Source organism: Equus quagga, chromosome 11 (assembly GCF_021613505.1).
Source record: "Equus quagga isolate Etosha38 chromosome 11, UCLA_HA_Equagga_1.0, whole genome shotgun sequence".
NCBI classification, from domain to species: domain Eukaryota; kingdom Metazoa; phylum Chordata; class Mammalia; order Perissodactyla; family Equidae; genus Equus; species Equus quagga.
In genome coordinates this window covers 15,574,412-15,862,769 of record NC_060277.1, presented here as the reverse complement: position 1 = coordinate 15,862,769, position 288,358 = coordinate 15,574,412, and positions in this window count along the sequence as shown.

The window sequence follows — 288,358 nt, the reverse complement described above, 5'->3', positions numbered from 1 at the left end:
AAAATGCATAGAGCTCCTGTATCAAGGTGTTCCAGAAAAATCTCTTCTCCACCTCTTGGTCATTTTACCCATTCATGTGCATAAGACCTTGGGTCCCAAGTTGGGGATCAGTCCTTCTAATAAAACAATTACTCCTTTTGTAGAGTACTGATTAGATCTTGAAGGATCATGAACCACATGATTTGAGGTCAAGTTTCTTCAATTCCTCCAAACTAGGGTAAATAAAGCAGATTTGTTTAGCATCCCTCAAGTTTGGGGGACCAACAGGGGCTCCTATTAGTCCACCAACCCTTTGAGAGTGCCACATTAATATCTTCATTTTGTATCCATCAATGTCTGCTTTATTCATCCCATTTTTAAATAACTGCTTAAAGATTTCCACCGTCCTGGGATAAGTCCTGATTCTCCCCCTTCTCTTTCCACTTTGTTTTATCTCCATCAGTGATTTATTCACTCCATTTATTAAATAGCCGTTTACAGATTTCCACTCTGCTGGGATGAATCCCTTGATGCTTCCTTTTGCTTTTTCCCATTGTCTTGGGACTCAGTCTAGCCTTCTTCATTGCCTGTTGTTTCAGCATAACTTTTCTCTTTGGAAATGGCTCTGAGGCTAGTGGGTCTGTCTCAGACTATCCACAATCTAAACTTGACTTAGTGTCAGGTTCTGCTCCAACACATTCCTTTGGAAGGTGCCCCAAAACTAAAGGCTATAGTTTGAACCAGCCAGAATCTGAGCTTGGCCCATCCCTTACGTTCATTTTAACTATTATAATAGCTAAAGAAATAATTATAATAACCAAGGGATTGCACACTTCGCTTTTTTCTTGTTACATTGCATTTCCTTATGCACCTAGTGAGCCAACTCCCTGGGAATTAGATTCATCATTTCTAAATTGCATTGGTAAATCTTACCTCCAGCAGCTGGTATTGGCACAGCTACCATTCCATATCAGGGAATGGGGTGCCCCCATAGCTATTGAAGAATCAAAGATTCCTCATTCCCTAAATGATGAGAGCACTGCAAGTGGGCCCCTCCCTCATCCCTGCCATAGCCCCTGAGGTGGTCTGTTCTGAAGAACTGAGAGGGCTTGCCACAGTCTCATTTTGCCAACATTATTATTGCTGTGTTCATTGTCAGAAACTATATTGGAAATGACCTTCCCAATGTGTAACATATCTGTTAGATGTTTTTAAAAATAAAATATTTAATTTATTCTGGAAAATGAAATATGACTCCTAAGAATTATTTAAAATCTTAGACTATACTTTAATGTAAATGTTTTACTCACCTGACTCAGAGCATTGAAAAATACTCATAAACTCTGAAGTTTCAAATAACCTCAACTTGTCCTCAATCTAAAAGTGAATTTCTGTGATAAAAATGAGGGAATAGATTATCGATCATTTGAACACTAATCTTGTCTCCTAGTATCAGCAGTCCATCAGTCATCTCTCCATTTTGGAGCATTTTAGCCTTGTAATAGGATGATATAATTCTCCCAGCTCTACCAAGTCGAAAAGAATTATATAATGTTACTTATTGTTTACCCAAGACAGAACTAAAATAGTAAAATTCAGTTATCATTTAGCACTTACAGTGTGTCACACGTTTTTCTAATTTTTACATAAGAGGAATCTAAATGTCTTAGCTTGAGACTGAAAGAGAATCTTTGGAAATGTTCATAACAAATGGACAAAGCAAAGACAAATCTTACATTGTTTTATTGATACAAAACATGAACTCTACTGATTTCATTTCATTATGCTGAGTGAATTTTTCTGTTGTTTAGAAACTTGCAGAAAATGATCTAGAGGAAATGCTAAGGGTAAAAACCACTCATACTAGAAATGAAAGTTAAAAGCAAAAATCTCCATATTTAGAGTGCAAAAGTGTCCACTCTTCCTTTTTCTCCACAATTTCAGGAGGTTCTTTGGCAATTATTCTCAAAATGTGGTTCTCAGATGAGGAAGAGAAATGCAAATTCTCTTGGGGCCAGCCTGGTGGTACAGCGGTTAAGTTCTCATGTTCCGCTTCAGCGGTCCAGGGTTCACCGGTCCGGATCCCGGGTGTGGACATGGCACCACTTGGCAAGCCATGCTGTGGTAGGCGTCCCACGTATAAAGTAGAGAAAGATGGGCATGGATGTTAGCTCAGGGCCAATCTTCCTCAACGAAAAGAGGAGGATTGACAGCAGATTTTAGCTCAGGGCTAGTCTCCACCCCCCCCCCCCCCCCCAAAAGCAAATTCTTAGTCCCACCCCAAACCCTCTGCCTCAGAAACTCCCTGGTGGGTCCCAGCAATCAGTTCCTTAATAACTTCTGGGCGATTCTGAGGTTCACTGAAGTTGAGGAGTCACTGCTTCAAAGTGGTCAGCTGACGAGGATGCTCACAGAGACAGCATGTCTTTTTCCTGGAGTACCTCACCAGGCCCATCCCTCTTTCTCAGTTTTTGGCATTTCCTGCAGGGTAGGTTTAGAGTCAGTACCTTGGTTAAGAGTTTACATTAATCTGTTTTGTAAAGTCACATTTTGACAGCCTGGATAGCCAGTAGGGGGACACTGAGGCTGAGTCTTAAGGGGAGATATCCGAAGGGCTTAAGAGAGTCCTCTGTGAATGAACAGTAGTACAGAGACGGAAAGCACAGTGACTCCGGGGAAGTACGTTGTCCATCATGGGAGCTCATTCCAGCAGTGGAATGACCCCAAGTTCAGCACAGGGAGCCCAGTTAGGGTGAAAAACAAAGTACTAGCAGTACAGGTGGTCATCACATCAGCTCCGTGAAAGCTGAGGGGCTGTCTTGTTCAACTTTGTATCCATAATGCCTAGCACAGTGGCTGCTGCATAGTAGATACTAAATAAGTAGTTGTGAACTCTAGGGAAAAAAAATAAACTAGGAATAAAAAAATACAGAAGAAAAAATTAAAAGTGTATACAGTAAGGAAAGAATATAAGAACAGAGTTGTAAAGTCTGCAAATAATCAAAACTCCTTAGGATTAGTAATATAATAATCAGACATTAAGAAGTGCTGAAAATCTGTTCTAACACGTATGCAAGAAGTTAAATGACAACAATCAAGCTTAAAGCGTTGAGACACTGCCCTCAGGTTCCTGGTCAGACAATATTTGCCCTCTCTCTGTATAAAGAAAAATGGGTCTTCCGTGTTGAATGCAAATTGTACATTATATTTACATCAATTTGTAATGTTTCTTTAGACAGTAAGTAAGTTTAGTGCAAGGTTGAAGATCACATATGATTAAATGAATCTTGAGCAAATTCTTTATTTTTGTTTTATTTTGTTTCAAGTCCAGATTAGGAAGACGTTAATTATACAAGCTATCAGGAAACTTGACTGGCTAGGACGAATTTTCCTCTAGTGTATATACTGGGTTGAACCACATGAAATTGCACTTTCTGTCGGTCCAAAATGATTAATTCTTGGCTATTTCATTTAGTTCCACCTAATAAAATGAGTTTTTTGGTAACTGCTAATTTTTAAAAATTATGTAGATTTTCAAATAAAGCCTAGAGAATAATGTAACACCATAATACTATAGTGTACCCCACATGTATCTTACAAAAGGCAGCATTTTACCAGCGTTTCTGCATATGACTATAGAGACCATGGAGCAGACAACATTGAGGCGAGGGTCCTCTTCGTGTCCACTACTTAGGCTGTGGCTCCCCCTGGAGCGTGCACTAGGCCGACTCACACTTGCAATGATCGAAACAAATAATTTTTTAAGATAAATAAAACATCTTACAGTTGAAACATCTCTTTATACTTTTCCTCAATCCTAGCCTCCCCACAAAATGGAAAATAAGCCTAAAGTTGATATGTATCTTTCCTTCTAGTGTTTTATACCTTATTTTTTTAAGATTTTATTTTTTCCTTTTTCTCCCCAAAGCCCCCCGCACACAGTTGTGTATTCTTCGTTGTGGATCCTTTTAGTTGTGGCATGTGGGACGCTGCCTCAGCGTGGTTTGATGAGCAGTGCCATGTCTGCACCCAGGATTGGAACCAACGAAACACTGGGCTGCCTGCAGCGGAGCGCGCGAACTTAACCTCTCGGCCACGAGGCCAGCCCCGCGTTTTATACCTTTTTAAAAATACTTATTTTGAAAGAGAACAAGTACAAGAAACCAAAGTCTTTCTATTAACAGTGTTTGTAGCTCTTATTATGAAATGGTCATTATTAAAACATTATATCCCACCTAGTTTAAGAGAAAAGAGAAAAATGTCTAGGACAAATTTTCCCAAGTGTGGTTCCTGGTGCACAAGCATGATTTGGGTAACTGGTTCAAAGTGTAGATTCTAGACTCCACACCCACTCCCATCCCCTAAGAATCTAATGCCAGAGAAGCTCTCCGAGTGATAGACAGTCTTGTACAACGCCTGAGTCACGTGACTTAGTCACTCCAAATTCTCAAAGTTTTGCACTTTCTTTCATTTGTTCAAGGGATTTGCCAGCTTTTCTGCATTTGGTTGAGATAGTGGCATGTGATACTAGGTAAATTTCTTGTGAAATAGCCTCAATCCTCAACTACTCCCCAAATAGAAAGTCCTTACAGTTGAGGTTGCTGCTCCTGCTATCAAGCGAAGGGGTCTGCTTCCTCAGCCCTTGTATCTGCCTTGGCCTTGTCACTTGCTTGGGCTAACAGATTGTGGTGGAGGTGACACTGTATCGATTGGGAGCCCAGTCCTCAAGAGTACTTGCACGTGTCTTCTTTTTCTCTTTGGACGTCTGCTACTACCACGTGAACAAGCCCATGGAGCCTGCTGGGAGCTGAGAGACCATGTGGACCAGCACACTGTGTTCCTCCAATGACAAATATTTCTTCACGTTTATGCCCTGCCTCTTTCTTTTGTGAGCATTTTTGGGTAAAAATAATTCATTTTAAAGCAGAAGCAGAGTGTAATCCTTTTGAAACTATATGAAATGGCAATTAAATTCAATACATGAACTATCTACAGTCCACATAACTCAAAGTGGTGATGATAAGAACAGCGATGAGGAGTTTGTACCTGCATGGCAATGAGTATGCTGTGGCTGTCCTCTGGCTGAGAGTGATTCTAAGATGCTTCAGATTTCAGAGATAAAAAATAGATGCAAAAAAGTTCACACTAGGTGAATCTGCATATAAAGAATAAAATAAAATAAAATAACTCAGCATCTGGTTTGAAAGTGCTGAAGATACTGGATTTTATGGAGGCGTCTCTTTCACGAGAATTGAATAGCTCAGAATTGAAGAGTAAGCCTGATTTTGACTAGAACATTCAAGGATAAAGTGTTTCAAGGAACTCAACCAAAAGATAACCGACCAGAAATAGACTAGACTTGGAAGCTGGGCAGAGGTAACCAGCCTGAAGAGATCAATTCTTCCTTTGCTCATTTGTCACCTCCTTGGAAAGGACATTGATGAGCGTTTCACCCAAACGGTAACTATCACCTGAAAATTTGTTATATATACATGTTTATCATTTGTCTTCCACTAAGCTTGTTTATTGCTGTATCCCTGGAACCTAGAAAAGTGTTTGACATATAGTAGGTTCTCAACAAGTTTTGCTGAATAAAGCAATTGATGAATGAGAAATATAACTAAGCTCTGTCTAGCCCACATATGTGCATTTATTTTATACACATGTTTTTCTCATTGCTTATAGTAAGTAATTATGTTTTCACCTTAAAAACCCTGCATGGAATTTTGTAACTGTTGGAATAACTCACACTGAAGAAGGGGATAGACAAGGACTTTGGATGAGTGATGTGTATGTGTGTGTGTGTGTGTGTGAGAGAGAGAGAGAGAGCCTCATTCCTAAAGTGAATGGCATTGAAATGTTTCCAGTATAGTGAGAGAGGCATTAAAGGCAAGAGTCTTGTAAGTGTACTGGCACACTAGGCTTCAAGAAGGTGATGGCACTTGAGCCGGGTCTTGAAGATAAGGTAATATTCCACATTTTAGAGAAGGCTTTTCATCTAGAGTTATGTGAAAAGCAAAGGCATCAGGCGTGCTCTAGTGCACTGAGAAGACATTGACATGCAGGATAATAGAAAGAGTATTTGGAAAATAGCAGAAGAAAATGAAGGTGTAGTTTGGGAGCCAGCTATGGATGTCTTGAATGAATTTAGGCTTCATTTGAAGGAAGTGGCCAGCTTGAAAGCTTTTGGTTATGGAAACAACACTTCAGAGCAGTTTATTTGTTATACGGGCAGATAGAAGTCTCTCCAAGGACTCTGCTTCCACTTTCTATACTTCTCATACAAAATATGGCAATGAGGCAAGACCTGCGGTCATGAAGATGGCAGACGTCTGTGTGCACCATTGTCAGGTCCTCCTGCTCACTTGGTCCAGGCAAAAACTAGCACCTTCTGCAAGGCCCAGAAGACAGATATGAAAACCAAGATTTCTCTTTCCTTCATTGTTGTTATGCCCACAAGTGCAATTGTTGATAGGACCATCATTTTAAAAGTAGTTTTTTAAGAAATATGAGCACTAGAAAACTGGTTGACATTTATATTCAGACCAGAATCGGACCTTTAAATGCAAACGCTGCTAATCATATTTCAGTTTTTAAAAAATTTCGGCTTTTTTGAAGTATAATTGACACATAACAGTCTAAGCTATTTAAAGTGCACATGATGATACATGTATACATTGTAAAAGGATTCCCCTGTCTAGTTAATTAACATATTTGTCACTTTACCTATTTATCTTCTTTTTTTTGGCGAAAACATTTAAGTTCTACTCTCTTAGTAAATTTTAATTATACAATACAGTGTCAGCAACTGTAGTAACTGTGTTTTACATTAGATTCGCAGACCTTATTCATCTCATATCTGAAATTTTGTACACTTTTCCCAATCTCTCCCTATTCCTCCCACCTCACCTAACCAGGCTCTGGCAAACAATTTTTCTAGTCTCTGTTTCTATGAGTTTGGCTTTTTACTTTTTTTAGATTCCACATATGAGTGATACCATGCAGTATTTGCCTTTTTCTGTCTGACTTATTTCACTTACCATAATGTCCTCAAGGTCCATCTATATTGTCCCAAGGGCCAAGACTTTCCTTTTTCATGGCTGAATAATATTCCGTTCCAGTCAACCCATTCCATTCCATCACATCTTTATCCATTCATCCATTGAAGAACACTTAGGTGTTTTCCACGTCTTGGCTTATTGTGAACAATACTACAATGAACACAGGAGTAAAGGCATCTCTTCAGGATCCTATTTTCATTTCCTTTAGATATATACCCAGAAGTAGGATTGCTGGATCATTTGGTTTTTCTATTTTCAATTTTTGGAGAAACCTCCATACTGTTTCCCATAGTGGCTGCATCAATTTACAGTTTCACCAACAGTGCATGAGGGTTCCATTTTCTCCACACCCTCACCAACACATTATTTCTTGTCTTTTTTGATAATAGACATTCTAATAGGTGTGAGGTGATATCATTGTAATTTTGATTTGCTTTTCCCTGATGATTACTGGTGTTTAGCATCTCTTCATTTACAATTGGCCATTTGTATGTCTTCTTTGGAAAAAATGTCTATTCAGTTCCTTTGCCCATCTTTTATTCAAATTATCTGTTCTTTTGCTGTTGAGTTATACGAGTTCTCCATTTATTTTGGATATTAACCCCTCATCAGATATATGATTTACAAATATTTTCTCCTATTCCATGGATTGCCTTTTCATTTTGTTGATGGTTTCTTTTGCTGTGCAGAAACTTTTTAGTTTGATGTAGTCCTACTTTTTTATTTTTGCTCTTATGGCCTATACTTTTGGTGTCAAATCCAGAAAATCATTGCCAAAACTGATGTCAAGGAGCTTATCCTCTATGTTTTCTTCTAGGAGTTTTATGGTTTAAAGTCTTACATTCAAGTCTTTAATCCAATTTGAATTGAGTTTTGTGTGTAGTGTAAGATAAGGGTTGATTTTATTTCTTTGCATTTGGCTAATCAACTTTCCCAGCACATTTATTGAAGAGACTATCTTTTCCACGTTGTATATTCTTGGCTCCTTTGTCATAAGTTAATTGACCTTATATGCATGGGTTTATTTCTGGGCTCTCTATTCTGTTCCATTGGTCTATGTGTCTGTTTTTATGCCAATACCATAGTGTTTTGATTACTATAGCTTTATAATACAGTTTGAATACTGGAAATGTGATGCCTCCACCTCTGTTCCTCTTTCTCAAGATTACTTTGGCTATTTGGGATCTTTTGTGGTTCCTTAGAAATTTTGGGATTTTTTTTTGTATTTCCATGAAAAATGCCATTGGAATTTTGATAAAGATTGCATTGAATCTGGAGATCGCTTTGGGTAGGGACAACTTAGCAATATTAATTCTTCCAATCCATGAGCATGGAATATCTTTCCATCTGTTTCTGTTTTCTTCAATTTCTTTCAACAATGTCTTATGATTTTTAGTGTATAGATCACTTCTTTGGTTAAATTTTTTCCTAGCTGTTTTATTCTTTTTCTTTTTGTAATGCCTGCTAAAGTTTGATAACTACTTGGAAAAAAAATGTTCCTGGTAAATTGTAATGTGAAAAGAAGCAAAGGTAGCCTACACAACAATATGAATGATGTAAGCCCAATTTGTTTGGAAAAAATCTATGTAAATTCATGACTAAATGAAATACTAGTAAGATATATTTGAAAAATTTAACATTATTTATCTACAGAAGGTAGATATTTAGATCCGTTTTGTTTTCTTCTTGAAGATTTTCTGTATTTTCCAAATTTTCTATAATGTTTATGTATTATTTTTATAACAAAATATGTTGTTTTACAAAGTTCCTGCACTTGGAAGTTCTGGGCACCATACATTTAGGAAAATATATTGCATAAGTTCAGTGAAGAGAAAAATAGAAAGGATGTACAGGTTTCTCTCCCAATCAGTTCTGTGTGGAGGCTTATTGTCTTTATTGTAGAACTTGGTATTTTTTGTAGTTGCTTTAGTTATGAAAGTGCCACACTATCTGTCTTAAGGGTCATGTATCAATGGCTATATGATGAACAGTGGGCATCAGATCTTGGACTTGACTTCTTTTGAGAGCATAATGGGTGGTTTTCTTCTGTTTTTTCCTGTGTTGTGCCCAGGGATTTTTTTGTACGTTGGCCTGTGCTCTCCTGCTGTGGAAGAGGTCAGTTTGGGGTTTTGTCACAATCTGCATCACTCTAAAAAGCTCAAAAGCATATTCTGCATTCTTGGAAATTTCATATGAAGAGCTAAATAGTCAGAGTATTGTTGGCACAATATCCAGGATGAAAAACCACTGGCTCTCAAGTGGCATAGGCCTTTTGTTATAAGACAATACCACATAGGGAAAAAGGGCAGGTTTCCTTGGAACTAGAATATTTTATTCTTTTTGATGCAATCGTAAATGGGACTATTTTTTTAGTTTCCCTGTTTGATATTTCATTGTTACTGTATAGAAAAACAATTTATTTTTGCCCGGTGATTTGGATCCTGCAGGTTTCCTGAATTCATTTATTAGTTCTAGTAGTGTTTTGGTGGAATCTTTATGGGCTTCTGTGTATAATATCATCTCATCTGCAAATAGAGACAGTTTTATTTCTTCCTTCCTGTTTTGGGCGACTTTTATTTCTTCCTGCCTAGTTGCTCTCACTAGAACTTCCACTACTAGGTTGAATAAAGTGTCGAGAGTGGGCAACCTTGTCTTACAGAAAAAGTTTCAACTTTTCACCATTGGGTATGATGTTAGCTGTGGGCTTGTCATATATGGTCTTTATTATGTTGAAGTACATTCCCTCTATAACCACTTTGTTGAGAGTTTTTATCATGAATGGATGCTGGATTTTGTCAAATGCTTTTTGTGCATCGATTGAGATGATCATATGATTTTTATCCTTCGTTTTGTTAATGTGGTATATTGTATTGATAGATTTGTAGATGTTGAACCATCCTTCCATCCTTGGAGTAAATCCCGCTTGATCATGGTATGTCATTCTTTTAATGTGTTGTGAATTTGGTTTGCTAATATTTGGTTGAAGATTTTTACATGTTTCATCCAGGATATTGGCCTGTAATCTTGTTTTCTTGTAGTGTCCTTGTCTGGTTTTGGTATCGGGGTAATTCTGGCCTCATAAAATGAGTTTGGAAGTATTCCTTGCTATTCTATTTTTTGGAAGAATTTGATAAAGATTTGTATTCTTCTTTAAATGTTTGGTAGAATTCACCAGTGAAGCCCTCTGTTCCTGGACTTTTGTTTGTTGAGAAGTTTTGATTACTGATTCAAACTTCTCACTGGTAAGTAGCCTGTTCAGATTTCCTCATTGCTACGGTTTGAGATTCCAAAACCATATTAAATGATTTATATTTTTAAACTATCATAAAAATGATTTTATTTTTCTAGTTGTGTGTTTTTTTATTGAGATGGAATTTGCATAGCACAAATGAATGGTTTTAGAGTATACGGTTCAGTGTTATTCAGTGTATTCGTGATGTTATGTAACCAACACCTCTCTCTAGTTCCAAAACATTTTCATTACCCTAAAAGAAAACCTTGTACCCACTAAGGAGTTAGTCGCCTTTCCCTCCTCCTTCCAGTACCTGACAACCACCAATTTGCTTTCTGTCTCTATAGGTTCACCTATTGTAGCTACTCCATATAATGTAATCGTACAATAAATGACCTATTGTGTCTGGCTTCTTCCACTCAGCATGACGTTTTTGAGGCTCATACATATTATAGCATATATCAGCACTTCATAACTTTTTATGGCAAAATAAATATTTCATGTTTATCCGCACTCACAATGTTTATCCATTCATCCATAGATGGATGTTTAGCTTCTTTCCACCTTTTGGCTATTGTGAATATTGGTACTATGAGCATTTGTGTACAAGTATCTGTTTGTGTACCTGTTTGCTGCTCATTGTATCTTAAAGTTCTTTCCTACTCCAGATTTATAAGCATATTCTCTAATAACATACCGCAGTATACCCATGACATATAGAGTTCTTGTTATATGTTGGTCTTTAATTCAGTTGAAATTCAATTTTTGTCCTATGTGACGATACAGGGATTTAATTTTGATTTTTAAAGAAATTGATAGCCAATTTATCTCGACTTTGTTATTAATCACTTATCCTTTTCTACTGACCTAAAATTTGTTTGTTTTTTTCTTCCATTCTGACTTAGGGTTCTATTCTGCTCTATAATTTTTTTCTTATTAGAAATAATTATCCTTTAATTTGGAGGAGGTGATGCACTTTGTTTTTCCTCACTTGTTGGGACAATTTTAAATATTTAATGCAGATGCTAAATTTTATGTTTGTAAGAGGATTATGGAAAATTAGACTATATCCTCCCCCAAAAGTGAAAAGAACTGCATGCATTCTTAGTTTTTGTCAATCTCAGGTTGATTTTATTTGTAATTTCAGTATCAGCTTGTGATTAAAATAATTCTTTTTAATTTTTTTTTTAATTTTTTTTTTTTTTTGAGGAAGATTAGCCCTGAGCTAATTACTGCCAGTCCTCCTCTTTTTGCTGAGGAAGACTGGCCCTGAGCTAACATCCATGCTCATCTTCCTCTGCTTTATATGTGGGACGCCTACTACAGCATGGCTTTTGCCAAGCGGTGCCACGTCCACACCTGGGATCCGAATCGGCGAACCCCAGGCCGCCGAGAAGTGGAATGTGCGAACTTAACCACTGTGCCATTGGGCTGGCCCCAAAATAATTATTTTTATATCGATTTTTACACATCAAACTATTGGTAAAGAATCTTTACCAAATTCTTGTACCATCCTTCTATGAGTCATTTCTGTTTTTCTTGGAAAATGTCCACTAGCTTTGCTTTTAGGGTTAAGAAATTTGTGGTAGCATTTTTGAGTACTTCAGTACTGAGTACTGAAAATAATGCTTTTGCTGGGTATACAATTCTATTTTAAAAGCCATTTTCTCTTAGAATTTTAAGCTTTAGTTCTTTGTCTTCCTGTTTCCAGTGTCATCAATGGCAACTTTGTGGTCCATATAATTGTAATTGTTTTATGTAGTCTTTTATTCCTCCATTCTCTCTGGAACCTTTATAGTATTTTGTCTTCATATTTGTTCTGTTTTTAGGTGTGGGTTTTGTTTTTGCTATTATTTTTCTTATTTAGCTCCTAAAATGCTAAAATCCTTTTAGTTTTAAGAGTTGTATCTTTCTTCATTGCTAGGAAACTGTCTTTCTGGGGTTTTGTTGAACACGCCTTCTCCCATCTCTCCTCTATTTTCCCATCCTGTAAATCTGATCAAATAGATACGGAACTTTTATTTTAAGGCAGACATCATAAAGTGATGACTAAGGCTAGACACAGCTTCCAGACCTAGTTTGTGTAGTCTGCATAAGGCTTTGAAAATGATTCACATAGTTAAAATTGGTTGATTTCACCTAAAAATACAGATTTCTGCCTTTTTTTGGGCAAATTGGGAGATCTGGCAAACTGAACTTGCATTCCAGATGACAGTAATTGGCAAGAAGTGAGTAAAAGCCTCCACTCTTAGATGAGATGCACTCGTTCATATTGTCCCTGTCATTCTTCCTGCCTTGGTCGTCTTGACCCTAACTAAACTCAGGTATTAGTTTCTATGCATCATCATGCTTATGCCATTTTTTCAAACTAAAGAGAGATATTCTCTATTTGCATATCTTTCAAAGAGGGCACAAGAAAGAAAGCGCAATTTGTTTCAAGAAAAATGAAAGACTTTTTCTTAGTGGAAATAAAGAATTTTCCTACATGTTTTTGTATTAACAAAATATCTGTTGAACAAATATAATGGAAAGTGCCATTATAAATATTTTTAAAAACTCAGGCTTATCACAGTTATATGGAAAGATTCATGATGAAAAACTTAATGAACTGAAATATGGACTAAAATTTCTGCAGGCTTAATTTTTTAATGCACATAAAGTAAGTGATGCTACTATGAATTAGATTAAAAAATGGCCCAGATGGCATTTTTATTATAGATGGTAGTTTTATAAAAAAGTATCTTTTGGAAGCAATAGAAATTATATGTCCTGAACAGAAACAAGCATGGAAAATATAAGTCAAACTGGAGATATGGCTAGGAATTTACAGTCTATGCTGGAAGAAGAAAAAGTTGTCATTTATGGCTTTGTTTCTTGTAGCTGTTATTAACACGACTATAAATAATGCCAACTATTTAGATGTATTCATCATCAGTAAAAATTTATATGTGACTGAATAACATTTGGAGATGTTGTCTGTGACAGTCACAGAATTACTTAATTCTTAGCCTTGAGAGAGTTTTAATGTAAATTGGTCAAAATTAATAAATGTACTTACAGATAATGCTTAAGTAATGATCTATGTTAGATTTTTAAACTTAAATACAAAGTGATAACATTTTGTAGAGACATAGAACTTATGTCTTTAGATTCAATTATTATCCAGAAATAGTTTTGTGTAAAAAAAAAAAGTTAAGAATAGAACACATAATACACTTAATCTCCTCTTCTTAAAACTTTGTCTTTCCATTTCAGAGTAAAAGCCACGACCTCACCATGGCCTAAATGCTTCACAATTAATGCCATTCGCACACACACTAAATTCTTAGACCTCATCTTTCTCTCTCTCTTTTTTTGGTGAGGAAGATTGGCCCTGAGCTAATATTTGTTGCCAATGTTCCTCTTTTTTGCTTGAGGAAGATTGTTACTGAGCTAATATCCGTCCCAATCTTCCTCTATTTTTTGGTTTGTGGGATGCCTCCACAGCATGGCTTGACAAGTGGTGTGTAGATTTGCACCTGGGATCTGAACCCTTGAACCTGGGGCTGCCAAAGCGGAGTATGCAAACTCAACCACTACACAACTGGGCCAGCCCTTGGATTTCATATCTTAATGCTTTCCTTCTTGCTTAATCCACTTCAGACATTTTAGGGGCCAGGTGTCCCTCTGCCTCAGAACCTTTGCCCCTGATCTTCCCTCTTCCTGCAAAATTCTCCTACAAATAGCTACAGGCCAGTTCCTTTACCTCATTTGGATATTTCCCGAAGTTCCACCTTCTCTGTGATATTTACCCTGGCTGGTATATATAACACAGCACCTCCCACCCTCTGCCACCTGCCAACACACACATCCTATTGCTTTTCTTTCCTTTTCTCTATAGCCATACATTCTTATTGCCTCTATTATTTTATTTTCTGTACCCCCTAATACACTTATACCCACAAACATGCTTAGAAAGTAAATATGAGGACAGCATATATTGTTTTTTTAATTTTATTTTTGCTTGTTTTGTTTTTTTGTTTTTCATTACCAGAGGTTAGAAAAGTTTCTGGAACATAAAAGATAGTCAGTAACTATTTCTTGGGTGACTAAATGAACCAAGTGGTTTGGGTATTTTTTTAGAGCATAAACCTTAGTCAACTCAGGGTTTTGCTTAATTGACTGGATGCACAATGTTATAGTATGGACGTTATCTGGCTTGGCAAGGATATGTATGGAGGCAAAGAAATTTTTGAACTATTGAAAGAAATCAACATGTTTATGTCACCAGAGCAAAATCCCCACCTCAGCACACCAGCAAATGTTGAATTACGTAACTGATCATTTTGGTTGACATTAACACACATAGTTAAATATTCTTCCAAATACAATTTCTCTGCAAGGATGTGCACATGTGTTTACATAAGCGCATAAGTTCATTTGTTTGTCCCCATCAGACATACAGATTTGGGAAACTCATTTCACTCCCTTTTCTGTGTTGACATTTATTTTTTCAAATAAACATGACTTCCTGAATTCTTTATTCAAAATTCAACTATTTGTGAATACGGTAGTTCTCCCTTATTTGCAGTTTTGCTTTCCCTGGTTTCAGTTACTCTCTGTCAATCGCAGGCCGGAAACAGATGATCTTCCTTCTGACGAATCATCAGAAGGAAAGGTCAATAGTAGCTTAAGGCTCCATCGCAATGCCTAGGTCATTCACTTCACTTCCTCTCATCACTCAGGCATTTTATCATTTCACATTATCACGAGAAGAAGAAAGGTGAGTACCATAAGTACAATGAGATATTTTGAGAAAGAGAACGAGAGACCACGTTCACATAGCTTTTATTACAATATATTATAATAATTGTTCTATGTTTAGTTAGTTATTGTTGTTAATCCCTCACTGTGCCTATTTATAAATTTAACTTTATCATAGGTATGTATGTATAGGAAAAAACAGTATATATAGGCTGTGGGACTATGCACAGTTTCAGGGATCCACTGGGGGTCTTAGGAATGTATCCCCCATGGAAAAGGGGGGACTACTGTACTAAATTCCAAAATGGATCTCTGGTTTAAACCATTATGAATGGAACTATCATGGTTGAGTTTTCCTTTCTCAGTTGTTACTGGTAATATCAATAAAGACTTAGAAGTTATTGAACTACAGTACAATATGGTAGTGTAAATCAAGTATGACAGCATTAGAGTATAAGAATTATGCAAATGTTTGAATGACATGAAATATTGCCCCTAGGAAAAGATTTAAGCCCCAGCTCTCTATTACATATTTATTCTCCAAAAACCAAAACTTGTTATTGACATTTTGGGGCAGAGAGAAAAATTCCAGTCTCCTGTTTGATATAGAAGGAATAACACAGTACAAAACATATAGTATTTAAATATTTTATTTTTAATCTTTACGTTTGAAATGACAAATTTAAATGATACCTAATCTCGTGCAAGCTTCTATTTTGAAACATACTCAGTTTGTTTTATTTTATTACTGCCTTAAGGCCATAGGCATTAGAGCTTGATTTTCCTGAGATGAGATATGGAAAATGCACATAGATCTGGGTCTTCCTAAACTATAAAGTTAAAGGCTTTTCCCTGGAGACATAGTGCCTCTTTTAGCCTTTCTAGTTCTTTCCAAAAAGATTTTATGATTTCATAGGAGAAAAATTCTTCAGATTTTCTTTTTCTTTTTTCTTTTCCTCTGCATGGTTAAAAGACTGATATTCTGTGCATGGATGTGAAGGTGGGATTGTAGATCAAGTTTTCCACATATAGACTTGAAATTGGGTACTTTTTCCCAGCCCTTCCTTTGGCCTGGGGTTTAGAAAGGAAAATCAGATCTTCCCTTACTGGTAGAATGCCTTATTCATATCCCCAAATATGAGAGCCTATATTTTAATCCATTTACATTTATTACAACTTTTGTACTTTATCTGACTTTTACCTTTTATTTATGTTTTTTTTTGAAAATATTTTCTTGCTCTTTACTTTGTTTTATAGTTTCATGACAGTGTTCCTTGCCTTTTTTCTCTTTTTTTCTTTCCTGATTGTTTTAACGTTTTGCCATCTTCTTTTAAATTTAGTTATTTGATTTCTGTCTAGTTTTTACATGCTCTTTAATTCTTAATTTTTTGAATCGATTGATTATGGTATATTTTATACGATGAGATTAAACTTGATACATTTTTAAGCAACCTTTAACAAGTAATGTGTTACTGGACATAAACTTGTGATTCCTTTGTAAAACCTATATTAAACTTTAGCATGGACCATTATATTTGTTTCTCATTATCTTTGATTTTATCCTTACTCTGAATGTTTATTCCTATGTGAAATCATTACATTTTCAAAATATATTGAATATCTGTCAAGAGTGTCATTATTTTACTCCTTAAATAATTTCATAACATCCTCATAACTAATTCTTTCTTATGGAATTTCAAATCATTTTTCATAGAACATACCATTTGAGATTTTGTTTGTAATTTTATTAAATTCATATGTTACCTTAGGGAAAAATAGTGTCATAATATTTATACTCTGTTTTAGAAATACTACCATTTCCTTTGTTTCCTTCATCTCACAGTTAAAAGTTCATAGCTTTCTTTAAGCAACTCTCATACGTTTGTGATTAAGCCAGTCTGATTTGTGTTCTATATATATATAAATTGCACACACACACTTTTCTTGAAATTTAAAAATTTTACCAACATACAATTATGTTTTAATTTTCACTTATTTATATTATGAACTATTTTGAGCTGTGTGTTTAGTTCTTTTTGTTTTTCTAACTTTGGTGAGTTTTATTTTTAATTATTTTGCTTATTGGTTTAGCTGAATTCTTTGGGACATATATTTTCAACTCGAATTCCTATATATGAAGAGGAAAAGTTTCTCTTCCTTGATATCTATTATGTTTTCTTATTATTGGTATATCTGTTATTTTATTTTCCTTCCTCTGAAACTGGAAAAACTTTTGAAGTTGGTCTTTGTATCACATATTAAAAAGTTAATTTTCTGAGTCATTTCTGCTCTTTAAATTCTTTTTACAGTAGATTTAAATTAATCTCTTATATTTTTGTGTTTTTAAAATCACTTTCTTACTCTTTCATCTCAGCCTTCATCTTAGCTAATTGCCTTCATCTGCGCTACTTCTCTTTGTGATATTTTAATACTGGTTCATACAGACATTTAAAGCCGATTTTTTTTGAAGATACAGAGCAGATATTTTTTAAAATCTTCACATTTTCTATGTTAAATTATTTTCAAGAGATTGATTCTCCTCTGAAATAATAATGCTACTCTTTTCCTTTGCACTGAACTCTTAATAGTTTCCACCCTAGTTTAATAATTTATACATGAAAGAGGCTAAATATTTTTATGTCAAGCACTTGCTAAAAATAGGATGCTTTGATTGCTTTTAGAGCCTTCTTCATGTACGTGGGTGCTAAGAGACTCTCACATCTAAAAGTGAGTTGATGTGGATAGTGTATAGTTCAATTTCTGGTAACTACAGGCTTTGATCTTACATTGTTCTATGCTGGAGTTGTAATTTTCTTCCCTGCCTAGCTTACTTTCTTTTTTAATGTTTTAGAGAATTGATTCTCGAAATAGCAGAGGGGCTTGCCCGGTGGCTCAACAGTTAATTTCATGCTCTCTGCTTTGGTGGCCTAGGGTTTGCTGGTTTGGATCCCAGGAGGAGGATTGGCAGTAGATGTTAGCTCAGGACTAATCTTCCTCAAAAAAAAAAAAAAAAAAGATAATCATTGTGTTTTTAAATTCTCTCTGGGTTTTGGAATAGGTTGAAGCAAGTGAGACACTTTGTTCTGGGTGCAAAATTTAACAGACTGCCAAAAACCTCAAAAATCAAGGCAAATAATATTTGTATAGAAATATATTGCATTGTGTAGGAGTGGTCCCTGTGTTTATAAAGTTTTATTGGAACAAGGGTTGTCATTAGGATGAGGTGAGTGAGCCAGGGTCATGCACGTGCTGGGTCACATCCTGGCTTTATTTAAAATTTTGAGGAGCTGGCCCTGTAGCCAAGTGGTCAAGTTTGCATGCTCCGCTTCAGCGGCCCAGGGTTTTGCTGGTTTGGATCCTGGGTGCGGACCTAGCACTGCTTATCAAGCCATGCTGAGGTGGTGTCCCACATCACAGAACCAGAAAGACCTACAACTAGAATATGCAACTATGTACTGGGGGCCTTTAGGGAGAAGAAGAAAAGAAAAAAAGATTGGCAGCAAATGTTAGCTCAGGTGCCAATCTTTAAAAAAAAATAAATGAATAAAATAAAATTTTGATATTTTTCCATCATTGATTTTTTTTCATTTAAAAAATATTACAATAAAATATATATCTAGATTACTGAACTTTTTCATGCCCTCTTAAATGTTGTGTTCCAGGAGAGTGCCTTACATGCCGTACCCTAATCCCAGCCCTGAGCTGAAGAACTTTATTCAAAACACATGTCTGAGTTCTACCTTGAATCTACTTATTTTATATAAAGGTCTCCAGAGGATCTATCACTCCCTCCTATTTCTCTCTCCAGTCACACCCCCACTAAGAATGACTGAATAAGATAATTTTCATCCCAGAGCATCAAAAAACTGTATAATTCTACAGAAATCCATCTAGGGTTTTAACAATTTCTTCTCACAGCTACAGATCTTTTCTGTGAGCATTCCCATATACTATCCTAATTTCTATTTCTGCCTTGAGTACCGGAAAGTATCTAAATGGATGATGTAAAAAAGAAACTGAGACGGTGGGTACGTATATTAGTCTGTTCTGGCTGTTGTAACAGAATAACAAACTGGGTGACTTAAATAGTAGATTTATTTGGAGGTGAGGAAGTTCAAGATCAAGGAGCCAATGATTTGGTTCCAGTGGGTGCCTCTTCCTGGCTGCCAGATGGCTGCTTCTTGCCACATGCCACGGTGTGAACTCTGGTTGCTCTTTCTCTTCTCCTAAGGCCACTAATCCCATCATGAGGGTTGAACCCTCATAACTTCATCTAAACCTAATTCTCTCTTGAAGCCCCATATCCAAACACCATTACACTCATAGTTAGGGCTTCAACGTAGAAATTTTTGGAAGACACATTTCAATCTACAGCCAGTTGTGACTCTGATCGCTACAGAAAGTGATTCTCCTGAATTGGGGAGCAGAGTGTAGTGTGGTGATGATTATGGAAGAAACTTTTCTTTTTGGATATAGACCCTAGACCTTTAAGATATACATAGGTAGGCTTAGTTTGTTGTTGTCTTCTGATTATTTTCCTGCCTTGTATATTAGTGGAAAACTCTGCAACCTGGCTCTGTTCCTTAATCTACCTTTATCAGTGCTAGAATTAGTTAAATTTACTTTGGAAAAGGTTGGCTGGTATTCTTACTTAAAGATGCTGTTGGAAAACGTTTGACTTTTTTTTTAATCTGCAGAGAAAGTATAGCAGAGACTGTAAATTTGTTGCCACTTTGACCTGGAAAGATAATTTTTATTTAATTGCATTACTTCTGAACTCTATGCATTTGCATACTCCCTTTCCCTTTTAATGGCACACATGGAATAATTTTCTTCTTATATTTTGACTATGTATCTTAAATTTCAGTCTTAATTACATAATGGGTTTTTGTCATTTCTTGACCATGAAGGATTAGAGACTCTTAGAAGTATCACTCAGTTCTAATAATTTCTTACCATTGTCCTCTTGCTATATATTATTGCTGTTACTCTTAGCAATATGCATCATGTCTCATATCATATTTTTTCTCATTTGTAAAATTGGAAAATATTTACAATGAAAACCATATACAGTATCTGATCTCTAACTCCAGCTCCATCTTTTTCCAGCTATGTGATCAGCACAACCTACTGACCCACTGTTGCCTTCAGGTTTGACACATATATAGTGAGCATGTATCACTGCTTTGTATACCAAATAAGTTTTGACAGCTTCATAGGGAAACAACTGGACTTCCAATTCAAAACAATTTTTAGATTACAGTTTATAATATACAGCCTTTCCCAATTAAAGATTCTAGAAGATGCATTAAAAGACAAAATTTCAAAATAGCATAATCAAACATAAAGATAATATAATTACTAAAGGAAAGAGAAAAAATAATTATGAAATAGGTTTTTGGACTGAGAAAATCATTACCAGGCTTTAGTTCAATCTTACTTCCTACCAGAGAAAAATTAGAATAAAGCTTCATACTTCCTACAGAATCAGTCTTCTGATTCGAAGATGCAAGGACTCTACTAAACTGAAAAAAAAAATCATTATCTACTCTTTGGGTGTTGGTCTATGCGGTGTAACGCTGTTCCTACTTATTGTCCTGCATCGTGTTTTAATCCTGGGGAAAAACTGCAACGTCCAAGAAACCGTGGGCTGGATGAAGTAGATTTACTGGGCGAGTAGATTCTGGGAGCTGTGATTCCATCAGTGAAGTGTTGTGGGCGGACAGCAAACACTTTCACAGCATTGCTTATTTGCAATTACAGCTTAAACACTCATCTAATATAATGGGATCCACTGACTGGCTAGTTAAGTTTTTTTTATTTGTTTTATTTTAAATTTTAAAAAATTTATTTATTTTTCAAATAAAAATTGTGTATCATTAAGATGTACAACACAATGATTTGACATACATATACATAGTGAAATGATTACTACAGTCAAGTTAATTAATATATCTTCTCTTCATATAGTTACTATTTTTATTTTGTGATGAGAGTACCTGAAATCTGCTCTTAGAGAAATTTCCCGTATTCGTAGTCATAAACAGCAATTTAAATATTTCATTGTAATTAATTATAATGTAAAGCACATGAATATACATTTAATAAAATTAATAATTATCCCTTGTTCATAAGAAGATACATGGTTTTTGCATTATAGCCCTTCCAGTTATTCATCAACATCAGTGACTACTGATTCAGTTCTTTTCAATATAACAATAAAATATGTGGAGGGTGTCTCTCCATGTACCCATTTCTACATACATATCCAATTTTTCTATATATTTTCTTGGCTTCTGCATATCCAATTTTTTGACTCCGCACTTGATTTTGTCTTCTTGATAATAATCAATGCACTAAATTTTTCTTGGAAAAGTGATTTTATACTAATATTACACTATAAACAATGTCTTTATTGGAGGAGTTCTCATGACTCTGTTTATCCAGATTTTTGGTTTTTTTCCCCCAAACACAAGTTAAACTTTTTGCCTAAGTCATTTCTTTAAATAACCCAAAATTTCTTCGATTAGACTACATTAGGGATTATAAACATAACCTTTATGTTGCTTTTTTCAAGACCCTCAAAGTTGGTTTGGGGAGCCAAATTACCTATTAGGTTTAAAGGCTTTTTGGTTAAAATGTTCATTAAGTGTTCTTTTTCATAACGTACTTTTTAGAAAAAGGAAACTTTGACTAAATCAGAGTCAATTCATGTTAATTTTTATGACCAATAGTATACTGGTAAAGAATAATTTCTCCCTTATAACATTTTAGAATTTCTTGAATTGCCAATAATAAGAAGCAGCAATTTGTGAATTCTGGTTGAATTGCCTTAGGCAGCTAGTGTTGTTCTTTCATTAATTTTTTTCCTATCTTGTTATGTATGCTCTACTTTATGTGTCATTTAGTAGGTAAAATCACATAATTTAGAGCTATTTCATGTATATTGCAGAATTACTCAGCAATCAAGTTTTCTTTCTTGGTAAATAATATCATAAATTTTGGGCAAAAAGTTGACCAGTGGATAGTTTGCCAATATCATGCTCAATACCTAAATATCATGAGGGTTTTTCTCTCCCTAAAAGTCAAATCATCTGTCGTTTGATGTAAAACTTTGTGTTTCAAATCTTTTCATGGAGGGCAGAGGCCTTTTGCACTTATAGATCCACAGACTAGAGTTTGTCTTCATCTTTTTTTACATAAACCACACCATAACACAACTTGCATCATTTCCAATTGTATTTTTTTTTGTAGGGGAATGATTACTTAGTCTGAATTCAGAGTTCTGCTATATTTTAGAGTTTCTTTCTGTGATTTTACAACTGAGCACCCGTATCTACTTCAATAACATCAGGGGTAGTCTTAAAAAAGATTACTCTAGAAGAAACTAAAAGAATACCTAGAAAAATGTAACTACATAGCTATTAAAATGAGCTTATATTCATTATTAAATTATTTAGCTTCCTTAAATGTGTGTAAGAAGATATACCCTCTACACGTTAAGAGCATAAATGCTAAAGGAGAAAAATAGCTCAGAGAAAAGGCAAAGAAGTGACATAAAAGTAAGCTCAATAAAATGATAAAAGAATTGGAAATAAACAAAAAAAAATTTTAAAAACTCACCATTACAGAGATAATCAATCTAAAACTAAAGGCTGTCAAAAAATTGAAACATGAATTGGAACACACACTTGTGAAATGATCCTGAAAAATAAGGTGGAAAGAAGATTAGATATATGAGGAATAGACAAGAGAGATATGATATTGATAATATATTTTTTTCTAAAGCAGAGACCAACAGAAATGACCCAGATGTTATGATCCAATATGTAATGGATGGAAATATGCTGATAAAGAATAGAGTACTATATCTTCAAATTGTAAATTTTAACATTACACACTAGTAAAAATTAATCTCAGGTCCCAAAATTGAATATATATGGCCAAAAATTTTGTATTACAAAGGACCAAACAAATATTATATGATATCAATGAAGGCAGAGGAAAAAAACTATTTTTACACTTCTCCATTACTAAAAGATGTTTTGAAAAAACGAGATTAATGAGAAAGGTCATAACTGACGAGCTAAGAAAACGTCTTAAAAATCTATAGTAATTAAAATATTATGGTAGAAAATTAACCCCTAAGTCAATGAATCCATTCAAGCAAATATAAGCATTTAATGTATAATAAAGATAACATCTTAAATCACTGAGAAAATGTGTTGGAATAACTGATTTACCAAAATGAATCCTAGAAAAAAATAGAATTCTTAATTTTATAAACTTGGCTTGTGGAAAGATTTGAAGTTACAAATAGATACGCAAGAAACCATGAAAGAAAACCTATATAATCTGATATATAAAATACAGTAAAATGTACTATAAGTGAAATGAAAATACAAAAAACTAAATGAAAAAATGTACTATATATGACAAGCAGAGATGTAACAATAAAAAATGCATACAAGTCAATATGCAAAAGACAAATAGTCTAATAGAGAAAGAAAAAGAGACACAAACAGTAAATATATACACACATTTAGTCAAAATACATGAAAATATTTAATCACATGACTAAATAAATAGAATTAAAAACAGCGGTTACCACTTTCTGCTTGTTAAAAAACAAAATTCAATCGAGTAGACTTTACAGATCTTATTGGCCTTATTCAAAGATTCATGAATCTGGCAGCATCCAATCCAGCAGATAGAAAGGAGCTCCGAGAGCTATACAAAAGGAGAGTCTTTCATAGCCAGAAGGAAGCAGGAACAAGGAAGTTACACTACTCACAGAAAGCAGATTGGTTATTGCAAGGTTCCTTTCCGTCTAGAGGAGGGGTAGCATGGGGGTCTGTCAGGCAAATTACCTAAGACTGATCAAGCAATTCCGGGTTTAAGATTCCATTTCTGGAAGGGCCAAAACTGTAATGGAGTCTTGTTGTAGTGACATGGGACTTAGCATAAGCCACTCCATTTTGGGCCTGTTGTATTGTTTTTAACATGCCTATGTGAGCATGCTTCGTGTTCTTGAGGCTTTGTGGCAATAAGAACTCTTACAATTTCTTTGGATCTTTGAAAGAATGGAAAATTTCCAGATGACTGGTAATACATGTTATTAAACTTACAAACACACTTTGGCCCAGTGGGTCTAATTCTAGGAATTTACTTTAAACAAACATTATAGCAAGAGTATATGTACTTATATGTACAAGAATACTTATTGCAGCATTGTTAGAAATAGCAAAACAAAACAAAACAAAAACAGCCCAGAATATTGTCCTGGTTAATATATTACATGATAACTTTAAAGTGGAATAGTACCCAACTACTTAAAATGTTGATTTGAAATTGATATTTGTTGATATAGGAAAATGGTCACAATGCGACTTTTAATTTAACAAGAAAATTTGCAAATCTTTAATAGTTTAACTTCCCTTTTGTAAACTCTCTAGCATACTTAACGAAATGCAAAGAAACAACATTCAAAGCAAAATACAAACAATAGCACTCTCTGAAAGATTTTAATTTTACGGTTTTTCAGATTGCCTCTTACTTTTCCATGATGAACATATATCATCTACACAAAATTGTACAAAAAAATTGGTTCAAAAATTGACAGCATTTTCCGAATGGTAAATTACAAAACAAATGCGAAAGGGATCGTAATATTCACAGGAAAAGGGTTTTTCCCAAATTTCGTATGCAAATCTAGACTCGAGCAGCAATAAACGGTGACATTTTCAAAAGCTCAGAAATATGAGCTGGCCCCCAATAAAGGACACCATCTGGCTATGGCTTTGTTAGAGGTTTTCTTTTCGATTACATTTTCTGTCATTTTTGCATAAAAATGCTTCTCTCAGTGCATTTCAAGCACATGTTTGGAAGGTTCTATGCTGGGTTGCGTTCAGCCTATTTAGCTGTATTGTGCAGGCATTTAGCAGTAAGCTTTAGGCATTTAGGCAGGTGTGTTTTCGACTTAAATACTAACAGGGAAGAGGTAATATGCAGTAGAAGGCCAGGGACAGAGCAGGCAGAGGGACTATTGTGACCTAAGGCCTGGAACACATCCCTGGAAGCAGACGTAATGCTGTTGGACATTAGGAAATGTCTTTTTCTACTTTCTTTCTTTGGCTAGCTGATTGCTTGTGTGAATGTGCAATCAGATATTTCATTTCCTCTTCTGAAAATCTAGTCGGGCTTTTGTAAGATGGATTTAAGTTATAATATCTTTGCCATGTGGGTCTGAATTCATTGCTAAGCTAACAATACATAAATGTGTTTCTTTTCCTTTCAGCATTTGACATTTCGCACTACTCATTAAAAGAACTGATATAATGCAGAAGTCGTTCATAAAAGATAGGAGAAAATAATTTCTGCCAAAATGCTATCAAGACTGTCACCCGTTTTGAATCAGGAAAGCACTTATTTTACAGCATATGAGTACATCATGAATATATGCAGGACTTTTCCACACCAAAATGCCTGATGCAGAAGCTGTCATTTTGAAATTCAGCTGCTAGGAAACTTTTCTCTACTTTTTGGATTGGACAAATATGACACGCTTTCATGGGATTCACTCTGGGAATGTTAATGGTCTTCCTATGTGATGATTATGTAGTTCCTAATGCTTTTCTGTAACAATGAAATTGAGAATACTCTCTCACTTCCCTATCTTGCAGAGTCTAGTCATAAATGCAACAATCCATTGATCCAAAGTCACAGAAATAACTTCCTACATTAGTAACCAGATTCACTTTTTATATAGGTTTCCATAATTACGACAGCTAAGGCCAAATGTTTGCTGACAGGCACTATGGTAATTAATTAGAATCATCTGGGTCAGCAGGGTACTTAACAATGTCAGTAATCTGTCAGCATCCTCCTCTTTGGGGGATGAGAAAAAAATTGATTTGTAAGAGAAGAGTAAGGAGTAGATTAAGGGGTATTTGGCAGAAATTTAAAGAATTGCATTTTGAAATGGAATTTTAAGGAAACACATTTTGCTTAGACTCATCATTGTCAAAGAGCTTCTATTGACTACTTTTGAAGGGAGCCAGGCATTTGTGCAGTGTCGTGTTATATCCGTATCCATATTTGATGCTATGGCCTTTGTCAATCCATTCCTGGCATCAAATGTCAGGAAAATGTCTATGTCACGTTGTCTAAGGGGAAATTTATTAGAGATAACATTTTAGAATATTTTCAGGGTGTATTTAAAAGAGGAAAGCCAATAATCTTAATTTTAGCTGTGCTCTGTTGAGCAGAGAAGGCGAAATCATTGGCATGGCAGTTTACTGAGCTTACAGGGAAAACGAAATTAAAACCATTGCAGGGTGGCCAAGCTGGTATATTTTACCATTGTTTTTCTCTTTCTGCTTCCTGCCAACAACTATTTAGTAACAAAGATAATGGAAATAGGATTTGAATCTTGAAGGGTGACTAACTGTAGAAGTCATAGTTTATGTCCAGTGGGAGTCGTAGAAGTTGGCAGGCCTCCTAGAACATTGTGAGGTTGCATCTAGGTATGGTGGAACGAAATAAGCAGGAAGGTCGACACTGGCCACAATTTAAGTTTTTCTCTGTCCATGCTACATGCATGGCATGATTGAGTCCAAGGCAAACTTACCTGTAATTTTAAATTTAAAATCTCAAATTTATTAAGATTTTCAACAACCGTCATTTTTGGATAGCTATTTTTATTCTCCATCCCCTAAAGAGCTCTTTTTGATTAGTTGCCCGCGTTATTTATGTACAAGAGACAACTGACTAAAGATACTGAGAGCTGACATTTTGGAGTACAGAAGTGGAATGTCAATAGGGCTTCCTTTTCTGTCGTTTTATTTATTTATTAATTAACTATTTTTTGGAGGAAATGTGATTTATAGGTAAGAATGTGAAGGATCAAAATACTTTTAGACTTCTAGATTTCATCTGGGCATGTGTATTGTTGTGTAACAAATTTCTCCTAAGTGTAACAAACTTAGTGGCTTAAAACAAGACACATTTATTATCTCACGGTTCTGTTGGTCAGATGTCCTGGCACAGCCTGGCTGGATCTTCTGCTCAGTCTCACAGGCTGAAATTGAAGTGTTGACCAAGCTGTTGTCCTTGAGCTCAGGGTCCTCTTCCAAGATCACATGGTTTTGGCAGACTTTAGTTCCTTGCAGTTGTAGGATTGAGGTTCCCATTTTTCTTGCTGGCTGTTGGCCGGGGGTTGCTCTCGTCTTCTAGAAGACTCAAAGTTGCCTAAGTTGTGGCCCTCTCCACAACGAGATATTTTGTGTTTGCAAGACCAGCAGGAGAATACTACTCATTCTTTGAATCTCTTCATTTTTAAGGATACCCACCTGCTTATGTCAGGCCCATCCAGATAATGGCCTTTTTGAGTAAATCAAAATCAAATGATTTACTGCCCTGATTCTGTCTGCAAAATCCCTTTGCCGTAGCATGACATAGTCATGCCCACGCTTGATAGGAGGGATTATACAGGGTGTGTACACTAGGGGCATGTGAATCTTGGGGGCTAAATTAAAATTCTACTTAGCACAACATGATTTTGAGAACCCTGGTGTATGGAAATAAAAGTATTCCAAGCAGAAAATGGTATGGAAAGACTTGAGATTGAACTATAAGTATATATATATCCAGATTTAGCAGACAATATTAAAGGAAATAAGTACAGAAAAGAGAGCTTTGGGCCTGCAAGTGATTTGTTGACAGATTGACAATGAGAAATGTGCAATTTGTAGAAACAGAAGTTTTAGGAAGGCATAGTAAGCAAACACAAACAAGCAAACAAACAAAACACTATTCTAAAGAAAGTCTCTGGGGACATTTACGGGACAGGAAGTATCTACCTCAACAACTTTCTCTCTCTCTTTCATTCTTTCTCTTTCTACTTGTTTCAAATAATTTATTCATTTCATATCCCAAAAAAATATTGTATTTCAATTTTTTGATTATTTTTTAATTTTTCATTGCAAAATATAGGACTTTATTACAAGAATAACTTCAATGACCAGCCTTTTCCTTTTAAACATACTATAAGAAATTTACTACATACTATCTTGTATTCACGTAGAAGACAAATATTTTCACTGTAGGTTGGAAGATTAGATACACAAGCCCTGAAATGATAATTGTCTTATTTACAATTTATATCCATAAGATGAAGATGAGAATAGAGGTGGGGGTGAGAGAAAGACGGAATAAGGAATCACCAAATGTAATACATTTCTAGTTTTTTTCTTGATGTATGCAGAACAAATTGGCATTCTCCTCATAATTATACTATCTATATTCAACAGTAAGTCACCTTGCAGTCCACTATTCTTTAGTTTAAATAATTTCAATTCAATGAAGTTTCCCTTGTAAAGCCTATTGTCTAACTATTTAATAGCTTTCCTTCTTTCTCTTTAAATTTATGGTTTTCTACATGACTTTAAAACTTTAGAGTACAGGCATTATGGTATGCGTTCTTAGGCATATGGAGGTTTTGTAGTACATTGATAATTATAGATTGTAGATTATATATGTACTTTTTATTGTCAGTCTAAAAATGACAAGATAGGCCTTGGATAAGAACATGACTACTTAATCTCATTTTTGAATTTCCACTGGAAATACCTAGAGGCATATAATCTGATGCAAGTCTACTAGGAAGGTCATTTCATATCCAGAGGAGGAAATAGCTGAGCAATTACCTTTGGATTTTTCACTGCCTTAGTCAGATGCCCTCAATGTTTAAGTAGTCTTCTGAGATCTCTTCAAGATACTCTATTATTCCCTATTTCACTAGATTACTTCTGGATTACTTAATAAACATCATTGCTCCTATGCCCTAAATGAGTTATGGAATGTGTTAACGCAGATTCCAAAATTGAGAGATATGTCCCAAGAGAGTAGCTTATGTGCTGGGAAAATCTGGTATCAGTGAATGGAAACATAAATTCATTTTGTTGAAAAAGAAAACAGCCGACATTGAGTGGTTTTGAGATGGTTCGTGTTAAGTGTATTTGAATGATGGATATTAGGCTCAATTAAGATACAATACTCTACACTCACATAAAAAAGTGACAGGGACCAAAATTTGTGTTTCAAATCAAGAACAAGGCACACTGAAGTAGAATTATGTATAAATTACGTCACAAACAAGAGAATAACCACTGGCTGAATGCTCGTCATAGTCTGAAGATTGCAGATCTGAAAATACCTTTTTTTTTTTTTTGGTAAGATATGCAATATCTGAATCTAAGTAAGAAAGGACATCCAAAATACGGCTGATTGCACGTTGTCTAAGCAGATTGACAGACTAGCTTCACCTGGATTCGGAAATGTAGTGAATGAAATATCTTATGAGAGGCTTAGTCAGGGACTAATGGAGAAGACTTGCCGCAGAATTTGAGTTTTAAAAGACAAATACTTAACAGAGAGTTGAATGAAAGGATTGTAATCTGGCCAGGTCTGAATTTAAGAGGCTGTCTTGTTCATGAAAGAGCCAAATTGCCTTGAAAATGCCTCAATAAACCATCTTTCTTGGCAAGGTAAAAACTCTTATCTTACAACCTTTTGACATTGTTTTGAAGGTGATGGCCAGTTTTAAGGACACAAGGTATTTGAGTGCAAGGTGAAGAGTAATGTTAACGGGAAAGGCTTCCCGGGTAGACCCCGAGAGTTTTACTTCTGTGAACAAAGCTGGGACCCCCCTCCCTGGTCTACCAGGCGAATCTGACAAGCAAGCTGCATAGGCTTAAAGTCAGTACAGTGGAAATCTATGCTGTGCTGTGAAGCAGCCGTGCAGGCCTCCTAAGCCTGTGTCTAAATGAACTTGCAGCCCCTCGTCTCATGACTGAAGATGCCAGCAGGATGAATCAGCAACAGGAAGAGATAATGGTACCTCACTGTCACATTTCTCAGCTGCATTTCTTAAAGACTGAGGGGAAAAATAATGACCATGGTCCTTGCCTCTCCACACATAGATAGCACCAACCTTACAATCCTTGTTTGATGCATAACCAGAAAGTTCTTGTTATCCTTGAAGTAGATGACAATTAGATGTGTAAACCCTTGCCTCCATGTACACTGCTTTGTTAAAAGTTGTATAAGCTACATTCAGATCTATAGTCCTCAGAGAAGTTCCTTAGAATGCTCTGTTGGACTGTTTCCTGGAATTTGAATTCCTCACTTTGATTATCATATAAACTCTTTTAATTAACTTTTATCTAGACTCTTTGTTTCAGTTGACACTCAAATGGGAGAAAAATATTTGAGAGTGTTCTGCAAATAGGCACAGGAGTTGCATTTTCCTATATCATAATGTAACTTAAGAAATATAAGCATCTCATTCAGTTTCCTGTCCTATGTATTTTATAACTTTAATGTCCATAAACATTAAACTCTTTCCTGGAGCCATCATGGACATCTTTTATTTAGCCTCAATGTTTTTTGATTGCCCACAAATAGAAACTGCAACAGGCCATTTATTAATGACAAATTTCAAGTACTTAGCTTTAATTTGACATATTTACTTAGACTCTGAGTCTCGCTCTTACCAGCTTTGTTGACAAAAGAGCTCACAGAATGACATGTCTAACTCAGTAATGACCAAGATGCTGAAGAGACTATGAAATGAAATCTGAAAGTCAAATACTATATTTGGACAATGTAGTGACAGATTGAGGGATTGTACTTATTGAAAATCACCTACACAACATTTCTTTAAAAATACCAATTTTGAAATGCATTGTGTTTCCATGTTTAATATTTCAATTTGTACATTGTGATTTTCTGTTGGTATGAGGTGAACATGGTATGGACTTTTAAATTTCTAAATAGGATGAATAATGACCATTATGTTATACCACGTTATGTAAATGATTCTATAAACCTATAAATTCATTTAAAATATATTGCTTATATGCACAGAATGCTGAAGAACTGTAAAAATAGTACGTATAAAGGCATTGCTTACTTGCTAATAAAATGAGATGGGTAGAGCCATAAACTTTTAATAAAGGAGATAAAAAATATTAAGTAACAATTTAGGGATGCCAGAAAGTGGGAGATCTGAAGGTGTTTGACATCCCAAATTACCTGAATTTTTATAGGTGAGCTTCATTTTATAAATACCTTAATTGCCTTTAGTGCATCAAGGCAATAGTTCATAAATATGAACTTTGAAAGAAAAAGAATTTTGGAAAGTTATTTCTAGTAGAAATACTTTCTAATTTATTGTACTTGAAATCATATTATAAAAAGTGATACTATATAGTTTATATACATTATTAATGTAGATCATTATTGAAAGGACCAAGGCCCACAGTTCTATAAATACATAAATTCTACACATAAAAACAAGTACAAGACTCTTTGAAGGGTATGGGTAGGAAATATACAATGAGCCTGGAGGATTTTATAGTATCAGAAGGTAAGAAGGTGGTAGAAACAAAAACTTGACAATTATGTGGTTATGTTAAAGGGATACTCAAACCAGCTGAAAGTACTCCCAATGGCCAAAGCTGGAACAATTTGAGTAACAAATAAAATAGTATAGGATTGTGATCCAAAATATAAGATAAATATCCATGAATCCATACTAATACAAATAAGTGATTGAATAAGTAAATAAATGAAGGATGAGAAAGTTTTTGCTTATAAAAGAATTCAAAAAAAGGTATGTAGCTATATCACCCTCAAGGAGGTGGAACATAGCTCCTCATTCCTGCACATAATGATTTCCTTCCAAAGAGACCATAATGGAAAGGGAGAAAAAGAAAAAAGAGTAACTTTACAGTGGAAAAATCTGACAAAACCATGCTTCAGCCAAATGATTAGGGGCAACACTAACAGTAATAAGTCAAGTTGATAGCATGTACCCTTCATACTATGGGAGAAAAGTGGTACTTTACTTCCGTGGTCTTTCTCACAAAACCCATAGCCCCAGTCTCATCATGGGTAAAACATCAGACACATACCTATTGAGGGATATTTTACAAAATACCTGACCAGTAATCCTCAAAAGTATCAAGGTCATCAAAAAATAAAGTCTGAGAAACTGTCGTAACTAAAAGGAGTCTAAGGAGGCATGATGACTAAAAGTAATGTGATATCTTGGAAAAAAGAAGGACGATATGTTTATCTACCTAGTGCATTTAGAGTATGATTGCATGATAGACATTAGACTCAATTAAGATATAGTACTCTACCATTTAGGTAACAAATTAGCAAGGAACAAAAGTTAACCAAAAGCAGAAAAAGATATTATAAGTAAAGGATACTACAATGTTTTCATAATAAATATAGATGCAATAATTCTTATTAAAATATTAGCATGCCAAATCCAAAAATATACAAAAAGTTATCATGCATTATGACCAAGTAAGATTTATCCAAAGAATGCAAGATTGATTTAACATTCAAAACATTAATTAATGTAATTCACCTCATCAGCAGACCAAAATAGAAAATGGCAAGATCATTTCAATAGAGGTGGAAAAGGTGTTAGACAAATTTAAAAATTCATTTATAATAAAATCTCTTTGTAAAATATTAATAACAGAGTATATTCTCAACCTGATAAAATTCACCTAAGGAAAACCTATAGCCAACATCATACTAAATGCTGAAAGATGGATGCTTTTCCCCTAAGATCAGAACCCAGACAATCATATCGATCTTTACCAGTTATAGTCAACATTTTACTGTAAGTTCCAGGCAGTGCAACAAGGTAAGGCAAGAAAATAAATAAAAAACAACATATAGATTAGAGATAATGTGATAATCTAGGTAGAATATATGAAAGAATCTATAATAAACTACTAGATGAGTTTAGTAATGTTGCACGATATAGGTCAAAGTACGCAAATCTATTGTATTATTATATAACATGTATAAGTAGTTGGAAATTGAAGCCAAGTATTATTTGTAATATTATCAATAAGCAAGAAATATTAGGGATAAATGTAAAAGAATACAAGTGCAGTGAAAACTACAAAATATTGCTAATAGAAATCAAAGAAAACAAATAAAATAGAGAAATTTTATGTTTATGGATTGGAGCACTCAATATTGGTTCTAACTGACCTACAGATTTAATGTGTTCTTAATAAAAACGCCAGCAGACTATTTTGTAGAAATTGATAAGGTAGATCAAAAATTCATATGAAAATGTAAAAACATGTAAAGTAGCCTAACAATTTTGAAAAGAGCAAATGTGGAAAACATACTATCTGATTTCAAGACTAACTATGAAATGTGTGAATTTTGTGTGTGCGGATAGACATATACATCAATAAAACAGAACAAAGTTCAGAAAAAGTCAACATACAGATGGTAATTGATTTTGAATAAAATGCCACAGAGATATAATAGGGAGAAGACAGTTTTTTCAACAGATGATGCTGTAATACTTGCAAATCTGTTTTGGAATAAAACCAGTTTTTCAACTTTTACCTCATGTCATACATAAAAGTCACCTTGGAATGAATCAGAGCTATAAATTTAAGAGCTAACACTAGAAAATTTTTGAAAAAAAATACAAGAAAATCTTAATGATTTTGTTTTAGGAAAATATTTATTATATAGGGCGTAGAAGCATAAACTATAAAAAAATAGATAAATTGTAATTAATGAAATTTTTAAAAAGCTGATCATCTAAAGTCATGGTTAGAAAAATAGTATTTGCATCAAATTGGCAAATAAGTGGATAAAAATATGCTTACCATTGTTATTTACTGGGGATGCAAATTAAACCACGTTGAGATACCATGCATACACACAATACTAGCCGATTTAAAAGACTGACAAGAACAGGTATTGATGAGGTGGTGGAACAAGTGGAAATCTCATATATATTGCTGGTGGAAATGTGGAATGGTGTAGCCACTTTGGAAAATAGATTGGCAGTTTCTTATAGAGTTAACCACGTACTTGTCATACGATGTAGTTAATCTACTCTTCCTTATTTATCCAAGGGAATGGACAACATATCCACCGAAAGACTAGTACATGAATTTTTATAGCAGTTGCACCCATAATATCAAAATTCTTGAAACAACCCAAATGTCTGTCAACTGGTGAATTGGGAAATATTTACCACATAAGGGATTGTTGTTCAGCAATGAAAAGGAACAAATTATCGATACATGTGGCAACATGGATGAATCTCAAAAACTTCATGCTAAGAGAAGATAGTCAATCAGTATAGACTCTATGCTGCATGATTCCATTTGTGTGAAATTCTAGAAATGGCAAAGCTATCATTATAGAAAGCAGATTAGTTGTTAGGATCTAGGGTTAAGTGGAAGGGATTCAAGTAAGTAGGCACAATGAAATTTTTTTGGGTGAGGGCATTTAAATGTCTGTTTAAGTAAGTAGGCACAATGAAATTGTTTTGGGTGAGGGCATTTAAATGTCTGTTTATATTTGACAAAAGTCATCAAGATGATACATGAAGTCACTGAATTTTATTATATGTAAATTATATCTCAATAAAGCTAACTAAAAATATAATTGAGACATCCACACGAAAAAAAAACAAAAAGAATCAAGACACATGTCTTACACTCTTCACAACAATTAAACTCAAAATCGATCAGAGCCCTAAATGTGAAATGCAAAACTATAAAACTCCTAGAAAATAACATAGGAGGAAATATAGATGACCTTGGGTTTGGTGTTGACTTTTTAGATATGACACCAAAGGCATGATCTATGGAAAAAATAATTGATTATCTGGACTTCATTAAAACTAAAAGCATGTGCTCTGCTAAAGATGCTGTCATGGGAATGAGAAAACAAGCCATAGACTGGGAGAAAATATTTGCACAACACATATCTGATAAAGGACTGTTATCCAAAATATACAAAGAACTGTTAAAACTGAATAACAAGAAAATGAACAATCTGATTAAAAAATGAGCCGAAGACTTTAACAGACACTTTAGCAAAGAAGATATACAGGTGACAAATAAGCATATGAAGATATTCTCAATTTGTATGTTAAAACAACAATGTGTGCCACAATACATCTTTTGGAATGGCAAAAATCCAAAACACTGACAACACCAAATGTTGGCGAGGATCTGAGCAACAAGGACTCTCATTCATTGCTGGTAGGAACGCAAAATGGTGCTGCCACTTTGAAAGATGGTTTGGGTTATATTTTATAAAACTGAACATATTCTTACTATACGATCCAGCAATCATACTCCTTGATATTTGCCCAAATTAGTTGAAATATTATGGCTGTATAAAAACCTGCACACGGATGTTAATAGCAGCTTTAGTCATAATTGCCTAACGTTCAAAGCAACCAAGATTCGTAATTGCCAAAACTTGGAACAACTTCAGTAGATAAGTGGATAAATGAATTGTGGTAAATCTAGATGATAGAATATTATTCAGGGGCCAGCCCCAGGGCTGAGTGGTTAAGTTTGCACACTCCACTTTGGCGGCCCAGGGTTTCCCCGGTTTGGATCCTGGGCACAGACCTAGCACTGCTCGGCAAGCCAGGGTGAGGTGGCATACCATGTAGCACAACCAGAAGGACCTAAAACTAGAATGTACAACTATGTACTGGGGGGCTTTGAGGAAGATAAGGAAAAAAAAAGAAGACTGGCAACAGATGTTAGCTCAGGTGCTGCTCTTTCAAAAACAAAAAGGAAAAAATTGGTTTCCAAAAATTAAAAAAAAAGAGAATATTATTCAATGCTAAAAAGAAATGAGTTATTAAGCCATGATAGCACATGGAGGAACCTTAAATTCTGCTAAGTGAAAGAAGCCAATCTGAAAAGGCTGCATACTGCATCATTTCAACTATATGACATTCTGGGAAGGCAACTATGGAGACATTTGAAAGATCAGGGGTTTGCAGTGGTTTGGGAGGATGAAGGATTAAATAGGTGGAGCACAGAGGATCTTGAGGGCTGAGGAACTATTCTGTAAGAGACTACATTGGTAAACACGTGTCATTATACATTTGTCAAGCCCATAGATTGTAGAACACCAAGAATGAATGCTAATGTAAACTATGGACATTGGGTGATAATGATGTGTCAATGTAGATTCGTCAGTTGTAACAAATGCACCACTCTAGTGCAGAATGTTGATGGTGGAGGAAGTTTTATGTGTGGGGGTGCAGGGGATATGTGGAAATTCTCTGTACTTTCTGCTCAATTTTGCTGTGACCTAAAACTTCTGTAAAAACTGAAACCTGTTAAAAAATGACAAATATATAACTGGCTGTTTAAAAGCCAAATCAAGTAATTTAGATTTATAATATATGTAGAAATAAAATATATGTCAAGAATATCAAAAAGGATGCAAGAGGAGAAATGGAAATTTACTCTTCTAAGGGTCTCACAGTCTGTGTGACGTAATGTATTATTTTAAGGTAGATTGTGTGACAGTTAAAGAGGTGAATTGTAACCCTAGAGCAACCATTGAAAAAATGAAAGTATAGCTAATAAGCCAATGGAGAAAATAATGGAATACTAATGTAGGTAGTTAATCTACAAAAAGTTATAAAAGAGGAAAAAAGAACAAAGACAAGACCAGAAAACAGATGGGACAAATAGAAAAGAAATGGCAAGACAGTAGACAATGCAAACATATTTATAACATTAAATATTAATGGTTACACCAAAATGTCCTAGATAGACACAAAAGCACTAGCCATAAAAGAAAAAATGATCAATTGAATTTCATCAGAATTAAAAGCTTATTCTTCAAAAGCTAACTTAAGCTCCAGTCAGTGAGAAAATATTTGCAATGCATCTTTTATTTTGACAAAAGTCTTCTATCTGGAACATAAAACAGAACACTTAGAAATCAACCTTTGCTCATAAGTTTTGCTGTTATAACAAATGACAGTCATATTTCAAAGGCTTAATACATTTAAAGTTAGTTTCTAGCTTATTTTACATATCAGATTCAGGATGTATTAGTTAGAGTTCTCCAAAGAAGCAGGACCAATAGGATAGATAGATTAGATAGACAGATAGATAAATGACAGATAGATGATAGATAGATAGGTAGATAGATAGGTAGATAGATAGATAGATAGATAGATGGATGATAGATAATAAGGAATTGGCTTGTGTGATTATGGAGAGTGACACAGAAGACACAGTCAGCAAGCTAGAGACTCAGGAGAGCCAGTAGTATAGTTCCATTTCAAAGGCCTGCAGGCTCAAACCCCAGCAAGAGCCAGTGTTTTAGTTCAAGTTCAAAGGCAACCAAGCAAGAGGAGATTTCCTCTTACTTGGGGGAGGTTGAGTCTTTTGTTCTATTCAAATCTTCAACTGATTGGATGGGGCCCACCCAATAGGGAAGGCAATCTACTTTACTCAGTCTATTGATTCAACTGTTACTTTCGTCTCAAAACACCCTCACAGACATACCCAGAATAATGTTTGACCAAATGTCTGGGCACTCCATGGCCCAATGAATTTAATACATAAAATTAACTATCATATAGGGGAACAGCAACTCAGCTCCTGTGCACAGTTCTTTTTTATTCTAAGATTCAGATTGAAGGAGCAGCACCTTTCTGAGACTTGATACCATCACAGCAGAGGGAAAAGGCAAGAGCACTAGCAAAACCACGCAATCTCTGATAAAGCTTTTGCCCTGAATTTGAATACTGGCCATTCTTCCCATATTTTATTGGCTAAAACAAGTCACATGGCTAAGCTGATGTAAATTGGTGGGAAAGTATACTTATATTACAGGTATATACTACAAGTCACATAAAAATGAATGCTGGCAAATAATACTCTTATGGGGGGCAGGGAAATTGGGGACCGTCATTCATTCCGCCATGTTATATTCAAGGACTCAGTAAGATCACTGTCTTATAAATTTCAAATCTAAAATAGATAGGAAAGTACTTCAGAATTAAGTGATCTTTATCCACTTTATTGACATTGGGAATTTGACAAAGAGCTTAAATAATAAATGATACAATAAATTGATCAAAAATAATTTATTGGCAAAAAATCATGGCATCATTTAGAACACAAAACAGAACCATGAGGTGCAAATATATGGTTCTTGACTTATTCTTCATTGCCATTTTTATATGATTCACTAATATAATAATAAATACTGTACTACTTAGTTTTCTTATCACAGTTGGTACAGGAAAATTTGCTGTGAAACTGTCGATGGGTCTAATTCTGATGAAAATATAGAAACTCCACTAACTATAGTACCATCACTACTTACTAATGGAAGCAGAGAATCACCACATCTAGTTTATCTGGGTTAAGCCTATCTCACCATCTTTTTCCCTGGAATATATACTGACTAGAACCTGTTGGAAAATGTTATATGAGATCTACTGCCAAGGCACGTTGACTGAGCTAGCTTCAAAGTTTAATATTCTGTTTTCGTAATCAGAAAATAATACATGACAGAGACAGATTATTTTCCTTCACTACTTCATCTTTTCCTTTACAGCAATAGAATTCTTCAAACATCCAGTCACACACACACACATACACATTCAGACAGTTTCAAGGTTGCGTAATTTGACATTTAATTTTCCAGCTTCCTTTGCAGCTAGGTGTGGCCCTGCAATTATGGGATGCAAGTAGAAGTGGTATGTACTTTTGTCAGGCTAATGAATGCTGATTTTTCTCCACTTCCTCTTTTTGCTTTCTCATTGTGTAGAAAATGATGACGATTGGAGCAGCCAGCAACGTTAGGCCTAGAGAGAAAAAGCAGAAAGGCATCGAATAAGGATGACAGAGTCTTTATGCTCACCTGACTTCCTGAGTGTTCTTGTGGAGCAGACTTGCCTATCTGGCGTGAGCTGCTCACTTCCTCTGATTATTTTCTGAGAGCGATTGAAAAAAAAAAAAATCTTGTTTGAGCTGCCACCTTTTGGGGTCTCTTTTTCAGTAGCTTAGCCTATACATAACTAATTCATAGACACGTGGAATTTGGTATAGCATGTGAAACTTAAACTTGGTTAATTGGATAGAATCTGCCAAATGGTCAAGAGGCGGTAATAGTGGATTGCAGCAACTGACTGCCTATCTGACCTCTCTGACTAGTTTTATTGCCCCTTGATGGCCTCTTGGTGGTTTGACTCAGGTCAAAAGTAACTAGCACCCACAGATTTAATCAAATATTCTCAAAATGATATAATTTCTAAAGTCAAAGTTCACATTTCTAATTATAAAACAGAAACTTGAATTAGTTTCTTCACCATTTAGCCAAGACCCTGGCAGTTAAGATTGATCACTTTTGACTCTTAAAAAGACTCTTAACCCCAGATCTAATTTTCCTAGACTTTCTCATTATTGTGCATGTGGTGTATTAGCTGTTCATATTACAGAGCACTGGTATGTATGCTTAGGGATATAATGACTGGTATATAATGATTAGGGATCCCTTAAAATAAGAAACATGCACTAGTTTGTCAAGGCAAGGGACATCTGATTTTATCCATGTCATCCATGATTTCTAAACAAAGTCAGTGTCTTGGCATTCCATTTTTTACCTTCCGTAGGGTATAACAGTGGGAATTCTGCCTTTGAATTATTAAAGAGTTTCTTTCTCATGATAATTCCTCAGCGACTTTCTATGAACCAAATTATCTGTACCTTGATGCTTCTTTCCCTTTTCTAACAACAATAGAATTATTTTTAAGAAGAGTGGGTCATATCATCAATTTCAGGAGAAAATACGTTAGCTTTCCTTTCCAAACCAGGGGCTGCTATTGCAACATTGTAGTCAGGTCTCAGGTAAGACTTTTACAGAAAGAATTAAAAACAGAAGAAAAAATTTTAAAGGGAAAGGAAACTGGTGTTTCATCCTTCCAAAGTTTCTTTGACCTTTAAGGGAAATGAACGGCACAGAGAGAAGTTGTAATGAACACTGGCTCCAGTGTTGTGACATTCCTATTACCTCATTGTTTGATAATTTCTCTCTATCCTGCTCAAATGATGTCTGTAGTTAGCTTTTGCATTTTTCACCTTGTGATCTATCCGGTGTTATTGAGGACTTAGTCTGTTTACTGTAACTGTGTTTTTATTATCCTTGTCTGAGGATGACTTTATGATTATGAGTTCCCTCTGAGTCTGCTCTAAATTCTTTGTTGCTAGCATTCGACGGCATTACTTTAACTCATAGTTTCCTACAGTACACTGCTGAATATATTGCTGTACAAACAGTGCACAAATTTATTTCTCTTCTTCCTCAGATTTTAATTCAGCAATCAACTATTGTGGGGAGTGGTTCACACAGTACAGTGAATGAAGGAGCTATAGATCCAATAACCAAATACGGCTGGTGAGAAAATTCCACAGAAACAGAAATATTATGCATTCATAGCTTTCCTGCACTAGTAAACTCCCGGAATTTTCATTTATTTTGTAAATGTAGATATAAGCCTGAAGGCCATCTTAAAGTATATTGCACCATGGACACCTTAACGGGTTGTGAATGGGGAGCTGTCAAGTTATGCTTACAAATAATGTTATTTCCTAGACAATTTTATTTTAGGGATTTGGACAAACTTTTTCCTGAGCAGATATGTGGATTAAGCCAAGATATGTCAATAAAAATGCTGGGGAAATGTCTTATGGATATGAACACATTATCTGATAAAAATTCATATGCGGCTGTTTGCTCATGGCTGAAGGTACAGACAGGGCAAGGATCATTGAAGAGGAAACAAATCCTACGTATTTGAATTCTTCACCACAGTCAGCACATACCTAATACACCCAAACAGCACAGCATCAATTTTTCAAAATCTGAAACTGTGTTTATGATCAGTGAGAACACTGGTCTCGCAGAAATAACCGTGACCTTGAAATAACTGTAGTGTAGGCCTGTTTGCCGTTGTCTGCTGCCTGGGAAGATGTCTGTTCATCTCTTCTTGCCTTAAGTCTGTTTTTGAATTGGGATATTCAGAGAACTATTCCAAATCAGAAGATCCTGGCTTAGAATATTCCTGACTACCTTCCTTGACTCTAGAAAGCTGCCTAGTACAGAGCATAGCCTCTGAGGTCAGACAGTTGATCGGAATTTAAATACTGGCCGTGCCAAACTCCCTGGCTGTGTACGATATTGGGAGTTTTTTCAGAACAGAATGGGGATAATGGTGGTACCTGCTTCATAGACATTGTATGAAGCATTTAGTATGTACCAGAGGAGGAATGATGATGCCTAGAAAATGGTTGCTTCTGGCAGTGATGTTGTTTGTCTAGTAAAGACCCACATTCCTGTTTCCATTACACCCTAGTAGACATCCAGAACTATTGAAATACCACTGGCAGAATAATATTACTTTCTGTTTTACACTGGAGAATATCTGCGGTGCATATATCCAGTGTAGCCTCTATTGGTTGGTCAAGAGACTGGTAGTCCATAGTTTATAAACCTCAAGGTCTATGTACGTTTCAGAATTGTTAGGATTAGACATTAATTATATACTGATAAAAAACGAATATTTTCTGAACTTTAGAAAAGGAATAAAACCACTTATTGTGTAGCTAGAGATAAAGTATGGTTAAAAATACTGAACGATATGATTTCCTATGACAAACTTGAAAAATCAAGTTTTCAAACCATAACGTTAGATCAAAACAGTGTGCAGATTATTGACATAATTTATTAGAAAATCCTGCAAGGAGGAGCTGGCCTGTGGCGTACTGGTTAAGTTCACACACTCCGCTTGGGTGGCCCAGGTTCACAGGTTCAGATCCCGGCGCAGACCTAGCACCCCTTGTCAAGTCAAGCTGTGGCAGCATCTTGCATAAAATAGAGGAGGATTGGCACAGATGTTAGCTCAGAGACAATCTTCTTCAAGCAAAAAGAGGAAGATTGGCAATAGATGTTAGCTCAGGCCAATCTTCCTCATACACACACACAAAAATCCTGTAAGGAGAAAAGAACAAGTAACATGAAACATGAAAATAATTGCTTACTTCATTTGTATTTTTAAAAGGTGTAGAGCTTCCAAAGCAGGCACAAAATCAGTCTCAGAAAAGATGATATTAACCTAATAACAAATAAGGTTTCATTTTTCAAATCAGGCTCAAATCTTCCAAATTAATCTAAGAAAGAGTTTAAACTGTGATTTTATAACAATCAGAAGAAATAGATAAAGTTACATGAGAGAGTGTCTAAGGAAATTAATAGTGAGATGTGGAGAAAAGCAGATTAAAAATGTGTACTAAATGCTCTGTACTTCATTAGTGAACAAATTGATGTTTCAAGTTACTCTTATTTCATGAGAAAATTGCTTTATCTAAACATAAGGTGGTTGCCATGCTTTTTATTGTTAAAGATATAGAAACCATTACTCACATTTAGAAATAATTGTCTGGATAATACGTCCAGAGTGCACAAATTTCAAAAATGTGCCCAAAAGTATACAGTGCAATGTATATCTCCTTATAACCCCATCCACCCATTTTTCCCCAAAGGAAACCTGGTCCTAGTTTTGCTTCATCTGGTTGGATACACTTTAGCTCCTCCGCTGGCATAATACTGGGCCTGGGGTCCTAGACTTATTATAGCTTCAGCTGTGGGATATCTGAAACTGGAATCAGGATTGTTCATATCAGCGTTCAGTGTCGGGGAAGTAGAGACCACCCCCACCCCCGGCATTATAACGGTGGGGTAAGACTTGCAGTTGACCAGAATAGATTGCCTTGGTTACTGGGCTATAGCAATTGCTGTGTCTTCCAGCCTCTTAGAAGGAGGCCAGTCTGCAAGACATTAATCTTGAGTCAGTTAACTCTTTGCTTTGATATTATTTTTTATTGTAATGCCTCTCCATTTTTACATCTAGTAAATTGTCAACAGGCCTTAAGTCCAATGTCATGAACTCTACTTGATTCCTGATGAGCTCAGTAGTAAGAAATATCCCCTCACATCCATTCTTTTAGTATCTTATTTGTTGTTAGTGCTGTTGAGCAGATTCTGACTCCTAGCAACGCTGTGTACAGCAGAGCAGAATCCTGCTCAGGATTTTTGCACCATCCTCTCACCTTCTGGAGCTATGTCAGACAGTGCTCTTCTGCTATTCATAAAGTTTTCATAGCCAATTTTTTCTGCAGTGAGTGGCCAGGTCCTTTTTCCTAGACTATCTTAACCTGGAAGCTCCGTTGAAAGCTGTCCACCATGTGTGATCCCATGGGTATTGAAATGCCTTCAGCATCACAGCAATATGCAGCCGTCAACAGTATGACAACTGACAGATGAGTGGTGTGGTTCCCTGACTGGGAAATAAACCTGCACTGTGGTGGTGAACGTGCCAAATCTTAGCCATTAGACCACCGGGGCTGGCATTGTACATCATAGATTATGTTAATCATATTACTTGCCATTTACACTACCTCTATCTATTTATACTCTAGCCAGTACACTGATATATTTAGACACATTCCCTTGGTAATCTCATCCATTCTCTTGACTTTAAAGTCTGTCTATTATTCTATTGCCTCCCAAACGTATACCTTCATCCAAGAACTGTTCTTGGAACCCCAGACCTGTATATCTAATGGCCCATTTGATTTATCTACTTGAAAATCAGAATTAGCTTCCAGAATCTGAAACTTGACTTATCCAGCTGGCTTTATCAACAGAGAAGAGCTTTGTTGCCACCTCAAAATAAACTCTAGAGATCACTGAGTTTCTACAAGTCTGCTGAAGACTTATAGTCTTTTTAGTCTAACTCTTTTTGAATGAAATTATTTTTTCTACTGCTATGATATTTTGGGTTAGTAGGTAGTGTCTAATTAGAATTTCAAGATATGGCATTGTATTTATCTTTTGATTACTGGATTGATTTACAAGTTTGTCCCTTTGTATTAACATTAGACATACCTGTTTATGTTGACTTTAGTTGTGCCATTTGAGAATTTGCGGATTTCCATAATACCCACCCCAGTTTTTGTTTTCCAAATGCAAGAGTTCAGATGTCTTCATTCACTTCTGTAAGATGCACCTACTCTGTTCCATTGTCACTCATAATTCTGGAAGTCTTCATTAATCTTTTTTTGAATTCATTATTTCCATCTTGGAATGTAGTGCAAATTCTTTCCCAGATGTAGACTTTTTGTTTAATAAAAGAATAAAGATAAATTATATATTTCCCTTTGGTTTGCTTTGTTGTTTTAATGATATCTAACAGTCTGTACTTTTACTGGATTCAATTCATTCCGGGAGAAATATAACAGAAAAATCTACAGCCAAGCTTTCTCAATAGTGTCTCCTAACTCACTCTTTTTAAAAATCAAAATGAACAGCTTTATTGAGATATAATTCACATACCATACAATTAACCCACTTAAATTATACAATTCCACAGTTTTTATTATATTCACCATAGTGAAATTTAGAATATTTTCACCACCACCGCAAAAATAAATCCTGCATCCTTTGTGAAGTCATTTCCCATTTTTTCCCAAAGCTCTCCTCCCTATGTCCTAGGCAACTACTAATCTATTTGTGTCTCCAATTATTTTTCTATTCTGGAAATTGCATCTAAATGGAATCATACATTATATTGTCTTCTGTGACTGTCTTCTTTCATTAGCATAATGTTTTCAAGGTTCATTCATGTTTTAGCATGTATCAGTACTTCGTATCTTGTAATTGCTGAATAATATTTCATATATGAATATCCCACATTTTGTTTATTCATTCTCAGTTGATAAGTATTTGGCTTGTTTCCAAATTTTGGATATTATCAATAATGCTTCTATGAGCATTCATGTACAAGTTTCTGTGTGGATGTATTTTTATTTCTCTGGAGTATTTCTAGGAGTGAACTCACTGAGTCATATAGTAATTCTATATTTAAGCTTTAGAAGAATCATCAGACTGTTTTCCAAAGTGGCTGCACTATTTTACATTCCTACAGCAGTTATGAGGGTTCTGATTTCTCCACATTCTTGTCAGCACTTATTATTATCTCTCTTTTTGATAATAACCATTGCAGTGGGTATGAAGTGGTTTCTCATTGTGGTTTTGATTTGTATTTCCCTGATGGCCAATAATGTTGAATATTTCTTCATGTGCTTATTACTGGCCATTTGTATATCTTTCTTGGAGAAATGTCTATTTAAATTCTTTGCCCATTTTTAAATTGGATTATTTATCTTTCTCATTGAATTTAAGATTTTTTTATGTAATCTAGATACAAATCCCTTATCAAGCACATGATTTGAAAACGCTTTTCCCGTTTGTTAATTGTCTTTGCCCTTTCTTGATTATATTCTTTGAAACACAGAAATTTTAATTTTGACCATATCCAATTTATCTACTTTTTCATTTGTCACTTTTGGTTTTGATGTCATCCTGAGAGTGCTTTGATTAACTCAAGGTCTTGAAGATTTATTTCTGTGTTTTTCCCAAGATTTCTTTAGTTTTAGCTCTGGCATTTAGGTCTATGATACATTTTGAATTAATTTTTGTGTGTCATGTGAGGGAGAGGTCCTGTTTCACTCTTTTGCATGTTGATATTCAGTTGTCCCAGCACCATTTGTTGGAACAACTATTTTCCCCCATTGAATTGTCTTGGAACTGTTGTTGAAAGTGAATTGACCATAAATGTGAATGTTTATGAATGGCCTCTTAATTCTATTGAATTTTTCTGTCTATTCCTATGTGAGGACCACCACACTTTTCTAACTAGTGTAGCTTTGTAGTCAGTTTTGAAATGAGGAAATGTGAATCTTCTAACTTCATTCCTCCTTTTCAAAATTTTGTTAGCTTTTTGGGGTATTTTTCAATTTCATATGAGTTTTATGATCAGCTTTTTCATTTCTGCAAAAAATACCACTGGGATTTTAATAGATTGCATTGAATCTGTACACCAAGTTGAAGAGTATTGCCATCTTAATGCTATTAAGTCCTCTGATCCATGAATGTGAGGTGTCTTTATATTTATTTAGATCTTCTTTAATTTCTTTCAATGATATTTTGCAGTTTTCAAAGCTTTTCTTTTGTTAAATTTATTCATAAGTATTTTACATTTTTTGATGTTATGGTAAATGGAATTATTTTTTGAATTTCAATTTTGGTGGGTACCATTGATGGCTGGATGTGTATTGCTCTTTTACCCTTCAACCATGCTGAATTTGTTTATTAGTTTAAATATATTTTTAATGGGTTTATCAGGATTTTCTATATACAAGATTATGTCATCTAAAACTAAAAATAGTTTTATTTCCCCTTCCCCATCTGGATGTTTTTTATTTTATTTTCTTGACTAATTACACTGGCTAGAACCTTCAGTACGTGCAGTAGAAGTAGTGAGAACAGACATCCTTGCCTTGTCTCTGATCTTAGGGGGAAAGCATTGAGTCCTTTACCACTAGGTATGGTGTTAGTTGTGGAGTTTGTAGATGTCCTTTATCATATTGAAGTCCCTATCTATTACCAAATTCTTGAGCATTTTTATCATTAAATGAAGTTGTCATATATTTTCTCTGCATCTACTGATATGATCAGATTTTTTCCCTTTATTCTGTTGATATAGAATATATCAATATACATACGATCTTTTATTGGATACATATATGTTATAATTTTTTATATTCTTGATTGATCAAATATTTTTTTCACTATAATAATCCCTATTGATCTCTAGTAACTTTTTTCTTTTAAAGTCTACTTTGTCTGATATTAGTCTAGGCATTCCAGCTCTCTTATGGTTTCTATTTATCTGATATATCATTTTATAGACTTTTATTTTTAGTCTATTTGTATCGTTTAATCTAAACTGCATCTTCTGTTAGCAGGATGGCAGTATAGGAGTTTTCTACCATCATCCCCCCACAGAACATTGATTTTGACATCCAACCATAGATGAGAATACATTTTAGGAATCTTGGAGGCTAGGAGAGAAGCCCCTGCGCATCGTTTTCCTTAACATTTACATTAAATTGTTTTGTCCTCAATTCCACGTTGATGGAAGCAGAGATTGGAGTGATGTGACCACAAGCCAAAAGATGCCAGAAGTCTCTAGAAGATAAAAGAGGCAAGCATTGAATTCTCCTCTAGAACTTCCAGAAAAAGCCACCCTCCCTCACCTTGATTTTAGCCCCACAAGACTTAGATTGGACTTCTGACCTCCGCAACTATAAGAGAATAATTTGTGTTGTGTTAAATCACAGAGTTTATGGTTATTTATTACAGTAGCAACAAGAAAATATAGTGTGTCACACTTTCCTGAGGGTCTGAGATTATGGAGGAACATTAGAGCATTTCACAGTTCAGAACAGCAGCAACATCAACATTAATTTTGTTAGACAGCTCTTTCCTAAAGTTGACTGGCCGTCATCACAAAATCATTGGATGTCCTTGCTCTAGGACCTTCTACTTGCTACTTTCCAGGCTTTTGTTCTGAGAGACTTTTCCTCCCCTGCCTTATTCTTTTTCCAGTTTTTTCCCTGAACTGCCAGTAGAAATCTCTAAAGGCTGGATAATTTTTTATCCAGACCAATTGAGCAATGTTGTTTAAATATCACCCATCTACACTGTGCTGACTTTCTAAACCAAGAGTAGCCACCCACTATTAAGATAATATTTATCTTTTCAAATGTAGAAGCACAGGTATCTTCTTAAATTTTCCCCCAAAAGACCAAGATTTTATTTCCCATGAAATGTAAATATATTAATATTTCCTTTCTGTTATTAAAACTCACTCGCTTCTTTTCTACTCACTTTATCAGATCCTTCTTGTTGCCTGTTCTGTGGCTAGCAATAAGAGTTTTAATTATTCATATTTTATTCTAGGTATTTAACCCTGGCCAGATAGTCTATGCATTATTCTAACAGTTCTTTTATAATAACAGGCATATTTTTCTATGAAAATTATGATTTTTAATTCCTCCATTAAGAATTATTTATCAGTTGTTTTTATCAATAATAATTTATCAATTATTGAGCTCCTACAATGTGCACACCCTTGTACAAGGGGTTTAGCCACATCATATCATTTACTGGTCACAAAAAATTCTACTAGGTATATAGTGTTTTTCCAATTGCATTGCTGAGTAAAGTATCAATCTTCATAAAGTAGCATAATATTCCTCCTTAATGCTTCTATGATACAACCGATAGACTGTAATTACTCTAATCCATTGATTACTTTTTGGTTCTAAACAAGAGGAGAAAAACAAATATATGTTACTGATGTATTCCCTGTATGTCCTATTACCCTTTATTTTCTGTTATCTTCTGCCTCAAGACTTTTATATTTCACTTGCCATTTCTAGTTGCCTTTGGTGGCTTGACATATGTACAGTAAACCACGTGAGCTTGTAAAGTGTTATGAGTTTGCCTCAGTTATCTGGGTGGAGTTAATTTTTCTTTCAAGGAAGATATCTGTTCTGACTCTGAATTTACCACGTGGGATACTTTGATAGTTATCAGGAAAGCCTCTGAGGTTTTCACGCTGGATAAATAACAAATATCATCACTGAAAGTGCTTCAAGGCAAATAGTAGGTATAAGTTTATGACATTAATTTGAGGACAAAATGCAAATATACACAAATTCCCCAAGCCCAGTTATAGGTTTAGTTACTCATGGTTTCAAAAAAATATGGATATAGAAACAAAGTTTTATTCACTCTGAAAGCTGCTAATGGTTAGAATTAGATTTTGCAATAGATGAGTGAAAGAAAGAGATGTTCTCATTTTGTGTGTGTCTGTTTATGTTCATATTGTGAATTTTTAAGCAGGGAAATAAGTACTCATTATTCTTCTAAGAGAAAGAAATGCTTCCATACAGAGTAGATATGTAGAGACATCATCCATATTGATTAAATAAGGGTCAACTAATATCTAGAAAATAACATTTAGAAAAATTAAAGCTCTTTTTAAAGGATTTCAGACACAATAGGGATCACATTTATGGTGAAAAGTAATGACAATATTAATTGCTTGCGAAAAAATATGGTTTATATACACCAAAATGTGTTTTGATTTCTATCAAATAGTTTTAAGATTAGAACCAACTACTTTTTTTATCATCATCCTGACTTGCTTTATGAGTTTGAAATTTATGCTCTACATGATGGATTTTATCTTAATATATAACTACTTCAGGGCTGCACAGTTGGCCTTAATTTTACACCCATTAGTAATACGTTATCAGTGCCAAAACACTATTTATTTTTTTTCAGTATGTGTGTTAACTTTGGTGGCAATCTATGTATTCTTGAAGCTTCTACTTAATCAATTAATGAGTTTGAATTTGGTAAGAACAAAACCAACTGTGACTCTTAGATGGCGTTCGGATTTTATCACCCTGCATATTCTGGGTAAGAATGTGGTGCTATGGGTGCCATCAATGGGAGTCTCAGGGCAGAGGACAGGAGCTACAATAAAAGGCAAGCCTTGTGGTACCTGATGAGAGAAAGCATGTCAAACATTCGTGGGCAACAAAGACATCGTCTTCATAAAGAGAATTTCAGTTGCCTGTTCTGTAAGATATAGCTCAGGTTCATCTTTCTGAACAACTTTCATAAGTTCTCCAATTTGGGTTATTTTTTCTTACTCTTCTCTTATAGCACCTTGAGTTTATCATGATCTTAGCACTTAATGTACCATATTATTACTGCCTATTTTCTTATTCTGTCTATAGACTAGACTGTGAGTTTCCTAAGAGATAGGGCTCTGCTGGATTCATCTTAAATCGTCAATGCCTAGAATGGTGCCTAGCCCCTGTAAGATATTTTAAAACAGTTTTGAGTGAATAAATAAATGGATGAATTGAAACTCTGAGACATTCTGTGCTATCGAGGCTTGTAAGTGTAACTAAATTTATAATAAAAAAATATTGAAAACAAAAAATAAAAACAGGGGCCAGCCTGGTGGCGTAGTAGTTAAGTTTGCGTGCTCTATGTCACTTGCCTGGGGTTTGCGGGTCAGATCCCAGGCAGACACCTACACACTTCTCATCAAACCGTGCTGTGGCGGCATCCCACATACAAAATAGAAGCACTTTGGCAGAGGAGGCTTGGCAACAGATGTTAGAGCAGGGCCAATCTTCCTCACCAAAACCATAAAATAAAACAGGTCAATTAGAGGTTATTTTCAAAACCCATCACAATTGTTTCCTTAGAAGAGCCATTAAGTCAACTTGAAAGGCAGAATGTTTCTAGATAATAGAAATACAATTCTGGGGGAAGAGAAACATAAGGAAGGGCTTGTCCTTGATGTAGTGATAGACATTTGGATCCATGATGTGACTTAATGTATGTCTAAGATATTCACTTCACTGACGACAGAGGAACTTCTCCATGTATCTAGTCAGTTCTGACTTTCTAGGGATATGTGGAGGTAGATTGCAGCCAAGATTTGTTTTTCCAATGTTCTCTCTAACTGTGAAACGAGACATGCCTTAGGGCAACTAAAATTCAAGGAAAAGAAAAGGCCATTTGCTAGATTTTATGCCACATTAGTTGTCACTCAGCTGTTGTTACCATTCACTTATGACTTAAATTCCTTTAATTACATTTCCATTTCACCACATGGGCACAAAGGGTAAAACTTTTTTGAGTGCTAACAATTTCCTGATTGGCCTCCAAAGGCTTAGCTGGGTGCTTTCTCAGTGTGTGAGGCTCGTCCAGCTTTCCTAATTATGTGTTTCTGAGGCATTTTGCCTACATCTTCTGAATTGAAGTAAAAGATCATCGAAAATACGACAGTGAGAGCCTTTTTTTGCTCTTAGAGTAAAAGAACAGAACGGATGTTTGAAGAATTATAGCAGAGAAACTAAATTTAAGGAGGTTACTTTCCATTTCTTGGGGCTTAAGAATACAAATGTCAAATAGACATTTCTCCGAAGATATACAAAAAGCCAATAAACACGTGTAAAGATGGTCAGCATCATTAGTTATTAGAGAAATGCAAATCAAACCACAATGAGGTGTTGATTTAGGATATATACATATCCTAAATATTGTATTTGTATATATATTTATATACTTATTATTTATATATAGTATGTTATTATATTAATGTTATTCATATATACATACAAAATACATATTTAAATATTTCTGCATGTATGTAAACATCAAAAGAACAACAACAAACAAATAAAACAGCAAATGACAAATGTTGATGAGAATGTGGAAGAGTTGGAATCCTCATGTATTGCTGGAGAGAACAGTTCAGCCTACACGTAAAACAGCTTGGTGTTTCCTCCAAAAGTTAAACCTAGAATTACCATGTGACCCTTCAATTCCACCCCTAGGTAGATACCAAAGAGAATTTTGAAAACAGGTATTCAAACAAGTACCTGTACACACATGTTCACAGCAGACTATCTATAACAGCTAAAATGTGGAGACAGTCCAAATGTCCATCAACAGATGAATGGACAGTTCTGGTATATACATACAATGGAACATTATTATGATATAAAAGTGAATGAAGTAGTGATACATGCTACAATATGGATAAGCCTCCAAAATGAAAGGAGCGAGACACAAAAGGTCTCATATTGTATGAATCCATTAATGGAAAATACCCAGAAAAGATAACTCCATAAAGACAGGAACAGGCGAAGGACGTAATGGGGAGGAATTAGTTAATGGGTAAAGGGTTTTACTTTGGAATGATGGAAATGCTTTGGCATTAGATAGAGGCTATGGTTGGTACAATATTGTGAATGTATTAAATACCACGGGGTTATTCACTCTAAAGTGGTTAATTTTGTTATGTGAATTTCTCCTCAATAAATTAGTTAAAAAATACAAATGTTGATAAATATTTATTTATATATGCTAATGCGTTTAAGGAGTGGAGTGATGGCAGACAGAGTTTGGATGAGATCTTAAACCTATTTTTGAGTAAGTTGGTTTCTTTTTCAACTAGTTACTGAGTCTTAGGATCAATGAATGTTGGATTTGAAAATAAGATTAAATCACTCTAATATAAAGAACAATGCCAAAGGCATTTCATTTTAATAATAATAATAACAATTAGAATAATGAACATCTGGAGAATACATCTTCAAGGGCCCAATTCCATTAATAATGACCAAAACAATAATAATGTTCATTCTTATACATCTGCTCAAAATTCCTTTGAAAAGGGCTTCTAGTTCCTACGTTTCTTTTAATAAACAACTGTTGAATTGCTAGACAAACATCAAAATAATGTTTCTCTGTGAAAGAAATCACTTTCTTGTTACTCTTTTTCTAAATTTGCTTTTTATAGAAGCTCAGAAACAACAGATCTTATCTTAATCTGCCAGCCTCCTCTCCATTATACGGCTATCACCATAATAACCCTCAAGGAATGATTTAACTTCATAATTATAAGGACTCAAAGAATGATTAGAACAACGTTTTCCTTCTCTCTCATTTCCTCTTATTAATTCTCTAGCCTGCAATTCGCTTTTTCTTTAATGTTCACTGTTGGGGCCCAATAATGCCCCCTGGTAGAAGCAGGATGAAGAGTTCATTCACTGCAGAATGAGGAATGTCCCTGCACAGCAGTGGGATGCACAGGCATATTGAATTGATTGCTGGCTTGCTTTCCCTCATTTCCTTTTAAAATTTGTTGTTTAAAGATCTGTAGTGAAAAATATTAACCTTGACTTTTTGGAAAATATCAACAGTTATTTTCAGAGTTGGTCTGTAGAGCAATAGTGACTATACATATTTTATATTATTTTATATATTTTGCATTTATATAATTGGGTGTAAATACACGTTCTGGTTTTATGGCCATGTAAACTCCCTGACATTTTATCCCAGGGACTGAATCAAAAACAATGTATTGTGTGTCTGTGTCTGCCTGTCTTTTTTTCACTCCATGTGCTACATAATTGTGGAGAAATATTTGATTTTTGTAGATTTGGAAATAAATTAAGGCACAAATAAGAGTGCAATTGAGGAGGAAATGTAAATACATTATTAAGATGGGCTCAAAGCGGGCTAAAGAAAATTGAGATTTTAAAGGGGTTAAGAAGAGAAAACAAATTATTAAATTCTTTTGGAAAAGTTAGCTCTCTATTTGCGTTAAACATAATGTGAAGCCTCTGGATAATACTATACCAGAAATTGAAGATTTCAAATAACTTAAATGTGGAAAAAAATATGAAAGTGTTAAGTTGGAATATAAGAAAATCGTTTCATAATTAGGGACAAGATAGCTTTCTACTTAAACTTTGGAACTATAAAGGAAAAGATCAGTGAATTTGGCAATACAAAATTTCAAATCAGACAGTAAAATATAAAAGGTGCCATATAAGACATAAGATACAAGTTGAGAATAAATATCTGTGAAATATTTACTAAATAAAATACCATCCATTATATATATAAATACCTTTTAGAAATCTATTTAAAATTCCCAAGTAACTTAGAAGCAAAGAAGGCAGAACATAAATAGATAATTGATAGCATCTAATTGTGTAATAGGTCACACAAATGGCCAATATGTACTGGAAGAAATGTTCAGACTCACAGAAAATCGGTGAAAGGCAAATTGTTTCACGTCGATGAATATCATTTCTTATATATCATATTGGAAAAAATAAAGGGTTGACGTTATCTCGTGGTAGACATGAGTATAAATGTATATTTTCATACATTTCTGATAGGAATGTAAACTGGTAAATCTTTCTTTAAGGTCTATTCATGAATAAGTATCAAAATTTTAAATGCACATAACCTTGGATTAGAGATTCTTTTCAAAGTATTCAAACTACAGAAATGCTAGTAGATAAGCCTAGCTACTTCTGTATAAGAATATTCAGGGTAACATATTTTAAGAGGAATTTTCAAAGGCAACATATGTGTCTATCTCTAGGAAACGTTTGGTTAAATAATAGTACATCTGTACTGCAGAATACTCTGCACCCTTTAAAAAGAATGAAGTAGATTTGTGATGGTGTGAAATACATTCAAGATTTTTTGCTTCATGAGGGAATTTTTTAGAAAATTGCTGAAGATAAGCATCATATGATCTCATTTTTATTTTAAAAATCCATATGACTGTGTGTATAAAAGTGTGTGCAATTGCATGGACAAAGGCCTGGATGGTTATTCCAACATTATATCTGATAATATATATAATAATATATATATATCAGAAAATAATTTATTGAGGAATGGTGAAACAGGGCATTTAAACATTACCTACTATACTTCTGCATTGTTTGACATTTTTATAAATGAATGCTATTTTCAAAGAAGTTTAAATATAATAAGTATAATAAAAAAGAGTGAAGGAAAACAATAGAGGTGTTTGAATTTTATCTTTGTATGATTTTTAAATCAATATTTTTCATAAAGTAGGTGCTCTAAGAAAAACTTTCCAAAACATTCAGTTGGCCTAATATGTAAAGCAATTAAAATAAAGTCACTCTTCAAATTAACCTTTTGATGACGTTACAGATTAAAATGAGATGAATATATTCTGACAGGTTTTAGGCTTTTCGCCTGTATGTGCATTTCTGTGAAAGAGCTTAAAATGGTAAGGTGTCTAAATCGGAATGTCCATGAGGGACTATGGATCCACACATCCTCTGAAACGTTGGAGAAATTATAGAAACCAAAGAGAAATTATTCACCTTGTGAAAAAGTAATCTTCAAGTGTTACAGATTTCCTTGGATCTTGAAAATAGCTTTATTGCTTTTCTCATTGTCTGAACTTGTAACTCACAATGCACTCATTTTTTTTCTGACCACACGAAACTACTCACTCTAACGTTAAAGCAAATCTTTGATATTTGTACATGGTTTTCATCTATGTGTTTATGCTAATAAGAACACTGTTATAAGAGATTTGTCTGTTCAGCTTCCCTTTGTACATTCTCTAGTATAACAACATACATTCAAAATAACTTTTGTGGAAGTAATTGAATTATACACTTAGTTACAAAATGTACTTTCCTAACATTATATGAGGAAAGACTTTAAATCGTTTTTATACTTTACAATTACTACTTTTAAACGGATGCTTTAAAAAATTAGGTTTGTTTTAATGTATGCCTTTTGTTTTCTTTATAATTGGTTAGTTGATCACTATTTTTTAAAAAAATAATCTCAATTACTGTAAATTTCACAATAAAAGTATGACAATCATGGAAACTTATTGTCTATACTGTGTGTGACTCACTAAGATAAAAGTGTATTTGGACATTCTCTATTGAAGGGGTCACTTGGAAAGGCGTTTTCCTTTGCTGTTTTTTCCATAGGTTTATCTCCATGAGTTAGAATAATTAAGGAAGAAAAGATTAACTGACTACAGAAAACCATCCCAATGTGACACTCCCTTGTAATTAGGACAAAAGAGAGGAGGGCACGATCCTATTCCTTTATTATTTAGTTGGGCATGCTGTCATGATGCTCTGTTTTGTAGATGGAATTCTTCGTTAAAACATAGAAATTATAGTCAGAGACATCCTCCTTATTCTTCTCACTTTTTACTTTTTGTTGTTCCTAATCTTTAGAACTCCCCCCACTTTCTTTCGAGAAATGTAGGCATTTATTCTAAACTAGTTGCTGTTACTAAGAAATTTCCCTGAGTCTAAAGGACATGTTTATTTCTGCACCTAAGAGTTAAGTAACAATCTGGTTTTGGCACAATTATCATTCCATTAATCTCTGTGAAACTTTCTGGAATAATATGAATGCAACAACATTGCTGATCATGTTCTGTATCACTCAACTGTTTAAGTTGTTCTGTAGCAGATTGCTTTTAGTTTATCTACAGTGACTGTTGACTGTCTTTGATAGCTTGCTCTCCAGATTGCACCGTGCCATTGTGAGTTTGTCCCTGTGCTATTCCAGCTGTCTTCTTGAATTTCTGAAATATTAATGACTGGCATTTGGCATAAGGTAATTTACATGAGAACGCATGTTGCCATAATAATTTGGGATTGGATGATTTCCACGGTTGCCAATTTATGCAACACTTAAACTATACAGTTGTGGTCTGCTTTTCTGAATTAAAGAGTGAGCGAAAGTAGAGTCATTTTGTAAAGAAGACACAGGAGATTGATAATGTGCATGTTCTGACTCTAATTCAATGTCTTACAGTAAACTTGTAGCCACAGTGCAGGCATATTAATATGAAGCTTGTCAATTTGGTTTTCTTACCAAATATCCTTTCTCAAGCTTAGCTTGATGATTATCTGTATTTACTAACACCTTAGAAAACTCTGCTTAAAGACAAAAAAAAACCCTATATTATGTCATGCTTTTAGGTAAAATTTAGTAGAGATTCAAAGTAAGGAATAATGCAAGTGTGGCATTTTATGTAGTTGGGGACAGTCTCATTAGGACCTTCAAAACTTTAAGGAAAACAAGTCATCACTTTTAAAAATCAAAATCATAGCTGTTTTTATATCACTTTACGCAAGTATTTTGAAACATTTTACATTTTATATATTATGGTTTCTAAGGGATTTACCAAAATAGCTGCTTCTTTAGAAAAATATGTTCACTCAAAAATGATTAGATTCCTTGATGGAGATTGTTTTAGATGGAGATAAGGTCAATATTGAGGACAAATTTTAAGATATGTCAGGATTTTGTATAAGTCAAATTGTTGCATAATGATAGATTTATATTATAAAATTTAAGAGGAATTACCAATTGCAATTAGGTAAACTAAACTTGGGGAATATAAAAAATTTCAAATTTCAAGCTCCTTAAATGATTCCTGCATTTTTCCTGCTACTCTTTTACTAATGATTAAAAAGGGACCATCATTTATCTCTGTCAGTGACTGGGGCCTTGAAACAATTGAGTCCATGCTAATAAGCTAAGCGTCTTATTAAAGTAACCAAGGAAGAAGAAAAGATGTTTAGATGGTGAATATACCCCTATTATCATCACTTCTCGATTAAATCTCAATTCCATATATGCATGGTTAATGTCATTGAATGTTGTTTTTATTACTGAGCCACAAATGTGCTCATCATTTTCCAATCTCAAACAAATTTTCCCACCTCACCTCGATATGTAAATATTAATTGACATATAACAATACATTTTACCTATAATGTACATTAATGTGTAAGAGCTTTCCTTTGATTTTATTAACAAGTAAACTTAGAGGTGGTTATCTGGTGGATTATATGTTTGTGTGTATAAAGCATAAATGCCTCGAACACTTATGTTTCCTTCTTCTAATCTGTTTGAGGTATGTAATATCATTCTAAAGAAACTTTCTATTATGGTAAAATTAATCATGATTTTAGTTTTTCTCCCTATGATTTCAACCATCATAGAACCATTTTGCTACTGCCTTCAAGATAAGCTCACCCTTATTGGCATGGCATCAAAACTCTTCTTGATGGTGACTCTGTCAAACCCTTTGCAGCTCCCCAAAGCCCCAGTGCTCCCTTGTGTCTTCCTTGCTTTGACTATTATACCTTCTCTTCCTGATTACCCCTTTTTATATCGTTAACATTTACCTACCTCTTAATATTCTGCTTTAATACTTCGCTGATGCCTCAACTAATGAGATGGATCTTCTCTGGAAGGGTAGAGCAGGCTTCAATTTTTATCACTCAAAGGTTGTTTATTTCTTGTGTTTTAATCACAGCTGCATTTTTATGTCTTTTCATCATAAGAATGATGTCTACTGTACCAGCTAAGTCAATTTCATGTGCTCTCTCATTCATTGAATGAAACATTCCTTCATCTCAGCCTTGCAGTTTTACTCATTTCTATGGACTAGGTGCAGTTTTCGCACCAGCACGTTCATGGTGAAGAGTGAATGACTATTAAGTTGGACCTCAAAGCATGCGGGGCATCTGTTATCATTTAGTTTGTAGTGTTGAAGGTACCTATGTTTTCTGCAATATTTTAATCAACCTAAAAGGATCATAACATTCAGGACTGAATTAAATTGTCATTCACATTCAGGATTCTTCTTCATATAGCCCAGATGACATCACCAAAATTCACCCCTGCCTTTCTCCACTTTTTTTTTAATTACTCAAAGACCATAGCTTACATTAAGATTCACCTTGGTCCTGCACATTTTATTGGTTTAGACAAATGTATAATGACATGTATCCACCAATATGTATCGTACAGAATAGCAAAAATATTCTGTGAAACTGAAAATCTTGTGTGCTTCACCTATTCATCTCTTCCTCCCCCCTACCTGCTGGAAACCTCCATCTTTTTAGTGTCCCCATAATTTTGCCTTTTCTGGAATGTCAGTTGGAGTCACATAGCATGTAGCCTTTCCAGATTGGCTTCTTTCACTTAATAATATGCATTTAAGATTCCTCCGTGTCTTTTCATGGATTGATAGCTCATTTTCTTTTTAGTGCTGAATAAGATTCTATTGTCTGGATGTTCCATATTTTATTTATCCATTTACCTACTGAGGACATTTTGGTCCTGGATCATCAGTGTATGGAATTTTTCCCATGTTTGGAATTCATCAGTTTATCGTAGTTGAAAGAATTTAAAATACAAAACGTTATTGTCCCAAGCCCTTTCCATAGCCGCAAGAATCGCATGAATATTTTTGTAGCTGCAGAATGATGAACTGCCACTTAATGTTCACATTAATGCTATCCATTGGTATAATATTTAGTGGAATATCTCTAGAACCGCATGTCTGCCATTAGTTGACATCACAGACTGAATGCTAACTTGGATTATCTGTATTATATCTTCCCACTTCAGAGTCAGCCCAGTTAGGTACCTGGGACATTAACTTATCTCTGAAACTGACTTCCAGTTAAACTTCACTTAATCTTGACCTTACCTTTAATTCTTTCTTTTTGACATATTCATCCTAAATAATTTTTTATCATATTTTCTTGCATCTGGTATTCATTAAACATCTTTTTGAGAATCTAGTAAATGTCAGGTATTACTCTAGGCACACGGAATATGACAGTGAACAAACACTTTCCCTGCCTCAAGGATCTTAGATTTTAGGAGGAGTGAGGGGACAAGAAAAAAGAAAGAAATAGATATATAATATGATGGGTGGTGAAAAGTGTTAGAGAATATTAAGCAGGATGAGTGAGTGGACAATGGATGTGAAGTGCTATTTTTAGAAGTGTCTGGGGCATGGTGATATTTAAGGAAAGATCTAAAGAGAATGAAGAGGAGAACCTCGTGGATATCTGAGATTAAATTATGCTCTGCAGAGGGAACTACAGTAGCAGTTCAGTAAGTTCAAAGAACTGCAAGAAATGTAATGTAGTTGGAATAAATGAGCAAAAGGGCGAGAAATAGGAGATGAGATCAGAGAAATAGCAGGGTCCTGTGTCATATAGAGTCTGCTAGACCACTAAAGAGATTGTGCTTTCTTCAAGTGCTGTTGGAGAGCTTTGAGTGTAAGAGTTTTGCTTCACGAATCTGGCTCAATTTTGAGAATGAAGAGCAGGGAAAAGAGAGAAGCAGAGCTGTGGTAATGATCCAGGGGAAACATAAAGGGCTTGGACCAGGGCAGTAGTGGTTAAAATGGCATAAAATTGTTACATTTTTAATACATTTGGAAAGTGGAGTTGTAAAGATTCGCTTAGGGATTGTACGTGGAGTGTGAAGGAAAGATATGAGTCAAGGTGATGTTTAAGTTTGTGTTCTGAGCCAACGGAAGTTTGGTGTTTCCATTTATATAGATGAAGGAGACGGAGGGAAGAAGCTGCTTTGGGAGAAAAAATAATTTGGTTTTGGAGATGTTGAATGTGAAGTTTTAACTTGTTAAATATATTAAATATGAAACATGGTGAGAAATGTGAGCGGAAAATGTAAATTTGGAACTCATAAGCATATATGTAGTATTTAAAGCCTTTTAAGAGTGGATAATAGAATATAAGGAGTGAGTGTCACTGGAGATGAAAGTTGTCTAAGAATTAAACCCTTGAACAGTGCAACCAAGGAGACTAAGAAAGAGCAACCAGTGATAAAAGAGGAGAACCAGAAGATGTTATCCTGGAAGTAAAGTGAAAATAGTATTTCAAGAAGGGAGCTCTCTCCTGGTTCAGAGAGTACAGATATATCAAATACTGCTTATAGCTTGGGTGGCATCTTACTTTTGAAAATTTTTTTTGTAAGTTTTTAATTTGGTAAGCTCACTGTAAAAGAGGAACTAGGGCCATATTCTGGGCTAGCAAAATTTTGTGTCTGAGTTCGCTAAACTTAAATTTTAGTGCAGTCAATGGCAGTAGGCGGCTATAGGTCCTTCCTTATGCAAAGTTTGTCATCTCTCTTGCCTCCAGACCCTGCTGCCATAGGAACAGACTGCTTCCTGTAAATATAGACTTTCTGTGTGATTTCACGTTTCCCCCTGCTTTTTCTGCTTCTCACAAAACCAAATGAGTTCAGGAAAGCTTTTGTCACTAGTTTGAGTACCCCCTTCCAATCATATGCAAATTAGAAGTTTTGCTGGCACATGTGGAAAAATGAACTTTTCTGGCTCCTTCCAGAATCTGCAACCACCAGGGCCTTCTCTGCTTTGTCCAGAGCACCTGGATCCAGAACAATCTCTACTACATCTGGCATGTCTCACACTTACTTTGGGTTCAGCTTTATTTCATTGAAGAACGATATTGGAATGTACATTATATTTTTTTCTGATAGTCTGTACAGGAAACCTTTATTGTTGGTGACAAAAGGAGTCAGCATTAAGCAATTTATATGATGTTTTTATATTTTATTTTGCTAGAAGGAAAGAAAAATTTCTCTAACCTAATGAAACTCAAAATTGTTATATAATAAATGAATTAACTAGAATTGATTTCTACTTGATTTCCACTAGATATACCAGATTGCAATTGAGATAACAAGATTATTGAATTTAAAATTAGGGGCAATTTTATGGAGAAATTATTTCATATGACTACTAACTTCTGTCTTTCAGCACAGTGACTCATTATGTATTGTAGCTTCTTTTGTTTTGGGGAAAGTTCAGCCTCCAAATGCCTTCTATGACTCAGGGAACATTGAGGTCCCCTCTGGTCATTCAAATTGTGTCGCAGCGGCACATCAAAATGATTATGAAACATCTTGTCTTTGTAGTCATTGCAAAATTTGTGGCTAATGGTCACAGAAGGAGATAGATATACTTGAAGCATTGCAAATCAGATTCTTTCAGTGTTCAAACTGAATCTTAAGATTATGAAACTGTAGCACTATATCAAACTTGAATAAGGGAATAAAAGATTTATTGAAGCATGAGGAAAACCCACTCACTTTAACAGAACAGAGATCTTTGTGTCATTTTTCCGCTTCATCTTTTCCTACATCTTTTCTCCTTGATTCCTGCTGGCTTATTTTGGCTTGGTTTCGGAATGAATAGAGGAGAACATTGAAGAGAGTGTGATTTACTTCATCTTTTCCAGTGTTGCCTTGTCAAACCATAGCCAAAAAGGGCACTCCTTGCTCCATTTTCAAAAGGAAATTATAATCTCATAGGTTTTGATAATAATATTTAAGTGCTTATTGTATTACACAATTTTACAAGGAACTCATTTAATCCTCACCAGAATCCCATGAATTATCACATTTTACAGATAAGAAAATTGAGGATTAGAGAATGTGTAATTTTTCCATGATTAAAAGCTATCTTTGTAATTGTAACTAAGAATTTATTAGTTGCAGACATTCATATTTCTAGTTTCACAAAGGGAATTATACCAGATAAATGCAACTCCCACATCCCCTACCACACAAACCCAGAAGTTTGAGGTTTTCTTTTTTTACGCAATGCGGTTTTTTTAGAAATAACTGGCATATAACATAATATGAATTTTAGAAGTACAGCATGATGATTTACTACTTGTGTGTATTGTGAAATGATCACCATAATAAGTCTAGTTATCATCTATCACCATGCATAGCTATTTATGTTCCTAAAAAGTACCAGACACTCTATGCTGTGACATTCTCAAGAAAAGCAATATTCCAAATAGCTCTCAGTTTCAGGCCAGACAGATATGTACTGATGATTCAGAGCAAGGTGGAACAAACTGTTACATTACAAGGTTTGTGGTCACGTATGGGAAAGGCACTTACGCAGGCCTATGGGCTTAGGCAAGGCTTCCTGGGACAATGAACCTGAGCTGAGTTTTGAAGTGTGAAGGCAGCGATAAGCAGGATGCGGGTTGGAGCAGGGAGGCAGAAGGTGACATCCAGTGGTGCTATAATGTCACTGTCACTCCTAATCTCCTTATGATGAGTGCAAGGCCAAGGCAATCATATGAGAACAGACAGATGCTGCTGCATTTGGTTTTTGCTTTGCACTGGCCAGAAGGAAGAACAATCAAACATGGCACATAGTTATGTTTTTTGCCTGATCCAACCTTTTGACTCTGTCTCAATTCAAAACTTAGGCTAAGATTTCTAATTATTGTCGTAAAGATGAGCACTCTTCTCTTAAAGAAATAGCTTAACTGGTGATAACTTTTATCAAAATCATATAGTTTCACTCTGTGGAGTATAATGTAGAGTTGACAAGGTAACAAAAGTTTGAAGTCAGAATACCTGGATTGAAATCCTGTGTTTATCTGTTGTCTTTCTGCAAGAACTTCAGCTCCTTTTTGCCTGTGTTCCCTCATCTATAAAATGCAGATAATACCAATGCTTATGTAAGATGAGTTCATATTTATGGAGTGAGATAAATATATGAAGAGTACACTGCCTGGTACATTGCCAGCACTCAGTAAATATCAACTTCTTTATTATTCAATTGCAAAACTCACTGGAACTGCAGCAGCCAGCAAATAGAAGCTTTGTATAAACTGGGGAATGGAAAGTCTGGAACAGACATGCATTTCTCTGGCTTTGGGAGTGGATCTTTAGAGGCTGTCTATACATCCAAATGAAAATGTCTAAGAGAGTGAGTGTGAGCAACTCACACATTATCTGCGCTGTCAGTCGTTAAAAGTTCTAACAGTGGATGTGGTGGGATGGGAGAGTTGTCCAGACTACAGCAATACCCTCAGCCAGAACAGTGTGCAATAGCTGAGGGGAGTGGTGGTGGTAAGATGGGCATGGGAGTGAAACCAAAGAGATCCTAACAAACAGCCAGGAGTATTGAGGATATAGAGAAGCCTCTCCTAGGATAGCAAATAGCTAAAATCCCAGTAGAAGACCTGAGTCAATTCAGATATAAGAGCATTATGCTGTACTGTGGATTGTGAAATCACTACAAGACATAGAAGGGAAGCTTCTTTTGCATAATGAGCAGTAGGATCCTTGTTGTACCATGAGGCCCATGAGAATCTAAGACCTAACAAAGTAAACGAAAAATGAATACACCTGGGATTGGTTCGTTCACTCGAGGCACATTCATTGCCTTGGGCAGGATGCCTTCTAAGTCTTCCAGTTATCTCAACTATAACACAAGCTTTATCATATGTACTTCACAAGGTTGCTGTAAGGATGGACAAAAATAACGTATTGAAAATAATGTAAACTTTGTAGTGTAATATGGGTGTTGTTATGGTTATTGTATTATTTTTATTCTCTTCTATCTCTTGAGAGTTTGCCGTTATTCTGTCTTTTTCAGAGGAGAACCTTGTTAATACTGTCTACATTCTAAAGTTTTTTCTTAATATAACTGGGAGCCCTCTTGTTTTTACCCTCACTTTACATACATTCCAGTGACTCCAGAAGAATATTTTTACTTCTTCAAAGACCCTATTTTACCTGCGGACTGACACCTCTAGTCTGGATCATTCGGTCATTTGAGAAATCTGATTTTTATAAAATCCAAAATGAGTTAGAAGCAGTATTCAGGCAGTGCTCTTGAACTGGGGAAAGAGTGAAAACTGGGGACTGGCTAATTATTTGCAGTTCGAGTTGCAAAGTCAGAATCGCTAGGGTCAAAGTTTGTTTGGCTCATCAGAGCTCACCTATTTGTATTTACTAAACTGGCTGAGTTTCATGTAGATTGATTCAAAATACCTCTTTGAAGCTTGGTAAAAGATATTAATCTACTTTGGATCCTGCTCTCATCAAAAAAAAAATCATCTAAGAGTTTATCTTTCAGTGATGAGAAATCGGAAAATCACGGGGACTATTCTCACAGGATGATCACTTCATGACCTCCTCATTTAAGCTAGAAGCAGTGATGGCACATTTTCACTGAGCTGTTTCCTCTGCTAAAATTCTTACAACTAGTATCCTCTGGTGGCTGCCTTTACTAATGTGCAAAAATATTTCTGACTCTTGATTAAATTCTACTAGTCCAAGGATGAAAAGAACCCATGATCTTTCCTTGAATCACGTTTTCCTGTTTATTCAGTTCTACTCACACTGTTTTTCAGGAACCCATGGAATATTATTGGTAAGCTAAACATCATGTTCCTAAGATATAGCCTTTACTTTAGATTTTTTTCTGAATTCTTATCTGAATAATTGAACATTATCATTTGAGCTATGCATGTAAAGTCATGGCCAATGAATACGAAGGAGGAAATATGCATGGCTGAGATGTTGGCACCCTCAAAGTACGAAGAATTCTACTGAGATAGCAGGCTTCGACTTTTTCCAAATGATATACACATTTTATTTTTGGATATGCATTCCCAAGTTGCCTTACACAAAGGCACCTTTGATTCCCACTCCCACCAACGGTGTATTGTTGTGCAGGCTTCCACAGATTCTCTTCAGCAGTGGGTGTTCTCAGTCTTTCAAATCTTTTCAAATGCGAGTCGTGAACAATTAAATCTTATCATTGCTTTTATTTAATTTTAAAACAATTATTATGAATGAGATTGTATATTTCCCATTATGTTTATTTGATCATCACGTTTCCTTTTTTATTGAGGTATAGTTGACATATAAGTTTCAGGTGTACAACGTAATGATTTGATATTTGTATAGATTGTGAAATGATCATCACAATAAGTCTAGTTAACATCTGTTACCATACATAGTTACAAATTATTTTTCTTGGGTGGTAATCATATTTCTGATACTGTGATTTGCTTACTTACATCTCTTGCCCATTTTTCTTTTGAGGTTTTGGTCTTTTTCCTATCTTTTTAACAGATGGTTTCTCTGTGTTAATAGGTAATTGTGTTTCAGGGTTCATTGTATGTTGGGCATGTTTTGACTTAAAGCAAAGGATCTCCTGGTTAAATACGGGATTGTTGGTTTTTTTCAGAGTTGTGGGTTCTTTGTAAAAATAGAGTATAAAAAATCATTTCTCAAAATTCTGGCTTGGGACTCCCCCCCCCCCCCCCCATTCAATATAGTAATGTGTGGTTATGTGGTCTCTCATAGATCAGGAATTTAAATTACTGTGAAAGGATTTTGGCTTTATTCTTTTCACTTTTTTTAAGTTCAGGAGTACATAATTGGATAATTTGTAATTCTCGGTCCATGACGCACACTCATTGTTGGTCTGTGCATAGTCTGCTTTTATTGAAGTAGAGATTTATTTACTTAGTTATTGTTAGTAATGTACTAAACACTTATGAACTCACTCCCCTAAATGAAAGCTATAACTTGACAATGATCTCCATCTAATCATATATTTCTTCCCTCCATCCCATATATTTGCCTCCAGCTACGTAACACTGGAGTATTTCAAGGGGAGTAGTGTGAGTTCTCTAGCAGGACTAACATTCACCTGCCACTGTGGACTATATAATAACTGTGGGCACGAAAGGCTCCTTGCTATAAGTCACTCTGAAGTTTTTGCCAGCCCATGAGTGGAGGACACTTTAGCAGTCATCCACATCAGTTTATAAGTCAGTCTGGAGTTATTCCCTTTTCTACCTACAATCAGTTTGAAAAATTGGAGATTTCAATTTGTTGTGATGAAGGTCACGGATGGTTGACTAGGATTGGCATTCCTTCCAGCCATTAGTGAGTGGAAGCCACAACCAGTTGGTGGCTCACTGAGTAATGTGGTTCTCTTCTTCTTTGGAGAAGATCTTGCACCTGTTCTCTCTCCCACCCCATGAACTGAAAAAGCGCTTATTCCTAGAATTCAGGTCATGCTTGTCATCAAAATAGTATCAACACATTTGTTCACTTAATGATCAAAATTGTAATGTTGCCCTGTATTCCCAATCAAGGGTAAAAATAGAACCAAAAAACCCAAAACTCCAAATTCTCTGCTTTCTGCTTTTGTATCGACCACTTTATCTATATTCATTCCTTTAAAGTTTATTCTTTGGTCTCAGTTCTCTGTAATTTTGTAAAAAAAATTACCATGCTATATAATCTTTGAAGGAATGTGTTTTACGCTCACTATTACATTTCTAAGATTCATTCAGAATCTTTTGCGTCTGTCTAGGTCATTTTTAAAAAATAAATCTTTGCGGCTGGCCTCATGGCGTAGTGGTTAAGTTTGGCATGCTCTGCTTTGGTGGCCCAGGTTCGCTGGTTCAGAGCCTGGGTACCGCAATACACCACTCATTAGCCATACTGTGGTGGTGACCCACAAACAAAATAGAGAAAGATTGGCACAGATATTAGCTCAGGGCTAATCTTCCTCAAGCAAGAAAGGAGTAAGATTGGCAACAGATGTTAACTCAGGGCAAATCTTCCTCAGCCAAAAATAAATAAAGAAATAAAAATAAATCTTTATGGTGATAAATTTATTTTGTGGTTCTAAATGTTATGAATTTTACTACTGTGATTAAAAAAACAATCATTATAATTTCAGAGACTTGCTGAACAGAATATCTCACAATAAGGACTACTTTTTAATTTGGTTGTAGTCATTTTACCTGACTATTTTTTTCAAATTTGGGATAGTGGCCTTTATTTTGTTGTTATTACTTCTATTCAAATAATAGAACTGGTTGGAATTGACAGACTAAAATAAAGATTAATTTCCCAACCAATTCTTTCAATCATACTTCCTGGAAGTCTCTCTGTTTTGTGTAGAATGCATTCCTAACTATTTTATACAAACAAAGTTATGATTGAGACATTTATAATGTTAAGCTCATATGATTAGCCTTATGAAAGTCATAATCTTTTCACATTTACTTCAAGCAACTGTGTTTTAAGAATCCATTAAAATTTGACACATATGGCCTCTGAGTCTATTTATTTGCTTAGTTTAATTGATTCTAATCAGACAGTGTATACCAATTAGATAGATATTAATTGATTGTGAGACATCTGTGTCACAGAAGCAGGGCTGAAACTGTATTGCTGATTATTTTTTCTTGACTCTTTTCCTGGATAGCCATAAGGCCAAGTTTTCTAATGGAAAAGAATCTTAATAGCCATGTAGTCCAGTGGTTCTCAATTCTGCCTGCACATTAGAATCCCTGGGGAATCGTTACCTTGACAGAATTTTGTTCACAATAATCAGAAACTGGAGCAATGCAAATTGACCATCAGTAAAGTAATGGATAATCTTACTGTGATATATTTGTAAAGTGGAATATTACCCACCAATGAAAACCAACGTATTGAGTAATGGAAGCCAGACAGAATAAAATACATACTGTATGATTCCACTTATATAAGATCTGGGATAGGCCAAACCAAGCTATTGTAGGAGAAATCATATCATTGGTTTCTTAGAGCAGGGGAGGAGAAGAGTTGACTATAAAATGGCAAAAGAGAATTTACAGAGAAAATGGCAAAGTTCCATATATTTTCCACCATTTTATTATGAAAACTTTCAAATATATAGCAAAATTGAAAGAATTTTACAGTAAACATCCATATGTCCATGACCAAGATTCTACCATTTATAGTCTACTATTCTCCATTTGTTACAAATCTGTCCATTTATCTATCCCTTTATCCATCCACTGATGAGTCAATTATCTGGTGCCTTTCAAAGCAAATTGAAGCCATCAATATACTTCCTATTACAGATATGCTCCTTCCTTATCTATGACCACTCCAAATACTCTCAGTGGCTACCTTGGTGTGGTGGATTTACACAATCAATTACTTTTGTCTTTTCTATGATTTCCTATAAATGTAATAATATAATGTGTACTCAATTGTGTCAAGTTTCTTTCATTCTTTTTGAGATTCATCCATATTATCTATTCTATTCATGGACACCTACACTTTGTCAAACTTGAGCCTTCAATGAGCATTTTGTACATCTATTTATGAATATATGTTTTTATTTTTATTGCAAAAATATCTACAAGAGGAATTGTCAGTCACATGATAAATGTATGTTTAGTTTTACAAGAAACTGGCAGACCTCTCCAAAGTATTTATATTTTTACGTTCCCATGAACAATGTGTATGAGTTCCAGGTGCTCCACAATCCTACCAATGGTTTTGCCAGTTTTTTTAAGTTTGGGTTTTCTGGTAGATATGTAGCAATATCTTATTGTGGTTGTAATTTGAATTTTCTTAATAATTAATGATTTCAACACTGTTTTCACGTGATTATCAGCCATTTGCATATCCTCTTTTGTCCATTTTTTACTGGGTTACTTATCTTTTTTTATTCAGTTGTACGAATTTACATATAACAGGTTCCAGTCCCTTGTGAAATATATATTTTGGAATATTTTCTCTCAGCTTATCACTTAATTATTTATTAACTAATGATGTCTTTCTATGAACAGACATTTTAATTTTTATGAAGTCTACCACATTTTACTTTTTTTTTTTTTGAGGAAGATTAGCCCTGAGCTAACATCTGCTGCCAATCCTCCTCTTTTTGCTGAGGAAGACTGGCCCTGAGCTAATATCCATGCCCATCTTCCTCTACTTTATATGTCACATGCCTACCACAGCATGGCTTGCCAAGCAGTGCCATGTCTGCACCCGGGATCTGAACTGGCGAATCCTGGGCCACCAAAGCAGAACATGTGTGCTTAGCCGCTGAGCCACTAGGCTGGCCCCACATTTTACTTTTATGGTTATTATTTTCTGTTCCTTTCTAAGAAATGTTTACTTCTGATTCATGAAAATATTCTCTATTTTCTTCTGAAAGCTTTATGTATTAGATTTTAGGTTAGAACTATTATCTATCTTTAATTTTTTTTAATGACACTTTGCTCATTGGTTTTGGAGACAAACAAAACATCTATATTCTGTAGATTTTAATGTAAAAAATTATGTCATGTGCTAATAGAGACAATTTTACTTCTTCCTTTCAAAACTTAATAACTTTTATTTCTTTACTGTTTTTTTATTGCAATGGCTAACCTTCAGTATGATATTGGATCCAAATGGGACGAGAAGGCATCCTTGTCTTGTTTCCAATTGTTATGGGAAAGTATTTAATATTTTGCCTTTATATATGATGCTGACTGTTGGTTTTCCATAAGTATTCTTTACCAGTTTGCTGATAATTTTTATCACAAATAGATATTGATTTTTTCAACTATAATTTATGTATCTTTTAAATAATCATATAGCTTTTTTCCTCCTTTATTTCTTTTGTAATGATGAATTATATTGATAGATTTTTTAGTGTTATATGAATCTTGCATTCTGGCATACACACTACTTTACCCTAATAATACATCTTTTTATGTATTGCGGACTTTGATTTGCTTATATCTTGGTAAGTGTTTTCTTGTTTATGTTCATGAGGGACATGACTATGATATACTTTTTCTATTTTTGTCAAGTTTTTGTAGTAGGACCATCCTACATTTATAACATAAGTTGGCAAGTTTACTTTCCTCCTCTTTTCTAAAATATTATGTGTAAGATTGCTGTTTATTGTTCCTTACATATTTTATTCAATAGAATTCACAAGTGAAATCATCTGTGCTTTGCATTTTCTTTGTGGGAGGGTTCTTTATCATTCTCTCATATATATATATATATATATATCATACATATATGTATATATGATGAACTGATGAACTGGCCCTTTTATTATTATAGAATGTCTCTTTATTTCTGGAAATATTTTTATCTGAAAATTTAGTTTGTCTGATACTGATCTAGCTACTCTGGTGTTCTTATGTTATTTTTTGCATGTTATATCTTTTTCTATTCATTTATTTTTGAACCTCTCTGTGTCTTTTTATTTAAATTACATCTCTTGTTGGCAGAAAAAATATCTCTGTATTTTTATTAGAGTGTTCAATGCTTTAACAGTTAGTGTAATAATTTATATGGCTGGATTTACATCCACTTTAATAATATTTTTTTGCCCCTACTGCTATTTTGATCTTTCACTCCTCTTTCCTGGCATTTCTATACTTTATATATATTAGTATATTATATATATTATTATATATATTATTATGTATATTATATATAGTATATTATATATATTAGTATATATATATTTATGTATATATATATATATATATACAAAAATAGAAAAAGTATATCATAGTCATGTCCCTCATGAACATAAACAAGAAAACACTTACCAAGATATAAGCAAATCAAAGTCCGCAATACATAAAAAGATGTATTATTAGGGTAAAGTAGTGTGTATGCCAGAATGCAAGATTCATATAACACTAAAAAATCTATCAATATAATTCATCATTACAAAAGAAATAAAGGAGGAAAAAAGCTATATGATTATTTAAAAGATACATAAATTATAGTTGAAAAAATCAATATCTATTTGTTTATATTAATTTTATATATCAAAATTTTATTTCATTTAAATTTGTCTTTGGCCTTTTTGCTATACTTTCTTTGCAATTATTGCTTTTGCAGTTACAATATATATTCTTATATTTTTTAAAGTCTACTTATAATTAATTATACTACTTTCCATCAAATGTAGAAAACTTGCAATTGTGCAGGTCATTTGTGCTATAGTTTTTCATATGTATCATGTCTAAATAAATTATAAACCCTACAAGACAATGACAATCTTCATTCTTCTTGTAGATGCATATTTTCACTTGGTATTCTTTTAGCATTTTGCAGCAGATTATTTGGTGACAAATAGTCTTGATTTTATTTTACATGAAAATGTCTTTATCTTGCCTTCATTGTTAGGCATAGAGTTCTGGATTTATAGTTTGTCCGTTTGTCTATTTATTTTTCTCTTAGCACCTTAAAGATGTTGTTTAACTGTGTTTGATTTCTATAGTGTCTTATGAGAAATCAGTAGTTTTCGTATTGTTGTTTCCCTGTTTGTAATGTCTTGTTTTATTCTTATTATTTTTGAAAATTTCTCATTATCTTTAGTTTTCAGCAATTTGACAGTGATGTACCCCGCCATTTTTAAAATCCTACTTTGATTCATGATCTTCTTCAGTATATAAATATATATATTTCACCAAATTTGGGACATTTCTTAGACAGTATGTCTTTGATGTTTTTTCTGCCCCATTCTCTTTCCCCCCTTTTTTTCTGCAACTTTAATTACATGCACATGGTAGACTTTTTATTATTGTACCAAGGGTCTCTGAACTTTATTTTTTTACTTTTTAATTTTATTTATTTAGTTAGTTTTGGTGAGGAGATTGGCCCTGAGCTAACATCTGTTGCCAATCTTCTTCTTCTTTTTTTTCCCTTCCTGAAGCCCCAGTATATAGTTGTATATCCTAGTTGTAGGTTGTTCTAGTTCCTCTATGTGGGATGCCAGCACACCATGGCTTGATGAGCAATGCATAGGTCTGTGCTCAGGATCTGAACCAGTGAACCCTGGGCCCCTGAAGCATAGTGCACGAACTAAACTACTTGGCTACAGGGCAAGCCCCTCTGTACTTCATGTTTTTTTAAACACCTTTTTTCTCTTTCATCTTAATATTGGATTATTTCTATATTCAAGTTTCCTGATGTTTTCCTCTTTTTTCTCCATTTAGCCGTTACATTAAACCAGTAGATTTTGAATTTCAAATAATGTAATTATCAGTTCTATAATTCCTTTGATTATTTTTTTAGTTCTTACTCCTTTGCTGATAGTTCCTATCTTTTCAATTATTGCAAGTATGTTTTCCTTAAGTTTATAGTCATAGTGATTGGTTTTAAATCTCTGTTTATTAATTGCAATATCTGTATCATCTTGGATTCGACCTCATTTGATTATCTTTACCTGAGAGTTACATATATTTTCACGGTTATTTGTATGTTGAATAATTTTGGATTGAATCTTGGATATTGTGAATGTTTTATTTTAGAGACTCTGGATTCTGTTTTATTTTTCCAAAGCATATCGATGTTTTTGTTTTAGTTGGCAGTTTACTTGGCTGAATTCAAATTGTAAAGTTTACGTCTTGGACTGCAGCTCAGATCTCTGTTAGATGATCATTTATTTAATGGTCACCAGAGAGTTGTGCAGAGTTTACACATCAAATTGGTGGCTCCTTCTCTCTGGATCTATCCTATCCAGCATTTCTTTCTCAGCTTCTGGTGGCTCTGGTTACCTGAATTCTGTTCTTTGGATCATCAGGGAAAAAAAGATTGTGGGTTTCCTGAGTTTTGTTGCCCCACGTGGAACTGGCTTTGTGCTGCTTTCAGACTAAATACTGTGAAAACGGGAAACTTATGTTGTGCTGGTACTTTCTTCCAAGTTTATACTACATTCTAGAATCTTCTTGATTTCCAGTGTTTTTAGATCATTGTATTTTTCTGTTTTGTCCAGAGTTGATAATTATCATCTGTAGCAGCATAGGTCCTGATGAAGCTACCTTGTTTATTTCAAAATCTGAAAGATTTTACATTTTGATTGATATGGTTATATTGGTATATGCATTTGTTAAACTCATAAAAATGCATGTAAAAAGTGTATGATTTAATTGTATGTGAATTTTTTTCAATAGGATGATTTTTAAAAGTTGACATGGCAAATATGGCTTCAAATTACTACATGCCAAAACAACAACAACGAATCCAGGATATACCTGCAACCAATTGTTCTCAGTGAGAGAAAGGGGAGAACTTTGATTTTTAAGGATATCTGGAAATATTTTTGGTTGTCACAATTAAGGGGGGGTGGATAGGTGGGTATTATTGGCATCTAGTGAGTAGAGGCCAAAGGTGATGCTAAAGATCTTACAATGCAAAGAATAGTCCACCACAACTAAGAATTATCTAGCCCAAAATTTCATTAGTGCTGGAGTTAAGAAACCCTGCCTGAGACTAAATAAATCAGACATTTTGGATATGATCCTGGGTACTGGCATCTTTTAAAAAATTTCTCCAGATGATTCTAATATATGGACATGATTGAGAAAAAGTGACAAAGTCCAGTTATATCATTTTACTAATTACAGAAATCAGAAAACTTCAGTAAACTACCCCAATTTTATAATTAGTGTGGTAAATCTTAAAATGGAACTCAGGATAAAGTTAAAATTTCTTTACTACCTCTTATCGTGTCATTTGGTCTGATGTCAATTCACTTTAACAGTTCTATTCATATAAAATATTTTCTAACCATGTGAAACTTCTTATCATTCCTTGACCACATCAAGCCACTCACATGCTATGCCTTTCTGTGTATTTTCCTCTTATCTACTTATCTTATGAATTAAAAATAACCAAATCCTTTTTGAAGTCTTACTTACTTTACTCCCTCAAAAGCATGGATTGACTCTTGCCTCTGAGACTCTACAGTGCATTTATAAGATAATTTTTCAAAATATAAAAGTATCACCATATTTTTTTTCCTTTGTAAATTGTGAACAACTATAAAGAGATATTTTTGAAAGCATTTAGAAGCAGGAATTTTGACCAAGATATTTCTTGATTGCCCTACATGTATTGAATCCATCTGATTTATTTAAATCCATGAACTTGATTTTATACAGTTTGATTTGAATCTTATGAAGCTTTTCTCCTATTATAGTAAGAAATTCTTGCATATTGCAAGCTTTGTATTATAGCTTTGGAATAAATGTTTACCATGTATGGTAATTATCCTACTCAAGGTTTAAATATTTTAAAATTGTCTGTCCATTTCCTAGATCAGATTTCTTCTCTGCTGGCCCTGTTAATGAGATCCTCAGTGCCCAGCAGCAGTCGCTACTCTTTGAGAGCATTGTAGCTCTTGGAGTCCTAATAGTTCAAGCTCCACCATTGATTCCTGAGGGCTCTTTAGCTGATTGGTGGTCCAAGTTGAATGATCCTTTATGTCATCCCGTTAGAACTTTTTTCCTCTTAGGAAACATTCCTCAAGCTTCCAGTATAAATACACTGCTTATTTTAATTTTGCTTATTCTACCCAAATAAATTTTCTTAAAGCCGATTTTTTAAAAATAAATTTCAATATCAGTTTAGAGGTTTAAGAAAGTAACTCTGGAATCAGACTTTCTAAGTTCAAATTTTACTTCTACCAACTACTAGCTAAGTGAACTTAAGCGAGTTACTTAATCTTTCTGGGAAAGCTGTTGTGAGAAATGAATGTGATAATATTTGTTTCATGCTCTTGTTACAAATTATGAGCTCAATAAATGTTGGCTATTATTTTTCTCACAGAATTAAGAAAGTGGTCAAATCTCCATTCTTTTTATATAAACATTTTTCTTAAAGTATTCCAGAAGTTCTCTTACTCCCTTCTTAACTGACTACATTAACCTACAATTTCCTTTTCCCTTTAAAATATACTAAATAATTTCCACCCCATACAGAGTTCCACAAAATTAATTCTCCCTCAATTCTAATGTGCTGTCTACTTTTGTCACCATAAATCAAATCGTGGTACCAAAAATCAGCTGTGTATGCTCCAAAATATGTTTATATTGATTGTATTTGCCACTGATATTTCATAATTAAATGGCAAAAGTATGAGCCTGAAAGAAAAAGAGTTAAAATTTTTATTTAAAATACGAGTTGAATGCTTTGGTAAAATATAATAAATAGAAGTCAATGAAAAATCGCTATTGGTGATGTGTGGGTGAGAAAAACTATGAAAGCCTGGATGTAGATTGTAAATCTCAGAGGAAATCTGCGCTCTATAATATCATTACTTTATCATTCCTCTTTAAAGGAAGACAACACAGAAATTGAAGGTGATGTGCAACTAGCTGGCTTATGTAATGAAAAGACCCTGCAAATTCAAAGCATGGACCCACGCTAAAAGACTGCTCTCACATCAAAAACTGGTGACAAATGTATGATATAAGTGCAAATAAAATGCTAGTTGTACGTGGAATTACCAAACATTGTTGTTAAAATCTGAAAGAAACAATTCAAAATCATGGTTTGCTACCAGATCCTACAGACCTCATATTTAATAGTGATGTATGACATGCTTCCTTGTAATAATCATGAGAGGACAAGGATGTTCTCTGTCATCTCTCATATTCAACTTTCTATGCAAGTCTTAGCCAGTGTAATGAGACAAAAAAAAAAAAACTAAAATGTTTAAAGACTTGAAATAGAGGAATGAAACTTTCTCCATTAGCAGACATAAATTTTTACTTGCCATATGCAGCTACAAAACAATTATTTCAAAAAAATTTAATAAAAATCATAGATATATGAATATACAGTAAATATATTTCTTTTTGTTTATTTATTTTTTTGAGGAAGATTAGCCCTGAGCTAACATCTGTACCCATCTTCCTCTACTTTATATGTGGGACGCCTGCCACAGCATGGCTTGACAAGTGGTGCGTAGGTCTGCACCCAGGATCTGAACCAATGAACCCAGGCCACTGAGGAACGTGTGAACTTAACCACTGCGCCACTGGGCTGTGCCCTCCTTTTACTTATTTACTTGTTATGATAGAAAAATGGGACACAATGTAAGCAATTGATGAATTTGGGTTAAGAGTAAATGGGAGTGCCTTGCACTGTTTTGGAACTTCTTTGTAAATATGTAATTATCTCAAAATAAGTATTTAAATAAACATATATCATTAGTATGAAGGCTAATCTGCTGTAACAAACATCCAAAAATGTAGTGGCTCAGCGAAAATAGTCATTTGTTTCTCTCTCATTTTAAGAGTCTGGGGCAGGTATATGTGACTGTTCTAAGTCACCTGGGGACCCAGGCTGGCAGAGTGGCTCTGCAGTTCTTGCCACTTGACTTTCAAGATTGCTTCAGTTAGAGCCATTTCTAGCCAGCAGGGTGAAAAGGGGAGAATCAAGACCTGAACAAGCATCTTTAAGTGGATGATAAGTGGCACATACCACTTGTGCTCACATCCCAATGATTAGAACCTATCCTGTGGCCGTAATCACTGGGAGGGGACTGAGACCTGTAATATCTAACAGGATTTGCCATGTGCCCAGCTAGAAAGGTGAACAGATTTGCAGTGACAGACAATAGTGTTTCACGGAATATTTTACAGTACAATGATAAGCTATTCCTACTGTCTAAAATTGGGAGCTGTAGGAAAGGGAGTGGAAACAGTGAGGAAGAAGAAATATGCAAATTTTAGCACTGGAAGGCAACCAAAAGTCTGTCTAAAGAAACAGAGGATTGAGGGTGTTGCTTGTCTTTGGTGAGGGAGGGGCTTCCACACTAGCATTAAGGGGATAGCAGACACACGGCATTCAACAATGGTTAAACGAGAAGGACATGCCGTGCAGGGCCCCATGGGGTGCACTTGGGAACAGAGCGAACAACCAGGGGCCATGAGAGGCAGGCTTTATAGTATCAGGAGGGTGAGGGAGCCCCTTGATAGCCCCACGGGAGGCTTGTTTGACTAATTCTAAGGGCGAAGAAGGGAACTGAAACCTGCTCCTCGAGTACAAGTATGAACTGGATTTGGTCCATTTGATAAGAAGGTTAATAGGGGACTTTATTCATAGGAGCAGAGTGGGGAGGGGAAATTGCATTTGGCTATTCTAGGCCCTTCCTATTTCAGATATCAAGGCAGCATATAATATTAAATTTAAGCCTTACAACACAGAGGGTGATACAGAAATAATTATGCATCAATAATTATAAAGGATGTCAGTAGAACCAGAAGGTGAACCCACTTAAATATCAGAAAAATTACATGCACATGGATACACACACATCCACCTATGAAAACAAATCAGATATTGAAAGGTTGCAAAATAAATGTAAGCAGGTAACCAAAAATGCAACATAAAATAATATGATACAACCAAGGCCAAATACATCTTTCATGATAGTAAATTTAAATTCATCTGTTAAAAGAACAGTGTTTTTGGGCTAGCCCCAGTGGCCTAGCAGTTAAGTTCAGTGGGCTCCACTTGAGCAGCCCAGGTTTGATTCCTGGGCATGGACCTACACCACTTGTCTGTCAGTGGCCATGCTGTGATGGCGGTTCACATACAAGATTGGTAACAGATGTTAGTGCAGGGCAAATCTTACTCAGCAAAAAAAAAGAAGGAAAGAAAGTGTTTTCAACAGATTGGATCACAAGATAAAGTCTAAGATTTTACTGTTCACATGAAACACACGTGAAACAAAGCATTAATAAGGGCTGATTATTAAAGAATGAGCAAAGATATACCAAATAATTGAAAATACGGGCAACAGGGATCATGATCTTAATATTACATAAGGTAGGATTCAGACAAACATGCAGGCACTTTAATGCTGGATGTTTTCATCATTCACAATAAAGGTGTAACATTTAGGAGTATCTACTGACAACATCAGTATTATTTTTAAAGAAAAAATAAGGAGAAAAATATAGAAACATACTATTAGCTTGAGATTTTATTTGACCTCTTTAAATGAATAAAAAAAAGAGAAGTTTTAACAAATAAGATAGACCTTATTGAGGTACAACTGAAGTATTATTGATATATATTGATATACAATTGATATTCATTGAAGGCCTAACTAATAACATAGAACACATTGATATTCATTGAAATGCATTACCTGAAAATAGAGCCCACATCTTCTTTGCAAGTGGCCAAAGAGATTTAAAAATATTGATGATACATTAGGCGACAAAGACAAGCTCCATGAGGTCCAAGTAATAGAAACAGTACTGAGAGCACTGCTCAAAATGCAATGCAACTAGCAAACAGGCTGTTTCACCCAGAAATTCAATGCTTCTCTCTTAAGACATCATCTTTAGATAATCATTAATTATTTGGTCAAGGAGGAATACAGATCAAATAGCACTAATGCTAGAAAAAATAATCATGAAATATTAGATATGAGAATGGTATACAGCTAATCAGTTCACATGAAAATTCATAGCCTTTTATTTCATGTATCAAAAATTAAGGAGATAAGTAAAACAAAGAAATTCAGCAACTGACTCTTTAAATTAGTAAATAAGAAGGTAAACTGAATTGGAGTAAAAGGGTGAAATAAAGATAAAATAGAAATTATTTAATTGGACATGGAAAAAATGCCAATAATAATCAATAAATTTCAACTTTGGATCTTTGGGAAAAACCAATAAACTGGATAAACTGATCAAGTAAATAAGAGAATATGTACATCTACAAAATGTAAAGATGAAATAACCACTGAAAGAAAGGGCAATTAAATTAAGAGGATCATGAGACTCCATCAATGTTGCCTTGTAATTCTCTGCTTTTACATCCTCCTTTTTTCCTTTACCAGTTTAAAATCTCTTGCCAATTATTTAAAATTCACCTCTTGCCCCTCATTTGCTTCACAAGGCACATTAGGCAAAAATCCCCCTCTGGTTGGTCTCAGTCTGCAGCTCCCCTGCAGCTCATTCATGCAACTGAATGTGGCTGGAGAAAACTCAGCCCCATACTGATTGGCCTCACTCTCAGTTCATGACCATTAACCTCAAATGATGCTTCCAAGTCATTACAATCTATTTCCATTTTGCATCTTCTCTTTTCTCCTCAAACTTTCAATTCCTACTTCCCCTTCTTTGATATGTCAGCTATACGTTTGTTTCCTGTATCACTGAGAAAGTTGAAGCAATCATAACAGAACATTCTCATCACCACACACTCTATATTCACATATCCCCACCACACAGAAATTATCCATGCTTCTACCTAAAGCCTAGATCCCATTTTCTTGGGTAACATCTCTAAATGGTAGTTATTTTACTTCATTTATTCCAATAATCAGTATTAATTGTGTTCTCTTTCTTAGTTGTGATCCTCATGCACGATGTGAAGTATTTGCTGGGAGAGTAAGCGTTGATTCATAATCAGAAACACAGAAAAAATCAAACTGCCTTTCATGCAGTGAACGTGTAACCATGCTATGGTCCATCCTCCCAATGGAATACTACTCAGAAATAAAAAGCATTAAAGGAGATAACGTACAACAACATGGATGAATCGCAAATATGCTAAATTTAAAAAGTCAGACTTAAAATGCTGCATATTATATGATTCCATTCATTTGACATTCTTTTGTGTGTACGAGGAAGATTGTTGCTGACCTAACATCTGTGTTAATCTTCCTCTATTTTATGTGGGATGCTGCCACAGTGTGGCTTGATGAGCAGTGTTAGGTCCACACCAGGGATCTGAACCTATGAAGCCTGGGCCACGGAAGCACAGCATGGGAACTTAACCACTAGGCCACCAGGCCAGTCCCTCCTTTGACATTTTGAAAAGGCAATATGTAGGGAAAGAAAGCAGATTAGTGGTTTCCAAGGGTGGCATTAGAAAGCAGCCACACAAGGGAATGATTCTGTACACCAATTATAGTGTAGTAACACAACTGTATGTTTTCATCAAAACTCAAGAAATGTACATAAAAAAGTTAATTTTTCTCTATGTAGATAAAAATAATATAAAGTGGAAAACTAAGAGTCAGAAAATATGTATAGTATACTAACAATATATAACAGAAGGAAAAAACAAGAATATGTATTTGCTTTTGCTTGTGTACGTATAGCTGAACTCTGATAGTTTACACAAGAATCTAACCCTGGTTACTGGTATGTGCACATGGAATGGAGGGGTTGTTACAGAACATGTGCAGATGGGGGACTGACATAAAAGAAGTCTTTCTCTTCTTTATTTCTATATTTGTACATTTCTTTTTTTCTTTTTCTTTTTTTTTTTTGGAAGATTAGCCCTGAGCTAACATCTGCTGCCAATCCTCCTCTTTTTGCCGAGGAAGATTGGCCCTGAGCTAACATCTGTGCCCACCTTCCTCTATTTTATATGTGGGTTACCTGTCACAGCATGGCTTGATAAGTGGTGTGTATACCTGTGCTCGGGATCCAAACCCCGGGCCACCGAAGCTGAACACGCGAACTTTACCACTCCTACACCACCCGGCTCTCCCTCTTTTGTTTTTTTATCATGTTTGTTTTTTAAATCATGGCAAGATGTAGAACCTTAAAACTCTACTAAGAATGTTGAAAAATAAGCCTGATATAATGGAATTGTTAAGTACAACATACTACCCCAAAAAAGACAATTAGAATCACAGGAAAGATAAAGCACTACCATTCAAAGAAGAGAAATGTAATGATAGTACTCTACTTGGCTTGGCCGTGAACCACACTTACAAAGACATATTACCATAAATGTTCTTTTAAGTTTTAATGGAAAATAGCGACATGTTACTTTGGTAGGACGAGGAAGAACAGTTGGGTTTGTTTTAAGATTACTTAATCCTCACCCATCATACCATAAATAAATAAAAAGTACAGATTGATCATTTTAATTAGCAATGCAAATCACTTTTTAAAAAAATTGTGCTAATTTAAACAAGAATCTGAGCTAAAATTGATAGTTTCCCAGGAGACAGGTGGAGAGGTGGGGAAAGTGGGAACAGAGAAGCGGTGATTTTTGGTATAATCCTGATACTATTGACTTTTAAACCATGTGCATTTATTACTTCAATGAAAGTGAATTGTACATAAATATATATACACACATATACGTGTATACATGCACTTTAATCTGTATTTTAATATTCATACACTTGCATATATATATGTGTGTGTTTGAATATTAAAATATAGTTAAAATGCAACTGTGGGTTTGAATGAAATTATCCAAGATATAGTATGAAAGCAGAGAGAGAAAGCCATGGGGAAAAATCTTTCATTACAATCTGAAAAGACTCTTTTACCCCCCAAATTTACAAACTACTAGTGTGACAGTAGATAGAAATTAGCATCTTTTGGCCAAATTCATTCTGCAGCTTTATTTTACTTAGTTACATAGTGTCCTAAGGAGTTTGCATTTACTTGCCTTTAATTTGGATATGCATCCTCCAGTTTAATACAGCCCTTCAACATTCAGATCCAACATCCAGCAGGCTTTGTACATCAAAGTTCTCTGCCTCATTTCAGAGACACTTGATTTGCAACTCTTGGGCAATTGGATGCTTATGAGGAAAAGGAGACAAAGAAATGCTATTCACAGGGATGGGAGAATCCGTTAAGGGAGATAAAAGTTTCGAGACAGAGGGGGTGATTCAGTTGGTGCAATGAGGCAACTAAGAAACCATGTTGGAATTATTACCATTCTGAGCTACTTTAACTATCAGTGCTAACCTCTGCTAATCTTCTGGGTGTTAGCGGATGCTATATATCAAATTCAGCTGAGCTAATTAAATATAATTATACACACACAGAGCTTTTACTTCAGTAATCCAAATTACAGAAACAGCCCACACCTATGTTCTATAAATGAAGATGTATAACATGATAGTTATGATGAAATTACAGTGCCTTATAATTAAGAAATGTTTTTTAGCAATACTTCAGTCTCGATTTTTGAACTCAAACACCTTTCTAGCTACATCAAACTTTAAATGTGATGCCATCAATGAGATTCTATTTCAATATTTGCAATCTGTAAGAGTAAAAATGGGTACAAATTATTATTTGAAATTGACTACAGATGTTTTCTGATTTGTCTTTGGAGAAGGCTAATGTTTATTTTGGGGAAAAAATATTGTAGTGGTCTTTTGATTATCTAGAAGTAAAGCCAAAATCCTTTTCTGAACTGGAAGCATTTAAATCAGTTTGGAGGTAAACTGCCGTACAGGACAATGTAAAATGTTGTTCTCTTCCTTGCCGGGTTTTGCTTCAAGGGGTGATGTCCTCTGAGTAAATTCTGTGCATGAGCCCAGGGGTCAGTGAGAGTGGGGAGAGAAGCTTCTTTTATATATATGAAGGTGTGACCGGTCAAAGCCTGCCTCTTGGGGAAAGGAAGTCAGCAGAAATGCCAGATAGTGACACCTTGTGAAAGGCCATGCATGGCTCGTGGACATGCAGCATCCAATATTTTCTTGCTTCTTTTTGTGAGTGCGACTCATTGCTGCAGCTTCCAAGCTATCAGTCAGGATCTATATGCATACATATATATGTATGGTATATACTTACGGATGTATATAGGTATTTATATGTATGTTATATAATATGTATATTTGAATATATAACATGCACATAAGTGTGTACATAGACACCTACATATGTACAAATTATAGTAACATATGTATAGTATTAAATTATTGTACATATGTACAATGTGTGTATATGATATACATGTGTGTATATGCACATTTATCTATGCTAATTTTGCTTTCACTTAAAGTAATTAAGAAGAGATATATTCATTCTTGGTGAAAACCATACAAGTGTGCTCTAGAAACGGCAGGCTAGTTAGTTTAGACAAACTTGTATAACAGACTTTTGTTCTGAGTGTAAAACACCATTTCTGTCTTGTCTCGCAAAGTGCCTGGGGGAAGAGTGTGGAGTGGAAATGCTCTACCCTCTGCTGGGAAGGGGACCTCTACAGATTTTGGGTTCTCAGGATTATGGAAGGCCAGAGGCTATATGCAGTTTCATATACTCTGCATGGAAAAAAATTAAGGGGAGACTTTTGAGATTGGATCCTAGCAGGATGTGGTCTCTATGGCTAAAGGTGAGTCAGACATGATTTTGAATGATAGCAGAAGTTTACGAGGCATAGGACAATTTTTTTAGGAGCCTTTGGCTAGCAGGAGCACCTTTCTGGTTTTGAATTTCTCTCTTTAGCAAGAGCCCAGCCCCTTTCAATGGCTCACCCAATTAGATCATGCCCACCCAGGTAATCTCTCTTCTGATTAATTCAAAGTCAACTAACTAGGGGCCTTATGACTTTCCAATTGATTAAATCAACTTGAGCCCATAAATAAAGAGAAAAAAGAAAGAAGGATTGATAAAGGACCACAACCAGAATATAACGTTTTTGGGTTTGGACTCTGTAAAAGTACAGCTATATTACAGCAATCACTCAAGTTTTACAACACAATATAATAACTATCCAGTTAATTGATTTGCTTCTTAAAAAGGGAACGTTCCATTGGAAATTTGAATTAAATGGCAACATACTTGAACATTGTACTTGTGCAAAGTAAAAATTAAAATAGCTGGTTAAGTTAATGGTTACTAATCAATAGTCTTAGAACATAGTGTTCAGGGCAAAGAAACCAAACTTTCAAGCATAAATGTATGATCATTAGTAATTTAAAAAAATCTTCACTGTACGTTAAATGTTTATTATAAGCTGGATCTTAAATTCAGATAATAATAATTACCTGAGTACTTATTTTGTGACTGGTATAGTTCTAAGTATTTTATATGTATTATTCCATTTAATCTTTATAATATCCCTTTGAGGTTGATATTGCTATTATTTGCAGTTTGTACATGAGAATTTACGTACCTTGTCTCATACTAGCTAGTGGTGGTGCTAGAGTTTAAATCTTGGTAGGCTGACCCCAGAGCCTATTCTGTATGTCTCCCAGAATAAAAGAGAATAGCCATTTCTAAAGACCCATTTAGAGTGGTAATATTTATTTTTGTAATAAACATCCAGTGATCCTCATATTACTCAGACGGGGCAATCCTACCACAGTTTAGACTCTGAGGTTTTTCTCTACTGAGAACTGAGTTCTGGCAAATACCCAAAGGAAAAAACTGATTAACTCCTTTTTTTTACGGACAACCATTCTCAAATATTGCAAGAATAAAGATGATTCCTTGATATAAAACATTCAATAAAGGCTTAAACAAAATATGCATTTTCTCTTTAGATGTAATTATTTGTAACTTATTTTTATGTTCTTTACAAAAAAAACCAACACTGGAATCTCTTCCTTTGTCCTCTCTACAATTCTTGCTTCCTCCCTGTCTAGTAAAATACCTTGATATACTGCACACTCGTCCCCGTGGGCAAGATGGTAGTTGTCTCGTTCTTATTTCTTGCTAAAGAATACACTGGTTGGGTTGAGATCTAGTTAAGCATTACGCTGCTTGGGGCAGGTGCATCCTGACAAGAAGTGACATTCTACATGCTGACACTAGGAGTTCTTTAGATGAATTAAATCTAATTGGATTACATTAAATCTCTAGATTTCATTAAATAATAAATGTTATAAATCACCAAGGCAATACGAACTGGAACTCAGCAGCTTGTTAAAGGAAGCCTACGTACCAAGAGCTTATATATACATGACCCATCATTAGAGGGAACCGAGGTGCTGGCAGAAATACAGCTGAAGACACCATATCAAGAAGGAAAATAATTGCCAAAGATAACATTTATCACGTACTCAGTATGAAGTTACAGCAACTAACAGTATCCTTCAAAAGCTCTCCAGATCTCAATCCCTGATGGCTGGATGTTAGCATGCCATAGAACACGCATGTGTGGACACAAATCTTACTTTCAAATGATTAATTTTTACCATTTTTTCAAATAAGACAATGAAATTCTTTAATGTCTTTGCAGTTGGTTTTCTCTTTAACTTTTTCCAATATCATGCTTCTTTTACCTTGAGTTCTAAATATCATATTTCAGGATTTATGGTCTTAACTTACTTCTATTTTCAAGTTATGAAATCTAAGTGCAAGTTCATTTAGATTTTTCTCTCTTCCAAAATATTTCTAGCTTTTAAAAGTTACTTAGAACTTGCCTTTCTGGATGAGTTTTCAAAGTGAAGCTGAGCTATGAACTGGTAACTAACAAATTATGTTACAGGGAAAATGAGGGGATGAGTTAGAGGAGGAGTTGAGAAGACAAACTTTAACCATTTAACTAACGAGGTATTTAATCATTTACCTAACTAACGAGTGCAGAGGAGAATGTTGTGATGAGGAGGATAGACAATTTTGCCTTGCCTGACCCAGCTGTTGAGACATTTATGATGTCTGTTTTTCTATATTTGAGAATTTTTCCAAAAGATGCTTTTTCCTTTTTAGATTTTCATGTCTTGTTTTATTCCTTTCATATGCTTCATTCTTCAAACTGTGTCACAGTCTCCATTTTCTAGGGTTTTAGTCTCTTCTTTCCCCCTTTGCCTTCAAGGATGTTACTGGAGACTCCCACATTCCTATTTGTCCTTGAAGTCACTCACCATATCAAATTGGAGTCACCGACTCACCTCTTCACCAGCTCAGCCTGTGTTGGGAGGCACCGTCTGCAGGACTTCAGCCCCACGCTCCTGGCAGCTTTCAATCAGATATGGCAACAGTTTTCCTCAAAGCTAAAAACATAAGATAAATAAAATCTATCTGTGCAACTCGATCTCAGGTGCCATGGATGAGTCTTAACTTCCTATTATTCCTTGACAATACCTCTCTGTGGGAGGAAGAATCCTACCCCTCCCTAGAGATGTCTGGGTCCTGTTCCCCAGAACTGTGACTAGGTCAGGCTGCATGACAAAGGGAAACTAAGCTTGCAGATGTAATTAAATTAATAATCAAATGACCTTAAAATAGAGAAATTATCCTAAATTATGTGATTGGGCTCAATGTAATCCCAAAGGTCTGTTAAAGTATAAGAGGGAGACTGAGGAAGAAAGTCAGAAAAACTGATGTAAAGAAAACACAGAAAGAGCCAGCTCTGGTGGCCTAGTGGTTAAAGTTCGGCGGCCGGGGTTCAGTTCCCAGTCATGGAACCACACACTCATCTGTCAGTAGCCATGCTGTGGTGGCAGCTCACATAGAAGAACTAGAAGGACCTACAACTAAAATATACAACTATGCACTGGGGCTTTGGGGAGGAAAAAGAAAGAGGAAGATTAGTAATAGGTGTTAGCTCAGGGAGAAATTTCCCAACAAAAAATAAAAAGAAAGAAAGAAAGAAAATGCACAGAGACTCAACATTGTTAGCTTTGAAGAAGGAAGATGAGCCGGCAAATGGAGGGATGTAGACAGCTTCTAGAAGCTGTAAAAGGCAAGGAAACAGACTCTCTCTTAGAGCATCAAGAAAACCCCGTAGCCTGCTGACACCTTGACTTTTGCCCAGCAAGGCCTGTGTCAGAGTTCTGAACTATGGAACTGTAAGGTAATAAATTTGTGCTGCTTTAAGCCACTAAGTTTGTGGTAATTTCTTAGGACAGCAATAGAAGACAAACAAACTCCCTTTGCAGGTCTGCCCTTTTGACTCCCATCCATTCTTGCTGCCTCCTGTCAATGCTGGTCTTTCTCGCATGTGTCTCCTAAAGTGCTTTCAATTATTCTCTGTCTGGAGCCAGCAAGCTTACATCCTCTGATTCTTTTCCTAATTTCACTCCCTTCTTTTAAATGGTTCTCAATTACTGATGCTTGAGTCCATTCAACAACTAACTAAATCAGGCACTATCTAAGCATTTAAAAAATGTTCTCCCCAGATGATAAAATATGCATTCAGGTTTCAGAATCACTGCTCTGACTGAAAACTGGGTCTCCCCTCAACACCTTTTTAAAATCTTCCACCTTTAGTACCTCTTTTTGAAACAGCAGGAGCTGTTTATATTTTTGTAATTAAGTGTTGTTGCTTCCAAAACATTTATCTTTCATCTGTTTGCAAAATACCTCTTTTATTGAAGCTCATGCCAATTGGCTTTATGTTTATTTTTCTCTCCTCTTTTGGTAACTTCTGTTAATTTCTAGGTCATTCCTTTAACCCATTTCAATCTTGGAAACTGGTACACAGTTTTCTTTTCACTCTCATCATAATTCTAGGATATGTCAATATCACCCTCCCTTCATTATCGGATTGGTAGCCAATGACTGTCAACCTGGGAAGGGAGGGGCATTGGCCATTGTAGATGTTTCTTCACAGTCTCCTGGCAGCTGAAATGGTGAAGAAGAACAGTGACTGTTCGATCTGTATGTTTGGTGACCATTTGCTTTCTATCCATTATATGTTCTCTGCCCTGTTTTTGTTTTCACCTTTCATTCTGAAAACAGTATGTCCTCTGCCTCATTGGCATCCCCTCTTCTGTAGACCAAGTTTGTGTTCTCAGGCTTGGCAGCTCTCTATTCAACTCATGGAGTGGAACTGTATCTTATCTCAGTTCTGGTTTCATTCCTGCTATAGTCAGAGTGATGCTCTACATCTCTCCGGAAGTTGTCCTTGAGATTCAGAAAAGTGCTTGTCCAAGTCAAGGTAAGACTCAGCAATGCCCGGGAAAGGAGAGTCAGGAAGGAGGGGCACAGACCACAGGATTTCTGAGTCCTGTTGCTACACATGTTGGTCCAACACTGTGTAGCCTCCAAAGGCTCACTCTCATTCTGCCAAGACAATAGTTGCTTCAAACGGAAATCTCCCATATCAGTCATTTTCAGTCTTTCCCCACTAAACTAAGGAGAGTACCATTCAGTTCAGGAGAGTGGCCAATTTTGCCAGATATGACCTTGCCACATTTTGAAAATCCAAATGAAAGAAAATACTCTTGGCCTGCCAGCTTTCTTCAGGTGCTTGCCAGCTCTGGCTTGGCCAGGTTTCTCATCTATCCTCTATTTCCATTCATGTATTTTCAAGATTTCTTTATAATTTGTCACAAAATGGAACGATTCTCTCAGTCTGGGGCTTGTATCCTTTGCTCAATTTGACCATCTTTGCTTTGTTTCTAGGAAAAAAACTGTGTTTTCCTGTGGTATGTGGGTGAGTAATACTTTTATTTATCGATGTTCATGCCAGAGTTTCCTTATTGTGAAAGTTTTCTCATTTTATTTTTGTTTTGTTTTATCATGACAGGGCTTGGACACCTTGTATTACTGGGCTATCATTTTCTTAGAATTCCAAGGGAGATTCATTGAGAAGAGAATGCAACATAACAAAAATTATATTTTGAAATATATTAGAGACTAGAAAACTGATCACAGCTTATTCAAGCATCTAAGCCTATATTAACAAGAGACTAATGTGGAAATGTAAGACACTGTTATGAATTAGAGAAACAATACACTGACCTTGGGGGTTATTTGAAGGGGATATAAAAGAGATAGATAAGTCTCAGTGACATAAAGGTTTTTGAGCCCAGCCACTCGGGTTAAAATAGCTGTGACCATAGAGACTATAAAACATTGTATAAGACATATAGAGTGAGAAGTTTATCAATGAAATTCACTGAAAGCTCTTTGGCACAAGAAAAAGCTGATTGTAGATATGTAAAGCTGCTTTGCAGATGTTATATTAAAATTCTACCATCCCCACTTGAGCAGCTGCTAATTTGCCTTTGACATAATAAATGTAGTCCTTCAAAACTTACATTCAAGTTATAGGTGCTGCTGACAACTACAATTACACACAAGTTGTTAGGATTCTTATTTCCCGTAAATGGGCATTTCCAGTGTTGCAAGTAAATTTTGCAGTAATTCAGACCCAGAGAGCTTCTGTTTGGTGTGCAAAATTTATGTTGAATGCTTTGCAAATGAATTTGCCAAGCGTTAGTTCCACTCCAGGGAACTTACCAGGTTTCCCTGCAACATAGACGTATAAGGAAATTATTAATGAATGCATTAGCCAGTAATAAGAAACATTAACCAAAAAGCCAATGAATTTACTGAGAAAATCTGGTCATAGGAAATGTTAACACAATCACAACTTACAGATCTTTTTGAGAAAAATAATCATACTCTCTTCCTATAGCCAGACTTATTTTTACATATAGTCCTGACTTATGTGACATGGTTGGTGAGAAATATCTTTACACCAGATTTGGGCTTTAATTGTTATTCCTGCTCTTGTCCACATTTACCATTCTTCCTTTGCTAATTATGTTGCTTCTCTCCAACATCTTCTATCTTAATAAGATAAGACATAGAAACTTCTATCTGTAGCAACTATACAAATTGCTTATAAAAAAGTGTTGGTGAAAACTAAACAAAAAAGTAATAAGGTAATTGTCTCATGGATACCCAACTTTTATAAAGCCTACTTCAGGTAAAAGGGGCTAATGATGGTTTTGTATGGTTGTAAAATGTATAGTGACAATTGAGGAAAAAACCCTGCCAAATCCAGCTTTTCTTGTATCCCAAATATTGTACTCTTTTCTTAAACACCCAGTATAAAAAAGCTGACAGTCATTTTCAGGGGTATGAAACTGGAATCCAAGGATGACACAAAGTTCAACATCCGACCTTCAAAATAGGCCAAGTGAGCTGCCCACATGACCACCGCTGCTCCAGGGAGAGATTGCTTTGCTGTTTTCTATATGCAGTTCTCAACATGGTGCCTTTGACTATACCACCTCTGAGGCTAACAATAATTATCTCACTATCTTTTGGGAGATAGTGCCTACAATGTGGTAATAGGAAAAGTGTAATCCAGAAATGTGAGTGTATATTTTCCTTTGCAATTGCTTGTGGAATTTTTTTTTTTTAAGAAATAATTAGAACTCACCAGGAGCTCATGAATTTGGGTTTTTAATATCTAATGTTAAGGTTCTTTAATACTGTTGATGTTTACCTGGTGTCTATATGCATTGGCCCATCGAAACTGATTTAAACAGTTTTTAGTTTCAATTTTAGGAAAAAGAAAAGGAGCTTAGGATGTAGATATCACTGGGATTAACATAGTCCTTTCAAAATGCTGTCCTAAGGAGATATTACATATAATAAATGCATCTCATTTTATGCTCTTAAACATGCGTAGTTTCAGGTACAGGTATGAAATAGACTAAGCATCCTGAGGGCAGGTGCTTTACCTTCCGTGTTCACCAGTGAAACCAATGCTTAGATCTTAAGGGAACTTGCCAAATTCTGGTTTTCTGATATGGAGTTGTTGTTCATTAAATATTTAAGAGGTATATTCACCATCTCAAAATTTCTTTGCCATGTCTTTTGGAATCTCTGTCCAGCATCGATACAAATTAACTTTTCACTGGAATAATTGTCTATTTTGTTGTCTTAACTGGACTGTGCCAAAGGAAAGCCTTTTCTTTGAAGCAGCCAACTTAAGTGGACAGTGTTCATTTTCCTATTTCATGTACCACTATCACTCTGATAATGCATATTCCAGCTCTTGTTACTACTATAGCCCATTACATACTCATTCTCATGTAAAACTTCTTTCTTTGCAGACATGCCATCTGATTATAACTGTACCTCCTTGCAATATTATCTGCTAATTATCTACTATTCATCAGTGGCTCATTCTAACAACTGTCATGATCTATGGGGCTTCAGCATCCATGAAGATGATTCTTCTAACATCTATGCTACATGTCTCTGACTTTTTTCACTTTAATTCACTTCACTTCCACTGGATTCTGCCTCCTACACCCATGTTTACCCTCGGTTTTTGACACCATCCAGGATTTCACCAGCTTTGAAATCACAAAATATAGCACACATAGGTCTTCTTAAATAGTGTACAGGTTGCGATTTTCCAATTACTCAATTAAATAATTATAAAAACTCAAGTAAAACTTTAGTAAATAATATTAAAACCCCAGACTGGAGGAGACAGTTAATGCCATAAATGAGAGGAAACAGAATTTATCATAAGGTGAGACCCAGATTGAGAATATCCTATTGACAGCTTTCTTCTTGGCAAACCTAGCTTTTTCCTCATAAAGAAAATGCCAACTGAAAAAAGGCAGAAAGACACATCACATCTCATCAAATGCGAAGAGATATAAATGGAAACGGGTAGGCATATCATGTCCAGCAGGATCTATGTTTTTTCCTGAATTGCATTGAAAGTACGAAACAAATGTTTTGTACTATTTTTTTCCTGTTTACTGAAGTATTTGGCTTCCAAAGTTGTCTTTCTACAGCCTCTTGAATTCTGTAGTCTTTGTCTTTCATCATGCAGATTTTTTTTCTCTTTTTGGCCCCACACCTATTCTGTTCTTTATCCTTGAGCATATGGAAATCTAACTAAGGCTAAGTCTTTCCCATAAAGAGAAGATGCCTTTTCTCATTCCTCCTGTGTGCTGGAATTTCTCTCCTACTCCTAACCACCTGGAGTACTAATTAATTTGGAGAGTCTGTAGCCCTATTTCTGGAATCTAAACTCTTTTATATACTATGTTTGGGGTAAGCCTCTCTATATGGTGAGATATCTCATTAACTGCTCCATGGCATAAATTGATTTTTTTTTTCTATAACAGTGTGAATTGTCTGAATTTGCTATTTATTTTAGTTTTACATTTTTTAAATAATATACTTACTGGAAGAAAGAGTAAAAGCTATCACTTCAGCTTACACTATGCAACTCTTGTGACTCTTACCAGTGGCCGTGCGTCTTATCCATGTGAGATGGCTGACAATTGCAGTCTTAAAAAAAGATATTAATGGAAAGTGTAGGACTGTGAACTTGCTCTGGTTATTCTAGGAATCAGTTTTCATACAGTCTTTGCTCTGCCCTCAGGTAGGTGATGGGCCAAGTTTGTGAAGTACTGGCAGTCTAGCACAACGGTTAAAAGTACAATCTCCCCAGTCTGATTATCAAACTGTGTTGAAATCCTAGTAGTACCAATGACCCCATTACTTGATGAATGAGCTTGTATAAGTTCCTGAACCTCATTGGGCATCTCAATCACCTAATTCTTAACATAGGAATAATAATAGGCTTCATCCTGAAGATGAAGTAAGACTGTATGCACTGTAGTTTGTCCATTAGACCAGTGGTGGACTTGACCCATCATGGGAGGATTATCAGAATCTTCCAGAATATTAGACTTGGCTATCAGTGACATGCTGATTTTTCTCCATTTTGTGGCAAAAACTGTAACATGGAAACTTGGGAACTATGGTCTAATAATGCTGCAGAGGAGGAGAAAGAAGTAGAATAATCAGATATACAGAGAAAAGAAAAGGTAAGAGATTGAAAAAGCACCTTGATGGCTTTCCATGTCCCGTTTACAGTGTCTCTCTGTTCCCTGGCAGATCCCTACCATCGGGTTCTGTGAGATAACTCTTTTTCCTTATGGAAAGCTATCCTAGTCCCATCCCAATTTTATTTTGTAAGCCAGCTCCAATTTGTTTCTATCACTTGAAAACAATCAGGCTCACTAACACATCCATCTTTTTTGTGCATCTGGGTTCTAGCCACAAAAGCTTTCTCATATTACCCTGTGTTCTTGCATGCCTCTGAATATTTGGTTACAATGCAAAACAAACAAGTAAACAAAAACGCTATCTAATGTCATTTATTCCTTTATATACTCATTGAAGTTTTATTTCCTTCGTGGTTTGGATTAAATGGTTCACCCACAAAGTCTTCCCCATTTCCTCAGTTGGCTTCATTGTCCCTTCCACTGCAGATCAATGGATGTAAGTAACTGCTTGGTGGAAGTTATTTCATTTTGTCTCACATGAACGTTACTTATAAACCTCATCAGGTTGAGTTTCTAACTCTCTTAAGGGCAGTGTCATTTCTTCTTACTCACTTTTTTTTTTTTCCTTTTTCTCCCCAAAGTCCCCTGGTACATAGTTGTACATTCTTCGTTGTGGGTCCTTCTAGTTGTGGCATGTGGGACGCTGCCTCAGCGTGGTTTGATGAGCGGTGCCATGTCCGCGCCCAGGATTCGAACCAACGAAACACTGGGCTGCCTGCAGCAGAGTGTGTGAACTTAACCACTTGGCCACGGGGTCAGCCCCTCTTCTGACTCACTTTTATATTCCCCATGGACTCCCTACATGTCTTTGCACATAGTATATATTTAATAAAACGTGTATATGAATAACAGTATAAGGGAGTCCATTTCACACAACCCTTTAAACATCCCTTTCATCACATATAGTCAACATTTTTTGAAGGTTTATTGTATTCTGGGGGTGTGTGAATGTATGTGTAACAGTATATCACAGAAGAGGGAATAAATAACTGACTAAATATCTGTGGTTGGATGATGAGAAAGGAGCAAGTAAAAAGTCAAAGGAACAAGCTACATTCAGGCAACTGTAAACAGTGTTCCAACAGCATAAAGCATAAAGTCTGATGAGAGCAATTATGATGGATAAAGAGGGCAAGATAGCTAGGAGTCAGGTAAAAAGGGACCTTTTATAATGTAGTAAAGAGATAAAAAATTGCCAAATTTATGGAATGTAAATTAAGTCATTTGGAAGTCTATTTACTTTTCAGGTCACTGGAAGAACATTGAATGCATGTGGCTGTAGCTTTAGAGATAATGCCCTAACGGCCAGAAAGGCTAATTTGGTCTGCTGTGCATCTAGATAAGGTGATCTGCTTTTAGTAGCACGGACTGATTCAAAATTAAAGAGACTGTTAAACACTCTGAATTAATTGCTTCCAACTTTTATGTTTGAATATAGATTCAAATTTCACTCTTGAAATTCAGTCCCTCTCATCATCTCCCCAGCAACAAACCTAAGTTCAAAGGTGTTATACTGGATAGAGATAGCTGTTGCCCACGTAATGCATAATTAATAATAAATTATGTAAACGTATATGTTCCTAAAAGTTTAGGAAGTCCCAAAATAAGACAAGGTTGTGCATGACCATGTTTGCTTGTTACTTTACTACTTTTTTTTTATCTAAACAGAAAAATACAGAGCAAATTGCTGCTTATTTTTTCTTCTTAAAAGTTATATTGAAAGCGTACTTTTAATCATCAGAAATGCTGAAGTGATCTGCTTTGTCTTTTGCATAATGAACACAGAGCTTAAAGGGTTACTGCATCGTGTAGAAAAAGAATCACTTGGCAAATGGAAAGTTCTGTCATTTTATGACTTCTAGGCCTACATTTGATAACGAGACGTTGCAGCTGAAACAATGACTGCATTAGAGCTAAGGGATCTGGGCTCGTGCCTGAAGAAATCAGAACAGTCTATTATATATGAATTTTTTTTTCTGTTTAGCTTCCAGAAAATTTTGTAACCTCTACTGGTTTTTCAAATACATGTGTTCTATGATTAGCACATTTAGAGAACTTATGATAAGATATTAATTGATTGAATCTCATAGTTGACATCCGAAGTATAATTACATCTCAGGGATCGACTAGCAGCAAAATATAAAATAGAGTTATAAATGTGTCCATATCTATATAACACGATGTATGAATATAATACATATATGTTATATAATAACATGTATACTATGTGTATTATATTTATAACATTTTTATATACACATATCCTTGGTAGAAACCCATAAATATTCTGAGATTTCTATACTGCAGAATCATCAACTTCACTATATCTTATGGACTTGTTCTACCCTCTATGTCATAAGATTAACTTTGTATTAGTGATATTTCTTATTTTTGACGTAGTTTATAGAGCAAAGGGTAAGAATCAGCTGTTTTATAAACCTTGATACGAATTAATTTAATGTCAACCTCATTCCTATACATGTTGAAATATACAGGTTGCCTATATGTCAGAAACCTTGTTCATATGCTTGTGTGTGTGGTGTTTGTGTTTATTGGGGCTTTTGTTTGCAAGTGATAGCAACCTTATTCAAAATGACTTAGGGGAAAATGAGAATGCACAGGCTTATACAACCGAACTATGGCAAGGGCAGGGGTGCAGCTGTGATGCAGGGATGGCTGAAACCAGACATTTTAGTGCCTTCCCGAAGCTCTGTGGTTAATAGTGCTGAAATAATTTTCTATTACTACCAAAAATTTCTTTTACTTAGGCAGGACACATGGCTGTTGGGATACCAAATATTCACACATCAGAATGCTCACCATCTGGTAGAAGCTGGTGTCTCTGCTCCAAGGTGAAGGTGCATCTTGGAAGGAGAAATCGTCACAACTGCATAAGAAAAGCAGAAGCTCCCCAGGGCAATCAATAGGAGAAGAACTTTATTTTAGGAAATAGAGGTTTATAAAACTTTTGTAACACAGAACAAAGATTAGAATAGACGACTTTCAGACGGGCCAGAATTACATAAAAGCTAAGATTGATGGTTTCCGCTTCCTACTGCACCTAAGTGGAGTGGGTTCTTCTCAGAAATATGTCCAGAAATTGCTGGCAAAGACCTGTTTCTGCACTCTCCCAACACCAATGCATTTCTGCTCCATTAGAAGTCTTTCTTCTACATCATAGCAAAGAAGTTCTGGTATTTCAGCTTACTTTCGTGTATTGCTGGCGTATCATTGAGCAACCAAGCATATTGTGAGTGCTAATCTCAGCTGCTCAAGCTTATACATTAAATTCAGAATCTCTAGAAAGTCTACTCATAACTAATAAATTTGGACAAATTCAAAGTTATCTTCTTCCTCCTTGATCTCATATCTTTAGAATCCATCGCTTCACATACTCCAAAGCTTTCTTTTCTGTCAATATATACGGAAAAAATTTTGCAATTAGTTTGGTATACATGTACCTCCCCCTGGGGCAAGCTTTAATTTCTCCTCGAGTTGCTAGGATATAACACAAAATCTGGATCTATAAGTCTTGAGAGTGGGTGTCATGGGTCCTGAGAGGAATCAGCTTTTCTTACAAGGCAACTTGCTCAAATGAGATCGTTATAGGGTCTTTAGAAAGGAGACACAGTGGAAGAGGTATGCTTACCTTGGCAAGACAGGCTCAGTGGGATCTTGGACTGCAAGATATTTGTATTATTGGGAATCCAAACAAATGTCGCTATTTCAATGTTCAGGGAACTATTCTTTTCCAATCAATGTCTAACATTAAGGATAGACATTTGAGAAGGCTATGAATTCAACCTGCACTGCAATTCAGCAACCCACAGGATCAAAATTTATTTCTGGTTTTCTGCAATACCGGTCTGCAATTACATGAGGAAAAAGATTATCTCAAGGAAAACACAGGAGATCTCCGGTCTCTGGTTGTTGGCTATACCTTCACTTGAGAATTTAAACCCTGGACTTACCATTTTCTATAAGCTCTTTGTTACAGTATGACAGCCATCCTATATCCGTAGTCGTTATACTCATTACTCCCACTATCATGGTTTATTGCAACAGTAACATGATCATCCAAATCCTGTTTTAATTACCACATCATTTCAAACAATAACCAATGTAAATTTAAACTTTTCTTTTTTTGCCACTACATACCAGTGTCTTACATATACTGGTAATGAGATCATTATTGCTTTCAAGTCTAGATCAGAAACGAATCCCAGATTCTCATATTTGGGGTTGTTTCTTTAGAATCACTACTGGTAACGAATGTTGATTTGGTTAAGTTCAGTCTGGAAACTGAAGTCATACTAGGTATTTAAAATAAAATGACACTTAGTGCAGAGTATCAAAAACTTAGGCAACACTTTGAAGCCTGAGGAAGCAAATTTCAGCAAGGCCATTTACAAAAAATTCTAGATGTGTTGAGATGACAGAGAGATTGTCACCAAGAATCTTAGTTTCTATCAACAATGAACTGATTAGCGCTCACGAGAATACCCAACACCTTCTTTAAAAACCCCAAACCCACCTCTGTCCATCGCTGCCAACTTTTCTTTTTCTTCCATCCCCTGCAAATCATCCCAGTGCCTCTCGTGGTGAAATTCATTTGGGACTCTAGTGACAGGAAAGTCTGGAAAATGTAGCTTCAAGGTTTTATAGCCTAGAGAGTCAGGGATGATCTAAGAAGGATAAAGATAGTCCCGAGTATTAGCAAACATCTGGAGTATCAGGTATGGCCATAAAACAACAGCAGGAATTATTGTTGACAGTAAAACTGAAAGTCTTTGCTTTAAGTTGAACAACACAAGGATGCAAGCTATCACCACTCCCATTCAACAGTTTACTAAAGTTCTACCTAGAAAACAAAGAAAGATAAAATACATCAAAATAAAGGGAGAAACAAAAGCGTGTTGTTAATAGACTATATAATTGTCTATGTAAATAACCCCAAAGAACCTGTAATGTCTTAGAATTATTTTGAATCCTTAGCAAGGGAGAAGATAAAATATAAATACGTAAGAATTGATTGTATTTCCTTCTACTCATAAAAAAGTAGTTTATAAATGTAATTTGATTAAAGATGCTATTTACAAGACCATCAAAATATAAAGTAAATAGGAAAAAAATTTAGCAAAAATATTTATGAAAACTTTAGAACTTTATTGAAAGATATTTAAAAACATTCAAATAAATTAAAAATTACTTAAATACAATATTTATGGTTATTAAAGATGTTAATTCTTTCCAAATCCTGATGGGAATATTTTTGAAAACTTGTCAGTTAATTCTAAGATTTAAATAGAAAAGTGCCAAGAATAGTTAAGACCCTTTCTGAAGAGGTATAAGCTTAGATGACTTGCTGACCTGATATTAAGAATTATTATAGAGCTTTAGTAATTCAGATGGTATAGTCAAGAGTAATTGGACCATGAAACTGAATAGAGAGCCCAGAAAAACACCCAGATAATATGGAAACTTGATTTATGAGATGTCTGTCAGCGCACAGTGGTGAGAAATAAACTAAACAAAATGAGGCTGGGCCATTTGGCTCTCCAAAAGGATGAAAGTGAAATTAGACCCTGTGGTAGCAGAATTCTAAGATGCCACAAAGATTCTCACCCTTTGGTGCACACACGCTGAATATCTCCTCTCATTAAGTGCTGGCTGAACCTGTGAATATGTAGGATATTACTCCCATATTATATTACAGTAACTGGCAAAAGGGATTGTGCATATGTAATGAATGTCCCTAATCAGCTGCCTTTGAGTTAATCAAAAGACAGATTATCTTGGGTGGGCACAGCCTAATCAGGTGATCCCTTAAAGAGGCAAGAAGCAGTAGCAGATGCTCTCCTGCTGCCTTGAGGAGGTAAAGTGCTATGCTGAGAGCAGTCCCTAGTGGACAGCTAGCAAGAAAACTGGCACCTCACCTCACCTCGACAGCAAAAGGAAATGAATTTTGCCAACAACCACTGAGTTTGGAAAAGATACTGAACTCCAAATGAGAATGTAGCCCACCTAACACATTGAAAATGCCTTATAAGACCCTGAGCAGGAAACTCAGCTATGCCTTCCTGGACTTGTGACCTACAGAAGCTGTGAGATAATTAATGAGCATTGTTTTAAGCCACTAAACTTATGGCAATTTGTTACACAGCAATAGAAAATTAATACTGATCCTTACTTCCATCATACACAAAATCAATTCTAGTGGGATTAAAGACCTACATGTGAAAGGAAAAAGCATCAAACTTTTATAAAAATACATGAGAAAAAACTTTATAACATCAAAGTAGGGGAATATTTCTTTAAAATACACAAAAAGCAAAAACAAAATGAAATAATTTATATTGAGTACAGTAAGATCAAAAAGATTTTTCTCATCTAAAGAAATAATAAAGGGAATGAAAAACAATCCAAAAAACTGAGAAGAATTTTATGAATAATACCTAAAATTGACAAAGGATTAGTAACCAGAACTTATAAATCAAAACGAAAAATACAAATAACTCAATAGGAAAACAGGCAAAAGAGATGAATAGGCAGTATGCAAAAGAAGATACCCAGATGGCTAATAAATATAAGAAAAGATGCTCAAATTTATTAACAACAAGGGGTAAACCAGCAAAACCAAAATGACCTATCATTACACAAACTCTAGATTTTGGGGGGAAGAAAAAAAAAGCCCTAGCAGTAGTCAGGTTTGGCAAAGATGTAAAACAAGTTGAATAGAAATACACTGCTGGGTGGAGCATAAATTGGTAGAGCCCATTTGGGGGAAAAAACATGTGGTTTTACTTCCTAGAGTTGAAAAAGTGCAGGCTCTAATATCTGGTGATTCCATTTCATTTAAACAGGGTAGAGAACCTCCCACCCCAGTGCATGGCAAGACACGAGGAGGAGGTGGAGAGCTCTGTTGTGATGCTTTATTTCTTACACATATTTTATAAGTATTATTTTGTGCAAACTCAGCATTTCATAAAAATATTCTTTAATAATTCTTGGAGATTGTCTTTCAATGTGTTTTCTTCAGACCAATCACAGCGATCAGAAAGAAAAACGAGTTTCATTTGAAATAAGATGAGGAGGATTTTTGAAACTAGCGGGTATTGTTTGTTCTTAAAGTCCAGTTTTGGAGCAGAAACAAATAGAAACCACCCTTACTTAGCTGAAACATGAAAGATTAAAAGCAAAAATGAAAGAAGAAAGAAAACAATCGCAGGAACATAAAATCCTCCAGAAATCAGGAAAGTCAATATGCACAAGATAATGATCCACACGGTGTACATCAAATTGGTCTAATTAATTTTTATAACTGACTGAAACTCTTGGCTGACGTATAGTTTGGCGATACATCTTGGCTGAGAAACCATATAGTTTCTCAGCAGGATAGGTGCTGTGATCAGTTCGTAGTAGAAACTATGGATATAGTAGGACAGAATGGAGGCAAAAGGGTTTCACATAGTTGGCAGTTTTGTATTTATGTACTTGCTTAAGATAATCCAAAACTTTGACTGAAGGCATTCTACCAGCTAATGTTAAAGTGAAAACCTACATAATTGCACAATTCACAGTGTTCATAAAAATAATCCAATTACTCGGAAGAAATACAACACTTCTCAGGCAACCATTCTGCTGAAATCCTCATAGGTGTGCGCAGTTTGCTATGTTGTACAATGGCTTTTAAAATGAAAGATGCAACAAGGAGTTGCCAAGGCTCTCCCTTGCCTTGATACTCAACATGGGCTGAAGGCATCAGACCAAAAGCAAAGCAATAAAAGCTATTTTTGCCTACAAACAATATTAGAAGTTCAGGTACCATCTCTCTGTTGAGCTATAGTTTGAATCAGGAATCAAATCAGATTATGTGAAAGAGAAACAGGTGTACTTCAAATGGTTTTCTCCAAATATTGTTTCTTTCATTTTACATTTTGTATGAATTTGAAATGTATTTTAGGAGTACTAACAGTTTATCTCAGAGATGTTTGAAAGTGGTGGGCATTAGGTTAATATTTTCTTGTGAAGGTTGAGGAGTTCCTGGTCTTTTACCACACCAAGGAAATAAACTGATGGTCTAGATGCAAGATGGGACAAAAATTATTCTTAAACATTGCTTTGACTGTGCTCCAGTGCACTAATAGACCAGTAATGAAGCCCCAGAATTCTAATTCATGTAGGATTAAACACTACGATTTTTCCCCTTAAAAACATTTACATTTCATGGCTGTAAGCAGTGTCGTGTCACCATATAACGTATAACCACCATATAACCATAGCTACTATTGTTCAGCAAAGTCACTGAGAGCACAGAATCCTTCCTGTGTCCTGGTCTGTCCATCCAGTTGTCTTTGTCACTGTCCTGAGAAGTTTGCTTCACTTTAAAAAACATCTCTGCCCTGCAGGATGTAAGATAGGATTCAAGGTAAAAGGCGGGTGGTGCCTGGAAGGTCTTTCCCTATTTATCGAAACCTCCCATAGCTTTCCTAGAAGCCCCGCTTAGTAGACCTCTGCTCACGTTGTTTTTGTTATTATGAATAGACTTTATTTTTCAGAAGTTTTAGATATACAGAAAAATGAGCAAGTTGTGCGGAGTTCACACATATTCCCCCCCACATAGTCCCCCCAATTATTAACACCTTACATTACAGTGGCATATTTGTTACACTTAATGAGTGAATATTGACACATGATTATTAACTGAAGTCCATAGTTAATTCAAATTTCCTTAGTTTTGACGTAATGTCCTTTTTCTGCCCCCGAATCTCACGTGTGATACCACGATACCACGGTGCATCTGGCAGTTGTGTCTCCCAGGTTAGTCTTTGTTGTGACACTTTCTTTGCTTTTGGTGACCTTAACAGTTTGGAGGATTATTGGTCAAGTATATTGCAGGACTGGAATTTGTCTGTTTCATCTCACCGTTAGGCTGGGGTCATGGGCTTTGGGGATCACAGAGTTAAGGTGCCATTTTCATCACTTGCTGTCTGACTGTTGATGTGGACTTTGATCACCTGGCTGAAACTGTGTTCATCAGGTTTCTTCACAGTGAAGTTACCTTCTTTTTCGCTCTTGCTATGCTATACCCTGGAAGGAAGACATACACACAGCCCATTCTTAAGGAGTGGCTAGTTATGATCCTTCTCTTTCAGGATGGAGTATCTAAATAATTTATTTGTAATTCTTCTGCTTGAGAAATTTGTCTCTTCTTCTCCAAATATTAATTTATTCAATCATTTATTATATTAGGAAGGATTTATGAACATTTATTTTATACTTATAATCCAATGCTACTTTCTTCCTTTTGTTGCTCGAATTATGCCAGCTTTGGCCATTGGAGTTCTTTCAGTTGGCTTCTGTACCCTTTTGACAAGTCTCCATCAATTTTTTAACACTTTCTGCCTTCTGGCATTACATGATGCTCCAGGCTTATATTGTATATTCCTTGCTCTAGACTTGGAATCAGCCATTTCTCCAGGAAAACTTGGTCCCTTTTAATGGAGAATGGTATTAGAAATCAAGATCTGGGTACTGGGTGTGTTTGTTGCCCCTGGGGTGTCATTTCCTTTAGAAACACTCACCTGCCAGAGTAAAACAATATGTGTGCATATTAGCCCTTGTAAATACAGCTATCTCTCTATATTTTTATATGTAGCCATCTGTATCTGTGTTAAACAAACATGAGCTCTTCCTGATGTCTGCAACTTTAAACCTTTACCACATGAATCATTCTAGCCTCCTCCATTTGCTTACCTGCATATTCTCACTCCAACAGTGAGAATCCTGGTTTCTATCATCTGCCTTCCATTTACTCAATTGTTGACTTACATCATACATGTACAACAGTACCAGATTTGTTAAACCATACCTCCACTGTAAACGTTTTATCAACTAGAATACAATGCTTATCTGCAATTCCTTTTAGCTTTAGTCTTACAGATTGCATTCATTTTGAAAGTTACTTAGATCATCACCTTATTCCCTATCTCCTTCAGTAAGGCTCTTCATACATTTGCAATATATATGGATTCTCTTGTCACACTCTATGGTTTTTCCTTGGAGTCCCCAACCCCCTAAATGATCTTTTAAAACTTGCATCCTTGAAAGTTCACTTTTTCTGTTGCAAACTTCTACAGGTTTTGACAAATGCAAAACGTCATGTATCCACCATTTCAATAGCAGACCTAATAGTTTTACTGCCCCCCAAAATCCTCTGGTATTTACTCCTATTATCCTGAAACCCTGGCAAATAATGAAATCTAATGATTTCTAGAGATTTTCCTTTTCCAGAATATCATATAATTGCAACCGTTTCAGACTGGCTTCTTTCACTTAGCAGTATCAATTTATATTCCTCCATCTTTTCCTGTGGCTTGATAGTTCATTTTTTTATCACTTAAAAATATTGTATGAACGTACCATAGCTTGTTTATCTAACTACCTATTAGAGAACATCTTGATTGCTTCTAGTTTGGGAAGATTGTGAATAAAGCTTCTATAAAATTTTGTGGAGGTTTTTGTGTGGACATAATTCTTCAACTCAATTGGGTAAACACCTAGCAGTATGATTATTGGGTTATATGGTAAGACTATGTTTAGCTTATGCCAAATTGTACCATTTTGTGTTTTTATGGGCAATGAAAGTTCCTGTTGTTCCGTATCCTTATCATGTATGAATGTGGCTCTGATGCTTACTTTGTCTCTTCAGATTGTATTTTGTCTTGCCTTTTAGCATGGTTTGTAACATTTTGTTGAAAGATGAGCATGTGTCATGCAATGGGAAGTGAGGTAAATAGGCATATAATATGAGGTTTATGTTAATCTGGCTAGGTTATGTGCTGTGTTTAATGTTACTGCAGCTGTAGTTGCCAGAGGCTTCAGGCTCCTCAAATGCCCTTTTTTTTAACCTTATTGTCTTTGGTTTTCCCTGAGTACTCCTTCTTAAATAGAGTCTGTGCCTTGTATTTCTTTTAGTTGTGATCCACTGTTATACTGGAGCCCTGATGCTGTGGTGACAAGGTGTAGAAAGAGGAAGCATTCTATAAGACTATAATTAAACCTTTTAGTGGGCTTGAGTCCCTGGGTTCTGACCTTCAAATTGCTTCATAGTGTCCCTCCATCCCCTTAGGTGAGACAGGGTGGCTACAGGGACCTGAATTTGGCTAATTGCCCTTTCCCCGAGGGCTGGGAAAAGCTCCAATAGAGTTGTTTCTTTTGGAGAGCAGGGTTGTGTTATGAGAAGTGCTATGGCAAATTTTCAAAATGGTTGCTTTACTCCTCCTGCTGCTGGAAACAGGAGGGGATTTTTCTCAAATCTTTACCATGAGAACCTGGTGGGTTTCATGCAGTTGAAACACATGAAGGTATGGGGTCCTTCTTATGACTGGGCCACCAGGAGTTTCTCACTCTCAAGTTTGTCCATATTCAACCTCCAGTACATCACCAATGTTACCATTTAAATATTTTTACCAGGTGATGGCTCTAGTGACTTCTGCTTCAGGTGAGCAGTTCTGAGCTGCAATTTTCTGATTTGTCTATCTTGTCAGATTTTGGGGTGGCAATTTTCCATGGGATCTCAATTCTCTGATAGGTTTAAGAAAAGTCATTGATTTTTCAATTTGTTCAGACTTAGTTGTTGTTGTTGTAAAGATGGGAGTAACAACTTCTAAGGTCTTTAGATATTGGAGCTGAAACCAGAAGTCTTCTGCTTACTTTTCTGTGGCACAAGTGTGTCTCTGTTGCTACTCTGTCCACATTGTTACTCCTAGATGTACATACTGTCAAAATTAAAGATTTGTTAGTAAATGAGGAAGGGAGAGTGAACACTGGGTAGGCAATAATTAGCAATAATTACATTTACTAAAGGTAAAATAGCTGCAAAGAGAACATTTTCATCCTGTTAGATTAGGCTGTCTTCTAAAGAGAACAGTCTTTAAAGTTGATTCACAATTTGAAATGTTTGAGTTAATTTAATTTCATAAAATTATATATTCCCTACAGGTTCAAATCTTAGTTATGACATTTACAATCCATGTAAATACTATTTGAATTAAATGTCCTGATAAATTTCCTGAAAAATAGCTGATAATGTTTACCATAGGTTAAAAACTTGAAAATAGGAGAATGACATTAATTGTATATATATATACATATATATATGAAGAATGATGGATAGTTGGCAAAACGTTAATGAATTTCATATCCAACTTTATTAGTGTGCATTTTCAAATTCATACTGTTGATGAATCAGCCACATCTAGTTAGCTTTGCCTTTATTGCTTTTTAATCTGGTGAGATTTCAATTTATACCATTTTTTTTAAGATTTTATTTTTTTTTTCCTTTTTCTCCCCAAAGCCCCCCGGCACACAGCTGCATATTCTTCGTTGTGGGTCCTTCTAGTTGTGGCATGTGGGACGCTGCCTCAGCGTGGTTTGATGAGCAGTGCCATGTCTGTGCCCAGGACTCGAACCAACAAAACACTGGGCCGCCTGCAGCAGAGCACATGAACTTAACCACTTGGCCACGGGGCCAGCCCCTTATTCCATTTTGTCTAACTGCTTTATTGACTTTACCACATCGTTTTTTGTGTGTCTTTTATAGCAGAGGAAACTACAGACAAACAGAATTAAAGCAGACTAAATCTTAAGGTTAGAAAGTCTATATGCTTCTTAAAACAATATATTTAACCATCTCTTTCCATACAGAAAGTAGAAAGCTAAACCTTGGGTATTGCTTTGAATCAGTCTGAGAAGTTTTCAGCTTGCAATGGAAGAAATTCAACAGATTTGAGAGCTCCTTCTGCACTGGATTCTGAATGTTTATATGTATTAACACATATAATCATTATACAAACCACACAGAACAGATATTGTTATTAAAAATAAGGGAAGAAAAATAAATACTTTGGCTATGTTTACACAATTAATGAGTGAAAGGATTCAAACTCAAATGTTTTACTTCCAGAGTCCCTTCTTTTAAACTCTGCACTGTCACTATTTTTATCTGCAAATAAGTTTAAAAGTTTTAAAAGGAATAATTGTTGAATTTTCAGTTGAAGTTTTGGCATGTATCACCAATGACCATGTAAATTTCATGTTTAGTCTGTTCATTTGCTTTGTTAAAAGAAAAATCCAACAATCACAGATTCTGAAAAGATCTGATTGGCTTCATTCAGCAATTCATGTATCGGGTAGCGTGCAATCTAGCAGATAGAAAGGAACTCCAAAGAATTGTACAAAGCAAGAGGGTTTTACAGACCAAAGTGAGTAGGAACAAGGAATTGTACTGGCATTTGCTGATTGGTTAAAGAAGGGTTCCATTCCGTATAAGAGAAAAGGGAAGTATGGAGCCAGCTGAAGGAACTTGTGCTGAGCAGGCAGGTGCTAATTAGTTGACCTAGGCCTTCCTTTTCTGGGAGAGCCAAGCATAGAACCTTAGTTAAGTTTGGTTTGCTGGTGTGGGGCTTAGCTTAAGAGACTCCATCTTGGGCTTAGTCTGGACACTTTAACAACTTAAAATTATTGTGCACCAACAAAGTGTAAACTTGTCTTAGGCACAGGTGAGTCAACTGTATATGAGAGAGCAAAGATCCTATCTTCATGAGTAAAGAATGAGATAGAGATTGACATTAAGCTAATCAATACACAGCACATGTATACAAAGTGAAATAAAATTATTATAAATTTTTTACAGGAAAATAAATGGAAGAAGACCACAGGGATGTGAAAAAAATATAATCAATTAAGATGTGCATGGAATCATGGGCGTCATGGAAGACTGTCTTAAGGAACCAACATTAGAACTGAAACCTAAGGTTGTAATAGGACTTTACCAGATGAATAACAAGTGGGAAACCATTCTATCCAGAGGGAAGAATACATGGGAAGTCCTCATCCAGGAATCCACATCACTAAGAGCAGACAGTTGGCCACAGTGATGCTAGAATGTAGTGAGGAGGAAAGTGGATGATTGTGAGTCCTTTCAATACCCACACTTGTGAAATCTTTGCAATTACTTATTCATAGTGTGCTGCAAGTAGACGCTAATATAATTAAACAAAAGGAATAAATTTGAAGCATGGGAATTTGAAAAGAAGAAGAAAAACACTATTGGCAGACAATGTGTTAGGATACTTGAAATGCTTAGAGAATCAGTGGTAAGATTAACTCAAACAATAAGAGAATTCAGTAAGAGTATAAAATATTAATATGAAGAATCAATAGCCTTTATATACACAAACAACCAGTTAGTATAGAATATAATGTTTGAGAAACACTATTTACAATAGCAGAAAAAGATAAAATACTTAGGAATAAAGTTAAAAGAACTGTTTAAAATCAATATGAGAAAACTTTAAAACACTCCTGAAAGACACAGATATAGATCTGAATAATTGTAAAGACATTCCTTCTTCTTAGATAATATGACATCGTATAGCTTTCGGTTCTCCATAAATATTAAATATTTAATGCTATCCCACAAAAATTATCCACAAGCTTGTGTACAAAACTAGTTGATACCACATTTCACAAGGTAAAATAAATATTCAAGAGTAGTCAGGGAAACATCAAGAAAGAAAAGCTATAAGGAAGGAATTGTGCAAATTCAGAATTAAAACTACTTGGTACAGCTGCTTAAATAGATGTGCAGGCCAGGAGAAATACACTCTAGCGCACATTTAGTACATTGTAAAAGAGATGTGTCAGATCACTGGGGCAAAGATTGACTTTTTAATACATATTGTTGTTGGCTGACTAAGTGGATAGCATTGGAAAAAGATAAAATTTGATCCATATCTCACAAGAATGAATTCCGAATAAATCAGAGATATGATTGCAATAAATGAAACTATATAAGGTTTAAAAGAAAATACGAGTAAATTATTCTATAACATAGTATAGGACAAGGTTTTTTAACTATAGTTCAAAATCTAGGTATAATCCAACAAAAGATTGACAAATTCAGCTACACACAGGCACACACACATCCCTGTATGGCAGCAACAACAAACAAACAAATAAAACACCATAAGTAAAATAAGTCAAATGATAAACTAAGAAAAACTATTTGCAATATATGTCATAGATAAATGGCTAAAATCTCCTATAATTTTAAAAAATTACTTAAAAATTGAGGAAAAACGGGCACAATCCACTCAAAAAATGGGTGAAAGACAGAAATAGACAATTCTTTTAATAAGATATAAAAGTTGCTTTTAAAGTTGTAAAAGTGTCTCCCACTCATAAGACAGAAATGCGACTATCAGAGTAGCAAATATGAAAACTCTTAACGTCTTGTGTTGACTGCAGAAGACATTCTACATCATTGCTGCTGGGAATACAAACTGATAATAAACTGATGCGATCCTTATGTAGAAGCATTTGGCAACCTCAAAAACAAAAATGTTCCTATGTGCTTATCCTTTGGATCAGCAACCCCACTTCTTGGAATTTACCCTGAAGATATGCTTGCAACAATTCAATATGTATATAGTTATTCATTGTAGTGTTATTTTGATTTGCAGAAGAAGAATAAAGGAATAAAAACAATAGAAGGAAAAATGATCAGGGAGGGTTACAAGAATATGCAAAGGCTGAGTAGTATTCCACTGTGTACATATACCACATCTTCTTTATCCATTCGTCCCTTGATGGACACCTAGTTGCTTCCAAGTCTTGGCTATTGTAAATAATGCTGCAATGAACACAGGGATGCTTGTATCTTTATGCATTTGTGTTTTCAAGTTTTTTGGATAGATACCCAGCAGTGGAATAGCTGGATCATATGGTAGATCTATTCTTAATTTTCTGAGGATACTCCATACTGCTTTCCATAATGGCAGCACCAGTTTGCACACCCACCAGCAGTGTACGAGTGTTCCCTTCTCTCCACATCCTCTCCAACACTTGTTTCTTGTCTTGTTAATTATAGCCATTCTCACCAAAGTGAGGTGATATCTCATCGTAGTTTTGATTCGCATTTCCCTGATAGCTAATGATGTTGAACATCTTTTCATGTGCCTGTTGGCCAATACATAATGGAATACTACTCAGCCATAAGAAATGATGAAATCTGGCCATTTGTGACAACATGGATGGACCCTGAGGGTATTATGCTAAGTGAAGTAAGTCAGAGGGAGAAAGTCAAATACCATGTGATCTCAATCATAAGTAGAAGATAAAAACAACAGCAAACAAACACATAGCAACAGAGATTGGATTGGTGGTTACCATAGGGGAAGGGGGGAGTGGGGAGGGCAAAAGCAGGGATTAGGCTCACATGTGAGGCGATGCACGATTTTTAGTTTTTGGGTGGTGAACATGATGTAATCTACACAGAATTCAAAATATATTACGATGTACATCTGAAAGCTATATAATGTTATAATCCAAGTTTACTGCAATAAAAAAAGAATATACAATGGGTATCAATAAAATTATATCATATCAATAGTGAAGCAGTAGTATTAACTGTCAGAGAATATTGAGAGTCCAAATATACAATGGGAGAACCATATAGAACTCTAACTCACAGCCTGCAGACAACAGCCCAGGAAACCCACCCCCTTATCTATAATATACAACCCAGGAAGCCAGCCTGGGATAGGTCAGACTTATAGGAAGCCAGATTGCTATCTCTAGTAACAATTCAGTAAGCTAAACACTAACTTCTGTAGCAATTGGCCCAAAATGGCTGGGACTTGATTAAAAACAGAGAGCTTTCCTAATTTTTGTTCCCACTCCCAACTTAGGATCACCCAGAGAAAGTCAAATATGTATCCCTAACCAATTTCACAGGACACCCTACTTGCAGTCAACACACCTACAGCTTCCCCAGGTCAACAGCTTCCAATCAGGGAATACTCGAAATCTTCCCTTTTTCCCGCTACCAAGCTTCCTACTCCCCTGCCTCCCTTGGAGTCTCTCCCAAAACACTAATGACAGTGGCCAACTCCTTTGCTATCGCAAGCACAGAATAAACAGCCTTTGCTGTTCTCTTTTGGTTAGACTGCATTTATCTCCATAAAGCTAAAACCCATGCATAAAATAGTGGGAGCCATTATCCCAGAAAAGGAATGGGAAGTGTTAGTTACTTGACAAAATGAAAAAGTGCGGGATAGGATGAAAAATGAAAGTGTGGTTGAGAGACGTTATGACAAGCATTTCACTTTTCAAATTGCTCCCTGAACCTGTGCATCTAGAAAACAAGGGTGTTGATGGACAGCCAATACTCTTCACTAGCTCTGCTGCTAGAATGCCAGCAACGAGGCTTATTCTTCCTAGCCAGAAGGATTGCTCTAAACTGAACTGGGAAACCAACTGCCTCAGAAGAAAAGTTCATAATATGGACACACTGGGGTCTCCAATTGCTAAGTTCCCATATGATCAGCCTATTGTAAAGCTTAGCCCTGTTTCTATAGCCAGAATATCTAAGCAAATTTTTAGTGCCTTTGTCTCAAATATGAATGGACAAGTATAACCGTAAATTTGAGGAAGTTTTTTTTAACGTAAAGATATAAAAAAAGTCATACAGAAAACTAAAAGGAACTCAGAGGCAAGAGAAGAATCAACAGAAAAATAAAACCAATGAACAACCACTAGTTAACACCTTCAGAGAAATAAAAAATATATATATTACACATGTGAAACAGGATATTTTAAAAGAATGCATACTGTTGGAAATAAAAAATGTTAGTAGAAATAAATATTGCAAGGAAATATTTAGTGTCTAGGTTGAAGAAAGTTTTCAGCAAAAAAAGCAACAATAACAAGAAATGCAAAATTCAAAATACAGAATATTAGAAATACAGTTTAACTGATGCAGCTGCTGAATGATGAGTTACAGAATGATAGAATGATCAAAATAATACAAGAAAACCTCCCTAAACTAAAGGATATGTATTTTCAGGTTCAAATTGCCCACAAAGAATTCTGTACAGTAATTCCATAAAAAATACACTAAAACAAAATATTGTATTTTCTTTTTTTTAGTTTTTGAGGAACAATGATAAGATACTTAATATTCCCAGAGAGAGGGAGAGAAAGGAGGAAGAGAAGAAAGAAAACAAGTTGCAGACAAAGCCTTGCAAACCAGAATGATGACAACAACCTTAGAAGCTAGAAGGTAGAGAAGAACTACCTGCCGTGTTCTGAGGGTGAACTATTGCCCATCTAGAGTATTATACCACAGCAAATCATTCACCAAGTGTTAGGAGAGAAGAAAATACTTTTTCAGACATACACAGTCTCAAAAATTTTAGCTCCCAATCACTATTTCTCAGGAAATGTCAGCCTTATTCGTGTATAGAAAGATTGAGTATTGTTAAAAATATAATTTATCCCCTATAAAATATAGTATATATTTACTCCTAATTTCCTATCAGATGTTTCATGGGACTTCACAAGCTTATATTTAGATAAATGCGAAGATGTAAATGGATAAAAATAGACAAGAAGATTGCAAGGTAAAATGTTAAGAAGATGTATTAGAACAAATTTAAAGATTTCTCATAATGGCATGGAATTTAAACATTGTAGCATTGATAGAGAATTATACAAGTAAACCAATAGAATAATTCAGAGATCCTGGGAACAGAGCCCTATACATATGCAAACTTAGCATACGATCAATCTTTTATTAGATATAAGTAGGAAAAAATGGTCCATATGGCACAGAGGACATCAAAATTCCTCGGTTGCATATCCTCTTAAATATATTTCTAAAATATAATCTCACTTAGACATTTATTTTTACTCTAATTTGTAAAACTTGCAACTTATGTATATTTAAATATTGACATTTTAATGAAAACCATTATAAGATTATTATATATTGCAACAGTTTGTAAAATATATCTAATAGATGTAAATACCATTACAAATGATATCTACCAGCATCCACTTAAAAAATTCATAAACATGCTTTTGAACATTTTAAAATTTTTTATTTTCCCTTTTTTCTCTTTGAATTCATATCTGCGTTCCACTTTCCATGAAGAATTTTTCCCAATTTACTACATTTTATGCTTGAAAATTATTTATTGATTGCTCTATTTTTCTTTTATAGAATATGTATAAAATTGACATTTTAACATGTTTTATTTCCTATGACATTAAAGATCTAAGTGTTCAAATATTCACTCGATTTTAAAGTTCCTTTTATTAAGTAAATTTTCACTGAGATATAAAATACATGTGTAAATATTCTCAAATAATACACATATTGGAAACATTTTCACATTGTAAAATTATGCTTACAGATCAAGAAATGAAACAAGACCAGCAATCAAGAAATCTCCCTCTCCCTCTTACTCATTGCTTCCTCTCAAAGTGAATATTATCCTGATTTCTAATACGAGAGATTAGCTTTGCCTACTTTTGAACTTCATACAAATGGAATCATATGTTAAGAGCTTATTTCTGTGGCTTCTTTAGCTCAACATGTGCTTTTGAGAAACATCCACATTATTGCACCCAACAATGAGTCATTCATTCTCATTGCTATTTATTATTTGAGTGTGTGAATATAGCCTGGTTTATATTTCTCTCTACTTCTGCTTTGCCCCATCTAATGAGGTGGAGCCCTCTAGGGTTTCCAGCTGAGATGATGAGGTATTTACCAGAGGGCCTCTCCTCAGTAGGTCTTGAACCCCAATTTTTGTCTTTTCAGCGCTGTAAACTGTAGAAAATTCCTGTTCGACCACCAGGAGCTTTCCTCCTAGTGTCTTATCTTTTGCCTGTGCAGCTCAAGAATTTGCCAGCTTCCTTAAGGGAAAAACCAACATGATGTTAGGCTTACTTTCCTGTGCCACATTCTCACAGGGATAGAGTAGCTTGACCAGCTTCCTCTCTCCCAGGTTCTGACTGTTTTTGTACCCATAATATTCAGTTTATTTCCTTCAGCCCCACAAAATTGACACAATATTTTCTGGTTTCTCTGCCTTTAGTAGTGCTATTACCTAGCTGGTCTGTCTCTCAAGATATATGCCCAGAGTCATCAAACGGCCCCAGGGAAGAAGAGCCTGCAGAATTTGCTCACTTATCTGTAGTTAACCTTTCTCCTCAGGATATTGGCTTCTTGAGTACTCTTTCCTTTGAGAATTCTCCATTGCCTTCTAACAGTTTTGTTCTGGTGGTGGTTGCAATTTGTTTGTATTTTATCTGGCTATTCCTGTGTTTCTCAATGGTAAATTTGACTGCTGTAATTATTTTATGATAGCCCTGTAGAAAAGTCTACCATCATTTTAAGAAAACTTTTGTTGAATCATAGCATACACACAGAAAATTACACCAACATAAGTGGACAGATCCAAGAATTGTCAAAAGGGAACATACTCTTGTAACAAGCACCCAGATCACAAAATTGTGAATTACTAACTCTCTTGTGCTTGCTTACAGCCACTCATACAACCACCCAAGACCTACTATTCTAATTTCTCACACCATAGGTTAGTTTTCTTTGTTGTTGACCGTCATACATAAGAAATCATGATGGGTTTCTTTTTGACAGCCTTGCTTTACTTAACATTCTGTTTTCCAGATAATCATGTTGTTTTTGATCATGTTGAGGTTCCCTTATTTACATTAATTGGTGAATTGGTTGATTTTTGAATGTTAAACCACCTCTGAATTTCTAGAATAATATTGGGTTATGACATTTGACCACAATATATCATCTGGATTTGCTATACTAATATAGTTTTAACAATTTCTGCCTCTGTGCTCATGAAGCTTATTTATTGCTTTTATGCTCGATGTAATTTTTCATATTTTTTGGTTTATGTCTACATTTTACTGTGTTTTCTATTTGAACCACCTGTCTTACATTCTTTTCATCAATCCTTTCTTGACTTTTTTGGTTAATCTATTTATTATTGCATTCTCATTTATTAACATTTTAGTTATACATTATTTACCTATTGTTTTAATAGTTACTGCAGAATTTACACGTATCTTTGACTTATTACAGTTTAGTAAAGTCAACACTTTTATCTCTCTCTCAATAATGTTAAGACTTTAAAACAACTTATTCCCATCCATGTACCTCACTCTTGCCTTTTGTTTTACTGTTTTCATACATTTTAATTTATATACATTTGAAACCCACAGACAGTACCATTATGGTATCTCTCTCACTGTCACACACACAGACACACACACATGCACACAGACTCACAGACACAGATGCACACAGATGTACACACACACATATATGGTTACCTCTTCTCCTGTTTTCCATAATTTCCTTCTTTTCCTTATTTCCCTCTGAAATTATCATTCTGCATGAAGAACACTCTGATTTCTTTTAGAGCAGATCGAGGTTGGCAATAATTTTGCAGTGCATTAAAGATGTCTTTGTTTATGCTGAGAAGTCACCTATTTTATTTTATTGTTGCTCTGTTGAAGGTAGCGTATATTTATTCTCTAGCTGCTTTTAAGATTTTCTCTGTCGTTGACGTTCAGGCATTTTACTAAGTAAACTAGGTTTTACTTTATTTTTTTCTTAGAGTTTCCAGAACATCTTGAATATATATGTTGATGTCTTTTATCAACTCTGTTTTGAATTGTCTCTCTTCTTTTCCTGAAACTCCATCTGAATATGAGATCTTTTCACCGGGTCCCAAATGACTCTCACTCTTTCTTCTATAATTTTCATTTTTTTTCTCTATGCTTTAGCTTGTATGTTTTCTTTTGTCTTGTCTTAACTGTTCACCAATCCTGTCGCCTGCTGTTGTCTAATTTCTTATTATGCCAATTGATTGTTTATTTCTGTTATTGAATTTTTCAGTTTTAGATTTACCATTTGATTTTTTTCAGTTCCAATTTTTTGGTAAAAACTACTTTCTCCATCTTGTACTATTTGTTTAAAAATCTTCTTTTTATGCTCAGGAAGATTTGCCCTGTGCTAACATCTGTTGCCAATCTTCCTCTGCTTTTTGTCTGTGGGCCACTGCCACAGCATGGCCACTGAAGAGTGGTGTAGGTCTATACCCAGGAACCGAACCTGAGCTGCCAAAGCAGAGTGCGCTTAACTTAACCCGTAGGCCACTGGGGCTGGCCCATCTTTAAAAATCTTAATCGTATTATTTTAAAGTGTTTGTGAGCATATTGCAATATCTGAATCATGTATAAGTCTTCTATGTTCTTGATTTTCAGTTATATTTCCCTATATCTTGAGAAGTCTGATACTTGTTGATTGAATTGTAGACATTGTGGATAAAAATTGTAGGTGTTCCAGATGGTACATCACTCCTTCAAATAAAGTTCACCCTTTCCTCTATTAGGGAGACAGAATGGGGATAATTACCTTAATTCAATCAGAAACAGCTAAGTCAAACTGTTTTGCAGATTTGGTTTTGCTCCATCTACTTCTGTTTTTCCTGCATTCCCAGAACAAAATACCCAAGGGTGTAACTGAGAGGCTAGTCCTCATGGGGGTGCATCCCATTGGTATGTCCTGAACTGAAATTCTTTTCTGTTTAACACATCAAGACATTCAAAAACTCTACGGTACTCACACTTTACTTATGCAGCTTCAAAAGTTTCCCATATATTCAGTAGAAAACTTGTTTCCCTGTCGGTGTCACAATCCAATGTACACATCAGGACAGATGCGGAGAGGGCTGATGCCCACTCTGAGTTTATTATAACCAGTGTTTCAATATATATGTAGCTTCCATCTGTTAAACATACACAGGTCTTCTGGATGAAGTAATTAGCGAATGCCAAGAATTCTTAGTGATTTCTCAAGGAGCCCTCCCTTGGCCTCTGTTTTGATATTATCATGTTATTGCTGTGCTCGTATATTTTATCTCGGAGCATGCAAGCCCTCCTAGGCAACGGCCCCTCCTGCTCCCGATATCGTGTCTCCATCTGTGCCCCCAGGCGACCGATGCCTGTCTTAGGTTGCCTCCCCCGGAGGTCTTACCCATCATTGGCTAACCGGCCTTCTCACCTCAGGGTCACAGCTTGTTGGCAAGCTTTTTCCAGCGATTATTAACCCTTCCTGTGTCAGGGGCTGCTACATCCCCTCAAGCTCAGTTCTGTGGTCATTTTTTCTCATCAGGATCTTGATCTCTAAAGCTTATAATTTGTTTCCTCAACTCCTGAAAAACTGAAAAAATTTTTCTGATTTCTCTATCCCCCAGACGTGTTCTTCTGTTTAGGAAATGCAAAACTTTTAACCTATTGCCCTGCATCTAGTAAGAGAAAATATTAAAGGGAAAATACAACTGCCAAATGTTGGCTCATGTCTTCATAGTTTTTACTTTGCTGGAATTTTTCTGTTCTATTTCTGATTATTACATCAGTTATCTGATAATTTTAAATAATTGTTACTTGCTATTGTTGTTGTTGTTATTTAATATGTTTTTTATAGTTAATAGATGGAGCACTAGTTTTCTGCAGGGTACTTCTTCACACTCCAAGGTGGACACCTACTTTCATTTTTATAGGATAGTTTTGATGGGTATAAAATTATATGTTCAAAGTTATTTCTTTAAGCACTTTAAAGATATTTCAATATCTGCAGGTACCTATTGTTTCTTTTGAAAATCAGCTGTCATCCTAATTTGTCTTTGCTAAATATTAAGGTAATCATTCTTTATTTCTCTTCCTCCTTTCAAAGAAATTTCCTAAAAGTGGAACCCAATAATTTCTGCCCACATCAAGTTTATCATAACCGTGGGCACACAACCACACCAACTGGTATGAGAGGCTAAGAAATATAGTTTTTTCCATACACAGTGAAAATGAATAATTGGCATATAAATATTGATTCCTCATTCAAAATATAATCATTGTAAAAAAACTAAATCCTTCTAAAACTAATAGAGACAGAAGAAAAAATAAATAAGATAGATTAAGAACATTTTGTGGAGGGGCCAGCCCTGATGGCCTAGTGGGTAAGTTTAGCATACTCTACTTTGTCAGCCCAGGTTCAGTTCAACTCCCGGGCACAACCTTCACCTCTCTGTTAGCAGCCATGCTGTGTTGGCAGCCCACATACTAAAACACAGAGGAAGACTGCCATGAATGAATTTTCTTCAGCAAAAAAAAGAGATCATTTTGTGGAGATTGTTATAGATACATCTTATATTTATGTAAAAAAACAAATTGTTAAATGAGTTACTTCAAAAGCAAAATTCTATGACTTGAACTATTTTTTCTACCAAGAAAAAATCTATAGTATGTAATACATCTAGAGTGTGTAATACATCTACCTATACCTATCTGTCTATCTATCATTTATCTATCTACTTATCTACAGTCGTTCATAACTATTGAGGGGAAAAAATGAAGAAGAAAAGACAGGAAGCATGGAGAAGAGCCAAGAGAATCTTTTAGTTTTTCTCTCTATATATATCAGTGTTGTGGCAGTAGAGATAAAGTGCAGTAGATATGACTAATATGTATTGGCAGATATGTCCAAAGCATTAATTTTTAAAATATCTGTGGTGAGGGACCTTTTTTTAAAGACTGCCAATAAGCTACAGATAAACACTTTGTAAAATAAAATAAAGTAAATTGCTAAGAAATGAAATGACAAAGAAATAAAGATACAAAAATAAAATTTCATTTTTATTATTAGACTCAAGTGATATAAATTATTTTGTTAAATTGCAATAAGAATTTCTAAATACTAATTCTATTTCTGTACTTACCTCATCCCAGATTGCTACCCAATCATGTGTGGACCACACTTTAAGTAGCAATGATGTAGAGTATGTGAAGAATGAAATAGAAAGGATGCACCACTTTTGTATTATTATGAATATAATTTTGTATTAATTTTTTTTATTTGATGAGAAAGATTAGCCCTGAGCTACAACCATTGCCAATCCTCTTTTTCCTGAAGAGGATTGGCCCTGAGCTAACATTTCTACCTATCTTCCTCTATTTTGTCTGTGGGATGCCAACTCAGCATGGCTTAATGAGCAGTATGTAGGTCTACACCCAGGATCCAAACTGATGAACCCCAGGCCACCGAAGCAGAGCATGCAAACTTAACCACTACTCCACCGGGCTAGCCCCTGCATTGGTATTTTGATAGTATTTCGTATTTGCATTACAGCTTGAACAATTGAATAGGTGTTTTTAGAGAATTTATGCATATTGAGAAGGCTTAAAAAGAATTATTTTGGCAATCAACAACCTGAGTTTTGTATGTGGCATGCTAAGTTTGAAATGTCTGTGAGCATTCAAGATTGGTATTTCACGTAGACACATAATTCTGAAATCTCCCCAGTATATTTAAAGCTGAAATTACATAGGATTTTTTTCTTCGGTTAATAGCTTTTAGTAGTATATTTTCTAAGTCATTGTATAACTGAAAAATGCATTGTGTATTTCTCTGCTTGAATGCAATCTTGTATTGAAAGCCAGGTTAAAAATAATTGTATTTTCAAACTCTTGCTTTATTTTCTTCTTCAGTCCAATATGGTTATTCTATATCAAATTTACATTTGTTCCTTTGTAATCATACTTTTTGTTTTTCTATCTGTATCTGGATCATTTTATAATTCTTATTTTCTCTTGCTTTTCTACAATTATGTGAAGATGTGTATAGTTATCCCTGTTTATAAAAGGCATCTTGCTCAGCAATTAAAGAGCACTTATAATTTATAAATTCCTGTCTGAAAAACGTTCTTTGTTTTATTTCTTTGATTAATTTCCCCACCAAGCTCTCTATGGAATTTCTTTTAGATTAACATTGGAAATGCTGACTATATTTTAATTTTTGCCCATCCTTTTTCCTTTGTGGTAGAATTGAATTTCTTTGATCTTCTGGGTCCCTAACTGACACTTCGGTAATGTTTACTTGGCAATTCAACCTATACATGTTTGTATAAATGTGTCATTGATCAAATACTTTCTTTAAAAAAAACTTCTATTTGGGTATATATTTTGCATGCAATTATTCTAAATTTTCTGTCAGGATAATAACTATATTGTTCTGCTGGTGGGTTGTTAATTCTTTTTCTTATTGAATTTCTTGCCTCACTATCCTTGTAATTCTTAGTTTTCTGATCACTTTTTCTTTGAGAGAACCTATATGCCTACCAATTTTTAAAAAAATCATAGGCTACCTCCACAAATAATAACCAACCATCTTGCTTCTCCTACTCCATAGATAAACACTTACTTAATTTGTCGGTAGATACTCCTGTTAAGCTCAAGTGTGTTGGGCAAGTAAGGGGGTACCCTCATCTAAGAGTTAGCATCTTAATCCCAAATTAATCACCCTGGTAAATGTCACAGGAACTCCTTCAACTACTTGTATCAGCAATACTAAGATTAAACACTACGTACTTTCTTTACAATTCACACTTAGTCTTAGTCTTATGTATAATGCTTGCCAGTGGCCTTTATGTTGGTGTATCTCTAGTCATTTTGGTTGCCCAAAGCTTGTACTGCAGTAGATTATTCAAAAAAGACTCATGGGAACAATATTCCCTGAATTCCTTCATATTACTAAAGCTTTTCTGTAGCTTTTACTTTTGAAAATCTGTTGGCAGATATAAAATTTTTAGTTCAGATTTTCTTTCTCTGGATGTCTTAGATATTTTAATCTATATTCTTCTGGCCTAAAGAATTCAGCTTGAAAAATGATAAAGGTTAGCTTTTTTGTTCCCTATTCTGGTCTTTGACATGATATTTTTACTTGTCTGCCTCATGATTTTATTTACTTTTTATTTTTTTAACTTCTACTGACTCTTTGAGAATATATTTCAGAGTTGGTAATTCTGGGCTGATGTTCTCAGGAACGTGATATGTCCTTCCGATATGTCATTTTATTTGTTTTTGCTACTCAAGAATGTTCCCTTGGATTATGATTTTTAGTACTTTTTCTTCTATTCTTGCTTTGATTTCCTTCCTTAAAGACTTCTATTACGCCTATGATGGATCTTCTTTGCTTGTCATATAAATTCTTCACTTTCTTTTAAATTTTTTAAAAAAATTCTTCCTTTATTTTTTAAAGTTGTTATTAAAGTATAATAATTATATACAAGAGCAAACATAGATGTAAAGCTAGATAAATTGTCATAAACTGAACATACCCATGGAACTAACACATAGGTCAAAAAACAGAACACTAGCAACACAATAGAAACCTCTTCCCAGGGGGCCGGCTCAGTGGTGCAGGGGTTAAGTTCACACTTTCCGATTCTTGGCTGCCCAGGGTTCACGGTTTGGATCCCAGGTGCGGACATGGCACCACTTGGCAAAAAGCCATGCTGTGGTAGGCATCTCATGTATAAAGTAGAGGAAGATGGGCATGGATGTTAGCTCAGGGCCAGTGTTCATCAGCAAAAAGAGGAGGATTGGCAACAGATGTTAGCTCAGGGCTAATCTTCCTAAAAAAAAAAAAAAAAAAGAAAGAAACCTCTTCCTGGTCCTTTCCAGTCTCTACTGCCCGCATGGCAATCGCTATCATGACTCTCAACAGATTAAACAGATTAAATTGGTGTGTTTCATTTTCTGTTTTATGTAAATGGAATTTCTATGTGGACACTGAGGCCGTTTCCCTTTTTAAATGTTTTAAAATGTGAAATTTCAAGTTATTATATCTTGGCACATCCGCATCTTCATTGTATCTTTACTATTTTAATTTTCTTTTTGATATTTTTTTTACTTGAAACTTTATTTATTTATTTACTTTTTTGGGGTGAGGAAGATTAGCCCTGAGTTAACATCTGTTACCAATCCTCCTCTTTTTGTTTGAGGAGGACTCTGGCTGAGCTAACATCTGTGCCAGTCTTCCTCTATTTTATATGTGGGACACGGCCACAGCATGGCTTGATGAGTGGTGTATATGTCTGTGCCTGGGATCCGAACCCACAAACCTTGGAGTGTCAAAGCAGAGCACATGAACTTAACCACTATACCACTGTGGCTGCCCCTTGAAATTTTATTTTTATTGAACTATAAAATTGACTCTATAATTCTTAAGAGCTTGCAAAATAAAATAAATGATGAAATGTGTATCACAAATTACTCTAGTCATTCAAATTGTACTGATCACAAAAAAGGATTTTTTTTTAATGTGCACTAAAGTTAATGGTTATTTCTCCTAATTATGTTTCTTACAATATAGACCTTACTGTACATGTGAGTTTGAAATACTTACAGAAATATGTCATACTGAATTTGAATTAAATTGGATCTCTCATAGTTGACTACGAAAAGTGTTGTTGGAAGATACAATTAATGAAGTTCTATTATTCATATTAACATATTAGATAAAATATGAATTTATAGCAGGAATTTTATATCTAGGAACCTAGATCAATCAATATCTAGGAAACTTGTATATTCTTAGCACCAAACAGCAGTTACTATAAAACCTGTGGCAAAAAAGAAAATTTGTGTTTTTCTCTTCTTTTCAACGTTTAATATAGCACTTTTCTCTGATCTTATGAGTTATTATACATGAAAACATTTTTTAAACTGTAAATATGTATACAAATATTAAATGTTATAGCTACATTTTAAGTATAGTGGATTATAAATTGATTTAATGCAGATACACTAAATCAATGTAGCTGGTGTGCATCTCTATATAATAATTTTCTTTAATTGGAAAAATTAAGATTTCTAAGTATAATTTTCCTATGGGTAAAACATTCAATACCAAATTAGCATCTGTTTGAACAGTTGTCTAATCAAAATTCTATTGCCTCTCTGTGGCAGCTAGCCGGGATGGAAAGCTTAGGCAGTAAGTTCACCATGCATATTCATTCAACAAATATTTTTGGACAGTTTCCCCATGCCAGGGATTATATTAGAAATTCAAAAATAAATAAGACCTGATAACTTGTATTTTAGTTATGGAGGCATAACTGCAGACATCACGGTAGGAACAGTAATTACCATCCTAGTATGAGCTTTGCCTGAGGCTAGGATTCTTACATATAATATATCATTTAATTCTTGCAATCGCCTATGAGGAAAAGTTTATTTTATGTATTTTATAAGTGAGGACACTGATGTTTAGATAGTTTTTGTGGCCAAAGAAAAGTTAAACATACAGCAAGTCCAGGGGCTGAAATTGGAATATGTGCTTTTCTCGCTTTAATGCCCAACATCTTTTTATTATATACCATATGGCTTGTCAGATACATTTTAATGTGCTCATGTGACAGTGCTATGTAAGTATATAATTAATCTCTAATTGAGAGTTAGGTTTTTAGGTTCAATGGTTGATTTATGTAAAAACCCATGCATTGAGACTCAGAGAAAATATTAGTCTGTTTTTGCAAAATTAATATGGCTATTAAATCCTAGTAAATCCTTAATTAAGTGCTTATGTTATATCATATTATTTAATAGCTTTATGATTTTGTTTTTAGATAGCTATTTTCATGCTTTATTAAAATGTGCTAGTCCATTTTTCAAAGAACAGTACTTTTTCTTTCTATTTATACATCAGCAATTTATAGACAAATCAAGTAACTTTTAACTATTTCTAATAGCAATGTTAGGATTTGAATAAGGAGAATCATTTGTTAGACTAAAGCGAATTTACTTCAGCTTCTATTTATTTCCAGTGGTCAGTGAATGTTTCAATTTACCTTAGGGGCTCAAGAAACTCATCCAAAGTTTGTCTGAAGAAAAATTATCCCCATAGTGGGAAAGCTTATTCTAGATGGGGTTCTCAGCAGTCACAATGTGCCTTACTTACAGAGACTGAGTTTTCTGGAGAGATGTGGTTCCTAAGGTATCTTTGGTGTATGTTTATACCTCATGTTGAAACAGAAATTCATTCATTATTCATTTATTCATTCATAAGTCTTTGTAAGTTATGACAAATACATGGTCATTTGAAATCCAAGATTAAAACTAAAGAAATTAAAAATATAAAATAGCTGGACATTAAAATTTCTCCTAAGTTTAAAATAGTGGTAGATTAGAATGAAAGCAGTAGATTAGAAAACCATAATCCCAGTACATCAGAATGTGACTGTATTTGGAGATAAGGTGTTTAAAGAGGTAATTAAGTTAAAATGAGTTCATTAGGGTGGGCCCCAATCCAGCATGACCAGTGTCCTTATAATAAGAAGAAATTTGGACAGAGACACCAGGGATGAGCATGCAACAGAGGAAAACCCGTGTGAGGACATGATGAGAAGGTGGCCATCTGCAAGTCAAGGAGAGAAGCCTCGGAAGAAACTAAGACTGCCAATGCCTTGATTTTGGACTACTAGCCTACAAAACTGTGAAAAAATAAATCTCTGTTTTTTAAGCCACCCTGTCTTTTGCATTTTGTTATGGCAGCCCCAGCAAACTAATAGGCTATCGCATCTCGTTTTCCACAAATATAATCAACAGTTCCAGGATCATTTTATAATCTCTCCCTTCGCTGCTCAGCAGCATCACCTTACCTTTGTCGATGCATTGAGTTTCCATTTATGAATGGGACAATCTAGGACCTCTATTTTCCTTGGTCTATCTGTTTAGTCCTGCCCAATTCCACACTGCTATAATTACTACAGCTTGAAAACATAACTTGATAGAGTAAATATTCCTACTTCATCACCATCTTAATTGTCATCATCAGTCTTTTTAGTACAATATTTGTCTGGATTCATGGCCAAAGTTCTTAATCAGAGTAGAAGGCAAGGCACAAGACAGATGTATTCTAAGAACTATAGATGAAGGAATTGGCATGAGTGAACAAATAAATCTGAGAAAGAAAAAAAGTAACTGAAGTTCTAGAAATTAAAAATGCAATTGATGAAATAAAAAACTCATTGGATGGCTTAAACAATGACAATACAGGTGAACAGAGATGTGGTAAGCTGGTAGACATATCTAAACAATCCTCTCAATGTGCTGCATGGAAAGACGATAATATACATGAAAGAGAAGCTAAGAGCTACATGAGAGAACACAGAGGTTGAGCGGGTGTCCACAGAATCACAGAGGGGGAGAGAAAATGGAGAAGTAGTACTCGAAAGAAAATGGTTACAAATGTTCAGAGCTCTTTATAAAAATTTGCAGATCCAGGGTTTGTAATGTATCATGAGCAGAATAATCAAAAATCAATCTGAGTCCAAGCATACCATAGTCAAACTGTAGAGCATAAAGGAAAAAAGACAATCTTTTGTGCAGTCAGAAGAATGACAATTAGACAATGATGGAATTCTCAATTGCAACAAAGGAGGGCAAGATGGCGGAATAATATCTTCAGATTGTTGTGGGAAAATGATTGTCAACCCACCTTTAGATTGTCAGAAATAGTATCTTTCAAGAAAAATTATGAACTAAAGTACCACCAAAACTGCCTGCACTAAGATATTTCTCTAGGATATATTTCAAAAAGAGGAAAAATAATCCCAGAATAGAGGTCTGTGTTGTCAGAAAGAATGAGAAACAAATCAAACGATAACTGTGTATGTGGGCAGCTCATTACTTAATCTTCATCTGTAGCAGTCCTGCAGGTCAAATTTTGGTAAGCTTTTCTCCAGACAGGATTGTGTCTGCTTTGGTCTGTCACCAGGGGAGGTGACCGACCAGAAACAGCCTCAGTCCCCTGAAACTTTCTGCCTCATTGCAGGCGTCTGGGTTCACACGGGGCCAAAGCTCAGCTATCAGATGGAGCTCTCCTATTGGCACCCACCCTAAGGTACCATACTACTCCCATTTGCCTATTGCTCTTTGCTTCCAGCTCTTAGCTCAAATCATACTTGGGTGTGTGTTTGTTTTGTGTTGTTTTCCTGTTGACTGTGTGTGCTTGTGTTTGGAGGGTAGGTTTGTGTCTGAGGAGTGATGTGATGGTGAGATCACCTAAGGTCTTCCTCTGTCTCCTATAAGAGCTTGAAATATATGTTCTGCTCCTGCATATACAGGGAGGGCGCCCAGATTACCCAGTTAGCCAAAATTTTGGTCACAGCTGTGGATCACAAATGCAGTTTTGTAACTGGGGAGAAAGCAGTCAGTATCTCTGAAGCTGAGCAGAGTTGAGAAGTCTTGTTCCAGAGAAGGGGGCACATTTCATTCTCCTTATTTTTAAATGTTAAAAACTACTTTCCAAAGAGAAACAACCTTGGAAATGACAACGTGTCATGGAGACAAAAAAGGACTAACACAATTTTCCAAAGTTACAAAAAAATAAAGAGAGGTTTTCTTATCTTAACAGTTCTCCGTGCCTGCTAATTACCCCTTCCATCATTTTCCTGCTTTCTTTTTCTGGAACTCCTTTGAAGCATTTACCACTAGGGTAAAGCAATACTTTTCTTTTTTTTTTTGGTCCAGCTCTTTTTTTCTCTCAGTCTATTCCACGCGTTTTGGTTTGTTCTTCACATTGCTAGTTATGAGATCAGAAGGTTGATTGAGTATCACATATGTCTGTGTCATTTCTGCCTGTCCATCCGGCGGTTGTAATTTAAAGTTTTATATCCATTATAAGCTTTATATGGAGAGACACACCGCATCTTAAAAAGAAAGTTTGCATCATTACAACATATATGGTTAACAAGTAATATTTAGTAAAATTCTTTTTCTGTTTTTAGAATAATAGTAATTAACAAAACTACTGTTCTGCGTTTCCCATTTAGAATGACTACTCTCACATACAGCTATGGTCAGCCTTAGGACATTGTGTCCCTATGGCACATTAATTATTATGTATATTTTCCCTGGAACCATAAATGAGTGCACTAGGACCTAAGAAATTTCAGGAAATTATTACTTGTCTTGTTATTTTTTATTTAGAGGGCTTTTAAAATGTGTTCCAGGCCAACGACTAGCAGAACACTTTTCAGTGTTTTTACTTCACAAGATGCAATGATTTGAGGTATATTTATTTAAAGTTCTATACTCCAGTGAGAAGATATTTTCCTAACATGTGTGTATTTATTTCTGAATGAGAACTGGTGAAATGTGTGAAATGCTTTTATGAGGCCATCTTGTTGTACTCCAAGTGACTACCATGTTATTTCACCCACAGCAAGTCAAAATTTTGCTCATACAGGGGCTGGTCCAGTGGTGCAGCCATTAAGTTCCCAAGTTCCCACCGGCTCGGATCCCAGATGCAGACCTACACCCTGCTTGTCAGGCCATGCTGTGGCAGGTGTCCCACATATAAAGTAGAGGAAGACGGACACAGATGTTAGCTCAGGGCCAGTCTTCCTCAGCAAAAAGAGGAGGATTGGCAGCAGATGTTAGCTTAGGGCTAATCTTCCTTAAACAACAAAAAAATTTGCTCATAGAAACTTCTTGCTAGAGTCTTTGGCCAGTGGCCTGGAATAGTTTCTGCTGTTATACTTACCATGAAAATGATTGCCTGAGCCTCCCTGCCAAAGCTGTTTTTTTCAGGAACATTAGCAAAGAAGCTTGGGTTAGGATTTGGGTTTATTTATTTATTTATTTATTTATTATTTTTTTTAAAGTTTGGCACCTGAGCTGAAAACTATTGCCAATCTTTGGGTTTTCTTTTCTTTTTCTGCCTTACTCCCCAAATCCCCACCCCGCACATAGTTGTATATCCTAGTTGCAGGTCCTTCTAGTTGTGGCGTGTGGGATGCCACCTCAACGTGGTGCCATGTCCTGTCCACGCCCAGGACAGGCGAAACCCTGGGCCGCTGCAGTGGAGCGCAAGAACTTAACCACTCGGCCATGGGGCCAGCCCCTTATTTTTTGTTTTTTTAATGAAGGTTGTGAGCCATGTGAACACTCTTCTGTTTATAAGTTATGGAACGTATGTAGCACAAAAGCTGCCTTAATGTAAATTTTTTGTTTTGTTTTAGTTTGTTTCCTTATTTTGCCACTCATGATTATTATGTAACATTGTTTGTCTTTTTTTAAAATAGACTTTATTTTTTATAGCAGTTTTAACGTTCAAAGCAAAATTGAGCTGAAAGAGATTCCATATATCCCCTATCCCCACACATACACAACCTCCCTGCTATCAACATCCCATAACATAAGGGCACGTTTGCTACAAATGATGAACTTTGACACATCACTATCACCCAAAGTCCATAGTTTACGTTAAGGTTCCCTCTTGCTGTTGCACATTCTTTGGGGGGTTGTGACACATGTTGAATGATGTGTATCCACCATTGTAGTATCATACAGAATAGTTTCAGTGCCTGAAAAATGCTCTGTGCTCAGCCTGTTCGTCCTTCTCTCTTCCCTGGCAACTACTGATCTTTTTACTATCTCAACAGTTTTTCCCTTTCCAGAAAGTAAAATTGTTGGAATCACACAGCATATAGTCTTTTCAGATTGGCTTCTTTTACTTATTAACATGCATTTAATATTCTTCCATGTCTTTTCATGGCTTGATAGCTCATTTCTTTTTAGTACTGAATAATATTATTTCACCTGGATGTACCATATTTCATTTATCCAATACCAACTGATGCATATCATGGTTACTTTAAAGTTTTGGCAATTATGAATTAAGCTGCCACAAACATCCATGTGAAGTTTCCGTGTGGATTTAAGTTTTCAACTCCTTGGGTAAATACCAAGGATCATGGTTATCATATGGTAAGAGTATGTTTAGTTTTGTAAGATACTGCCAAACAGTCTTTAAGGGTGGCTGCACCGTTTTGCCTTCCTGTCAACAATGAATAAGCATTCTGTTGCTCCACATCATCACCAGCATTTAATGTTGTCAGTGTTTCAGATTTTGGCCATTCCAATTGATGTAGAGTGATATCGATTGTTGTTTTAACTTGCAGTTCTCTAATGGCACAAGATTAGAGTATTTTTTCACGATTACTTGACACGTATATATCATCTTTGTGAGGTATCTATGTTCAGGTCTACAGCCCATTTAAAATGGGGTTGTTTGTTTTCTTATTGTCGAGTTTTAGGAGTTGTTTCTATATTTTATATAACAGTTCTTTATCAGGTGTGTCTTTTGCAAATATTTTCTCCCAGTCTGTGACTTGTGTTCTCATTCTCTTAACTATGTCTTTCACAGAGCAGAAGTTTTTAATTTTAATGAAGTCTAGTTTATCAATTATTTCTTTCATGAATAGTGCCTTTAGTGTTGTATTGAAAAAGCGGTCATCATACTAAAGGTCATCTAGGTTTCCACCTATGTTATTTTCTAGGAATTTATAATTTTGCGTTTTATATTTAGGTCAGTGATGTATTTTGTGTTAATTTCTATGAAGAGTGTAAAGTCTAGATTTATTTTTTGCATGCCAATGTCCAGTTGTTCCAGAATCGTTTGTTGAGGAGACAATCTTTGTTCCATTGTATTGCCTTTGCTCCTTTGTCAAAGAGCAGTTGACTATATTTGTATGTGTATATACCTGGGTTCTCCCTTCTGTTTCATTGATCTCTTTGCCTGCTCTTTCACCAACACTACACTCTCTTTGATTACCATAATTTTATGGTAGGTCTTAAAGTTGGGTAATGTCAGTCTTCTGGCTTTGTTCTTCTCTTCCAATTATTGTGTTGACTGTTCTGGTCTTGTGCCTCTCCATATAAACTTTAAAACCAGTTTGTCAATATCCGTAAGATAACTTGCTGGGATTTTGATTGGGATTGCATTGAATCTATAGACCAAGTTGGGAACAATTAATGTTTTGACAATATTGAGTTTCTATCCAAAACATGGAATATCTTTCCATTTATTTAGTTCTTCTTTGATTTTGTTAATCAAAGTTTTGTAGTTTTTCTCATAGATTTTGTACATATTTTGATAGATTTATAAGTAAGTATTTCATTTTTGGGGGTGCTAATATAAATGCTATTGTGTCTTCAGTTTTAAATTTCACTTGTTCATTGTTGGCATATATGAAAGCAATTGACTTTTGTATATTAAACTTGTATCCCACAATGTTACTCTAATCATTTATTAGTTCCAGGAATTTTTTGTTGATTCTTTGGGATTTTATATGTAGACAATTATGTCATCTGTGAACAAAAACAGTTTTATTTCTTTATTCTCAATCTGTATATCTTTTGTTTCTTTTTCTTGTCTTATTGCTTTAGCTAGAACTTACAGTATGATTTTGACAAGGAATGATGAGAAGGGACATCTTTGCCTTGTACCTAATTGAAGTGCAAAAGCTTCTAGTTTCTCACCATTAAGTATGATATTAGTTGTAGGTTTTTTTTAAGATATTCTTTATGAAGTTGAGGAAGGTCCCCTATATTACTAGTTTACTGAGAATTTTTATTATAAAGAAATGTTGGATTTTGTTAAATGCTTTCTCTGAATCTATCAATATGATAATGTGATTTTTCTCTTTTGGCCTATTGATGTGATGGATTACATTAGTTGATTTTCAGATATTGAACCAGACTTGCATTAAATGAGATAAATCCCACTTAATCATGGTGTATAACTCTTTTTATACTGTTTTGGATTCAATTTGCTAATATTTTGTTGAAAACTTTTGCATCTATATTCATGAGAAATATTACTCTGTAGTTTTCTTTTCTTGTAATGTGTCTGTTTGGTTCTTGTATTGGATAAGCTAGCTTCATAGATGAGTTAGGAATTTTCCTACTCCTTCTGTCCTTTAAAAGAGATGATAGAAAATTTGTTTAATTTTTTCCTTAAATATTTGGTAGCATTCGCCAATGAGTCCATCTGGGCCTGGTGCTTTCTTTTTTGGAAGGTTATTATTTATTGACTCAATTTCTTTAGTAGATATAGGCCTATTCTGATTGTCTATTTCTTCTTGTGTAAGTTTTGGCAGAAATGGTCCATTTCATGTAGGTTATCAAATTTGTGGATATAGAGTTGTTCATAATAGTCCTTTATTATCCTTTTGATGTTGATGGAATTTGTAGTGTTACCCTCTCTTTCATTTTTAATAGTAGTCACTGGTGTCTCCTTTCTGTTTTTCCTTAGTTATCCTAGCTATAGTCTTATTGATTTTATTGATCTTTTCAAAGAATCAGCTTTTGCTTTTGTTTTCTTAACTGATTTTCTGTTTTCCGTTTCATTTATTTCTGCTTCAACTTTTATTATTACTTTTCTACTGCTTACTTTGGATTTAATTTACTCTTCTTTTTCTAGTTTCATAATGTGGAAACGTAGGTAGTTGATTTTAGATTTTCTCCTTTTCTAATATATGCATTCAATGCCATAAATTTTCCTCTAAACCTGCTTTTCTTCATCCCATGACTTCACTTTTGGAGGACTGTTCTGGAGAAATATCACCTTGATTCCAGAAAGTTCATTTGCAAATTTATGCTAAAGCTATATTTCAACAATTGCAAACTTGCATGTGTGTATTTGCATGATATTTACTGCTAATAGCAGCAATCATTTTGAATTATGAATGTAGAAAGTGTTTTAAAACATGTTTAACCGGGACCATATTTTCTTATACTAAGACTTACAAATTAAACAAAATCATATTCTGTATGCCACTGTCAGCACTTGCCCATTACTAATTTTCTGTATGACTAAGTCTTTCATTTGTGACTACAGAACCAGATTAAGGTAGAACTTTGCCACTCTTAGAATCATTCAGTCAAAATGTGCAAGGATGAGGGTGTTGATGTGTCAATGAGCCTCCCTGATCTTTATCAAGTTTCGGAAGAGTCTTCTTCAGAACATTCTGGCTTCAACTACTGAAATGATACCATCCTTTTATAGAGTAGTACGTCACGTCAAATTACATAAAACAGTTTTAGCCTTCTTAAAAACAGGAGGAAGAGCAAGTGGGCATAACCAGTTGGGCAGCAGAAGCAGTTGCTGCTTTTCTCCTTGGGCGCATACCCCCAGATGTATGATCTCGTCAACATATTTTTTTAAAGTCAAAATGTTGGCATCATGTTTTTTTATAATCACCTAGAGAGCTTGTAAATATCCTGTTTCTTGGGCCTACCTGCAGGTCAGTTAAATGAAAATTTCTGTGGGTGGATACAAACTCTGTAATCATTCTGAAATGCAGTCAGTTGAAGAGCGGTGCATTATGGGAAACAGTGTAAAAGCGGCAGTCTGTTTAAAACTCATTTGAAATCCCTGGTCAGTTTTTGAGATACTTATAAAGATTGTCAAAGGTTTGCACATGTTTGTGTGCTCTTTTACCCACGAATCAATGGCGTAGGTCTTCTGCCCGGCCTCTGTCCTGCCCCCAAACTTACTCCACTTAATCTGTAAACTTCACTCTACTTCTGCAGGTAAATGGTATGTGATCCCAGGCATACTTTGGTTCACATAGTGTTGTGGATCTTTGGACTTCCTGTGGCGTGTAGCCTTCGGTGATTTAATGTGGAGTTAACTCATTAGTTTGTCCAGAGTAAATGAAAGTAAGATGGAAGTTCTATTCTGCTCATTTGTTGCAAGTGTTATTGCTAATGAACACGTGTAAATCTAGCAGAGGTAGACAAATGCATATTTACTTTCTAATTATTGAATTACACTAAGTTAACTTGGAATCTTTTTCTTTTTGTAGCAGAATTGCCTACCCTTAGCGCTGTATGTGCTGTGTATGCCTTAAATTATTTTCTGTCACAGCAAGTGATATGCAATGTCTATTGAAGATAACAATATAAAAATAAATAAAAGTGTCTTACAAGCATAGCAGACAGACATTCCTTCATGCACAAACCATCACTTATCCTTGTCGACAAGATATGTGACTGACTAAATAAAGAGGGTATCAATTTCAATATGAAACTTTCAAAACCACCATCTGGAAAGAAGTAAAATGGACGTGATATATAGATGAGAGTTGCATTTCATTAAGAAATATCTATTTTTTTCCTTAGTGAAAGAAATGATTTTTCTAAGAGTCTATTTGAATTATTAATCTTCTTATTACTGCTTTTTTTTTGGCTATCTTTCACCCTCAGTTGAGGTCTGAAGACTCTGAAACTCTTCAGAGCTTGTTTCTGTTGTTTGGGAACATTTTTCCCCGGGTATATTTTCTTTGCTTTGAAAGTTTCCTGTCTTCTGTGACTTCTGATCTAAAACAGAAGTAAAGGGACACACGAGAGAAAATATGAGAACTGGGCTAATTATGTACCTGTGTATTCTATGAAGCTGACACTATTCAATAACCTAAAACCTAATGAACTTTTCTCCTGACTGAACCTTTCAATTACTCACTCACTCTTACATTAGTACTTAAACATTTCAGTTGTGGCCATAGCTCATTAGAATGTAAATGAAGACCACGGATTGAATTAGCACATTTGAGGCCTGATTAAGTCAGGATTCCTTTAGACAGATTTTCTTGCAGATGTCAGTTTGTCCCCTCACACACTAGCAATAGACATCAGATCAAAGCAATTCTATTATTCACAACATCTTCATGTGAGTTTTCAGCAGTGCTAGATGTGCACAAACATTGATTCGTAACAGGCACAGTTCTGCCTGTTTCTCCTACTCAACAGAGATGCAAAATGAGTATGAATAATGCTCTTAGAATAAAAGCTTGTTAATATTTGATTGCAGTTTCATTGTTTCTAACACTTCTCATTAGCACTGTCACATTTGCTTCTCAGAATAAACCAGCCACACTGCGGTTCACCAAAGATGGATTACATGACCACGTCGGGGTGAACTTAATGGACTGGTCCGAGTCTTTCAGAAGACTGGCCTAAGGACAATTAACTTTTCCAAGTTAAACAGACATTTTAAACTAGGAACAATATTGTTAGTGACTATCTTTTCTTTTTAACCAAGAAGCCCAAAGCCTTTAATAAGTTTTACAATTAACGAATACACAACTGATTCTAATGTATGTTCATATATAAAGTATGTAAAAATATTAAAAATCATTAACCTTTCTTCCAACTCCCATAGTTGCATGAAAACAGAACAGCTCTTTGCCCTGGTTCTGTCACCATCATCCCTGCGACTTCCCTTAGCTGAGGTTATGAGAGCATCTGTGTCTATCCACATAAAATGCACACATAGGCCATTCTCCTACTCTTAAGAAGACAACTTATGGAAAAAACTTTACAAGAGCATGAGGGAGAAGCAGAGATAAATATTTAAATTATCTACACTGTTGGAAAAGAAGAATGATATAGGTAAAGAAAACCCATAGATAATCTACATGTTGTTTTTATAAGTTGTCAACCTATTTCATCAGTATGTTTTATTTTAGCAGATGTGAAAATGAATGGTTGTAGTTTTTATCCATTTTTTATTTTCTTCTCCAGCTTTTCCTTAAGGAGAAATGAAATGTCTAAAGATTAGTTAAATGTTGACATGTCTGAAAACAAGCTAAAGCAGAAGAGGTGAAAAGAGAAGAAAACTCTATAATCCACCTAGTCGTCTGCATCCTTTCAATAAGAAGTTGACACTTCAATGAATTGCTAATCAGATCCACTGCCACCTGCGATTTTTCAGTCAGGACAGGTGAGCTAGTTCTTTTCAGGACTATCTGAAGGAAGCAACCCCACTCTGGTAAAACAGGTAGTCAGCCACAATTAGGAAGAACAGATGATCCTCTCCAGGAAGAGGTTATATACTTGGTGAACCGCACGTGCTGTGGGCCATAAGAGGCAGCATGTTCTATCTATTGTCCTTGGCTTGATTTCACTGAAAATAAGGTGGTTCTGATTGCATAGGAGAAGCCAGATAAAGAGGTTCGTGATTAGACTTCTGGCCCCATTTTAAAGTACCATGCCTGACAGGGTTCTCTTGATCTATCTTCTTCACAAGATTGCATGAAGATTTTTACGGTATATAGTTCTACCTGCTTCAATATCTCAATATGAGAATTTCCTTTACATGAATTCATTGTATTGGTAATTAATTTGAAACTGTCTTTGTCAGAAACTGTCTGACAGTTTTAACAGTATTTAACAGAGAAGGACTCTGTTAAATATTGGTTTTTAATGATTTTGTGAATCATGAAGAATAAAAACAAGGAGAGTTTATTCTCAGTCTTTATTTATTTATTTTTTTTTTTGAGGAAGATTAGCCCTGACGTAACTGCTGCCAATCCTCCTCTTTTTGCTGAGGAAGGCTGGCCCTGAGCTAACATCCATGCCCATCTTCCTCTGCTTTATATATGGGACGCCTACCACAGCATGGCTTGCCAAGCAGTGCTATGTCGGCACAGGGGATCCCAACCAGTGAACCCCGGGCCAAAGCGGAACATGCGCACTTAACTGCTGTGCCACCTGGCCAGCCCCCAGTCTTCTTTTAATGAGTCAACTCAGCCTTCATGACCTTGATTGAGAATTCAGGCTTGTTTGGACACCTGGGCCTCTAGAGAGGCTTTTCCCTTGGGTTTAAGGAAAGGGAGGTAACTTGATATGGGCTATTTCCAGGCTCCTTTGAGCAGAAAGTGATGCATTTCCAGGAAGACTAGAGCTTCCAATTTAGGACCTGAGATTTGTAAATTGGAATAAATCTGACAAAAATAACTTGGCTTATAGAATATATCATCTAAAATATTTTTTTCTTACTTGTCTCAAATGGAGAGCTCTTCTTATTTTTTAAGTGGGTTGAAGATCATTAGTTTGCAAAAAGTTTTTTTCATATTCAAAATTTTAGGCCATAGCCTTAAAAGGACATGAAAAGATAAGATTCAAACATCTAGAAAGTAGTAAAGCTAAGATCTGAGCCTAGATGGTGAAATGTGAGAGCTGCTTTCATACCAGACTGTCGCAAGCATATACTCGTCACAATCTACCTCAATATTTACAGTTTTCCAAAAAGGATACACTTTGATTATCCATGTTTTTTGATAATTGAATTTATTAGTGTGAAATTTCTTGGTAAAATATTGAAAAGAGAGGGAGAAAAAAACTGTAATTCAAAAAAACTCAAGAGAAACATTAGCGTTTTTTCTTTTAGTCTTTATTTCTCCATTTTACATGCAGTTAAAATTATATAATGACTAATTTAATAACATATATTTTCATGAAACATCATATCAGAAACACTTCCATGTCCATGGAAAACCCCATAAAATAATTTTTATTGTGATAAGTTATCCTGTTTCCATAAAAATTTCAATGTGTTGTAAAAAAGTAGAAAACAAGTATAACAGCAATACTTATCCTGCACTGACTTTGTGCGGGGTTCAGTTATAAGTGTATTCATTTGTATTATCTAATTATAAAAAACCCCCCTAAGCCTTTAACTACTTTGCTGCAATGTTTCTAAATAACTGAATATATTAAAAGTTAAAAGCATTCACTTCCCAGAAATAAACTCTTTTATATCATTCACTAGCATATATATATTTCAATGGATAGATTTAATTAATCCCCATTTGTTGATGTATTAGTAGTTTCTATTTATTAATGAATGCTGCGATGAACAAAGTCATGGCTTAAGCTTTTAACGTATTCCTCATTATGGCTTACATCTGGGCCTCTCAATTTGGGAATTGCCTTTGAAGGAATACAGTGATGTGCCAAGATGATCTCAAAGATAGGGATACATATGTTGTGTTTTTGTGAAGTTTAATTTTACTCAACAATTTGGAGAAAAAATTTTCATTGTAAAGAATTTATTAATTTAATTAAAAAAGTATTTATTGAGTGCCTACTATATCCTAGTGATTGTTCTAGAATCCCAATGTATCAGCATACTGCATGCATTCCTCATCTTCCCTTGGCTTCACGTGACTCCTGGGTTTCCTTCTTACTTTTTTCTGTTAAATACCATCTCCTCTATGTAATTACAATCTTTGGAATGTTTTAACTTTTCCTTTGAAATGCACACAAAGCAGATAAACAAATCCAGTATCTCCATAGCATTGTTGCAATCTTGTATTGTGTGGTGGAAGTCTAGTGAGGAAAGCACAATGTACTATTAAGCCATAAGGAATTTGTGCAGCTGGAAATACACCTGTGTGAAACCAAGAGCACAATCAGAGAAAAGAGGGCAGATTACTCTTGGTGTAATGTCACAGGCTTAGTGAGAGGTGCTGATCTGCTGGATTAAACTAACTACAATGTCAGATTCATCAGTAAATCTGAAAAGGTCCAAGCAGCTGGTTTTACAAATTGTTGAACTTGTCACTGTGCAAATAGCATTAAAAAAAAAAAACTTTGATTACAAAAAATTAAACAGTGACACTCATGAATGCATTCAAACCATGTCACAATTAAACTCAATCAAATATTATTTACAAACACCATGAAATTATGCCCTGTTCCATTTCTCAACTCAACAAGTTTCCAGGTATCAGAAAATTACAAAATTTTCCAGTTTGCATATTTTGATGCTATTCTTCATTTACTTTTTAAATTTTTTAATTGAAGTATAAAGTGCATACAAAAAATGCAAACACAGAAGTGTGGAGCTCAATGAATTTTCAAAAACTGAAGGCAACCATGGTGAAGCACCCAGATCAAGAAACAGAACGTTCTACAAACTGAACTCAAGTTGAAGTGCCCCCTCGCTTGCAAAATCCATTCCTGTCAGGAACTCAACCAAACAAACCACTTTCAGGGCCCAGAGGAGAAAGTGGCTGCCCGAGCTCCAAATGCTTGTCCCTGTTCTGGTATTTTAGACTGTCAAACCCAGTTATTTCCTAGTTCTCTGATGCTTGTAAGACCATATTCACCCCGGTTTTTCTGGTTGTTGGCATTGGGATTGTTGGCCTGCCATGAACTATTATACTCTCCCTGAACTAATAAACCCTTCATTCTTCATTTTCTTTAAAAAAAAAAAAAACTCCAATTACTGCTTGCTATTTTGTAAAATGGAGTAAGTGAAATACACCTAAAAGTTGTCAGATAGCCAAATATGTGCTTTATTACTGAGTAATTAGAAGTGAGACTAAACATTGTGTAGCTTTGGAAAGAAAAGCGTAAGTAATAATTGCATGAGACTACAAACAATATAGATCTTTAGAATCAAATTATGAACATTTTGAAAAAAGATAATTTTTAATTGATGAATAGTTTGACTTGAGCATAAGTATGGCTATCACAATAAAACAAGGAAATAAAAATGCCGAAGACCCAAATCTTTTTTCCTGCCAGAATTACTGTGGATGGAAAGGCTTCCAGATAGATAAACCTGTTAGGCAATCTACGTATTAGCTGAGTCCAAAATTATTTTGGATCAGAAAGTGAAAATTAAGCTGAAAAATGAAATATATGCTCTTAAAAAACACATTATAATGCTCCAAAAATCTATACTTGACCATCTGGTTAAAAGAATGATATTAACCACAGTCTTAACCATGTAGCTGGACCAAGGAGAAGATATTAATATTTTGGCAAGTTAACTGATCTTGTTTCTTAAATTTATATTCATGACATGCTTATAAACGCTTGGTGATAAAGTAATTATCTGAGAACTTTGTTAACAAATGTTTTTTGTAACCAAGACATTGATTTAAAAATATAAGAAGTAGAGAAGTCCAGACAAACATTTTGCAGGCATAATTTTAGTTAATTTGGAAATAAAAAGTTCTACAATATATAAGAAAATTGAACTGAACAGAGAAAGTGTTGATCAGAGTTTAAAAATCAGGATGTTTGTGTTGTGTGTGTGTGATTGTGTGTGTGATGCTACAGATTATTTGATGATTATATAGAGCCTCTTGTACTCCTCAACAAACTAAAGTAGCATTTGTTTTTGCTAGATGTGTCTCTTGTTTTTTTTCTTAAGCAGATCACAGTAATGAGTAAAACTAAGAAATTGAGGCGAGAAATGCTAGATTGATTTACACTGGAAACCTACAAAGGAACACTCTCTAAAGAGAATAAAATATATCTAGAAGTAAAGGTGGAGTTGGCGTCATTTGGATGTGAGGTGGAATTTAGAAGTTGGTAAAAAAGATGTTTGGGGAAGAGTTGTGCTATATGTGAAAGGAATAATAGAAATATTGTGATTTCTGAGCATACTGATAGGAATTCTGGCTCTTTGCAGAAGCGAATCTTTTTAAAATGACTCTTCATTTAATTTTTTATGCCAGAGTACTGTGAACGTATTGGTGGCATCTACTGTTAAAATTCTTATTCTAAAACAGCAAATGTCAACTTTTTCCATCATAGCCAGACTTTTAGACAAAGGAAAGGAACTCAACCAATGAAACCATGATTGGCTTTGGAGCACACTTGCAAAGTCAGAAGCATCCAGTAGAGACTGCATTGCGAACAGAATCATAATGTTTGAAAGAGGAAACTATTAGGGACTTACTACAAAAACAGAGCTGGGCAAGGCCATGTGTTTTCTCTAAAATGAGAAAAATTAATTTTCAAGAAATATTGCTCATAGAATTGCAAACTAGAGATCAATTTTATTCAATGTTTATAAACACTTCAATTATAAAGAAATTAGAGAACTTTCTGAATGGAGATATTAAACAGTTGTCAAACAAACTTTTGTAAGTGAAAGCCATTGCTCTGAGACCCTGGCTGAGATGGGTCACTGAAGAGTTGGTTGTCAGAGACAAAAAATATTAAAAATTCTTTGGAACCACTGATATAGCCTCTTGGCCGCTGGAAACTGGAGAAAACCAACTGGAATAGTGTGCCTATGGCAGAAAAAAAAAAGTGGATTTGGGTTCTGGTATGGAAGATAATAAAATATTACAGGAATAGATTTGGACAATGCTATACAAGGCTGAGGAATTGTGTGACAATTGTATGACAGTATTAGGTGGCATTCCTGGACTCACAAAACCAAAACGTTTTTTTGGCTGTGGATTACATCACTGCTCTAGAAAGTATAGAAGGTTGATTGGAGTGTTTCTCAGAATATTACATTGAGTTTATAAACATGTTCAGAAAGAAAGAAACAAAGAAAGATACATAATTCAGAGTGACAGATAAGTCAGATTAGCAAGACTTTTTCAAAAGCTCTCCAATAGGCACAATAGAATGAGACCTGGCAAACCAAAAGCGCTTCAAGGTCAGTAAGGTGGAGCGGACCAATGAAGAAATTCCTACATTGATGGTCTTCGGTAACCTAGATGCTGGAATGTTAACGTTAACATAGGGGCCTAAAGATAAGGCATTAGGCCCATGTAGGGTGTGTATTAAGAACTGAGGCCCTCATATGAAGCCAGAATAGAACTATAGCTTTAAGGAAATTGAAGACTTTAAAAAAAAATCTATCAAAGGAAAAGAAGGATGGTTCTTTATGGGTTTATATTTTAAATTTTTACCACCTGCTTGGTGTGGGTAACTCTAATCTGAGAAATTAACTGAAAATTGAGTTATGGTACATGATAGAAGCTAACACAAATCCTTTCAAAAAGAATACATCCTCAATTTTTTCCTCAGCAAATTTCCATATTACAAAAACCAGCTTAAAAAAAACATTTTTGGCTATCATGGGTCAGTTTTTATGAGACTAAAACTCCTGTTGTCTGAAGGTATCAGAGAACATCCAAGGTAGCCAGGATTTGGGTATAAAAGATACCAAAATAAAGGAAAAGGCATTGTGGAGAAAAGAACATTCTTTGCCACTTTTCCACTTTGATGTATTCACTTATTACAATATGGTGCTGGGCCAAGTAACTGAGCCAAAAGAAGCGTCTCAGAGCTTCCAGCAGTTTCACTGTCCTAGAGAGGAAAACAGTGGAAGGGAGCACAACCCAAGCTGGCAGGAATTGAGACAAAAGCACTGGGTAAAAGAAGCAAAGAGAAGAGAGCTGACATTATGTGGCACTCTCCATCCCTCAAGGCATTTGCTGGTATTTAAGCTGAAGAAAATGAGGGGTCTAGAAACTCAAACAGAAAGTCATAAGAAGACAATAAAAGGTTAGATCTTTGGCCAGTTTTATTGAGCTGTAGACAAAAATTAGTGCTTAGGGACCACTAAAGGAGAGGCCTGGTATCCAAACTTGGCTTGCAGTTGAGATGCCCAATGAGTAAAGTATACCGGAAACAAATCAGCCCTCACAGAGATGGAAACATGGCCTGCTAATCTCAATCTCTGATTGGCACTAGAAAACCTGCTCCTATTCTAACCGCCTGGCAAAAACAAATGAATTATCTCTGAAGGAGTATTCCATCGTGCAGAATATCTATCTTACTTGATATATAACAGTTAGCATTAAAAAACCAAAGAAGACAGAAATAAATGTCTAAAAATGAAGAGGAAATAAACAAGACACACAGACCAACATGTGATTCAGATCCTAAAGCAATTAGACATAGAATTAGGAACAATTTTATTGAATACATTCAAGAGAGTAGATGTCAAGATGGAGAATTTCACCAAAGAAGTAAATCTAAAATAGCTATAAAGAAATTCCAAAAGTGAAATACACAATACTTGATATTAAGAATTCAAAAGTTAGGTTTAAGATTACCAGATTAGATACAGTGGGAAAGAACTGCAAGAAACATAATTAGAAAACATAGACTAAAGCAAAGAGAGAGAGTAAAGATATATGGACATACATACACATGACATAAAATTTATCATTTTAAACTTTACAATTCAGTGGTACTTAGTACATTCACAATTCTGTGCAACCATTACTACTATCTAGTTCCAGAGCATTTTATCACCACAAAAGGAAAGCCTGCGCCCATTAAACGGTCACTTCCCATTTTCTCCTTCCTCCTAACCCCAGAGAAGCTAGTGGTTCTCTGTTTTCATCTCTATTGGTTTGCCTATTATGGATATTTCACGTAATGGAATCATACAATGGATGGCCTTTTTTTGTCTGATTTCTTTCACTTAGAATGCTATTTTCAAAATAGATCCATGTTGTGCATGTGTCAGTAATTCCTTCCTTTCTGTAGCTGAATAGTATTCAGATGGCATTGAAAGTGTTGACATGAAGTAGCTGCAGTGGAATCATCCTTCAAAAATAAAGGTAAAATAAAAATGTTTTCAAACAAACAAAAACCAAGAGAATCTGTCCCAAGCAGACTCCCATTAATAGAGATTCAGAGGAGAATTTTCCTGGCAGAAGGGTCTTACATATTTTCCATGAAAATGCAAAGCGAAAATAAGAAAAACAAAATGTTAAAACATGCATAAATATAAATTAATATTTATTAAATATAATTAACAATTATTATGATTACTAATATCCTTTGGAATTTGCAAGTGTAAAATTAAAATAAATGACAAAGTAATCAAAATCGTCAAAGAGTGGCAAATGCAGTGGTATTGTTTGTCTTGTATTCCTTAGAGCCTAGGCTAGAGGGAGATTGGAGAAGGCACATCTGCTTCTTGGCCACCTTAGGCTGAGAGGGACTCACAATCAGGTCTCTCACATTCTACTAGTGAGACCTGGTTACATGACTCCACCCAGCTTGATGGGAGGGGGTCTCAGAAAAGTAGTGCATGGCTGGGAAGCCATTTCCCTATGCAGGGGAGGAAGAGCATTTCCTCTACCCTCTAGGTCCTTCTGGCTGGGCTATGGATTAAATTGACATGACACAGAATAGCAGGAGAAAATATAATGAAGCTTTATAACACGTACACATGGGAGAGACCCAGGAAAATTGGGTAACTTTCCAGAATGACTGAGCTGCCAGCCTAAATATCATCTTCAGCTAAAGACAAAGGAGGGTGTTGGGGATAGTGGTTTGGGACTTCAAAGGTGAGGAAGGCAATTCACATAGAAACAGAAAAGCAAATGTAAACAGATCTTTGATAAGAGCTAAGAGTGGTCTTAGCAAGGATCCTCCCAGTCTACTGTACCCAGTTATCTATGGTGATGGCCTGTCCTGGAGAGAGACCTTTTATCTTAAATTTCTTTTAGGCAGTTAGGGGGGAGATCAAAGTTTCTTTCAGTCTCTTGTTCTTGAAAATAATCAAGGCAAAGCGACATATTTTGAGGTAGTCACTTCTTATCCCCCACACAGGCAACACTTCTCCTCCAGGGAAAGGACCCATAAATATTTTGGTAGAACTCTAGCCGTCTCTACTACAGCAAACACTAAAAATGGCTCTGAGTATTTGAAAGTAATTGATGTAATCTGTATTCTGGACTATGGACGTTTCAGAGATGGGCAAATGATTTAAACTGCTCTAATCAGTTTCACATTTAGGATTGAGCTGGCAATGCTGGGATGCAGATTCTCTCTTAACTGCTGAATATGATCTTGGGAGAATATAGCCCTAGGGGCTACTAAAAACATTATGTGACCAGAAGAGTACAGCCTGTCTGAAAACGGAGCCGACCCAGTTGAAGGAAGAAAAGAAAGAGACGGATCTTGTTCTTAAATGCTATTTAAGCTCTGAATCAAGCCTCATCTGAAAAACATCAGATTAGGCCTGGTGTGTTTAATTCTGTGAGCTAATTAATTTCGTATTTTGCTTAACATACTTTGGTTGAGTGTTCACTTATTTGTAGCCAAACATCTTCTTATACAAAAATTAATAACAGTTCATTAATGTGACCGGTTTACATATAGCCTTGAAGAAAACAATACCCAATTTGTAAGAGCAATGGGAAAACAAAACCTATTAACAAGGAACGAGCAAGACTTACATGAAATATACTAAAGTGTATATTTAAAGGCCTTCCTTTAGCTTTTAATAAAATTATCTTTTGGTGAGAGTTTGGAAGATATGAGTCATAAATCAATAAGGACAAGAGTCTTTGTTTTAGAAAATCGTTCTTCAGCTTTTCCCCCCAGTTTTATACTTTATTGGTTTTTCTCCTTTATGGAGATAATTTCATTCTCTATGTATTCCTAGCAAATGATCCACTTTTTATAGAGGTTTTCAAATTCATGAGCACAGTGTCTCACTTAGTATTCTCTCATAATTATTACACGGCAATGTGTTTCATAACTGTAGCAGTAGCTTCTGTTTGTTTCTAATATTTTGTAGTTTTGTTTCCCCATCTTTCCTGATTAGCCATATTGGATGTTTATAGACCGGTTCTGTCCCTCTGTGACCCCTGTGTAACTTAGAGGAAGCAGAGGCTGATTGGGTTGCAGGATATTAGTTGTTTATTGATATTATGATACTCGATTGCTTTGAGCATGCGAGTCTGGTAATTAGCTTTGGCCAAGCCTAAATCAGAGAGGAAAAACCTTATAAAACCATTTTTCTATGCAAACACCAGGCTATCAATATATCATTGAAACCAGCAAACAGGCATTGACAATTAAATACCTAGAAACTAAAAGTATTTTTCCTTTTTGCAATTACCGATTATCACTTTTAATTATTCCTCTGCCCATCGTTAACTGTACTGTTTACGCAATATGCTATCTGACTCCCCCTATGTTCCTACAGATAACATCTCCCTGGGGCCTCGGTCACCATGGTAATGGGTATTTGAGCTGTTTTTTAGGAATTAGAATGCCTTGTCCACTTCAGGGCAGTTGAGACCACCAACCCATCAACTGGGCCCATGCAGATATCCAGTAAGAAACCTTTTGACGTCAAGAGGCTAAAAACTCCACCCTCAGATCATGCTAATGCCGCCATTTTGTGAACATGCGTCTTATGAAGAGCCACGAAGTCTGACTACACTTGCGCAGATCATCAGTTAATTCGCCTCTCCTCACCTCCAATCATCTATCTCCACATTTCAGACCACCTTGCCCCCCTACCCCATAAATAACCCTGAGTCCCTATTTTTTGGGAAGCAGATTTGAGACTCATTCTCTCGCTTCCTCACTTGGCCGCCTTGTGATTAGACCCTCTCCCTGCTGTGATCCCGTCGTCTCCATGTTTGGCTTTCTGGACAACAGACAAAAATGAACCTAGGTTTGGTAACATCACTTCTTCCCAATTTTCCCTTCCCTACTTAGGAAAACCAACATCTCCTGGTCTTTGCCTTTAAGAATTGATCTTTTCTGACAGCATATGATATACAGCCGGACCCCAAGACATTTATTTTTCCTAGAAATTTTGGCAGCCTCAATAATATATAAAGTTCATGCACAATATCTAAGTGTCCAGCAAGCGTGATCCAAAATGTAAGCAATAAGAATTTTATACTCCAAATAGGGAAGCAAGAGTGTCTATCATGAGATCCACAGAAAAAAAAGGAAGGAAAGAAAGCAAAGAGGGAGGAAAGAAAGGAAGAAAGGAGAGATGACAGCAGGTAGGCAGGTGGGCAGGAAGTTTCTTAAAGCAATTCACTTTAAAGAATAAAAGCTCTTTGGGGACAGCCAGGTGGCCTGGTGGTTAAGTTTTCATGCTCTGCTTCAGCCACCCCAGGTTCTCCAGTTCAATCCGGGGCATGGACCTACACACCACTCATCAAGCCATGCTGAGATGGCAGCCCACATACAAAAGAGAGGAAGATTGGCATAAACGTTAGCTCAGCCACTGTCTTCCTCAGGCAGAAAGAGGAAGATTGTCAATGGATATTAGCTCAGGACCAATCTTCCTCACAAAAAAAAAAAAGAAAAAGAAAAAGAAAAAAGAATAAACCTTTGTCCTTTTGCTTCCTGAGGATATGTGGGTTGTGGTCAGGTGAATAGTTCCTATTCAACTGAGTTTGCTTCAAATTGTATCTGACAATTAGATTTTCTTTATGTTGAAATAAGTGTCTCATACTAAACCTGGTTAGCACTTGGGTATTCACATCAGTGATACTCGTAATATTTAAATAACCACCATGGCACAGACAGCAGTCAGAGCAGATGTTGGCAATAAGCAGTTGGTAGACTGTTCTGGTGCACAGTTGCTGAAAAATAGCCCAGGTCTTCATTGCGACGTGAGGACAACAACAAACCCACTAAATTCTTCAATATACTTATAAATTCTCTTGTTTTTATGCTTTTTAAATCAATATTTTTCTTTATATTTGCTTACATGAATTTGTTTTCCTTTGCTCCTCTGTAAACCTTTGCCAGTTGATTTCACTGGTTAGCCTCGTTTTCTTTCAGAGCCTGTTTTATCATACAGTCTGACGTAGAATAATAAAGCATTTACAGCTTTTTCATCTGAACATGACTTAAACGTTATATTTGAAATGTGTGATTATAATTTTCTTTTCCCTTAATTGGCCATGAAGGGCAATGCTGTCATCCTCCCTGACCCAAGTGTTACTTCAGAGATTCGTTTTTTTTTTTAATTTACTGATATTTGTGGCTTTTTTAGTTGGAACAGTGTTATTAATTTCTTCTTTGATGGCACTGGCATCAAAAAAACATTTTGCACATTCTCAATTTGAGATCTTTATTTTTATCCTATAATACAATAATTATAATACTCCATAGTCCATGGTGTTTGAGGAATGCAGCATGCTATGAAAATATAGTGTAAATTGTAAGTTGTCCTAAAATATCCATTCTCCCTTTTTTTCCTATGGACATAAAAAAATGTTCACAGTGGTAAGTGCCCAGCTCAAAGCCCAAATGACCTTGGGTATATTTCACTGAAACTTTATTTACAAAAACAGATGGCGGATCATATTTAATCATTTTTGTGATTCTGTTTCTCTCTTTTATTTTCAATTTTATCTGTTAAATGATGAGTAGCTGAAGTAGATTTTCCCAATATTACTGTTTCTTTCCATTTTTTCCTATTTCTGTTTCTATTTTTTTATATTTTAATTCATTGCCCTTTTAACAAGTTGCAGCTTAATATTTAATTGTAAATTTATCATTATAAAATGATCCAAAGAACAATCCCAAAAGGAAATTAAGACAACAATTACATTCACAATAGCCTCAAAAGGAATCGAATACTTAGGAATTTAATTAAGGTAGTAGATGAAAGACTCACAGACTGAAAACTGAAATGTTGCTAAAATATATTGAAGACATAAATAAATGGAAAGGCATCCGTCTCTCCATTCATGGATTAGAAGTCTTCATGGATTAGACGATTTAATATTGTGAGGATGTCAATACTACCCAGTGCAGTCTACATATTCAATTCAATCACTCTGAAAATTCCAAGAATTTTTTTTTTTGCAGAATTTGAAAAATTTAACTTAAAGTTCACAGGGAATCTCACGGGACCCCAAATAGACAAAACTATCTTGAAAAAGAAGAACACGTTTGCAGGTCTCACACTTCCTGATTCTAAAACTTATTACAAAGCTACAGCAATCAAAACAATATGACACTGGCATAACGACAGACACATAGACTAGTGAAATAGGACAGAGAGCTAGAAATAAACCCTCACATGTATGATCAAATGATTTTCCACAACGGAGCCAATCAATTTATCAAACAATTCCATCATACCTGAAATTTCCCTCATGGCCCTTGCAGTCAGTTACCCCTCCCCCATGCTGCAGGGAAGTACTGATCTGATTTCTATCACTATATCATCTTTTTGCCTATTCTAGAACTTGATGTAAGTGGAATATAATATGCACTCTTCGGTGTCTGGCTATGGTTGATAAATGTAATAGTGGTTTATCAATTTTTATTTATAAGAAGTACTCCATTGTATGAATATACCATAATATGTTACTCTTTTTATCTATCGATGATATTTGACTTCTAGATTTTACAATTATGAGTAATTTTTCTATGAACATTGGTTTACTAGCCCTTTGGGGGCGTATATTTTCATTTCACTGTGTAAATACCTAGGAGTAAAATTGCTGAATCATATGATAAGTGTTTGTTTATCTCTATTAGAAATTTTCAAAATAGTTATAAAATTTACAACTAATATTGTTGGTTTTAACAATATTACAATGCATGGGAATTGCATTGTATCTACCTACAACACATGGGGATTTCAGTTGCTCCGTGTTCTCAGCAAAATTTCTTATTCTCAGTCTCTTTTAATATTTACTCTTCTGGGGGTGGAAAGGAGTATCCCAGTGTGGTTTACATTTGCATCCTCTGGTGCCTAATGATCATTGCCTAATGATGCTGCGCATGTCTGCATGAGCCTATTGGTCATTTGCATATATTCATTTGTGAAATGAATGTGGGTTTTTTTCCTATTAAGTATTGGATTTTTGCTTTATTATTATTTATTTATGACATATTTATATATCCTGAATATATATCCTTTGTCAGAAATACATATTACAAATGTTTTCTCTCAGTCTATGGTCTGAATTTTCGTCTCTTTGAGGGTAACCTTTGGAACATTTAAGTTTTTAATTATGATGAAGTCCAGTCATTCGAGTTTTTATAATTAGTATGTCTGGTGTCCTCCCACGAAATCTTTACTTAATGAACAGTCGATTTTGAGTTATTTTTATGAATGGTGTAAACTGAGAGTTTAGGTTCTTTTTTTTTTTTTAACACGGTTATACACTTTGTTCAGTACTATTTGTTGAAAACAATTACTGTTTCTCCTTTGAAATGTCTTAGGGATCATATATGTATGAATCTATTTCTGGATTCTTTATTCAATCCAAAGATCATTATGTTTATCATTAGGCTAGTACAACTGGGTCCTGACAACTGGAGCTTTATGGTGATTCTTGAAATTAGACGGCACAAACTCTCTAAAGCCATTCTTTTATTTTTATTCTAAAAGTTGTTTGGCTCTTCTCAATCTTTTGCACTTCATATATTTTAGAATCATTTTTTCAATTCCTATGAAATAGCCAGCTGGGGTTTTGAGATTTTATTGAATATGTAGACAAATTTGGAAATAACGGAAATATCAAAAATATTGCATCTTCCAGTCCATGAACATGATACATTTTCTCATTTATTTAAGTCTTTTAAAATTTTTCTCAGCAATGCAGTACATTTTCCAATAGAGAGGTGTTTCACATCTTCTTAAATTTATTACTATTTCCTGATTTTGATGCAATTATAAAGGTATTTTAGTTTCAATATTTTGCTTCTAGAAATAAAATTGATTTGTCTTATATTGGTCTAGCATTCTGCAACTTTCTTAGGTCATCTCTAGTAGTTCTTTTGGAGATTACTTAGTATTTTCTATGAAAGCCATTATTTCATGCATGAGTGGAGAGTTTTATTTCTTCTTTCAACAAATTTTTTGTGTGTCTGTTGTTTTCTTCGTTGCAGTAGCTAAGAGTTGCAGTGGACTATTTAATGGAAGCGGGAGATTGGTAAGACTGTGTTCACTATTTCACTAAAAATATGATGTTAGATGTAGGTGTTTTATAAATGCCATTCAGTAAAGTTCCCTTCTTTTCCTAGTTTGCTGAGAGTTTTTAATATGAATGGTTTGAATTTTGCCAAATGTCTCTGTGAATCTTTTTAGATGAATGTATGATATTTTTACTTGTTTTGGCATAAATTGAGAAATAAGCACCAGTAGAGTGTTTAGAGACATAACGTATATTTAATAAAATTCACCCTTTTGAGCTATATATTTCAATGAGTAGGTCTGCAACAATGTTTTTTCATCATTTTACTTTTTAGTTATCTATACTCTGTTATATCTATCTGTATTGCAAGTGTTTTTCTGAAGATGTGTACAGTTTGGCTTTGTTTTTTTCTAATCTGACAATGACTGTCTTTAATGTAATTGTTGATATAGTTGGATTTAAATCTGCTGTTTTGCTGGTTTTTCCTGTTCATCTCTCTGTTTCTCTTTTTGTTCCATCTGTATTATTTAGGATAAACTGAGGGAGTTTTTTTTTCGCCTATCCTCATTACTGGCTTATAATTTATACTTTTTAATTTCAGTCTTTGTGCTGGCATTTATAATATACTTCTTTAACTTGTCATCTTCTATCTTCAAATGGTATTCCTGCATTTTAGTTATAGTGTAAGAAACTTAAAAGCGTATACTTCTATTTAGATCTATTATACTTTTTATATATTTCCATCCATATACTTCTATTTCCATATGCTTCCAGCTTTATGTTATTAGTCTCTTAAATTTTACTTTTATATGTGTTATAAACCCCAGAATAGATTGCTACCATTTGTAGACAATATTAATATTTTCTTTCAGGGTTTTTTTTTAATGAGGAAGATTAGCCCTGAGCTAACATCTGTGCCAATCTTCCTCCACTTTATATGTGGGTCGCTGCTGTAGCATAACTCACAAACAGTATAGGTCCATGCCTGAGATCTGAACCCATGGACCCGGGCTGCCGAAGCAGAACGTGCCAAACCCAACCACTATGCTTGGGGCTGGCTTCTATCTTTGAGTTTTAAACAGCTTCATTTAGGGTATAATTGACCCACAATAGACTCCGCATATGTAAATTACCTAATTTGATAAATTTTCCCATCTGCAAATTAAGAAAATTTCTTTTGCCTTTGCATTCATCTTTACAAATTCTGTTGATCATACTTTTTTCCATATAGATCCAGAATTCCATCTGGTGTAGTACTCTTTCCTCCTGGAAAAATTCCTTGAATATTTTTTGTAGTGTGTGTCTGTTGGTAATGAATTCTTTCACCTTGCAAGAAAAAGTCTTTTAGTGATCATTTTCTAAAGATAGTGTCACTGGGGATAGAATTCTGTGTTGTGTTTTTTTTCTAACCTTTGAAGATGTTGCTCCATTGTTTTCAGGCTTTTGCTGTTTCTAACAACTAATCTGGTATAACTATTACATTTGTTTCTCTGAAGGTCTTGCATTTTGTTTGTTTGTTTCTTCCCTTCTTGTCCTCAGTTGCGGGCAAGATTGACTCTGTTTACTTTGGGGTATCAGCAGTTTGACCACGATGTGTTTATGTGTGTGTGGGTGTTGCTTTTTGTACTTTTTCTGTTTAGGTTTTTCTGACCTTCTTGGATCTGTAGTTTGTTGTCCTTCATTAATTTTTGGAAAATTCTGGGCCATTATTTTCTTAAACATTTCTTCTACCTCATTCTCTTTCTTTTTTTTGTTTCTGAAAATGGAATATCATGTTTGTGCTGACATATAGTGACACAGCTCTTAGGAACTCTGCTCTAGTCCCCTAAACACACACACACTTCTTTCCTCTTTGTATTTCAGTGAATTTTCATTCACTCCCCTTCAATTTTCCTGTTACTTTCCTGCTTGTCTCCAAATTGCCGATGTGCCCATCAAAGGAATTTCTTCTCTCTGATATTGTTTTTATTTCTAGCATTTCTATTTGACTCTTTTTATATTCACAATCTTTCTGCTGAATTGTCCACCTCTTCATGCCTGTTTTCTACCAATAACATAACAAACATAGTGATTTTCAAGTCCCTCTCTTATGGTTCAGTCCTCTGCATCATCTCTGAATCTACTGATCACTTTATCTCTTAAGTATGGGTTGGATTTTTTCGTTCTTTTGTGTCTCAGAAATTTTTTATTGAACAGTAGAAACTTTGTGAAGAACGGTAGAGACTAACAAAAATCCTACACCCAGAAATGGGCATGAATCTTCTTCTCTTAAGCTTTTATTATGCAGAATTGAGTCAATCTATTCAGGCAGTGAGCTAAGTTTGGCTTTGTTGTTTTCATAACCTCTAGTTGACCATAGGAAATTTTTCTAGTGGTGGCCTGCTGTTACCCTGTGCTTAGAGTGGGGCATGAGATACAGAAGATTCTTTTTTTTTTTCTTGAGGCTTCTGTCAATCCTTGCACACCTGTGACACAAAGTACATTTCTCTTTAGACAATGCCCTTTCCCAGTGGCAGACTATTGTTTATTATGAGGTACTTCTCTCATGGCAAGTACAGAAGAGAATCTCCATTTTCTTGGTTCAGCTCCAGCTTTATGCAGGCCTTGTATCCTTGACCTTGAGGATGGGCCTTTTCCAGAATTTTTGTCCCTCCTACTTGTGGGAGCCAAATTCTGAATTCTGACTTGTATTCTTTTTTTTTTTTTTTTGGTGAGGAAGATTTGCCCTGAGCTAACATCCATTGCCAATCCTCCTCTTTTTTGGCTTGAGGAAGGTTAGCCCTCAACTAACATCTGTGCCAATCTTCTTCCATTTTTTGTATGTGGGATGCCTCCACACTGTGGTTGATGAGTGGAGTAGGTCCACACTTGGATCAGAACCTGCAAACCTGGACCACTGAAGTGGAGTACGTGGAATTTTAACCACTCTGCCTGAGGGCTGGTCCCCTCTGTCTTGTATTCTTGGCGGCATTTGGGAGGGAAAGTATTGTTTACTCCTCCTCTCCTGTCCCATCCAGTGCAATATATTTATGGATGCAATATCGTGGGCCACAGTGGGTTTCCTGTCCATGCCCCGTGTGCAGGGGATTTTGCTTCTATCTGTCTTCTAGAAGTAGTAGATCTTTGTTTGTGTCCTGGAGGTAGGAGGTTTTCCTATCCCTCCTACAGAGGAAGAAGAATTTTGCTTCTACTTCTCGAGCAGCAGTAGATGTTTGACTGGATCCTGTGCTAAGGTGGGACTATTTCCTGTTTCTCCATTTGACCCATCTAAGTATTTTAGGAACCAGAATTTAGATATTATCAAGAAAAAGTAACTTTCTTCCAGGATCCTGCTTTCCAGATACAGAGACAGATGAATAATGATATAACATTATATTGTATCATATCACTGACTAAGGAAGTGAAATAAAAAAAATTAAACAGGATAAAGGGATAGAGAATGATGGGTTGGAGAGCTTATGGGCTTTTAGGTGGGGTGGTTCAGGCAAACTTTGTGAGAAAGGGCGACTTTTGAACAAAGACTTGGGTTAAGACCAATGTAACATTTTGACTTGAATCAAGATCGTCAAGGAAAGCTTTGTTTCTTTGACAGAAATGCTACATTTATATCTTTTAGAATATTGATACAAATATCAGGAAGCTCAATTAAAAGAACTTTCGGTCAATTTAAGTGGTCTCTATGACCTCACCAGGTGCTTCTCTGAGCATTACTCTCTCTTACATCTAGTGAAAGAAAAATACCTCTAAGTCATTCAAAAACAGTTTCATATCATTAAGTTATAAAGATGGCAAAAGTATATCTTAGTTTAAATTTGCTGAGCTATTATACGATCTTTTAGAAAACATTTTAAATCAACTCTGACTCTCACGGTGATATTGAAATGCAAATTCTATTCTCAAATATTGGCAAAAGGCCAATATAGAGTTCATGCAGAATAAGCTATAACGAGGTTCTTGTTCAGAGTAGAAGCAGGAGGAAAGTCAATACAGGCTGCAGGCATGGTATATGTGTGAGACAAACCATTACGCACACGTAAAAATCAGGATTAAAATAACATTTATTGACATGATGAAAGAAACAAAAGAAAATTGACATTAGAAATAGAGTAATAATAGATGTCCACATTTTTAAAAGGTATAAATGTTCTTCTTAGGCAAATTAGGCACCTCATTGAGACCCATTGATAAAGAGACCTCATCCCAAAGCTGTATGTGTAGGCTTATTTATTATAGCTCTTTAACAGAATACTAATAAATAATTATAATAATAAATAATATAAACAAATATAAATAAAACTTTTTCTGATTCTGAATCTGTAAATTCAATTTTTATTATTTTACATATAGTATTTTTAAGCAATTTCCAGTTCCTTGTGGAACACATTTGTGTTACTGATCAAGTAAACAGATAAATATTTTCTCTGTCTGTCCCTCTGCTTATATTAGTTTATTTAAAACATTTTACACACAGATGAAATGATATATAAAGACACACATATCTGTGTATACAATGTAATCATATATAGCAATAATAATTCCCAAGATCAACTAAAATTATATTTCCCAAACTTTATTCTATGCAACACTTGTCAAATTAAAAGTCTGCAAAAAGAAATTTTCTAATCAAATAGGTGTGGGAAATTTTAGATTAAATAACATTGAAAATATTTTTGGGGGCCCATTGTGGAACTCAATGAAGAGACCAAAGCATTTAGTATTTCCTACACTTGGTTTATGATGGAATTTTTTTTACAGAGCTTCATAAACATCTCAGAAATATGTTCTGCAAAACAATTTGGAAAACATAAATCATTAACAGTGAAAAAGTTATTTGCAAATAATATAAAGTACTGTATAATAATAAATATTTTAAAATATACAACATTTTATACATAAACTATTTCAATGTATTCCACCATTTTCTAATGCTACTCTGTCTTCATCACTGTTCACAATGACCTGGAAAATTGATGCTATCGATATTACTCTACATTTCTGCTGAGTGTTACTCAATAGAAATCCTCTCCCCATTACTTTATAATGTCTTCAGTAAAATAGCAATGCCACAAGAAGCTTTCTTAGAATTGGATCTAATCTTTGGTGGCAGCAAAATGCTGAGTCTAGTACCATGTGGTCAGAGGCCATTCATGTGAGTTTGCCACACCAGGTCATTGGAAGGATGTCTGAATTGAGTGGATATCATCTGATTTCTGCAACCAAGATTATAGAGCCCACAGAGGGTGGACCAAATAAGAAAATTTCTTTCAGAAAGATAAGCCAATTAGTTCTGTTACTCTAATTAGTTTCTCACCTACTCTGAGGACATAGATTCCAAAGGACACAGACTAAATTTTCCAAAATCTCTTAACTATGAAGAATTCTATTCTGGAAAGAACACTGGGCTCTTATTCTGCTTTGAAGTCTTGACAGAAGCTCCATCTCTCACCTGTTCAAGAATTCTTTATTTAATCTAAAAATTCTCAAAAGAGCAAGGAGACACGCTTCCCTAGAATAGGATTTCTCAATCAGTTTTGGTTGCTGACTCTTTACTCCATTCGGTGAGGGGGGAATTGCCACACAAGTGTTATGGGCAAGGTTGAACACATGACACTCACCGTTGGACAGATGAGATCAGCAGCAGTTTATTAGTCACATATACGCACAGCCCAGAGGAGCGCACAGGTGTTACACTTGGGAACAGAGTAAATGGCAGGCTGTGGGATGCAGACTTCATAGTATCAAGGGGCAACGGTGTTCCCTGGTTCCCATAGGAGATGTGGTTAATTTGTTTGAAGAATTCTGCAGCCTAGTAGGAAATTGAAACCTGCTACTTAGAGATAACCAGGAATTACAACGAGTTCAAGTGATAAGGTGAATTCTTTGGCTTGGGGATCTTATCTACAGGATCCAAGGGGAGGACTAACTTGTGGTTAGGCCATTTGAGGCTCTCTGGATTTTATCAGAGATCAAGGCAGCACATAATATTAATTTTAGGCCTTACACCACACAACCTTGGCACTATTGACATTTTGGGTGAGATAAATCTTTGTTGTGGGGGCTTCCCTGTGCATTGTAGGACATTGTGCTGCAACCAGTGATGCCATTAGCCATCTCCCCACTCCCTCCACCCCAATCCTTAAGTTGTGGCAATCAAAAATGTCTCCAGACATTGCCCAATGTCTGCTAAGGGGCAGAAGCATGCACAGTTAAGAACCACTGCCATAGGGGAGCAGAATTGCATGCCCTGACCCACAAATTTGGACAGTCTCTCTTCAAAAGACCTGTGATTCAGGAGGAAAATCGCTATCTAATGAGCCTGAGTTACATATAGAAACACGAGGTACTCATTAGGATGTTGGGAGAAAATATAACATATTTGTATGATTTGTTCCCTTCCCCTCCTTTTAGGCTTCTTTTTATCTGTATATTTGTTTTTTAATAAGTGAATCTATTGATTTAGTAAATTTCTTTAGAACACTTAAGTGGGGTCTGACATAGGTTCCTTGGATACACAAGCAAATAGAAATGATTTGACCTTCATGAAACTCAGACTCTAGTAGGAGTAGAGACAGTAAAAAGTAAATCACAGCAAATTGGTCTAAGCACTGTGAAACACAGAAGAGCATCATTGGGGTGGCCCAGTGGCAGAGTGGTTAAGTTCGTGCCTGCAACCCAGGGTTTCGTTGGTTTGGATCCTGGGCGCGGACATGGCACCACTCATCAGGCCATGCTGAGGCGGCGTCCCACATAGCAGAGGCAGAGGTACTCACAACTAGAATATACAACTATGTACTGGGGGGCTTTGGGGAGAAGAAGAGGAAGAAAAATAAAATAAAGACTGGCAACAGATGTTAGCTCCAGGCCAATCTTAAAGAAAAAGAAGATCTGCAGTCATTTAACTTAAAAAAAAAAAAAAGAAGAGCGTCACCTACCAACTAGAGGGTTTTGGAATTTTCCAACAGTAAACAACAACCCTGAAACCTGAAGAATTATTAGAATTTATAAACTAAGACGAAAGTAACAATTTCAGAAGTAAGGAAGTTCAGAGGTTAGAAATTGCATTGTGTGAAAGAGTGGTAGTTGACTGTATTTCACTTTAGAGTGTAAGCCTTGACAAAAGAAGATTCTACGTGGGTAAGCAGGGGCCAAATCATGAAAGGACGTGTAGACCACGATGAGGTGACTCCTCTTCATCTTAAGAGAAAGTGAGTTGATCCCTAAACGTAATTAATGGCTTAGAATTATCTCTTGACTTTAGTATGGAGAATAGATTGAGAAGGAAAAACTTGGGGCAGGCTGACTTGTAAAAAATATGTCTCTATGTTGTTTTATTCCGTATTTCAGCAACAAAGATGAGATATATCCAGGTTAGTGCCAAAGAGGATTAAAAAAATTGATGGGAGGGGCTGGCTCTGTGGCTGAGTGGTTAAGTTCGCACGCTCCGCTCTGGTGGCCCAGGGTTCGGATCCTGGGCACGGACACGGCACCACTTATCAGGCCACGTTGAGGTGGCATCCCACATCCAACAACTAGAAGGACCTGCAACTAAGATATACAACTGTGTATGGGGGGGTTTGGGGAGATAAAGCAGGAAAAAAAAAAAAAGGTTGGCAACAGTTGTTAGCCCAGGTGCCAATCTTTAAAAAAAAAATTAAAAAAAAAAAAATGGATGGGTTTAAGTTTAGCACTAAGAATGGGCATGATTTGGTGGTGCACAAAATGAAGGGGCAGAATGAGGATCTTTTTAAAGTAATGTGAAAGTGTTTGCATGGGCAACCATGTAGACAGTTAGGCACCTTTCATGGAGATTGGCAACTCAGAATGAGAAGCCAGTTTTAGGAGCAAAGCAATAATAGTCCAGTGTGGGAGATACTGAATTTGAAGTGTTTATGTGACAACTCAAGAGGAAATATCAAGTTAGCAATTTAAGTCTGAGTCTGAGGAGAGAGAACTGGTTAGGAGCCATAGATTTGGGTGTAATTAGTTTATATGTATTTATGGAAACTCCGATGGTGGATGAGATCACCCAAAGGGAGTAAAAGAAAAAGAGACCTAAGACAGCCCCTGAGGAATAATGGCGTTTATGACATAGGCAGAAGAAAAGGAGCATACAAAGCAGAACATGTGAAGAACATGGCATACAGGAAGGAGAAAATTCTGAAGAGTGTTTTGTCATAGAAGGCAATATTTATGAAAACCATAGTGAATAGTGTAAAAAATGGCTGAAAAATAAAGGCTAATAAAAGATTGACTTTCTTCTTGATTTAGTATGCAAAATGAACTAATAAATTGGTGAAAAAGTTTCAATGCTTTCATGAGGAAAAGCCATCAAACACTATTTGAGGATTAAATAATAAGTGAGGAAAAGAACATTCAAAGGAAATTTTAAATTTCTGGCTAGAAAGAAGATCTGAGCCATAAGGCAGTAATTGGAGTGGGACAGGCACTTGAGCATGTTGAAGAAATTGATATAGACTCAATTGACTGCTGGAAAAATGAGAAAAATAGGATTTGGGAAACCAGGAAAGATTGTGAGGCAGCTTTGAAGTTGGCTTTGGAAATCTTGACGTTTTTTCTTTTTCTTTGTGTTGAAGATTGGCCCTGAGCTAATGTCTGTTGCCAGTGTTCCTCTTTTTGCTTGAGAAAGATTGTCACTGAGCTGACATCTGTGCCAACCTTCCTCTATTTTATGTGGGATGCCGCCACAGCATGGCTTGATGAGCGGTGCTAGGTCTGCACCTGGGATCTGAACCTGCGAACACTGGACCACCAAAGTGGAGCATACAAACTTAACTGCTACAGCACCAGGCTGGCCCATTGACTTCATTATGGTAAAATTTTGCTGTAGTATGACTTTCTATGGCAACCTGCATGAAGGTGGGGAGAAGAGTTGGCTTAATCCAGTGCTACATTTTTAAACTATATGATATAAAAGAAAGTGAAGAAGTGGAGTCAGCATTGTCAAGATTTTGTCTGATGTGTTGCCCTGGATATCTTAGATGACTGAAGTTTAAAAGCTAGGATTGGAAGAGTCTGATACACAGAGAAGAATTAGAAGTGTCCATGTTTTTTGAGATTAAAGAATAAGCAAAACGAGAAGGAGAAGAAAAATGAGTTTTTCAGCAAAGAGAATGAGTTGGAATTTCACACGATGGAGTAGCGTGTGTCACAATCGGAGCGGGAGGTTGAAGTAGAGTGGCCTTCCAGGGTCCCTGAAGTGCTGCTGGGCTGAGATGAATTATTCTCACTCATAGTTTCCCTGAATAAATTAACATTGTTATTGACCCTGCCTCCTCTGAAGAATTTCATCTTAGAACTGCGATTTATTTTATTTCAAAAGTTACTGAAAAAATGGAGTAAACTCATCACTTCTTTTCCTTCTTCACACACTTCATCTGACTGGGCATTGATGACATCTCCAATTACCGTCTTCTTCACTGATGTCTCCACAACATTTGAAGGTGTTGATTTTACCAAGTTAGATATTATCTTCTCAAATTTACTCCACAGCCACATACACTCTCAATTCTCTTCCATTTCCAATAACTATTTTACATATGTCCTTGTTGGCAGCTTTTCTTAAGACCTAGCTGTCTAAACACACAGGGATTACTGATCTATAGTTTGTCTATTCCATCATTTCACAAAGCATCATTTTCATGAAGATTATTGTCAAATCTAGCATTGGATTGTTAAGAATGATTAAGTACAGTTTTGAAGAATGTAATCTTACAGAGAGATTTATTTATAACAAAATAGAAACAAATAGCTGAAGTTCTTTTTTTCAGGGCAAATTTAATTGCTTATTAATTCCTGAACACTTTTCAAGTCTACGATCTCCTGGCTCCTCAAATACAATATGTCTGAAAACAAACTTTTACTTAGTCTTAAATCAAACTCCATCTTAGATATTTAGGAAACACTTTCACAATTCTTTCAATCATCTAAACTCTAAGACCTCAGCTTTGGTCTTAACCCCAATCTCCAGGCTGCCTTTTTTGCAGTTGGAATTAAGGCCCCTTAGCTTTCAGTATCTTCTATAGTTCCTTGTTTTTATTGCTCCAAAATCCTTTTATTCTTGTTATTTTCTCAGCCTGGAATAACTTATTCGTTCTTTCTGCCTGTTGAATTTCTACCCATCCTTTTAGGGACTGGTTCAGATATAATCTCCATGACTTTCCCTAATCATCATAAGGAATAACCACGAGGCACATATAGTCTATTCTCTAGATTTGTTTTTGGAATATTCAGGTTTAGACATCCATCTGTAGATTATACACCTGTTTTGAAATTCTCTCATCAAAAGAGCTATGTGTGCCAGTTAACTGTTAAATGAATATTTCATACATTTATAATCATTTAATAAAGCCCTTTTGACTCTTTGTATTTTTTTCCATAAATCCATGAATGTGTTTTAATTTTAACATGTGTTCTTTAAATTTATATTGTAATGCTTCATTGTTGGAGGATTTATAAATTATTAAACATACTTCTTAAAAATGAAAGTATACTCTTATTATTGAGAATTTTTCTTACGACCCAGTGAAATCAATAACTTTTTAGAGGTGGGTTGCATTGCTGTTCTCTGGTTAAAATCATCTTTCAAAAGGAAGAGTTGACATCTATGCTTGCCAAATTACCCATGTGCACACATAGACACACACACAGCATATTTACACATAAATACTGAGAATCCACTCAGTGATATAACATACTTGTAAATAGTCTTCAAAATATGATTTGTATATGCATCTTGATGTGTTAAATGCATTAATTCCTCACTCCTCATCTCAATTAACCTTGGCTAAATAACCAAGAATTCCAATATAGAAAGGAAGACTGTGGAAGTGTTTATTCTTCAACAGGGAGTGTTAAAAAATTCAATATGAGAAAATAATTGAGGGGGTATAGCCTACTACCTAATTTCTAGGTTTATTTTTGTTTACTGCTTTATTAATTCTAGAAATAAAGAATAGGGTTAGTTTTTATTACTATCTGTGCTTATGTAACAGTCTCCTTCCAAGAAAATGAGAGATTCAGTGGAAGATAAAGTAGCAAGAGTTTAGAAATAGCTTAATTTCACAGCAATTGAACTAATCACACTAAACTATGGCATTAGTGAAGGCATGAGATTTCTTCTGGAGATTTCTTTTTCAGTCCTACGGCTTTTGCTATATATTAGGTTCTGGTCAAGCTACAACATGTTTGTCCATACTATGTTTTATGATATGTTAAGAAACGTAATGAAGAGTATCATCATTTATACACATTTCTCTATTCGTACGCTCGCTTTTCCTGTTCTACTCACTGAAGCAGCAACACTGTTTTTTCCTCTTAATATAGAGACTGCTGAGGCCTTGATTAAAAAACCTATATTTAGTTAGTTTGTTTGCATTTCATTTCCTGTATGTCTAAGGAAATGAATGCTTAAATAAGTGACTTTTTAACATGGTTGCTTAAGTGTTTGTTGCTTTTTCCTGCTGTGGTGACAAGGGTCTTATTAAATTTTGTTTTAAAGTGTATACTTTAAGTGGCTTTTCTTCCTATAAACTGAAAAACTGGCAATTTTAGGGAACAATTTAAGGTAGGCACAATTAAAGGAAAACATTTATTTGCATTGCACTTGGAGATAAGGGTGAAAATGATTTAAAATAAGGAAGAAACCATTTTTCAAGCTTTTTCTTTTTAAACAGTATTGTGAAATGACTGCAAAAAATTTCAACTACCCCATTTTAAATTTAACTATTTAATTACAATAATGTAGGATTAAATACAAAAGTAAATGTGTTTAAATTCTTTTTACTGTGTTATTTCTGATGCTTTTTAGCTTTTGTTAGGAATAATATATTTTCCATTTAATTTTAAAGAGCACTCTAACCATACTAGTTAAAATACAGTATGAATTTTTATGTAGAAAATATTCTTGGTTATAATGATTGAAAGGACTTTAAAAGAATAGTTTTTGAGGAAAATGACAGCCTTTTTTAATTTAATATTATTGTTTATAGTAATTGACTAAGATATGTGTTAATACTATAACTTCTAAAATCAAATCATAAAATTTAAAATGGACATGCACTTATTTACTGATGTTGCAAGACAGTAGCAAAACTTTTCAAAGACCTAAGTAAAGTTCCAAGAACTGAGAGTGAAAAAACTGTTTATATATTTGTCACTGATTTTTACCTAAAGATTCAAGGCAAATATTGAAATGATCTGACATCTAATAAAGATTCACTGATTCATCAAAATCATTGCAAGGCAGTTAGATAAAGATGGTGGCATGAAGGCAAATATACTCCTCTCTACCGTCTTTGAAACATTCTAAAACCAACAAAATACTGAAAATAAACAAAAGAAGTCTATATTAATAAAGCAGAGAAAGTCAGAATTCCAAACCACAAAGCGTGAAGAAAAAAGATAACCCAGTACTATGAATTTGGATGTATAAGAAGAGGATATTGACAACTCAATATATATGTAACTCAATGTGTATATGTAACTCAACAGAATTCAGAAAATTCAAATAGAATTTTCCTGTGAGTAGTTAAGTAGGTACAACTTTGAAGTTAAGCACATTTTGAAGGCTCTCTCTACCAACTTTGATTGTGTGAACATATTCGGTGGCTAGAGTATGCCTTGAAAAAGTGCATGTGAGAAGGGGAAGTTTTTCTCTGGAGATCCAGCTATGAGTTAATGTGTTAGATAGGGAGTGGACCTGAAGATGAAATCATGTCCACACTGAATTTTTATTCTCCATAACCAAACCTTTTTACAACAGCGATTGTTGTGGTAAGACAGCACAGAAGAAGGAGAAAGTGCAAGATCATCATGACTGACTCCCTTCAATAACCATACTAATTTGCTAATCACTGGAAGCTTTTAAGAGAGCTCCCTCCAGGGCAATAATTATCTAGGGAGGAGATGTTTGAGAAGTTAATATCAAAAATATAAAATAAAAGTTAAAATTTTCTTTAGTTCTCTCTTTTCATCATTTCCCCTATTGAGTTGATAGTTTTCAACGAAGAATATTAATCATAAGTAAACCATCATGGAACTGGAGCATATAAACTTAAGAAAAATGGAAAGGAATGTATGTACAAGGTAGATAAACACAGAGGAGGCAGTCTCACAGAGGAGTGGCCTAAAGAATCTGCTGAGATTGGACAAATCGTGCTCCAAATTTCAAAGAAAGGACAGACAGAATGATACCCATAAAATCAGTAAAAGTAGATGTTCAAGAGAGGTATAAAGAAGAAATGTGAGTTTAAAAAAGAGATTAATAGGGGTCAGCTTGGTGGCACAGTGGTTAAGTTCACACGTTCTGCTTTGGCAGCCCAGGGTTCACTGGTTCAGATCCCGGGTGTGGACCTACCCACCACTTGTCAAGCCATGCTGTGGCAGCCGTCCACATATAAAGTTGAGAAAGATGGGCACAGAAATTAGCTTAGGGCCAGTCTTCCTCAGCAAAAAGAGGAGGATTAGCAGCAGATGTTAGCTCAGGGCTAATCTTCCTCAAAAAATAAAAATAAAAAAGAGATTGACAAAATAAAAGATTTACCAGAGAAATAGAAAACACTTAAGAGATGAAAGACATAATGAAGAACATAAAAAATAGATTCAAAAGGAAAGAAAATAGAGTCAGGCAAAGATACAATGACTAACCTTGGTGAAGCCACACGAAAGAAAATGGAAAATTGAAAAAAACATTAAAATTATTTGAAAGATGATAGATATTAAAGAGAGACCAAGGAGATCCAACATCAACATAATTGGGAACATTAAGAAGAGAAAAACACAGCCATAAATAAGCAAAGTAAAAATATATAATAGAACAAAACCTTCTAGGCATAGGGATTTCGATGAGAATATTTTATTTTATTTTATTTTATTTTTATTTTTTTAAGGATTGGCACCTGGGCTAACAACTGTTGCCAATCTTTTTTTTTTTTTTTTTTTGCTTTATTTCCCAAACCCCCCGGGTACATAGTTGTATATCTTAGTTGCAGGTCCTTCTAGTTGTGGGATGTGGGATGCCACTTCAACGTGGCCTGACGAGCGGTGCCATGTCCGCGCCCAGGATCCGAACCCTGGGCCACCGAAGCGGAGCTCGTGAACTGAACCACTCGGCCACGGAGCCGGCCCCTCAATGAGAATATTTTAAAGGCATATACTCAAAAAAAAAATTGATAGAAAACTATTAGAACTCAGAAATAACCTTTAAAACTACTAAAATTCAATGGGAAAAGTAATCCTATTGGCTCTTATTGAAGGAAATAAAATTGTCACCATGGGAAAAATGTCATTCTATTTAAATTTCTCCATCTCAGTATTTAAACCTAGAAGGTGACAGGGAACTGGATAGTGAATTTTTTGTGAACTTACATAGGACCTAATAATTTTTTATATTGTATTTTTCAAATAATACATTTTCAAGAGTGTAAAACCTTATAGTACCCATTAGTTCATTCTGAAAAGAAAATTTTGATGATAGATTACAGAAATCCAAGAAAATAACCAAAATTAAACATTCAATAAAGAAAAGTTATTGTAAAAGGGCAAACAGAAAACAGAAAAATGTCTTTTATACAGAAATAAGGCAGAACAACTGTGGGAGTTTAGTTAAAGAAAAGAATGTGGATTATAAACTTGATGACGAGCTGATACAGGAGAAAAAAAGCTAAAACAAAGCAAACATCAAGAAACCTAGAGAAAAGAAGTGAGCTGGGAAATGGAGACATATTTTTCCTCTTCTTCACCTTTTCTGCAGAGAGTAAAGAGTTACCTTCCTGCATTAAACAATATATGTAAAAATAAAATATACTGAAAATATTAAGCTATATGGAATAACCCAATAATGAATCCTTCCTACATTTTTTTCAAATAAAGCTATAAAAACAAAAAGGACAAATAAAACCCCCAAGCCGCAGCACCCATGCCTTCTCACTAGGCGACAGAGAACATTATATCCTTCAAACGATCTGCAAGTGGAGAAATAAAACAATTTCCAATAGAGCTCTCATTGCAAAGAAGAAAGAGGAGAGGTGTAAGAGATTCCATGACTAAGAATAGAGAGGAGGAAAGGACTTAGAGGAAGCAGGCATGAAATCATTCGCCAAAAATAGGAAGTGCAAATAAATGCCAAATTACTACATGTGGATCAGCACTTGGTAGGCCACAGCTCTCACTCGAGGAAAGAGACTGGAAGCTGTGTGTAACAACAGGTAGCAGCCTCCCAAAACCACAGTTTCTTAGGAAGAATCAGACATGTAGAGAAGAGTTGGTACTCCTTGGAGAGAAGACAGTGAAGGGAAAGAAGAAATGAGGGGAAAAAGAAGGATCCTAAGAAATAAAAGAAAAACCAGACATGCCAGCCTTTGTTTATCAAATAGAAAGAAAGCAAGGTTATATTATCACTAAATATCCTGTTAGCACTTTACCTGGAAAAAAAAAGAACAAGCCATTTTTAGGGATTCATGGAACTTTTACAAGAATTGAACTTCTGTTAGAGTTCATGTATGAGACAGAAATAAAGTCATAAAATATATTCAAATTCTGAAATTATGAACTAACTTCATCTAATTGTAGCTCAGTAGCACTAGAAATTAATAACAAAATAAGGAAACAATATGCTTTTCTAACTGGAAATCAGAAAGGCTCTTCCTCAAACAACGCGTGGCAAAAAGATGAAGTTTAAATGTAAACTCCAGGATGTCTTGAAAATCTCAAATATTCTATTAAACAGTTACCCTCCCTTTGGTTTGTTTTCCTTTCTCCTTGTGAAAAAGAAAGGAAAGATTTTACAGCCCAATCTAATCACTTTCTCAAATTCTGCCTTTATTCTTTGAAAACGTAAGGCTTGTCCTCTTAGCAAATACTCCTTGTTCAAAAAATGTGTGTTAGTATACATCTACTCAAGACAGGGAGGGAGAGCTTTGGGTGCTGATATGCAAAGATCTCCAAGAGATAGTTTCTGTGTACATGCTATATAATTCATATGTACATGTTAAAAGTTATATATGTGGAGACACATACTAGAGTATGCAAATTTTTTGTAAGGAATAATAAAAATACAGTGTTAATTTTGAGGATAAGTGGGGAGGAGGAGCAACCTTTACTTTTCATTTTACTTGCTATATTTTGTACTTTTGAATTTCCAAACCGTGAATATACATATTTTTAAATAGAATATATATTTTAAAATAAATTTTAAATGAACATATATTTTTAATATAGTATATATTTAAAAAATAAAAGTATTTATATAGCTATAACTTCTACTTAAAAATAAAACAACAGGTACAAATGAATAGCAGAATTATCAACCACTTTTTTGTTTCTTCTTGATACTTCTTAATGTTAATAACTTACTCTTAAATTAAAAAACAAATCTCAGGCAAGCGTTTAAAAAATCATATCTGAGGGGCTAGCCCAGTGGTGCAGTGGTTAATTTCACATGCTCCACTTTGGTGGCCTGGGGTTCATTGGTTCGGATCCCAGACACAGACCTACGCACTGCTCATCAAGCCATGCTGTGGCAGGAGGCCCACATATAAAGTAGAAGAAGATGGGCACAGATGTTAGCTCAGGGCCAATCTTCCTCAAAAGAAAAAATCATATCTGATATAGGTAAAGCAAAACTACAAGAGAAATTTATAGTAAATAAAAGAATGAGTAAAAAAGAAATATTTCCAAAACAAAAATTTTGGAATAAGAACAAGATAAAATAGAAGGCAAGAATTATTTAGCACAGGAGCAGAAGTTACTTAGAAAACAAAGAGGTATATGAATAACTAAATACATCCAATAGTTGATTCTTTAAAAAAATAAATCTTAACTAATTGTGATAAAAGAGAGAAAATATCAATACTTAAAAGAAGAAATTATCAGAATGAAATGCCATCTGTTGTTAGCATTGTGGAATCAATTCTGACTCCTAGCAACCCTGTGCACAGCAGAGCGGAACCAGCCCCGTCTGTTTGCGCCATCCTCTCACGTTCCAGCGCCGTATCAGCCAATGCTCCACCGCTACTCACAGGGTTTTCCTGCGCAGTTTTTCCAGAAGTGTGTGGCCAGGTCCTTCTTCCCAGTCTGTGTTAGTCTGGACGCTCTGCTGAAACCCATCCACTGTGGGTGACCCTGCTGGCATTTGAAATACTGGTGGCAAAGCATTCAGCATCACAGCAACACACAGCCACCACAGCATGACAATAGATAGAAGGGGGGTTCCCTGACTGGAAATGAACCCCCACCATAGCAGAGAGAATTTTAACCACTAGGCCAACAGAAATAGCCACAGAAACAGGGAACACTGAAGCGATCACAAGTGATTTGGTTAATCTGTGCAAACACATTTGAAAACATAAATGAAACTCATAATTTTCTAGGGAAACATAGCTTAATAGAACTTGATAGAACCAAAAGCATCAGAAAATCTAGACAAACAAAATAATACAGATAAGTTATTTCTTTCAAAATGTTGGAAAGCAAACTTCCCTAGATTTTTCAGTGTTCCTGCAGATTCCTGGCCTTCTGAGCAATAGAAATTGATATGCTATAAAGACAGTTAATGTGTTCCTTTCCCCAAGGCCATTTGCTCCCATTCTAAGGTAACAGACCCGAGGACATGTGTCTCTACTTTCAGGAACTATTTGCTTCCATTCAGAGTGATAAAGCCTTTGTTTTTTCAAATCTTTCTGGAGCTAATTGCTTACGTTCCAGAAGTACATTCTCAGAGTAGAGAACCTCCCCTTCTTCCCCAAGAGATTTATTTACATTCCAGAGAAAAAGGTAATGTCTTTGTCTCCATCTCCATCTCCATCTCTACCTCCATCTCATCTCCATCTCTCTCTCTCTCTCTCTAGAGGGGAAGATGAACAGATGAGCCAGCTGTCTCTGTGTAAGGTTTGAGTTTCATAATTTCTGTATATCTACTCTGCACACAGATGGAAACACCTGGCTCTCATCATGTGGCCTGTGGAGAATTGGATGTGGGGAACTCGCACTATGAACTTACTATGGCTGCTGTTATTGCTTGAGCAAATTAAGGTCTGATACCCCAGCCAGCCAGCCTGTGTCAGGGTGACTTGTTAACTTACAAGCAGGGTAAAATTTTAGCCTGCACAACTTCGGACATCACATAAAGGGGCCTCATACACTCCAAAACATGAACTAGAACTGGTCACTTTCATCGACTAATCCCAAGAAAAATTATTTAAGGCATTACAGAATACAACAAACAGGGAAAATTACCAAATAATTTTTGTGAAATGGGCATTATATTAGTATTTACACTCAAGAGGACTACACACACACAAAAGAAACTTTATATCAAAATTACTTATAATATCAAAGCAAAATCCTTAATAAATTATTATTAGGCAGAATATTCCAGATAACATAAATAAATAAGATTAATTATAGGACTGCAAAGAAAGTTTATTTAGAAATTTATAACTTAAAATATCCAGGGAGAAAGAGATGATGATTAGTATAAGTAACGACAATACTTTTGTTAAAATTCTATGCCTGTTATTTTCTGACAGTAAACGAAACTATATAATAGGAACACTTACATGCTTCTATATCACACTGAATCATCTATCTCAACCCTAGAGTGACATCATGAAAAAGAAAAGGGTTAATTTATAGGAACACTGACATTAAAAATAATAGTTATGCCTGTTAATATCACTACCCATAAATATTGATTTGAACTCTTAGTGAGAAAAATAAGAACATGAATTCGAGGTATAAAAATTGGAAAAGAAGTTCAAAGTTACCACTTTACAGATGATAATTTATCAGGAGCCAGTGCTTGAGTTTATCACATATCTTATTAATTTAAGTTCTCCAATGCATCAATAACCTTCTGCTAATCTTCACTCTTCCTTTTCATAACCCGGACATATACCCGGAACACCACAAGAGATCTAGTGGGAAAATAGTATGGACATCAAGAGTCATGAAGGTGTCTGGATAAAAAGCAATAAATGACCTATCATTTTTAAAAGTACAAACAACAGTCATTGAAAATATATAATAAAAGAGGAAACCCATTTACAATAGAAATAATGAATGAAATGCTTACGGCTAAGCCTAAGACTGGTGAAATATTCATATAAAAGTAACTTTAAAGTATTTGTAAGAGATGTTAAAATATCTTGATCAAATGTAATAATATGCTTTCCTTTGGGAAGACAAAGTACACAAATGTCACTTCTCTCTAAAATAATCTATAAATTTACGAAAATCTCAAGAAAAAATGCCTACAAGATACAGGATATTGTTGAATCAGGCTGATGCTGAGGCAGATAATAAACCAGCAAATATGTCCAGGAGAATCTTGAAAAAAAAAGCAATAAGGGGGAACTTATCCTATTAGATATTAAATCAACTTTCAATTAATGTCTTGATATTAGTTAATGTACAAACTGAGCAAGCAATGGGATACAAGAAAAAACACTAATAAAGTTCCAAATGCAAAAATATAAAATATTGTATAAATTGCATACTAATTAATGGGAAAATTATGAATTGCTGAGTAAATTGTACTGAAGCTTGAAGGTCATATTGTGGAAAAGTAAAGTTGGATCCATTACTCACATCTTAAAAAATGATAAATTTTAAGTTGACCCAATATTTAAGTATAAATATTAAAACAAAATAATTTAGAAATTTCTTTAGAATTACAGATATTTCCAACTCATTAAAAAATCCTATAAAGTTTACCTGCAGATACAAACCAAGGCAAAAAGGACTAAAAACAAAATAGAGAAATAGGAAAAAAATACATGGTTCATAAAAGAGATATAAAAAGGGGGCTAGCCCAGTGGCATAGTGGTTAAGTTTGCACGCTCTACTTTGGCTGCCCAGGGGTTCTCAGGTTCAGGTCCTGGCTGTTGACCTACACACCCTGCATCAAGCTGTGCTGTAAAAGCATCCCACTTACAAAATATCGAGAAAGACTGGCACAGATGTTAGCTCGGGACGAATCTTCCTCAAGCAAAAAGAGAGGAAGGTCAGCAAGAGATGTTAGCTCAGGGCCAATATTCCTCACAACCTCTCTTACATTATGAGAAAGGCAAGATGAAACTTTACTGATATACAACTTTTCACCTATCAGATAGTCAAAGACAAAAGTCTAATAATGATTCTTAAGGGAGAATTTCTGAAGAAACAAGGACTACCTTACTATATTTATGGGTATGTAAATTGGTTTACATGTAGAGAGGGCCTGGGGAATATCCACTGACATTTTAAATTATAGATATTCTTTGGCCAGCAATCCATTTCCAGGATTTTGTCCTACAGATTTCCTCACACATGTGGGAAACGATGTAGGTACTCAATTAATGACTACAGCATCGCTAGTAATTGCAAAAGATTGGGAAAGATGCTCACTTGAACATGATTGGTGACATTATAATAAATCTACACATTGCTAATGCAGTCATGAATAAAAACATTGTGGTAATTCTTTATTTATCTACATAGAATATTCTCCAAGATATATTTAAAGTGAAAGAAGTAATATGCAGATCAGTGGTACCATTTGCATAAGAAAAAAGAAAAAATATATGCGTATATACATGTGAATGTATTTGCTGGTACATGTTAAAATATTTCTGGAAAGATACATAAGGTATTGATAATATTGTTTGGCTGGGGAGGGGATCTAGTGTTTGGGAATTAGAGGTGGGAGAGAAGGATTTCACTTTCTTATCTTATTAGCCGTATTATCTCTTCCCAAATAAATACAAAGAAACATTTCAAAAAGATTAAAAGTCAGAAATGGCAACAGACAACATTCTTGAATAATAATGCCTTAAAATGTAAATTAATTTTAAAAGCTTATAGAACAATAACCAAAAGGCTGACTGAATGGAACCCACTCTCCAAATGAGTAGTGAATTATGAAAACAGCATCTGTGCAATTATAGGTTAAAAAAAAAGAAAAAAAAATACTCCACAGCAAAACAAATGGAATGCCAATAAAACTATATAAAAATTAAAACCAATGTTTTTAATAAAAAAAGAAAGAAAATAGCTGAACTTTGTTTATAATTCAAGAAATTAGAACTATAATGAAAAGGAAGAGTGAAGATTAGCAGAAGGTTATTGATGCATTGGAGAACTTAAATTAATAAGATATGTGATAAACTCAAGCACTGGCTCCTGATAAATTAAAGTAACCTCTGGTAATTGTAATCTACAGTAATAAGAAGCAAAAATAGCCCTGGAAATTAGGAAGTGAGAGAAAGAGACATAGAATTATGAAGTATTTAAAATATATACTTAAACACTATTAAATATAAATGTAACTAATGTACAATCTTACCTTACTTCTACATTTCCTTTCTTAACACCCAAAACATAAAGTGAAACAAAGCATTATAAGAAAAGAAAATTAAAAATGAAAAGAGTGAAAACCATCTCTGGAATTACAAGTTGATTGAAGAAGAAATGCTGACAATGTCATCGGTAGTAGATTATTACAAGCAAAGAATTACCTATGTGACAAGATGATGAACAAAAGATGTGAAGAATAGAGGATATGAAAAATTGCTAAAATTTTGAGGTCTAACACTGTACCTTACACTATCCTAAGTGTTTTAATGACTAATTTAACTTTCTCAAATAATAATTTCATATAGATTTCATTATTAACACAAAATTAGGAATGAGAAAATTGATAAAGCAAGACATTGAGTATTGGGTCCAAGGTTATGCAACCAGTACATTACAAAGCCAAGATTCAGATCCAGTCTGTGTGGTTGTAGGTTATTATAATTACCACTGCATTATCCTCTTTACCTAAACAGCTTCACAGCATCGACACAACCCACTGGAGAATGGATTTGAATTCAACAAGGCAGGCAGGAAGTACTACACCAAGGTAACAGCAAAATAATCGTGTAGCAAAACTCAGTAAGAAGATGGATAGGAAAATAAAAAGACCTCTCTACTTTCACAGTAGCATAAATAAATAACGACACGCACACTTCGAGAAATTTAAACGTACCTTAAAATAAGTACGGTAATGAATATGAGAGTAAAAAATGAACAAGAAAAAAGTTCTACAACATAAAAACGAAGACAAAAAAAGTACTTCTTTTGCTTGATGGAAGTTTTTGACTGTGGTAAATATGTCATTTCTTCAAAGCTAAGTTACAGATTAAATGAAATGCCAATAAAGGCTTTAGTAAACATAGATTTTCTGTAAAAAGTGATGGGATACTCAGATAATTTTGGAAAAACGAGATTAATTAAAACTAAATGTTTTTGAAGCTATTAAAGCATGTTATAAATGAATGTGAATGATCGAAGAGCCGACAATTTGGTCAGTGGGAAAACACAGCCAGGATGTGGAACCAGAGTGCGCTGGAGCCCCCTGGGAAAAGCCCGCAAGAGCCCATTCTGCACGTCTCTCTGCCTCTGCTTTCAGTGAGGTCACGTCGGCGGCTGGAAACAGCCCGTGCTGGCAGTAATTTACACCATGAAAATTGGCAGCTATTTTTAAAATATTTATCACCACAGAATACTAACAACATGCAATTGTTACATGATAAAATTGGCTTCATACATCAGTTAGAGGGGAAGCTCTAAAACAATATTTATCTTATGGTGACAGTGTCTCCGTTCTAAACTATATTCCAAGTGTATCAAATAGTTACATAAAGAAAAAAACAGACAAAATCTCTAAAACTTTGAACTGATATAGGTGAACATTTAAGTTTTCAAGATAAAGAGAAAGCAAACTTTTGTAGATCAAGTAACATAAAAAGTTTAAATATTTATATGACACAAATAGGAATAGGCAAATATACAAGACGAGTATGAACATGGGAAATATTTTCCAAAATTTCAGCAAATTTCTCTTGCTTATAAATAGTTAATGCTATTTAAAAAGAAAATGAATAAGGGCCTAACAAATAATTAAACATCAGACACATGTACTTCATAAAAAAGAAACATAAATGCTAAATAAACATATGAAAAGTCATTTTCATGAATTATCAAAAATAGAAATGAAATACACAATAAGTTGCCAGGTTTTTTCTATTATATTAACAAAGATTAAAATTTAATAAAAACACTTTGTAGGATGTTTGTAGTAAGATAATAAACCTCTTACAGGATAATTAAGAGTTCTGATCTACATAAAAGGCAATTTAATTATAGGTATTAACAGTCCTTAGTTCACATTCTTTGATGCACTAAGTAAAAGAAATAATTAGAAATACATATAAATTTGATTACATTATTTATATTATATTTATCATATTTTAGATTATATATACTAAACATATTACTAAGGAAGTAAAAAATGAAAATACTCACCAATATGTTCAATTAAATTATGATATATCAAGAATGAAACTATAGTTATAGTGGCCACTAAAATGATATTTAAAAAATGGAAATACGTACATATGTATGATGTGTTCATAAAAAACAGAATAACAACCTTTAATATAGAATACTTTAAAAAATTAACACATTTACAGCAAAACGTCTGAGGGAAAACAAATATTCTGGTGGTAGATTTATAGATACTTGTTAATCTTGTTTCTATAACTTCTTGCATTCAAAAATCTTTTCTTCCATGGACATGCCCTGCTTCACTTTATTGTACTACAGTTCTGCCATTTTTTTCCTCCTGCTTTGCTGGTTCTTTCACGCCAACACCTCCAAAATCTTGGTTTTGGGGATGGGCCATCCTAGAGCCGTGGGCTTGAATCTGACATCATTTCTCTCTCTCTCTCTTATTTCTTGGCCTTCACCTGATTCTTATTTACCATTTTCCTGACGCTGACTCCTGTGTATCTCTTTTTGGTACTTGGTATTTAGAGAGAGTTACATGACATACCAAATGCTTCATTCCTTTCTGTAGTGTGCTTGCCGCGTGCCACTCTAAATTAAACCTGAAGATTTTGAAGTTCAAGGGAACTCACTAGCTCTGAGAGTGAGTTCATCTTCCGATGGCTGCGGCTTTTAGACAGGCTTCATCTTTACTGAATTGGAATCAGTCTCCTTGTAAACCCATTGACCTTATGATGGCACATAAAGTCTCAGAGAGTAAATTCATCATTTTAATAGTCTAAGGTACACCTCTCAACCTCTCCTTGTAGCCATACCTTTGCAACATGACTTTGTAATTCCTCCTATTAAGATACTGTATTTAATAGGAGAAGCGGAAACAGTAGGACTTACATGGAATAAGACATTTATTTGAGAAAATTAAGCCAAAGACAACTGTGGGAGCTGATTAAATGATGTTTGTATACTTCTTGCTTCTGCACCTGGTGCCAGACAGTTAGAAAGATAGACTTGGATTGAGGAAAAGCCAGAATAAACTTGCAAACTATGAGGACCAATTGGATCCACAAGTGCAAGCTGGAAGCAACATTGTCCTCTCACAGCTCCCAGAGTCCAAGGTCAATGAGACAGGTAACCTACAGGAGGGGCTGGCTCCCTGCATAAGGATCTAAACATCAAGGCTGTTTGTATAGCAAACAGCTTTGAAGATAGACAGTCTCTGCCTCCATGGAAAAGAGCACATTTGCTTGCCCACCAATATAATAAAGTTACTGTCTTCTTCAGGTGCAGAGATGGGGAAGGTTTCCTTACAGCACCTTTAAAAGATTAGGCTTTCCTCAGCTCAGTATTCCTCACTTCAGCTCTGATGTAAGGTATCAACTTGGGCCATTCCATGTTGCCTCAGTGGGTTTTGGGCGACAACAGAACCGACACAGACATGAAGTTCGTGCTGCCTGTTGTACTGTGAATAATAAAGTCCTTTGATTCTGACCCAGGGGTTTTGTGTCTTCAGCCAGCATCTGTGAAATTGTGGCAGGCTAATTTGTTAGGTCACAAGTTGGGTAAAATCTCAGACCCTTCCCAGTTTTTGACAAAGATTCATGAAAAGCGGAGGAGGTGCAGGACTAGCGGGGCCTCACAGGTAGCTCCACAAAGTGAACCAGCAGATCTGTGACAACGTGCATGGGAAGCAATAGCCTTTCCCTACGCCCACATTCCAAACATTAGCTGCTGCTTCACTTTCATTTCCAAATCTCATGCAAATTTCTCTAGTGGATATTCCTTGCCCAGAATAATGCAGGAAAAGGAGTTCCGGGATACGTGGTTTCAGCTTAGCTCAGTCAGCAGATTACACAGCCACTACAGAGGTAGAGGTTATTCAGTCTGGGCTGTATGGTGTGAGGCCTGAAATTAATATTAAGTACTATCTTGACAATTTTGACTTTCACAGGGACCTAGAGCCCTAATCATGAGTTCCCCTGCCCTCACCAGGTATGCCTCCCACCCAATTGGAAAGACTATCTGCCCAGCTAGTTTCTCTATCAGCCGGTCCAGCTGCAGTCCACCCAGTATCCAACCAAATGGTTTTCATCATCCTGCCAGCCTGCAAAATTATTCAAACAAGCCAATTACATCTGCCGGTGGGAGCCAGGGGGCACCTCCGTCTCTTGATACTACAAAGCTTGTCTCCCACAGCCCCTGCTTAATCCTTCTGTCCTTGAGGGTAACCGCTGTGTGGCCCTATGTGGTGTGGTCTCCTCTCCCCCTGGAATGTGAGTATATGTGACTAATAAATTGCTGTCGATTGCATCTGTTCAGTCTCAGGTGTTGCGTGTTTGGCAATAACCTAGGAGATCTTCTCTCACCAACAGGGTAAAGAGGAGGTGAACAAAACAGGGTGGCCTTGAGACTTGTTTTGTCCAAGAGAATTCAGAGGAGGTGGTATTGCATAGTTCTGAGCCTAGTCTAAAGAGGTCATTGATGATTCCTCTTCTCTCTTGAAATTCTTCTAAGCAGGGATGTGGATAAGCCCAGGCTAGCCAGCTGGATGACAAGAAATACACGGCCCAGTTGTCCAGTCCACCACAGTTTTCCCAGACGTGAACCAGCAAATACCAAAAACAGAGCTCCTTCCTGACTTGTTCCTGACTACAGATTTAAGAGGGAGGCCCAGCTGAGACCAGAACAATTGAACAGATGAGCCCAACTTAAACTGCAGATCCAAAGTATGACTAAATAATAAATAGTCACTGTTTTAAAACATTAATTTTTATGCTAGTTTGTTACACAGCAACTGATTCATAGTCTACAATGTATTTGAAGAAAATAAAATGTTATAAGTTACTTGCATCTCCAATGTTACAGACAACATTTTAAGGTCAGGAGGTGTGTTGCAGAAAGAACACGGGATTGGGAGACGAGAGAACCAGATTCTAGATCAGGCCTTGCTACTTACTCGCTGTGTGGAATCTGTTAAATGTCTCATCTTTTACAGCTTCAATTTTATACACATTAAAAGGTGTGAAATAGTAAAATAATAATAATATGCTTGTCATTGATTATAGGGAGACCATGCAAGGTCTATTGCTCACTTCCTACTGTAAGCACTCAAGACAGAAGATAATGTTTTGTTTTTTCATAGCAATTTACTGTCATGCTCACTAGCCTTGGATTGTGGAATGTATTTTCCTTGCTTCAAAAAGAGGAAAGTCATTTTCCCAAATCCAGTCTTTATACCTCCTTCATGATTTCTCAAAGTAGTAACATGCCATAGTTATTGAATTTGTAGGTTTTCTTAGACCCTGGGCAAATTATTTTTCTTAACTGAGATTTATAGATTCTTCTAGTACATTTTTCTTCCTAATATTGGGCTTCAGTTTTCTACAACTTAATGTTGTTCTGATATTTTCGTTCTTGTGATCACTTCCGAGAAAGAATACAGAAGCAGATCACCAAAGAGGCTAACTGTTGTACCTGAGAGCCCCCCGCATCCTGCCTTAAGAATACAAAGCTGGAAGATCCCCCAGCTCTTTCTCCCAGCTCCCAGCTCTTCAGTCTCCGCTGTCTGTCCGTACAGGTGTGAAGTTTTGCATTTCCTTTTCGTCAACTTGATGTGTTTCTCTATATTGACCTCTTTATGCAAGTGCTGCCTTTTCCTTCCTTCTTGAGCAATTTTCCTTTACTGCTTCTTTATTGCTTCTCTGACTTTCCACCGCTGGCTTCTCTGTGGACCAAGCCATACTCCATTATATTTCCCCGTGATCCAGATTCTTTTTCCTTCTTTTATATTACTCCATATTAACTGAAGTCTCACTGATTCAGATTCTCTTCCAACAACTGGCGCATCATATTTATTTATTTATTTATTTACTTACTTATTTTTATTTTTCAATATTTAGGTTATCGTCATCTTCTCTGATAATATGAAAGAAAAACATACAACAGAGTGATTATTTGGAGAATTTCTATAGGTTTATTAGGAAACCCCTTTCATGGATAAGGCAATAGAGACTTAGAAAGGTAAAGTGTTTTATTAAAGTTTACATGGCTGGTGGATCCAAAATAGCAATCTAATTGCCTTTTAAAGCAGTTCTAGGGTTTCTTGGAAGAAAGACTGTTACCACTAATTTCTAACTATACATGCTCTAATCTAGCACCTGCCCAGCTGTTTGGATGGAATGAGTTTACAAAAAAGACTAGAAGACTTTGAGATAGCTTCTTTTCTTTTTTTTTCCTTAAAGATTGACCCCTGAGCTAGCAACTGTTGCCAATCTTCTCTCTCTCTCTTTTTTTTTTTTTCCTGCTTTATCTCCCCAAATCCCCCCGTCCATAGTTGTATATTTTAGTTGCAGGTCCTTCTAGTTGTGGCATGTGGAATGCCACCTCAACGTGGCTTGATGAGCGGTGCCATGTCCGCGCCCAGGATTCGAACCAGTGAAACCCCGGGCTGCCGCAGCGGAGCAGGCGAACTTAATCACTCGCCACGGCGCCGACCCCTGAGATAGCTTCTTGACTCTTCAGGCTCATCTGCCTTCAGTGTCTTTGCACATACATTACCTCTCATAAGGAGAGTAAATTAGTACAAAACTTTTGTATCCCTTTGGAATGGTTGTTTGGGAAAACTCTTGGTTTCTTCTTAGGCTTTTTTTTTTTTTTTTTTTTTTAACACATTCTAATTTGAAAACTGCAATTAATACTACTCACTCTTCCTGCGATCTCCTTGACTTCCACAATCACTAAGGTATTACCAGATAAATACAACCTGTTACCACCAATTAATGCTAGCTTGCAATAACCTTCAGAATATGTAGAATACAGAAAATACAAAGAAAACTGTTAGGAAAATTTGTAAAATAATATTTTCCCTCCTTTCAGTCTTTATGCATTTGTTCTTAACTATGAAAATATTACTAGTTTTATTGTTTTAGTTCATTGATGTTTACTGATTTAAATAACATACTTTTGTTTGAAACAGAGGTGTTAAAATCAAAATTAAATACATCAGGCTAAAGAAAGTGAAATGGGAAATTTATGCAAACAGAGTAAATAGCACCCTTTGGATAATTATTCCCAAATTTAAATATGTTACATAGGGCAAAATATGTAGATTGCAAGATCTTCTCTCCTGATGATCCCTCCCCCTACACATGCCCAAAAAAGGAAAGCCGCTCGAGGGGCCTAAACTGTAAAATTAAGTCTGTAAATCTTTAGGCAGATAGCACTGTTCAACACAAAGTATATTCACAATCATACTAAGTTAACACCTTTGCCTCATACCAACACACATTATTACATAACATGGGATTCATATTTTTGCTGGATTTTTATAAAGTCACAAGATTTTAAATCTAGAAATCATCCTGGAGATCATCTAGTCCAAACCCCTCCTACTAAGAACAAAGAAAATGTGTCCAAAATTTCTTAATTTCCCAAAGGTCTCATAGATAGTCATAGGTAGAATCTAAATTCCTTAAACTTAACCTATGTTGTTTTAACTTAATAAATTAATTAATTGGGGCTGGCCCTGTGGCCGAGTGGTTAAGTTCACGCGCTCCGCAGCAGGCAGCCCAGTGTTTGATTGGTTCAAATCCTGGGCACGGACATGGCACTGCTCATCAAACCACGCTGAGGCAGCATCCCACATGCCACAACTAGAGGGATCCACAACGAAGAATATACAACTATGTACTGGGGGGCTTTGGGGAGAAAAAGGAAAGAAAAATAAAATCTTTCAAAAAAAATAAATTAAATCCACAAGACGTTAAATGTTCCTTTTTTCTTTAGTGGCCAAGCTACTATTTTTCAAAAGTTCAAATAACATGTATTTGAACTTTTATGATTCAATATTGTTTCTAATAAATCAAGAATATATTTTACATGCTATTGTACTGGGTCATTGATTCATTAAAAATCTCAAATACTTATGTTCGAAGAACGATAGGGCACACTCTTCATAGAAAGAGTATCAGTTGGTTCAAATGACCTGTTCAGATGGTCATGGGACTGTATTTAGTTTGTTTTTACATGTAAGGCAAATTGTGGGAAGGAGAAAGGAAAATTATAGGTTGACAGAACTCGATCCTCTTTCCTAAAGGAGGTTGGATGTAAAAATAATGTTACATATTATCATTTATGTGAACTGAATGATAGTTCTGCATATTTTATGTGAGATTATGATATCCCAAACTATCTATCTAGAACATTCATCCATAAACAACTGTATAAACCTACATGGTGATATTGAACCTGCATTAACTAAGAGTGGCATAGGAAAGATTTCCCTGGACTTGCTGTGTAGGAGCTGATGTCTTCAGGAGTCAATGGTAAGTTGCTTTGAAGAAGACAAATTTAAAGAAAACATCATGAAATGGGTTAAAAAGGCAAAAACAATAAGTACCAAGGATATATTGTAGTTGGAGAGGTGATGGCTTGTATCTGAGGAAAAAACAGAGGATAATGTACGCTTAGAAAATTAAGAAAGCTTGACTGCATCTTTTAAATCAAATGCAGCTTCAGTAATTAGCGTAGAAAATTAGATGCAATTGCTTTTTGCTAAATTGTTCATTTTGTCCCCTTAAGTTTGTAACAGTGCAAAATCATCTTATTAAAATTGAAATTATTTTAATATGATATACTGAATTATAATTAGTGTAATTGAAATATAAAATATTTCATATCTGTTTATTCCATACAATTGTTTCCATAGGAACAAGGAGAAAAGAATTAATTAATGCATACTTCATGAATAATATGTACGGCATTTATTTTAATATTTTATTTCCGTTTCATTAATATATCAGGAAAAAAATCAATAGAAAACTAAGAACAGGTTATTTCCTTTAGTTCTTTCCTGGGAATTTGACATTTCAATTTTTAAATGAAAAGAATCGAATTCTTCCATGCCAGCATGAACCACAGATGTCTTCCAATATTGATCTTCAGCAATTATAATTTTTAAACAATGAGCAGATATATATCAAATATTTGTATAGAGGCCAGAAGGGTAAAAAGGCAGGAACGTTTTCACATAGACCACCAAAACTCTGCAGAGTTTTCCTGTTAGGTCAATAGGCCTGTGTTTTCTATACCTTATGATTTATTTGGAACTTTAAATAAGAGTACTGCCATTATATTTCAGACTTAGTCAATCTGGATCATAGCTAAATGATTTTTGTAACCTCATTTATCAACATCAATTACAGAAGCTAAGCATGTTCTGAAGCAGAAATGAACCAGTTACTAAAGGAAAAGAAATAGCCTGCAACTCTTACTAACATAAAGAAGAAGGGAGTGACAGAAGAAAGTATTCTGAAGAGAAGAAAGTATTAACGTATGATTACACACATCTGGGCTTTTAGACTTAGTGTCAAGTATGCAAGGGTAGGTCATTGCTAACATGGTTTTAGCAAGTAATTCCTCATTGTCCTGAAAACTCTGATACTTTTGTTCTTCTGTCCCTGTGTTAGTATATTATTATTACACATTTAAAATAAGAGATTTATTTATTTACCATACCTATCTTAAATCAATTTGGTATGATGCTGTTCTCCATGTCTGTTTCATACATGTAAATATTTCACAGAAAGATCTCGAGCCATCATAAAGACCAATCACTAATAGAATGCTGCTTATACATCTCTTGTTCAGAAAAAAGAAAAAAATGGTCATTTTTTCCTTCCCTGTTTTCTTTCCTTGCTTCTCCTCTTCTTTCTCATAAATAAATGCATTAGGATCTTTGTATATGTTAAAATCATATTGGGCCCTTTTAATATTAATTAACGTTACTAATGTGCACAAGTAAAAGTAATCCGTTAAAATTTCACAAATATACTTGAATTCTTTCAATTTTTGGAAATTCCCTCAGTCAAACATACTGCTGTTTTCATCTTCCTGGACTTTCCGTGATCTTGGTCACAAAAAGGGTTCTAGGAAACATACCTTGAGCCTGGGTGGATGAGGCCTCTGGGAACAATCTTCTATCTTTTAGCTTTTAGTAATTAGTAGTGATTAGCATCAGCTAGGTGAAGAGCTTATCCTTCAGCAAGGGGTTGCATATATATAGACATTACGACAACAATATTGCAATATGTTCTATTTTCCTCTTCCTATTGCTTTCATTTTTTGGCCTATTTCATCTGATTTCCTGGTTATATTGGTGACTTTTACCTGGAAACCAAGTTATTGACCCTAATAAATAGAGAATATGAAAAACCTTTTATGTTTTTCTGTGAAGGAATGGAGTGGATTTTTAGGCACATTAATTTTTGTGCATATATATCTCTAAGGAGTTTAGCAATGCATTTAATGAGTCCAAATACTTACAGAAATAAAAGCCAAAAATGACCTATTCTGTTATCCTTTCTCCTCCCGAGAGTTGAGTACAAATGTGCTCCCTCTGGCTGCTCTTGCAATACCATCAGAATTGTTCCCTTTGATTTTTTATGTTTCCTGCCAACTTATAACAATTCTTGTTTGCATAACATATATTTTATTTTAACAACCTTCTACACAGTATTTCAGGGCGATATTTTACATGTATGGAGAGTCAGTACTTAGTTTGTAGGCAAGCAGCTTCTGAACACATCTTCACTTCTCCAGTGGGAAAAATATCCAGGGGGAAACAGGAGAGAAAATAGGTAAATTGGAAGATGCTCAAGGCAATGAAGACATCCTCAGGAATAGTATTGTGGAATGGAAATATGACAAGGGAATGTGTTTGGCTTGACAGCTAGAGTCTGTTGTTTTTCTTTTTCTCTGCCTGTGTGGGGGTCACAACGAAGGTTATTGTGACCGTTCTACATGTGAAAAGTTTTAGGGAAAAGTTAACATTATACCTCTTCCAAAATTCAGAACTCATTAACAGTTTGATATATAATTCAATCCTACTTTTATTACTAAAAAAGTGATTGAAGAGTGTGATTTTATATCTGTGACCAAAATAGCTCACTGATAATTCATCCCAGAATAAAATAGACTTATCCACCCAGTTAGAGACTGCTCTGGACAATTCTGGTCCCCTGTAGCTTTCCTCAGGTGACAGAACCTGCTCCCCTAAACTTGCCACATGCTCGATGGCTGAGTGGGATAATCTGTGCGAGGTCACTCTCTCTCCCTTAGGGACCAGCAGGAAGGGGGATGGAAAGAGGCCAGGAAGGTTATTCTAGTCTTTCATCCGCAAATGAGAGGTCAAGAAAAAGATCTCCACTCCACCTTCTGGATTAGTCTACTTATAATCACATCATATGACAGTGGAACAGGGAATGTTAAACAGATTTAACAGCTCAGGAAAATTTTTCATAGGTATCCTCAGGGAATTTGATATTAAACCAGAATGTACAGATCTGGCCTCTAAATATTAAGATTAGACAAATTATAAAATCTGAATTTAAGATTTCATAATTCACAAAAAGAGTAGACTGAAAATTCTTCTCAAATTTATAAAGTGACAAAATAGAGCTATCATCTGAGGTTAAATAAAATCTTACAAGAAGACAGTACCTTGTAAGGTCACTTATCCCTCTTGAAAGTTTAATCTTCAGCTTTGCAGGTACCTGAAGTAATTTAACATTTGACTTCCTAAAAATTCATTGCTTTATAAGGGATCGAATCATTGTAGACAAATTTACAAGAGACTTAAATGTAAAGAATCTCCAGCGCATTCGTGAGAAATGGTGTATCAACAAAGTATTTCGGAATATTAATAATCCACACTAATAATCATGCTAATAATCAGTGTGATCCTCTTTATGCTCAATTTCCTCATCTAAAGAAATGATCCTATCTCATAAATTAGTCATAAGGTTAAGAAGATTATGCATATAAAAGTCTACTTTATCACCCCATCCGCAGTGAAAACTCAATACCTGATAATTACTATTTAATGTTACGTAGGACTTATTAACCACTTTTTATATGCCAGGCAGTCTTCTAAGAATTTAACACGTATTAACTCATTCAATAGCCACTGTCATCCTGAGACACTGATGCCATTACCAGCCTCATTTAAATATGAGGGAATTAAATCATTATACGTTGAATAAATTCCCAAGAGCCACACATTTGCTATGTCGTGGATCTAGATTCAATAAAACTCAGGCATCTGATTTCACTATTCCATATAGAGGTCAAATTAGAATTACATGGTGAAAATAATATTAGAAAAAGGAGAGTTAGATGATCTCAAAGTCTGGATTCTCGAGTTAAACCGGTTTTTCGCATCTAACTTCACTACAATTCATCAATTCTGGCTACTTGTGTTCACTGGTGTGGCAGGCTCTCCCTAGGCCAGGACATAATTGCTAACTCTTAACTAATTTCTTAGCTTCTTTGAAAGCTGTTCCTTTTTTATCAATCTAGTGTTTCTTCAGGTAATGTACAACACAGTTGATTACATTTTGGCTATCTTACTTGAAATCACATATAATTTTCCAAGAAACATAATTCAGTCAATGTAACGGAAATTTAGGAAGAAGGAACAGCTCCTCAGTCATACATGTGTGTATATGTATACAATTTTTTCAATTGTTTTATTCCTCTCTATATGAATTTTATCCAGTAAGTGAGAATTTAACTTAAATCTGAGGTGAGATAGTTACATATTTTCAATAGCTTGTTGAGTATTGTACTTCTTTTTATTCTTGTTTATAATTTTATGTCAGTCAGTTAAAATTTAATAAACAGCAGGTGCTGAATATACAGAAATCATCATAATGCAACAGAAGCACTGATTACTCACGTTTCAGATTATCTGGCTTGAAATTTTAGCTCTGCTTCTTGGCTAGCTAGTTTGGTGAAAGCAATGAAGTTCACCAGGTCTCCTTTCCTTCCTCTGCAAAACAGCAGTAACTTACAACGTTGTTAAGAGAGTTATATAAGCTAATATATGTGAATATTCCTTACGTGAGTATATACATATATATGTAATAAAAGTATTAAATCCTGCAAAATTTTGCTTTCCTCATAATTTGAGTCATAGTTTAAATATAATTTTTCATCATTAAGCAGACTATATTCTTTTACTTAAAAATTTTTCAAATTTTTGATTAAATCTCAATCTATGCATAATGAGGCAAATATGCAAGGTAGTTTAAAACTTTGTGCTTATTTTAAACGGACATTTGTAAAGTAATCCTAGTTTTATTCAATACCAGTTCCAATGGAGAAAGGGCAACTTAATAAACTACATGAAATACTTCCCTTAAAAAGCCAATTTTAATACTTATCCTTTAAATCTTAGGTTAGTCAAAGGGTAAAAATGGATTTATTGGTGATGATGATGGAGAGACAAGAAACATACGAGTTCTGTTCTCTTCTTTCCTAAATGAAAGAGATAAATGTATGAGGGGCCAATGGCATAGCGATTGGGTCTGCACACTCCACTTTGGTGGCCCAGGGTTTGTGGGTTCAGATCCCAGGCATGGACCTACACACCATTCATCAAGCCATGCTGTGGTGGCATCCCACATATAAAACAGAGGAAGATTGTCACAGATATTAGCTCAGGGACAAATCTTCCTCACAAAAAAAAGTAAATAAATAAAAATGAATGTATGATTGTCAAAATAAATAAACAAAAACCAAACAAACTTTTGGGAAAATAGAATTTTATCTCTAATTTTTTCCAAACAACTTTTACAGAAAATAAATGCACATGTATTTCCATAAACATTGCAAAGAAAAGTCATCATTTCCAGCATTTTAATAATTTTCAGTTATAATTTTATTTATTCAGATTTTTTGATATGAAAGATTTTAAAAACTTGTCTATAATAGGGGCTGGCCCCGTGGCCGAGTGGTTAAGTTCGCGCGCTCTGCTGCAGGCGGCCCAGTGTTTCGTCGGTTCGAATCCTGGGCGCGGACATGGCACTGCTCGTCAGACCACGCTGAGGCAGCGTCCCACATGCCACAACTAGAGGAGCCCACAGCGAAGAGTACACAACTATGTACCGGGGGGCTGTGGGGAGAAAAAGGAAAAAAAAAAAAAAAAAAAACTTGTCTATAATATTTTGGTTGTATGTCATTCCTATTCTATCACTCCTGGTTCAGTACAAGAAGCAGAAACTAAATTCGATATTTTAAACTGAAGTGGATTTAATAAAGGGAATGTGACGATTAGGAAACAGTTGGAAGGGGTGGCAGAGTGGTCAAGGGACCCCCGGGGCCACAGGACCTGCTGGGGGTCGAACATACTTCTTTAGCTCTCAACTGTACTGCTGCCCCCACAGCTGCCTGTGAATCTGGTCATGGTTTTGGAAAGCTGCTACATCCTCTTGGCATTTGGGTCTCCATGACTTCACTTGCCTGGAGAAAAGTAGGAGCAGGCAGGAGAAGAACCTCTACTGAATTCCATTCAAAATCTTCCATGAAATTCTGTACTCAGTTGCAGAATGAAATTCACTTCCCGAACCCTGGCAGCAAGGGACCTGGGGAATAAAGCTTTTAGTTTCCAGACTTTGTGGTAGAGGAAGCCTTGTGGAAGAAGGTGGTAATAGAACATGCAATCCACAGGACATGCCACACATGCTTTCAATTTTGTAAATATTATAGACCTACAAAGGAGATGAAGAGATTTTCAGTGGTGTAATGCACATAATTATATCTGTTTGGGCTGTCTTAAGATAACTTACTAGGTCCTGGATTTTGATTATTTCCTGCAACAACCCATATGATAGATCAGGTTTACCTGTATGACATATTCTAATAATAAAACTCAAAATTATATTTGATGCTGTCCACAACATCTGTACTTTTATTTGTTTTTCTTCCACTGAAGACAATATGTCAGAGTGCAAGGAAGAAGGATATAATTATATGTTTCATGTTTAATCTGATCACATTTGTGAAACAAATCGCTCGTAAACAGTAAGAGTTAGTATTAAAATATTTACATATTGTTTTAATAATAAAATATACCTTACATAACTCAGGACTGGTTAATTATTAAGACTCTCAGGCCCAGATGAACTCTTTGATACTTCTGAACAACAAATTACTATGATTCTCTAATCTAAGCTAATGTTTTAAAGTTGATCTCTAGAAGTCATTCTCAAAATATGGGTCAAAGACCACAGATATGCTTCAAATGTATTAAAACCTACAAGTTCTTTCTTTGGTTCTTATGGCCAAACAGGAAGCAGTTTATTTGGTTTTCATTTTATATACATGTAAGAAATATTGGTGACTTACTGAATTTTTGAAATACCACAGTTTCTCAGTGTGTAGAGAATCTGCTCCTTTTCACCTTGAAGAGCACAGATGGCAGGTGACATCTAAAAACATTACGGGAAAATTAATCTAGTTAAGAGTGGAATTTTTTTTTCTTTTTTGGCTTTGATCATGTAATTTAATTCTGGATTTATTTACCTTGTGACTTTTCAGCTGCTATTAACTTAAAAAAAATCTCCAAACATGTACATTGTAAGGTTTCACCTCTTCTGAATCAATTCTATTCTTTCTTTGTGAAAAGCAACTTGAATCGTATTATAGAAATGGAATAATTAATTTTCAGAGCTAAACCTTGAACAGAATTTCCCAAAATGTGTTTTATGATAGTTAATGCCAAGGGATAATTTTTAAAACACTTCAAAAGAAAAAGTTTCTATGGTTAAATGAGTGTGGTGTGTTCTGATTTGAATAATTTAAGCAAATTTCTCTACTTTTGTACTACACAGAGTCTTTAATATGCTAATAGGAATTATAAACCTCCAAGTGGCCTTGATTGTATCCAGCTTATGTGTAGTGTTTTCCAAATTTATTTCACCATTTTAGAAGTTTCTGTGACTATATCGTGAGACTAGTACCCATGGGAAACAATTTTTGGAAATATTTACCAAGAATCTCAATCCCTGGGCCAACCTCTCCCTTCTCCACTTTCACCTTTCTTGTACCTGTGAATTTCCATTATTAGGTTGAGGAAGTAAGAATTATGGAGTAAATAGTTAAGTTTAGTTTTTGCTTGTTTGGTTGTTTTTCTTTTGGTTTGTTTTAATCTCCTTGCCTTCGAATATATTTGAAATGATCTTATATTTGCCACACAAAAAAACTTTGTAAATCACCACATTTCAATATTACTTTCACCTTCACACCTAATATATTCTGAATTACTTCCCAGAAAATATTGGCAAGTATTTGGTAATGTCCTGTAATAGTTGAAACTAATTCAGGTAGTACTGAAGTTCCTACGAGGAATAGAGTGAAGAAAAATCCAGAGCAAGTGGAAACAGACATAGACGCTCACACGTATACACACAAGTATGAAAGGAAATTTATAGGTGCCATTAAATTAAAAGGGTATTTTTCTGTTGCTTTTGGACCTTTCTTTCCTGCAATCCCCACCCTCCCTCATGTCCTGTTACAATCTTGCTGGTCCAAATTCTAGGAGATTTTTTGGTAAATATTTAGAATTGTGGAACCATAGATAAATCCCTCTATTTTTCTTTCTACATATCTTGATAAGCATCTAATTAATCCACCTTGATATAGCGATAATTCCTAGATTTAGTAGGTTTTATTTCTTTCAGTAGTTATATCAAGTATGCTAGCCACATTTTTAGCTTCTACGTGTTTTTCTGCGTGATCGAGTAACAGTCTTGATATAAATAAATCAATAGAATTCTGTGCAAGTCACAAGAAGTGATATTCCTATGTTCCTCCTGCCCTTTTCTATAGTGATCCGGGAAGCTTCATGCTTAAATCCATTACTAAAAGGAGTGGGATTTTTTTCTTTTTGGCTTTGACCATGTAATTTAATTCTGGTTTTATTGGTTGCTAAGATAGTTATAAATTTGAGATAACCTTTATATTTTGTGAATTCAGGTTCTTTTTATCCCTGCTCATGGGGTACATCAACTGAAAAACCCAGGACACTCCATTTGTCATTAAAAATGATCTGAGGAAGGAATGGAATCATGCTACACAAATATAAATTACTAGAATACCTTAAAAGGTCTGTGTGTTCCATGATCTTGCCTGAAGGCCTCACACATGGCCATCCATGACATTTCCCTCAGAATTATTTTCACAGAGGGAAGGTTTCAAATCTTAAGAAAGAAACTCTGATTTGAAAATTTCAATACATTTCGCCAAGCACACTATAGATATTTGCAAACACCTATATGCAATACCTTTTCTTGCAATGAAAATAAATTTCTTTCAATAGAAATGAAGCTTACCAAAGATTTTAAATAGACATTTCTGAGAATGAGTCATAATTAGCCAGGTCTTTAATAATGTATTAGAGTATTAAAGATCCTTTATTAGATAATTTAGGCTATGCTTCATTTTCAGGATGACTTTGACTTTCAACATCATTCACTTGGTGCATATGAGTTGATATGTCAATGGGCGGGCTGACCTACTCAACATAAATTTGAGAAAAAGCCATGAAAACACCTGCATGCACACCACACATAAATACACAAAAATAGGGAGTGCACTATCATTCTTGCAGGCAGACAGGCATTGTGAAGTGATCAGCCTTTTTTTCCTTTTAATTGTTTTCTTTTCTCAGTGACAACTCTTTGCCTTTATCTAGACTTCTGTGGAACTCATGTACACAATTGAGAACGGAAGGAAGGGATAAAAAGAAAAATGATAGAGTATTACTTTAACATAACAACATGATTGAGGTATAGTTGACAATTATGCTACATTTTTGTGATAATTTTTGACCAACGTATACAGCCTCCCTACCATCACCACATCAAGACAGTGAACATATCCACCACCCCAAACTTTCCTCATTCTGCTTTAATCTAGCCCTCCCTTCTCTGTCCTTGCTCTGCTTTCCAAGTGACCACTGGTTAGTTTCACTATAGATTAGTTTGCATTTTTTAGAGTTTTAAGTAAATGGAATCATACAGTGTACACTTCTCTTTGTCATTCAACATAATTATTTTGATATTTTCCATGCTGTTTTGTTTATCAATATTTCATTCTTTTTTGTGGCTGAGTAGTAGTCCACTTAATGGATATACTAAATGTGCTTATTCATTCACCCGTTGAAGGACATTTGAATGTTTTCCATATTTTGGCTACTGAAAATAAATATTCTAAGAACATTTATGTAAAAGTATATTTTGTGCTTTTGCTTAATGAGCTGTGTTTTTTCCTTGTGATGCCAAATACATGGTCTCCCTTCCAATATTCTTCTTCAGCTCTGACATCAACTGGGTATCTAACAATTCAGTTCAGTCCTGACACTATCTACCTGGTGTTCGTGTCAGTTCCCACAAGTTAAAGTGCTCAGTGACACAAGACGGCTCCCACTTCAGACGCCAATCCAAGCCCCGGACCACACGTATTTCTGATAAACCAGCCAAAAATGAGGTTTATCCTCTTCAGTTTCAATAATTTGCTATAACAGCTCATAGGACTCAGGAAGACACTTTCCTTATGTTTTATTCAGTTTATTTTAAGGGATAAAAATGAATAGTTAGATGAAGAGTACATAGGAAAAGGTCTGGAAGTGTCCTGAATGCAGAAGTTTCTGTCCTCATAAAGTTCCAGCATGTGGATGTGTTCAAAAACTTAGAAGCTGTCCAAACAACAATATTTAAGAGTTATTATGGAGGTTTCATTACGTAGTCGTGATTAACTATATCTTTGGCCATTGGTGATTAACCCTATCTCCAGCCCTTTTCCCCTCCCCAGAGGTTAAGGAGGGTGGGGCTGAAAGTTCCAAATTTCTAATCAAGGCTTGATCTTTCTGGTGACCAGCTCCCACCCTGAAGCTGTCTAGGAGTCTGCCAAGAGCTGCCTCATTAGAACAAAAGTTGCTCCTAACAGCCTTATAACTCAGGACATTCCAAAGGTTTTAGGATCTCTGTGCCAGAAACCAGGCACAAAGCCCCAGTATATATTTCTTATGTCACACCTAAATGCAAAATGTAGAATAGCTAGATCATTTGGTAAATTTATGTTTAGGTTTTAAATAAAGTGTCAAATTATTTCCCAAATGTTTGTATAATTTTATATCACTACCAGCAATGTGAGAGCATTCTAGTTCCTCCAAATTGTTGCTAACACTTGATATGGGCAGTCCATTTTATTTTAGCTATTCTGACAGGTGTTTAGTGTTATCTCATTCTAGTTTCAATTTGCATTTCCCTGAAGACCAATGGTGCTGAGCATCATTTTATGTCCTAATTGTCATCTGTGTATCTTCTTTAGTGAAGTGCCTGTTCAAATATTTGTCCCATTTCTAATCTTATTATTTGCCAATGTACTTTCCATTTCCAATGTTCTTCATCCTTTCAAGTGAGTATATACTTCCATCTGGTATCATTTTCCTTCTACCTAAAGGACTTCTCTTAGTAGTTCTTGTAGTGGAGGTATACTGGTGATGAATTATTTCCAGTTGGTATGTCTGAAAAAAGGTTTTATTTTGCTTATATTTTTAAAAAGTATTTTTCCTGAATATAAAATTCTATTTACATAAGTTTTTCTTTCTTTTCACACTAAAAATGGTGTTCCACTCTCTCCTCACTTGTATTGTTTCTGACATGAGATCTGCTGTCATTCTATTGCTGTTTCTCTGTGTGCAGTGTTTTTTCCTTCTCTGGCTGCTTTTAAATTTCTCTCTTTATCAATAGTTTTGAGCAAGCTTGCTATGATATGTCTTGGTTTAGTTTTCTTCATGTTTCTTGTACTTGAGTTTCTTGAATTTGTAGGTTTATTGAGCCTCTTGGTTCTATAGCTTTATAATTTTAATCATATTTGGAAACTTTTTAGCCATTATTTCTTCAAAATTTTTTATCCTCTTCTTTCTTTCTTCTACTATAAGGATCCTAATTTCATACAGTAGTCCCCCTTTATCTGCGATTTCACTTTGTGCAGTGTCAGTTACCAGCAATTAACCATGGTCAGAAGCAGACTATCCCTCTTCCGAAGGATTGTCGGAAGGTCAATGGTAGCCTAATGCCAGTCATTCGTCTCACTTTATCTCATCACATAGGCATTGTATCATTAATGTATTTGTCTGCAAATTCTAAGATCTTTGTGGGTTTGGGATTGGCTTTTATTAGTTGATTTTTTTTCTCACTATGTGTTTTATTTTTCTGCTTATTTGCATGCTTTGTAATCATTGGCTGGGTGGTAGACATTGTTAATTTTAACTTTTTGTTTGCTGGATATTTTTGTATTTCTATAGATATTCTTGAGCTTTGTTCTGGGACAAAGTTAACTTACTTGGAAAGAGTGTATTCCTTTTGAGCCTTGTTCTTAAGATTTATTAGGGGTGTTCATGCAGCTTGTAGTCTAGGGCTAATTATTCCCCACTAGTCAAGCAAGACCCTTCTGAATGCTCGACTACATGACCCTGAAAAATGAGTTTTTCCAATTTATCAGGCATGGTTTCTGGTCCTGTGTACCCTGGACATATTTGCTCTTATCCTTTCGGATGGTTCTTCTTCTGGCCTCAGGTAGTTTCTTCACATGCATGCACTGAACAGTGTTCTTCTGAATATTCAAGAGGTATCCTCTGCAGATCTTTATAACTTTCTCTTAGTGCTGCTTTCTTTTCTCCAGTCCTCTGTTCAACAAACTGTAGTACTTTGTTCTCCCCGGACACTCTTTCCTCTCCCTGCATCATGGGCTTGAAATTCTGAGGAGATAAGCTGAGATAATCATGGGGATCATCTTGTTTGTTTCCCACGTCACAGTGATCATTCTCTTTTACTGCCTGATGTGCAGTGTCTTGAAAACCATTGTTTTGTATATTATGTCTGAATTTTCATTGTTTCAGGTAGGCAAGTAAATTCAGCTCATGTTACTGCATCTTGGACAGAAACAAGCCTGACTAGACTTTTAAAAATTCATTTTTATACTTATTTCAACTTAAAAATAAAGTATATATATTCATGCAATATAATAATTCATTTACTCCTAAACTTCTATTTTCAATATTTCCCTTATTATTAACTTCCTCAGTGTCAAACTCATTTTAAATTATTTGCTACAAAGTGGTAGTGGATTAACTCAAGATAGCAGATAGAAAGATGTATTTTTCTATAGTTCAAGTAGTTAATATTTTTTAGGCACATAATAAGAGTTCTTTCTTAGTATGTTAAATAAAAATTTTTCGTGATAGACTGAAACCGATTACAACAATGCCATCATGCATCAAAAAGTTAATATGTATTTATATGGGTTTTGCATTCCTGTGACCACTGTGATACATATTACCAGGGATTAAGACAAAGGTTTAGCTCTGTAGAACTTGTAGAATGAGTCTGGCTTCCTGGTAGTTGAGACTCATTTTTACTCCCTCTCTTAGGATCTTAGCATCTTAGGATGCTTCTGGGTGTTCTATATAGAAGGAAGCTAGAATCACTTTGCAAAAATAAAAGCAAACATTTGAGTTTCTGTACCATAGTAGTATATGCACCTATAGATGAATACGGAACTATATAGTAAAATCAATTAATATTGTTTTATAAATAATCCATTATCTTATTGCTGTGATAGATGTGAAGAATCTGTCCTTCTGTTAAATAGTTGACTCGTCTTGAGATGTTATATATTTGCTTACTTTTGCGGAAAGTACCACTCCTCCCCTACACTTTTGTTAAACCTAAATATTTTATTCACAAAGTACTTCAAGATCAGTAGGTACAAATAGTTCATATCATGAATGCAAATTTGTTCTGCTAATTGCGTGACTATTAAAAACGTCCTAGTAAAGTAGGTCAAGCTTAAAGGATAAGTTTCATTTTGACTAAATATTATAATATGGTATAAAACAATGAAATATTTAGTGCCTACACTTCTACATACATGGTATGTTTTTGTTACATGACGGGGATTTTGTATAGCTGATACCGTTAGTTATAGTTACAGTTATAGAGCTAGTTGGCAACAGAATCAACTCTATCTTGGGGAATTCTGGAAAAATAAGTTGAGGCATAGATAAATAGTTTTAACTCCCTTTGATGGCTTGTGCTTAAATAGATATCTAGTGGAAAAATTAGTTTTCTAAGTAAAACTTTAATTCAAATAACTCAGCTCTAAATTTCTAAAGGCATCTATATTATACTTTGTAAGTGATGCCAAGTAATTATCTATTATTTACCATGTAGAGTATCAGCATAGTCTAAATATTAAGCAAAGTAGAGGCATGTGATTTTTCTGTTTAGATAAAATTGCCCATAAAGAGTTACTAAATTGAATGTTATTTTCACTTTAAAAGTAATGAATATAAAGATAAAATATTTGGGGGAAGAAATAAAAAATATTTAGGTCAGAAAGTAAAGGATGAAAAAAGTTTGTCTGTGACTCATAAACTGGGTTCTGTTTTGAGATTTCTGTGCTAAGTCAAAGAATAAGATGAAAGCTCAAATGGATGTGATTAATGTTCCCATTCTCACGGATAGGTCTGGATCATCTTGCCAACCAAGAAAGTATATTTGTCTTTTTCAGTTTGCAATTTATAGTTTATCATTATTTTGATTACTACAGTGTGAGAGAATGTACTGTCTGCAAAATTTCACGTCTGGTAAGTAGAAATGTAGCTTTTGATTTGAAAATTATCCAGAGAAATAGCAGCAAGTACAACAGAAGATGCCACTGTTCTTCACTATAATGAGCAGATGTTCTGTGTTATTTGTCTAAATGTGGATGCAGGTCCTTCACTTAAATAATGGAGGTGGCAGTCCGGGAAAAAGATTATCTTCAGTTTTTTGTGTGGAAATTTAAAGTGATGCTATAATACGGTGCTTTAAATGAATATATATGGCTGATGGATATTAAGTGAGCAGAATTTAATCCCATTAGTATTTATTTCTACTTCATTATTGCAAATATGATATATGACAGAGAAAATAAAATATAAAGTGACCTTAGCTGGATAATATATGATAAAATTCCTTTGTTTAAAGTCCAACTTCATTAGTTATCACATTTTTAGAATATTTTCCAGGTTGGTGTGTTTCAGCGATTATATCTTACTTCTTTAAAAATGCTGGAAAACACTGAAAGAAACGCAAGAATCTAACAGTCAAGCATCAAGATCCACTTATAAGTTATGATTCAATTAATGAAGCTTGGAAAATGAGAATAATGCAAAAATTATGTGTGATATTAACATATGTTTTTCAATTAATAACAGAGTAATATCAACAAATTATTACAGAAATGAGCCTAATTTAAAGGCATGGTAGTCCATTATGTGCCATAATTATTCCATATTAATTCTTCTCAATCTCATATTGCTTTCCAAATCTATACAAATTAGTCAATTTTATCTTAATACAAAGAGGGCATAATGTTTGGGTCTGTCCTAATCAAACTCACTTTGAGATATAAATCGCAAACACACTTGTTTCACACTAAACAATTTTAGAAAGTTGTTTCCAATAAGTGAATGATTTCTTTCTCTCTAATTTATAAGTATATCAGTCAGAATGGAGTAAAGGAAACAGAGATCATATTAGTTTTTTCAATAGAGGGAATTTAATTAAAAAATTGTTTATTCTGGTGTTGGAGCATTTAATGAGCAAGAAGGGAAAACTGAGGTCACCCCAACACGACTTTGGGAAAGATGTAACCCCCCTTTGGATTGGCATAGAAGGAACAGGTCGAGGTTATCCAAATGTACAATCTCAAAGGATTGTATAAAGCTGACCCACAGGTCTTGGAAGGTGAGGTGCTACCAGGCTGCTGCTCTCACCTCTGAAGGAAACTCATGACATTCATTCTGAGTATGCCAAAATAATCTGGAAGCAACTGCTACATCTGGGGTAAAGTACCATTGCTGAAGTGATGCTGAAAAGCAGTACCATCCTCAGACATTGACAAGGAGGCCTAAGTCCCACTCAAGTACTTGGGATCAGCTAAGGCTGGTAATGGCATCTGGGAATAGTACCCTGAGCCTGGTCCAGGATCTTCTGAACACTGTTCTTTTCATTTTCCACTTTGTTCTCTCTGATCATACGCCCATGCATGCATTCGTTGTCCCATGGAACTTAGTGAATTGAACCTATGAGTTGTCTGAGCCCCCGGTTGACTCCAGTTTCAGAAGGGCATCCTGAAGAGCAGAATCCTCTCACTGGTTGCTGTGGTGCTTCTTTTGAATGATCGTACAAGATTATGCTCCCCAAATGGTGTTTATTTCAGAAGTGTTTCCCTCGTGTTGGACACAGCGTGAGTTGAGGGCTCTGGGCTATGGGAGGTTCACCACCGACCTTTGGGCTTAAGACACATGTGGGCCCATGAGTCAGATTTTGCCTGTCTGTGTTCTGATGACAGTGCTTCTTCCAGTCTACAGTACCTGAAGTGGTGGTGGCAGGCATCCTTCACTCTGTGTGTTCTTTACCGCTGGCACCCACAATGGCCACGTTAACACTCCCACAACTGTCATGCTACATCAGGCATTCTTGTGAGGGTGGCCATGACTTTCTCCTTTAAGGGCTTTCAAGACTTGCTTAGCAGTGACAAAACATCCTTCAGATCACCGTCTTCTGTTGTCTCTGATGGATGTGGTGTTGCCCTGCTCTCCCAAGCCAGTCTTAAGCCATGCTGGACAGAAAGGGTATTCCTTGAGCGAATCAGACTACTCCTTTTGCTCTACCCATAACCACTTCCCTTATTTTTTGCACTGGTGGCAATATGTGTAAAATAAGAGTATAGTCAACTTTGAAAGGATTCACATTATAGGAGTGCATTGATTATAACCTTGAGAGTTCAAGAGAAAACACGGTTGGCAGATATGTCATTCTACCTTAATGCTACAAAATTCTGAAAGGTAAATTGAACATGACTGGAAAATGAATTACTGTTTATGTGTTTCTGCATGATTTGAGCAAGACTTGCTTTCAGGCTGATAGCCAATGAAGCACAGTAATAACTTTTGAAAGAATCATTTGAAGACAATATTTTCATGTGGCCCAAAGGATAAAGCAGCATCATGAACAATAATGTAACTAGCACTAGACAATGATATTAAGAAACTGCTTATGCAAAAAGAACTATATTGTTTCAGTACAAACAAATTTGAAACAGCTACAGCATTGTGAATAATAACAGAGTCACTACATTGTTTTTTCAGCATAGGACATAAGAAATTATCGAGGAATGGCATACTTGATAATAGGATAGGAGATTTGTTCATTTCCATATGTACACTTACATATACATTTCCATATGGCTAAACGATGTTTGTACTAGGAAAGTACAAATGATTCAAAATTTTGAAATCCATTTGTGTAATCCATTATTTCATTAGAGCTAATTCAAAGAATAAATTGTACGATCATACCCATAGATTTAGAAAAACATGGGGCTAGATTGAAGAACACTGCTAGAAATTAGAGGTTAAGAGGGCCCACTTTTGTGGGCAGGAGGGGACAGATTCCTAGAGCAGATATGAGGGTCAAAAAGGATGGTGAGTGAATCTCAAGGCGAAAAAGGAAAGTACTCTGTGAATAAATTTTTGAAAGTCCTTAAATGAAAAATTGGTCTGTTTGAACATTACAACTCAAATAAGGTCAGGTTTAGTAACTTGCTGTTCCCTAAGGAATTGTCCATCTCATCTAAATTAAAACCTTTTTCTCATTAGAGGTCATCAAAGTAGCCTCTTATGATTTTTAAAAAATTTCCTCTCTTTTAATAGTTATTTGTCCCCTTTTATTTCTTCCTTTTTATATTTATAACTTCTCCTTTTTTCTCTTGATCAAGTTAGCTAGTGGTCTGTCTATTAATTTTTTCAATGAATCAGTATTTTATTTATTAATTAAATCTGCCATTTTCTATTTTCTACCTCATTAATCAATACTTTCTTATTTATTATTTCCTTCATTGTGCTTTCTTTTGATTTCCTTGGGTCTTCCTTTTTTATAATTTTCAGAGCTAGATATTTAATTTAGTTATTTTATCCTTTCATTTTACTTGATAAAGTATTTGGTGCAATGAGCCTACCCTCCTCCCACTTAAATTGCACTCATAAATTTTGATAAGTGATGTTTTTGTTCTCATCGTCTTTATAGTGCAAATTCTACTTCTCCTTTTATGTAGGAGATGTTTAGTAAGAGGTCTGTAAATTTCCAGGTGGAAGGACATTTCTGCTTTTGTTTTTGTGAGTAAATTCTAGTTTTATTTCAGTGTGATCAAAGAGTGATGCTTGTAATATTTTTACAGCAAAGTGCTGAACAGAATTGTTCACGGCCATTTTGACTTGTTCTCAATCTCTGATGAAAATGCATTTTTTTTAATAATATGAGCTCTCACGAAAAGATGTTTTCTGTTATCCAGATTTAGTGGTCAACAAAGCTGTTCATACTTATGAAATTTTATATTGGAAATGTATCAATTTTTAATTCAAACCTGGCTCTAATCAGAAATAATAATGAATCCTCTAAAGAGATTACATATATAGGTATATGTATATGTGTATATATATATGTACATGTGTATGTATATATATATATATATACACACACACATATATGGTTTATTTCAGATCTACTTATTCAGAATATCTGGAGTGAAGTCTAGACAATAGAATTTTCAAAATTCAGCATGTTATTTCTGTTGAAGGACAGAACAACTTATGGTTTTTGTAGGTAGTTTTCTCATTCTATACAACTTCCCAGACAAGTCAGTTCATAGAGGTAAGCTGTATACGAGAGGAAACATTTGTTAAGTAACCAACTAATTAGTTTATTATTTTTTGGTTTCATGGATAGATAAATAAACGATGAGTTAAAGTTAGTATCAAGTTAAGTAACTACCAACTTTCTAATTAAAGAGAGAAAAGATTTCAGGCATCTAATCAGGATGTGGAAACTCATACTCAAGGGAGTTTGCTAGAAATGGCAGAAATTATCTTTTTAATAGTGTTAATTTGTTGATTTTTCCTTTCACAAGTAAGAGATGAGCAAAACATTTTTGGTGAAACATTCATCATTACCTATCTTTTATCATCCAATTTAGTAAAAAGCTATCTTTAACAAGCACCATATCAAAATTGGCAAACATTATGTTTTGTTTGCTGATACTCTTAGATTTTTGCAAATATTAAAAACGTGTCTTATGATGGACAATTTCAATGGTATGAGAAAAGGTAAGCATATATTTTAAAGATTTATTTACCTTTAATTTAGTACAAAAACAATATAGTATCTAAAATAATAATTGAAAATCACAAACAGAAGTTTCAATACATGTCTTGTTAAAATACAGAATATTATTCTCTCAATTCAGAACTTTATTAAAAAATTTCAGTCTTAATTCAACTTTTCTTATTAAGAAAAGGTCATGAGATTATTTTTCTGAAAGTGCCAGTCATTGTAATATTGATAGGAAAAACTTTTTTTTTTTTAATATTCCTTTTTTAGCCGTGTAGCTAGCATTTTCAACAGTGTTGCCATCCAGAAGCATTCCGTGTAACAATGGGAAAATGTCTGTAAGCAAATAAAAAGGATCTATATAACCAATTCATATATAAACAAACTGGCCAAGAGGTTCAATTTAGGTAAAATGTGAAGAAAACAAGAAAAAAATTTTATTCAGACTTTTCATATTTTTTAGGATAAATAATGAAGCATGAAGCCTACCAGTGGTTGTGCTTATGAGTATCTTTATACTTTGTGAATACTTTCTATTTTTTCTTTATTGAGTATTCTTTTTTTATGATTAGAAAAAAATTACTACCATCGAAAACTAATACTATGTGGTACCACTGATGGTAATGGATAATTTCAAAAGAGGAATGGGATACAAAAATAACAAACTCAAGGCCATCCCAAGTGGCATAGTGGTTACATTTGTGTGCTCTGCTTTGGTGGCCCAGGGTTTGCAGGTTAGGATCCTGAGCACGGACCTAACACCACTCATCAAGCCATGCTGAGGCACCATCCCACGTACAAAATGGAGGAAGGTTAGCATAGATGTTAGCTCAGTGACAATCTTCCTTATGCAAAAAAAGGAAGATTGGCAACAGATGTTAGCTCAGGGCCAATCTTCCTCACCAAAAATCAAATAAATAAAATTTTTCAAAAACTAGTTTTGAGAAAGTTACTTTTAGCACAACAACACATTTTGGAAGCAATTGTAGGGGAGGAAAAATTATTCCTCTACCCTCTAGGTCTTTCTGGCTGGTCTAAAAATTAGACTGACATGACACAGAATAATAGGAGAGAATCAAAGTTTAATAACACGAACACATGAAAGAAACCCAGGAAGACTGAGTAACTTGCCAGAATGGCTGAAGCTGCCGCCTTAAATACTTTCTTCAGCTAATGACAAAAGAGGATGTTTGGGGTAGTGGTTTTGGACTTCAAAGGGAGGAAGATAAGTTACATGGAGATGGAAATGCATATGTTTGATAAACAAGTGTTTTCTGGGCCATCAGATAATGTGTTCCCAGAGACAGAATTTTGATAAAAATGGGCTTGCCGGTGCCTTTCTGTCTGTTACACCTATTTTACATTATACCGTAGTTATCGTATGGTATTAGCTCCATCCTGGGACAGGCCTTCTATCTTAAATTCTTTTAGGCAGTTAGGAGGAAGGGAAAAATTTCTTTGAGAGTCTTTGGTTCTTAAAAATAATCAAGCCAAAGAGAGAGGCTTTGGAGTGGCCAATGCTGATCCCCAACACAATATTCTGAATTACAGAACAAAGCCAAATTCCAAATCTACAAATATGACTGGTTTATGTGTACAAAGCCCAGAACTCCAGCTAGATGTGTTTTTTCTCCCAGGAAAGCCTCCACTAAAAATAAAAGAACTTATGCACACGTGTGCACATGCACACACACACACACACACGCAGAGGCACACAGTGCCTTCTTTATAATACTCCTAATATTTAAGGAGGATTAAGATTCCTCCTTTTAAACATATACCATCCTGGGTTGTTATGTTAGATACATAAGGCTAGGAAGCAGATACATGATGTTCACGTTGTGCACGGTAGGTACACATTTGTTCTTTCTGTGAATGAGTTAACATTTGTTACCAGATAACTGTGAGTTCATTTTCCACCTGGTTACTACAGAGACAGTTAGATAAACCTGACAAGGAAGGACACAGCACAGAAAAATATTTGAGAGGAAGGGAAATCGAGTGAGACTGTTATGGTTAGGGACCTCTACACGTAACATAGGCCTAGCAGCAGACAGTGGTAATCCTGAGGAGTAATGGACACTGATGAAGTGGTAGCTATGACAAGAGAGAGGCATACTTGCAGAAGGAGTCAAAATACTTAAAATGAACATTTTTAAAACATTGTGGCCAGGACTGTCCTTGACTATCAATATAGGTCTTGAAGCTGTTTTACTAAGGTCAGATAGAGGAGATCATATGAACCAGAAAGCTGACATGACCATTCCCCAAATTCTACCCATTATGGAAAGTTTGGGCTATTTCAAGGAAAACTTTGAACATGTATTTATTTAGGAAAATGTGAAGGTTACTCAGCCAAACTTTAGGGTAGTTTTCTCTGGAGGGAAAAGCCAATGTTTGAAATTTAGTTTTTGATTTTTTAGATCCAGAAGCTAGATTTAATCAGGTGTATCCAGAAAAGATCACGTTCATTGGTCTGCCTGATTCTGGCCAATTTAAAAGAAAATTGAGTAGTCAAGGAACCATTATTTATTCATTAATGTGATAAAAATAACGTACAAAGACGCTCAAAATAAGTACTCTAATAAGTTAATTTTTTCTATGGCTTGGAAAAAATCAAATTATAACCAGATTTTGCTTGGCATGGAGAGATGCTCTACCTTAATTAATATTTTATCCAAGCCCGTGACAAGGCCCCATGCACTATTTGAGGCCTGAAATAGAGTAAACCAACTGTTGAGATTTCTCAGTGCTCCCGAGAAAAGCCTTACCTTGTTAGACATGGAAATGTATACAACATAAACGTAAGGAATGTTTACTTTCACTTCTAGAAACATTTTTCCCCTCATATACAAGAGAATTAGAGATGTAGCCATTTTCCAGTTAATTGCACTGATCCAAAAGGATAATAAAATTTCCGTTACCTAGCTGAGATTGCCAGTGGGAGACTAAACTCCTAAATTAAGCTCCAAAGGTGCCAGGAAAAGTGATGCACTATCTCTCTAGATCTTTGCATGTCAATGTGATGAAGCCCAGTTCTTGGAGACATCTCTTTGTTTTGACACTGGGGCTTATCTGGCTCTCAGAGATACGTATTCACATTCCAATGAGTTAGTTTAAGAGCCTAGGATCCTTTAGGTCCCATCTACAAAGAGCAGAGACTTTTCTCCATTCTTCCAGGAGGAAAGGAGGAAGCAATTACCTCTTTCCTGTAAAAACACAGAAAATCCACTGTTCTCCATCCTATCCCTCCCCTATGGAGTGTAACCCAATACTCTTGCAGAAAGTTCTCATTGGCTCTCATTGCCTTGCCTGTAGGTCTAGATGTGGGGAATGGAGCCTGACCATGTTACTCTGGCTGTTGATCTGGTTGTATCGAGAACTCTTTTCCTTGACTTGGGTGTCTCATGTTTCGTACATATGCATATAAATATAACATATATGTATATACAATAGAGATATATACATATATACTTATATACGATAGACACATATACATATACATAGACATATGTATATAATGTATATATTTTATATATACACATGCATATACAAATGAGGTAACATTTCAGATCATTCACAGTTCTTGAGAAAACATCAACCTAGAAGCTGATGTATTTTCATGAGCCAAAAACTTTCTCCTGAACGCTGCTGCATTTATTTGCATCCTACCCCAGCTCTACCTGCCTCTTTGTTGATATATTATTTCTTTACACTATACATCTAAAGTTAACAGTAATTGAGTTACAACTTGATTTTGTATCAAGGTTTGTTAGCGTTTTTCCAGCTTTAGACATTTGGACCTGAGAAATAACCTGATTTTAAGGAACTTCCCTGGAGGGATATACTCAGCCACTCCAAGTTGGTTTTAGTAGTTTAGTTGTCAGACTTCAGAATACATTTCCAACTTGTACCCATTTATTGAGAGGAATGGAAATTTCAGATATTTCTCTTGAAAACTTTCCTACTCAATTCTATACATTTGTTTGCTCTGACCCTTAAAGATAATTCCTGCTTAAAAGTGTTTACCGGGGCCTGCCCAGGGGCGCAACGGTTAAGTGCACACGTTCCGCTTTGGCTGCCTGGGGTTCACCGGTTCGGATCCTGGGTGCGGACATGGCACCGCTTGGCAAGCCATGCTGTGGCAGGCATCCCACTATAAAGTAGAGGAAGATGGGCACAGATGTTAGCTCAGGGCCAGTCTTTCTCAGCAAAAAGAGAATTGGCAGCAAATGTTAGCTCAGGGCTAATCTTCCTCAAAAAAAATGTGTTTACCTACAAAACTTGCCTTTATAAATAATTATCAAACTTTTCTATGATGGTTCGGAGAAGATACAAAACAAATGGAACATAGTTCTTGTAGTTGGGAAGAAAGGCAAGTGTATAAGTAATTCCAATATAGGGAAGACTGATAGATGCTATAATAGTGATTTTTGAGTATAAGAAACAAAAAAGGTGGATTCACAGAACTGAAGAAGACTTTTTAGATTACAATTTGAACTGCAACTTAAAGGATATATTGGATTTTAAGTGGCAGCCATTTGCAGGAGAGAAATTTGAGAAAAAAAGAATAAAGGAAAGAATTCAAGCGATTATGTGTGTGTGCATATGTGTGTGTGTGTGTATATATATATATATATGACAAATAGAAATGGCAAGTGATAGGATATATTGCAGTATATGAGGAAGCCATTTGGTGTAAACCTAATTAAGTCTGACTTTGTTTTTCCAAAAGGGCCTGACGTGGCCATTGAGCATGCATTGCATATCTGCTTTAAGCATTTCTTATCTCCCAAAGGCAAGAACAAATGCCCTTAAGATAGTGGTGCAACATCCTCCCACATTGGCATTTCCTTAAGGATAAGCATCTCTCACTAGGCTAGGAACTCATTGCTGTGCTCACCTGTGACCACCTAGCTCGGGACAACAGACCTGCCACCCTGGTGTGTTGATCAATTGCTGTGTCAACAGAGCAGTCTCATGACTATTGTAAAAGAGATATTTCAATCATATGTGAAACGTGCTCTTTGAGGGTATACAAACACTCTGTACACCCCACTTCTTTGGTGACTTTCCTTCCTTGGGGAAGGAAGTCCTGGACTATTTGGTCCTCACATTTAGGCTCAGAATAAACTCACCCCAATTTTCATTTATAGATTGGTTATGGATTATTTGCATTGACATACACACACACACACACACACACGACATGCACACAGAAACTGTAGAAGGAAGCTATATATACAATGTGCAGAGATGAGCATAGGATAGGAGTAAAATGAAGTTAATCTGGGACTGCAGAGTTAGATGTGAATGTTGTAAAGGGTTCAGATTGGGAGTTGAGATATCTGGATTTTATTCTGTATGTGATGTGAAATCACCGAAAGTTTCTGAATAGGGGAATTGCGTATTCATATAGTGCATAGTCTGGATTTAAGATGGCAGAACCTGGAAGTGACAGGGATCTTCTCAGAGGCTGTTAGTTTAGTCCTGATGAGAAATTGTGAAGCACTCAATTAGGGCCAGTAGCAGCAGTTAAGAATCAGAATGCAAATTATAAAAACCACTTAAAATATGTGATTTTCTGTCTAAAATCATAATCCAAGTTTAAATTTTAATAAGAAAAAACTGTTATCCATGTATCTGGTTATTTCTTTTGAATTTTACACTATTAACTACATAAATTGCAATTACAATGACTGGGCCTCTTTTCAAGCTGTCCTAAATACTTCTTAGACACAGAAGAGATATATAAAGTGAATAGTCAAGGAAAGAATGAATTAATCAAACAATTCTTATATAATCACAATTCCATATAGACAGTAGATATTAGCTTTCAAGCTTTCAAATCTTTAAATACAGTCATGAAATAGATCTGATTAAACAAGAAGCATCTTAATTTTATATAGAAATTTTTGGTATTAACGTTAGATAGCATTTAATACAAATTGTGTTAAAACATTTAGTCAAGTGCTCCTGACTGCTCTATATAAAAATGGAAGCTCCTTAAGAGCAGAAACTTGTCTTTTTCCCCACTATATCTTTAGCTGCTGGAACAATGTCAGCATTTAGTTCAATTTCAATGAATAATTCTTGAATAAATGAATAAAGACAAGCTCTCCAGAAATTTCATGTCACAAAAACTCTCAATTTTTAATATTAGTAAACATATAAAAGCAAGTAAGTGACCATAATGTTAGGAATAGGAATAAAAGAGGTAATTTTAATTTTAAAAGGTTCACAATGAGAATGAATGAGCTTCTGTATTAGTCAGAGTTCTCCAGAGAAACAGAACCGATGGGATGTGTGTATGCCTGTATGTGTCATGCGTCACTTGACGACAGGGATACATTCTGAGAAATGCATCTTCAGGTGATTTTTGTGGTTGTGCGAACATCATAAACTGTGCTTAAACCAATCTAGTTGGTACAGCCTACTATACATTTAAGCTATAGGATACTAATCTATGAGACCATGGTCATATATGTGGCCCACTGCTGAGTGAAACCATTGTTACATGGTGCGTGACTGTATGTGCATGCATGTGTGTATGTGAGTGCGTACATACAGACAGAGAGAGAGACTGATTTTAAGGGATTGGCTCATGCAATTGTAGTGGATAGCAAGTCCAAAATCTGCAAAAGTCTGCAAAGCAGGCTGGCAGGCTAGAGACCCAGGGGAAGAGTCAATGTTCCAACCTTGAATCTAAAAGCAGCCTGGAGGCAGAATTCCTTCTCGTTTGGGGGACCTATCTTCTTCTTTTAAGACCATCAGTGGAATGGACGAGTCTCACCCCCATCATGGAGGGTAATTGGCTTTACTGAAAGTCTACTGATTTAAATGTTAATCAAATTTTAAAAATACCTTCACAGCAATATTTAGACTGGTGATTGACCAAACGATTGGCCGCCACAGACCAGCAAAGTTGACCCATAAAATTGACGATCACAGCCCTCCATGGTGAAGGACAGAATTTTCTCTTCTTTTTTTAGTAGTGTTGAGTACAATGCTATAAATGTTATGAGAATGATATAAATGCATTAATACAGTTATACAGATACTTGAAATACTGGGAGTGATTCAAGTTATTTTTTTTGCTGTCGTACCAAAAATCGTTCATTGCGTGTCTCTTACACACAAGAGAAACTACAGCATTATTAAAAATCTGCAATTAAATTACTGGTCGAGGCGAATCTACACTTCTGAGTACTGCCTAGTTGAAATTCTCAGCATTACACTTCATTATGATTCAAGCTTTTTCTTAATTTTTCTTAAAATCGTTTCTTGTTTTTGTAATCATTTCAGGTAATGATTTGCCGAACTCTAGGAGAGTTTTATAGATAACTCTGCAGTGTGCTTTTCAAAAATTATTAACATAAAAAAACTAAAAGGACAATTTGTGTGGAAAGAAAATGTTGAAGGCCATCACTTACACTTCAGACAATATTTGAAGGAACAACCTTTAAATTGGAACTTCATCCCTAAGGTTAGAAGTAATAATGATATTATTATAGTAATTCTCATCAAGAGAATATATTCCTCTTCTGATCGGGGCATGTATCTTTTACTTTGCACAAGCTTCTGTAAGCGTATCTGTGATTAAATGAAAAAACCAAGGATAAAAATATAGCATTGACTGCTGGAGGCCATGGCAATCTCCTCCCCCTCTCCTTTGGACTGCAGCATGGAGCTGCGAGAGCTATTATTTTATTAGCTAGAACTTTTTATCCCCGAAGCAAGTTCTTATTGTTAAGGTTACTGGATTCTGGGGATGTCAAAACAAAAGAAGTTGTCCTTCAGAATGGCATGTTTTCCTCCTTGTCAAAGTCTCCGAAATTTATTCACAGCATTGTGTTGCTTAGAGCTCTAGCACTCGGTATTCTCTAATAAGGTTTACTCAGGTTAAATTCCCAAATATTCAGCTAGTGCACTTGCTGCCTCATCCTACAAAGTCCATCAGGGTAGTCCCAAATGAATTTGCTTGGTACAAAAGGGGCAATTGATTGTGAATGAGTTTTGCTTTTTCTAACAAATTCTTCTTTGAATATGGTTATGTGTGTCTAGGGACAAAAAACTTTGGGAGCAATTGATATTCAGTCTCTCCTATTCTGAAGAATTGGAGATAAAGTAAGAAATCGGCCCCCAAAGGATTCTTAAATATGGAATAAGGCTGCCTGTGAGGATTGTTTATAGCTGTAAATGGTTTATAGAGACCAGATTTGAAATTCATTGGATCTCTGTCAAAAATAATATTGTTAGTGTGTTGGATAGATCAAAGGTTTGAGCTAACATGAAGCAGGGTCTTTCACCTCCAGGTCAGTGATGTAATTCGTTAACTGTTACACAAAGACTGAAGAGTGAATTTCTTTCTCTGTATATTTCCCAGTGGAAAACCAATATCACTAAAGTAAAAATAAGATATCAATAATATTAATATTGGCCCTAAATCATGCACACACACATACACACATACACATTGCCTCTCCAATTAGATTTTTGGTTATGAGCTAAGAAAAAAAGTTGAAAAATGAAATTTAAATAAAGAACTTGCCTTCCAGGGGCTTAAACTTACCAATAAAAGAACTGGAGAATTTTACCGGGAAATTCTGTTTTGCTTTGTGGTTTGTAAGTGTTTATTTATCTGCAAGTGCTTTATTATCTGTTTATTAATAATGCTCTGGACCTGTTCCAATTGTTCTTATTTTCTTGATGTACCCTAATGCTGTTGTTTATGAATTCACTGTAGTCCTCCTGGCTCTTAGAATATAGCAGCACAAATTTCTCAAGAATCTGCTTAGTTCAAGCCCTTCTCCTCTGCTTATGCCAGGTCATCTAGATTGATGCCAATACTGTTATTAAAAAACTCAAAGCAATAAGATTTCTCAGTTTTTTTATTTCCTAATTAATTCTTCCCAGTACTTAATGACCTTTACAGAAAGGAGGAAGTTTTAATTTATTCTGAGCCTGAATCCTTACTTTGTGATTTAAGCTTAGTTTATTATTCTATTTCTTATAATAAGCCTTTATACTTATGACAGTTATTATGGTCAGTCTCCTTGCTGCTCAAGTTTGATATAGTCTTAATTTAGTAAAATGCTTTTCTTTTTGTTGATCCTAATAATAGCACTACCTGTGGGTTGCAAGTCCGTTAATTTCAGGCTCAGCTGCACACATGCAACTCTATTCACTAGTTCTGGCTGTGTCACCTTCTGTCTTCTTAAGTGATCAACCAGTTATCTTTCCCTCCTTAGGTATCAAAGCAGTACAGTCCTTTCATTTTTACTGAATTATGCTTGTTATAACATTATTTCCAAATGATTCCAAATGTCCTGAACTAACTAGTGAAAATAACATCTTTTGAAAAATATTCACTTCTAAGGCCTTGCTAGATGTCGGCCAAGATAAAAAGCCATTAGCTGTTCTCTACAATTTTTATGGGTAACCATGAGTACAAAAGAAGAACATCTCATTTAAAGAACGTAAACTTTGAGAAAACAAGCCAAACTTTAAGGGACATTTTGATTCATCTTTGAAACTTGAGGAAACAGAAAAATAATGAGTAATAAAACCAAGAAGTGGGGTGCTTTCAAGAAGGATGTGGTAAACATAGTCAAATCCAGCAGAGACAAAGGGCAATGGAGGCAGAGGAAAGACTCAGTCACAAGAAGATCACTGATAATATTAGAGCAATTTTGGTAAAGCGCTATGTAAGTTAGATAACGTTGGTATAGGAGGAGGAAAGACGCACGTGGAAACAATGTTGAATGCTGAAATCACCCTAGGTCCCAGAAAGTTGCAACATGCAATCAACAAGACACAAATATGTTTCTGAAATTAAGTGAGGGCCTAGGTAACGCTTAACTGCATGATTTTTTTATTAAATCCCATTGGCAAAATTTTAAAAATGTATCCAACGACCCTTGGGAGACTGAATTTACAGGGAGAGAAAATGCACAGGAGTGTTGAATTCACAAGATAAGCAGGAGATGGGGATTTATAAAGCAAGTAGCCTTATTAATTTATTTTTTTAATTTTCTGACTAAAGAGCTTATTATTTTCTCCATCTGTGTTTTGAAAACGATTCAGGCAAACAGTTTTATCAATTATGTCTCCTTCACCTAAACTTCTGTCACTTCTTGACTTCTTCAGCGATTAAGTATATAAACATTTAAGTATATAAACAGTTCAAAACATTTCTATAAAGAAGGAAGGAAGAAAGGAAGAGAGGGAAGAAAGAAAGAGAGGGAAGAAAGAAAATAAGAAATTGTGATGGTTAATTTCATGTGTCAATTTGAAAGGTGTTTTTGGATGAGATTAACATTTCAATTGGTGAACTTTGAATAAGTAGACTACTCTCCACGATATGAGTGGACCTCGTTCAATCACTCGTAGGCCTAAATAGAACAAAAGGATATGCCTCCCTGAGCAAGAAGGAATTCTCTAATAAACACCTTTCAGACTGGAATTGTACTATTGGCTCTCCTGGATGTTGAGCCTGTCTGTCCATGCTGCAGATTTTGGACTTCTTAGCCTCCATAATCATGTGACCCAACTTCTTATTTTACACATATATATATATTCAGTCATTTGCCACATAGTTATATTTTGGTCAATGATGGACCACATATACAACAGTGGTCCCATAAGATTAGTACCATATAGTCTAGGTGTGTAGTAGGCTAGACCATGTAGGTTTGTGTAAGTTCACGATGATGTTTGCACAATGATGAAATTGCCTAACGATGCATGTATATATATGTAAATCTAGATATCTCCTATTGGTTTTGTTTCTCTAGAAAACCCTGACAAAAGAAGGAAAGAAGAAAGGAAGGAAGGAAGGAGAAAGTGACTTTGACCCTTGACTCTGGCGCTATTCTATAGTTCTTCTATTTTTCAATGCTCAAGTCCCTGAAAGAGTCACCTGGAACACTCTCAAACCTTAAAAATTGTCTTACCTCTCAAACATAGAATGACAACTCTCACACTGCCACCCATCCACAAGCCTATGATGGGACTCTAGTTCCAATTTCTGTATTAGTTAGGTCAAGGAATAGTAGCTCTTATATGAAAACAAATAAATAAAAAACCAAAGAGCTCTGTGACTTAATATAACATTTATTTCTCAGTCAAAATCTAAGGTAGTTATTCTTGGTTGCATGATCTTTTGGGAAGTTTTCCTTTTATCACATTTTCAGGGATACCAACTGCTCCTCCTTAGGATGCTACCTCAGAGACCCCTATCATATCCTCGACATCCAGCCAAATGTGAGGGAAAAGCAAACAGGTGGAGGAGATTTTGAAATATTCTAGGATCAGACCTGGAAGTGATGTACATTATTACTGCCCATAGTCCATTGGTCAGAAATAGTCACTTAGCCACACATAGAATCAAGAAGACCAGGCTATTTACTTTTTCTGTGTACTCAGGAGGAATAAATTGCTCGTTGAACATCACGTTCTTTATGCCACATAGTTATATTATAATCTTTGGTGATATGGATTACATCAAGTATATTATTATTTCTATGTAAATACCATTTGAGTAGGCCATATTTATATTATTATACAATTTTTTTGTTTTCTTTAGAATTAGTCATTGTACTTTTAATCTGCTTCCTTTCTATGTTATTATTAATTCATTTCCAATCTCTCTAAAATAAAAATAAATCTTTTCTTAAGATGGTCAAACATATCATGTATTCTATTAATTTCAACTTCTCAAAGGTATCTCTCCAAAACAAAATTTTTCACTCTATAATGTAGACTGTTTACTTTCTTCTTTTAATCTAGAGCTGTCATTTTGGGCTATTTTTTAACTGTTGTAACTATTATTTTTTTTCCTGTTCTCTTCGTTATATATATATATTTTTCTCCTATATCATTGTCATTATTTTGCCCTTTTACTGTGTTTGTTTGAGTTTGGAGGCAGAGATAAATGGACCTATTCAATCAACAACCTTAAAATATATACCACATTGCACTCATCTCCTGAATTTCTTTACCCTTCACTTAGTCATACTGAATTTCTTGCAGTTCCAAGAATTGTCATGTTATGTCATTCTTCCTAGGCATTTGAAATGCTGATCCATCTGTCAACATCAACCTTCGAATATTTGAAACCTGGAGTGTAATTATTTGTTAACTTCCTCTCCTCTATTTGACAAAATAATTCCCATTAATAATCATAAAATGAGATAAATTTTAATGGCCAGAAATAAAAGTACAGTGAATTTTTCTTGAAATTTGTGTATGTAATCATGCCAGTAAAAAAAAGGAGAGGAGGGAGAAAACACACACTAAAATAATTACAAAGTACAATAATAGAAAAAAAATCATTGATTAATGAGTTTTGCTTCCATTAATACATAGTTTAAAAAGGGGCAGAAATTTATGTATTTGCCTATTAATAACTCAACAAAATTATAGTTTCTATTTTGAAGCCTAATCCCTACAAATTTGTCATTGGCCTAATCAAAATTTATCTTCTTGTTTAAGGGTAGGATGAACTGAGCTGACTTCTCCTTGAATCTCGTAGTAAGTGCAACCATAAAACTTAGATGGAATGTATGAAACAGCTACTTGAAGACTGAAAAGTAAAGAGTGGTGGGTAAATTGAAGAAGCAGATGAAAATGTGAAATACTACCAAATTATCTATGAGTTTATTTTTCCTTATTCTTCCCTGGCCTGGACACAAGGTAGCACTAAACCAAGAAATAGGCACCAGAGTGAAGAAAGAGAGAGCTCCAAAGAAGCTCTCTAGTTCTGATTCAAGGAAAATGAAAGGTAAATAATAATGCTCAGAGAAACTAAGGGAACTCTCCTCTTTATCTTTTTCCTGTTTTCTCATGCCCCAGCCCAGAGGCAAGCCCATTGCTGCAGCAGTGACAATGACTGTAGTAGCATGGGACCCAGAGGAGCTGGAAACTGAGGCTGGGCAACCTTCTCTTATCAAATGACCTATGGCTCCAATGGCAGAGCAATTTCCAATGCTGTTGTTTTTCTCTCTGTCTTCTTGCTACTTGGCTCTGGCCAAACTATACAAATAGATATAACAAAAACATACTAGGGGCCAGCCCCATGGCTGAGTGGTTAAGTTTGCGCACTCTGCTGTGGTGGCCCAGTGTTTCGCTGGTTTGCATCCTGGGCGCGGACACTGCACCACTCGTCAGGCCATGTTGAGGTGGCATCCCACACGCCACAACTAGAGGACCTACAACTAAGATATACAACTATGTACTGGGGGGATTTGGGGACATAAAACAGAAAAAATAAAGAAGAAAAAAAAGATTGGCAATGGTTGTTAGCTCAGGTGCCAATCTTTAAAAAAAAAAAACCATAATAAATAAATTAAAATGAAAATGGAACACAAGAACATTTTCAGTAGAGGTGTGAAAAACAGACGGAACAGAAAATAGTAAAATGATAGACCTAAATCAAAATATATTGATAACTAAGACAAATGTAAGTAGTCTAAACATTCCAATTGAAAAATAGAGATTTGCCAAATGGACAAAAACAAATGATTCAACTATAAATAGTCTATAGGAAACTCACTTCAAATAATGTGACAGAGGCAGGCTAAAAGCAAGAAAACGAAAAAGATAAACCATCATAAGAAAGCAACGCAGGTTCAACTATTATCAAAGTAGTTCTCAGAGCAAAAATTATAGAGAATAAAGACGGACATTGCCTAATGATTAAGGAGCCAATTCATCACTAAGATGTAATTATCATGCACCTATATGCAACTGTAGTAAGCAGAATGTCCCCCTCTCCAAAGATGTCCATGCTCAAAGCCATCAATTCTGTGAATATATTACATTACATAGCAACAGGCATTTTGCAGATGTAATTAAGGATAAGGAAATTATCTTGAGTTACCCTAGTGGGTTGAATCTAATCACATGAACCCTTAAAAGAAGAGAACTTTCTCTGCCTGTAGTCAAGAGAGATGTGGCAGAAGAAGTCAAGAAGATTCCAAGTGCGAGAAGGATTTTACCTGAGGTGGCTGGCCCCGAGATTTAGGGGACCATGTACAAGAACTAGAAAGAGGCCTTTCAGACCTAAGGTCAGCCCTCAGCTGACAACCAGCAAGGAAATGGGGACCTCTGTTCTATAGCTGCAAGGGACTGAATTCTGTCATCACCATGATTGAGCTTGAAACTAGATTCTTCCTAGAGCGTCCAATAGACCTGAAGTGCCTGACACCTTGATTTTGGCCTTGTAAAACCTGGATCAGAGAAAGGTCAAGCCAACTTGACCTAGAGGACTAAAACAATATATTTTTTTGTTTTAGTTTACTAAGTCTTTGGTAAAATGTTACAGCAGCAATGGAAAATTAATATCACACCTAAAAATAGAGCTTCAAAATGTATGAAATGAAAACTGACAAACTAAAAGGAGAAACAGACGAATCCAGTTATATTTTGAGACATCAAGATTTTCACTCAGTAATAAACAATAGAACTATTAGACAGAAAATCGGCGAAGTCATAGAAGACCTGAATAACACGATCAACCAAGGCGATCTGGTTGATATTTACAGTTCTCCATTCATTAACAACAGAGTACACATTCTTTCAAGTTCATATGGAACATTCTCAAAGATTGAACATATCCTGGGCCATAAAACATACCTTGACAAATTCAAAAGAATTGTAGCTATACAAATATATTTTATGATATAATGAAATTAAATTGATTAACGAGTCATAACAGGAAAATCAAACACTTGAAAATTAAACAACAGATATAAATAAGTCACGGATCAATGAGGAAACCTCAAGGGAAGTTAGCATATTTTTTGAATTAATAGAATATAAAAATACAACATATCAAAAGTTGCAGGATGCTAATAAATCAGATCCAAGGGGGAATTTGTTGTATTAAAAGCTTATAACAGAAGACAGGCCTCAAAACAATGTTAGGTTTCTACCTTAAGAAACTAGGGGGGGCGGCATTGTGGCACATTGGTTAAGTTTGCAAGTTCCGCTTCAGCGGCCCAGAGTTTGCTGGTTCAGGTCCCAAGTGTGGACATGGCACCTCTTGCCAAGCCATGCCGTGGTAGGCGTCCCACATATAAAGTAGAGGAAGATGGGCATGGATGTTAGCTCAGGGCCAGTCTTCCTCAGCAAAAGGGGAGAATTGGCAGGAGATGTTAGCTCAGGGCTAATCTTCCTCAAAGCAGCAACAACAACAACAACAACAACAACTACAACAGCAAAAAGAAGAAACTAGGGGAAAAAAGGAGCAAAGTATGAGAGACTGAAGGAAACAATAAAAATATTGAAATATATGAAATTGAAAACAGAGAATACAGAAAAACATTGAAACCAAAACTTGTTTCTTTGAGGAGTTCAATAAAATTCATAAACTTCTATTCAAACTGATAAATAAAAAAAGGGAAAAGATACAAATTACCCATATCAGGAATGAGATAGGTAATATCACTACAGACCCCTGTTTATTCCCCCTCTCATCAGGCTTATAATGAGGGAATTTTACAAAACTCCACACACATAAATTCTGAAAGATAATGAAATTGTCCAATTCCTTAAAAACCACAAACTACAAAATGTATCCAAGATGAAATAGCACAAGAAATCTGTAACTATTAGCGAAATTGAATTTATACTAAAAAACCTTCTGAATAAGAAATTTCCAAACTCAGGTGATTTCATTGGCTAACTCTACAGAGGATTTGCATAAGTAATACTAATTCTCCGGAAGCTATGCTGGAAAAGAAAAGACAAGTGAAAAATTCCCAATTCATTTCATGAGGCCAAAGCTTTATGGTAAGCAGAATTCTAGGTTGGCTTCTACTCTTGACCCCTGGTGTCCATGCCCTGTATAACTGAGCATAGACTACGAATGACAAAAGACCACTCCCGTGATTAGGTTACCAATCTCTTCCTTTTGAATTAATCAAAAAGGAGTCTAACCAGAGTGGTCATGACTTAATCAAATGAGCCTTTAAAGAAGATAACATGTGAAAGAGACATTCTTCTGCAGATCTTGAAGATACACCCTTCGTGAATTCTACAGCTGAAAGGAAATTGATTTTGCCAACAAGGACGTGAGCTTGGACAAGGAGGTCAGGCTCCATTTCAGATTGCAGGCCAGCTGACAGCTTGATTTCAGCCTTGTGAGACCCTGAACACAGAAACCAATTATGTTGTGCCCAGTCTTTTAACTTCCTCTCCAAATTTTATGAAATATTAAATGAGTGTGGTTTTAAGCCACTAAGTTTGTAGTAATTTGTTATGCAGCAATAGAAAATGAATACACCCTGATACCTAAACCAAACAAAGATAGTACAGGAAAGTACAACTACAGACCCCAATCCTCATGGATATAGACACAAAATCTTCAAAAATATTAGTAAATGAAGTCAAGAAATATGTAAAAATATTAATATATTGTGACCAAGTTGGTTTTATCCTGAGAATGATAAGGTAGTTCAATATTTGAAAAATTAACCAATATAGTCTACCATATTAACAGAAAGGGAATAAAAAGCATATGTGATGGTATCAACTGATGCAGAAAATCATGTGACAGAACTTAACCCCCATTTATGATAAAAACTCTCAACCAGCTAGGACTGGAAGCGGCTTCCTCAACATGACAAATGGCAATTACAATAAACTTACAGATAACATCAAAGTTAATGGTGTAATAAGAAATGCTTTCTTCCTAAGGTCTTTAAGATGGTAAGAATGTCTGTTCTCTCCACTCTGACTTCCTCAACAATGGAAGTCCTAGCCAGTGCAAAAAAGAAGGAAACTAAAATAAAAAGGCAAAGAAATTGGAAAGAAAGTAACAAAATTTTTCTTATTTACAGGTAACATGAATCTCTTTATAGAAAACACCAAGAAATCTACAAAGAAAAAATAACACTTCCTAAAACATTATCTAGAATATAATTTCAGCACACATATTTCAATTGAATTACTACACACTAGCAATAAACAAATGAAATTAGAAATAAAAAATACCATTTATTATAGCTCTAAAATTAAATATTTAGGTATAAACCAACACAACATGTACAGGATTTGAATGTTGGTAATCACAAAATACAGATGAAAGAAATAAAAGAAGATCTAAATAAATGGAGAAATATACTGTGGAAATGCATTGGAAGAATCAAAATAGTAAAGATATCAAATTTTCCCAAATTGATCATTAGACTTAGTGCAATTCCTATTAAAATTCAAGCTGGATTTTTGAGAAAAGAAACAAGTTAATTCTAAAATTTATATGGAATAAAGTTGATATAGTAATCAAGACAGACTGTGCTTTATGGGTGAAGTTATAGGCACACGTATCAGTGGAACAGAATAGAGATCCAGAAATAGACCCAGGCAAATATGCCTATTTCATTTTAGACAAACGCAAAGACAATTCAATGGAGAATGGACAGCCTTTTCAGCAAAGAGTGTTGGAACAATTAGATGCATACAAAAGAAAAGAGCTAATTCTAAACCTTACATCCTAAAAAAATTAATTCAAAAAAAGTAATAAATCTAAATGTAAAACAACACTATAAACTACAGAAGAAAACGTGGGAGAAAATCTTCCTAACCTGAGATTATACAGAGTTCTTTGATGCAACACAAAAAGTACAATCTGCTAAATATTTGATCAACTGAACTTCATCAAAATGATGTTTTGCTTTGCAAGACAGTCTTTCAAGGATGAAGAGACAAACTTAAGACTGAAAGGACATTTTGCAAATCACATATCCAACACAGATTTGTGTCCAGAATATATAAAGAACTCTAAAAGTCAAAACTAAGGAAACATATAACCGAATTAACAAATGGATTAGATGATTGACCAAAGATAATATAAAGATGAAAATAAGGACATGAAAAGATTTTCCATATCATTAGTCCTTTAGGAAATGAAAATTAACATCACAGTGAGATACTACTACACAAGTACTAGAATGCCTAATATAAGAAATAGAGATAATGCCAACTACCGGAAAGTATGTGGAACACCTGCACCTCTCCTACACTGCCAATGGGATGGCAAGATGATTCAACCACTTTGGCAAATGTGGGCAGGTTCATATAAGGTTGAGATACACTTATCCTTGAGCCCAGAAATAGGACTGTCAGGCATTTACCCCAGAAAAATTAAAATTTATGTTTAAAAATATGTATTCTGAATGTTTATAGAGTCTTTTTTTCATAATAACCAACAGGAAAATAAAAGAAAGATGACTTCAAAGTGCACATAAACAACCTATGGTATATCTATGCAATGGAATACTACTCAGCAATCAAAAGGGAGAAACTATTGACATATGCAACAACTTGGATGGATCTCCAAGCGATTACATTAAGTAAAAAGAGAGTCAGACACAAAGGTTATATACTGTACTATTCCATTTAAAGGATGTTCTCGAAAAGACAATATTTTATATCCATTATAAATATTTGCCAATATTTAGGGGTGGGCAGAGGTTATGAATACAAATGAGTAGCATGAGAAAATTTTGGGAGTGATTGTACTTTGCTGTATCCCATTTGCGGTCATGGTTATATGGCTGTATACATGTATTGAAATTTGTAAGACTGTACATCAAAAATGTCAATTTTAACTCATGTCAAATAAAAATATATAGACTTCTTTACCTATTTAACTTTGATAGACAGTATAGTCACATTATTGTATCAACTTTTCTTCCTTACTAATTGATTGAATAACACTTTTTGTATTTTTTAATATCAAAAAGTTCCTTTCACATGAAAGTGTGCATGTGTGTGTGTGTTAATAAGAAGACTCATTTTAAATGTAAATATAAATTTGGAAGATATTCATGAACATTCCATTTCACAATAAATCCAAAATGTGCAATATTCTCCATATTTATGTTTATTCAGGATACATTCTAAAGGCCTCAAATATCTCTGCAGTGAAAATATTTTCATTAATTTTCTTCATCAGAAAAATTTCCAATATATTTATTAAAAACTTCCAAAAATTTTCTTTTTCTTCTAAGAAAAATAAAAACGGTTGAAAGATGGAAAATATTGGCATTATTTGTTATGATGTCTGCTTTATGATAAAAACAACCAAGCCCTTCCAACATTAGCCATTTTATCTTTGCTGGCAATGTAACAGCAGCATCTTTTGACACTCCTGACATTCACAGATGACAGAATAGAAGTAACTCAGTTTCTCTTTCTTCGTCTTACAGTCACTGTGCCCCCATTCCTTATTTTGAATCTACTGTTTACCTGCAGGAATATAAAGCACTGCATAGGTTGAAGACACAAACTGAACCAGAAGAAAGCTCCAATCATTTCCAGATAGTAAAAATTCTTGAAACAAACATATGTACCTGAGCATTAGATAACTATGGGTTCTTCAAACTAACTTCTGTGTAAGGTATAATGTTTATTAATAAAAATATAATTAAAATGTATATATGTGTAGCAGCTATTATGTAACTGCAGAAATAGTTAAGAACATCACTGATATTTTAAGAATTGAGACTGCATATAATAATAAAAATTGGACTAATTTCTAGTTGGCATTATTATTGTTTTTAATTCTCTGTAAGCAATGTACAACCTTATTCCCTGTATCTGGGCCAGATGGTTCCCATAACCCTGGCCTTGACGGTCTCCTACCACTTGACGAAGTGTTCTTGGCACCTCCCGCCTTCTCCCTGTCCTCACTTACCTAACTCCTACTGGTCCTAAAATTTTTATCTTTATCTCCTCCAGGAGACATTTTCTGATTATCCCCCTGCCTTTTTTCCCAAAGCATGTTGTTTCTACATTTATTATACTATTTATCAGGTTATGACAACTTATCTATCTCCACAAGTGAACATGGTTATTATCTTAGTTTAAGATCTTCAAAGAACTCTTGAGATGATTCTAGGGCAAGTAATTTGTTAGAAATGATCCCAAGCAAAAGGTAACACTATATCAATATCCTACCCAATATCCTCACATACTCTCATTTCAACATGCTTATTATGATTTCCAAAGGCCAGTATCTGTATCTCCATGCATAAGTGCTTTCCCCAACATGTAGACCACTCTGCTTGTACAATTGGAAGGGAAGAGGTGCCAGGGAACTACATGAACCTTGGAAGCCCTCAATCAATAACTTATGGGAGTTCATGTGTAATTCTAGCTCTCTCTTCGCTTGGCTGACACAACTCTAAGACATGCATTTTCCTTTTCCCCCAAGTTAAGCAAACTCTGTGATTTCTAGCTTGGTAATGCACAGTTGAACGGATTGGCTCCTCAATTGTGTCACTCCTCCATTCCCCTGCCAATGCTCCCTGCACCTCCCAAATAAATGACTTGTGTTTGAATTCTTGTCTCAGCTTCTGCTTCTGGAGGATCCTAAACTAAGACGGGAAGTGAGAAAGTGAAGGGAAAACTGCCAATCAACTGGATGCTATAAAGCAAGCTACCTCTACAACAATAAGGTCTTATTCCCACTGAGGAATTATGGGAGACAGTGGAGAACAAGTGTCTCAGAATTACTCCATTCAAAGGGAAAGGGAACCAGGATATCGGTACACTAGCCCCCAGCAGTCATTGATTGAGTGCTGCTTCTGGAAACCATCTCTGGCATGTCCAGCCTGCTTTGGGCAAGGCAGAAGGGGATCTTGCTGTGAGATAAAGCACAGGAAAATAAATGTAGGTGGTGACCTCTGTAAGCCAGGCCAGTCTGCTATGGAGTGGGAAAGACAGCTGAGTTATAAGAGGAAATCTGAGTTTCTTCCACACTGGGATAGTCTTGTGAAAGCTACCATGTTTTACTTCCCTTTCCTCCAAGAGGCTTATCACACTGCCTGACACATAGGCGATGTTAAAGTTTTTCCAAATAAAAACAACTATAAGGCTGAGAAATCTTGTTGATCTTCAATACAAGTCCTTTACGTTGATGGTACGGAATGGGGATTATGAGGAAATCTCAGCTAAGTGTTGAGCTTTCTGAGGAGAGCATTTCCTGGAGCTTCAATAATATCAAAGGGAATAAAAAAGAGGTAAGCCAGTAAGAAAGGTAATTTAGAGCTCTGGTTATCAATCTCTCCCTTAGTTGAAGACAACCAAAGAGGTCAAGTGAGGAAGGACACACTGTAACTAGGGGAAATCTCATTTTCTGAACATTAGACAAAGTGAATGGATTATTTCAAAACATCAGATGGAAAATGAAAGATATTTTGTGGAAAATTGAATATGAGTGTCCAAAAGACAGAGTGGAGTGTAGACTATAAATAGGTCAGAAAAGAACAAAGAGATGGTTTTGCTTCTAGGGGAGTAAGTGTTCATAACGATAAATAGTTCTCAATATATTTCAGAAGAATTTTCTGAAAATTAATTGGTGAATATTTCACCCATTTTAGGACTGCTGCAGTGAGGCTGCAACATTTCTGTCTTTATTCTTCTGATGAGAAATTTAGGCCACTTCACTGACTAAGTTTTCTTTGGGAAAAGAAAAATCTCTTCATCTTCTTCGTCAGTAACTATTTACTCCAAGTCTGGAAAGAAGAAAGAAGAGGCGAATCAAGTTTGATGTGAGCAGAAGCCTGCTCTGTCTTTGGAAAGGGAGAAATACACATGAGAATCAGTGTCAAGCTTCCCACAGCTGCTAATAATAATGTCAGAAAAAATTCCTGATATGAACAACATGTTCAATTTTCAATATGCCATGGAGTATGCTAGACATTACCTGTAAATTATGTTGCCAAATTTATCTTGTTTAGAGTTCTTTGACACCAAAGCTCAGTGACAAAGTACATTTCACTGTGAACCAGACTGGAACGATTTTGTTTACTCTTGATTTTTTGATTCTTCATCTTGGTGTTGTCAGGCTTGTTTTTGCCATCTGTCTGTTATTGGAAAGACATTGGCTGCTGTAAGGTCATCATCTTCTCACAGATGCGCCGGGATTGACATGTGCTGTGCACCAGCTAAAGCATTGTCTTCCTCAGGGGTCCAGGTAGAGTGTCAGATTTATTGCCTGTTCCCTGGAGGAGTCTGCTTCAAAGTGGAAATGAACTTGGGAACGCAAGATGTCCAGCACACCGACAATACTTACCTTACATTGACAACTGCAATAAGATAATTTCTCCTTTAAACAAAAACATCAGGAAAATGTAGCATTTGCATTAGAATAACATATTCCCTGCATATCTCTTTATCAAACAGACTTGTTTTCTCTCTCGTTTGCCCATCCATGTAATTGCTATGTCTGGATTGGTTTTATTTCTGTCTATTAACTTAGCAGATATATAGAATGAAAAAGGAGTTAAGTTGGCATTTACTCCCACAGTACGTTTTCAGACTAAGGACTAACAGCATCGAAGGAATAGGTACTTTGCTATGAATGTTTTAAGAATGAATTCCAGTGTAATTTTTCATTAGTTTTAGTAGTGCAATTATTATGATTAGAGTTACAGCTCTGATCAAGAGTTGCTTCTGGCGCTGTTTCTTCTGACAGGATTTTCCTCAAGTGCACTCCAGAGGTCTCTGTGTTTGTAGAAGAGGATGAAGTGTGAATGGTGACCTTTATACTCTGTCAGGTAGTCTCCCTGTTCTCACTAAGTTTTCAATGATTTTTAGCTATGAGTCTCCAAACCAAAATATCACTGAGAGATTTTTTTCCCCACAAAAGTCTACTAACCTTCAGAAGTACAAATATTATGAAAGAAAAAAAAATCAGTGTCTTGCTTCACTGTTCTGCTTTATTGAACTGGCAAAACTTAGCATTTTTATTTCACTGGGAATTTTCTGTCTTCTCTTTTGAATGCAAATTAAAGTAACTCACAATATCTGCAGATATAGATACAGTAAAATGATTGGCCTTCTTTGATATAGGAGATAAAATGTGTTGTGTGTGTATGTGTGTGTGTGTGCATGTAAAAATATACATGGTTTTATTCCAAAGTGACAGATATAGGAAGATCTACAAGCAAAGAAATTAGAAAGTCATGACCTTAGAGCTAAATGGATCCACGGGCCCTCCCAAGAGACTATATAAGTGAAATGTATTTACGAGGCTCAGCTGGTTCTTGAGGTTGTGTAGCAACTGAAACAAATGTCAGCCCTGCTTTGACAAATATAGGCTCCCTTGGCTGCGGAGATTAACACACTACCTAGCCATCTTCTTGTTAATGCCTCGAACTGTAGCAGGGTTCTTGCCAACGGTGACCGAAAGTGGAGCACGAGCAAGAGTGGAGATTAATTGTTTTTTGCTCAAAGAGACCCTTCCTGATCTGTCAGAAACTCTTTCAAGGTAAAAAGCCTGCAGCAGAAGCCTCATTGACAAAGAGAGGATAGGTCTCAATTGGCTATCCCAGTTATTCTCAAGTGCTTTGATTACAGTTGCTGAACCTTCGTTGACTGGGCGCAATCCCAAAAGTAATTTTTTAATATCCTGTGATTTAGATAACATCACAATAAATACTTCTATACTATGAAGAAAATAGCACAACTAGATCCCATAAACTTGAAAAACTGAAATTTATAAATGGTTCTCCAGTCAGATTTTGAGTTGTGTCTAACCCGCAACTCTGAAGACCTATTGTGCTGAATTCCAGGATACATTAGTTTCCCAGGGCTGCCATATAAATGACCATAAACCAGGTGGCTTAGAATAACACAAATTATTATCTCACAGTTCTGGAGGCTAGAAGTCTGAAATCAAGGTGTCCGCAGGGCTGTGTCCTCTCTCAAGGCTCTCGGGAAAGATCCTTCCTTGCCTCTTCCTATGGTTTGGTAGTTGCCTGGGCATTCTTGACTTGTAGAAGCATCACTCAGTCTCTGCCTCCATCTGCACGTGGCCTTCTCCTCTACGTCTTCACATTGTGTTCCTTCTGTTTATGCCTCTGTGTTCAAAATTCCCTCTTCTTATAAAGAGACCAGTCTTGGATTAGGGATTACCCTAATAAAGTATGACCTCATCTTAACTTGATTATATCTGCAAAGACCCTATTTCTGAATAAGACCACGTTCCGAGGTTTGGGGTAGATGTGAATTTTGGGAGGACACTTTTCAACCCAGTGCACAGGCTATGTAGGGGGAAACAGTAAAGCTACTAGGAATTTATTCTGGTTCAAGTGACTCCTTGGGAATTCCGGAATCTTTAAGGGCATAAGATGGTCACAATGAGGCAGCAGGAAAATGTGGAAGGCTTTTATGTTCTACTATAAGGGACTTGACTTTCTTAGAGGAAGCGCAAAGCCATCAAATTGTTCCTAAACAGTAGAGACAGTGGTTGATGCTTGTTTTAGTAAATTTATTATCTTCTAGCACTACGTAGAAGGTAAAGAAGCATGAAGGCAATAATTTTAGAAAATTCATAGGAGGTCTTGATGGTGAAGGAAAAGAGAGAGGGTAGTACCTCAAAGAAAATAGAGGCTTAAGGGCAGATATTTTTAGTAAACAAGATAATCTGAACAGTTTATACTCTGCAGGATGGTACCTACTAGAAAGAAAAAGGTTGAAAATACTTGAGAAAAATTGGATTGCCAGTGTCCAGTCAGACGCATATTAGAACAAGAATAGACATGGCTGATTTAGACTGCAAAGCAAACAGGACAATTTGTTGTGTGAGAATAAAGAAAATGGCAAAGGGTTCCTGCAGATGTGAACTTTTATAGGTAAGGGCTGGAGAAATTGAGAGAATTACATCTCTATGAGGTAGGAAGCAAGGTTGAATGCTTACTAAGAGCCAAGTTTGATGTGGCCTGAGCAAACAAGAATGAACAAAATGGACATAACTCTCGCCAAGTAAGAGTTCACAACCTAGTGGGACATACGGAGATAGTATAGGTGATAATGGAAAGTGGGATATGCTGCTGAAAGACCTAGAAAGAAGATCAGATGAAGTTTAACATGGACAATAAAGTGATTTCAACTGAGACCTAAAGAATGAATAGGAGTAATTGTCAAAGCAGTGTATACAGGGAAGAGTATTCTAAGCATGAGAAACAGCATGCCCAAACCTTGGAGGAAAATTATATGGCATTTTCAAGGGATCAAAAGAAACTCAGTGTGGCTGAAACGCTAACTATACAGCATATGTTGAGAAATAAATAATGCTCAACTAAAACAAATGGTGATCAGATGGTCTTAGCAGCTGTTTTAAATCTAGACTTTATTCTAAGGAAAGATGATGAATCATTGAAATGTTTCAAGTAGGAGAGTAGCATAGTAAGATCAACATATTAAATGGTGGCTCCTGTCCTTGCAGAAAAAGATTAAAGGAGATCAAAAGTGAAGAGAGAAGAGAAGAACAGTATGGAACCCAGGACAATAATCCGTGTGAAAGATTGTAGCAAATGTAACTAGAATTGTAGAAGTGAAGATAAGAATTGATAAATTCTTCTTGATAAATTGATAAACCCTATAAATTCTGAAAAATGTACAAGATTGTGTGCGAGATGAGATAGAAGGATGAATCAAATATCACACCCAGAATCCTGACTTGTACATATGAATTGATGCTGTAGTCACACACTGATAAATGGAGTTGGGGAGATTATAAATTCATGTACAAAATGTGGCATTCGCAACATATGAGAAATATCCAGGTGGAGCTGCCCTAAACTGTAGGAGAGTGGTGTAGGCTGGCATTAGTATTTTGGCAGTCACCTATACGAAGGTGGAAACTCATACTATAGAAGGGCATAGGATGCGTTTCCAGAGTGATAAGAAAAGGGGGCTAAGAACTAAACCCTAATAAGTTTAATATTTAATACAGAACAGATGAAGAAGAGAAAGCAAATACATGGAGAAAGATCAGAGATGGAAGTAGGAAGAAATTTTGGAAGGTATAGTATAATAGCAATAAAAAATGCATGTCTTCAAAAAAGAAGTGTGGTTACCTGAGAAATTAAATAAAATAAACTATGACAAGCACATTTGAATTTTGAAACCAAAAAGTAATTTGATGTCAGTGGATGGTGGAGTAAACAGATGTATAAGTTGGGAAAGCTCATATAAGCAACTCTTTCAAAAAATTTGACATGTCGTTTGGCTTTTTGCTATGGATTCATATACTTGTTTGTTTCTGTCAGATGTTATCTTTTTCTTCATTATGTATATTAACTAGATGTGGCTGATATGAATGAGTACTATTGAATTTAGTATATTTGCACTGGTTTTGACTACTAAACTAATTTATCAATTCTAATTCCTTTCACTTTTTCAACTACATATCATGCCATTTGAAAATAATGATTTCATGGTCTCTTCCATTTTAATATTTGCTCTTCTTAGTTTCATTTGATAAAGTACTTCATTGATTACATCTTCAAAAACAATATGAGATGACATTGAGAGATGGTTTCTCCAAGATGGCTGGCTCACTGGCTGATTGATTGTCTGCCCCGTGAGGAAGGGAAATTATTGAACTTCCTGATTACAGTCATAAGTCTCATAAGCCTTTGGCATAATATAGTTCTTCCCTTTCAGGGTACTGTCTGGTTACCTTCTTGCTACATTGAGAAGTCACTGACAACCTATTCTTTTACAAGACTTTAAATAATAATCTGGACACTGTCTTAAGATAAAGTAGTTCTTCCTTTGCTTACTGAAATGTTCTTTATTTTTCTTTTAATTCATTTTACAAATCAATTTAATTTTTTTGAAAAACTTCAATAAAACTGAAGAATTAATAATAAAAATTAGTTCCTTGCTCCACACATCTTTAGCCCTAGACTTTCTGTCTAGAAGCAGGTCCTACTATGCATTTCAGCTTTTGTTTAATTTTGTGCTGAGGTTCATGGCCCTACATAACATGATTTCACCATTATTTTTGACTGCTGAGTTTCAGACTTTAAATCCTTGCTATAAAACAAATGGAGGAATAAGCTTACCTAGATATTATTACCCCAAACCTCTTCCTTCATTCCACCTGCTTTGTAGCTATATTTCGTTTGTTTTTCTACTGCTTACACTTATACATTAATAAATTCAACTTACCTTTCCTTCAGCTACATACAGCTTTCTTGCCTCTCCATGCTATGATGCAAGTATGTCAATTTATCTGCCCTTGACTAACCTCTGCCTCCCCAATTCTGCTGCCTACTTCTAAAAGTTTTACATTGTCAAGCTTGTCACATTTACATTTTCTTTTTCTAGCTCTTCTTTTTTTTTTTTTTTTTGGTGAGGAAGACTGGCCCTGAGCTAACACCTGTGTCAATCTTCCTCTATTTTGTATGTGAGACACTGCCACAGCATGGCTTGATGAGTGGTGTGTAGGTCCACACTTGGGATCCAAAACCTCGAACTCCTGGCTACTGAAGCAGAGCATGAGAACCCAACCACTACACCACTGGGCTTGACCCAATTCTTTTAAAATTGTAATGTCCCTTATCTTCTGTCTATGGGTTCCTTCTAATAACTGAAAATAAATTCACATTTATGTTGTGATAATTATTGTTTACCACAGATCAAATCAGTTTTTAACAATTATGTTTCCTTCTTAATTTTAGTGTTGCAATAATGGTTCCATTTGAATAAAAATGCTGCAGGTTAAATGAATTATCTTTACTTGGGTTCCATAATTTTCTTGAAATCATGCCATTTTATTTGCTTCATATAGAGATCTCAACAATTTTATCCTGGAGTGTATGATTAGCTTTCATTGTTTTTGATGTTGATAGAAGTGTGTAATTTTCTAATCTCTATTAGATTTATTTCTATTCTAATCTTTATTATTTTCTTTCTTCTGCTAGCTGTGTGTTTAGTTTGCTCCTCATAAAGTAGCTCTTTAAAGTGTACAATTAGTTTATCCATTTGAGATCTTTCTTCTTTTTTAATGTATGCATTTACATCTATAAATTTCCCTCTGAGCACTGCTTTCACTGCATCCCACAAATTTTGGTAGGTTCTGTTTGGTTTTCATTCATCTCAGGGTCTTTAACTTCCTTTGTGATTTCTTCCTTGACCCATTGTTTATTTGAGTCTGTTTAATTTCTACATATTTGTGAGTCTTCCAGTTTTCTTTTTGTAATTCATTTCTAGCTTCATTCCATGTGGTCAGAAAAGATTCTTTGTATGCTTTCAATCTTTTTCAATTTATTATGACTTGTGTTTTGGCCTAACACATGGTCTATTCTGGAGAACTTTCCATGTGTTCTTGAAAGAATATGTATTGTGCTGTTATAGGGCAGAATGTTCTGTATATATCTATTAGGTCCACTTGGCTTATAGTGTTGCTCAAATCCTTTATTTCTTTATTGATCTGATGTCTGGTTGTTCTACCCATTATTAAAAGTGAGATATTAATGTATCCAATTAGTATTGTACAATTGTCTATTATTCCCTTCATATATTTGGGGAACTCTATTATTAGGTTTCTATTTATGAATCTATCTCAATGTAATCCATCAGAAAGACCGTTCCTGAGCAAACAATTCTTCACTCTCTGTCCTTGTGCTACTCAAAATGTGCTGACCAGTCCAGCAGCATCAGCATCCTGTGGGAGGCCATTAGAAATGGGGATCTCAACTTCCACTTTAGAACCACTGAGTCAGACTCTGCATTTTAACAAGACTGCTAGATAATTCTTATAGATATTCAAATTTGAGAAGTATTCTATCCCTTTACTATTTCTATTTTTTTAATTGTACTTATGACTTGCTTATATTTATGCATTAATTTGTAATTTTGTTTGTAGACCATCTTCCTCTGCAAGAACATCAGCTTATTGTGAGAAGAGCTTTGTTATGGTCGTTGTCATATCCCAATATGTAGTGTAGTCTGGTCCATAGCAGGAACTGAATAATAGTTCAGTAATTGGAAGAATGAATGAATGAATGAAAACATCCCTGAATAAAAACTTCAAAGACCCTTCATTGTCCTTATGATGTAGATTTTAAGTCTTCTGCCAAATAGCCTGTCATATTCCTTTCCTATTCCTTTTCTCCCCAACACACTGGATTTTTTGGTTCCTTGAATATATCATAATCTTGTCTCTCTCAGGTCCTTTGGAAGTGCTGGTCCCTCTGCCTAGATTTCTCCCTTCTCCCCACTTCACTAGCTTATTCTTATCTATCTTTTAGCTTCAAACATCATTCTCGATCAGATCAGGCTAGTGTATGCTATCTGTGTATGTTTCCATGAATTTATTCACTGCAGAATTTATTTCAATTGAATTATGTTTTAGTGTCTGTATCTCCAGCTCCAAAAGACAGGGAATATGTTTGCTAAAGTTGCTAGAGTACTAATCTTTACTGTGTTAAGGATATAACTTTTTATTATACTTTTAAAATTAGAATTACAAACAGTTTATCTTTAATCATATATGTTATGTGACTATGGAAGATGTTCTTATTTTGATGTGATGTTTAATATTCATACGTTGTTTTCTTTTATCTCAGACTATCTTACTTTGCAAGTAAATTCTATTTGGATATGATGCATTATAATTTTAAGTTACTTCTTAATTCTATTCCTGAGAACTTTATTTGATATATTTCCTGTTATGGAAAGCAAATTTAACCATATCAACATGTACTTGTTATTCTCTTGTTTTGCATATGAATATATTATTTCTTCCTATAGGTAGTATATGTTTATACATGTGACCATTCTTCCTTCAAATAGATTGCAAAGATAAGAATTGTATCTTTTTATCCAGTGCTTCCTAGTATTTAGCTTAATAGACTTATGAACTTTCATTTTTCACTATTGATAAGGGCAACTATTTCATTGATTAAGTACACAAGCTTGAATTCAAGAAAACTCTGTTTAAATCCCAACTCCAACACTAATAAGCAGCATGACCTTGAGTGATTACTTAACTGCTCTAAACTTGTGTTTCCTTATCTATAAATAATACTTATCCTGTTATGTTATGTTGGCACAGAGTGAGCAAGCATCCAATAAATGGAGTCGTTGTTATTTAGCAGTGCTCCTTAATTGGCAATATCTTATTTATGAGTCTCTCTGAAGCTCTTTTGAAAGTGCTATCTCTACTTGCACTGCAGAGTCAAACAGCAGAACTCACACTTTCTTATTTCAAATAGACTATGATGAGCCATGGCTGAGTCAGGTAAACTTTGCAAGTACCTGATTGCTTATTGTCCTCTGTTCCTTGCAAATTTAGAGCTCAAATATGAGTAAGTCTCAGCATGGTCCTTGATATAGAATTTTTTTTTAAAAATGTAATAAAGTAATTGCATTGTTAAATCATATCTACTTTTGCATTACTTAAGAGAATGGGAATGTGCAGAAATGCCCTGGAGATGAGATATGAAAGACGTCAGTTCCTATCCCTCCCTCAATTTCGTTCAGCTTGAAAGGATAATAATTATTATTTGATTAGAAAATTTTATTTTCTAGTTTTTATTAAATGGGATTGAATAATAAAATGGCATAGTTGCATTGCATCATAAAAGTGTAAAGTGTGTTTAAGCTATTTCAAATAATTTAAAATAACACTTCTTAAAGCACTTGTGTGTATTGTTTAGTTCAGTGATGCTGCCTTTGTTCTTTCCTAATTGCATTAGTACAGATGCTGCAGGGAACTCATGAGTAAAAGGGATAAGAGGTATGCATTTCTAGATTTTCTGATCAATTGGCCAAATTATCTTATCACATTGGAAGATATTTCAATGCTCCTCTATTTTTCTACTAGTCTCTCATCTCTAACTTCCCCTAACGTTGGAATTTTTATACTTTACTTTTTGTTTGGTAGTTTTCTTCTGGAAGGTTCAGTGACCTAAAGATAGGGAGCTAAGGCACATTAAAATAGGGTATGACAACTGCTATGAGTCTTAATATTGTACACAGGGAGTTGTAAGTTTTCTTTGGGGGAGGAAAGATTTAACTTTTGGGCTAATGGAAAGGATCTGGTAAAAACTGACACTAGAAATAAGAGTTAAATACCCAGGGAATCAGTTAGTGTTTTACTTATTGTCCTGTCCAACTGTGGATGGTAATTTATTACCTGGACCGGTATTTATTCCCTGGGTAATGAGAGCTTGACCTGACTAGACAGGAGGAAAACCCATCCCAGGGAGTAGGGCAATCCACTGCCCTTTCATTGACTCTTCACTGTTCTGAAGGTTAGTGTATTGCCACAGGTGAGACCACACATGAGGTCTTGGTGAACAGTGTGTCTGAAAACCTACATTAATCTCTGGTTTTGATTTGATCAGTTATAATGCTTCAGCCACAAGAACAGTAACTCTGACTCAAGCTGCCTTGAGTAGTAAGGGCATTTCTTATTTCATATATTAGCAAATCCCAAATTAGAGTGACTTTTAGGGTTATTTGATTCAGTGACTGAGTGATATCAACAAGGATCCAAGTTCTTTCCCTCTCTCCACTCTGCTTGCCTTATCACTGATTTCATCATCAGACTTACAGCAAGACAGCAACACCTTCAGATATCACATCCAGATCCAAACATCTAGAAATATAAGGTATAGTATCTCTTAATGGTGTTATTTCTTTTAAAAAGAGAAAATGTGGGGCCAGCCTGGTGGCGTAGTGGTTAAGTTCACATGCTCCACCTTGGCAGCCCGGGGTTCAAGGGTTCAGATCCTAGTCGTGGACCTACACACTGCTCATCAAGTCATGCTGTGGTGGCATCCTACATAAAAAATAGAGGAAGATTGGCATGGATGTTAGCTCAGGGACAATCTTCCTTACCAAAAACAAAAAAATTCTTAGAGTGTACTCCAGCACTCTTGCCTCATGTACCTCGTTAGTCAGAACTCGGTCATACACCCATTTTGAAACCAAAAGCTAGCAAGAAGAATGGGATTACATTAGACCAAGCAGGCCCGTGACATTTATCTAATGCTCACTGGATGTTGTTCACCATGCTCCCTTGAATCTTGTAAGTAGATAGCTTGTTATTCCTAATGAGTGCCAGATTTTCTATCCTAGTTAGTTTTTCCTAAACTTGGAAGATGCCTTTCTTCATGCTATGTCAGGAAAAATCTTTTAGCCCCATGCCATCAAAAATGGCTTCGACAGTCTTTTTATGAAAATAAAGAATAAGGAGAAGAAGGGAGCAGTGTCATGAGGGGGGAAATTACTGAAGCTATAAAGTAACTTATTGGTGATTTTTCAGAGTACTGGGCAACTATTTGGGGCAATGGGGAGAATTTTGATCAGCTTTGGCTCTCATTTCGTTTGCTATTTTATGGTAAGACAATCAAAGGCATACTGATGGATCAAGTTTCTTATTATGAAATACCATTGGAGTGGATTGTTATGATTTCATAAGCAGACATCCAATTATACAGTACTTTAAATTGTGGCTCCCTTAAAAATATTTTGAGGGGATGAATGATAATTCTATGTAATCACATTAAGCTCATATTCAAAAATATGTTTTATGTCACTGAAAAATATCACATTGAGTCTAGAATATACCAAAGGCTTTCCATAAGTCCCATCTTAAGTATAGGTGGGCTTCTTTAAGCTCTGCACATTTAATCATGCCTATGGATGGTTTTTGTAATATCCTATCAAAATTGCTGGTTTACTATACTTAATAAAGTGTTTAGATAATTATCTAGAGGAATATTTATTCTTCTGTCTGTTTAAAAGATGATACCAAATTGCCTAATATTTTAGGAATGCCACTACGGAGTTTATATTTTTGTCATTATTCTAAGGGTGCTCCAATGGGTAAGTTATCATGAGGAGTGCTGAAGAAGTGAAAAATTTTAAGATCAGGAAGAATTTTTTTCAAGATCTGTAAAGATTGATGTTAAAACATATACGTAAATTGTATATGAGTGGTAGATATGCATCTCATAATTTTGGAGACCTCAAGGAAAGTATATGTAAATAGTGTCCTAGGAAAGATATAACCATTTCTGATGTGGCAGAAAAATTCTAAAGTGAACTTTCTTGTAATGTTTTTCCATAACTTGCATATTAGAACAAGAGACTCACTGGGGCCTAATTATTAAGAAAAGGGCAAAAAGTGGAATAAGCAATTTGGACTCTGGACGAAACTACTCTTACTTCTTGGAAAAGAAGATGACCAGGTCATATATTGTTTAAAAGGGTATGATGCCATTAAAATTAAAATAAGAATTTAACAAGGGCTGAGAATACAAACTCAATATATAAAAATTAAATGTATTCTATATATTAATAACAAACAATTTAAATTGAAGTTTAAAGCTTCCTTTTTACAATATGAATAAAAAAGGAATACTTAATTATTAATTTAAAAAATATATGTTAAACACTTGTATACAGAAAATTATAGAAAATTGCTGAGAAAATTTAAAGGAGACTTGAACAAATTGAGAGATGTACTATATTCATGGATTAGATGACTCAGTATTATTAAAATGCAAATTTCCTCCAAATCAATCTATCAATGAAGTGGAATCTCAATTAAAATCCCAGCAGAAATTCACATGCCAATTTTAAACTTACGAAGAATTGCAAAATATTTCTAGAATAGCCAAAACAATTTTGAAAAAATAAAAACAATATAATTAGAAGACTTATGCTAACTAATTTTAGGATATAAAACTGTAAGTTTCTGATGTAGGCTTGTGACCTTCAAGTCATAGGACCTCGGCATCTATGAAATGCCTGTCCTACCTGAGAGCATATAGAGGGAACCAAATAAAATAAACACTGAGAAACACTGGGAAAAAAGTCAAGGCATTGTGGTATTGGCATGTCTGAACATGTAGATCAATCAAACAGAATTTAGAGGCCAAAAATCAGCACATGTAATTGATTTTTGACAAACTGTAAGAGTACGTTAGTGGAGAAAGTATAATCTTTCAACAAAGGGTATAGGAACAACTGAATATTCACATGAAAAACATAGATAAAACTAATGACTCCATCACACAATACTCAGACAATAACCTTAACTGGGGCAAATATTTAAACTGTACCCTTAACAGAGCATATGCCTAAACCAAAACTTCTTGAAAAATTTATAGGAAAAATCCTTTGTTAGCTTGGGACAAGAAAAAACTTCTTAGGCAGGATTAAAAAGCACAACTTAAAAACAAAAATGATAGGGGCCAGCCTGGTTGCATAGTGGTTAAGCTTGCATGCTCCTCTTTAGCAGCCCAGTGTATGCAAGTTTAGATCCCAGGCATGGACCTACACACTGCTCATCAAGCCATGCTGTGGTAGTGTCCCACATAAACCATAGAGGAAGATTGGCTCAGATATTAGATCAGGAACAATCTTCCTCAAGCAAAAAGAAGAAGATTGGCAACAGATGTTAGCTCAGTGCCAATCTTCCTCACCAAAAAGAAAACACGAGATAAATTGATAAGATGGACCTTAGCCAAATTAAAACATTTTGCTCTGTAAAAGATACTGTCAACAGAAAGAAAAGAGAAGCAACAGACTATGAGAAAATATTTTCAAAATACATATCTAATAAAGGAGTTATATCCAGAATATATAAAGAATACCTAAAAATTAACAATGAGAAGACAAAATTTAAAAATGGCAACAATTTGAACAGATACTTCACCACAGAAAAGTATACAGATGACAAATAAACATGTGATAAGAGTTTAACATGGTTAGTCATTGAGAAAATGCAAATTAAAACCATAATGAAATGCTGTTTCACTGAAATATACATACCCATAGTATGGGTAAATTTTGAAAGACTGATAATATCAAATGTAAATGCAAAATGCAACAACTGATTTGGCAAACAATTTGACTTGTTTCTTATAAAGTTAGGTGTATACTTATCAAATGACCCAGCAATTCCATTCCTAACTATTTATCCAAGAAAAAAAAATAGGTACACAAAAATACCTATATTCAAATATTCATGACCAATTTAGTCGTAATAGTAAAAAGAAAAATAAAGGAAACAATCCAAATTCCCATTACGAAGTGAGTAAAAGAGAGAGGGGACAACACTCAGCAATAATAAAGAATGATACAGAAAACGTCACGCTGAGCGACAGAAGCCGGAAGCCAAGCGGACATTTAGATGAACTCTAAGGGGCAAGTTTAACATGTTAGGCGAGGAAACAGATGGTTGTCTAGGAAAAAGAATTAAGAAGAGTGGGTGGGGCGAGAGAAATAGCAAGTGATTCCGCCTTCCCTGACGTGATTCTCGTCTTTCTATGGAACCAGCACTGTCTGACAGACTCCCTGTCCCGCAGGAGAAGTCCTGTTTTTCGGGGGGCTCCTCAGACTTTTAGTAATCTGCTTTATGAGCTTTCCAGCCACGGCCTAGACAAGTTTAAATTTCAGCAGTGAATGTATGCTTAAGCTCAAATTGGAATACCATTGACATAGTTGTGTAAGTGCTTTACTGAAGAGAAATATCCGAGGACAGCTTAAACATTACTCTGAGTGAGAATTAGGGTGCAAGGAAACCTACCACATAGTAGACAGACAAATTTCAGTGAAAAGACTGTGACCAAAGAAGCGTGTAAAGGAGGGCTTTACTGCACATGGCGATTTACTCTTAAAGGAGGGAGAGGGCATGTGAATTGCAGCAACTTTCAAATTGTAATACTCTAATTTCATATTAATACTCTACTAAGTTTCTACTATAAAAATAAAAGTTTTGAAAATATTGCAGATTATATGCGAAGAATAACTCATGTCTTAATTTCTATGATCTGATTTCTATTGCCCATAGTCTGTATGAGGAGGTTCTATCAGGCAGAAATTACAGTAGATTCCTAAATAAATAAAACCATTAAAATAATTCTACCTAGAATAATCTAAAATAACATCTGCAATAAGACGCTCAGATAAATAAAACTGATTTCTTTTTTAATTTTTATTTATTTATTTATTTATTTATTTATTGAGGAAGATCAGCCCTGAGCTAACTGCTGCCAATCCTCCTCTTTGTACCGAGGAAGACTGGCCCTGAGCTAAGATCTGTGGCCATCTTCTACTTTATATGTGGGACGCCTACCACAGCATGGCTTGCCAAGCGGTGCCATGTCCAAACCCTGGATCTGAACCGGTGAACCCCAGGCCACCGAGAAACAGAACGTGCGAACTTAAATGCTGCGCCACCGGGCCAGCCCTAAAACTGATTTCTAAATTAATAAAAACAAATCTATGTTAGCAATATTAGTATGTCACAGGATTTTTGTGCTAACTCCCAAATAAAACTTTTTTCCTTTGCTGGTGTAATGTGTTTTCTAATTCTTTCCTCCAGTACCCAAAATTCAATGAAAACATGCATGCATCACCTGATCTTTCTTCCTGAAATCTCTTCATTGCCTAATTTTATCCTTATCATCATTATTGTCATTAGCTTACCATTTTACTAATTTCAAGTGAAACCACCTGTTATTTTCTAAATCATATTGTTTTAATTTCACATATTTTAACTTCTCCCTTTTTAAATTTATTATCAGTAAAGCACTCATTATAGTATCCTTGCCTTCACATAATTAGCTCTCAAAATTCCCCATGTCTGGTCATTTCTGTCTAAAGTTTGTCCTTAATTCTCTTTGCAATTATTTTGTATGCTCACTGTTTGGGCCCAATTATTTTTCTTCCTGAAATTCCATCAATGACAAATTGTTATCATTGAGATTAGATGCAATCTTCTGTCAGTAAATGTCAAGGACCTTCTGCACTCTTATACTTTATATCCGATTCCATATTTGACTTTTAAAAATCCTACTTTATACACAACTCAGCATGCAGCTTCCTTTCAAGGTGAGTACTCATGAGCCGTCTCCTCATCCATCTGGGCTGCCTCCTTCACGAAGTCATTGCTCATTAGGACTAATTCCTCATAATGTGGCTGCAATGAACTGACAATGCTGACTTGGTCCGTTCAGCCTTTGCCTGATTTGGTCTGTTCCCTGGCAGCTCTGACAGAAACTCAAACTTTGAGCAGCCTGGGAAAAGCAGAAGCAGCAATTTGCAGTTCAGCCTAGAAGTAGTTTGGAAGTTGGAAAAAATTTCTTCGTTAAGACTTGTTCATGTAAGATAGAAGGATTGAAGTACTTAACTTTAAGTTCTGATTGGTTTCTTGTCAGAGTATGTTTAGTTTTAAAGGCAATATTCTAATGAATTTGGTGTAATTTCCTTTTCTCCATTTATCCCTTTCTCACCCTTCAGCCCTTTCTCATCTTTACTCAACAGAAGATGGGCTGAAAATGTGTACTCATAGACTGCGTCTGGATGTATTTCTGCTTTATCTCTTAAGGAGTGGTAGAACTTTAAAAGGCATTTTATATAGTTTTCTTTCTCCTTCTGTCACAAATGAAATAGTGCCTATAATGGACGGAATATTTGGTTTCCCCCAAATTCACATGGTGAAACCTTAACCCCTCAGTGTGGCTGTATTTGGAGATAGAGCATCTAAGAGAGTAATTAAGGTTAAATGATGTCATAAGGGTAAAGCCTTGATCTGATAAGATTAGTGTCCTTATAACAGATACCAGAGAGCTTCCTTTCTCTTTTTCTCTCTTTATTTCTCTCTCTCTTCCCCTACACGGAGGAAAGGCCGTGTGAGCACACGGCTAAAAGAGAGGAAGAGAGGTCTTAACCAGAAATCAATCATGGGGCACCCTGATCTTGGATGTCCAGCCTCCAGAACTATGACAAAAGAAATTTCCCTTGTTTAAGCTACCCAATCTGTGGTGTTTTGTTATGGCAGCCCAAGTAAACTAAGATAGTGCCTAAGTTCCTACAGGAAAGCCATTGAAGTCTCTTGATTACCTGGGCTTAACTACAGTGAGGACTCATTCAGCCTTGTCCACGGGCACACCTAAGCAACCTAGAAGGTTAAAGTATGCTAAGCAGAACCAAGCACACACAGAAGTCTTGACTTTACCACACACTTGACAAGGCAAGGAAAAGAAGATTAAAGGAAAAGAAATGAGCTGAAAGAGAAAAAGAGTATTTTTACTGCCATTTGGTGAGGCTCACACTTTGATAATGATCACACTGGCTGGAGTTACCCTCTGCCTCATCTGCTCAACAACTTTATTCAGCCCACCCCTTTGAAAAATCTCCCATCAGGCAGGCCTGGGCATTTATAAATCCGTGTTACACAGGCACTCTTCTGGATCCTTAGAGCTTTTTGGAAACTCTTTTTCAACGAGTAGGAATTAGCAAACAGAAAATGAATTGGCCAAGGTCTATGTGTCCTTGCTTTATGGAAATAAGTGTGGTAAACTGCCCAGAGGTGTTCTCAATGGGTGTTTCCTGATAAGAAAATTGAAAATCGTTTACACACGAGGAGGTATAAGTAACTTATTTTATTGTGACAAAATTTAGAGATATTTAATTCAGTACGTGTGAGCCTGCTGAGAATTTTTGGTAAAATACTATAGAGTGCAACTAACTTTGTGCACTACAGGGTCCCAGGAAAACTGTAAAGATATTTGAATACTTTTTTTCTGTTCATCAGTTTCTTGTGTGTTTTCCTATTTGTAAGACTCCAGTCCTTTTTCATCTCAATCAATTCCCTTCAGTGTCCTTGTGGGTTTGAGCTTAGTTAGTGAGTTTTTCCTTTTATGAAGTATTAGTGTCCGCCTTCCTGGAGGACTTGGCCTTGAAGAAGACACTGTACAGATGATCTCCTGGAAAAAAATACTTTGAAAATACATAAAGACTTGGTGGAATTATTAAAAAATATATATCTTTTAAAAAGATACTAAAACATAATTTACTACAAAAGTAACTTAGATTAACTGGATACTTTTTTTATACATTATCTCTTGTAACACAAATAAATTCTAATTGGCAGCTTATGTGGTTTAAATTTCAAGAAGTGGTAAAAATTACTTTATTATTCAAGATATTTTATTGCTCATTTGGGTTCAGAGGATACAAATAAACAGTATAATATTGTACTTTGAGAATAAGGAATTTTAAGATAAAAACTAAATATGCTACAAAATTAAAGTGAAAAATTCTTGACTCTAGGAATGTTCACAATAATTTATCAGTGTTGCTGGTAGGTAGTAGTGCGAGTAAGGAAATGACTCAATTTTAGTGTTATCATCTCAGGTTTATTGTTCTTGCTGGTAAATAGATGAAAAATAGATTTTATGTAGGAATGCAAGAAATTAGCATATGTATTTGCATAATTTTCCAGCGGGAATAAAGAAAGCAAGATAACAGTCTTAATTCAAATTCACAGAAGGTTATAATTGATTTAATTTTCAGAGGTGTTTCTAGCAAGCATCACTTCTAGGCTGAGCGTATAGAAGAGAGCAAAGTAAAGAATATTAAAACATTTAATTAGAGTTCACTGGGTTAACCACTCCTTTATTCAAGGAAAAGTGAGACCCATCATTTATGCTGCATTGTTTCTTTCATCTTCCTGGGAGGCAGAAAAACTTAAGCTTGGAACAATATTATCAGTGAAGTCAGCTCTGACTGTGCATTCTCTGCTGAACATGTCCCCGTAGAAATTAGAACCATCTTCATGTGTCCTTTCTTTAGTTGATGAGAAAATTAATTTAGAAACATAATTGCATAAAAAGTTGTATTCACCACTATTTTATTTTGTAAATTAATATTTAAAAAATAATTTAATTCCTTCTATGAATAAACATTTCTATCTGAATTATATCATGTGCTGTTAGAAGACATTTTGTCTGTTTTTCTATTATGATTCTTTGTCAATCTATAATTGTATAATCATACTAAATTTATTCACTGTTTTCTGTCATATGTCTAGTAAAACAAAGAATACAAAAATATACTTTACCTTTATAATTTCTGGGTGAATTTCCCTCTGTTGATAAGATTTTACAAGGAAAATTAGTTTGAAAGAGGACAGACTAAGTGGCAAATATGACATACAAGAATAAACATTGTTAATTGAACTTGTCACTTCAAACTGGTATCCTAATAAATTCACTTACTCTGTAATGCATCATAACTTACATGTGATCATTTGGACAAAAGATATTTTCTTTAAGTAAAACAGAGCTGAAGACCCATAATCTACAATGAGATGGATGAGATAAACACTAATTTGTTATGACAAGAAATATCATTATTTTATCAAAGCTGCTTTACAAAGGATAAATTACTGTTTACATGGAGATCATCTCTCACAATTTAGATGGTGATAAATGTGTCAATAATAACCAAGTGAAATTAATGAAAAATTATCAGATATATGTGACTAGACTTGTAATATTTTAGTTAAGTGGCATCCTATTAGCTATAAATCATCCAAAAGAAATAGTAAAATGTCAAAGAACTAAATATCAATAAAGTCTTCCTGACTTAACATTTCTGTATTAGTCTACTGAATCCTTGATTTTTTCTTTTTTCTTGTTTTTGATTTACTCAGCAAATTATAGTCCCCTTTCAACAATGAACACTCACAATGAACAATCAGTACAGGAATCTAAGACAATTTCCTTTACTGTCACCTACAACCCCATCCCCCTACCCACATCATATATAGATGCAACTCAAAGACCATGAGGAAAATGGCCAAGAGGATACACTTGTCAAAAACTTCAAGTACCCCTGAAAATTTAGGAAAGGAGTTTTTCATAAGCCAGAAAGTTCAAAAAGTTTCTGTGCCTCATGATTGCGATCTGAATGAAGAAGCACTTACACCTAACTAAAAAATCCTTAATTCTGAAACAAACAGCATCCTGAGAAGTGAGTTGAAAGGATTGTGGCAAAACCTCATTAACCCCCATTTGAAGGTTCCACAGCTAGAAAGAAATGTGTCATGAGGCTGATGGTGAGCCCTAACCCTGGGATCATTTTCCTGCTGAGGGTTAGAAACTATGACAGCAGTTTCATTGGGGGACCTTGGATTTCTCTGGCAACTAGAGTAACGGAAAACTTGGAAGAGTGGGACTTCTCCCTTGTTGATGGGCAGACCTCCACTGCAGCATCAGTATAAAACACAGAGAAGATAAAAACACACATGTAAGAGAAATTCCTGACTTTCTTTACCGCCAGATGACACTGGAGCCTCTATAAAACTCAATCTAAGAGGTAAATTTATAGCAAACACCCATTGAGATTAACCTTAAAGAAAAAGATGTTAAGAGCAGAGAGATACACAGTAAAGGTAAACAATGAACATCTATTTATAGCAAAACATGAAGCCTCAATTAACCGCCCCCTCATTTCAATATTGGTAGCATTATACAGCAGTTAAGTGTATAACTCTTTGGATAAAATATATTGAAAATCTGGATCTTCCACTTACTAGCTGTGTAATTGTAGAAAATATATTTCACATTTTTTTTGATCTCTGTTTCCCTGCCTATTAATGTCATGATTTCTTTTCTATTTGACAAAAACTAAAACAAATAAACAAAAATCTCTCAAAGCTCCCACTGTCTTTCATTTGAGCTTGTATTATATTAATACACATAATGCTCACACATCCCTTATTTTGTTCCATTTCATACCTAGCTCCAATTCCTAAAACCATTGCACTATGTTCTATGGAATGTGTGCTCCATCAAAAGCGGCATGCCTGTTTCCCTAACCTCTTCTCTAAAAATAATCATCAAGTTGCTCCAAAAGCAGCCACCATTTGAAATAGACGTAGATGAAAAGCGGTCCTACTTTTCTGACAGATATTTCCCTCTTTGTTGTTGTTGTTCCTCGATGCAATGAAATATCTTCAAAAGGTTATCTGCATCAACTATGTCTAATTCCTCTTCTCTCATTCTCTTGACTCCACTTTAATCAGGTTTTCTCCATAGCCTTCCACTGAAACTGCTTTTGTCAAAATCAGCAATGATTCAGCGTTACCAAATACAATGTTTGATTTTCGGTCCATATCTTATTTAACCAATAAGCAACATTTTAAACAATTTATCTCTCCTTCTTGACATGTTTTTTCAATTGGCTTTTAGAACACCATACTCTATTTCCTAACACATATTTTGACCCTTCTTCATTTCCTTTCAAGCTTCTGCTCTTCTTTCTTAGTTCTCTTATCTTCTCTATACTCACGCATTATCTTGGTGATTTCATCTCCTATTATGGCTTTAAATACTATCTATATGCTCGAATTCCCAAAGCAAACAGCGCTTCTGAAATCCAAACTAATACCTATGACTTTTAATTAACAGTACCCTTTAGATGGCTGAGATATCTCAAACTCAAAAAGATCAAATCCAAAATTCTCATCCCTTTCAATTCTTCTTAGCTTACAACCATCCTCAGGAATTGATGACAACTCCATCATTCCAGTTTGTTAGGAAAAAACACATGTAGCTTTCACTGACTCTTTGTTTTCCTCACAACACAGATCTAATCCATCATAAATGCCATTGATTCTACTATCAAAATACGTCCCCAATCTTACCCCTTCTCACTATCTCCCATGCTCTTACCTTGATCCAACCCACTGTCTTGATTATTGAATTAACCAACTCGTGTACCTTCTTCAAGTAAGAAGCAAAGTAATGTTAATATCTATTCTCAACACAGTGGCCAATGTGCTACTTTTAAAAATAAATCAGATCATGTCACCTTTCTGTAAAAATCCTGTAATTGGCTCTCAATTTCCCTCAGAATAAATGTCATTGTGCCAACAATGGCCTAAATGAAATCATATTTTGGGGGCTCTGCTACCTATGGGACATTATTTCTTATTACTCATTTCCTCCAACTCATCTTAAATTAGTTGGAAATGAGAACTTACACACTTTGGTTTCATATAATCTCTATAGGGGGAGGGGGATTGTCAATGAATAACAAAAAATGTCTAATGTGGCTATTTCATGACCAAGAAATTCGACTTGCAAATAGCCCTCTGCCACATGGGCACCACAGCTACCTGAGGAAATGTTAGCCTGATTCCTAGAGACATCTGGGTAACCTATCTAACTCCAATTATTCTGCATTAAGCTCATAAGTGTTCTTAGATAAGGCTGTGTGTTTGTCTGGGAGTGACACAGATGGACAAAACTGTGTTTATACCTGAGTATAAAGTCAGTATCTGAACTATAAACTGGAATGCATATTAAGTATTGTATAAATTAGATTTATGTATTACACCTGCCCCACTAAGTTCATCTCTAACATGTATTCAAGTAGCCTATGTATAGAGAATTCACCTAGCCTTATGTCTAAAAAGAAGTCTTGACCTAGAGGAAAAGAGTTATGCTTCTAAATGTTCAAGTGTAGCCCTCATTTTCACAGCTGTTACCCCTACACTGTATACCTGTTGGTTAGACACAAACTCCTAGACACTTGTACGTCTCTCTGAGAACATTGTGACCTCCCTGCAGTTAATCTTAGATGTGCTTTCTTCCTCAGTGTCCCTAAATAAGTAAGCATATTTGACTTACACAGCTAGTTTCTGGCCTAGGTTTTCTCTTAGTTCTTTTTTACTATTCACATTTCTCACCATCATTTTCATCAAGAAAGAGGATTTACACAAAAATGCACAAATTATTTCAACAATTTTCCTTGGAGAGTGAACTGGAATAATGAGACAATATTGTGGTGACTGAGATGCGTATGTTGAGATAGACTCTGTTTATACACAAGTGACGAGAGAAAAAATCTATCAAAAAGGTAGGAAGACGATGCTTTTAGTAACTATTAATTGGGGAAGAAAAAGCTAAACATAAAAAAGGTGAAAATTTTATGGTGGCTGTGTGTAGTATACTGTATTATTTACTAAATATCCTCTATTAAATACAATAATAATACATTTATGTTAACATATTATTGGTATCATACTAAAAATAAATTGAAACTATTTCATTCTCCTATGGGCAGGAAGTAGACTGAGACAGTGGCTCAATTCTTGTGGCTGTTTTACTCTCTAGTGCTCCCTACAGATATATCCGAGTAGTGTAATGGGGAGCAAAGTTCCTCCCAGAAGTCAGAACCAAAGCCATGGAAAACTGAGGAGTATTCCCAAGGCATAGAAAAAGTATTACAAGGACAAAATATTACAGTCATTTCTCTCTTGACTCCAACATTTGAGTGATTGAGGATCAAATAGGTTATTCCTCTGTACAATACATAGGTAAGACCTGTTTGATTTACATGGGATTCTTATTTTGATGTGACATTCAATGCATGTTTTGTTAAATCACACTGGTTAGTGAGGGAGGTGCAAGACTCTAGTCTTTCTATTATTGAAATTGAGTGGGAAACTCATCATGTTTAACATTAATGGACAATTTACTCAAAGATCTACTACAGCAAAATAGAAAACGCTTTTTGAAGTGATATGAGTATCAAAATTGAGGGCAATTTTTGAATTGATAAGTAACAATGTTCAAAGATTGTGAGGGCCAAAACAATGCCTTTTATTCAGTCTTTGAAATAATCATTGCAAAATTCCCTACTCATGCACTCCAATGACAACATTCTGAATTAACCAAGAAGGAGAGTGCAAGCCACAAAATTGGTAAAACCAAAAGGCAGGAATAATGTCTGGAGCTGGGATCTGGGAGCAGGGCAAAGGTGGCTCAGAATTGGCATTAGGAATGTTCTTTGAAAACATCAGAAGAACACTTGCCTAGACTAAGAAAAATGAGCATTATAAGGACATAGATCTGTCTTCTTCAATGACAAATCAGAGCTATAGGGAGAGGCTCAAAAAGGGACAAGAACTAGAAATTATCATGGCATCTGTAGTGTTCTCCATACCATTTATACCTCCTTTTTGTATGTTTTAGCTATTCTTTTCTTCTTGAAGGCTGAGTTCCTCTGCTTTTTTATCTAGCAAGAGTTGATAGCTTACTATCTCCTGTAATCAATTAATTAGTCCTGAGCAATAGGAGAGGGGTGCCATGTGTATAAAAATCTGTCTTTAAAAGAAATCTAGAAATATTAAATTAATAATAAACACAGCTTTGAATTCATAGCTCCATTTAAAGTAAAATTTTAAAAATTCCCAGTACCCAGATTAAGAAGGAGTTGAAATAAAAAGAATCGATGTGCTCCTGAAGCTGTAGGTAACCTGGAGGCATTTGAGATATCATGTGAGGTAGAGGTTGAAATGAGAGCTGTACAAAAATATAGGATTTAGAAGAAATATACCTTCAGTACAAGTTTATGTCTGTAAATTTCACCTGTTGGCAAAGGGCTATTTCAAGGAAACTTGTCTGTTATTGATCTCAGATCCGAGTAGGAAACAAATCACTTCTCGGAGAACTCTCAGCAAATTGTCCAACCTCACAAATCTTGAAGGTTCAAATATACACACCCTGGGTGGTACAGCAAATGCAAGCCAATAGTTAAATTAAACCGGTTATAGATGGTTATCTTACCATGTATCTGGAAGAAGCAAAAACCCATTCTCCCTGGAGAGACACATTTTAGGACTTATAGAATTTATATGAATAATGTTCAAATTAACATAGACTCAGAATAAAAAGCACAAGAAAAAATAATGCACCATGAGTAAGAGTCATCAGTAAGACTTTCAGATAGCAGATTCAGATTTACAACGGCCCCACATATTGAAATTTCAGACACAGAATACAATAACAAAGAAATAAATGAAGAGATAAAAAACAGGAACCTCAAACAACTGACTTTCCAGAATGAAATGACTACCAAGATTAAAAAAAGAACAAATACAATTTCTAGAAATAGTAGATAATAATCTCTGAAGCTAAGAACCCAAAGAATAGGTTAACAATCAGAATACACGTTTATGAAGAGAAAACTTATGAGTTAGAAAATGACTGAAGAAATTACTGCTGTCAGTTGAAACTATGAAGGATATATTAATGCACGTGGAAGGCAAAATAACAAAGTCTAATATACTTTCTTCAAAAATATTTGAAAAGAAGAACTCACCCAACCCGATTTCAAAACTTCTTATAAATCTAGAGTAATGAAGACAGTGTAATATTACTAAAGGGATAGATAAGTATATCAGTGAAAAAGAATAAAAATCAAAAATAGACTAACATACATGAATTTTTTATTTTCCCAAGGGTGTAAATCTTATTGAATGGAGAATGAACAATTGGTACAACAAATGGAACTGGAACAATTGGGTATCCATATGGAAAAAGAAAAAAAGAACTTCACTTAATCTCACACAATGTATAAAAATTAACTCACAATGAATCATAGAGTTCAAGTTAAATCCTGCAACTATAAAACTTCTGGCAGAATATGTAGAATAAAATCTTTGTTACTTGAGTTAGGCAGATTTCTTCAATACAACACCAAAACACAATCCATTAAAGAAAAAAAATGATAAATTATGATTCATCAAAATTAAGAACTTTTGTTCTTCAAGAGGCCCTTAACAGATTGTAAACACAAGGCACAGACTGGGAGAAAATATTTGAAGCCACATATCTGATAAAAGACTTGTATGCAGAATATATAAAGAACTTTCGAAACTCAAAAATTAGAAAACACGCAACCTAATAAAATAGAATGGGCGAAAGATTTGAAGAGACACTCTAACAAATAAGTCATATAGATTATAAATAAGCACATGAAAAGTTGCAAATTGGTACCATAAGGAGAGAGCACTATATACTTATTAGAATGGCCAAAAAACCAAGCTGACGATAGCAATTGGAAAAGATTTGGAGCAATAGGAATCTTCATACATTGCTGATTGTATTGTGAAATTGTGCAGCCACTTTACAAAATAGTTTGACATTTTCTTCAAAAGTTAATTGTACAGTTACCGTATGACTCAGGAATACAGCTTCCAGGTATCTACCCAAATGAAAAGAAAGAGTATGTTCACACAAATCCTGATGCAAGTGTTTATAGCAGTTTTTCATAGCCACTCAAAACTGGAAACTATCTAAATGTCTTTCAACTACTGAATAGATAAACATACTGTGATACATTTATGAAGCAGAACACTATTCAGTGACAAAAACAATGCTAATTATTGGTGCATGAGAACACCAATGACTCTCCAAATGCATTATACTAAGTTAAAGAAGGCTGACTCAAGTAGCTACATACTATAAGATTACATTTACATGATATTTTTTAAAGGCAAAACAAAAGAAACAGAAAAATCAGTGGTTGTCATGGGTTGGAGGTTTGGAAAGGTTTAAATCATAAGCAGGAATAGAAATTCTAGAAAGATGATGGAGTATTTTAAACTCTGATTAAGCTGATGGTTACACAACCATGTACGTTTGTTAAACTCACAGAACTGTTCACTAAAAACGATGAATTTTACTGCATTTAAATCATATCTTAAACAACTGAAAGAATGGTTGATATTGCTCATAGTTTTTAGGTCTAAGTATATGACAGTGTCATTAGTCAACCATTTCAACCTACAAAAATGGCAGTTTTATATGTTTTAACCTAAAGCACCTCAAAACTGTTTATGTATCTATGTCATATTTTGAGGAAAATTTATAGCTCTTAATGCTTATTTTAGATAAAAGAAAGATTAAAACTTAAATAATTAAGCCTCCTACTTAAATTATGGCAAGATATGAATAAATCATTTCATGCTGAGATTGACAAATCTGACATCTTAAAATAACTACTCAACTAGAGATACCTTTAAAATGTGAAAATAATGCCCATATTAGAGGAGAACATATGTATGTCACATAAAGTTTATAATATATTATTTTCCCAAATATATAAACAATTTCTACCAACACAAGAAAAGTTCCAACAATTTAGTGGAATGTTTTGAACTGAAAATTCAGAGAGATGAAACATGAATGGGCAATAAAACATGAAATGATACTTTTCTTGATATGAAATCAGCAAATGCAAATTAAAACCACAGGAATCTTCTTTCTGGATATGATAGAATGTCATGTAGAGGAATAATGCTTCTGCAACAAACAGAAAAACGGATTTAAAAACTCTTTTTCGAAGTCACAGAAGAATTGCTGAGGCAGTCATGGCTTGAGGAGCAAAGATCCTTGAGAAAACAGAATATATTTTTGTTTGTTAAGCATGACATATTGGCATTGCTCTTGGATCATTTGATGATTTCTAATTAAAGGATAGTTTTAAGCTGCAAAGCCAATTAATCAGAAGGCAATGGATAAGAGGCAGAAAAGCAGAGCTTTTGCAACCTCATGGAGATAGAGACACAAACACTGAAGCTTGAGTCTATGAAAGCAGCCAAAATTTGTGAGAAAGGGAAGATCCCAGGGAGATGACAAGAGTAGAGACATTGATGTTAAAGTCTATCATTTTTTTTTCACCCCCACCTCCCCACCACTTCCCCAAGACAACTTCCCTGGAGTCTGGAGCCCTGGGTGGGGCAGGAAGTCCAAGTAGCTTCTGGGAAGCCCTCCCACTTCAAGCTGGGATATGGGTGATGAGGATCAAGGCTGCCCCAAAGAGAAGCCCAAGGCATCCTGCCCTACATACCAATCTATATCATCCTCTGAGAAGCATAGGACATCCTGACCTCACCTGATATGATTCTTATCTAAAGTTATAGGACCACTCAATAACCAGGCCCCACCTACACTAATTCCATTTTAATGACTTTTTAACATAATCTTTCCTTTGTCTTGTAAAGAGATAACTCACACACCTATGCCTTAAATTTAGCCCTACCATCAATCCATGTTTGCAACTCTTCACTGGGCATGGGTCCTTTCCCCATGCCTGCATCTCTTCATTACCCATGGGTCCTGTCCCTATGCCTGCAGTTCTTCCCTGCCCATGGGTCTTGTCCCCCTGACTGCAGCAATTACCACCAATGGGTCCTTTCCCCATGCTTGCAGCTCTTTACTGCCCATAGGTCCTGTCCCCAAGATGTTCTCTCAATAAAGGAGCACTACTGCCAAACCTTGAGAGTCCAAGAAATCTTTCTTTCCACTCCTTGGCTTGCTGAGCCCACGACAGTCGGCAGCCCTGTGATGGGGGTCTGAGCCTGAGGAATCAGGACCTGAGGGATGTGAGGGGGTGATAGCCTGTATAGTCTATAATCTTTTTTTTTCCTTTAGGCTTTTACCCACCCTTATGCTACACATGGAACCAACGTAAGAAATCAATTAGAAAATAGCTGGAAAACTGAGCTAACTTTGTGTACTATTACTAATTGGATACTAGGGAGCACCAAACAAAAGGATCTTGGTGACAACTCTCCCCTCTCAGTGGGGACACAGAGAGACCAATATGCCTTGGTATTGATACAAACCAATAACTGAAATAATCACTGAATAAATGGCTGGAGGTAAGATTGGACTCAGCAGAAGAGGAAATCAGTAAAGTAAAAATCATTAGAAAATATTCAAGTTGAAAGACAGAGAGACAAAAGAAAAATAACACAGGGTAAAGCAAAGGAACACATAGGAATGTAAAAACGTCTACAATATGTGTAATTGTATCTCTAGAAGATAAGGAAGTGGAAGCAATATCTGAAGAGCTAGTAAATGGAAAATTGTCAACAGTGATGAGAGACACCAATCCACAGATACAAAAAATACTATGAACTCTGGTAGAATAAACGTAAAGAAATCCCAACTAGGCACATTGTAGTAAAACTTCTAAAAACAAAGCCAAAGAGAAAATATAGAGATTATCCAGGGAACAATGACACATTGCCTTCAAAGGAGCAGCAATAGGACGACTGGCTTCCCAACAACAAAAATTAAAAGCAGAAGATAATTGCATAGGATATTTTAAAAGTGCTGAATAGAAGAACTGCCAAACTAGAATTGCAAACCAAATGATAATGAAATAAAGGTAATTTCAAACAGATAACATAATCTCAAAATAAAGTCAAATAAAAGTTGAGAGATTTCACTGCTAGTATTAGAACAAATAACAAACTGAAAGTGAAAGGATGGAGAAAGATAATCCATGAAAATGACAATGAAGAGAAAGCTGGAGTAGCAATACTTCTGTCAGACAAAATAGACTTTTAAACAAAAACTGTAACAAAAGACAGAAAAGGGCTCTACATAATGACAACGGGAAGAATCCAAAATGAAGAAGGTAACACTTGTAAATACCTGTGAATCCAACATAGGAGCACCTAAGTATATAAAGCAATTATCAACAAACATAAAAGGAGAAATTGACAGTAACACAATAATAGTACGGGACTTTGACACTCTACTTACATCAATGGATAGATCATCCAAACAGAAGATCAATAAGGAAACATGGGCCTTAAATGACATATTAGACCAGGTGCACCTAGTACATATATGAATAACACTTCATCCAAAAACTGCAGAATATACATTCTTTTCAAAGAGACATGGGACCTTCTCCAGAATAAATCGCATATTAGGACACAAAACAATGCTTAATATATTTAAGAAGACTGAAATAATACCAAGCTTCTCTTCTGATCACAACACTACAAAACGAGAAATCAACTACAAGAAGAAAACTGGAAAAGCCACAAATATGTGGAGATTAACCAAAATGCTATTGTACAACTATTAGGTCAAGGAAGAAATCAAAGGAGAAGCCAAAACATACTTGCAGATAAATGAACATGAAAATACAACATACCAAAATTGGTAGGATACAGTAAAAGCAGTACTAAGAAGGGATTTTATAGCAATACAGGCCTACCTCAATAAACAAAAATCTCAAATAAACAATCTAATGCTGCACCTAAAGGAAATAGAAAAATAAGAACAGACAAAACCCCAAATCAGTAGAAGGAAAGAAATAATAAAAATCAAAGCAGAAATAATTTAGAGACAAAAAAAATAGAAAAAATCAATAAAACTATGAGGTGGTTCTTTGAAAAGATAAACAGAATTGACAAACCTGTAGCTAGACTCAGCAAGAAAAAAAAAGAATGCTCAAATAAATAAAATCAGAAACAAAGGTGAGAAATTATAACAGACTCAGAAATAAAAAAGTTTATAAGAGAATACTACAAGATGCTATGCACCAACAAAGTGGATAATCTAGAAGACATATATATGTTCTTAGAATCATACAACTTTCCAAAACTGAATCAATTAGAAATAGAGAATTTGAATGTAGCAATCACCAATAAGGAGATAGAAATAGTAATCAAAAAATTCTCCAAAAATAAAAGTCCAGGACCAGACGGCTTCCCTGATGAATTCTACCAAACATTCAAAGATTTAATACCTATCCTTCTCAAACTCTTCCAAAAAATGGAAGAGGAGAGAAAACCTCCTAACTCATTCTATGAGGTCAAAATTACCCTTATATCAAAATCAGACAAGAACAACACAAAAAAAGAAAATTACAGGCCAATATCACTGCTGAACATCAATGCAACAATCCTCAACAAAATACTAGCAAATTGAATACAACAATACATTAAAAAGATCATACACCATGCTCAAGTGGGGTTTATTCCCAGGAAGCAGGAATGGTTCAACATCCACAAATTGATCAACGTGATACACCATATTAACAAAATGAAGAATAAAAATCACATGATAATCTCAATAGATGCAGAGAAAGCATTTGACAAGATACAGCAGCCATTTACGATAAAAACTCTGAATTGAATGGGTTTAGAAGAAAACTGTCTCAACATAAAAAAGCCCATGTCTGACAAACCCACAGCTAATATCATACTCAATGGAGAAAAACTGAAAGCTATCCCTTTAAGAACAGGAATTAGACAAGGTTGCCCACTTCACCACTCTTATTTAACATAGTATTTGAAGTCCTAGCCAGAGCAATCAGGCAAGGAAAATAAATAAAACATATCCAAATTGGAAAGGAAGAAGTAAAGCTGTCAATCTTTGCAGATGACATGATTTTATATATAGAAAACCCTAAAGAATCTACCAAAAAATTAGAAACAATAAATGAATACAGTAAAGTTACAGTATGAAAAATCAACAGACAAAAGTCAGTTGCATTTCTTTACAATAACAACAGAGTAGTAGAAAGAGGAATTAAGAATACAATCCTATTTGCAATTGCAACAAAAAGAACAAAATATCCAGGAATAAATTTAACTAAAGAGGTGAAAAACTTGTACACTGAAAACTATAGAGCTTTGTTGAAAGAAATAGAAGACACAAAGAAATGGAAATATATTCTGTGCGTTTGGATTGGAAGAATTAACATACTCAAAATGTCCATACTTCCTAAAGCAATCTACAGATTCAATGCCACCCCTATCAAAGTTCTAATGACATTTTTCACAGAAATAGAACAAACAACCCTAAACTTTATGTAGACCAACAAAAGACCCCAAATAGCCAAAGGAATCCAGAGAAAAAAAAAAACAAAAGCTGGAGGTATCACACTCCCTGATTTCAAAATATACTACAAAGCTATAGTTTTCAAAACAGCATGGTACTGGCACAAAAACAGACACACAGCTCAACGGAAGACAGTCAAGAGGACAGAGCTAAACCCACTCTTCTACGGACAGCTAATTTTCAACAAGGGCACCAAGAACATACAGTGGAGAAAGAAAAATCTCTTCAATGAATGGAGTTGGGAAAACTAGACAGCCACATGCAGAAGAATGAAAGTAGACTATTAATCTTACACCATACTCAAAAAATTAACTCAAAATGGATTAAAGACTTGAAAGTAAGACCTGAAACCACAAAAATTCTAGAAGAAAATATACGCAGTATGCTCTTTGACATCAGTCTTAGCAGCATATTTTCAAATACCATGTCTGACAAGGCCAGGGAAACAAAAGAAAAAATAAACAAATGGGACTACATCAAACTAAAAAGCTTCTGCACAGCAAAGCAAACCAAACCATCAACAAAATGAAAAGACAATCAACCAATTGGGAGAAGACATTTGCAAACTAAATATCTGATAAAGGGTTGATACTCAAAATATACAAAGAATTCACATATCTCAACAACATTAAAAAACGATTAAAAAACAGCCAAAAGATGTAAACAGACATTTTTCCAAAGAAGATATACAGAAGGCCAATAGGCACATAAACAGCGGTTCAACATCAGCAATTATGGAAATGCAAATCAAACTACAATGAGATATCACTTCACATCCATCAGAATGGATATAATTGACAAGACAAGAAATAAGTGTTGGAGAGGATGTGGCGAAAAGGGAACTCTCATACACTGCTGATGGGAAAGCGGACTGGTGCAGCCACTGGTGGAAAACAGCATGGATATTCCTCAAAAAATCAAGAATAGAAGTACCATAAGATGCAGCTATTCCATTGCTGGATATTTATCCAAAGAACATGAAAACATGAATGTGTAAAGATAAATGCACCCCTATGTTCATCGCAACATTATTCACAATAGCCAAGAGTTGGAAACAACCTAAGTGCCATCAAGGGATGAATGGGTAAAGAAGATCTGGTATATATACACAATGGAATACTACTCAGCTATAAGAAAAAAAGATGAAATCTTGCCGTTTGTGACAACGTGGATGGACCTCGAGGTTATTATGCTAAGTGAAATAAGTCAGACAGAAAAAGTTAAATACCATATGACATCACTCGTAAGTAGAAAATAAAACCAACAACAAGAAACAACACATAGATACAGAAATTGGATTGGTGGTCACCAGAGGGGAAGGGGGGAGAGATGAGGGCAAAAGAGTGACCGGGCACATGTGTGTGGTGACACATGATAATTAGTCTTTGGATGTTGAACATGATGTAGTCTCCACAGAAACTGAAATATAATGATGTAAACCTGAAATTTATTTATATGATGTTATAACCCAATGTTACTTCAGTAAAAGAATGAAAAAAAGAGAAAGGTTTTGTTGTTGTTATTTTTTACCTCAGAGAGAAGGAGCATTATTCTAGAAAGAAATCTAAGAGTAAGTGAAAGAATGAAGAGTCGAATAGCAATGGAACTAGCAATTATATGGATACATCTTGACAGCAACTAACTGTATAAAATAAATCAAAATAAACAAAAAGGAATGCTGTACACATATACAAATATATGTGCAACACATTTTAAGTGCAAACGATAATATCACAAAAAGCAAGAGGGTGTAAAAGGCACAAAATTTTTGTGTTCCTAGCATTGTTTCTAATACATTAAGGATGCATAAAATAATCTCAAGGGGAACAAATAGGATAAAAGAATGTTTCCTGCATAAGCTTATAGCAAAAGATGCTTAAAATATTTGAATACTGCAAATGAAGAGAGAAAAAGAGCACAAAGTGGGGGACAAAGAAAAAAACAGGATAGATCTATAATAAGTGTACTCAGATGATGTCTAGCTTCTCATGAAATCTATCAGCTCTGAAAATATTGTGACTGCCTTGCAAATAACAACAATAATCATGACATAGAGGTCATAACTATATTCATGAACTTTTCTTGCTATGAGTCTTGAAGCCTATTGATATAGGAATTCATTTTTAATTCTGTGACATATTAGTCTTCTGAGTTAACAGCCTTGTTCCAGTTTAACAGAACACAAACAGTAGAAGTAGGAATATTGTTGGAAGATGAAACCGTGAAAAAGCTAACTTAGAGGAGCTGGCTTTTGAAGCTTAACAGCCCCAGAGGGCATTAATATATTGAAAAATCAAGGCATTTTGGAAAATTAGTTTTGGATGGAACTTTAGGACAAATAATCCACTTTTCCTTCACTTGAGGCCAAGACAGTCAAATAAATTGTTCAAGATCACAAAGCTAAATAATGGACTAGAACTTTTAGGACTGGTGTTATTAAGATTTACTTTCAGTCCTAGAAAAAACAATTTTAAGCAATAATATATTAGGAATATTTCCATTAAACTTTGATAGAATATTAATTTCCAGTAAAATTATTAGACTGGTTTCAATTACTATTTGAATGAGGTTATCCAAGAACTTTTCTTACATGTAAGAATGTATTTGTAGATGGTACAAATAGCTTTTAAACATTTTTACAACGATCTAAGGAAAGAATACATTGCACATACACATACCAAAAAGCATGACTAAATAAAAGTTTCACGTGAAAATTCTTGCCCTTATAATATATATGACACATTCTGCTATTTTCTACTCTACTCTGTTATTTTGTTTACATAAACATGCTTGTCGTGTCCCATTAAATTCTTTTTAGGATGCACTGAAGAGTTAGAGACTGGCAATTTGAGAAGCTAAGCTATACAGAGAGAACCGACTAAAATTTCCTATTTTGTCAAGACTACATATTCCAGTAAGTGCATTAAAAAAAAAAGAGCATTCTTTCATTAAAAAAGAAGAAAAGTTTTTTAAGGATTTCAATTTACCCTAAAATAGAAGACACAATGATAAAGGCTGCTTGAAGAACATTACTTTGGACTGAGATAGAGATAGAAACCAACATTGATAGATGATCTATGATGCATCAGATACTGCTTGACACATGTGAGGGATATCATTACTCTAGTGTTTGGGTAATAGATATGGCAAGACTGGCAAGATTATCACCAAATCTGTTTCCTTTTCTTTAGAGCGCAAAGCTAAACTATGTGTCCTAGTCACTTTGCATCTAGATGGTGCCAAACGAATAGTTCTCTCCAAAAAAAATTAAGTAAAATGGTCACTTCTATCTGAGATCAATGGACAACTGATGTGCCTTCTTTATCCTTGCTCTGCTTACCCCTCTTCATGCTAGATAAGCTCAGTAGTAACTCGAACCACAAACTAAAAGTTCTGTGGAACCTGGGTCTCTAAATTACTATAGGACCAGAATGCCCCTGACCTGAATCCCTCTCTGCTATTCTCTCCCTCTCTCTCTTTCTCTCTCTCTCACTCTCTGTCTCATCGCACCCACACACACTCACACACAAACACAGTCAACCTGCAGTGGACACTTACGTAAATAACAGATCAACTTTTATTTCTAAATAAAAGTTACTGAATCTTTGGACTTTATGTGTCACAGCAGCTAAGTTTGTTAACTCCAACTAACAGAAGCAAACTAAAGTTCTGAGAGCTAGGTCACCGGAACTTTGAGTAAACTTACCCTTGGGGTTATCACTGGGTTATGGTCAGTTAAATAATGAACATCTGTAGAACTGATGACTACTTACTGAGAAATGCTTGTAGAGGAGAATTTTCAGTAATCTTTATTCTCACAAAAGAAAGCTCATTAATCAATGCTTAACATTCATGTGTCAATTCCACTAACAACAAGAAAAAGGGCATTTATTAAACCGTGAGAAATTGTTAAAGGTCTATTCATGAAGTATTTCCAAAATGTCACTTAAATAAATTCTGCACATTATAGATCAAAGCACAAAAATCTTTCCTGATCTAAGTGTGAGACCTTTACAATGGCAACAAAAATCCTGAGAAAAGTGTCATGAGGGTAATTTTAAGTAACTACAGGGTTGTGTAACATTTGAATGAAAAGATATTTTTGTGATTCATTTGTTGACCTCATTAGTGTTACATTTCAAGTTATTGATGCATTTGTTTGCATATATATTTTAAAAAATTACTTCTTTAATGAACTGTGAAGTGATGAATCTTTGCTAAACTGAAACTTAGAAAATAATGGAATTAATTTAATTTTCCTCAGTTATATCATGCAATTAAAGTTGTCCAATGTGATCCAGAACGCTATTGTAAGCAAGAAGAAAACAGCAGATAACTAGTTATCAATTAAATATTAAATTAAAAACTTTGATTTCAAAATTAGAATCAGTTGAACCAGACTTGTAGAATTTTTCAGAATAATAAATGAGAGTTTTTTGAAGTCATAATAGATTTATACTACATTTTACTTTGTATCTCTTCATAATATTATTAGAAAAGTAGTTCTTCTGGAGATAATTGTCTGTACCCCACTCTCTAACCAAGTTGCTGGGAAAATTCAGAGAGCTTACTATTTAATTTCTGGAGCAAATGTTATGCTGTGATTTCTGTGTTTAGCAAGATTGAGACATGCAAAAAACAGACACAGGCTTTAAGGGAATCTAAACATGGCTCTTCTCTAACAAAGTGTCCAGAAATGAGCATGATGATTTTGAGAGAAGAAAGATGACACACATATTTTTCTAGCTGAATGCTAAATCATTGTCTGGATATTTGCACTTCTGGAGAGTAAGATACTTGACAGTGAAGCCCAGTGTCCTGTGAATAAGAGATGTCTGTATCAGATTGGATATTTTCAACTGTATTTAGCAGAAAGCCCAACATTCATTGGCTTAATGATTAAAAAAAAGAAAGACAGAAATCATCTCCTGTAAATAGTAAGTTCAGAGATAGATCACTTCCAGGATTGTCTATTTCAGTGTCTCAACAACATTGTTAGTGTTCCAGGTTTTTTTTCTGTCTTTCCACTTTGCCATCTTCAGCCTATTGAGGATTGTGCTCAGTCTTGGCTCCTCATGATCACAAGTTGGCTTCAGGAAGTTTCAAGCACTTTACCCTTGAAGAGAGGAGAATAAAAGCCAGAGGAGGAAAAGAGAGTATAACAGTTCCTCCTCTTCATTTTTAAGAACTATTAAATCTTAACAATACTACTCACAACAGATATCCCATAACCGCTAATTGACCAGAATTTTGTCCCCTGTGCAATCTTAACCTCATCACCAGCAAGTAAGAGTAGGTTTAACATTAACATGACTGGCTGAGACTAATCAAGGCTCAACCCTTCAGTCTGGAAGCGACTAATCTCTCTTGAAGTTTATGGCTCTTAAAGCCAAATGCAATGGAAATTCCATTAGGAAGAAAGACAAAGAATGATTGTAATGCAGGCAGCCAGGATTGCCTGCCACCATGGATAATCAATATTCTCCAAATAGATAATGTGAAATTTTGGAAGATGCCAAGATCTTATGTATTATCTTTTCTTAGTTAATTCAGGTTTTTTTAAAGGTGAAATAAATATTCAAAAGAGCCCTTTGAATTGGATTATGGTTGATATTATCTGAATAAATCATCTGAATAAATCATTTGATTTCTCATTGAATTGATTCAGGAGTAGTCTAATTCAGAACAATTAGAGCGTTTTATTTTTTTATTTTTTTTTTTTTTGCATTTTCTCCATGATCAACTAGATGAATTCTTTAAAATTGGTACTAGTAAGGTTGGGAAGTATATATATTATGAATATCCTTTCTAAATATTTCTTCAATGAACCTAGTGATAGTTTAGCATCCAGAAAAATGGTAATCTCAGTGTTAAAGAGTGTCCTGGACTTGTTCCAGCTGCCAAGCATTGAAATATCAGTAAAATTGTAGCAGAGATTGCTAACTGCAGTTTCAATTTTATTCTCATTAAGAAAATAACTACAGTCTCCATATCCCTGCCTGTCTTGTAGCTGCCTGTGCCTGTGTGAAAAAGTTCTGGCTAATGATGCAAATGGAGATTATTTAGTGGAACTCAGCTTCTCAAATTGGGAAATTGGGGCAGAAAACTTGTGTGTGTGTTTTTTTTTTTTTTGAGGAAGATTAGCCTTGAGCTAACATCTGCTGCCAATCCTCCTCTTTTCGCTGAGGAAGACTGGCCCTGAGCTAACATCCATGCCCACCTTCCTCTACTTTATATGTGGGACGCCTACCCCAGCATGATGTACCAAGCAGTGCCATGTCCACACCCGGGATCCCAACCAGTGAACCCCGGGCACCCGAAGCGGAACGTTTGCACTTAATCGCTGTGTGACTGGGCTGGCCCCATTGAGTGTTTTTTTTGTTTGTTTTTTTTACCTTTCTTGTATTAAATGCATACATGGTGGCTAGAACTCCCTTAGACAGAAAGGATCTGTGAAGACAGAAGACAAAGATAGCAGAGCAGAAAGATAAATGGGACCCAATAATAGTGGAACCTCACATGAGCACTGGCCTACCTAGGAGCAGGCACTTTTTTAATGCAGATAAATAGAATAAACAAACAACTTCTATTTTTCTTGTCATTTCCTGTCTCTGGTCATCACAGATAAATGCACTTCCTACTTGTGTTTCCTGTGACTCTCTAGGAGTGTACCAGGAGACAGAAAATTATTATGATAATAGTAATAATAGCAATAATGACAAAAATAAACATTTCTGTGAATCACTTTACCTAAAAATAACATTAGTAATATTTCATTTCACAAGCTAATGGGAGAGAAATAAAAGTGTTTATGCTACTTATATTCAGTATTTGAAAACACTTTAGAACTTGGACGTTGATGGTGTTACTCACTGCTTGCATTGATCTATCCAATGTGATGCAGACCAAAGAAAACAAAACAAAGAAACCTGATATATAAATGAACAATTTATCTTGAAGTTCTTCCATAAACTTAAGATCCAACTGCTTTAAAATTCCCCATAAATAGTTCAATGTTTTTTAACACTTCATTATTTTAATAATTTTTTTTATTATTTAATGGTTACATTTGTTTGTGCTATTTTTCTATTTAGAGATCAAAGAAAAGGTCTTGTATTTGTATGTTTTAGTGATCACTACAATAATTAGCATAAGCCACATATATCTTTTGAATGTTCAATAAATGTTTACCTAAGTGTAACAACTCTATTTATTGCTATTAAAAGTTTGCCTTTATGTTAATAAGTTTCCTAGACTAAATTCCTTATTACTGAACATTTATATGTAGTTGAATGTTCTGTTCTCACACATAATGTTAGCAAGGGTAACTGTTTATAAATATTTGATCACTGCTCTGATTATTTCCTTACGATAGTTTTCTAAAAGGATAATTGGATCAAAAGACATGAATTATATTAATAATCTTGATATATAGCATCAATTGTTTTCTAGAAATTTGCATTGTTTTGTAAATAGCTAATATACTCTAAACAACATCCATAGAACACAATGTGAAAAAGAACTTGAAGAAATAATGTTTAGAAGCTTCTCAGTTTGGTGAAAGACATAAACCTATAGATTCAAGAATATAACAGAACCCCAAACAAAACATACTCAAAGAAATCCATGCTCAGAAACATCGAAATCAAACTGGTGAGAAATTTTCATGATGAAATCTTCAAAGCAGTCAGAGGAAAATGATGCATTACTTATAGGGAAACAATGATTTGAATGATAGTAAATTTCTCATCAGAAACTATGGAGGACAGAAGAAAGTGACACAATATTTGTAAAGTGTTGAAAGTCTTAAACTATCAATCCAGAAACAATAAACAGACATTGTCAGAACGGGAAAACAAAACAAAATAGCCATGGCTGTCTACTAGAAACTCATTTTAAATATGATAATATTCATAGTTTAAAAGAAAGCTCTCAAATCATTAATCCAAGCTTTTCTCTGATACTATAATCATATATATTATAAGAAAAAAAATCTGGAGACCAATAACCCTTATAAATACAGATGCAAAATCTTTAAAAATATATTATCAAGTAAAATCTAGCAACATATAAAAAGGATAGTGTACCAGGATCATCTGGGGTTTACGTAGGAGTGCAATTTTTGTCCAATAATTGAAAATCAATGCATGTCATTCACCAATTAACCAATAAAAATTGTAAAAATCATATGATCATCTCAATAGATGCAGAAGAATCACTGAAAATATTCAACATCATTCCTGATTAAAATTCATAATAAGTTAAGAAATAAAGAGAACTTCTTCAATGTGATGGAAGTAGTATACATCCTGATTATGCTGGTGGTGACTGTATTTGTTTTTCAAAACTCTAGAACTGTATCACCAGGATGAATAAACTTTACTGAATATAAATTATATCTCCATTAAAAAAACAATGAAAATAAAGATGTAGGCAATTTATCTAGATATATACACATAAAATATTAATTTGTTTTAACCTTAGAGCTGTAAATAAAAATTCTCGCAATTAATATTGACTATTTCAAATGTTCTGTTTGAACTAAAAATAATTTGAAAATCTGTATTCATCTTGCTGAGGAAGTTGTTTTTGTTATTGTGTAACTGATCTTCTGGTGACCCCAGATCTCTTATGCAACAGTCCAAGAAATGATGCAAATTCTAGCATGCTTGCTTACAATCTTTCTACTATTTACAAAATTGACAAGTGCCAGGGGCTTCGATCAGGGAAAGAATTAAAAAGTCTATTCTGAGAAAGATGGAATAGTTGTCCTAAGGTATAATGCAGTATGGAGAATAAGGCAGTGGATGTATTTTTGGTGTGACAATTTTTTTTCAAAGTATTGTATGCTAATCAAATACTCCATCTCTATTGATCCCCGATGAACAATGCTACTCCAAAGTGCTGATATTCCAGTTTAGAACTGAGCTCACTAGAAGTCAATGCATTTATTGATTTGATCTCTATCAGTTTGGCAGCTAAAGAGAGCAAATTAACTCCAAGATAGATAGATAAAAATGCAGTAACATATCCCTTTAATGTAGGTGATGAATTCTTCATCTTACAATCAGAATAATCTTTTTAAAATGTCATTATTTGATGTTGGACTTAATGTTTTGTGTTTAATATTGTGGTTGACATTTAAAAACAGTATTTTAAAAATATGTTAGCTTTTTTTTCCTTTTTTTTAATTTAAGATTTTATGATTTTAGAGCAGTTTTAGATTCACAGCAAAACTGAGAGAAGGTACAGAGATTTCTCATATACCTCCTGGCCTCATACATGCAGAGCCTCCTTCATTAATCACATCCCTCCCACAGTGATACATTTGTTACAATTGATGAAAATACACTGACGCATCACCCAAAATCCATAGTTTACAGTAGGGTTCACTCTTGGTGTCGTACATTCTGTGGGTTTGGACAAACGTAGAATGACATGTATTCACCATTGTAGGATCATACAGAATAGTTTCACTGCCCTAAAAATCCCCTGTGTTCTACTCTACCTTTTCATCTCTCCATCACCCCAAACCTCTCGAGGCCCCTGAATTTTTTACTGTTTCCATAGTTTTGCTTTCTCCAGTATGTCATATAGCTGGAATCATACAGTGCATAGCCTTTTTCAGGTTGACTTCTTCACTTAGGGATATGCACTGAAGTTTCCTCCATGTCTTTTCATGGTTTGACAGCTCATTTCTTTTTAGTGCTGAATAGTATTCCATTGTCTGAATGTACCACAGTTTATCTATCCATGTACCTATCGAAGGACATCTTGGTAGATTTCAAGTTTGGGCAATTATGAATAAAGCTACTATAAAAAACTTTGAAAAGTAGAAGTTACCTTTTGTAAGAGACATTTGCATTTTTAAGGGAAATCTTCATCTGTAAAGGTGTCCCCCTCTCTGTACCAAGAAGAAGGGGGGGTGACCCTATCTCTAGAAACTCTTATCAATGCATAAGGCAAGGATTTAAATCTGCATAATAACCTTACTCCTGTTTACTGTACTTTTCTGGTAATCTCCCATAACTGACTCCCTCCACACCCAACATCCTCCTTTGTAGCTCAAGATGGTGTTTAAAATGAGAGTCTCTGCCATTTTGGTGAGTTGCTCAGTTTTCCTGAGTCTCTCCCATGTATACATGTTATAAAGCTTTCTTTAATTTTCTCCTGTTATTCTGTCTCATGTGAATTTAATTCATAGCCTGGCCAGAAGGACCTAGAGTGGGTAGAGGAAATGTCTTCCTCCCCTACAGTATTAATCCATCTTTTTAAAAAGACTGTTGTTTTTAGAGTAGTTTTAGGTTTACAATAAGATTGAGAGGGAGGTACAGAGATTTCCCAAATACTCCCTGGACCTACACAAGCATAGCATCCACCATTATCAACATCACTCCTCAGAATGGTACATTTTTTGACAAGCAGGAACCTACATTGACACATCATAATCACCCAAAGTCCATAATTTACTTTAGGGTTCACTCTTGGTGGCGTACATTGTATGGATTTGGACAAATAAATGACAACATATAATCATCATTATAATCTTTAACTTAATATTTTCATTGTTCTAAAAAGACATGGCATTTTGCAGAGTGGAAGATTTTCATTTTAATAAAGTCTAGCTTGTCAATTATTTCTTTCATGGATCATGCCTTTCACATTGTATCTAAAAAGTCATGGCCATACTTAAGATAATCTAGGTTTTCTCTTATGTTATTGTCTAGGACTTTTATAGTTTTACCTTTTAGGTCTGTGATCCATTTTGTGTTATCTGTTAGCTTTTCAAGGTCCTTTTTGGTTTTTCAGATCTTTCACTATCTAATTCTGGGCCTCCTTCCTCCACATTCCTCCCACTTTCTTCCCTCTGATTTTCTTGAACTACTCTTGGTTATTGAAAATGCACTGTTTCCTTGGGTCATTTAATATGATGACATATTTGTCAGAGAACTGACTGGAACAGATGAGACACTCAAAGGAGTATTTGAAGAGAGTTTAACAAAAAGAGTTTATAGGAGTATGGGCAAAAAAATATATGAAAAGATGATGAAGTCTCAGGGACCCAGCAATAGCAGGGAATAATTGTCACCCCCTAGGCCTGAAAGGGCAAGGGAAGAGACTGTTGCTCTGACCCAGGGAGGGCTCTTTTCTTGGAAGTGAGACTCAGGCAGATACTATGGCTTGAAGAGAAGAATGTAGCAATTGCTGGACTGCAGACTGAAACATAGAAAGTAGAGGGGGTAAATACTCAATCTCTCTGTCTTGCCAAAGACAGCTATTAATTGAACTCAAATGGAAGCTCTAGAGGTCAGGCTCTCTTGTATACAGAGAGGGACAGAGAAGGATGGAAAATATCTGGAGGTACAAACAGAGACTATCTACTGGATCAGGCAAATTGTGCTTCTTAATAACCACTCTAGTCTTTGGTTGAAGAAAACTGAGCCCTCAGTACAGGGAAGCATGAGACCTAGTAGTCACGTCTTCATGGAGTTTCCACAGTTTTCCATTGATAGTATTATCAAGCATAAGAATACTAAGTGGCAATGCAGTCAATATCCTGATTCTAGACATTGTTCCTCTTTGCCCCCATCTTGCATCATGAATGGTAATTAGGATCTTTTACTCCCTTTCTTTGGTTCAGTACTATGAAGATCTGAATTTCCGGGTGGCTCTCTCAATTTTCAATTTATTTTACATTTTAGGTCTGTGATCCATTTTGAGTTATCCATTATCTTAAGCCAACTCTTTGCCCTGGTAGAAGCATTTGTCACTTAGGCACCCTAGGGTTCTGAGAAAAAAACTCCTTACATGTATCATTACTATTATTATTATTATTGTTATTATTATTATCTATAATTGTGAGAGGGCCATTCCTACTTCTACCTTTTGGTCCCTGGATCTGTGTAATTTGGCTGTGTGGGAAATGGAAACACATATTGACCATTGGTTTAAGGGATAAAATGTAGCCTAGAGCACCACCTTACAGCCTTGTAAGATATCTTCTCCTAGTATATTCTACAATTGAGCCTTCACCATTCTTTCTCATCATTCTATCAAGCTAGGTGCTTTAGAGTACAGGGGACATAGTAAGACAACTGAATACTTTGAGTATGAGCCTATAGATGTATTCCCTTCATACAAAATATGTCCTTCAGCAAGCAACAATATTGTATGGTGAAGACTCAGGCATTCTGTAAGTCCACAAGTGGTGATGTCAGCATATGCACTGAGGCAGAAAAGATGAATTCACGACCCAAATATATCTTTAATTGAGTTCAACCCTTGACTCCTCCAAGATGGAAACCATTTTGGGTAATCAGACTGCCAACATCAGCCTGTCACCAGGTGATGTGCTGCCTCCCATTCCCCAGTGAAGACTGTCATGCAGGGCTTAATGTTGGCCCCTTATATGGACCCAGATTGTCTTTACACTCTGTACCCATCCTGAGGTCTTCATCCTCATACCTCTCTCCTCAACTGCCTCATCAGCAATGTTCTTCTTTTGTTTTATCCAATACCCTGACTGGTGTAGAATACCTTCTCAACTATTTCTTCTACTCAAAGGACACAATCAGATATATGTTCTTACAGTCACAGGACAAGGTGAAACATACTCCATTCTTTCTCCTTCCTTCTCTTCTCTTCCTCCATCATTATGGGCTACATATGCGTCTCCTCTCAGGTTTCTAAAGCAATCTGACTTTGTAAAAACTTGACAAAATATCTGTTTATTCTATCTGAAACTATTCTCATATGAATAGCAAGACTATTTTCTCACTCTATTTTACAGCATGAAAATGTGATTGAATCACTGAAAGAAAATGTTAGTCACATTTTCATAAGATATCTTATCCAGAATCTGCCTGACATTAATTGCAATGTCTCTTTGTCATGCAGCTACATCTGCTGTAGTCTAAGATCTCATCATAGCAGTGGATCAAGTGTGGCAAAATCTGTATGTGTTTAGCTGATTAAAATTTGCTATAAAGACTCAGGCAATATGAGCTGTACACACTGATTTATGAATTTATCTGTGCATGGAAAATGCAGCATTTGCTGTGTAAACCCCTGAGGGTTGAGAACTAAAATTTCTCTGGGATGAACATTAATGCATAACCGTTGCCTGAAACAAGTTGTGAAGTAAAAAGTTTACCAAATTATACTAACAGAGATGAACAAAGTTTCGCTTTCCTTTTCAGCCAATGATCATCTTCTAGTGATGAAATTAGAAAATGATTGAGATAAGCTTTGCCTATCGCATAATCAGTCAGACTGGATTAGAAATATCTTTATACTTACTTATCTTTCAAGTAAACTTATGATCTCACTAATTATGTAAATTTTTATTAAGGAAGCTAGATGGCCTCGTTAGATTCTTTCATTGCAACTAAACACATATATAGATTGATGGGAAATCAAAAACTTTCACCAGACATTGGAAACCTGACTTTTTTTCTGTCAGCAGGAAAAGAAAACGTGCTTCTTCCTTCTCATCTACAGGTGTAGCTTAAACAGATTGAAATTTAAACAGCTTGGAATATGAAGTTTGGGCAAAATTATCTAATTTTTTATGAGGTATTGCCTCTGGTTAACAGCAATAAAATGTTAATTTAGTCTTTGATAGGACATATTAGCACTATAACTCAGAACAGTTTCGGTATGCTAATTCTGAAATAAAAATGGCTCTGATTAATGCATGAATCAATATAAACTACTACATGTCTGAAATGACAAAGCTGATCAAAGCCGCCCGAATGGTATGGCGATGCAATTTCAGTGTTAAATGTATTTCTGGTGTTACATGTTAAGTGATTTCAGGGAATTCTAAATGAAACCTAATTAAGGACATCTGAAAGCATGCACGTTATGCTGTTTTCCATGTTATTACCTGGTTGTACACATTTTTTAACTATGACAATGAATATCTTGAAATTTATCTTTTTAATATACTGACTTTCTCTTGCAGGTGATAAAAACAAAGCCTGATGAAAAACACTCACATTCACTGCTTCCTGCAGTGTTTGCTGGGGATGATTGTGCAAAAACTTTTCGTAGATTGAAATAGATTGTAGTAATAAGAAAACATGAAGATACCTGTAAAATATTTTCTTCTGCTTCTAGTTAGCTGGTAGACTAAGAAAAGTTTATTCAATCTATCTTTATTGCCATCAAACTGTTCATAAAATAGGTGTAGGAGAAATCTGATAGCCATCATGTTTTTCTTTTCTTTAACTACATTTCCTTGGCTCACTCTTAACATTTATTATTATAGTTTTCCCTATTCAATGTTATGCTTTTGGCATGGTGTCATAATTAATGTTCATGGTTATGCTTTGTCATTCAGAACATGCCTCAACCCTAGCCTGTTTCTGGAAACGTTAAAATCATTGATGGTTGCTAGCCCTATTTATTTTAAATTCTACTGATGTATCTTAAGTCTGTACTTTTAAAAAAAGCTTTTCACTTTGGATACTTTTGTATGAGGAAAATGTTTACGTGAAATTTAAAATTTACTGTTCCTGTACACTCGTGATCAGAACTTTTCACTGGGTTTATAGGTTTATGTTAAAAGGATATCTCCACATCAGCCACCGCATTCAATTCTACAATGTCACACTTAATCGTCCCAGCACTTTTAGTAAGAGTATTCTGGCCATTTCAAGTGTTACTCAATCTGCTTGTCAATTGGACTCACTGTCAGAGACAGTTAGGACCTCATTTCCCTTGTCATCATGCTCACTAAGAGGAACTTATCTGAGGACAAGGATAACTGCACATGCTCAGATGATCAGGGGGCATGAAAAATGAACAGGATATCTAATTTGTGAAAACTAAACAAATTAATGACTTATAAACAGGACATAAGGTCTGTACACACATTCTTCTTTTCTGGATTTGGGGCTTATAACATTAATAAAATGGTACTTTTGATTTACTTACTATCCTTTTCTGAATAGCTCACAGTAATTTTAAATTTATTATCTTATTCACTATCTAAATTTACATTAGTTCCCACTCTCTCCATAGTATAAATTGGATGACATATTGTCTAACAGAATCATATATTCTATGTAATATTTTTATATTCTAAATATATTTATTTTCTACATGATTCTTTTATACATGATTATTTTTAATTTTAAATATCATGCTTGAAGACTGAAAGAGTGAAAGACTATGGTTTGGTTTATTTGTATTATAATTTTAATTTTCTGCTGAATGTCCACTCCTTTGGTAAACTCTGTCTTCTTCTGCATTCCTAAATGTTATTTCCTAATCCTTTTGAAAATATTATATCCAAAATATTAGCTCTTGTAACTATACCACAATGTCAGATTTGTTACATTCCTATTTTTTATCAGTGTTTATTAAGTAGTAACCATAAGTAGTGTGGGGGATCAAAATTGGCCACCCTAAAATGTGTCTCTTTAGTATGAGGATTATTTGGGGCTAGTTACTTTTAGAAACTGCAGACAGGGGAAGAATCTGAAAAATAGAAGTTACCCTTTGTAAGAGACATTTACATTTGTAAGGGAAATCTCCATCTGTAAAGGTATCTCCCTCTCTGTCTGGGTAGAAGGTATCTCTAGAAACTCTTATCAATGCAGAAGGCAAGGACTTAAATCTGCATGATAACCTTACTCTTGTTTACTGTGCTTTTCTGGGAACCTCCCATAACAGACTCTCCCCACCTCCAACATCCTCTTTTGTCTTTAGCTGAACTTGGTATTTAAGGGAACAGCCTCAGCCACTTTGACGAGTTACCCAGTTTCCTGGATTTCTCCCATGTATACATGTTATAAAGCTTTGTTTGATTTTCTCCTGTTGTTCTGTCTCATGGCAATTTAACTTGTAGGCCAGCCAGAAGGACCCAGAGGGTAGAGGATTTGTCTTCCTCTCCTACAGCAGCAACTAGTAGGACAACCCAATGGGGTGTCAAGAAGACACATGGGTTTTCAATAGGAAAGCTGACAGTAAAAAATATGTGAGTGTCTCACACAGCAGTCACTCATGCAACAAAAGTGACCAGACAGTTTCTGATACTGAAGAGGATACACAAAGAAACTCTCTCTAATCAAGGACTGCTTTCTAAATTTTGAACAGACTTAGACCAAACCAATCACATTTGTGGAAAATAAGCTATTAAAAATAACTGCCATTAATTCTGGAAACAGCCCTGCTAAATTCTTAGATAAATTTGTTGAGACAGAGAGACGATATTGAAGACAAGATGGTATTTCTCACATCATCCCACATGTTAATGCCATCTCAAGAATGTCTTACAGATATCTCTTGTCAATTTGACATCAGCTAGTTCTCTGTACTTGTTAAACTATACCACATGCAGTTGCCTGTGGTTATGGAAAGTTACTTAGCAGCATGATGGGTAGTACTAGATACAAATCTCATGAACATATTTAACGTAGATGATAATCTTGAGTTAAATAGCTGTACATTTCTGCATCACTTCATTTTGGTTCCATATCAATAGAAAACATATGGACTGAGAAGTGGCCAGGAGTTGCATCATGTACAGTGTGCATACTTTTCAAAACCCCGTATGAAGCAATTCCAAACCAAATCTCAGTGTCACACAGTTCAAGGGCATAAAAATACTATCAAGGACCTTCTGAATGTATCTGGACATTCTATGACAAGTGACAGTCTGCTCAGTTTAAAGCTCAGGTAAGCCTCAAGAATTTTGATATGCTGTACAAATATCTATTAAGATTTTTAATAGATTAAAATCTTTATTTTAATCTAAAAAATTATTAAAATAATTTTAAAAAGCTACAGTGGAATAAAAACTTAAAACAGACAAAAATTTGAATTTAAATGACAAGTCAGAAATTAGAATCTCATTGCCTTGTCTCTCATAAGTCATATTATGTGTTATAGAGGAGAGATGAAAACCTCAGTCATCTGATAATGCCCTTTCCACTATCACTCATTTGAAGTTATTGTTATATGATAAAATGTATTCTGTATTCTATCTATCTATTATCAACAGCTTTAATCAGGTATAACTGATATATAAAGAACTGTACATATTTAGTGTATATGATTTGATGTGTTTGGACATACGCAAGCATCCATGATACCATCAAAACAATGCCAGGTAATAGACATATCCAACACCTTCCAGAGTTTTCTTATGTCACTTTTGTATTTTGGTTTGCTTTTGTTTTGTGGTAAGAACACTTAACGTGAGATTCACCCTCTTAAATTTTTAAGTGTATAATATCATACTGTTAACTATAGGCATGTTGGGGAGGATTTTCTCTATCCACTCTAGGTCCTTCTGGCCAGGCTACAAATCAAATTCACATGAGACAGATAACAGGAGAAAATTAAACAAAAATTCATAACATGTATACATGGGAGATAGGAAAACTGAGCAACTCACTGAGCAACTCACCAAAATAGTGGAAGCTCTCACCCTAAATACCATCCTCAGCTAAAGGCAAAGGAGGATGTTGGGGGTTGGGGGAATCAGTTATGAGAGATCACCAGGAAAGCACAGTAAACAAGGATCAGGTTATGATGCAGATTTAAGTCCTTGCCTTCCAAGTTGATAAGAATTTCTAGAGATAAAGTCATCTCCCCTTCTTCCTGGTACAGAGAGGGAGACACCTTTACAGATGAAGATTTCCCTTACAAATGTAAAAGTCTCTTGCAAAGGATTAAATTCTACTCTTCAGAGCTACTCTCATGTCTGTAGTTTTTAAAAGTAACCAGACCCAAATAATCCTTATGCCAAAGAGACACATTTTGGGGTGGCCAATTCCTATGCCCCACAGGTACTAATATTGTGAAGTAGATCTCTAGAACTTATTCTTCTAGCATAGCTGAAACTTAATGCCCGTTGAATAACAACTCCCCATTTTACCCACTCCTCAGCCCCTGGCAACTACTATTGTATTCTCTGCTTGTATGAGTTTGAGTATTTTAGATATCTCATAGAAGCAGAATCATGCAATATTTGCCCTACTGTGACTGGTTTATTTCGCTTAGCTTAATGTCCTCTAGGTTCATCTGTGTTGTCGAAAATGACAAATTTCCTTCTTTTTTTAAGGTTGTATCATATTCCATTGTATGTATATATACCACAATTTCCTATCCATACATCAGTCAATGGACATGGGTTGTTTCCACATCTTGACTATTGTGAATAGTGCTGCCGTGAACATGGGAGTGCAGATAATTCTTTGAGATACTGATTTTATTTCCTTTGGATATATACTCAGAAGCAGAATTGCTGGGACATATGGTGGTTCTATTTTTCATTTTTTGAGGAATCTCCATACTGTTTTCCCTACCTGCTGCACCATTTTACACTCCCACCAGCAGAGTACAGGGTTCAAATTTCTCCACATCCTCACCAATAATAGATATTTTTTGATAATAGCCATACTAACAAATATGAGTTGATATCTCATAGTAGTTTTGATTTTCATTTTCCTGATAGTTAATGATATTGAGTATTTTTTTATACAGCTTTTGGTCATTTGTATGTCTTCTTGGGAGAAATGTCTAAGTCCTTTGCCCAATTTCAGTTGGCTTGTTTTTCACTATAGAGTTGTGTGAGTTCCTAGTATTTTGCATATTAATCCCTTATCAGATATATAGTTTGCAAACCTTTTCTTCCATTCTGTACATTGCCTTTTCATTCTGTTGATTATTTACTTCCTTTGATGTGCAGAAGATGTTTAGTTTTATGTAGTCTCACATTTCTATTTTTGCTTTTTTACCTGTGCTTTTGGTGTCATATCCAAGAAATCATTGATATGATAAATGTCAAGAAGATGTTTTCATGTTTTCTTCTAGGACTTTTATACTTTCAGGTCTTATATTTAAGTCTTTAATCCATTTTGAGTTGATATTTGTGTATGGTTTAAGGTAGGTATACAATTTTATTTTTTTTGCTTATGGATATCCAGTTTTCCCAAAACCATTTGTTGAAGAGACTATCTTTTCTCATTGGCTGTTCTTGGTACATTGTCAAAGATCAGTTGACCATATATACATGGGTATTCTGGTTTTTAAATAAGACTACCTGTTGATGCATGTGAGTGAATTCAATTTCTATCTTGTCTTGTGACATAGTTAGGACTTAAGTACCAAAGGAAGCTGGACAAGAGGAGGTGGTTCAGGGATCCAGAAACAGATTCACCCTTGAGGCGGTGAAGGCACTGAGAGGACAGACCCAGCCATATGTTGAAGGGAAGTCAAGAGTGCCAAGTCTTCAGTATCTGAATTCAGTATCTGAATGCTGTCAAGGTGGAAGTTGGCAGCTGGTATTGATAAATCTGTTCAGATAAGAGTTGAGGATGGGATATTGACAAGCAGCAAGCAGAACGAGCCCAGCAATGCAAAATCACAGGAGATGCAACCATAGACTATCGAAGCAGAAACAGGCTCTTTAAAGGTAGTCTATTAGTAGATAGAAAGGTCCCATTCTAGATTGAAATTCAGAGGAAATATTTCATGTATTTTGGGGAGGCTGAAAAAACAGAGACCTTTGTGCCTTTTATCCAAGACAGATTGTCGAGGCAGTAATTCACACACAAAGAAATACAAACAAGACTCCAAAGCCATAGTTGGATTAATTACCTGACCAGATGACTTAACCCTACGATAGTGACAGGTTCTTGATGTTGACCAGGTCCAATTTTCCCTAGATATTGTGATAGAGTTGTGTAAGGGGGAGGTGGAAAAAACGGAGAATTTTATAAAGGTCTCAAAATTTCCTCAGCTTCAAAATGAATATGATATTGCTGCCCCAACTTACCTTACATAGTTGCAAAAATTTTGAAATTTTAACATGATCTACACATGTGATTCTTCATTCACATGGTCTTATGATGAAGACCGCTAGGTGTTCATCAGAATCTATTTTATCCTTCTTTTTGAGATCATAAGTACATTGAATTTCCCATCCCCTCTCTGCAGTTATGTGCATTGGCAGTGGATCCCGTGAAGAAGAGATATGCGCCATGTGTGGACCATGAATTTAAGAAACAGGTATTCCTTCTCCAAGACCTCTGTCCCCTTCTGTTAGGTGTATGGAGATGGTAACCACACTCTACAGGATGGTATATGAATGAAACCTGAGTCTCTGACTCACCACACGCAGGGAGCCACCACCAACCTACACATCCACACTAGATTGTGTGTACGTGAGCAAAAACTAAACCTCCACATTGTTTGATGCAATACCCATTTGGGTTTGTTTGTGAGTGGCTTCAGTGCAACTACTAAAATTGGGCCCTGGATGTCGCACATTCAAACTTAATAAAATTTTCTGTAATTGTCTTTCTATTCTATTTTCCTAAAATGCTGCATCTTCTATCATCACTGCACCAGCTTTCTTGTCATTAAATTGCTAACCCTTTACTGCTCAAACTCATACTAAGGAGTTTAAGCATATGCTATTTATTATTGTTATATTTTACATTATCTTTATTATTGTTTATTATTTCATTTATTGTTACTATAATTATTTATATAAATTAAAAATGAAAAAAACAAACTTCTCAAGTCATATATTCGTCTATTATAAATTTTTTATTCATGGAAGCTATATAGGTACATAGATATAAAAATATCCACCAATCCATCTATATAAATCTATCTCAAGGAAAATAAATATTAACATTAACAAGGGTCTTGGTGATACATTTCCAACTACAACTGGAATTTACTGTGTGTGGTTCTCACTCCCCTCCCCCCGTAATAATGTAATGCACTTTTGCATGGTGTGCCTCTCCTACTGTCCTTATAAGTAGAAAGATATAGAAATGCAAGCAACTACTTTTAATCAATTATTCTTCAAGATTCTGATTCATAGTATTATGGCATTTATTCAAAATACTGATTTAACTTTTTGTGCTGTCATTTAAAATTCACCTTTGCCTTGTATCAAGTTAAAGAACTCCTAAAAAGTCTGTATTCTACAAGAAACAGATTAAGGTTCCAGAATGGTTTAGGAAGCAGAATGCTAGTGCCTAGAAGCATATTATAGCCTAGACATCTCTTTCAGTGTCCCTCTGCATGAGGCTGGGAAAGTCTTCATCTAGAAAACCACTCAACTTGGACTATACATGTCTTATAACATGAGAATATGCTATGAAAATCATATCTCAAGACTGAAAACAATAAACATCTTATAATATTGAGTGGAGACATAAGTAGTCAAAGACCTGCTTCATCTCTAATTAAAGATCCATTTAAACAGTATATCTGAGACAGTTATCCAATGGCCACTATGATGATCCATCTCTCTAGGTCTCTATGATCTCCATACCTCCAATATGCGCCATGAAACATACATACTTGACTATGTCCTTCTAACTCCAAAGAGATGTGTTTCCACAGGAATGTAATTTAATTGTATATCCACAAAAGTTATTGACAATTGATACAAGAAATGGCCACACAAAACCAATTTTAATTCTTCATGTAATTGCTCCTGTGGATATTGCAAAACATCCTTTACAGAGAAATCAATGCCACAGATTTCCTTAGCATTAGGAAAAAGTATTTTCTCCCTTAAAAACAATTATACCTGGAAAACATATATTTCTAGTCTTCTGTGGTTGCCAATATCCTCAGGATACATTATTTTGAAGTTATAAAACTTGGCATCTATCTAGAGCTGTGATTCATTGTTTTTCTTTATATTGTGTTTATTGTTTTAAGTATCCTCTTGGGGTTTTGCTACCTTATATGATTTTGTTCCTGTTTATTTTACATATATTTAGTTTTGTAGTATAGATATTCAAACAATAAATGAAGTATTATTTGTAAATTTTTAAAGTATTTTAGAAAATATTAATTAAAAGATTGTGATATATAGATATATTCATATATAAAATGTATTTATCTATCTCCATATATAGAGACATATACAGACATAAAACATTATATCTATCTATATAAATAGAGAGATAAATGTAATAGTTTTCAGTAATGTAAGTTTATAAAATAAAGTTTTATTTTACCTTTATTCATATAACATTGTCACAAGAGAATTTTTGATATTTTAAATTCATTTCTAGTGATTTTGTATATTTCATCATGTGAATGAAATTATTTTTATTGCAGCAATTTTCAACCATTGAATATTTGGCTTTCTTCAATTTTGCATAATATGAATGTAGTAAGAGATATTCCCATCCATCATTATTTTGTACAAGACTGTTTCTTTGGGTACATTATCATCGGTGAGACTAAGAGGCCAAAAACTTTTATACCTTTTGAAGTTCTTGAAACACGACAAATTATTTTATTTAATCTGTATCAATTCATATTCCAAGGATTAATGTTTGACAGTTACTACTTTACCACATTATCAACAACTTGATTATTATAATACAAACATATTTCTAATCTGAGAGTTTAAAAATATGTCACTAATCTTTTCAACAATATGTTGTCAACTACTAGTAATGTTGTCCAAGCTCTCAGGTGCTTCTGGAGATCTTGTACCTGCTTCTGTGAATCCCTATGCATTTTTTGTCATTTTCATTTGAATTTGCTCTTAACTTTTTGACTTACAAACATATTTATGTATTAGAGTAATTAATCTTTTTTGTATTTATTATTAACATTTTCCAAGCCTGTGATTTGTCTCAGAATGTTTATATTATTTAGGGTACAAGAATGTTTGCACATTTAAATGTATTAATTATTTTAATGCTGGTACCCACTCAAAAGTTTCCTGTGCTGGGACCAGCCCAGTGGTGTTCACACAATCCCCTTCAGTGGCCCGGGGTTCACTGGTTCAGATCCTGGGTGTGGACCTACATACCGCTTATCAAGCCATGCTGTGGCAGGCGTCCCACACGTAAAATAGAGGAAGATAGACACAGATGTTAGCTCAGGGCCAGTCTTCCTCAGCAAAAGAGGAAGATTGAAAGCAGATGTTAACTCAGGGCTAATCTTCTTCTTCATAAAAAAAGTTTCCTGTGCCTTGAAGCCCTTCCAGGAGACTCCAGCTTACAATGATCTCTCGCTCTCAATATTTAAATGAATTTATTATAAACATTATATCTCATTCAGTAGTTAATTACATACTGCTTTTCAACAGGTCATATTTTTATACATATTATTTATCTTCATTATTGTCAAGAATATCTTCCCTGGGCCAGCCCAGTCGTGTAGTGGTTAAGTTTGCACACTCCACTTCAGCGGCACGGGGGTCACTGGTTTGGCTTCTGGATGTGGACCTACACACCACTCATCAAGCCATACTGTGGGGGCGTCCCACATAGAAGAACTAGAAGGACTTACAACTAGGATATACAGCTATGCACTGGGGCTTTGCGGAGAGAAAAAAAAAGAGAATACTGGCAACAGATGTTAGCTCAGGGCCAATCTTAAAAAATAAAAAGAATATCTTCCCTATACATATAGTTATAATTTGCTATGGAAAAACTGAGTCTTGTATGTAATCTATATAATTTAAGAAATAGTTTCTGAGTATATTAACATATATATTTATCCCTGATTTTTCAATCACTAAATCAATTTTTTTAATCTTATCTCTACAATAAATTTCACCCTTTTCCACCAAAAACCTATGGAATACATGTTAGGGTCACTTTTTAAACAGCATGACATTTGTTCTTCAAATTCCACAAGCCTATAGTCTAAATATTTAAAATAGAATGTTATAAGGAATATTGTATAGTCTGCTTTCTAGTATTTCTCTTATGTGTCTTTGGCCCAGAATGTAACTATTTCTGGACAAAAACAAAGAGTGTTTCTAAAAGCAATAGCAGTAAAAAGTTGGATTTCCTATATAGGATTTCCAAGACAGTTCATGAAGACCAATGAATCAAACTTTTAAACTTAGAATTTGTAAAGAATATTATTAGAAGCTACTACTCCCTACCGTTGCCTTGTCTTAAAAAAATAGAGTCAGAAATAAAGTTTGCTGTTTGAATGTGTACTCAGGGCCTCTTTCATTAACCAGGGTCTTCTAAAGACCGGAAGGATAAAAGTTTTCTAGGATAGATCACACGCATAATAGATGCTATTCAGGTTTGACATAACAGGTTAAAGTGAAAATATGAGAGTTTCTTTCTGTCGGTGGATCTTATATTAAGGCAACTTTATTGTTCCTGGAAATATTTTAATTAAGAAATCTGAATAACCTTCTTAACTCCTTATGAAAGTAATATGACATTGGCAAAGAAAAGAAAATCCTAGGCCAGTTATTATCACTTAGCATTTCCTGAGCTAAATATTTTACAGAAAAGGAAGGTTCTTATCTGTAAGGGAGGGATTTGTCTAGTATGTAAATTCTATGCTATAAATTTCCCACAAGTGCTGACTGGCTAGTCTTTTAACATATAGCTCTTCACCATGTATCAGTAATGTTCTTAGTTATGTAATATAACCAATCCTCTTGTTGCAATTGAAGTAACTTCAAGTTAAATGACTTGCCCTGGATGAAACATCTACAGGCCAAAGAGCTAAAATTAGATTTTGGTACACCTTAGGTAATCATTTTAGGAAGTATTTTCATTTTAAAAGGCTTTTTTTTTGTATTTGCTAAACTGCTAGGCAGATTATAAAATTTTAGACTTCCAACGTAATGGAAGCCAGAGGTTCTTAAACTTGGTTAATCAGCTTTTAATAATATTGAGATAAAATAGTTCATAATATAGATGTCTCTCATTACAAAATACAATTAATTTCACTTTTGAATTTTTTGGTGGTCTGGGTGCTTTATTATAGGGGGGAAGAAACAGCTGTGTTCAACACAGTGATATGTAAGTAGATCAATTTGATTACAGACAGAAGGAAAAGTGTCCTGCTAAGTGGTATTGGAGGGAGTGTCATATGCCCAAACTTTCCTTTGGTGAAAATATTACTTTAATAACTTCTGTTAAAAACAGAGGTAACAATTTTTAGGAATGATAATTCTCCCAGATCTATTTTCTCAGTGTGGAGATTAGAGATGTCAACTTCTGAGCTCTCTTCTCCTCTCTTCTAGCTAATATATATATAATGAGTCAAAGGGGAACTAAACATTGTTATCGGTGATTCAATATTTCCCGAAGAAAGGGAACTCCCTTTCCTGAACAGGAATATAGAGACCAAAGTAAGAAACTACTCTGGTCTAGACTTTGGAATCGAACTGTGGAGAGCACTGAGCCTGCAAAGTAGAATCACATGGACATCCGTGTGCCTCAAAACTCCAGGAGCCAGCAGCACAGACACTACAGGAATGAGACGTCAGAAACAAGACTTATTGTTGTATAGCATCATGAGAAACCTGTCTCAGAGGACCTCAGACTCTCCCCAATCAGATTCGAACCGCTGCTCTGTGGGAGGCAATGGGTAAGCCGACAGAGACAAACGATAAAGGTTTATTCCAATATCCCCGAGACTGTCAGCAGCAATCGCCACTCTGTCCTACGGAAACATCTTAACATTTAAAAAATAATAATAACAACAATAATAATGACACATTATTGTTATTATTATTTTTATAAACTATTTGACAGCTTATAATCAGACTCTGAGAGAAGAAGTAAACATAAACTACAATTTCAATAGAAATGTCCTGAGAAATAAAATTGGCTGCCCACATAAAATACAAAAGTCCAGCCTAAAATAAAGTAAATGTCTTCCCATCTCCACTCTTTGCCATTTAAAATTTAGTAAGATAATTAAAATCAGCAGTAGGTAGTATAATGATCAGAACTGACAATGCACAAAAGTAAACCAATGATGTGGAGAACAAATTTGAAACATTTACCCAGGATTCGGAGGAACAAGGCTATATGGATTTGAAAGTATGAGACAGAAGATAATAGTAAAAATAAACCATGCATTTAAAATGAAGCTGAGAATGTGGAGCATAATTCTCCATGGAATTAATTAAAGGAAACCCACAACTCTATACACATTGACACAATTTTGAAATTGAAATTCTACAAAAATTATCCTATAAGCACTCATACTGAAAAGAATAATTAAGAATAACCAACTTTTGAACAAAAAATATCAGAAGAAAATGATGCAACTTTTACAGAGGAAAAGTTTCTGACACAAGAAATTTATTTCTACATAAGTTTTCATTTATGAAAGCAAGAGAAATATGTTCTCAGGTATTTTAGTGGTCAGAAACTAGAAAAACAAAATATCCCTTGCAAAAATATTAATCAGAGGTGTTCGCCATATAATACTGAGGTAAATCAAAATAGGAAACCCAAAGGAAAAATTTTGTTATCCAGGAACTTTCAGCGAGAATTAAAATTGGTTAAATAGATAATTATGTAGCTAATTGTAATATAGAATTATAAATGGTTTATTGTAAGAAGAGATACTTATTTTAAAACAGTAATTAGATAAAAAGAACTTGCTTTAAAATTTCAAATTATTTCTTCAAACTTCACATACAGTTAAATGCAGACATTAATTAGAGTTCTAATAAATATCTATTATATAAAGTATTATAAAAATATAAAATGTATATACTTTTTATACATATAAATATAATTTTAGGTATATAAAATATATATAAAAAATAAAAAAATATTTATAACCTATTGAATCCCTACTTCAAGCATGATATAGAAGATTCCATCACGGCGGAAATTATTTGTGCATTTTCCAGGAAATCTTCACCACTAAACAATCAGATTGCTAATTTCTACCATAAAAGATTAGTTTTGCCTGTTCTTGAACTACGTATAAATGGAATTGTCTATTAGGTATTCTTTTTTGTTTCTGTGAGATTCATGCGTGTTATATCCATTATATTACTTTAACAAAATATTTTGCCCGATCCTCTCTCTGATGAGCATTCTATATTTTCCCCCTTTTGGTTACTATAAATAAAGATTATTCCATGTCCTCACCAAATTTTGCTGATTCAGTTTTTCTTTTTTAAATTTCATCCATTCCAACAAAACTGAATTTATATCTCATTGAGGTTTTAATTTACTTCCCCCTAATAACTATTGATGTTGAGCATCTTTTCATGTGCTTATTGGAATTCATATATCTTGTTTTGTGAGTGGCTCTTTTTTTTTCAAAGATTTTATTTTTTTCCTTTTTCTCCCCAAAGCCCCCTGGTACATAGTTGTATATTCTTCGTTGTGGGTCCTTCTAGTTGTGGCATGGGGGACGCTGCCTCAGCGTGGTTTGATGAGCAGTGCCATGTCCGCGCCCAGGATTCGAACCAGCAAAACACTGGGTCGCCTGCAGTGGAGCACACGAACTTAACCACTCGGCCACGGGGCCAGCCCCTGTGAGTGTCTCTTTATGTATCTTGAGCATTTTTTTATTAAGTTGCTGATATTTTTGTCACTGATCTGTAGAAAAAAAGTCCTTTTTTAGATATACACATTGCAACTATGTTCTTGTACTGCATAGTTTATCATCTCATTTTCTTGATAAGGTCTTTTGTGAAGCAGAAGTTTTTAATTTTGATGAAGTGCAATTGAGCTATTATTTTCTTTTTGTTTTGTAATTTTCTGTTTTTGCCCTAACTAGGAAATCTTTGCTTACCACATGGTCACAAAAATATTGTCAAATATTTTCTTCTAGAAGGTTTATAGTTTTAACTTGTACATTCAGGTCTTGAGTTAGTTATCAAGGTTACTAATTTTTTCATGTATGTATTCACTTGTTAATGACAATGTTATTGAAAAGACTATGCTTTCCACTTTTGCATTGACCCGGTGCATTTGTTGACAATCAATTGACCATGCATTTGTAGGTCTGTTCTAGATTATCTTTTTGGTTCCATTCACTATTTGTTAAGGCTTATATCCAACTTATATCAACATACTGTTTTGATTACTGTAGTGTTATAGAAAGTCTTAGAATTAAGCAAGGTCATGTGAGTTCTGTAACTATATTTGTTATATTTCTACCAAAAGCACTTTGGAATTTGATTGGGATTATCTTGAGCTTGGTCTTGGGCTTTGTTATGGCAGACTTAGAGTATTTATACTCTAGGACGTGGTCCTTAATTAGAAATAGCAACTGGTGTCTCATCTGGTGTCCAGGGTATTAACTGGATTTCTTTACTAATTGATCCCAGTTTTCTGCACACAACTTCTTAGCAATCACACTTCAGTAAACTTCATGTAGATTTGCCTTGTGTGGATGCAGCCCATCCCTCAGTCAAGAACTCTTAGAGGACTCCCAAACAGACTTCTGAGGATTACCTGCTGCACAGCACCTTCTTCATCACGCTGCTACGTGGATTCTAGCTGCTTTGGCTGACTTGTTTACTGATATCTGTGTCCTCAGCTCAGCTTGACCACTTTGTTCTGGTTGGAGAACATCTTGCTGTTGTAGGGGAGGAAGACATATCCTCTACCCTCTGGGTCCTTCTGGCTGGGCAATGAATTAAATTCTCACACGACAGAATAACAGGAGAAAATCAAACAAAACTTTATAACACGTATACATGGGAGAGACTCAGGAAAACCGAGCAACTTGACAAAATGGTTGAGGCTGTCATCTTAAATATCATCTTCATCTAAGGACAAAGGAGGATGTTGTGCGTAGTAGTCTGGGCCTTCAAAGGGGAGGAAGGCAATTCACATGGAAATAGAAAATTGAATGTTTGGTAAATAGAACTTTGATAAGAGTGGGCTTGGCAAGGATCCTCCCAGTCTACTGGATAGCAGAGTTATCTATGATGATGGCTTGTCCTGGGGACAGGCCTTTATCTTAAATTTCTTTTAGTCAGTTAGGGGGAAGATCAAAGTTTCTTTCAGAGACTTTTGTTCTTAAAAATAGTGAAGCCAAAGAGACACATTTTGGGGTGGCCAGTTCTGATCCCCCACAATATACAAGGTCAGGAAATTGCCTCCAGGCAAAATCTAAGGTAATAATGGGGCTCCTTTCCCATTTTCTCTTTTCTCAGTGATCATAATGTTTCATGCCTGACTGTTACTTTTCACAGTGGGAGGAGTAACGTGATACCAGATACTCCATCATAGCCAGAGGTAGAAGTCTCTGTATCTATTTTAATTGCATTTTCCTCTGCCATTGCCACCTAATCAAGTTCACTGAATTGTGTCTGTATTGATTGTGGTTAAGGTTTTCACGTCAAGACAGAAGAATGGGATCTTGTGAAAGTAAGTCCAGTGTAGGTCTAGTTGTTTCACAGTGTTGTGCAGGTCTTCTACTTCCATTTTGATCTTCTTCCTAGTTCTCTGTATTACTAAAAGTGAAGTATTGAAGGCTCCATCCATTATTGCAAAACTATTTATCCCTTTGGTTCTGTCCTTTTCATTCTTCATGTATTTCGGTTAGTTATATACGTGTTTAAAATTGTTTTTTCTTCCAGATGGACTGACACTTTTATCATTACAAAATGTCCTTTTTACCTCTTATAACACTTTTTTTAATCTTAAAAACTTTTTTTTTTGTATAGTTATTTCAATTGCCTTTTGGTTACTATTTGATGATATATCTTTTTTCATTCTTTTACTTTTTTACTTTCAATCTATTTGTGTCTTTGAATCTACACTGTATCTCTTACAGAGAAGATATAGCTGGAACATTTTCCCATTTTTTTTTATTTTTTGAGGAAGATTAGCCCTGAGCTAACATCTGCCACCAATCCTCCCCTTTTTGCTGAGGAAGATTGACCCTGAGCTAACATCGGTGCTCATCTTCCTCTACTTTATATGTGGGATGCCTGCCACAGCATGGCTTGATGAGCAGTGTGTAGGTCCACGCCCAGGATCCGAACTGGTGAACCCTGGGCGGCCAATTGGAGCATGCAAACTTAACTGCTGCACCACTGGGCCAGCCCCTCATTTTTCTTTTTAATTCAGTCCGCCAATCTCTCATTTTTGAGTATAGTGTTTGATCCTTTTACATTAAGTGTTATTACTAATAAGGCAGAATTTAAGTTTGATTTTATGCTCTTTGTTTCCTATACGTCATATCTTTTTATTTCTCTATTCCTTCATTATTGCTTTCTTTTGTGTTAAGTAGTTTCTAGTATACTATTATGATTTCATTATTGTTTCTTTTTTGTGTGTGTGAGGAAGATTGGCCCTGAGCTAACATCTCTTGCCAATCCTCCTCTTTTTGCTTGAGGAAGATTGTTGCTGAGCTAACATCTGTGCCAGTCTTCCTTTACTTTATGTGGGATGCTGCCACAGTATGGCTTGACGAGTGGTGCTAGGTCTGTGTCCAGGATCTGAACCTCTGAACTCCTGGCTGCCAAAGTGGAGTGCACAAACTTAACCATTACAACATCAGTCCAGCCCCTCATTATTGCTTCTTTTGCTATATTTTGTAGGTTTTTTTCCTTAATGACTGCCCTTGGAATATAATTAGCATCTTAAAACAATCTTATTTGGAATAATATCAACTTAATTCTAACAGTATTCAGAAACTTCATACCAACATAGCTCTGATCTTTCCCCACTCCTTTGTGCTATTATTGTCAATCAAATCACCACTTTATATTACAAGCCCATAATCACAGGGTTTTAGTAATTGCTTTTTGCGGTTGTCTTTTAAATCAGATAACAGAGGAAAAGAGTTGCAAACAATAATAATTTATACTGTCTTCTATATTTACCTACGTAATTACCTTTACCAGAGCCCTTTATTTCTTCATGTGGATTCCAATTACTATCTAGTACTTCAGGAACTTTTGTAAGGCGCGTCTGCTAACAATGAATTCTGTTTTGTTTTTTTTTCTTTTTAATCTTGGAATGTCTTTATTTTCTCTTTAATTTTTTTTCTTTTGAGGAATATTAGCCCTGAGCTAACATCTGCCACCAATCCTCCTCTTTTTGCTGAGGAAGACTGGCCCTGAGCTAACATCCATGCCCATCTTCTTCCACTTTATATGCGGGACATCTACCACAGCATGGCTTGCCAAGTGGTGCCATGTCCGCGCTCGGGATCTGAACTGACGAACCACAGGCCACCCAAGCAGAACGTGCACACTTAACCACTGCACCACTGAGCTGGCCCCTCGGCAGTCTTTTTCATACACCACTTTGAATATGTCACATTACTGCCTTATGGCAGGTTTCTGATGAAACACAAGCTGTTAATTTTATCAATAATTTCTGGAACATGATGGGCTATTTTTCGTCACATCTTCTTTTTCTGTTCCTCAGATTGGATCTAACTGTTCAAGTTAAATTTTAAGTTAATTGGTTCTTTCTTCTGCCTGCTTAGATCTGCTGTTGAGTGCCTCTAGTGAATTTTTCATTTAAGTTATTGTACTTTGTACTCCAGAGTTTCTATTTGGTTCTATTTCAAAATATCTATTATTATTATTTTTTTTTTTGGTGAGGAAGATTGTCCCTGAGCTAAGATCTGTGCCAGTCTTCCTCTATTTTGTATGTGGGTCACCACCACAGCATGGCTTGATGAACAGTGTGCAGGTCCACACCCAGGATCTGAACCTGTGAACCCTGGGACACTAAAGCAGAGCATGTGAACCCAATCACCATGCCACCAGGCCAGCCCCTAAAATATCTATCTTTTAATTGATATTCTCTATTTGGTGAGACATCATTATCATACATTCTTTTAATTTTTAGACATGTTTCTTTAGTTCTTTAAACATATTTGCAATATATAATACAGACAAATACAATTAATGTCTTTGTCTGGTGAGTCCACTGTCCTTAAAGACAGTTTTTAATGACCACTTTGTTTCTTCTGTATGGGCCACACTTTCCTGTTTATTTACATTGTCTTAATTTTTTCGTTGGAAACTGGACATTCGAAAGGATAGATTGGAGCAACCGTGGAAATCAAATTCCTCTTTCCCCCAGGATTTGTTATTGTTGTGTTTATGTTGTTGTGTTTGCTGTTGTTTGTTTAATAACTGTCTTGGACTAATTATAGAATGTCTCGATTCTCTGTCATGTGCAGCCACTGAAGTCTCTCTTTGATTTGCTTAGTAGTCATGTAATTGAACAGATATTTCCTTAAATGCCTTGAACACGTCTTCCATCTCTGATAGATGGGTTGTGTGTGTGATTTTAGCATGCCTTCAACCCTCTAGCAGTTTAAAATTCATTCTTATTTTTCACTTCCTGCTTGTGGAGGGAGTCAGAATCCGCCAGAAGGGAGAAGTCAGGGCCTTTTCAGATTTCTCCTAGGTGTATGCACAGCCCTGCATATGTGTGTAGTGATCTGTATTCCAAATAATATGTCTTGGCTTTTCAAAGCCCCTTGTGGACATCTTATTCCCCAGATCCTCCCTTTATGTTTTGTGGTCATCTTCCTGTTTCACCTAACTCGTATCACTTTAAGCAGCTGTGATATTAAATAATTGCCACTTATAGTTTTTGAAAAACACCCTGGGTGTAGGGTTTCTACCATTGAATGAGCTCTGAGGCAGGTCAAATTACAAGCCCTGTGAACTGGGCTTTTCACGGAGCTGACAAACAGCTCATCCCCAGTTTCCTGTGCATAAGGTTTTCGGGACCTATAGACCCCATCTGGCCCTTTCAGTGGCTTCTAGGCTGCTGGTTTTCACAACTGCCATGATTGCAAGGGTGAAGGTGTTCAAGGCTACAGTGAAGGTGAGGAGTGGGAGATGGGAACAGGGAAAATTAACTGCCACAAAGCTGACTTTCTTATTGAGATTCAAGAGCTTTTCTTGAATAAATATCCCTTGGATTGTTGCCTTTGGTTAATTTCCACACTTTTTAAAAGGTGGTTTTGTCCATTCCTTTCTTTTTCTTGTTGCTTTTATAAGGGAATGAATTTTCAAGGGATCTTACCCCACAATTCTAAAAAGAAATGTATCAAATTTTTGAAATTTAGATTAAAATGAACAAATTACTAAAGAAAAAAATACTTAGCAAAATTTTCCCTAGATGAATCAAGATACTTCCATAATCCCATATTTATTTAAACAATTGAATTTGCAGTCAGAAATATTCCCATGAAGAAGAAAATGCTAGAAAGAAAATGCTATGGCTTCACTGGTGAGTTATTTCAGACATTCAGCTGAAAAAAAATAAGAGTTCTAAGTGATGGAATAAATGAAAAGCAATAAGGAAAATTAATAAGAGATATATGAGGAAACCATTTTGGTTTAAAATTGGCTTGGCCTGACCTTGTTTTTCCAGAATGGCCTGACCTGCCTTGTCAAGCATGCATTGTACCACTGCTTTAAACATTTACAGAATCTCAAAGCAAAGAAAGCTGTCTTTAAAGATAGGAATGAATGTCCTCCATCCCATATCAGGATTCCTTTAAAGATAAGCATTCCTTTCTAGAAGCCAGAGTCAGGTTGACCTGCTGTATGTAGCAAATATCTTCGACTGTGGTAAAAACAGGAAAACTATTCCTGTTGTATTTGATGTATGATCCTTGTTCCAAAATGTTATATAACCGTGCTGTGCACCTTGCTTCTCTGGAGTGCTTCCTTCCCTGGTACAGGTTGCTCTCCCAGGCTATCGTCTTCAGAATTGCCTCAGATGTTAAATTCACCTCAGTTTTGATCTGTAGATTTATTATTGGTTATTTGCATCCACACAACCTTAGCCAAAGCCTTTCAGAATAGAAAACCAGGATTACTCACATTGATTTATGAAATTACCATAATCTTATATCAAGACCTAGAAAAGACAACACTGAAAGAGACACTTATAGCCCAATCTCACTCCTGAACATCTATGCAAAAATCCGAAAATATTCCAGGAATGAAAGTTGATGTAAAGTGAAAAGTTCAATAGAGAAAATCAGCACAATAAGAGTTTTTGTTAAAAAATCATATAATCATCTTCATATATGCAATTAAAAAACATTTAATAAAATTCAATATCCATGCAAGTTTAAATAATAACTCATAGAGAACTAGGAATATAAGAGGACCTCGTTATTCTGAATAACTTATTAGAATAATACCTGAAGCAAGCATTATTTTTAGTGGTGGATCTTTGAAAATATTCTTTTCGAGATATGGAACTAGACAAAGTTTCTCTTGATCATTATTAGCATTTTACTAAATGTCGCAGCCAATAGATAAGCCTAGAAAAATAAAAATAATGTATATGGATCAACAGAAAAGAATACAATCTGTCATTATTTGGAGATTATATGCCTGTATTTATAGAAAATTGCTAATGAAATATTAAAATTAAAAGCTTGCTAACCAATATAGAATATATTTGTAATTCTATGGGTCTAGCCACAAAAACCTTAAAATTATACTAGCATAAAACTACCATGTACCTAAAAATAAATCTAATACCAGATTTACAAGGTCTCTACATGGAAAAACACAAAATTTTATTGGACTTATCTTAATATATATACATAAATTGCTTTTTATTTATATATAAATATTGATGTGTCATAGACTCTATGTCATAAATATGTCATCTCTACTAGAGTTGATATACAGATTCAGTTCAATCTTAATCAAAATAGAATATATTTTGTGAAATTTGCCAAGCTAGTTCTAAACTTTGTATGGAAATACAAATGTCGAGAATAATCAGGCCACTTCTAGAGAAGAATAAGAAAAATAGGAGGCTAGTTAACAAGAAATTTTATTTTCTATTATAAATAAGACATTAATGTTTTGGTTCATGGATTGACATGTAGCTCAATGAAATGGAGCAGATGTCTCAAAAACAGACCTACATAATTTGGACACTTGCTATATGACAAATGTTGTAGTGCAGAGCCATGGGCCAAGGGCGTTCTTTTCAATATATGGTGCTGGGACAATTAGATATGATACAGGAAAACAAAGCGACTCATTACAAATCAATAAGACAAAGACAAGCAAATATATAACATTTGCAACCATAAGTATTTACAAGAAAAGAACCCAATAAATCTTGTGAAAAAATGTTCAATCCCATTAGTTATTAACAGAATAGAGTTTAAACCACAATGATTTATAATTTTATACAATAAGAGAAAGAAAATTTAAAATTCTGATGAATCCAACTGTTGGCAAGCATGCGGAACAAAAAAATTCTTCTATATTGTTATTCAGAATCTAAATTCAACAACCATATTGGAAAACAGTCTGTCATTATCTAGTAAAAACATCACCCTACGATTTAGCAATTCTACTCCAATTATGTCCGTGTCTAAGTTCTCCAGGATACATGGGCAAAAAATGTGCAAAACTACATTATTTGGAAGAGCTCCAAATAGAAATAGTGCAAAGTTCCATCAATATTAAATGGATGTATTGCAGAATAATTATACAATAAGGTATTATACAGTAAGGAAATGAATGAACTACAGTGATATATCCATTAACACCATTGCATTTTACAAACATAGCGTTGAGTAAAAAAAAAAGCTGTCACAAAAGGATGTATACTAGAGGATTCCATTTATATAAAGTTTAAATGCTGGCAAAACTTACATGTATTCTTTAGGAATGCAGTTATCATGCTCTTAAAACTTTAGTAATTATTATCATACAATGCAGCAAAGGAAAGGGTAAGGATGGAGGAGATTGTGGACAAGCAAGGACACAAAGGCCATTTTGGGGTAGCTTCCAATGTTGTGTTTTTGACCAGTCTGGTGGTTACATGGAAATCACTTTATAATTATTTGAGAATCTGTACATAGACATTTTATGTATATGTTTTTTCTGTGTATGTTGCATTTCACAAAGTTGTCAAAAATGAAGCAGAAAAATAAAACGCTTGTAAAATTAGCTGACTTGTAATCAAACTATAATAATATGAAAATGTATCTAATATTTCATCGAGAGAAAGCAGTGTAGGTAATAGTAGTTAATTCAGGGGACTTAAAGGATAACAGGAGATATTTTCTATGGAATCAGTTTTATTTCCACTATTTTCTAAATTGGTAGCTGCTCCCTTATTCTGTGTCATCTCCTGCTGTCTTTTTCTGTCAGCACTTTTTATCTAGACATCCTAGCTTGCCCCACCTCATTCAGCTTTTGGCTTCTCATCTTTTTTCACCTGCAGAGTGGCTATTTCAAACTTCATCACTTTCCTCTTTCTAATCAACCTCTGCCATTTTCTTTCTGCTTTTAAGCATTTCCAGTGATCCTTGAAATGCTTTCGTTTGACTTATTTAGCCTTTTCACTTATTGTTCTCATTTTGTTTTCTTTTCGATTCTAAATACTTAAAGTGTATATTCTTTTCTTGTTATTTCCCTTACTTTTTCCCTGTGCTCACTCTAAACTGGTTTTCACTGAGGCCACACATGTCACATGTCCAGTGACCTCTTCAAAATCGTCTCCAATACCCTCTTCTAAACTGCCTTAATGTTCGTGCTGCAAACAGCGCGAGTCATTCTTCCCAACTATTAGTCTTTCTCCCCAGATTCAGTATTTACTCATTGTCCTTTCTGACATATTTTTATATAGCTCTTCCTGTGTACTATCTAATTAAAACGAGAAATTCCCCAGAGCTCCATCTTAAAACCTCAGGTATCCTCACTATATACTTTCTCCCTCATTTAGTTAACCTACCTTTGGATTTTATCAATTGTGTAGGATTGAGCTACTTATTTCCTTTTCTCCACTAAATTTGTAGAATTTATATCTTTGTACACTTGCAAAAAAATTTGAAAGATATTTTGCATTTTATACCGTATTTGCTTCTTTTATACGCCATACACAAGCTGTAACAGAATTTTTCCCTTCTTATTTTACCACAGTACTCCCTTATTACAGCCTGATTAAACAATGAAATGGCTTAAGCAAGGTTGGATCAGTCATGGTTTAGGCTGAACTTCTTAAATTAGCCAAGGCAGGGTACAATGTACTGCGGGAGCAAACAACTTCCAAATCTCGGTGGCTTATAATAACAAAGGTCTATTTCTTGCCTCCACGCTACATATCCAGTATGTATTGGCTTAGACATTGCTCCGTGTTGTCTTTGATCCAGAAAGTAATTTGAGAGATAAACCTCTATCTGGAACATTGATGTTCTTGTGATGCAGAAAAAGTGATACAATAAGCTGGCTCTTAAAGCATCTTTCCTGAATGTGTTTCACCCCCATTCTCTTTTCATTGGCCAGAGCAAGTCACATTGACTTCAATGGACCAAAGAATTACAATCCAAACTAATGTAGTGAAGTAATCTAAAATAAAAAGATCTTAGAGAAAAGAAGACTTTCTTACATAACAGTTCCAAATTAAGCAACCCATGCATGTGGGACGGCTCTGTAACCCACGGTTAATCAGGGCTCCGAGTTGATTCCATTTCGTTGTCTAACCAAAGTGTTGTCATCATCTGCATAATTGAAACTAATCACTAAGTCCAGTTTCTAGTCAGTGGAAAGTGGAAAGTGGGCTTGAAGGAAAACATTCTTAAGACCCAGTCCTGGAAGTGGTTTGAATCATTTCTGTTCATATTTCATTGGTATGACGTTCATCACAAAATTTTTTATAAAATATCATTGGGATTTTGATTGAGATTGCATTAAAACTGTACATAAAATTTTCATGTACAGTTTCATGGAGAAAATTTTCATGGAGATCTCTCTCCATTTACGTATATTTGTTTTCAATAGCGCTCAAGAAAGTTGGGCCACACCTAACTCCCAAGCCACTTCGCTGGCTTGGAAGAAAGAGAGAACAAATTTTTAGGACGTTAACATCTCCACCTTAGTGATTTAGTGATAAAATCAGGCAAAATTAAAAAGAAAGCTGTATTTCACTGAAATGTGCAATTTCATGACCTATAGTTTCTTACATTGTTTTCAACATTATATAAAAAGAAACCTGTTTTAAAGTATACAAAACATTAAGATATTATATCCAACTAATAATTGATGTCTCTAGATGTTCCTCTCATTAAATATAATAAATTATTCAGGATCTTCACTACATCTTCACTAATTACTTTTAAAAAACACATTTGCTTATCTTTCTTAGTAAAAATGATAAAATATTTTAAAAATATATTTAATTATATTCAATATTTTCCAAATTTTGTACTTTGTTTTAATATTTGGATAGTAAAAATACATTTATAATAAAGAGGTATGAATGTCACTAAACCTGAATATTGAATGTGACTACCTCATTGACTTTTTCCCCTGTTTTTTCTTTCTCGACAATAAACAACTTCAAAGTTCTATGCAGCTATGACAACTAAAAATTCTGTTTTTCCTGTTCCTATGTTTGCTAATTCCCTCACTGGTACCGTAATTTTTTAAAATCTTGCACTTTATATTTTATACGCTGACTTCCTGTACACTTGGAACAGCTGCTCCTTCTAGAGTCCCGATGCTCTCATCTTCTAAGGCTTTAAATCTACTCTCTCAAGTTATCTTTTTAGTCTTTAAAAATATCAATATTAATATTAAAACATGTTTTTTTTTTTATTCTTTGAGCTTGTGAAAACAAAGCCTTTGGCATCTTTTTAAGTAACTTAATCATTCCACCTAAACCTACAAATCTGGGAATTGTGGGTTTATTTCTAAATTGCCACATAAATTCACAATATAAACTATAAAGTTTTTAACTTAGTACTATCACTAAAAAGAGAAAGTATAACAAACAATAAAATGAAACCACTTATTCTTCCACTACATCATTTTGTATGTGGGTGACAAATGTCTCTCAAAGTTAATGCTTGGATCCTCCCCTTAGTGTTTTCATTGCCTATTGTCATGGCCACTTTCCTGAGAATGCTGTGTTGCTTACGTCATACAACCATTGGTTAGAGCACAAATCAGCGTAAACACATTTAGATTGTATCATAAAAGCACTTAGTAGCACATTAATTCCAAAAGCTACTCCTCTAACTGTAGCTTGGTAACAGATGAAAATGGCAGAGAATATTATCTAAAGCCTTTTGTCCCTGCCATACTCATTTACCCTGAAAACAAATTGCAAAGTGATGACATTAAGGCAGCTTTTCTATATTTGACAAGAAATAAAAGGTCCATTGAAAGTAATGAACCTTTGTGTTTTTCTACTCTAATTGCCATCAGTGTGTGGAATTATTCTGAAAGGGAACATGATTTAATAAAGGTTTACATGCAGCTAAGGAGGAATAATGAAAGTTGTCGAGAAATGTTGGAGCAGTTCTTATGGTGGATATTTTGGGGAGTACTTTCATTATGTAAATCAATATAAATACAGTGGTCGCTCTGTGGAAGCAGCTAAATTCTAGAAAGATCAGAATCTTGGATACTGCCTTCCATGCAAAAAATAATTAATTTCAGGAGTAATTAATAAGCATCTACTTTTTGCTGACCTCTAGAGAAGGCTAAAGCAAAGGATAGAATGGAAATTAAAATAAAGAGAAATCTAAGCTACACTATTTTCTTCTATCTTCCATTTTTTTTGTCAAATATATGAGAAAGCCTAAATTATAGAAATATATTAAACATTGAATGTTAGTATAATATATGCAGGAAGTAAATTATAAGTAACTATTTTTTTTCTCCTCAGTTCTCTTTAGGTGGATTTTTCTGGAGATGAGGATCTTAATTGGATCTCAGTAATTCTGAAAACAAGTTAGTAACAAAGCATCATATTATTGTGTTCATCTTTTGTGTGGTGCCATCTTTTCTCCTATTCTCTTTGTCTTGGGACTGATAATTTTAGTCTTTTCCTATCATTTTCCTAGTCCAGTCTTCTAGGTAGACATGAGCATCTTTTATTTCTCTTTTCAGCTTTGTCTTCTCTCTCAGTCTATGTCTTTGCCAGTTTCTGTATATCTTCACTGGGTTAAAGGCAAGTCATGCAAAGTAAAGAAAATTATGTGCAACGTCAAGAAAATTATGTATCACAGAACATATGATTGACAAAATAGTTCTGTAAGGGTGAAACACGACAGGGGTTAGGTGGACATTAGTGCAGCAGGAAGCTGAGGAGGCTGTCAGAGGATCTTAGGTGTCACACAATGGACCACATAATTTAACAATGGAAAATAAAATGACTTAGCAATCGGAAGGCAATGAAGGATTCTAAGCAGCTGTAATCTTGTTTGTGTTTAGAATATTAGTGCAGCAGCTGGTATCAAGAATCAGAGAGAATGGACAGAAGCCAAAAGACCGTTTAGAAAAGTTTATGGTAATCAAGAGAAGGGATTATGGAGACTTGAACAGTAGCGGCTGTCAGGATAGGGGAGAAAGAAATTTGATAAGATGTGTGAGCTGCGTAACTGGAAATTTTAATGGAAGTTGGTAATTGACTACATAAGAAATGAATGGCAGAGAAAATCGATTAGTTTAAACCAGAAGTCTGCAAACTTTTTCTGTTGAGGGCCATAGTTTACAACGCATGGTTTAAGCCATTGATTGAATTATGGTGACAATACCTGTTTTCTTCTAGGCATTTTATGGCTTCAGGTCTTATGTTCACAAGGAAAGCCAAAATGATCAGAGAATAGATGGCAATTCAACCCATTACATGAAGAATTTTTTGAGAAGTGGGAAAAAAATACCAGAAAAGGCAATGCATAAACGGACAATACTTGATATTCTTAAAAACCTCATTTTAATTGACACTTAATTAAAGTCCTTTTTAGAGTATTCAAAATTACGTCATTCAGAAAAGGATCAAATAAGAATACATGCTGTAACTATTTCAATCATAGAAGCCCCTTTAGGTTTTATATATTATGAAATTAGTATCAACCGAAGGTTCATTTCTTTGTTTCTATTCCACTTTTGGTACTTTGGTCATGGTGTCAAGACTACTAACTTCTACATATCATCCTTTTTGGTGTTTTTTAGTACCTGGTAAACACGTTCAGTCTCCCAAGCAACTTGTTTGTGATTTCTAAAATAGTTGATGATTTTTGACATCAGTCACACTGAATATTCATGTTAGGTTTGTTTTGTTTCAGTCTAATAATTTTTAATCAATTTAATTTTTATATCAGTAAAATACTTACAGAGTTCAAAACATAAACATATGTTCCACACCAACTATGTGGAAGATTACATCTTCTGAAGTGTCTTCCCGCTGAAAAGCAACTAAATTTTGAAAAAATATATACTCTTGTTTTATTTCTTATGTTTTTATTCCTAGACTTGCAGGAAACCAAAGACTACTCTGGGCCTCCCTACTGCTACGATATGACTTAACCTGGAAATCCACAGCTGTGAGCAGTGAACAGCGAGAAAATGGTAAAGATGTCCTTTGGGCAAAGACAATGCCAGCACTGCGTCAGGAGGCTATGGCTTAGGACTTTGGCATGGTGGGGAAATTGAACTTGATAGTCTTTCACTAACTGAGATTTAGAGGGTAGGGAGCCAAATCAAACATTTAAAGAAGTGGGAAGTGTTCCCTATGTGTAGCCTCTGAATTCACACAGAACAATTTGAATAATAACGAATAACATTAATATTGGAGTGCAAAGGTACCTTCGTTTTTTTAAATGCTACTGAGATTCCTGTGAGAAAAATATGTACTGGATTATTGGTCC